This window comes from Cinclus cinclus, chromosome 5 (assembly GCF_963662255.1).
Source record: "Cinclus cinclus chromosome 5, bCinCin1.1, whole genome shotgun sequence".
Taxonomy (NCBI): Eukaryota; Metazoa; Chordata; class Aves; order Passeriformes; family Cinclidae; genus Cinclus; species Cinclus cinclus.
This window is the reverse complement of record NC_085050.1, coordinates 244,757-533,114: the sequence shown is the minus strand read 5'-3', so window position 1 is coordinate 533,114 and position 288,358 is coordinate 244,757. Positions and strand designations below refer to the sequence as shown.

The 288,358-nt window shown below is 46.4% G+C and overlaps 3 protein-coding genes across 3 annotated transcripts in view; 1 reads left to right on the top strand and 2 right to left on the bottom strand.

Annotated features, from left to right (window-relative positions):
- Positions 1–81,519: 81,519 nt before the first annotated feature.
- Positions 81,520–96,561, top strand: LOC134044148 (GDNF family receptor alpha-4). The gene is made up of 7 exons (XM_062493237.1): positions 81,520–81,793; positions 84,776–84,856; positions 88,192–88,537; positions 91,886–91,995; positions 93,511–93,645; positions 93,852–94,009; positions 96,415–96,561. The coding sequence occupies exons 1-7, from the start codon at positions 81,520–81,522 to the stop codon at positions 96,559–96,561; spliced, it is 1,251 nt and encodes a 416-aa protein (XP_062349221.1).
- Positions 96,562–110,271: 13,710 nt separating this feature from the next.
- On the bottom strand, positions 110,272–251,301 carry ATRN (attractin). Its single transcript, XM_062493856.1, has 29 exons — positions 250,979–251,301; positions 217,611–217,694; positions 212,926–213,039; positions 204,839–204,967; positions 202,708–202,913; positions 201,601–201,769; positions 200,150–200,240; positions 198,792–199,035; positions 197,106–197,289; positions 194,194–194,348; positions 190,263–190,347; positions 188,667–188,887; positions 187,357–187,478; positions 186,704–186,842; positions 184,412–184,593; positions 182,058–182,274; positions 180,734–180,919; positions 179,183–179,416; positions 178,409–178,546; positions 172,649–172,742; positions 171,265–171,317; positions 169,605–169,699; positions 168,630–168,708; positions 168,095–168,252; positions 149,026–149,087; positions 139,416–139,494; positions 127,163–127,270; positions 113,774–113,888; positions 110,272–111,843 (listed from the first exon to the last, which is right to left on the bottom strand). Exons 1-29 carry the CDS (start codon positions 251,287–251,289, stop codon positions 111,719–111,721), a joined length of 4,179 nt encoding a protein of 1,392 aa, XP_062349840.1. The 5' UTR covers positions 251,290–251,301; the 3' UTR covers positions 110,272–111,718.
- Positions 251,302–287,422: 36,121 nt separating this feature from the next.
- LOC134044216 (uncharacterized) overlaps positions 287,423–288,358 on the bottom strand; it is a gene marked incomplete at its 5' end in the record, with an annotated part of 2,045 nt that continues 1,109 nt past the window's right edge. Inside the window, 3 exon segments of the mRNA XM_062493331.1 lie at positions 287,423–287,994; positions 288,143–288,179; positions 288,182–288,276. Coding sequence (XP_062349315.1) covers positions 287,423–287,994; positions 288,143–288,179; positions 288,182–288,276 — 704 coding nt within the window.

Sequence of the window (288,358 nt, the reverse complement as noted above, 5' to 3'; positions counted from 1 at the left end):
GGAAATTGTCCTTGGGTCAGATCCTCAAGTGCTACAGTGACAGACATCCTGTGACCTCTGCTGAGGGGGATGGAGTGGGCTTTAAATGCCATCTGTCTTCACTTGGTATGAGTTCATTACAGGCTGAAATCTTCAAAGGGAGCCAGAGGAACCCAGGAGCCCAGATCCTACTGAAAAGCATCCAGGCTTCCCTGAATTTCTCCAGGGTATTCAGTTCCCAGAGTGTTCTGGGAAGCTCTCCAGGCTGGGGCGTGAGCAGAACTGGAACCCAAAAAGGACCTGGGCCCTTTGCCCCAGACCAGGCACCTGACCCAGGGGGCTGAGCCCAGGGCTATGGACAGGTTAAAATGGACAGCTCCAAACAAATCCTCTGTTCAGGCTCCAAAATCTCCTGCCCTCATCCCAGCCTGGTGGAACTCAGGACTAGGATGGGGCTTGTGGGCCATGAACCATCACAACAGGACTGGCAGGAGTTTCACCCTTGTCCCAGTGACCTCAGCAGCCATTCCCAGCAATTACCCAGTCAGGGAAAATAATTCAGGTCTGGGGAGGAAGACAAAAGGAAAAATTGATCAATGGGGAGTCGAAAGCAGGAAGTCCCACCTTCTGAAAAATTTCCCTGGTGTTGATATTTGGTCTTCTCCTGAATGAAGTACAATGAAGAACACTTGGATTGAAGAAGGTAAAAAAATTATATTCAGGGTGGTGGGATTTAGTTCAGGCAACACAACAGGATGTCAGATGTCCCTTGAGCTTCTGTGCAGGTGGAAAGAGGAGCACACAAAGCAAACCTGGGAACAAACACTTCCATGAGTTGCTGCCAGACCCAGAGGGGAGTGCCAGTGAAAAATGAAAATGCTTCTTTGGATTTTTCTCCACTGAAATCCTGTTAAAATCAATTTTCTCATCAATTTTTCTCAGTGTTGAATCATTGTGATTCCCAATGAGATGTGAAAGCTGCTCTTGGCCATTTGGGGTCACTGAATACAGAAGATCTGTGCAGTTGGAAAACATCACAATTTGAAAATTCACACAGTCAATTTTTTGCATTGTAATTTCACTAAAGTGGTCCAATATTACAAACAATACACACAGAATAAATATCAAAATGTTTGCAACACCACACAAGAAAAACTGACCAGTTTTCAATGCTCCAAGCTCATTTTCACTTAGATAAATCAGAGGAGACAAGCCTTCGTTCCTTTGACTTCAGACTTGGATTTTTTGTGGAAAATCTCCTTCATAAAGGAGTGAAGGTGTAAAATTTTCTTTGGGAAAAAAAATCTGTAATTATATTAATTCACAAAGCAAATTGTCAGCTTTGGGGAGCTCTTTCCCTTTTCTTCACATGCTTCCAGCTATACTGATTTCCTGGTGAAAAAGGAAAAAACCCAAATCAGCTTCTCCCAGCAGAAAAAACATTCTGCAAAACTCATCCTTGGCTCCCTCAGGCAAGGAGCCAATGGATCCTCAAGGACCATGCTTGGCTCAAGGAGTGAGGCAGGAAAAGCTCTCCAGGCTCCAGGCAGAGCTGTGGTTTGGGGCAGGGAAGCACCGGGGAGGTTTTTGTGCACACAACCCAAAGGGTCCCAGGAGCATTTGCAGGAAGGGGCTCAGGACTTTCCCAACCCAACCTCCTGCCCAAAGCAGGGTCAGCCACAGGAGCAGAGCAGCCTGGGCAGGGCTCTGTCCTGTCAGGTCTTGGAAGCCTCCAAGGATGGAGATGTTGGTGTCTCAGCCTTTCCCAGCCCTCGAAGGTGATTTCTTTTTTGCCAGCTTCACATACAAGGTTGGGGTTATTCCAAGGGAGCTGTCCTGGGAATAGCCATCCCTTAACACCCACGTGTGGAAAAAGTCCAGAAATCCCCAAATCACAGCCTGGGCTCTGATTCAAGGTCCACATGAGAACATAATGCTGCATTTCTGCCCTCGTGTCTGGCTGTAAAAGTCTCTGCTGTTGTAAAAGAAATATTGGCTTCACCTAAGTCCACAGTGGAAAAAAGAACTCCAAGACCTTGGATGACAGGCATGGAAGAGGATGCCCCACCCCTGGAGCCATTCTGGCCAGGCTGGATGAGGCTTGGAGCACACTGGGACACTGGGAGGTGTCCCTGCCATGGCAGGGGTGGAGCTGGGTGGGCTTTAAGGTCTCTACAACCCACAGCACCCCATGGCTCCAAAATCTGTCACAACTTCTTCATTTACCAGCTGGGACTTGTGTAGCCTCAAAGGAGCCAGGGGACAGAGTCTGGCTTCTCTAACACCTTTATCCTCGGGGCTAGAACCCATGTTCTGTGGAAATTGTGGAAGTGGGTGAAGCTCCCCACCAGGCAAACCCTCCCAGCAGCAAGCAAAGCCCCTCTCCACGTCCCCTCTGTGTGAAAAGGGACCTCAGAGAGTGAGAAGCTCCTTCTGCCATCTGATGGTGAGTGCAGGCAAGGAATCAGAGCCCTGCACGGAATCCTGGAATGGTTTGTGTTGGAAGGGAGCCTAGACACCATCCCATCCCATCCCATCCCATCCCATCCCATCCCATCCCATCCCATCCCATCCCATCCCATCCCATCCCATCCCAACCCATCCTGTCCCGTCCCATCCCGTCCCATCCCATCCCATCCCATCCCATCCCATCCCATCCCATCCCATCCCATCCCATCCCATCCCATCCCATCCCATTATCCCACGGACACCTTCCCCTGTGCCAGGGTGCCCGAAGCCCTGTCCATCCTGAGCCAGCTCTGCTCAGTGCTCACCCAGAACACTGAACCACACCTGCAGGCAGGGGATGGATTTCTGTCCTCCAGCAGCTTGAAAGGACAGAGCAGCATGGCCCAGGAAGAGCTTCCCTGCCAGGCATCCATCCTCAAGCTCGTGCAGTGAACCTGCAGCAGCCAGCACACCAGGAACCCATCCCTGGGCACTGTGTGGGCTCCAAGAGCTCAGCACTCAGGAGGAACAGCGCTGAGATTGTCTTTGGACACGTGGGACAGAGGTGTGGAACTGACTGGAATTAGAGCCGGGATGGGGAGTGCACTGAGCTGTGGTTTCTATTCCTACTGACAAGTGGCTGCCCCGTCCCTGGAGGTGCCCAAGGCCAGCCTGGTTCAGTGAAGTTGCCCCTGCCCATGACAGGGGGTTGAACTGGGTGGCCTTTAAAAGCCCCTCCCCACCCAAACAATTCTGTGATTCTGCCACCCTTTGAAGTCCTCTGCATGTCTGGAAGTGGTCCAGAGTTATCCTTCTTTCACACCAGGACACTTGTACTGTCCTTGTTATTGTAGCTGCTTGTGCTGTAGGGACACTCCCACTTAACCATGAACTAAACTGGCTCAAAACCAGGGACCTGGTGGGATTTCAGGGAGCAGAAGGCTTTGGGGCTGACTCAGAAGAGCATTCCTGGTGTGACTTTCCTCCCAGCCCTTGGGAATTCTGTCTCTTCTACAGGAGCTGCCCCACGGCCCCACCAAGCTCCTCATCACTGCTCCATCACTTCTGTTCTCCCACTCGTCCCAGGCACGGAACAAACGCTCTCCTCACCCCTCCCTGTGCCCAGTGTCTCCAGTTCCTGCAGGAGCCACTCCTCCCACCGTGCTGGTGCTTCCCCTGAGTGCTGTGACCCTGATTTTTGGGGCTGCACATGCCTGCAGCCCTGCGGGCTCCCAGGACACGTGGCAGGGCAGGGAGGGCTCTGAGCCTGTATTGCAGGGTGACCAGTGACCCCAGTGACCCCAGTGACACCAGTGACCCTGTGAGTGCCCAGCCTGCAGGCACAGAGCTGAATTTGCCTCGTGCCACTGGTGGAGCACTGGGCAGGAAGCAAACCCCAGGCTTCTCCAGAGTGGTTGTCCTTCAAACTGATAACAAGGGCTTGATTTTGCAGAGGGTGACATTCCTCACATTTTTCCTTGTGATTAATGCTCTCCTCGTCTGCCCTAGCCCCACCACAATTCCTTGGCTGCACAGTAACCCTTTCTGTGCCACAGGACACATCCAGGAAATGGCAATGATAATTAGAGTTAGATCTGACACTAAGGAGACCTGAGGGACAGCCTGGGATCCTGTGACCAAGGCTCTGGTCAGTACTGAGGGGACCAGCAGTTCTTAAATCCTAACAAACAAGAATCTGATCAATCACTGGCACTGAAAGGTGTCCCTCCTACATCACTGCCCCCTTTAGGGCTCTTGCCATGTGTTTCATGGTGTAAATCACATTTTTGGCACAGCTGATCTGGTGACAATGATTCGTGTCACAGCTTTGGACCTTCTCAGGGCTGAGGGCAGAGCTTCTGCAGGGCTGTGTTTGCAGACAGCCCTTGCACAAGGCAGGACTTTCCTGCAGGAGCCTCTGCAGCCCCAGCTTTGAGATGGTTTTGGCCAAGGACCACCCAGCAGCAACCCTCAGCAATGGCAGAGAAGATCTGGACAGAGCCCAGAAAGCTTGGGAAGATCTTCAATATGAAAACAGAGGAGGACAGCCAAGGATCCTCCTCCTCCTCTGCAGCCTGCTGAGTTTGGGGCCGTGGTTTGGGGATCTGAGTCCGTGTCCCCTCGGGAAGAGCACTGGCTGCGTGAGCACTGCCCAGTGCCCAGGGCAAGCTCAGGGTGGGCTCCACAGCCCACTCAGGGCTGGGATGGGCTGGGATGGGATAATGGGATGGGATGGGATGGGATGGGATGGGATGGGATGGGATGGGATGGGATGGGATGGGATGGGATGGGATGGGATAATGGGATGGGATGGGATGGGATGGGATGGGATGGGATGGGATGGGATGGGATGGGATGGGATGGGATGGGATGGGATAATGGGATGGCAAGGGCAGCAACTCCTGCTCATGTCTGACTTAGAAAGGGTGTGGGAGGGACAGGGCGGGTGCTGGTCTCTCCAGGACTTTCACGGGTCTGAAACAAAAGCAGTACATTTCAGTCAAGCCCAGGATGGAGAGGTTACTCCATGTTTGCTTTGCCCTGTGACGCAACTTCAGCAGAGCCTTGGTACAGCTGCTGGTTTTCCTTGTGTGCCTCAGTTTTGGTCACAGAGCTTTTTGGTGGCAGCAGCAGCATTGCTCATATGAGACCTTCCCAACTGGGGAGGTGTGAGCTCCTCTTCCCAGGGAGGGAACCTATCCTGATTCTGCCCAGTCACAGAGCTGACAGTGAGAGCAGTGGACAGTGCTTTCCACCTCACACTGCCAGGACAGGGGTGATGGTTTTACATGACAAGAGCTCAGTTTAGATCAGCTCTTTAGAGGTTTGCACACTGAGGGTGACAAAGCACTGCAGCCAGCTGCCCAGGGAGCTGGTGGCTGCCCCAGCCCTGGAAACATCCTAGGTCAGGTTGGACAGGGCTCTGAGCAGCCTGGTTTAGCTGAAGATGTCCCTGTGCACAGACAGGGATTGGATGAAGTGACCTTTGAAAGTCCCTTCCAACCCAAACTGTTCTCTGATTCCATGGTTTTGTCCCTGTGCTCAGATGAAATGTGAGCAGCTGCACTCAAAGGCTGCACAGCCCTCTCGAGTCACTTTTGGTTCCCTGAACAGGCTCCTTGGCACTTCCATCACTTTTGCTGGTTCTCATCCCAGCTCATTTCTCCTCCCATCTCTGCACCATCCCGGGAGTTCAGGGCACATCCCTGAGCCCGCAGCAGTGGCTCCAGAGCTGCTGCTCCCCGCAAAGCTGCACGGAAAGGGAGCCAGGAAACCAGTGCTAATTGCAACAGTAATTAAAAGCCAAGTGTGAATGCTCAGCCAGGGTCAGCTTGGGGGATGTCCCAGACCCAGCAGCAGCGTGGCTTTCCAGGAGTGGAACGTGCCTGAGCTCTGAGCTCTGAGCCCTGCAGAGCCTTGGGAGCTGGGCTGGGAGGGGAGAGATGGGAGGGATGGGAGAGATGGGAGAGATGGGCTGGGAGGGGAGGGATGGGCTGGGGGGGCTGAGCCGAGCTCCTCATTTGGATCCAAGTGCTAACAGCAGCTTGTCCAAATCCTGACCCAGGGGTTGCCCTGGGATGGGATGGCAGGAGCTCAGGGATCAAGAGACAGCCAAAGATGTTCTGAGATGTGTCTGTCCTTGGGAAGTTGAGAACTGTAACGAGACACAGATGGTCCAGGGTGAGGTTTGTCTGCAGAGAACCACAGAATATTCTCAGCTGGAAAGGATCCATAGGGATCATCCATCCAAGCCCTGGCCCTGCACAGACCCCCCAGAATCCCACCCTGGGCATCCCTGGTGTCCAAACACTCCTGGAGCACTGTGGGGCTGTGCCCATTCCCTGGGGACCCTGGGCAGTGCCCAGCACACTCTGGGTGAGGGAAGAACCTTTCCCAAAATCCAGCCTGACCCTGCCCTGGGTCAGCGTTCCCTGGTCCTGTTCCTGGTCCAAGGATGGACCTTTCCTCTGGGGGCATGTTTGTGATGGGCACAGCGCAGCTTCGTAGAATTTGGGTCTGATCCTTCTACTCCAGGGTGCAACCCAGGGGTAGTTTCAGAGATATCATGGAAGTTGTTTTGATGCTCTTGAGAGGTGAGGTTTCCTTGATTATCTCTAAATGATTAGTCTGATTAGTGTCTATTTTATGGTAGTTGTCACCTGGAGGTCATTTCCAGGGTCCCAGAAGTTCTGGAGTTTGGTGCTTGAGACATCCTGAAGGGCTCAGCTCACTCTTTTCCTTCAGACCTCTGTGCGGTCCCTGCCTGGGAAGCTGCATTCCCTGCACAAGGAGCAGCCGTGTTGTCACTGTGCTCTCCCTGGAGCAGTGTTTACTCCACCCTCCCTCCCTGGCACAGCCAAGCAATCCAGCCCCAGCTCATCAAATGCCCCTGGAGCAGCTCTGCAGTTTGGCCCATCCTCACATTGGAATGGATGCTGGGAAAACCACTCCTGCAGGAAACCTTTCAGTGCTCCACCCCACCGTGGTGCCATTGTCCACCCAGCCCATTGTACTGCACTGAAAATGTGCTCTCCTATTTAGATGAATGCCAAGTTATCAAAAATGCTCGTTTTCTAAGAGGCTGCAGGGAAAGTGTTTCAAAATGATGGAATTACAATAACTTGGTGAGAAAACTTTACATTGCTCAGAGCTACAGGTGAGATTGTTCTGAACTGAGAGGAAAATTTTCTTCAATTGTTGCTCCTGGGTCATGGAAAAGAGCTGTACTCCTAATTTCTTCAGGCAGTTGTAGCTCTTGGGGCTCTCATGGGAGAGGCGGAAGATTTGTCTGCATTTCTTGGCCAGGTTTGAAGAAGGTGATCACATTTTACCTCCAGGGAGGAAGAGCCTTTCCAATAACTCCAGAGCACCTGTGCATTTCCATTATGAAATGATATAAAAATGTACATTGCCAAGTTGTCAGGTCTCCAGAGAAGAGAGTGCAGTAGTTTCTCTCTCTGAAAGAGAGTGCAGAGTGAGGGGTGCAGTGATGAGGGATCAGCTGCGCTCAAACAAGCTGGGAAATACAGCCACCCTGGGTCAAAGGTTTCAGTGTCCTCTGCAGGAAACAAGAAGATTTTATGAACCAAGATGAGATGGATCCAAGTGTCAGAGTCAAGGTAGCCACTGTTAGAAAGTCAGGCCTTGCCTGCCCATGCCCAAGTTTCTGCTGCCAGTTAATCAAGAAGGAGCAGTATCTCAGATATCACCTTAATGGTAAATGCAAGTAATGCTGGGTGGTGGATACAGACAATGCCACAGGCTGTAATAAATCTATAATAAATCTGCATGATTGGTACTTAATCAGGATCAGTGGAATCAGTTTCAGCTGTAATTAAGAGTGTGAAATTTCAGTGTTTGTTCCATAGGTGTAATGAGGCCAGGTCCCCTCTCCCAGTGGGGTAACTCTGCCACCTGCCAGCACCAGGAGGTCCCCAGGGTGACCAAGTGGCACAGCTCCTGGTGACACAGCCCTGCCACCAGCCAAGGACCAGCCTTTCCTCTGGCTGCTCCAACAGCAGAGCTCAGAAGAGAAGCAAAGAAAACATTTCCTGCTGCTCTTGGACTCCTGAGCTCTTGCAGGAAAGGCCCAAGCAGCAGATGACAGCATCTCTGAGCTGGGCTGGGGAGGGCAGCTGTGATGGAGACATGGCTCTCTGGGGACAGCAGGACTTGAAGTCTTTCCAATTAGCACTTTGGAGTGGAGTCAAGGGCTGTCAGGGCCTCAATTTACTGAGCAGTGTCCCTCTCCCCATATATCCCTGTGACAGCTCATTCCTTTAGGCTTGATGGAGTGCATGGCTGGCCTCTAACTGCTCTCCCATCCATCTCCCTCCCCAATTTGCTTCCTCAAGAACATTTTCCAAAGGGGAATTTCCATGGCTTGTGGTCACCCAGGTTAATTTATGCCAAATAGTTATTCCTGCTGTAAAACAAAAACTCAAGTTTCTCTGAGTCCTTTTCATGGCTGGAGGTGAGGATGTTGGTTGGTGTAAATCACCACAGAGAGGAGACAACAACATGGATTTGTTGATGCCCCATTCCTGGAATCCAAGGTTGGACACTGGGGCTGGAGCAGCCTGGGGCAGTGGGAGGTGTCCCTGCCATGGCAGGGGTGGCACTGGGTGGGATTTAGGGTCCCTTCCCACCCAAACCATGCAAACTGTGATTTTCTGATTCCGACAGGTCTGCAGTGTGGCAGCTGCAGCAGAGGCAGTGCCCTGGGCTCCTCTCATGGTCCATAGGGTCAAACAGGGTATGAGGCACCCGGCTCATTTCAGAAATTTCCTCCGGGTGGGATAAATCATTCCTGGAACAGCCATTTTGCTCTCTGGATTAGGAATGGAGGGTGGGTGCCCATTTAAAGTCACAGAGATTCGAAGTTTTGAAGACTTGATGTGAACCCAAATTAACATAATTATGGGTTAGGAGACAAGAAGGAAAGACACCCCAACATCACCACGAGGCTCATGGAAAAAGAAGCAAGAACAGGAATTCAGAGCCAAGACCACAAGCTCTGCTCTAAAGAAGCCTGGCAGGTCAGATGCCAGCTGGTGGCCCCTGCTGCCAGCTTTAACCCTGGAGCATGGAGCCCATGCCAGCAGAGGTGCTCGGAGCTGGGCAGGAGCAGGGCGGGCATCAGCCAGGAGCAGTTCAATGTGCCACATTTCCTCAGTGCTGGGGAGGCTTCCAGGGCACGAAGCCCCCTGTGCCTCAGGGCACACCGGCTGGAAGCAAATCCCTGCGAGTTTTGCGCCTTTGGGTGTTTTCTACTGAGCTTGTCACAGTGGGAATGGCTGTAAGGGCAGCCCGGGAGGCGAGCAGGGAGATCGTCTAACAAGATTGTTACTTGTTAGACTGACAGGAATGATGCCAAGGAGGAGAGGGCAGGAGAGAATGCAGAAGCATCAGGCAGAAATTCTCTGAAGCTTGCGCAGCCTGGAACAAGCCACGCTCCGCAGGCAGCGCCGTTTAACCTCCTGCCCCTGTGACTAATGAATCCCTAGTGCTGAGCGGAGAGAAAAATCCCAAACCAGCTCCACAAGAACCACAACAAGCTGCTGTCACCCACAAGGAGCTGGCCAGAGCACAAGGACTCTGCTTTTCTGCAGAGCTTTTCCAGCAGGGTATCTCTGGGGCCATCAGTGGGACATGGACAGGCTCAGCACAGGACTTCAGTTCTCAGGCATTGTCTGGCTGATAAAGATTTTAATTGCAGTGTTTATGTTTCCAGTTCTCCAGCAACACAAATCTGTGCTGATGATGTGTTTTAAGGGACCAGAGGTAACATCTGGAAGATAAATGTGATGTCAGCTGCCCACTGGGTTACACAGACATTACGGCCAACTAAGGATTCATTATCCATTGTAGTTTGAGGGGGGTTTATGGGTTTTCCAGGCATCCAGCTCTGTTTTCATGGAACTTTGCCTCTTTCCTCTGCTTTTAGATGCCAGTTGGGATTATCAACTGATGTAAATCAAGCAGTTCTTGACTGGCTTGGGTGGGGCCTGGGGAAGGATCCTGAACAGCAGAGTTACCCTGAAAACAGGACACTACTCTCCTTATTATAGCCTGGGCTCCAGGGCTGGAGCCCCTCTGCTCTGGAGCCAGGCTGGGAGAGCTGGGAACGTTCCCCTGGAGAAGGGATAATCCCAGGGAATGCTCAGAGTCCCTTGCAGGGCTCCAGGAGAGCTGGAGAGGGACTGGGGACAAGGCATGGAGGGACAGGACACAGGGAATGGCTTTGAACTTCAGGAGAGTAGATTTCAAAGGTGCTAAGAGGGGAGATTTCCCCCCACGATTTCTGGTTGTTTCCTTGCAGAGCTGTCAGACTCAATTGAGCTCGGGAACATGGAGACAGAAAATATTTAGAATTGGCACTGGCTTTATTTTCAATCTTCCCAAGGCAGGCAGAAGGGAAAAGCAGACTCTGAAGATTTATATGTTCTTTGAATAAGCAGCGAGCAGAGCTTTTAATTGATCACAGTTCATTTAAAGTGAGAGCTGAGCAAACCTGGGGCTGTTGCAAGGCCAGGACTAACAAGGACACACTTCCACGTGCCCCGGGAAATCTCAGTGCTCTGCAGCTGGAGAATTCTTACTGCTGCCTACTGCTCCAACCTCGAATCCCTGGGAATGACCCGTGGGCTCATGTGCAGGCACCAAGTGCCACGGAATAATGTCTTTGGGATCTCTCTATGGCCAGACCTAATGAGAGTCTTCTCCTTCTCCATTTGGCTGTAATCCCCAAATTATGGCTGTGCTTGCCATTGCTGCCATCCAGCAAAATCCAAGGGAAGAAAGCAGAATTAAAAGTAGTCCTTGGCCAGATGTTGTGTAGAGGCCTGTGAATCATTTTTCACCAGGAGTGAATTCAATTAAAAGCAAGGGGATGGGGGCTGTGGGTTATTGGAGAATATGGGCTGAGTGTAGCTGATGGTTTGAACTGAAAATAAAAGTAAGGGGATGATGGAACTGAAATGTCAAAATATTTCTTTTCAACCTTTCTTGTGTTTCACATCAGAAACACTAGAGCACTTTCAAAGCAAAACCTTCCAGCTTCCATTTGTCAACTGAAAGTGGAATTTCTTTCATAATGGAGCTTGTTTTTTAAATAAAAAAAAAACTTTAAGCAAAAAATTTAATTAGGAAGAAAAGGGAAATATTTTGGGTTGACACTAAATTGTCATTTTCCCATTTTTTTTTAATTTCTCTTAAAATAAGAGGGGAAATAGTTGGGCTTGACTTACTTTAGTTGTTTTTCACTGATTCTAGCAAAATCAGGGGCCTGAAAAAAAATGATTTACAAGTTCTGAACCTTGCTCTGAACCAGGCTGCATCTCCTGGGGGCGTGGGTTGAGTACCTTCTCCTGATTATAAATAGTCTGTGCTTATAGACAGTAATTGAAAACATGAAGATGTGAGAAAAAAAGAAGGGAAAAGAAAATCCTTCTGAACTTCTCAGCAGCTTCCTGCATGCTGGCAGGTCTCAGATCCCCTGGGGATTTAGCTGGGAGCACATTAGAGCTTGGGAGATGGATGGGGCTGGAGAGAGCCCTGGGACAGGGCCTGGCTGTGGCCAGGGTAGGGAAGGAGCAGGGCCCTGGGGTGCCTGTAAGGAGTGGGGCTCCAGGCATGGAAATCCTGCTCCCTTCCCAGGGCAGGAGAAGCATCAGGGAGGAAAATCTTAGCTGACAAGCTGACATCAGTTCCCTGAAGATCATCCCTGCCCATAGTACCCCACCCCATTATCCCATCCCATCCCATCCCATCCCATCCCATCCCATCCCATCCCATCCCATCCCATCCCATCCCATCCCATCCCATCCCATCCCATCCCATCCTCATTTCCCTCCTGGGTTGGGACACTGAGCACACAAAAGGAGCAGAGTTAGCTCTCTGGGGGTGTCCTGGCTCCCCACCACTCCAGCAGGGAGCTGCTGGATCCCAGCACTGGTGGTGGGAAGGTGGGAAGAGAAGATTTCCAGACACCCCAATGCAAAACCTCTCAGTAAATCTCCCTTGCAGACTCTGCCCTGTGCTGGGGCTGTTTGCACTGGAATTTGAGCACTCTGGGATTTCCTTTCCTCGCTCCTTGGGTTCTCTGGAGAGTGCCCTGTTCTGTGTCTGTCACCTTGGCATTGAACCCACACTCCACACCTCACCCCCATCACACACAGGAACTTTACAGATACAAAAAAAGAGAAAAAGGGAATAAAAATCAACCAAAATGACAAGCTAAGGAACAGCATTAGGAGCACAATTTCTTCTGCAGGGCTGGAGGGACAGCCCAGCAAAAGAGGAGCTTTGGAGGAAAGGAGCAACTGAACAGGCAGCAGCTCTGTGAGCTGCAGTCCCAGCCCTGCTCTCAGCCTCAGTTCTGGGCAGCTGCACCACCAAAAAAAATGCAAACGTATCAATCCATACTCTGTGCTGTTCTAGAGAACACTTTGGGGAAATTGCTTCTCTGTATTGTCTGTCACGGAGAGACAGGAAAAGAGGATCTTTTTGCTCAAACATTTAATTTTACAGCCTCAGAGAGGACCAGGAGGGCCTGGGGAGAAGGGGCTGGTGCTGACTCTCAGTGAGAGCAGAGCTGGGGATGGACAGCCCAGAAATCAAGCTGGGTCCTCATGTAGGCAGCACTGAGTCCTGATTTATGGTTCCAGGGATGAAGGGAGGGAGATGGAGGTCAGGCAGCATCAAATCCAAATAAACAGGACACGTGGGACACCTGGGGCCAGCTGCCGCTGCCACAGACTCAGCACAAGAACTCGTTTGCTGTAGGGAATCTTCTTCCTTCCACACCACTGCAGAGCAAAGGAGCCCCCAACGTCAGGGCCATGGGGGCATCTTCTGCCTTTCCCATTCCTGCCTTTCCATTCCTGCCTTTCCATCCCTGCCTTTCCATCCCTGCCTTTCCATTCCTGCCTTTCCATCCCTGCCTTTCCCATCCCTGCCTTTCCATCCCTGCCTTTCCATCCCTGCCTTTCCATTCCTGCCTTTCCATCCCTGCCTTTCCATTCCTGCCTTTCCATCCCTGCCTTTCCATCCCTGCCTTTCCATTCCTGCCTTTCCATCCCTGCCTTTCCCATCCCTGCCTTTCCATCCCTGCCTTTCCATCCCTGCCTTTCCCATTCCTGCTTTTCCCATTCCTGCCTTTTCCATTCCTGCCTTTTCCATTCCTGCTTTTCTGCCAGAACAGGGAGCTGGACAAGGCTGGAAAACCAGTGGCAGAATTAAGCAGAAGGAAGATCCCTGTCAGAGGAAACAGAGTTCTTGATGAAAACCACAATTAGTCCAGAATAGTGAAGAGTCATCGAATTATGGCCTGGTTTGGGTTGGGAGGGACCTTAAATCCCATCCCCTCCCACCCCTGCCATGGCAGGGACACCTCCCAGTGTCCCAGGCTGCTCCAATCCCAATCCAGCCTGGCCTTGGGCACTGCCAGGGATCCAGGGGCAGCCACAGCTGCTCTGGGCAGCAGGAGCCAGGGTTCTTCCCCACACAGGGAACAATTTCTCCCTAATATCCAATGTAATCTCCCCTCGTCCAGCCTGAAGGCATTTCCCCTGTCCTGTCAGACCCTGATCAACGGTGCACAGGAGCACCAGGGGAGAGCAGAGCACCTTCCCTTCGAGCCACAGAGGGATCTTTAGGAGTACCAGGGAGAGGGAATAACTGCAGCTCTTCTCTGGACATCCACCTCTGACTCTGCTTGGCCTCCTGGAGCAGGTAGAAATCATCACACCTGCCGAACCCCTGGGGCAGGAAGCTGTGCCTGTCACCCAGGGGGAGGTGAACTACAAGGGGATATATTATAATTGTCATTGGAAGCAAAGAATATCCTCCAGTGCTTCCCTGGAGGAGAGCCACAACAACATGTAATTTAAAAAGCTGCGAGAGTAAATGTGAGAGAATAAAGGCCTGGAAAATAATGTTCTCTCTCACTTTTGGAGTGGTTATTGGAAACACCAACCAAAGAGCACAGAGTAAGATCTAGCATGCTGTGGTGTTTAAAAAAAAAAATGAACTCAGAAAATGTCCTGGTTAATGAAATAGAAGAATCTACTCTAATAAACTGAGAAGTGCTCTCAGAAGGAGTCACACTATGTCCAGTGTGTGCCATGTCCTGGGAATGCCATGCCCTGGGAATGCCATGCCCTGGGAATGCCATGTCCAGTGTGTGCCATGTCCTGGGAATGCCATGCCCTGGGAATGCCATGCCCTGGGAATGCCATGCCCTGGGAATGCCATGTCCTGGGCTCCCCAGTGTGAGTGGAAGTAGCTGTGGTATCCATCCATCACTTGGTCGCTGGATTCAGGATGAAGTAACCTGGACAGTGAGGATTTAAGAAAAGCAGAGTTTGGCAGTATCTCTCCTAGAAAGTGATTTAGTAAGTTAAAAAGTGGCAGTGGATCCAGGGGACAGTGGCTAAAATATTAACAATTACATCATTTGTAAGAGTGATTTGAGGGGAATGGAAGACTTTACTTCTTTTTTTTTCCTTCTTTTCTTTTTCTTTTTATCTTTTCTTTTTTTTTCTTCTTTTCTTTTTTTTCCCTTTTTTTTCTCCCCTTTTTGGTGTGTGTGGAAAATGTCTGCTTCCTTTGAAAATACTCACATTGCTCATTGAAGACTGAACCTGGGGAAGCTTTTTTTGCCAAAACCTCACTAAACACTGTGTTCAGTGAAAGGTTGATTTCTTTTTGTCCTTGAAAGAACAGAAGCTCTTCTGTTTTGATTTTATCTCTGTTTTCATGAAAGAACAAAACATTTGCTAACCATATCCACCTTAAAGGCTGGTGAGGTCAAACTCTTGGAATATCTTAGAAAACTTGGAAGTGGCCTCAAAAGTTTCAGTTCAAACCTTCCTCTGGGCTGTTCTTCCACCCTCTGAGATAATGAACCAAGGGATGACACCAACATCAAGGCCACAGAGAGGTGGAAAAAACCCTTTGAAATCGATACCAATTTCTGGCTCTGTATTCTCCAAATTGCCGAGACAGCTGCCAGGGCAGTTCCAAATTCCTCCTAATCCAAGACAAGATCTGAGCTCTTTGAAATGTGACTTGATCCAAAGCTTGGATCTCGGTTCTGCCGGAAACATCTCCCTCCTCTCCTGCAATGATGCTTCAAAGAGCATCAAAGGCACCAGAACATTCCACCAGGACAAATCCAACCTGTGCAGTGAATTCCATTTTTGAAATTTGTTTTTTCACTGCTGGGTAGCAGCAGGGAGGACACGTGTGTGACAGGAGGAACGTGCACAGGAAGGTTGTCTGCTCTGGGATGGTTTTGTGGGTTTGCTCCAGCACATCCCTGCCACACCACAGCCAAGTCAATCTGGGGGGACTGGGGACCCGGTCCTGGCAAGGTCAGGTGCAGATGATGCCCCCAAAATGCAAATGAGAATGGAACTCAGTTCTCTGCTGGCTTGTACCATCCCAAGACTTTGTTAAAGAGAATCACAGAACCCCTGTGGTTGGAAAGATCATCCATCCCAACCTTTGACCAAGGCCAAAGTACAAGAATCTCTTCCCAGCAGAGAGCTGAGCTGGGCTCCCACTGCTCCTGACCCTACAGCACAGTCTGCAGTACTCACAGCTCCCTCTGTCCCCACAAAGGACCCACCTGAGTGTCCTCCAGGACTTTGGGGATCACAGAACCATAGAACAGTTTGAGTTGGAAGGGATTTTAAGATCCTCCAAGCTGCTGCTCCCAGCCCCAGTGTCCAACCTGGCCTTGGGTACTCAGGGATGCAGGGACAGCCACAACTGCTCTGGGAATTCCACCCTGTGCCAGGGGCTCACACCCTGCCAGGGAAGAATTTCTCCTGATATCTCCCCTAACCCCGCTGTGTCAGTGTGAGCCCTCATCCTGCAGTGAGTGCCCAGTGTCAATGGAGACCCTGCCTGTCCCTGTGCCTTTGCTCCATGCCCAGCTCCAGCAGTGAGGCCAGCTCTTCCCAGCCATGACTGCAGCTCTAGAAGTGTCTGGCCCCAGGATTAGATGAGAGGAAGCAGCCAGGGCAGCTCTGGGGTTTCACACATCCTGAAAGCCTGGTGCACTCACAGATACGACACTGCACTGTGCACGCATGAAAGATGGGAAATAAGCACATTATAAATCAAACCCCAGCTCCTAAACCCCCTCACTCTGTAGTCTGAGACTGAAAGGATGGATGGATGGATGGATGGATGGATGGATGGATGGATGATGGATGGATGATGGATGGATGGATGGATGGATGGATGGATGGATGATGGATGGATGGATGGATGGATGGATGGATGGATGGATGATGGATGGATGATGGATGGATGGATGGATGGATGGATGGATGGATGGATGATGGATGGATGGATGGATGATGGATGGATGATGGATGGATGGATGGATGGATGGATGGATGGATGATGGATGGATGGATGGATGGATGATGGATGGATGGATGGATGGATGGATGGATGGATGATGGATGGATGGATGGATGGATGGATGATGGATGGATGGATGGATGGATGGATGGATGGATGATGGATGGATGATGGATGGATGGATGGATGGATGGATGGATGGATGGATGATGGATGGATGGATGGATGATGGATGGATGATGGATGGATGGATGGATGGATGGATGGATGGATGATGGATGGATGGATGGATGGATGGATGATGGATGGATGGATGGATGGATGGATGGATGGATGATGGATGGATGGATGGATGGATGGATGGATGGATGGATGATGGAGCACCCCAGCACACCCCAAAGCTGTGTGAGGAGGGGACAGCCCTGGCTTTTTGCTGCAGGTTTTCTCAGCATGCACAGGGACTGCCAACATCTCCTCTTCCACAAACACCTGTGTGCTGCCAGCAGTGACAGAACATGGACCCTGGATCCTGGCAAGCAAAAGGGTTTGAGAACGAGAGCTCAGTTGCACAGTGTGGATTTGTGTTCCTGCAGAAACATGTTCCATGCAGTGTTTTCTTACCCTCAGTGATTCTTAGGTCCCTGGACCCTCTCCTAAGCACCACTCGTTTCTCATCTGGGGAAACTGAGGCAGGCTGGGGGAACAGCAGTGGCAGTTCCAAGGAGGATAACCCCTGCGTGCCAAAGCCAAGGGATGGATATTAGGCCAGTGCTTGGAGCATTACAAAATGTCCCTGGAGGTGACACTGCTCCCTCTCCAGCCCGGGAGGAAGAATATCTCTGCAGGCGACAGCCGGCAGCAGATTTAAGGGAAAGGGAGAGGAGGAAGATTAGAGGACAGAACCAAAGCTGATCCCCTGTGGCACCATTAACACAACCATTTCCCTTTGCCAAGTACCAAATATCCATTAAGGAAGCTTTTAGGACCAGTCCTTCTTTTGTCTTACAAATGGCACCAGATGTCCCCCAGGAGTGGCAGGAGCCCAGCACAAACCAAGCACAGATCCACTCCTGAACCTGCCACAGCATGAGGCCAACTCAGAGTCCCCTCAGGAACCATCCATCCTCTCAGGAACCATCCATCCCCTCAGGGACCATCCATCCCCTCAGGAACCATCCATCCCCTCAGGAACCATCCATACCCTCACGCACCATCAGTCCCTTCAAAAAATTGTTGCTGCTCCCATTAAAAGAAAGACTGTAAAGATTTGTTTTTTTTATCGAATATTGGAAGGCAAAGGCACTCACTGCTGCAGTGATTGAGGTCCTCAGTGCAGTTCAGGAGAGGAATTTCACCCCATTAGCACTGGTGATGGATCATGGAGGGGTTTTGCTTCCAGAAGCACAAGGGCTGCTCCTGCATGGATCAGAGCATGGAATGAGTTCTGTTCTGGCAGTCTTGCTCTTGTTCAAGAATGGTTTGTGAGAGGAGAGGGCCACTCGTCATCCAACTGTAACATGAAACAGACCCTAATGATGTTCTTTCTCATGAAACAAAAGGATCCAGGGGTAAATTTATTTGTTACTTTTTCCTCTGAGCATATCCATCTTCTTAATCCCTGCCCCTGCTGCAGCAGTACTCAGAATGTGAATCTCTAAACCAAAACTCAGGGGAGTTCTTGAGCTTTCCCATTGCAAAGGGACCCATGTCAGGCCATGGGATGAGCAACCAGCTCCTTTCCAATGCTCTCCTCTCCTGACAAAGCAGCTGTTTAAGATCTGGCTTATCAACAGTTTGAGCCATGGAGGAAAAAACAGGGTTAGGAAAGAGAAATGTGAGGGGTTTTTTCCTTTTAATTGAGCAGGTTTCAATCAGAAAAATAGAAAAGAAAAAAAAAAAAAAGAAACCTAAAATGACTGTGAGCAATGTGTTCATGTTTCATTCTTAAGCTGAAATCATCCTTCACTCCTCACTGGCAACCTTTGTCATCTTCCAGCGAATCTTCCACGGAATCTCCTGAGCTGGAAGGGACCCCCAGGATCATCCATCCAAGCCCTGTCCCTGCCCAGACCCCCCCAGATCCCACCCTGTCCATCCCTGGAGTGCTGTCCAAACGCTCCTGGAGCTCTGTGGAGCTGTTCCCACTGCTGGGCAGTGCCCAGAACCCTCTGGGGGAGAGAAGAGCCTTTCCCAAAATCCAGCCTGAGCCTGCCCTGGCCCAGCTCCAGCGCTCCAGCTTTGTGAAGAACAGATAAATCTTTGCCCTTTTATTGCACCATCCCATCCCATCCCATCCCATCCCATCCCATCCCATCCCATCCCATCCCATCCCATCCCATCCCATCCTATTATCCCATCCCATCCCATCCCATCCTATTATCCCATCCCATCCCATCCCATCCCATCCCATCCCATCCCATCCCATCCCATCCCATCCCATCCCATCCCATCCCATCCTCCTCCACCTGCCCTGCATCTCTCCAGGGCTGCCTGAACCTTGCTGTGTTTTCCACCCCAGCTCCTGCTTTCCTACCCTGCTGGCAGTTTTTGGGAGGAATTTGTAGAGCATTTTCATTACAATGCAAGGGACTGGAAGTCGCTGAGTACGGGTGCCCTTGAAGCCAGAGCCTCCCTCGGATTTAAAATATCCTTTATGAGAAGTTAAGGACAAAACTCTTCCCTTACAGAAGCACTCCCTGTGACAGCCTTACTAATTAGTTGTTATTAACAGTGATAACAGAGCTATCCGATCTAATCGACAGCAGATTACGGTAATTACAGGGATTCGGGCTCTGAGAGCTCTGGCTCTGGGGACAAAGGGATTTTGTCAGGCAGGAGCACAGGGCAGGACAGGCAAGGACAGTCCGGGGCAGGGGAGCCTCTGGAACCTCCAAGGATTTTGGCAAACCCACATTCCCAACCTGTCCAATGAACCACGAGCATGGAACCACACCTGGACCTCATCCTCCATCCCTGCAGTGCCTGCAGCCCCTCCAGCACCGCAGGCATTTCCCTCTGTGCAGGCATTTCCCTTTTCCCTGCTGGGTTTTTCTTCATTAAACCAGCCTTGAGGAATAAACCTAACAGAACACACATCCCATCCCTGCTCGGGAATGCATTTACCAGCGGCAGCCCCATCACTGCTTTCCCCACTGTCACTGGGTGCTGGATTGTGTTTGTTATTATTATGATATTATTATACACATTATATGTACAGCAACAAGGGCACGGGGCTGCAGGAACAGCGCTCTTGGAGCTTTTACTTCACCAGTGCCATCAGCCTCATTTTACAGAGTGAGACACCCAAGATGGTGAAAACTCAAATTCTCTTGGTTACAAAATCTTTTCACAACTTTTAGCCAATAGCATAATGTTAAAAGCTGACAAATGTTTGCCTAAGCCAGTTGTTAAAGCTCCAAGTACACCTTGCTTTGAACAATGCTTGCTTGTAGTAGCTTAAAAACAATTAAACTATTAATTAACTATTAAACTTAACATTTTAACTTCATTTAACATTCATTGTTAGGTTTAACATTTTCCTAAGGCCTGTCTCTACCCAGCTCACAGCCCAATTGTTTCTTGTCCCTGCATCTTCAGCATTCTTGCTTTCTGGAGTTTCACACAGCTTTCTGAGACTTTTCTACCTTTTCTATTTCTCACAAGTGGAGCTTGTGAAGACATCCTCCCCTGGTACCTGTGATGAGCCCAATCCCATCCCTTGGCTGGAAGGATGATCCACCACATGGAGAGCCTGGAGCCCCTGAGGGGCCACTGCTCTTCCAGCCTGGACTCTGGGATGTGGAGCAGAACCTAAATATCCCATAAATATCCCTAAATATCCCTAAATATCTTTTCAGGCGGGGAAAAAGTGCCCTGGGGTGCACGAGAGATGGAGGAAAGGGGAGAGCTGAGGGGATGCAGTGGTGGATCACATCTCTCTGTCCTTGCACTTGCTTTTTAACCCAGCCCCAGTGTCTGGAGACCCCCCGAGACCAACATCTTTTTAGGAACATCCTGGAGAAAGAGTTAGAGCTGCTCCAAGGGGCTGGGAACTTGATGGGGAGAGGAGGAGTTGATAGAATCTATGGGGTTGGAAAAGACTCCTGAGATCAGTGGGGAGGTTCCAAAGCCCCGTGGATGTGGCACTTGGGGACACGGGGCACTGGATTCCTGGGCAGTGCTGGGGATGTTTGGGCTGGGTGATCTCAGAGGGATTTCCTTATTTATTGCTCTGGATCTGCTGCACAGCTGTGCTGGGAGGTCCTGGAACATGAGCTGAGGGAAACAGCTCAGCCAGCACCTGCAGCACCTGCCTGCTTCCATGGGCTGCCTGCCTCTGGGTCTGCTCTGAAAGCAGCCTCTGTGGCACATCCAGAGTGATCCAGAGTGACATTTGTCAGGGATTTCGGTTCAAAGGTAAGAGTAAGAGGTGCCAATACTGATAAATTATCTTCCTCATTTTTTTCTCTCCCACAAAGCAGAATAAAAATGCCACAGACTCAATTTCTATAATGTTCTGTTTTCATCTGTAAGAAGAAAATTTTCAAGCTTAGGTGCCAAAAGCAGGAGAGTTAAATCTCTATTTAGACAGTTAAATAAGAGGCTCAGTTTTCAAAGGCACAATACCCTGTATTCTTAATTGCTTCCAGAAGAGATGGAAACCTTGCTTTACTTTTAAAAGGATATTTTCTAAGCCTATAAGGAAAACTTTCTTATTTGTAAGCATTTCAACATAAAATGTCCACCAGGGAATGAAGGACAGATGTTCACTGAAAAACAATGAGCTGATTTTTCCTTTTAAAGTTCCATTCCTCACAATTGGCAATGGAGACAGATTCAGGAGTAATGGAGTAACAGAAATCACAGGGAAATCAAAGGTCCCATGCTCAGCTCTTCTTCAACTCCTCTGACTGAAGAGTGGAACTGAGTAGCTTGGTTGCACCCAAGCTACTGCCAGTGAAATCAGGAAATTAGGGAAGGGTTTGGAGCCCTGGAGAGGCTGAGGGAGCTGGGAAGGGGCTGGAGAATTCCTGAGGGAGCTGGGAAGGGGCTCAGCCTGGAGAAAAGGAGGATCCTGAGGGATCTTTTCCCTCTCTGGAATTCCCTGACAGGAGGGGACAGCCGGGGGGATTTGGGATTTGGGATCTGCTCCCAGGAACAGGGACAGGAGCAGAGGGAACGGCCTCAGGGGTGGCTCGGGGTGGAAATTTGGGAATTTCTCCATGGAAAGGGTGCTCAGGGATTGGGATTGCCCAGGGAGGTTTGGGGTGCCCATCCCTGGGGGATTTCAGATCCCTGTGGATGTGGCACTTGGGGACACGGGGACAGTGCTGGGGATGGTTCAGAGGGATGGGCTCTGGATGGGCTCAGAGGGATTTTTCCATCCTGAATGTTTCTATGGTTTGGTGTTAACCCCATTTCCCCACTTTATAGAATAAGCTCCTTGCTGGGGGCAGCTGGATTTCCCAGCTTTAACCTCTCCCCAAACAGCTCTCACTCCATTTATCCTTCCATCAGGGTAGGAGGCACCTGAGCCAGGCTGGACGTGGAGAATCCACAGTGCCTGCAGGAGGATAAGGCTGTGCCCCATGCTGGGAGAAGCTTTTATGGAAATGTTTCCAAATCCCAGCAAAAGGATAAGAAATCCACAGTTTGAACTTGCTCTCAACTTCATTCCTCCCCATACAGGGTAACTTCTATGACACCTAATCTTCTCTTCCTGAGCTAAGCACATCCCCACCTTCCCCAGGTTTTTAAAGTATAATTCTATGTTTACACGCTCTTTGTTTTAGGGGTGATCTGCTCAGTCCTCAGCGCAGGCAGGGAGGTCTCTAACAGACAGGAATGTTGCCAGGGTGCAAGCCTTAGGATGTGACCTTGACTGGACCAAGTGAGGAAAGGGTGTGGAATTAGGTCTGGTGCTAAACACTTCCCATCACTTCTGCCCGAATGCCAAGGCCCAAGATTAGCACTGAGGGAAGATCAGATGCTCTGAGATAACTTAATGCATGGTGGAAGGGCTATCAGGGTCAGAAAGCAAATGAAAATACAAGCCATAATTCTGAGGGGGAATGGAGATTTGTCATGAGCTACTGAAAAACAGCCTGGTGCAGGAATGAATAACTCTGTCTGGAGGAGAGCTGTCATCTCCTGATGGGTGAGCTCCGTCCCCTTGTCCTTCCAGGAGAGCTCGGGGAGCACCAGCACAGCCATGTGGGCAGTGTTTCCAGAGCCAGTCCCCCATGCCAGGGGATGAACAGAGAGCTCTGCCCCATCAGCCTCCAGACCGTTCCAACTACCCTGAAACAAAAACAAGCTCGGGAAGCAAACGCTCAGGTTTCCAAGAGGGTGTCCCAGCACGGGCAGGTGATTCCTTGCCCCAGGTGGTGTTTTGTGCTGTGTTTACTCGTGCTGGCTCCTAGGGGACAGTTTCAATGTGTGGGATGTGTAAGCACTGAAAAAGTGAAATCTCTTTTTCAGAAAGGATCAAGGGTGCCAAACCCACATTTCAGGGTGAAAGTTATTCAAGCAGCTTCTGTTTCTGGAAACACAAATAAATTGGTGCTGCTATATCACTGTTTTCATAATGCTGGGGTTGTTCTCCAGCACCTGGTACCTCCAATAACTTCATGGGATGAACTGTGGGTCACTGGGTGGGAATACTGGAGGGTGGAAGGTGCTTGGGGACAGATGAAGGAGGCTCTGTGCCCTCGAGGATGCTCCTGCATTGCCCAAGACAGTGATGGTAAATCTCAGTTATGAACCACAGGCACCTGCAGAACACAGCAGGACACAGGCTGCTCTCCAGGTTATTAGAGAAAGTTCATACATGGACACAATATCCCCTTGTTATTAACAAAAGGAGGAGGGAAGGAAAGCATTACAGCAATAAAAACATCAGTGTCTGGTTTATTTAAAAAACACTAAAACAATGAGCTGCAAATGGGGAATCTAGCAAACTCCTTTGATAAATGTCAGTACTTTTAAATTAGGACAAAGGAATTAGAAAAATGGAGGCTTATGTTTAATTCACTTGAAAGCAAATTAAAGGGTTCAGCTTATGGATGAAAGAGAAAATTAGGTTATTTTTTTCCCTGAGAGTTACCAAGGCTACTGCAGCCCAGAGAAAACCACACAGCTTGGCGAGCTGCTGTTGACAGGGCTGTTCACACATCCTAAGTGGATTTAGGAGAAGTGGTTCCATCTCAGGAATCGGAAGCTGGACCAGACACTGTATCTCATCCTGGCAGGGACAGCACGCTGTTGGGTCTGTCTAACCCAGGGATGTTTCCCAAAATAGCCCTTCCTCCTCCACACTTCACAAGGGGTGATGAGTGTGAAGCCTCCAGCAGTGGCTTGTTGGATTTTTCAGAGGCTCAGGTGCTCCCAAGCACATCCTGCACCTGGGCATGGTGCCCCAGCATTTCCATGTAAGCAGGAATGCTGCCCCTCTCCCACGTGTGCCCATCACCACATGGCTCGGGCTGGGAATTCTGTCCAGCATGGAAAGGGTTTATCAAGGGCCCTTTCCAAGGAAACTTTCACTTGCAGGTTCATGACTTCAGGTTTTGAACTGTTTCATCCTGTTTCTGCTCATTCTTGAGGTCTTCTGTGAGATACTCAGCTCCTGCTACATTTCATGGAGATTTTTTTATCAGAACCTAATTTCAATTGTAATGGGAAAACTTAAACCAGTTGTTCCAGGCCAGGTTGGACAGAGCTTGGAGCACTCTGGGACAGTGGAAGGTGTCAGGGGTGGAACAGGATGGGCTTTAAGTTCCCTTCCACCCTAAACCGTTCCGCGAAGCCATAACTTGCATTTCTCAGCACTTTCTCTTTCTCAGTGCACTTTGCTTTCTCCACCCTCTTCAGTGGTTCATATTGCAGAAAACAAAGTTGTCACATTGATTTTTTTCTAAGGGATCTTATGGACGCCAAGGCAAACACATTACAGGGTATCAGCCATGACTCTTCCTTCATTTCTGGACAATGTCCATCCAGCTTCTGTGTTCTCCTTTTTGAGCTATCCCCTGAATGAATGCATAAAGAGTACAGGGAGATTTGGGCCATTACATCACTCAAATTCCCTTTTCCCTTTGGAAACATCACAATTATTGCAAGCCATGGCAAGCCAAAGCTGCTTGGCAATGAATTTACACACCCTAGAGGTGCTGAGACACTCCTGGGTCCTTACAAGAGTGAAGATATTCTTGAAAAGGTTTCACAGCAGCTGCAGTTACTGGAGTTTAGTTTGGTTTTATCTGATCCCAAATGCTAACAAGAACTCTGCTACTCTCCTGTCAGTCCAGTTGCAGACTGAATTATTCCAGAAGTTCAGCCATGAGAGTGTCCCATAAGCACACATCTGCAGGCCATAAAGAGGAGCAGGAGGGAAAGTTCCTAAAACAACCCCCCAGACTGCAATTCCCAGCTCTGCCCCTTTCCCAAACAGCTGATGGGTGACAAGCAGCACATCTCTGCACATCCTGCATATCTTGCACATCCCTACACATCCTGCACATCCTGCATATCCTGCACATCCTGCACATCCTGCACATCCTGCATGTCCTGCACATCATCCCTGCACATCCTGCATATCCTGCACATCCTGCACATCCTGCACATCCTGCACATCCTGCACATCATCCCTGCACATCCTGCACATCCTGCATGTCCTGCACATCCTGCACATCCTGCACATCCCTGCAGCCTCTGCAGGTCAGGAAAATGTTCCCTCAGCAGTACTTCACTGCTCATGGGAAGAGGCAGTCACAGTTCTCCTGCCTTTTCCATGGTTGTTTGGGAGCTGGAGACCATCCCTTGCCATGGACTGTGCCTGGCAAGGTCCCACACACCGAAGCTGTGCTCCAGCTTCCAATGGGACCAGCTCCACTCTCACAAGTGCATTTCTTTTAATCAGAGTATTTTATGTGTTTTCTCTGCCCAGTGATTTCTCCATGGACCTACCCAAACAATCCTTTCTTTCATTGCCTTTGCTAAATCTGTTGTCTGGAGCTCCGGGGAGTGGCTTTTCGGGGTAGGTCTAACAGCAGCAACAATGGGATATTTTTCCAGCTGGCTGATCAATACCTTGACTCATTTGCAAAGAAAGGGACAGGTGACTTTCAGAGGGGCTGGCAGGAGCAGCTTTACCTCCCCCCTTTGATCTCAGCCCCCACCCAGTGAGGAGGAGAGAGCCCAGGTCTGAGGAATGAGGCAGCAGGGAACAGTGGTTCCCCACTCTGCACAGCACCTGTAGGATCTTTTCTGGGCAGCTTTTCCCAGTGCAGCACTGGTCTGTGCTGGGTGTCCCACAGGGATTACAGACAGGCAGGAAATGCTCCCTGGTGGGATGGGATGGGATGGGATGGGATGGGATGGGATGGGATGGGATGGGATGGGATGGGATGGGATGGGATGGGATAATGGGCACTGGGAGGTGTATGTACCTAGACTTCCCACATCCCCAAACCCCCCCCTCTTTCTTTTTTTCCCCCTCTTCATACTTGGGAAGAAATGATGCTTTCGTTGCACTGATTCCTTGACAGCTCCCCCTGCCCAGAGGGCCAGGCTGCAGCTCCTCAGCCCCAGAGGTGACACCAGGGCAGCCTCCAGCTGTTCCTGCAGCTGTGGGGATGGAGGAATTTCATGCAGATTCCCTGGTTTGACTGAAAGGTTTTCCTGCTGCTTGGACCCCAAAAAGGGACGAGGCAGAGGCAGGGACAGCAATTCCTTACATCCCAGCTCTCGTGTGTGAGCGGGACACTGAGCCAAACCCATCCCTTCCTTCACGTGCTCATGGGGCTCAGCTCACCTCCTTTGCTCCAAGAGCATCAGAATTTCTCATTCCTGAGGGAAGCAAAGACATTTTCCAAGGAAAATATTTTTTTTTCATTTGTTAAAAGCCCCACTAAAACTCACGTACTTTCCAGTGATTTTTTCCCTGGACAAACAGCCACTTCAAAAATAGAACACTAAAAAGTATCTGCAAAATAATTAAAAATAATAATAAGCAGAAAAATCCAATCATTAACCGAGTTTCCCAGTTGATGTTTCAACTGCAGCTCAGTGCAATTTCAGCTTGAAATTTGCTTAAACATAAACATACTCCTCTTAAAGAAATCAAAAACCCAACTCCAGAGCAATGTTTTTTACTCCAAATGAGGCTTTACTAACATTTTCTTTTTCCCCACTGGGTAGCTCAAGAAATGCTCATTTTGGGTGTGAAATACAGTTGCTAAAGACATTAATGTATTTACAACATTTCAATTCTGGCAGAGGACTAGGAAACCTGTAAAATGAATAGTCCCAGACTGGAACTTGGTAGGAACTTTCAAAAGGAGAGGAAGGCCAGGGAGGAAGGCTGAGGATCACACTTTCCTTTTGATTTGCCAAGAGGGAAGAAATAAAAAAGAAAAAAAAAAGCATTTTCTTGACTTTTTCTGTTTGATATAGAACACCTACAAATGGCTGTATGAATTATTTCCCTTCTCTGTTTTACTCCTGAAAAATAAAAGTGTGCAGTTGCTCTGGCTTTGCAGGAAGGATTAATGAGGTGATGCCACCAGGAAATGCAAGTTAAGAACCCTGAACAGCTCCAGTGGAAAGAAAAAAACCAAAACTTCCCAGAGCATTTAAATACCTGCTCAGTGAAAACATCTGAGCCAGCAGTGGGGAAAAAGCTCTCTCTGCAAATATCCAAAAGCACTGCCTGGGTGGTGTGGGAAAAGTGTCCTGGTCATGGCCTGAATGACTGGGGGAAAGGGAAGGGAAGGGAAGGGAAGGGAAGGGAAGGGAAGGGAAGGGAAGGGAAGGGAAGGGAAGGGAAGGGAAGGGAAGGGAAGGGAAGGGAAGGGAAGGGAAGGGAAGGGAAGGGAAGGGAAGGGAAGGGAAGGGAAGGGAAGGGAAGGGAAGGGAAGGGAAGGGAAGGGAAGGGAAGGGAAGGGAAGGGAAGGGAAGGGAAGGGAAGCTGTGTTAGGAGGAGGTTTTGTACAGCACTGACTGGGGAACGAGGCTGTTTTTTCTCCATCGCTCAGTGAATTACTGGGGAACCTGAAGATGTCACTTCACATTTCATGTCTCAGGTACTCCATGCATGAAATGGAGTATGAAAAATGATGCTCACTCATCATCATTAAGATTAAGGAGCTGGACTCTGCTGCTTGGCTCCCGACAACAGGGTCACTTGCTGGGCATAGGGATTAGAGCTGGGGGAAGCACCAGGGAATGGTGGTAAGGGACCAGTGCACCATGGTGAACGAGCTGTGGGGAACTGGATGGAAAGTTATGAAAGCACATCACCTGAATTTACAGAGGGGTTTGGAGGAGAACTGGGAGACCGCCACGTCGCAGGGGATTAATGGAAGGTGTCGTGGCCGGCAGGACGGGGCCCAAGTCTCCAGGGCCGTGTCACTGCCAGCAAAAAGCGACAGCAGGACACATGCCCGAGGCCATGAGGCACCCACCTGAATGGTGGGGGAGGGAGGAGGGGAGACCTGCCGGGACCCTCCAAGGGGGCAGCGAGCGAGGAAGACGGCAGCCTGCGGCTTGGGGGTCACAGGGGCCATGCCCAAAACACAGAGCACGGGATGCTCCGGAGCCGGGGGTGGGGGCCAGGGAGGCGGGGGCCGGACCACCAAGCCCCTCCCCGAGGGCTGCGGGGCGGGGGCGGCCCGGGGAAGGCGGCGAAGCTGCCCCGGCGCTCGGGCAGCGCCGCAAGTTTCACTGCTGAGAGACGAGGGAGAAAACAAAAAATATAAACACACCACCAGGAAAAAAAAAAAAAGGAAAAAATACATAATCATAAGAAAGGAAGATTAAATAATTAATACGCATAGAACAGTTCTAGGAAGGCCGGGAGCGGCCCCTCGGCGGAAGATGCCCGCGGTGCCCGGCGCGGCTGCGGGGATGAGCCGGGCGCGGAGCGGGAGCGGGGCCGGCAGCGGGAGCGGGGCCGGCCCGGCCGTGTGAGCCCGGGCCGGGGGGCCGGGCCGGGGCTCGGGGCCGCCTCCCTCCCTCCGCCCTGCCCTGCCCAGCCCTCCGCGCATCCTCCGGCACCGCCGAGCCGCGCCGGGCCGGGCCGGGTCCGAGCCGAGCGCAGTCGCTGGGGCCGAGCCGTGCGGAGCGGGAGGATGAGGGGCATCCTCTGCTTCTGCACCCTGATCCTCCTGGGTGAGTAGCGCGGCGCGGGGGCGGCGGGGGCACAACTTTCTGCCGGGCTCGCTTGCGGAGCTGTTCCGGGCACCCCGGGCCGGGGGTCCCCGCTCCTCGGCGCTCCGGGGACATCACCGAGCCCGGGCTGGACGGGCTGGGGGCAGCCCGGGCTCGGGGAAGATGTCGCTGCCCCGCGGCGAGGGGCTGGAACGAGATGCTCTGAAGGTGCTTTCCAGCCCAAAGCTTTCCGCGAGTCCGTGCCCATCAGCCTTCTGCTGGCCCCTCTGCTCTGGACCCGAGCTGGGCTCTCCCGCTGCCGTTTGGGGTGGTCCAGCTTGCTGCGGAAATGCTCCGGTAGACCCCGCGGATGAGGGCACGGATGAGGGGAAGGGGAGCTCGGAGGGACTGCGCTGGGGAGGGGGGAGGCAGGTTGTGCACGGCGCCGGGAGTGTCCCTGGGATGCCGAGGCTGGGAAATGCCGGGGTTTGGGGCAGGTGAGTGCGGGCTGGCAGCCCCGGCTCTGCCCCTGCCTTGTGCAGCCCCGGGAGCCTCGCGTGTGTCTGCGAGCGCTCGGGGTCCCCGCTGCGGATTTCCTCACAGCCCGGAGCCCAGCTGTCCTAGGGCTTTGTTCTTGTGCCCAGAGCAGGGAGTGAGCACCCCAGATGCTTCCCCCCATCCCTGGGGAGCTCTAAAGGGCAGCCCTCGTCCCCTGACGTGGCCGGGAGCCGCTGTCCCCCTGTCCGCGAGGATATGGCTGCAGCTCCCGTGCTTTGAGCATCCCGCTCCATCCTCCCCCTGCTCCATCCTCCCCCTACCCCATCCTCCCCCTGCCCCGCTCGGATGCTTTTCCTGCGCGGAATTCCGCTCCCCCCCCGCCCGCGTCCCCGGCAAGAAGGAAACGCGGGCGAAGGGGCTGCAGCCCCCGGCAGCGGCTGGAGACTGCCTGGTGCCACCCCGGCTGCTCCCCTTGGGGTATTTTGTCCCCTCCCTGTGCTCCGCTGAGGCAGCAAACCCAACATTGAGCTGGTGCTTAAATAGACGGGGAAGGGCTGTGGGCAGGCTGGGAATAGGATGCGCCTGTTCTCCACTGGAGGAGGAGAAGGTCCTGGTGTGACTGGAGGTGGCCGGGACATCGCCCCGCAGCCCCGGGAGCCCCGCTCCAGGTGACTCCGTGCCCACTCTGCCTGGCACTAGATGTCAGCAGCAGCAACTCTCCCAAGTCCCAAAGGTAGGGGGGAGGCCAAATTCGACCCCCCGAGAGGCAGCGACCATCCTTAGCCGGGGAATGCTTTGCTCCAGGGGCTTGGAGGCACTGGGACGCGGGCATGGCCTGGGCCGGGCTGGCAGAGGGGCAGGAGCTGTGCCCTGCCCTGGGCTCAGCCTCCCCCAGGGCTCAGTTTTCCCTAAGCCTCATGGCTTGGTCTCAGGATCCGTGTTCTGAGCAGCTCGGATGGGCTGGCTTGTGCATTGACTGACTGGTGCCCTGACTGGTTTCTCTAGAGAAAGTGGCCTTAGAGAAAAGAGCAAATGGCCTGTGCTCCACTGTAGGCTGGGAATAGGGGACAGGTGTTAAGGATGCACTTGTCACCTCTGGTCCAAGCCAGAGCAAAGCCGGCAGCTGTTGTTCACCCTCTGCCCTTCTGATGCCAGGGTCTCCAGAGGGACTTTTCCACCCCCGAACTGCCATTTGGCCCCTGAAGGCACAGCACCACCCCAGGAGATGCTCCTGGACTCCCTCAGCGTTTTCTCGAGGTGTTTTGGGGATGTTTATGTTCTGGATGGACGTGGAGATGTGCCTGGGGATTCCTGCAAGGATGCAGGGTGCAAGGCTGGACAGGGCAGGCAGGAGCCTGGCAGTTCCAGCTGCATCCCTGCTGCCTGTGCACCCTGTGGGCTGCAGTGCGAGCTCCTCACTCTTGCTGTGTCCCCCTCTGGCATTTCTGGGACTATCCTGGCTGGAGGAGGCAGTTCATGGTGAGTCTGGGGCTCCCCAAGGTGGGACGGGGCAGTGTCACCAGCACCCAGCCTGGAGGAACATCCCAGCTTCCTGGCACAAGCACACAGGGTGACCCAGAGCAGGCAACTTGCAGAATTGAGCAATGTTTTTATTTTCCTCCACTGCTTTTCAGCCAGATCAGCTCCCTGGCCCGTGTCCCCAGCAGCCACACTCGTGGCAGTGCAAGGACAGAATGGGAGCACAGTTCCACCCCTGAGGCCAAGGGACATGGGAAGGCTTCGGGGAAGTTCGTGGCTGCTCTAGTGTCCCCTGGTATTTACTTGAATTCGCTGTCTGGAAATCCCACTCACAGGACAATGGTGAGGCATTCAGGAAGGCTTCGTGGAAAACCAAGGCTCTAGGAAGCAGTGATACAGTTAAATATAAAGAGTGCAGTTAGTATGACAAGGACCCTGGGTACACCTGTACCCAGCTCTGGAGGAAGTGCCCGGATCTCAGCTCGGATCCCTGCTCAGATCTCAGTCCCGCAGGACCCAAACACCAGTTGGAGGGTGAGGATGGAGGCCTGGGCACAGCTGGAGCTGGGCTTTGCTCTGGAGTCCCCTGGGAGCCGGGGTCACTTCTGGTCCCTGCGCTGGGGCAGGACCCCCAGGTGGCACCAGGGCCAATTTCTGCTGCAGCTTTTCCTGCTCTGGCTCTTTGCATCATTCCTGGAAATGCTTCCCACAGGCTCTTCAGATGCAATCGAACACGAGATCCTCTGGAGCATTTTCACCTGGTTTGGGAACTCAGATCCCAGGGGAAAAGCAAAAAAAATCGCTTGAAAAATGCATGTGTGTGTGAGAGAGAGAGAGAGACAGAGGGAAACTCTCCTTAAATTAGTGGCTTTGTCAGTTCTGACAGGAGCAATCCGTTATTTGCATCAATAGCAATGTGATATTTATGTCTGTCCGTGCTGGTGCAGAGGAGAAATAAAACTTCTCCCTCAACAGGCTGCCCTCAAATGTTGTGCAGATTCTTCTGCAAGCATCTTACCACACCCTGAAAAGATTTTTTCCAGAGCTCTGGAGCCTTAAATAGTAATTATTGCTGGGTAAAAATTAGTACTACTTAAAGTTAATAATTAGTATGAAATACTGTGAATAGCATTTTATTTTGCTTTTGGAGACAGAAATGTCTTCCCTGCTCTCCTGGCAATTTTCACAGATGATTTCTATTGTGCCTGAAATTCCCTTCATCATTTTCCCACAAGACTTGTTCATTTTTATAACTTTCCACTTGGTCATTTTAAAACATGACTTCTAATGTCTCCAAAGTTTGCCACCTTTTGATAAAAATACCTTGCTACCAAGATATTCATGATTTCTTTTTCCCTCTAGTGGACTTTATATTCCTTTTGCTTCCGTAAAATATATATATAAATGACCTCTTTCTTCTCAGCCCAAAAGTGAGAGAGGACAAATTGAAAGGTAGTTCTCCTGCTAGAAGGGCTTTTTCAGAAGAACGCATTTCATTGAAAAAAAAAATGAAAAGGAACAAAACTATGAAAAGCTTGTTCCTGTCAATCTTCAGTTCAGTGCAGCTCCCTTGTTTTAAAAGCATCTGTCAAAATACCCTCTGGTAACACCTGGTGGCAGTGAACCGCACGCCTGGATGGCTGAGGCTGGGAGCTGGGAGAGGAAGGAGGAGGAGGAGGAGGGCTGCCTTCATCCCTTGGTCCATCCCAGCTGGGGCTGTGTGGGGCCGGATCCCTGGGAAGGCAGAGTGGGACCTCGTGCTTGAGAGGGTGACTGAGGAGTGGATGGGACGTGGAACCACGGGCAGGTGATCTCTCCTGGGGATGGAAAGGGAGGAAAGCCGAGCTCGTGCGGCTGGGCAGGGGGGAGGGCCCAGGAGGGGCCCTGGGGATGGAGGACAAGGACCCAGCACTGTCCCACAGGGCAGGAAGGGTTCCCAGGGGCGAAGCCACCATTTATCCTGGGCAAGGAGAAACTGGGAGTGCCGCAAGGAGAAAAATGAGTCTGCAGGAAGGTCAGAGCACATTTAAATCACCCGTGAGTCATCCAGGACCTGGGGCTGAGCCCAGGGGCTGCCACAGCTTTCTCTGGCTGAGCTCTGGTGAGCTTGGTGGGTGTCGAGACAGGTTCTTGTCCTCATGGACATTTCCAAGCATCTCTGCATCCTGCCAGAGAGGTGGTGGATGCCCCAGCTCGGGAACGCTGAGGCTGGATGGGGCTGTGAGCTGCCTGCTCTAGTGGAAGATGTCTCTGGTCTTGACAAGTTCCTTTCAACTCAAACCAGTCTGTGGCTGGGATTTTTGATTAAATGAATTTTAAAAGAACAGACTGCTCTGTGACTCTCTGGTGAGTCCTGCCCCAGCTGCAGATCTGCCCAGGGGCCCTCCAGCCTCTAAGCAATGACACATCTTGCCCTTGGGAATGGGATCTGTGCTCACCACGCATCCGTGGCGTGTCCTCAGAGCCTCTGCCCCACCTGGCAGGAGCTGCTGGGGCACTGGGATTTAGCTGCAGCAGGTGGCTGGAAGAGAGATGGAATAGACCTCACTGTCCACTGCCTCAGTGTCCTCCTGGGGAAAAAAGATTTCCCTGTATCCAGTTGTGTTAGATAAATATTCTCCAGCTCAAAACTGCTCTGGTCACATCCTGTCACTCTCAAGTCTCATCTCTCTTCACCTCCCTTCGTGTGAATCCATCTCCTTCCCCCCCCCAGGTGTCCCCTCCAGGCACAGGAGGCGCAGGGGGGACCTTGTGGCTCTGCACAACTCCCTGACAGGAGGGAATAGTCCGGGGGATTTGGGATCTGCTCCCAGGAACAGGGACAGGAGGAGAGGGAACTGCCTCAGGCTGGGCCAGGGAGGCTCAGGGTGGAAATTGGGAAATTCCTTCCTGGAGAGGGTTGTCCTACCCTGGCACAGCTGCCCAAGGCAATGGTGGGGTCCCCATCCCTTGGGGGGATTTCCAAGCCCTGTGGATGTGGCACTTGGGGACATGGCAGTGGTGGTCTGGGCTGTGCTGGGAATGGTTGGACTCAATGGTCTTTTCTATTTAGAGGGCTTTTCCAATTTAAATTATTCTTTGACTCTATTTTTCTCTTCCTCTGCAAATCCATCTGGAAAGCAGTTTGCATGAAAGATGCAGTAAGAACAGTTGTGCTGTGGTTTTGATTTATAGAATCCAACTGGAAAAGCCAGTGTGTGATACCTGTCCCCAGCGGGAGCTCTGGCAGAGTTATTGCAGCACTCCTCACACTGCTGCTGACATATGGCTCGGGGTGTTGCTCTGGCACACGGAGTGCAGGCAGCTGGCTTTGCAGGAGAAAGGAATGGGACAGATTTTTTGGTGCTTCTTCCAAAAGGAGGCTCAAATTGCTCATCTTTCAAACATCTCCAGGCTCAGCCATCTCTTTGTTCCCACCAAGGGGGTGGCAGTGCACTTTGGACTGGGAGTTTAAACAGCTCCAGATGCTAAGGGGCTGTGAGTTAAGACCTGAGAAACTGCTGGGCTTTCCCTCCTCACTTCCTGGTACTTGTGCAAGGCAAAAGAAGGCCAAGCACATAATTTGGGTTAGAACTCACCTGCAGCATTGCTGTCCGAGCTGCAGCAGCTCTGGGCTCAAGCTCTGCCCTGCCCCAGGGAGGTGCCCATGGGGAGAGATCAGCCCAGGCAGCAGCTCCAGCTCCGGGATCCCTGCATGCTCCGAGTGTCTGCAGCCCCAGAGCTGAACTGCACCCAGCAAAGGCTCAGGACAGGGCCTGAGGGAGCTCCAGGGTGCCTTAAGAGGTGGTGAATTGAACTCCATCTTTGCAAAATAATCAGGCTTTGCTTCAAACTTTGCATCAAATGAGGCTGGCTGGTGCCTCCTAGGAAATCCCATCCTCTTGGATTAATCAGAGCAGAGGAAGTACAGGGCAGCTCCAGCCTGGTGGTGGGGAGGGAGCCTGCCCTTGGAGCAGGGCTGGGAATTTCTGTTTGGAGCAAACAGTGTCAGGGGCACCGCTCTGCAGAGTTCACGTGCTCCTGTCCATGAGGATTTTACATAAACAGTCAAATCAATCATAAAGGGGTTAGAATTTCTCAATTCATCTTCTTTTACTGTTGAAGTCTTTACTGAACACTTTGCTCCTTTTTTTCCTTCCTGCTGCCCAAACTGGATGCCCCTAAGTGTCACCTCCACCTGATTTTACTGTTCCAGCCTTTATTGACACTTTGTTTTATTTTTGCCTTGTGCTGCTCTAACTGGATCCCCCAAAGGCATCGCCTCCACCTGGTTATAATTTAACGTCTTTCTGTCCCTTGCTTAGTCTAGTGAGAGGTGTCCTGCCCCTGCCAGGGGTGGAACAGGATGAGCTCTAAGGTCCCCTCCAGACCAACCCATTCCAGGGTTCCGTGGCTGTGTGCTCTGCATCCCTCATCACTGGTGGCTGGGATCTGCCCTCCAGCCCCAAAGTACTGGCTGGGGATGCAATGATTTGTCTTGCAGCCAACGCACCTCCCTTCCTTAGAGCTTCTCTGGTAAGAAAATCCAGGAGGAAACTCACAGCTCCTCAGTCACCTGTGTCTGACTTTGGATAAGCAGCTTTTGGTATCACACTGGCTGTTAGTGCTGGTGCTGGGGCTTCCCTGCATGTGCAGAGCCATGATCCCGGATATCCTGGGATATTCCCCTTCCTGGCTCAGGCCCCTCCTGTCAGGAGGCTCGAGGTGACAGAACCCCCTGGAACCTGCAGGTGAGGACATCACGTTTGCCTCTGTTGATGGAGAGGAGGGCAAAGCTGCTCGCTGCATTCCCAGTCAGGGCTCGGGAAGAATCAAAAGCATTTGAGCTGTTTGTGTGAGCCCTGGCCAAGGCTGAGCGTGCTCAAGTGTTTCCTCTGCCTGCTGAGGACTTCGCTCCTCCTTGCAAGGTTAGTTGATTTGACACAAGTTACAGCAATTTCACGGTACATTTTCCCCCCTTCCAAGACATTTGTTTTGTTTCTTCCCCTTGGTACGAGAACATAACCCAGGGAGGCTGCTTGAGAGACAAAGTGCTCACCTTGGGCTGCTGTCACAGCCACATCATCCCTGGGGGAGAGCGCAGAGCTTTCCTTCCAGAATGGGAAGAGCGTTCAAGGGGGTCGTGGTGCTCAGAAAAACCTCCAAGGTAAGGTGGCAGGTGTCTCCCCAAGGAGCTGCAGTGAGAAGGAGCTCGAGCTGTGTGTTAGGAATGTGGTACCTCCAGAACAGACAGGGCTGTGGCTGACACCTCACCCTGAACACCCCAAATTCGGGCGAGACTCCGGGCTCACACCTTTTGTCTGCAGCCTGGCAGGGAATTGCTGCAGGAGAAACAGAAATCACTGGACTCTGAGATCTCAGAGATACGTTCTAAAAGATTCTATGGTTCTGCTAATGAAACAGATTGATTGATTTGATTTTAAATTACTTGAAGGAAGGGGGAAGAGCCAGATTCCCCTTAGGGGGCTGATGGGATCTGGAGGAGTTGTCAGGCTTTGGAGAATTAGCAGACCTTAAACCAAAAGTGCTGCCTCGTGGAACTCCTCAAAGGTGCTCATGTGCCCCATTCCTGAGAATATGCTGATTTTCCCTATCCAGTTAGAAATCTTGTCTCCTTTTTGTGATCCCTTGGAAGGTTAAAAGGAAATATCCTGAGATCAGAAATCTCCTATAGGACTGAGCTTTAAGGGGCTCTTCTGCTGTTTTGGGAACTTTGCTCAACTTGCATTACAAGACTTCTCTGTCAGGGCCAGATGTTTTGGGAAGGGAACAGTGGAGAAGGTTCTGGGCAGGTTCTGGTCTGGAGGTGGGAGGTGGAAGAGGAGAGGCTCCTGAGGTGTCAGAGAGAAGATGCAACTGGAGCTTCCCATGGTAAGAGAATTAGGAGCTGGGAGGAGGAGCTGGAGGGCTGGGAAGGTCTGGGAGCCTTCTGGAGCCAGGGCAGCCCTGAGGGTTGGATTGTCCCTCTGCAGAAGGTGATGTGGCTCTCTGCAGGTGCAGTGACAGCTCAGGAGCCATCTGTCAGCGTGGAGTGTGGACACACATCCCGGGGAAGCAGCGTCAGAGTTACCACCCTCCTGGGACCAATGCAAGGAAATTTATCTCCCTCTCCCGGTATTGCTTCATTTTCCTCCCGACAGAGCGGCCAGGGCAGCCCTTAATGTGTGCTGGGAAGCCTGGTAGTAATTAAGTACCTGACTCCAGGGGGTCCAGAGCTCTAATTGAGTTCATTAGATGCTATTGCATTACCAGTAAGTTTTGATCATAATGGAAGGGCTGGAGCAAAAAACAAACTAACAAACAGGAATTAAAAACCCAAATAGCAAGAAGAAATCCAGTGAAGTCCCCCAGAAGTGTTTCACCTGCTGGTTGAGTCTGTTGCACAGGATGAGGAATTGCAGCATCTGTTTTGGATGATGATGTAAATTCACTGCATCCATGTGTAAAATAAGGATGTTTTTAAGGTAGGGGAATTCTTGTGAGGCAGAACCAGGAGACAGTGCCACATTTGACCTGGGATGTGTTTGTGGGAAGCAGCAAACTACCAGCTGGGATCAGGAACAATTCAGCAGCACCTACCTGACACACAACCCACTGAGCCTTTCCTTTGTGCTCAGGCAGGAACCAAAGTCAGGTGATGTCTGTGAAAACCTTCCCCACCCTGAGCACAGGGATCAGGGATCCTGAAAACCTTCCCCACCCTGAGCACAGGGATCCTGAAAACCTTCCCCATCCTGAGCTCAGGGATCAGGGATCCTGTAAACCTTCCCCATCCTGAGCTCAGGGATCCTGAAAACCTTCCCCATCCTGAGCACAGGGATCAGGGATCCTGAAAACCTTCCTCATTCTGAGCACAGGGATCCTGAAAACCTTCCCCATCCTGAGCTCAGGGATCCTGAAAACCTTCCCCATCCTGAGCACAGGGATCAGGGATCCTGAAAACCTTCCTCATTCTGAGCACAGGGATCCTGAAAACCTTCCCCATCCTGAGCTCAGGGATCCTGAAAACCTTCCTCATCCTGAGCACAGGGATCAGGGATCCTGAAATCCTTCTCCAACCTGAGCACAGGGATCAGGGATCCTGAAATCCTTCTCCAACCTGAGCACAGGGATCAGGGATCTTGCCCTGTGCTGGGATTGGGGATGGGCTCTCTGAGGGTGCCACGGAGCAGGGAGCAGTCCTGGAGTGGGAAATGTCAAGGTCTCTGGTAGAAGAGCAAGCTGGAAAACAGGAGCTCATTTCCCAGAAAAATATTGGGCTCTTGGTAGAGTTTGACTTTCGAACAACAATGACAGATCAGGAACAGTAAAATTTGAAATAAAAGATTGCAAGTGGAAAATAAAATGCTTATTAAGTATAATTCCAGGGGATGAAAAGTGAGGGCTAAAATAAAGCTGCAGATGTTTATATTCTGTTTTATCTGCTTTTATTAAGAAAACAGAAAATGCTCGTCCTGGAGGGATCTGGGACAGAAAGAGGAATGGAATTTGTCTCTCACTCATCCCTGCCCACACAGCAGACGGGGATGGTCCCAGCAAGGCTGCAGGAAATGGCTTTCATAAATGGTTTTCACCTGGTGGCCTGAGCTTCTCCTTTCAGCTGAGGGCAGAGGTTGCAGGTCTGCAGGGACATCAGCCCTCTCTGCTGGGACCTCCAAGCACTACAGAGCCAGTCCTGGTGACACTTTCAGCTCTTTCCTTGGTCAGTGAGATGAACCCAGCCTAAGCCCCCAAGTTCTCCTGTCCACCAAGGAAGCAGCTGATGCTGGAGGAAGGAGTCAAGGACCCATCATTTCAATCTGTACAACTAAAAAGATTAAAGAAAATGAGATTAAAACATTATTTAGTATTTTAGTTTTCTACTTGCAATGTCCAAATTTTCTCAGGGAGCATATTTTTCCATAATTAGAAAGAAAGAAATCCAATGATAAATTTCTGTTTCACAGTGATGGGCTCTAGTCCCACTGGTGATTGGAGCTATGTGGAGTTGGTGACTCTTGTGGTGGTCACAGAGGCCACCCAGAGCCCAGGACCATTTGGAGCCATGGGAATTTGCTTGTCCCACCTATTAAAATCCCTGAAGAGATTTTGGCCATGGCCAGCAAGTCCTGTCCTGGGCATTGCCCACAAGCCAAGGACCATTCCCAGGGGTTTTGTAAAGGGTTGTTCTGCTCTGCTCTGCAGGGCAGGAGAATTTAACAGCCTGAGGGGCAGTTCTGGGTCATTGCGACCAGCACCCCGAGTTCCTCAATGAAATGAGCCAGGCAGGCACTGGCACCCCTTCCCTCCCTGGCACTGCCCCTCCTCAGGCAGCTCCCAGCTCCTGCTGAACAAACCTGTTCCAGTTTAATCTCCTTCAGCCCCTCCATTCATCTTCCTTGGTGCTGCTTCAGCTCAGGAGGCACAGCACTGGCAGTGACACGAGTCATGTCAAACGGATGGTGGCACTGCTGATGAGTGAGGAGCAGATGAACCTGGCTGCCCAGGGCAGGGAGGGGTGTGCAGACCCTGGGGCTAGGTTAGGACAGGGCCACCAGAACAGACCATGGGCCACCAGAGCTCCCTGCACAGCCTGTGGGGCCCCTGCCTGCCCTCCCCAGCAGGCAAAGCCTTTCTTGGCTTGCCATTGCAGGGAGGGTGGCCTCAAGGAGCAGAAGAAGGCACGAGATAGATGCCTGGGGGTGCTTGCTTTATCCAGAGCTGAAGAGGGAAGAAAGACACAGGAGAGAACATGATCACACTCTATAAATACCTTCAAGGTAACAGGGCCAGGGAAAGAAGAGGATTAGTCACACTCCTGTGAGACAGGGAGGGGAAGAGAGCAACAGCGTGAAGCAGTGAAGGAAAAAGTTTTGAGTATTAGGAGTGAAATGTTTAGGCTATTTTTTCTTTCTCATTTATAATGGAAAAAGAAATTTCAGGGTCTCAGTTTGAGTTATCCTTGAGGCTTGATGACATTTTTTCAGGAGAGTTGTGAGTCATAGGCATGAGGAGGAACCAGTGCATCATTGTGTAGGAGCTGCAGGTCCCAGGTGGATCCAGGAGCCAAACAAGGGGTCAGGGTGGCCTTTGGGACAGGCACCCCCTGCACTGACACACTCCAGGTACCTCACAGCCTGTGCATCCCCCTGCACTGCCACACTCCTGGTACCTCACAGCCTGTGCATCCCCCTGCACCTCACACTCCTGGTACCTCACAGCCTGTGCATCCCCCTGCACTGCCACACTCCTGGTACCTCACAGCCTGTGCATCCCCCTGCACTGACACACTCCAGGTACCTCACAGCCTGTGCATCCCCCTGCACTGACACACTCCTGGTACCTCACAGCCTGTGCATCCCCCTGCACCTCACACTCCTGGTACCTCACAGCCTGTGCATCCCCCTGCACCTCACACTCCAGGTACCTCACAGCCTGTGCATCCCCCTGCACCTCACACTCCTGGTACCTCACAGCCTGTGCATCCCCCTGCACTGCCACACTCCTGGTACCTCACAGCCTGTGCATCCCCAAGCACTGCCACACTCCTGGTACCTCACAGCCTGTGCATCCCCCTGCACTGCCACACTCCTGGTACCTCACAGCCTGTGCATCCCCAAGCACTGCCACACTCCTGGTACCTCACAGCCTGTGCATCCCCAAGCACTGACACACTCCTGGTACCTCACAGCCTGTGCATCCCCAAGCACTGCCACACTCCTGGTACCTCACAGCCTGTGCATCCCCCTGCACCTCACACTCCTGGTACCTCACAGCCTGTGCATCCCCCTGCACCTCACACTCCTGGTACCTCACAGCCTGTGCATCCCCCTGCACCTCACACTCCTGGTACCTCACAGCCTGTGCATCCCCCTGCACTGCCACACTCCTGGTACCTCACAGCCTGTGCATCCCCCTGCACCTCACACTCCTGGTACCTCACAGCCTGTGCATCCCCCTGCACCTCACACTCCTGGTACCTCACAGCCTGTGCATCCCCCTGCACCTCACACTCCTGGTACCTCACAGCCTGTGCATCCCCCTGCACTGCCACACTCCTGGTACCTCACAGCCTGTGCATCCCCCTGCACCTCACACTCCTGGTACCTCACACCCTGTGCATCCCCCTGCACCTCACACTCCTGGTACCTCACAGCCTGTGCATCCCCCTGCACCTCACACTCCTGGTACCTCACAGCCTGTGCATCCCCCTGCACCTCACACTCCTGGTACCTCACAGCCTGTGCATCCCCCTGCACCTCACACTCCTGGTACCTCACACCCTGTGCATCCCCCTGCACCTCACACTCCTGGTATCTCACACCCTGTGCATCCCCCTGCACCTCACACTCCTGGTACCTCACAGCCTGTGCATCCCCAAGCACTGACACACTCCTGGTACCTCACAGCCTGTGCATCCCCCTGCACCTCACACTCCTGGTACCTCACAGCCTGTGCATCCCCCTGCACTGCCACACTCCTGGTACCTCACAGCCTGTGCATCCCCCTGCACCTCACACTCCTGGTACCTCACAGCCTGTGCATCCCCCTGCACTGCCACACTCCTGGTACCTCACAGCCTGTGCATCCCCCTGCACTGCCACACTCCTGGTACCTCACAGCCTGTGCATCCCCCTGCACTGACACACTCCAGGTACCTCACAGCCTGTGCATCCCCCTGCACCTCACACTCCTGGTACCTCACAGCCTGTGCATCCCCCTGCACCTCACACTCCTGGTACCTCACAGCCTGTGCCACCCTCTGCTCCTCCCAGCCCTCTCTCCTGCCCTCACCCTGCCCTCTTCTCCCTGCTGTGCAGTTGAGCAGGGCAGGAGTTTGGAGGTCACCTCCCTGAGTTTGGACAATCACTCCTGTTTTCACCTTCCACTATGCTGGGACTCAAAAGTGAATGTTTTCAAAAAAATATGGGTTTCTGCTGCCAACATATTTCCCTCTCTTCAAGTCAGTGCCAAGAACTCTGTCTGCTCACAACAAATCAAGTGGGCAAATATAGGTGTCCCTGGAGAAAACCCTTCAGGCTGGTGTGAATTAACAAGTTGATTCAACTAGAGGTAAAACAATTTAATTATGTTGTTCTTCCAGCTGTGTTTTCCTGGGAAAATGAATCTTCTGTATGTCACTCTGTCCTCCCCCACTCCTTTCTGAGCCTCTGGGCCAATGAGACAATCACAGATTCATGGAATGGTTTGGGTTGGAAGGGATCTCAAAGCCCATCTCCTTCCACTCCTGGCACAGGCAGGGACAGCTCCCACAAGACCAGGCTGCTCCAAGCCCTGTCCAACCTCACCTGGGTTGATAAGAAGTTCAGAAGAAGTTCACATCCCACAATGTTTGGAAATGGGAATGAGCTCCTCATGCTGCCCGCTGTAGAAAAGTTTGGTTCACAGCTGAAGAGGTCTGTGTGGAAGGAGATGTAGGAATGCAGCTGCTTGCACAGCGCTGCTTGTTTTGTCCCAGGTGAGTGTTTTTCCTTTGGAGTGTGGGTGGCTGGATGCAGGAGCTCCCCAGGTCATGTTGTCCTGCTGTGGTTCACCCTGAGCATGCCAAGGGTGTGGGAGGAAGGCTCGGGGCAGCAGGAGGCTGTGGTGACAAAGGGAGTCAGGGAAGGAGCAGCCTGGAGCTCAGGAGGAGCTCCCAGGGCCTGAGTCCCTGTCAGTAGACACAGCCTGCAGAGCGGGGAGCACCTGCCTGTGCCAGGGCTGTTGTCACCTGGCTGTACCAAGGCTGTTGTCACCTGCCTGTGCCAGGGCTGTTGTCACCTGGCTGTACCAAGGCTGTTGTCACCTGCCTGTGCCAGGGCTGTTGTCACCTGGCTGTACCAAGGCTGTTGTCACCTGCCTGTGCCAGGGCTGTTGTCACCTGGCTGTACCAAGGCTGTTGTCACCTGCCTGTGCCAGGGCTGTTGTCACCTGGCTGTACCAAGGCTGTTGTCACCTGCCTGTGCCAGGGCTGTTGTCACCTGGCTGTACCAAGGCTGTTGTCACCTGCCTGTGCCAGGGCTGTTGTCACCTGGCTCAGTGCAGCTCTGGCTGTGCCTCCCACAGGCTGCTGGCCCCGCTGGGACACAGGGACACTGCTCTGGCCATCCCCCATGGATGTGGGGTGGCAGAGGACAGACTCTGGTAGCTCCTGTGACCCTTCCCAGGAAGGGCAGGGATTTAGGGCAGGGATTTAGGGGTTGCCTGGTGCATTCTCTGCTCCTCTGCTGGGAGTGCTGTGCAGCCACCTGACCCTCACTGCCCCTTCCCTCCCCTCCTTGTCCTGCTGCTCCACAATCCCAGGGCCTGATCCAGGGCAGCAGAGCTGATCTGCCCCTCTATGTGCTGTACAGAAATCACAGAGTGCTAGATCACAGCAGAAAAAGGGTGAAAGAGAAGGAGGGAAAAAGATGTTCCTTCATGGTGCTTTTGTTTTCTAACAATGTTGACATTATGTGGAGTAACCGAGTATAAAATGTGCCTGGTGTTTGGAGCTGGTGTGCAGGGAAGATGTTATTATCCCAGCCTTTTATGCCTCTTTACCCTGTCTGGATCAGAGGAGATAAATGTGTAGATAGGAGCCTCAGCTCCTGTCTTTATTTAAGCTGTCAGGTACTGCTGTGTTATTTTATGATGATTGTTATAGAAAGCCTCCACAAAGAGATATATGTTTCTATATTCCCCCTTGTTTCCTATTTTAATATATAATTTAATAGTAAAAGAGATATATTTCCCTTTATTATTTTTATTTGTAGTGTCAGTGCTTCTTGCTCAGTCTTATTTTTCAAATAAACATTCACAGTCACAAAGCACTTAAAATATGCACATAATCAATCTTCTCTGTTCTCTTTTGGGCTCCCTTTTGACTATTACTGCAGCGGTACTTTAATTTGCAATTAATGCCAGAGCATCTTCGGTGTAAGGCACGTTCCTGGTGGGGACACACACAGGAGCACTCGCCACCTCAGCCACAGCCACACGCTCAGGTCAGACACATCCCCAGTGAAATGAGGCCAGAGCCCCTTCTGCTGAGGTGGAATAGTCCAGAGAGCTGGGAACAGCTGCCCAGGGAGCCTGTGGCTGCCTCGCCCCGGCCATGTCCTGGGCCATGGCTCTGACCTGGTGGTGCTGAGGATGTCCCTGCTCATGGCAGGGCGGGGCTAGGTGACCTTTGGAGGTCCCTCCAGCTCAAACCATCCTGTAATTCTGTGTTTGTCTCAGCCAGAGCCAGGGATGCTCTCCAGGCTGGTTGGATGAGGACATGAGGACACAGTGCCTGAGCATGGGGCTGAGCTCAGATTCCAAGGAAACCCTTCCCACCAGGAGCAGGGCATTTCTCACTGCTGCTCTACCGTGAGCTGAGTTCACTGGGGCAGCAGCAGCCAGCAAAGGTGAACAGGAAACACACCACAGGGTTTGCTGGCTGCATCCGCGTTCACCCTCCTGCTTCTTCACAAGCACAGGCACCTCCTCTTCCTTTCTTCTGGCTGAATTTCTGCTGGTTTTACCTGTTCATACCCCAGGGAGCCAATGGCCCCATGCTGGTGAAGAAAGGGATTGACATATCAAAGGGCAGAATCCCAGATTCACAGCCTGGTTTGGGTTGAAAGGGACCTCAAATCTAACCCAGTGACACCCCTGCCATGGCAGGGACACCTCCCACTGTCCCAGGGGCTCCAACCCAAACCATTCTGTGTTATTCAATGATTCTGTGACACTGTTAACAGATTCTGGGATTTAATTACCTGTCAAGGCTTGTACAATACCTTCCAAAATATAGAGGTATTTTCATTGTATCAGAGGATTGAGCTTCCCATGGGTTCCTGGGAGAGTTGGGTACCAGAGAAGGAGGTGAGTCCATGGGCCTGAACCAGGTATCCACTGGACATCCAAATTTGGGTGAGCTTGCTTGAGCTGAGCTCATGCCCATGATTTCTCTGGGTTTTGTTCTCCTTAAGTCCTGTGGCCTTCCCTGCTTGGAGCATCCCTGTAGACTGCAGCCCTGGGCTCCAGCAGCTCCAAGGAATGACCATTGCAAATGGCTCGTGAGCTGGGGGTCTCTGGGGTTAAACAAAGTCATTGGAAACATCTCATCCCACTTCGTCCTCTGCAAATCTTTCATCCTCTGTAAATCTTTCATCCTCTGTAAATCTTTCATCCTCTGTAGAGACTTAGAATCCTTTCTCTTTGGGGGGAAGGTATCTGCTTTCTGTTTTGTTTTAATTTTGGGATTTAAATTATGTCATAGCCTTTACAGAGCTAAAAATGTTCAAGTGGCAGAAGCAGGGCAGCCTGGGGAGCATCACTGGGACTGACAGGACGGGCTGTGTGAGCAGCCCCATCTCCCAAGGTGCCCCATGAGCACGTGTGGAGCAAACCTCCTCCAGGGAGCCTGGTAACCACAGCTGCTTGAACCATCTCCAAGTAGAACTTGGCACCACTTCAGATTTAAAATACAGACAATTAGTGGAAGTGGTTTCAGTCCCGATTATTTCCCTCTTATGGCAGAAAAAGGATCTGTGGAAAGCTGGACAGTTTCTTTCCAAGAGTGTTGAAATCATGTCCAAAGGGAACAGGAGGGAATCCCAGAACTGACTCAACATCTCTTATTCCTGCACATCTGAACCCTGTGCCAGGCAATACCCACCTCTGTCCAACATCTTCTCAACTCCTGGCTCTAGAAACTCTAATAGGAGTTACAGGGGTTGTCAGCAACGTTTTTACTCTGTTTAGTTTAAATCCAGTCACTAACATCCAAATCAAAGGAGTTATATTTTTTAGAAAAAAATCAGGAACAGTGAACAGCTATAGAAATGATTACTTCTGCTCCCAGGATGAAACTTCCAAGAGAAGAAACCACATGAAAAGAGCCCTGGGATGCACTGAGTCTGAGGCAGATATGTCTCTGTTCCAGTGGGGATGTTTCTCTTGGGTAAGCTGATATTTGTGTCTGCACTGAGCTCGTGCTCCTGCTGTCAGGTCACAGGGCTGCAGGATGTTTCTCCACATCCATCACTTCTCACAGCAGCAGTGGGAGGGTCCTTGGAGACACCCAGGAATGCAGATCCATGGATGGGCCGAGGGCACAAAGCTGCTGCCCCCACAGCACTCAAAGCAAGGAACAAGCTGCTCTGCATCTCAGAAGAGCAGAGTTGGAAGGCTCTGGTTTGTCCTCCCCTGCCAGTCCCTAGCTGACATTTAAACGGGAAAGGTGCACAGAACATCTTTTCCAGCACATTTCCCAAGCCCCAGGAAGCTCTGCCAACTACAGCCATGTGTTCCCTGCATCCCTGACCATGGTGGCCACCTGTTCTGCACACTCTGTGTTCCTGGTGCTCCCCTGTGCCTGTTCTGCACACTCTGTGTTCCTGGTGCTCCCCTGTGCCTGTTCTGTACACTCTGTGTGTTCCTGGTGCTCCATGGTGCCTGTTCTGCACACTCTGTGTTCCTGGTGCTCCCCTGTGCCTGTTCTGCACACTCTGTGTTCCTGGTGCTCCCCTGTGCCTGTTCTGCACACTCTGTGTTCCTGGTGCTCCCCTGTGCCTGTTCTGCACACTCTGTGTGTTCCTGGTGCTCCATGGTGCCTGTTCTGCACACTCTGTGTTCCTGGTGCTCCCCTGTGCCTGTTCTGCACACTCTGTGTGTTCCTGGTAGCTCCCCTATGCCTGTTCTGCACACTCTGTGTGTTCGCTGGGGTATGAACCCCAGCCTGGCACACCAGAGCTCTGTTTCTCCAAGGACAGGCTGCAGGACAGGCTTGAGAAGAGGCTGAAGCATTTCCTTCCCCAGGGACCTGCAGCCACATTGTTGCTCAGCACCCAGAGCTGCAGGATCTGTTTTGGAAGTGTTTAGGAAGAGCTTATTTGAGGTCCCCTGCTGTAGTTCTGGGCCACCCAGCCCACCCATGTCTGCCTCCCAGAGATGTCCACGGGGGAATTATTGCTGGGACTGGCAGCAGAGACAGTGGCTGTGAAGGACTGGAGTTCTCTCAGCCCTACCAATGACCTGAACCTCTGAGGAATGATCTGCACAGGCAAGGAGAGTGCAGATGTTGTGGCTTCATGTAGGAAATCAATCAAAAGCTTATGTGAGGCAATGACCCAGCTTGGTCCCACTGCAAAGCTTTGTCCTCCTCCAGCCCTGGCCACCTTCCCTGGCAGTTTGTGACAACCAAATTCTACCTGTGGCTGTGTCACAGGTCCCGAAAACCTGCCCATCTCCCCAAAGCCTGCCACACCAAGCCTCAGAGATCTGGTCTAGTCAGAAGGTTTGCAGAGAAAATGAATTGTTTTTATTTTTTTCCTGGCTGGCTTCCATCAGCAGCAGCTTCCATTCTCCAAGGCATGTCTCAATTAATTAATACAGTCAAACCTTATTAGAGACAATCGTTGGGCAGAAATTACCCAGTCCAGAATCCTCTTTGCTTTTCTCCTTGTTACTTCTCACCATTGCTTTCCTCCCTGGTGCCTTTCTCTCCAGTGAAGCATCTCCTGCAAAGCCTGCTGTGGAGTGGGAGCATTATAGAACGGAGTAGAAGTTCAGCCCTCCTCCCAGCCCAAAACCCAGCTGCACTCAGGGAACCTGAGTGGATCCAGCACAGGCTGGACACATCACATGGCATCACCCACGGCTGGGCAGCAGCAGCAGCTTATGGCTCTCAGGATCCCATCAGCTCTCAGGATCCCATCAGCTCTCAGGATCCCAGCTTCTCTCAGGGTCCCATCAGCTCTCAGGGTCCCAACAGCTCTCAGGATCTCAGATTCTCTCAGGGTCCCAGCAGCTCTCAGGGTCCCAGCAGCTCTCAGGGTCCCATCATCTCTCAGTGTCCCAGTGGTTCTTCTGTCACCTCCAATTTTGTCTTGTGGGAAGAGCAGCGAGTTGGTTTTGTGAGAAAAGTGAGAGATGACCCTCAAAGCCTCTACAATGGGTGGCACTGGGGATGCTGAAAATCCTCCAGGCAGGTTGAGGTTTGACTTGAGACTCTGAGGACCGGAGGGAGGGAGGGAGGGAGGAAGGGAGGAAGGAAGGAAGGAAGGAAGGAAGGAAGGAAGGAAGGAAGGAAGGAAGGAAGGAAGGAAGGAAGGAAGGAAGGAAGGAAGGAAGGAAGGAAGGACAAAACCCAGACCTAGACACTCAAAAACCAAAGCACCCATCAGCAAAAAGAAATGGAGTTTGGTTTTGTGTCAGCAGCCACAGCTGCTGCAGAGCCCCTCACATGTTCTGACACTTTGGGAAATACCAGAGCGCAGGGCATGGCCTGGAGGGCAGGATGTGATGGAGGCAGGAAGGTCGAGGACAGACCATGGAGATGGAGGCAGCAGGACCCCGCCACCCTCCCTGCTGAGAGATGCTGCTTCCCTGGGAGCGTGGGCTGGGCTGGGCTCTGCTCCCCGGCTCTGCAGGAGCACCTGGGCTACCCCAGCACCAGGAATGTGCCCAGGCTTCAGCCCCTGCCCTGCAGCTGAGCCACGGCCATGAGTGCAGGCTGTGGGACACGGGCACAGCCCTGGCAGGCGCCCCAGAGCCCCAGCCTGGCACAGGAGGGTGCGGGGGGCTGAGCACGGGCTGCAGCTGATGGGGGTCCATCCTCAGCAGGCAGCAGCCTGTCCCAGAGCAGGCAGATCTCTCAGAGCACTGCTGGCACAGCAGCAGCAGAGGCTGCTTTGTGTCTCTGGGTAATGGAGAGGCATTTTCCAGCGCTGTCAGGGCAGAGCTGACAGCCCCAAATTATTGTTATTATTTTCTTTTAACAGGAATGCAAATATGTCAGCCTTTCTAGGTGGCTTCATTAAGTACCCAGCACATCACTCAGAGCCTCACAATTCTTGTCGAGTACCAACAGCCTCATCCCATGTTCATTGCAGAGTCTGAATTCCTCTCACTCCGTCTTGTGATGACAAACAGGTCCAGAATAGGATTTTAAAAATTCCAAAAGATAGTAGCAGTTGTTTTTCTTCCTTACAGCTGCTAAATAGCAGAGAAAATACAATGCAAGGGTCAGTGCAGCTCACAGCCGGGGTAACCCAGTGCTTTGTCATTGTGATACAGGTAAAGAATTAGGGCTCATCCTGGATTTAATGAGTTTGTGCTGAAACATGGGGCAGTGCCTCATCCCCTCTGTGTGCAGGAAGAAGTTCCTGTCTTCCCCATTTTGCTTCTTCTTGATTGAGCAGGAGGGAAGAGAACAGTGCTGCAGGGACATTATTAAAGCTGATCAAACTGAGACCAAAATAAATTGGCTAACAACAGAAAAATGCTTTCATTACATAAAGGTCTTGATTAGTCTGTTTATTTTCATAAATGCATTGAACTGTTCTTCAACCCTCAGCAGATGACACTCCATTTCCTGGGAACTTTACCCACCTTCTCCCCAAGTATCAAATAAGGGATGTCCATCACTGTGCCATGTGGCTCGTGGTCAGACCGCCACAAGTCTCACCCGTGTTTAGTGCCCCATTTGGGCTGTCCCAGCATCTCAGCACATTCCCTCTTCTTGAGTCTACCTCCATCCCTGTCAAGGTCTGTCCCGCTGCTTTTTCTTTCCCACTGCAGCTCCCCCCAGTGCCTTGTAGGAAGCTCCTTCTCCTCTCAGGCTCATCCCATCGAGAAAAACTCCTTCAGAGCCCTCAAAACACAGGACAACTCAAAGAAATTCCTGAATAAGTGAAGCATAGAGGAGTGCTTTTACATCTTCTTTGAGTATGGGGAGCTCAATTGAGAGATTTTGGATCATAGAAGAAAACACAGGGGATGTTAGGAAAGACAAGTCATGAGCAGTCACCCTGGTCCTGCTGCATTTCGAGATCAGTCAGAAAAATGTGTGCAGTATTTGAGCAGAAGGCACAGCACATGGACTGGCACAAAGGGGGGATTGCTCCAGCTGTGCTGGCTGATGTGCACGGAGAGGCAGATTTAAATGTATTTTTGGGAGAGGCAGATTTAAATGCATTTTTGCAGCACTGTGTCTAAAATGCCTGAGCCTTGGCCTCCAGCTGTATGAAAACAAAACAAAAGCAAACAAACAAACAAAAAAAAAGGTATTTCAGGCTCCAAAGTCTTTCAGACTATATTAACAAAGCATAGGTACTCCAAAAATTACAGACTGAACTGGCAAAAGAGATGAAGGAATTTGGAGGCACTAATTAAAACAGCACGGCCGCTGTTCTGTCACTCACACAGCCATGAAAGCTGTGGGGAGCTCAAACCAAGCTTTGCATTTGATGATGCAGTAATATTTTATAGCTGAGATGACTTTGGCTGGGCTGGTTTATTATCAGCCTCTGCAGAACCACACGTGGTTCCTGGGGGCTGTGCCCCCTGGTCCCTGGGGGTGCAGGTCACTGCTGTGACCCTTCTCACATCAAAGCTGCTCTGGCACAGCCGAGGTCTCAGAGTGTCTGAGAGCAAAGGCACCTTTGGAGAGCTCACAGCTGAAATGTTCTGAGTGCACCAGCGGGGAGCAGGGAAATGTGAACAGGGTAAGAGCCTGGCAGCCTTTGGAAAGCAGAGCTGGGAAATCTGTGTGTGCAAAGGCAAGCACAGGGCAGGGAGGAAGAAATACCAATCTCCTGAGGTTAAATTTGTCCAACATGAGCCAATGCAACATCCAGTGAGCCAATGTCAACACTTGATGGGGTTTTGTAAGAAGGATGGGGACAGACTTCTTTACAAGGGCCTGGAGTGATAAAAAAGGGGAGATGGCTTTAAATTAAGAAAGTATAGATTCAGACTAGATATAAGGAAGAAATTTTTACAATGAGGGTGTAAGGCACAGGGTGCCCAGAGCAGCCGTGGCTGCCCCTGGATCCCTGTCAGTGCCCAAGGCCAGGTTGGACATTGGGGCTGGAGCACCTGGGACAGTGGGAGGTGTCCCTGCCATGGCAGGGGTGGGAGTGGTGACCTTTGAATGTCCCCTTCAACCCAGACCTTCCTGCGATTCTGTAACATCCATGGGCTTGCACCAAGCACTGGGAGAGCAGCCCCCTGGGGAAAGCAGCCCCTCAGCCAGGCTGGGACAGAGGAGCCCTGCCCTGATCCCACCAGGCTTGGGATGCACGGAGACATCAAAGCCAGGTTGTGCTCCCTGATCCAGATGAGCTGCATGTGAACTGTCAGCAGGAAATCCGACCAAGTCATAAGTTCATTTTAAAACTCGCATTCCTTTACCCCAAAGCCCCACAGCAGAGGAAACCTTGTGCGTTCCTGGCTCCCTGGTACAAACTCCCATCTATGGGTTCAGGAGCTTAATCTCCTGGTGCAGGATCCCAGTCTGGAGGCTCTGTGGCTTTCTTTGCTATTTAGACCTTAATGTGCAAACAGATGATTCTCTGGGTTTGGAATGGTTTGCAGTATTCTTTGTTTGACCCCAAAATACTTCGCTTGAGAAGTGCTGCCGGGCACAGCTGCTGGCAGGCTGCTGCAGAGGGAGTTTTCTCTGCTCTGCAGGCAGAGGTGGCAGCTCTGCTTCGCAGAGTCCCTGCAGAGCCCCAGGGCTGCATGTGCAGCCTGGGCTCTCACAGTGCTCAGAGATGTTCCAGGGCTGGAGCAGGAGCAGCCCTTCGTTGTGGGGGGCTCGGGCTGGGCAGAGGGACAGATGAGTTAGAAACAAGGATTTTTAGCTCAGCGACTAAACTTAGATGAAAATCCATCTCAGCTTGGTAGTTAATGGTCAAAAATGGGCAGTGCAGACTTCAGTGGCTCTTGGGGGAGATCCCTCTCCCACCCATTTCTTAGTGTCTGGGAAAGCATTCCCCCAGTTAAAAAAAAATAAATTAACTCCTCACATTCCTTTCAGAGCAAGTAAATGCTGGGGAGAAGTGGCTGCTTTCAAGGTCATACCTGGAGGATCTGTCAGGGAGTATTTAATGCAGGTTTGCTCAGCATCCCAAAACTGGAAACTTAATAAACTAGGAAAGGAAAAGGAACATGCATGCACCCCAGCAAAAGGGAAACCCCACTGAATGCTGCTGCCCTGTGCAGTGGGGCCTGGGGCACTGGGATTTCTGACCCTGCAGGGCAGTGGCAGTCAGTGTTTTGGGATTTCTGACCCTGCAGCACAGTGGTAGTCAGTGTTTTGGGATTTCTGACCCTGCAGGGCAGTGGCAGTCAGTGTTTTGGGATTTCTGACCCTGTTGGACTCTCTCAGTTCCCTTTCAGAGTCTGGACCACAAACATGACACCCTGGCAGCTTCCTGGTGGCTCTGGGAATCTCGGGTCTTGTTCTCCAGTTTATTTTCTTGTCCATTTTTCCCCATGGGAACAGTCTCTCCTCAAACCCACGTGCAAGCAGCTGAAGAACCATTTTGTGTTTTACATATTTGCAAGAGATTTCCTCACACTTGCACTCTCATTTTCACTCTTTTTCCCTTCAAAGGTCTGACCTTAAGGCAGAGAGAGATTCTGGAAATTTTCCTTGTGGCTGCAGTTGTCCTGTGGCTCAGGGCTGCTGTTACACAGCCACTCCAAATATCTCTTGGTATTCTCCTTTCTAATTTCATTTTTTCCTAATACAATAAAAAATACAATGACCAAAGCCAAGTAGTTAAGTCATCCAACTCTATTTCCCCCCCACACTCCCCCCATTCGTCTTGTTTGCACAGGACTAGTCTGTTGGCATCACAAAAGGTTATTTCTCTTCTTTTGCAGCCCTTCCATAATTCCTTCTTTATTTAAGATGTTTTAAGGAGGCTTTTACACTCTGCACTATGCAGCGTTTGTTTTACACGTTGTATCAAACACTCACTGTATCATATTTACAGTGTTTAAAACATCAGAACTTTTCTCCTCCTGAACCTCTCAATAGGGACAGCCCTGGGATGGATGATTTTTTCTCTTTATTTAGCCTCTGCTCAGGAAGGTTTACAGGCTGGTAAGTCACTTTTTGGGTTCTAGGTGTCATAGGACAGCCAGAGGAGCCACAGCTGCAGCAGCAGCAGCACGCCAGGTACCCAGGGTGAGCTCCCTGATGGGAATTTCAACATGAAATGTCTGTCAGAAGCGAAGCTGAAGGGAGGGAATCCTGTGTCTCTGCTTTGTGCAGGTCCTCCCTGTGACTCCAGGAAGGATCCTGTGCTGGAAGCTCTGAGGTTCTCAGGAGTGGTTCAGGTGCCAGAGGTCAGGTGGGCAGTCCCTGCACTCCTCCCTGCAGGACACAGGGGATGTTCCCGTGGGTCTGTGCAGGAACTGGACTCGTTCCCCACAGAGAAATCTCTGAGGTCACCGATTTGCACAGAAACCACTTTTTGCTCAGGGAGGGTGTCCTGTCCCTGGCAGTGTCCCAGGCCAGGTTGGAAAGTCCAGGACAGGGCTTGGAGCCACCTGGTCCAGTGGGAGGTGTCCCTGCCGTGGCAGGGCTGGAGCAGAAGGATTTTTAAATCCCCTCCCAGCCCCAATAATTCTGTGATTCCCTGTGCAGGGGATGACAAAAGCTGGTGGCTGGAGGTACCAGGGGCAGCACCAGGTGCTGCTCCCACCTTCACCTCCCTCCTCAGGCATCTCCTCCTGGTCACCACCCCTGGGGGACCCTGGGGGCTCCTTTTGGAAAGAAGCCTGGTCTGGTGCCATGATCCTGCAGTGTGCTCCAGCTCGGAGGGATGAAGGGAAAACAAACACAGAGATGAACTCAGCAGAGGTCCCTGGCTAAGCCCCACTCATGAGGTAACAGAACAAGGGAGGGTGAGAGGGAAAGCAGGAAGAGAAGGTGGTCTGGAAAGTAACTGAGCACAAAGAAAGTGAATAAAGGCTTGTTTGTGAGTCTGGAGTTTGGGCTTGCACAAAGGGCAGCAGTGCAGGATGCAGGACCTGTGAATGCCTGTCAAGGGTAGGAGGAAGGAGTGCTTGCGTCCTGGGATTAATTTAAATCACAGAAATGTGATCCCAAGCAAATGAGACGATTTCCAATGCCCAGGGCAAAAGGAAGCAAAAAAAAAAAAAAAAAAAAAAAAGTAGACAAACCAAATTAAAGAGTATTGCAGTGATATATAAATGAACACGGGTGTATCCACACCAAACCCCCCAGATTCCCAGTGACATTCTTACCTTTTCATCCCCATGTTTATGAGGGACCTCTGCTGATTCACATGTGCTAAAGTTCTGGCTCAACAATTTTAAGTGGCTAGCATTCCTTTAAAAGATAATCGGTGCCTGCAAAGGCTTTTCTTCCTCCTATCCACCTTCCCACCAGAATAAAAGATTCCCCTACATAATAACTGGCCCAAATGGAAATTGCCCACGTTTTTCCCTAAGGTATGCACAGCCAAGCAGCTGTGGTGTGGTCTCAGCTGGGAAGTTCGATTTTATTCTGCCATTCAGCCCAGGTGCTCAATAAAAAATGCAAGAGCGACAACAACAACAACAAAAAAAAAATCAAAGGGCAAAGGAAGAGAATATTGCTGCCAGCTAAACAGCTCCTTTTAATCTGGGCTCCATCCTCCTCCTTTTGAGGGGGAATGGTGTTGCTATTAAAGTCAGATGAGAGGGAGAGATGGGGTCCCAGGTGTGCAGAGCTGGAGTGGTTTTGGGAGATAAGATTTAATTTTCAGAGGCAGAGCTGGAGCTTTGTTGTTGCAGAAGGAGGGGTGTGTGCTGGGGAGCTCCGGGGAGCACCAGGGATGTCGGACTTCCCTGGGTGTCCCTGCAGAGCACTGCAGGGCTGGGTCTGTGTGGCTGTCCAAGGGCAGATCCAGCCAGGAGGAAAAAAACCAAACCAGCTTCTGGGCAGTTCTGGTGGTGATTTGGTCTGGAAGCTTTCATTCCTGGTTAGAAAGAGGTGGAAGCTCCTCGTGATGCACCCCTGCACTTTTGAATGTATGGGTGCCCAGAGCTGCAGTGGGAGCTGGGGCAGGTCCCAGAGATCTGTCCCTGACTTGTGCATCCCCGGTGGCACTGAGCTTATCCTCACATCCCAAACTGCTCCTGGAACTCCCTTGGTGTCTGTGCCACTGGGGTTTCCCTCTCCTGGTCCCTGGTGGTGGCTGGAAGCTCCTTCTGCTGCTGCTGAAAATGCTCAAGGACAATTGGCCAAGGATTTGCTTTGCAGGAGGGTTGGAGATGCCCAGTGCAGTGCAAGTCCAGTTTTTCCAGGCAGAGGAGCCCAGAGGGAATCCCTGGACACCAAATACCCAGCTTCAGCGGGACAGGCACTGACTCACCCTTTGGTGCCTGGATTTTGGAACATGGCCAGGGTTTGGCACCTCTGAGAGGCAGACACTGTCCTGCCAGAGCAGCAGGCACAAAGCAGAGGCAGAACGGATCCAAGGCTCAGCTGAATTCCTCAGGTCAGGAGTGAATGCAAACTGGAAACCACAGGACTGGGCTGGGACTCAGGCAAGTTTGGGCTGGCTCTTCTCTGCCACAGACTTCTTGTGTTCCCTTGGGAAACCTGTCCACCTGCCAGGGTCATGCCTGCCTTGTCTCTGCATTAAAAACCCACAGGGCTGGAGGATGGATGGAGGATGGATGGATGCTGCTTTTCATCGTTTTGAAAAGGCTCTGGAGTACAATAACTATCCTCAGTGCAAGATACTCCACTTTTTAGCACTGAAATGGAACAAAAGCTCAGCAACAATCTCAACATGATGAGAACTAGGTGTTTTCCTGTGTTCCAAAATGTCCATTTCTTTTTGTCCCAAGGTTCTTACGGTGCTACTGGGAAAAGAGGGGAGAGAAAAGGGTGAGGATTTTCTTGCTTTGTGAAATTGTAGTAGTCTGTGCAGTGGTTTGCTAAGGAATAAAGGGGGAAAGCATCAGTCAGACATGGGTTTTACAAATTCTAGCTGAATTTGACACTGAGCCTGCTGTTGCAGTCCCTGCTGGAAGACCCAGCAGGGTTAAGTTTGTGTCTCCTTTTGCAGCTCACCCCCAATGCAGTCTCAGAAACGCAGTGCTTTGGGCTATGGTTTGAGTTGTGCCCATGTATCCTCACCTAGAAGCTCTCAGAGAGCTGCTCCAGGTGCCTGCTGGGCAGAGAAAAGGAGAAAAGGAAAGGGCCCTGTGTTTGTGCTGGCAGGAGGGGATGGAGCACAGGAGTGGGTGCTCAGCATCAAACACTGTACAGTCACTGCTGCTTCCTGCTCCCAGCTTTGCTCTGGTCCCTGCTGCTCTGGAATTGCTGCAGGATGGGCACCAGAGAAGCCCCATCACCTGCTGTGGACTGAGATCCACTGGATGAGTTCCCAGAAAAGGCACGAGGCCCTCCCAGACTGTGGGAGGAGCTGGGTGGGACTGGTTTGAGGCTGAGAACTGGCTCAGAATCCCCGCACCCTAACACCAGCTTTGCGATGCTGTGTTTTGTTTGGATCAGGGCTTTCTCTTGGGTCTGAAAGCCTCCATAGCAGGGACCGCCTCTCCCTCTGATTTGGAACAAGCTGCCCAGAGCAGCTGTGGCTGCTCCTGCATCCCTGGAGCTGCCCCAGCCCAGGTGGAACAAGGGGCTTGGTCTAGTGGAAGGTGTCCCTGCCCATGGCAGGGGTGATATTTAAGGTCCTTTCCAACCAAATCGTTCCGTGATGCTGCACTTTAAAGAGAGGTGGTGATGTGCAGGGGAACTTCACTCAGTCCTGGAATGAAAAGCCAGAGCAGGGAAGTGACTTGTCCAGGGCTGTGCCACCAGTTTGTTCCAGAAGTGGGAACACCCCTGAGGATTCCTGGTTGTGTTTGATGCGTGTTAAGAGGCTGTCAGGCTTTTCAGTGAGAAACTCAACCTCAGTCCTCACTGTCTTGATGAGCTTTTTTGTGTTAACCAGCTGCCAAACACTTGATCAGGAAAGTGTCTCTGAGCTTAATAGAGTGAGAAAAAAACCACACACTTCCACAAAAAGGCAGGGACTGAGCTCCCAGAGCAGACATTGGTGTGAGACAGTGAGAACCCTCGAGATACTGAGTGTGTAACATCCAGACATCCTCCTGCTTTCATAAAATTGGGGTCAATAACACCATTATTGATGCTAACTATGGCAGCCCCATTTCCCAGAGTGTCAGCTGTAATAAAACAGCTCCCCAAATGTCAGGCTGAGCATAAAGGATATTAGGAGCCTAATGGAGCACATTCATACTTCTAATTGAGAGTAAAATATCATCAAACAACCGAATACTTTGACAGGGTTGTTTAATAATTAGGCCAGGATGCAAGAGAGAGAGAGAGTTCAGCTTGCTGCTGAAAATTTGGCAGGGCTATGATGAGGGGAATAAAGACAGTCTTTTACAAAAGCAATTTGAGAGGAAATATTGCTGAAGACTGCTGTAAAAAATGTCATGGCTATGGTCTCAGCCTGTACAATCATGGGGAGGGTGAGTCCAGTGCACAGACTGCCCAGGGAGGTGAGGGCCAGCACCAGATGCTGGTGAATAAGCTAAGTTTAAAGAGACACTTTGTCGTATTTGCTTTCATTTGGATTCTTACATCAAAGACCTCATTTATCCTCTCCTCCAAGCAAAGGCTACAAGAGGCAGAGCTGCCCTTCTACCTGAGCAGTAAAAAAATTCCAGAGGCTTTGAGCTAAAAACATGAAACACCATCTTTGCGACCCTGCTTTGACTTTGGCAGTCTCTGGAGATCCTCCCTGTCCCTTGAAGACTGGACTTCTCCAGGTGACACCATCCCTCCTGTAACTCCAGTGAAGTGGCAGGGAGATGTTTGGCGCTGCAGGGATGGGAGGTTGTCCTTGTCCTGCATGGGGACACAGCATTTTGACCACCTCCTCTCAGCACCGTGCTGCAGCAGCTGCTGCCTGCAGTGCCAGGACTGCATCCTGTATCCCTCCCACCCCTCCCTGCAGCCTCCATCGGCAGCACCCTGGTGGGCAGAGTGTGCCCAGAACTGGCCCAATGGGTCTGCAGGGGCAGAGAGGCTGGGTGCACACAGGGAGTGTGAGGGACAGTCGGGCTGTGACAGGCTGCTGGAAGTCTGTGATGCTGTCTTGGTTTGAAAGACAGGTGTTTGCTAAGGAAAGCAGAAGCTTCCCTTTGGACTGAAAAAAACCCGTGATTCTTCCGATTATTATAATTTTGGAATTAAGAGAGCTCTCAGGCAAAGATATGGGGATAGGAATAACAGTTCTTTACTAGTATATCTAACACGACAAACAAGAACAACAACAGCTATGAAATTACCCACAAACAGAACAGTAACTCAGTCCCAGTCCCTTTCTGGCTGCAGGCACCTTTTCCCTGAGCTGCAGTTCCCGGTGCTGGGGGCGGGCGGGTCCCGCAGAGCTGCAGGAGGGCTGGGGGTGATGGCAGAGCTGTCCCAGGGGGAGAGAGAGATGGGGAGAGAGCTCTCCGCTCATGGTGTGGGTCCTGATGCTCAGCAGAGTGCTGGATGGTGGTGGTTCACAGCGAGAAGACAGCAGGGCAGGGTCCGATGGTGGTTTCCTGACGCTGGGATGGCAGAGATGGGACACAGGCGGCGATCGTCCTTCTCGTCCGAACTCCGCGGGGGAAGTGGGCCGAGGTGCAGCCTTCCTCTTCCTCTTCTGGCTGTCTGAATCTCGCGGGGCTTGCTTCTTCCCTCCCGTCCCCTCCCCCTTGTCACCAGGGCCCAGTCAACAGGTATCTTAGCATGACAATGGGGAAAATTCCACAGAGGGGAAAAAAAAAAAAAGGAGAGAACTAACCCTCAACAGACACACAGCCAGGAGATGGTGGAGAAGAGCAGAGTGCATCTCAGGGTGCAAGTTCCTGCCAGCATAATGCTGGCTGGATTTCAGGAGAGGAGAACGGAGGGATGGAGAACAGCTCCTGTAAGAAAAAGCTGAGAGACCTGGGAGTGTTCAGTCTGGAGAAGAGAAGGATTCAGGGGGAACTTTAAACACCTTCCTTGCCCAAAGGGACTGGAAGAGAGATGAGGACGAGTGTTTTAGCTGGACCTGGTGCAGTGGTATGAGAGGCGATGGTTTTAAAATAAAAGAGGGTTGATTAAGATTAAAGAAAATGGTTTTAAGATGAGGGTGGGCAGGCCTGGCACAGGGTGCCCAGATCAGCTGTGCCTGCCCCTGGGTCCCTGGCAGTGTCCCAGGCCAGGCTGCACAGGGCTGGGAGCCCTGATCTAGTGGAAGGTGTCCCTGCCATGGCAGGGGCTGGAAATGATGGGCTCTAAAGGCTCCTTGCAGCTCAAGCCATTCCCTGAGCAGGTGAAATGTTCTTCTCTTGCCTACACCAGCTGTGCCTCCAGAACAGCTCCCGTGGCACTTGTGGCACGAGCAGCACAGTGGGGTCTCTGCCATCCTGGCCCTGCCCCGGCAGCAATAATTCTGTCCTGCCTCCCCAAATTCCTTCTGTTCTCTCATTTGTTAGAAACAATTTTCCTCTTCACTTCATGACCCATACTGTTGCCTCAATTAGTTTCTCAGTGTTGATTAAACAAGCCAGTTCCTATAGATGGTTGGAAAGGAGTCTGTGGGGATTCCAGCACTAATGGAATGCACAATATTAACTGAAATCAATAGAATTAATGGGTTAATTCCATGCTAATACATAGTGCTGGAGGAGAAGTTAGGCTAATGAAAATGCATGTATTCCCTAAACTATTCCATTTGCATCAGATGATTCATCCAGCACTTCTCCTTTCCAACATTAATGAGATTAAAAGCACATTTACCAAGTGTACATGACCAAGGCACAAGCTCTGCCTCCCCAATCTCTCTGGGTTCTGCTGTCTCTGTGCCTGTTTCTCTGCAGGTCAGTGAGGGTGCACAGGAGAGCTGGGGCTCTGAGAAGGGGGAATTCTGCTCTGAAGGCAAGCAACTCTCTGCTCATGGCTGCAGGATGATTTCACATGGACCCATGGGCTTGTGGAAGTGGTGGTGAGAAGTGAGAAATGAGAAGCTGTGGCCATTCTGATGCCTAGCCAAACCTTGCCATGCATCAACTTTTTTTTTTTTATACTGGATAGACCCACTGAAAAACAAAACTTCTGGGTTTTTCTTATTTTCATGCTGATTTCTAATTGGAAATTGGTTTCAAAAATTCTAAATGTCTGGGTCTTCAAGAAGCAATGAGCATTTTTATCAGAGTCATAGAATTATAGAATCCTTAAGGCTATCCTTGGGCCCCAGCCTTTTCCAAGGGGGAAACAGAGGGACAATGGGTTCATTTGGCCTGGAGGTGTAGGGGATTGCAGCTGTGAGCAGCAGAGCTGGGGATCCATCCACTGCACCCTTTTATAAAGGGCAAGGAGTCAATGGTTTAGCATAAACCAAGATTAGAAGTCTCTGAGCACTGGGAGGAGAAACACTGGACTTAAAGATATCATGGAAGTGTGCCAAGTGCAGGTGAGATGCACATCTGTCAGGGATGGTGTGGAGGTCTCAGAGAACAGACTCCAGTACGTTTCTCAACCTTCTCTTGTCCTTGCAGAATCAAAAGATCCCCTCAGGTGAGTCTTGATGACCACAATCCCAGAAAGGATTAGATAGAAACACAAGAAAGGATTAATGGAAACATCATAAAACCATTTAGGTTGGAAAACCTTCTGAGCCCATCAGGTGCAACCGTTCTCCAGCCCAGCCAAGGCCACCACGTCTCCATGGCCCCAGGTGCCACACCCACACAATCCAGGGGTTCCATAACCAAAGGGTGTCTGAGTGGAGCCTGTGAGCAGGCACTGAACACAGCTGGACACACCTGGACACACCGGGACACATCTGGACACACCTGAACACACCTTGACACAGCTGCACTCAGGTGACCACACTTGAACACATATGGATACAGCTGAGCACACCTGGACACACCCAAATTCAGCTAAACACACCTGGACACAGCTGAACTCAGGTGAACACAGTTGAACACATCTGGACACAGCTGAGCACACCTGGACACACCTGGACACCCCTGGACACAGCTGAGCTCTGTCCCATGTGCCCCCTGGCACAAGCTGCCTTCGCTGCTGTGCTGTGCACTCGCTGCTGTGCCTGGGTAACTCGTTCCATTGCTGCACCTGCAGGACCAAGGAGCATATTGGCTCGGTGTGGTGGGGCTCCTAAAACAGCCCTGTGCAGGCTGCAGGGCCAGGCCCCCCAGGAGGATGGGACTGACCCCAAAAACGAGGCCAGAGGGGCTGGGGGGAGGCCTGTAATTGAGCGTGGGCTGCAAAACCTTTGGAGTTTGTCTGTCCTCTTTGGGAAAAATTGACAAAATCTGAGGCAGGAAAGATGGTCCCAGCAACCTGATGAATTTTTGGCAGAAGAGGAAATGTTTTTGGCCAAAAAAGAGGTGGTTTGGCTCCTGAGCTGCATCTGTAGAGATGAACTCCAGCTGCAAAACTGAGCAGAACTGACCAGATTTCACCAGGACACCTGATGGCAACAGAGGTTGCAGAGTTCAGAGGCCACATTTGTCTTAGTTTGGAGACATTTGGGTTTTCTATTTATAGGGAAAAATGTCATCTTTTTTTCTGCGCATCTCCATTTGCTCTGTGGGTGGGTAAAAAGAAATGTTTGATCCCAAAGCACTTTGGGAGACCATTCTTGGAGAGATTATTAATTGGGAGTTGGAACTAGACAACCTTTAGAATCCCTTCTAACCTTTAATCTATGATTCTGTATAATAACTCATCCTATGATTCCATAAGAAATTAATGCTATTTGGGACAGTTTTCCCCTGAGGATAGGCCTTGCCCAAAATAAAATGTGGGGAAGAGTTTGTTTCATTGGGGAAGGGAAGGATTGGTTGAATAAGATGAAGCAAACCCTTCCTTTGTGGTTTCAATGAAGTTTCGTACAAAGTCTGCTTCATAGACTGAATCCACAGCTGAACTTGGGTCTACTCCTCCAATTTCACCACTCTGGCAGGAGCAGCAAGATAACAGAGGGGCTCTTACCCTCTCACGGGGAGCCACGAGACAGCACCTTTACCCAGCCAAGCACAAGGTCAATGCAGTATTTCCCTTAACTTCCAAGAAGTGACATCAGTTCCCAGATGAAATGCGGCATTTCTCTGGACCTGAGCACCACTGTGTTTTTCACACAAGGAGCTCTGTATTCAGAAGCACTGGGGGGATGTGGGAGCGTCGTTTCCAGCAGTGTTCTGCAGTTCTAGGAGCGTGTCCCTCACAGAACAGAGGATCAGGAGAGGTCCCTGGTTGCCGTGGCCATGGCCAGCCCTGCACCCAGGGCTCGGGCTCTGCCTCCATCTCCACTCTGACCTTTGCCATGGGATCCACAGGAAGGAGGCACAGCCTGGAAGGACCTGGGGATCACGCAAGACAGGACTGCTCACTGCTGTGAGTCTTCCTCTTCTACCTTGTAATTATAAAATCCCAGAATGGTTTGGGTAGGAAAAGAGCTGAAAGCTCATCCAGTTCCACTCCCTGCCATGGCCAGGGACACCTTCCCCTAGAAGAACTGTGGGTTATTTTGCTGTGTAGAGCTGAATAAATCTTCAGTGGGGCTGACTTGAGTGGCGGCTGCTTGGCCAAGTCATGGATGTGACCAGCCCTGGTGTGCGTGTGCACAGCCAAGTCGTGCTCACGCTCCGAGAGGCAGCACAGGCGTGAGGTGTCTGCATTCCCACCTGGCCACGGCCAGCACAGACCCTGCCTCTGTTTCCGAGCCAGAACCGTGACCCCACCTGCACCAGGTGGTGACCGCAGGGAGGGACAGCAGGGCTGCAGAGGGTGAGTCTCGTGTGAGTGGTTCTGTAGAGGTGCCCCAAGGCAAGGGATGGGACAGACACGTCCATTGCACAATTTTCTGCTGCTCGGCATGGACTGGAGGACTCTGCTCTGCTCTCAGAGCAGCTGAAGTCCTGCAGAGCTCAGAGCAGTTTGGTTATGATGCTCCATTTGGCACAGTCCTACGAGTGGCAAATGAAAACCCAGCATTTGGATTTTCATTTCCTTCACTTCTGCTTTTCACCACAGAGGGGACATCACTGAGAATTAGGAAGAATTTCTTCACAGAAAGGGTGGTCAGGCACTGAAAAGTTTGCCCAGGGAGGTCCCCATCCCTGGAGGTGTCCAAGGAGCACCTGGAGGTGGCACTCAGGGCTCTGGGCTTGGGACAAGGGGGGGAATGAGCCACAGGTTGGACTCGATGGTCTGGGAAGTGTTTTCCGACCTGGATGATCCTGTGATTTTTTTATCCAGAGCAGAAACTCTGCAACAAGCACTGGCAGGGCCAGGCCCTCCCCAGGACACGTCTGTGTGTCCAGAAGGGGAAGCAGAGCTACCCAGACACACCAGTTCATAAAACTTGCCTTTGATCCCACAATTTTATACACCACTGACTTCACTGCAGAACTGACACCATGAAAAATAACATCAAAGCCTGTTCCTTGTGCACTGGAGGCAGCTGTGATGTCAGCAAACAGCCTGAGTCACCAAACTGAGCTCTGTGGAATTTCTGTGGTTTGAAACTGGTGTAACTGTGATTAAAACCTTGTCCTTACATTAATTCATATTTCACAGGCCTTTTTTCGGACGTTTCACATTGTGAGTCTGCTGGGGAAATTCCAGCTGCACGTTCTGGATTCATGATCTCTGATTCTGTCATCTATTCATTCTCTTGTCCCCGTGGCTAGTCAATCAAAGAAAAGGAGAAGCAGTGTGGCTTTCCCCCAGGCTGGTGTAAATCAGTGTAACATCAGCACAGTCTGAGTCAGCCCTGTCTGCACTCAGCTGTGCCAGCTTCTAATTTCATGAAATCGGGGGCTTCTCTGTGGAGAATGGCATTGCAGCCAGCTGGGAATATGCAGTACAAGTGCAGTGTAAAACTCCCAGCTCACAAAAGCAGACTAGGGAGGGGCTGTCTGGAGGGGGTGCATGGACAGAGATGGTGCTGGTCCATGACTCAGAGCCAATGCACAATGAAGTTTGTGGCCAGCATCACGGCCAAGGGAATTCTGTGGTTCAATACCTGGCCCCAGCCATCAGCTCAGTCTTGCAGTACATGTAGGAGGCTTGAGGATGCTTGCTGAACTCAGGGGAACTTCTGAGGTCAGAGTTCAACCCACCTCAGTTGTGTTTCCATGAAATCTGTCTCTGAAAATGTCCTATGAGAGCTGAAAGAAAACTGGAATTGGGTGCAGCATGAAATAAGTACTTCAGAGGGGATGTGGCCATTAGTGGTACAGAGGCACCTTGAAAGAGAGGGGATTCAGCTCCAGAAAATACAGTTAGGCTGAGATGATCAAAACCTCTCAAGGATTTAGGAACGTCTTCCTTATTTAATCACCACTTCTGAATTGGCTTCTTGCTCAGCACTGGAGGCTCCCTGTGTCCCATGGGCACCGAGTGCCATCAGTGGCACTGCATGCTAGCATCTGTTCCAGATGTGCAAATGGCCCTGGCCAGCTGAGCCAGTCATGGACAGACACCACTGCTCCGTGCCTGCTCCATCTCTGCAGTGCTCCAAAACCAACACAACTCAACACTTGTGATTGCACACCCAGGGTCTCCAACCTTTGTGCCAGCATCTCCAAACTCACTCCCAGCTGGAGAAGCCAAGGCGTGAAATGGTTGAGGGACTTCCAATCCCATTGTTGCCAGCTGGGCCAGGAGCACACAGCACACATCCCAAACCAGGCTGGGAGTGCTCAGGGACACATCCCAAACCAGGCTGAGTGCTCCCCTGAGGACCTGGGCTCGCTGCTGGTCCCACGTGTGCTCTGCAGGTGCAGAGGATTCAGGGAGGGAGCAGTTCAGCAGAGCAGGATGAGACACCTGTGCCGGTCTGTAAGGCAGCTTGAAAGCTCGGAAGTGTTTAGTGTTGATTTGCTGTTTATTCTGGAGATCCTGAGGACAGTGGGAGGTGAGCACTGGTACATTACATCCACTAGGATCTTGTGAGGGAGGATGCTCTGATATTATCAGAGAGGGTTAAGGTAGGAAAGCCAAGCAGTCAGAAGACAGGCAGTGACACATCCAAGGCTGTCTGTGCAATGTAATTCCTTTCCCCTGGTGCCTTTCCTTTCTGATACGGTCTTCAACTGCATGATTAAAAATATTGATACTCTTCTTGGACAAGATAAAAATCCGTAGTGTGGAGGTATTGAATAGCTGAAGACACAAATCCTCATCTATGGTAGACGAGGAAGGCAGGTGCTGTGAGCATTTTCTTTAGCTGAATGCAGGCTCTGCGTTTGCAGGAGGGGAGGAAAACACAATCCTTCATGACAGAATGATGATATTTCAGCAGAGAGAGGAGCTAGGGCCATGGCAGACAGGCAGTGCTGATGATTTGCTGAGATGTTGTGTGCAGTACTCAAACCCTTCATGGGCACACAAATGAAAACTCCACACTGGAGTAAACCAGCAGAGCTGAGGTGGATGTCAAAAAAGTGGGGCTGGGCACCTGCCCCATGCCTGGGAGGGCAGATTTTGAGCCACTGGATCAGTGGATTAAAGGACTACAGAAATGGTCTATAATTCTGCAAAGACCTCCCAGGGACAGAGATTTTAAGGGGTGAGGTTGTTGCAGAAGGAAGATGAGTGATTCTATTCTCAAAAGATTTCCAAGAATTTAATCCTCACAGGAAAGCAGCAGAAAAATCTGGGGGAAGAATTTGGGCCAGCTACAACCAAAGGAGCCAAAGAAAGCAGGTTTTGGCAAGAGGGGTGATTAAACATTGGAACAAACCTCCTGTGATGGTAACAGATTCCTTCCTCTCTCGAGGTTTTCTCATCAATGAGAGCTCCTCTCTGGAAAACAGGCTTGAGCCAAAGACAAACGACTGGGGCCGTGATCACCGTGAATGGATGCAATCCTTTGGGCTGTGGGAGAGAGGTCAGCTTTGCCTCCTCCAGGTCAGCTCCGGGCTCACCCAGAGCCTTTGGTGTCTGCAGGGTCTGCCCAGAGCAGCTTTGGGCAGAGAGGGTGCAGCACATTCCACTGCAGGGCAGGTCCTGCCAGGGTACCAGGGGAACAGATCCTGCCAGGGGGAACAAATCCTGCCAGGGGGACAGGCCAGGGCTCCAGACCTTTCCCTCTTCCACCCACAGCTGGGTTTTGCTCCAAATGACCTTACACTGACCTAGACTCTGCTCTGGACACATTAGCTCTGTTCTGATGAGTGTCCAGCCTCTGTTCATCCTTCATTCCTACAGTCCCTGTGTCCACCCTAATTTGAAGCCTCTCCTTGACCTTGTTTCCTCCATAACTAACTCATAGTAATTCAGCACAAGACCACACAAGTCTGCACTCACACCACCATCCAGAAGGGAGCCACATGTTGCATGTCCAGCCCTGTCCTGCTCTGGGATCACACACAGCAGCTCTTCATGGGTGGGTCTGGAACAGACACAGGTTCATGCCCGTTCCCTCCTAGCTCTCGTCCATTCCTCCTGCTTTCTGTCTTCTCAAACGGGTGTAGCAATCTTTGGTGCCCAGGGGCAGGACTAGGGAATGCTGGAGCTGGGCCAGGGCAAGCTCAGGCTGGATTTTGGGAAAGTTTTTCTTCCAGAGTGTGCTGGGCACTGCCCAGGGTCCCCAGGAAATGGGCACAGCCACACAGAGCTCCAGGAGCCTTTGGGCACCAGGGATGGACAGGGGGGGATTGTTGGTCTGAGCAGGGACAGGGCTTGGATGAGTGATTCCTGAGGGTCCCTTTCAAATCAGGTCAGTCTGTGTCTGTGATCTTCTTTTAACCAGGGCCCTGCAGTCACTGCCTCGTTCGGTGATTCCCAGAATCACAGATCCCAGGATATTCTGAGTTAGAGGGGACCTTCCAGCCCTCTCCTGCATCAGAACCTTTGAGCAGAAAGGCCAATAATGAGGATGCCATGGGAAAATGCTGTAGCAGCTTAATTCTTCCTTGGGCACTGGGACCCTCAAGTTCCTCCACAGCTGAAAAAACACTTCCAGGATGGAAAGCAGCCACTGCAGCCCTTTGCTAATCCCTGCACTCAGCCAGGAGCGCTGGCCCTGACTGCAATAGCTCTTGCCAGAAGAACTGTGACTCCACAGGGTGAAAGGCAGCAGAGGAACTGCACTTGACCAGTGATGTTGTCCCTGGCCAGGCCCCAAAGAACCCAGAATCACTTTTCATGGTGAGCTGGAGGAAGGGGCTCCTCCTCCTCCTCCTCCTCACAGTGGGTTGCTGGTGCAGTTTTGTGTTTTCCTCGGCAGAGCAGCACAAGGCTGGGAGCAGCTCCATGGGGGGGAAAGGGTTATTGAAATAACAAACCCCATCCAAGGAGTGCTGTGATTAGCTGGGTTTTACACACAGTTAGGATGAAAGTTGAACTTTATTACTTTTGGCTTTTTCAGTTGCCTCTGGTCTATTCAAACTTCATGACATTTAAAATTAGATTGAACAGTGAGTTTCTCTAAACTGGGAAACTGAAGTCAAAAGGGAACAGGGAAGAGAGATCAACAACACTTTTACCTACATTGATTAGTTGATAAAAATATGATTTCCCTTTAAAGGTTCTGTTGATTTAAGTGTCTGAAATTCACTGATGTGCAGTAGAGTTTTTAATAGTACACATGTTCCTGGTAAATCTTCATAATCAATTTTCTTTATGCTCTTCTCTTGAATTTTCCATCGTAATCATCTTTTCCCAGCTCTCCTCAGCAAGTAATTCTGAATTTCAGGCTTGTTTGCAACCTACTGACCTCTCCCCGCCCCCAATATGAAACCTATGAATAATCATTGAAAGCGTGTCATAAATAATTGCATGTGAACTGCAGCCACTAATTAAATATTAGGATTCTGCTCCTGTTTCTGGGTGAACTCTTGTTTTACAAGGGTAAAAGAAGCTTTTGAGCAAGTTACTAGACCTTTGTATGGCTCAAGTTGTCTTGGAGTACAATATAATTTCTTACAGCAAAATTCATGTTTGGTTATTGAAGTTGAGACCAAAAACAGATTTCCATGACAGAAATAGTGAGGACAGAGGAGAAAGTTCAGCACAAAGGTTCAAACCTTGCTTAATAACTTATGATTATTTCGTTTCCTTCCCTCCCCCGGGATCTCTGGGATGGGAGGAACACGGAATTGCCGTAACTGCAGGTGCAGTGCAGGTGCAGACGCCGTGGCTCGAGGATGCTCTTCGGGAAGTGCTGCCTCTGTGCTGCTCGGGTGAGGGGGACAGCCTGTCCCACCCTCAGCAAACTCCCAATCTGCCTGCCTCCAGGTGCCTTTTTGAACCCCTGACACAGCTCAGGGCTCTTTGAGCAGTGCAGTTCATGCCTCTGCTGTGGCCACATTTGACACCTGGCACTTGCATTTTCACCATTACCTCTCTCTGCTTCACTGCACCTTCAGCACTTGCTGCTGTGGGACCAGGACTGAGCTCCAGGGGCTGCATCCCTCCAGTTTCATGTGCCAAGCCATGGCTGAGCTGCTGCCCTGCCCAAAGCTCTGCTCAACTGCTGCTGCTGGGCAGGATTCCCCTGGGGCTGTGTCACACCTGCAGCCCTGTTCATGTCCCAGGTACCCTGGGCTGTGTCACATCTGCAGCCCTGTTCATGTCTCAGGTATCCTGGAGCACCCCAAGCTGCACTGAAAACCCACAGGTGAGCAGCTGGTTCCTCCAGCAGTACAGAAACAAGGACACCCATCTCAGGGGAGCTAAACTATGTGATTGCCAATCAATTATCAATTATTATCAATTGTCAATTACAATTATCAGAGAACCATGGAATGGCTTGGGCTGGAAGGGACCTTCAAGCTCCCTTGTTCCACCCCCTGCCATGGGCAGGACACCTTCCTCTAACCAGGTTGCTCCAAGCAGGCCTTGACTTCTTTTCCTCTGTGCCACCCTGATGTGACAAATATTTTACTGTTTGCTTTGTACTCTATACTTTATATTTTATTTTTTAATGCACTGCCTTTGTTGTTCATTATCTGCCCATTTCTGCCCAATGCCTCAACTCAGCAGCCCTAGGGAAAACCATTTATCATCCTGGTTTTGGAGCCACCCCAAGACATGACCTATTCGTCTTCTCTCTTTCTCATCATGTTTCCACTGTTTTTCCTTATTCTGTGTCCTCCCCATTGGTTTTATGCTTTTTATGACTCAGTTACCCAGCTGAAATATCTCTTTTGCTCTCCCTTTTATGAGATGTATTAGAAAAGACTTGCCAAGGCTGTGTAGATCTGGCAATGCAGCCTCTCCCTGCTTGGCACAGCACTCTAAATATTGCACGAGGTACAGGCACAAGGCTTGCAGTGCTTCCAAAGGCAGAGCTCTCACCCAGGTTTGGTGATTAAACAGTAACTGTGGTCTGACTGCCAGCCAGCTGATGTTCTGGGCAGGACAGATACCTGCCATGGGAATCAGTCCTGTATGTGGGATTTTAATGCACAGACTGGGGCTGCATTTATGCACACACTGGGGCTGTATTAATGCACACATTGGGGCTGTATTGATGCACAGATTTGGGTTGTATTAATGCAGACATTTGGATTGTATTAATGCACATATTGGGGTTGTTTTAATGCACAGACTGGGGCTGTATTAATGCACAGATTGGGGCTGTTTTAATGCACAGACTGGGGCTGTATTAATGCACAGATTTGGGTTGCATTAATGCACAGACTGGGGCTGTATTAATGTACAGATTTGGGTTGTATTAATGCACAGATTGGGGTTGTTTTAATGCACAGACTGGGGCTGTATTAATGTACAGATTTGGGTTGTATTAATGCACAGATTGGGGTTGTTTTAATGCACAGACTGGGGCTGTATTAATGTACAGATTTGGGTTGTATTAATGCACAGATTGGGGTTGTTTTAATGCACAGACTGGGGCTGTATTAATGCACAGATTGGGGCTGTTTTAATGCACAGACTGGGGCTGTATTAATGTACAGATTTGGGTTGTTTTAATGCACAGATTGGGGTTGTTTTAATGCACACATTGGGGTGGGGATGTGATGTGCTGACACAGCTGTGCCCTCGTGCTGTTTGGGATGGGAGGATGGATTTCTGCTCCTTCTGGATGATCCATGGCATGTCTCAAATTGTGAATCCTTGCATTTACAACCTCAATGTCTCTCTAGTGTGCAGTCTTGTTTATTCCAGTGTAAGTTCCCATGGTTTTGTGGTTTTGCTGTTCCAACACATCCTGACTTTTCCCTCCACGCCCTCCCACCCTCTGTCTGACTCCCCATGAGCCCCCCAGGCTGTGAGAGTGATCCCAGCCAAGTGAGGCTCCCCAGGCTCTCCTCAAGTCCTGAGGGCACAGAAGTGATTCCAGAGAATAACTGCAAGTATTTCACTCAGGTTCCTGTTTGTAACTGTTTTCCTCTATGTGTAAATACATATCTGTGGCTATATGCCTCCATTCAGCTGTCTTGTGTCACTTCTCACTGCCTTTTACCTTCCTCAGCTAAAATAGTTTCTGTTTTTTCTGACTTGGCTTCCTCTTCCAATTTCACTGTGTGCCTTATTCGTCCTCACTTGTGATTGGGGCTTACAAACTCCAGCCTTCGTGTCTAATATTTAGTGTCAGAAGCAAAAAGATGTCAGTGAGAGATGAAGGGATGATGGATAGATGCAATGACCTGTGCTGATGTGGACATGTACACAATTTTGTCTTTGAAGCCAGGGTTGCCTGGAAAAGTGTCACTGGAGGACATTTATTGGAGCCCTGTGGCTTTGTAACATCAGGAGAAGAATCTCTGGTCTTTGATTTCAATTATCATTAATCTTCGTAAATCTTTAGGAGGGTTTAGCTTTTGTTTGAATGAATTTTGCAACTTCCAGAGAAGACAGAGGCGGGGGAGTATAATTGAGTGCTTGTTTAGTGCCAAATTCATCTTAAAGCAAGGAATGAAATTGCATAGCTAGTATTGAATTGTATATGATTAAAACTGCTTCAGCCCTTGCAAAGAAAAATAAAAAATGGGTTTTTTATTCACCAGTTAATCATGTACCAAAAAAAAAAGGTGGATGGAACAAAAATGAACTTAATCACAGAAAAAGGGGTCACAGTTCCTGCTTGACATATGGCTGGGACCCCATCGTAACTAGGCAGTGCAGAGCATGCTGGCATTTAAGTGCTTCAGAGAGGTACATTAAGAAGAGGGTTCATTGATAAATGACCCTTTAAAAACGGGTGAAATTCTGTCCTTAGAAATGAATGCTCAAGGTCTGCACAGTTGTCTTGGCCCATCTTGGCTGCTCTTGTGTTTTGCAGGCAGAGCTGGAAGTTTTCCAGTGCTCAGTTATATGGAATGATGTGCAGGACAGATAAGAGTGCTGAAACCGCTGAAGGCAGGATCCAAATGCTGTCCATTTTTGATAACAATTGTTAGTCTGGCAGCAGTTCAAACTCAACACCCATGGACTTTTCCGATCCAGCAAGTGCCAGAGATCAAACGAGGAAAATGTAGTTTTCTCCTCACTTCTCTACAGCAAGAACAGGAACCTGAAAATGACTCCTGGACCCTGCCAAACCAAGATCATCACAGGTTTTTAGGGTGGTTTGATGCAGTGGGCATCACGACTCCCCTGGAGAGCCTGATGAGCTCTGTGTTCCGAGGGCTCTGTCTTTGAAGGCATGGCCCTTGTTTTGTTGCTGGCAGCGTGGACGGGGATGCTGTGTGCTCTGCCTTCCAAGCTGCTGTGCACACAAAGGAGGGTGCAGAGTGAGCAAATGGGCCCAGCTTGCCCTGGAGCAGCAGTTCCCTCAGATCTCTGGCAAGCATGGCAAAGGAGGACACAGACCTCCTGTGGGTGTTGTGTGTGCTTCAAAAATCCAGACAGCTTTCTGCAGGCTGGTGGAAGTGCCAGCATTTGGTGGGAACCAGTGGATGAAAACAGAGTGTTAGGAGCTGCGTTGGAGCCTGGTGAGGCAGGGAAGATACCCAGGGGTGCTGCCCAGGGACACCTTCCACTATCCCATCTTGCTGCACACCCCAGTGTCCAGCCTGGCCTTGAGGAGGGAGGTGCCTTGTTCTGGGAGAGCCACACTTCCCAAGCACTTTATTTTCCTTCCGTCTGTGCCTGTCTCCAGTGGGGTTTGTTTGATTTGGATGTCCTGTCTTCGTTTCACAAGGTCTCCCATGGAAGGTGTCTCAGGGAAGGGACCGTGTGTACAACACCTGCTGCTCCAGCAGAGAAGGGAGGATGCAAGAGTTGTTTCTGGCAGGTGCTTTTGTAAATAATTCCACTGCTGAGGATTTAACAGACCCTCCATAATCTGTTCCACTTTTAAACTCCCCATATAACATTTTTCTTAATATTGATCTAAATCTCCCTTGCTGCAGATTTACTCAGAATTACTTCTCATCTTATGTCCCACAACAGTGGAGGGATATCTATCACTGTCCACACCTAAAATGTCTTGTTACGTATTTCAGTGCTCTGATCTTGTTTCTTCACAGCCTTCATCCTAAACTATATAAATCCTTTTCTTTCATCCTCTCCTCAGCCTGTAAACCATTTTTAATTTTAATAAAATTCCTCTGGGATCTTGTCATCTTCCTTAACATGTGTTGTCTTATCAAAAGATGACCCAAACTCCAGCTAAAGCCTGACTGGAGCTGAGAAGTGCTGATAATTGCTTCCTGTGATAAACACGTACCACTCATGCCCCAGACCAAATGTTTTCTGCTTTTCATCCTGCTTCTTTTCCCTGTGAGCACCTCTCACCCCATGGTCATATCTCCCTTGCTTCTGTTTCCTAGATTTGATTTTCCCTCCTGTCTTTTCACACTCACATCTCCCAGTGCCACTTTTGTTTCTGGTCACTGTCACCCTCCTGATTTCATACACTGCCTTAAACGCACCAAGATCATTTTGAATTCCAGTCTTGTCTTGCCCATCACTTGTGACCCCCTCTTCATCTTCTGTCAGCCACAAATTACAGAAATCTATTCTCTATTCCATCAGTGGAGTCATTATGGGAATATTGAACAGTACCAGACTCAGTACCAGACTCTCAAATGCCTTCTTATTCTGGAAATGTGCTTTTCTGGGTTTGGAGCTCTGTATTCATGAGCACCCACTTGGCTGTGACTGCTCAGAGGCCACTCACTCTCCTGGCACCTCATGCGGACCTGTGCCAAACAGCTTGGAGAGGTCAAATCACACTTTGCTGGAGTCTTATCCATGAGATTGATCTATGATTCATCTGCTTCTTTAAAAAGGGCATTCCTTTTCCACTCCTTTGGGATCTCATTCCTCACATGAGTTGAAAAGATAAAGATGTTACTCTTCTACCATCTCTAGTAGCTGATACACACAGAATCTCTGACAGGTTTCAGCCACCCCTGGGAGAACATATTTCTATGTAAGCAATTCTGTGGCATGAGGGAAAATGGATTTTAAATCAGAATTGGGAGGGGGAAATCTCTTATTCTATGGAGAGTGTGACGGGACATGAGAGAAGCAGCCTGGATGTTGTTCTGAAGACTTGCCCAAACACCCACAGCCTCAGATTACTTGACCTCCTTGGAGCTGCTGCCCCCCTCATCACCCATCACATTTCTTACCTGTGCCACAGCAGAAGTTCAAAGTCTTGTTCTTGGTTATGTCAGAGAGGGAGAAGCCCAGGACAGGAATGCCAGCTCCATTCTTGTCCCAGCAGCTGTCACTCAGTGGATCACCAGCACAACCCTCCCTCATCCTCATCCTCAGCCTCAGCCTCAGCCTCAGCCTCACTCCATCCTCTCCTTTTGGGATAACAACTCCTCCACAGGAACTGGCTGAAGCCAGGGGCTAGGGCAGGTGGAAAGATCTTTGTGAATGTGAAAAAGAACGTGAATCACTGGATTGTATCTGGAGCAGGAAAGTGATACACTGCAAGGAAATGTAGACCAGGGGAAAAAGAGAAAATAAAACAGTGTTGAGATGTCTTTAATAGCACTGGTGAGCAGGGCACAGAAATGTGTGCTGTCAGATCCTGAAGCCTCAGTACTTCAGCCTCCAGAAATGCTCTGCTCATGAGGCAGAAGTTCAGGGAAGGGTTTGGACTCTCTGCAAACACTGAAAATATTTTTTTTAAATAGAAGTAGCTGCAATATGCCTGCCCCTGGGAGCAGCAGGAAAGAAGGACAAGTTCCCCAGATGGAGATTAAATCCCAAACAACTCAATAGGAAATTTTGAATTTTTAATAAGAAACAACTCAGTTAAATTTTTTTCCTTGTGTACCAAGGGAGGCATTTTGAAGACAATATTTGGAGATGTGGTTTTTTTTTTCACCCTGTGATCTGCCCCTCTTGGGTCTTTGCAAATTGCCCTCACCAAGAAGACTTTGCAAGTCTGCATTTCCAATGCCCCTGATGGGACATGTTCCTTTTTAAAAAATTCCCTCTGGGTTTTTATTTGCTCCTAAGGTCTTTGACAGGAAAGTGCAAAAATTATTTGAAGGAAATAAGGCAATCCACATAGACTGCGGGTTGGGGGAGAGGGCAGCAAAAGGGTCAAAAAATGGGGCATGGCAATGAAATCTAATTTAAAATCAGAAATGTTGGATATTTGGAAGAAAGTGTAAGTGAATTGACGTGCACACGGACTCTGGCCAAAGCCATGTGATTACAGAAATTCTGCTTTGACAGCTAAGAAAGATTTGCAGGCTTTGGCTCCTGGATTTCAATGAGCAGACTGTTCTTTCTGGGATGTTTTGCAGAGGGATTCCAAGTGAAACAAGAGTGCCAGTGTGGACAGGCAGTTTTGCCAGCCAAAGAGAGGAAAGCAAGCACCTGAGTATGGGCAAGCTGGGCCAGGTGATCAGGGAACAGTTTGGGTTTTGAAGAGGCCCTTAAAGGTCACCTGTGCAACCCCCAGCAATGAGCAATTCCCCAGCAATGAGCAGGGGAATCTTCCACAAGATCACTCTGCTCAGAGCCATGTCCAGCCTGATCCTGAATATTTCACCCCAAGATCAACCACCTGGCCAGTGAATCTCTCTGTGAATGACTCAGGACAGTGGGGCAGAACTCCTGTGCACTTTGGTGGAATTGTGTTCTCAAACACTCTGCAAAAAGCACCTTCATGTACAGAGGGATGCCTTTGCTGCAGGAGATGTTAAAGAAAAATATTCAAGTAGGGCAAATGGATCTCAAAAGAAGAAAATTACCCCAGTTTTACTATTCTAAAGAAATAGAGAAGACAGGAGGGTGTTCAGCTTTAATTTTCCAGCTGCACACATGGAGCTTGAGCAGTGTAAACCAGGACCGCAAGATCTGAGAGCAGGCACTGTCCTGGGAGTGTTTGAGGCATCGTTCTTGAGTGCTGTGTGGAGAACTGCACAGGCCATGCAAACCCGTGGAAGAGATTTCTCTCATCTCAAACATCATGGGGAATAAAGTTCTGCAAGCCATGGCAGCAGAGAAGGCACTGCAGAAAGCTGCTCAGAGTGCCACTGAAAGGAGGCCTGGGAGCTGCATATCAATCCAGATCAGAGCTCTGTGTGGCTAAGAGCACAGTGCACAGAGCAAGGATTAACAGTGTCAGTGCTACAGCCCTGAGGGATTCTGTAGAATCTGTGAGATCATGAAAAATCCATTGCAGTGGCCACCAATGAGCACAGGGATGGAAGAAATAGATGTGTGTGACCTGTGTCAAGAGTTTCTACCTTGGAGACAGAAGCCAGCGGTGCTGGGTGGGATGTGGTGGAGCTGTGGGATTATCCATGGCACTCTGAGACTGCATTAATAGAAACTCAGATTAAGTCACCCTGTAGGAAACAATAAACCTTTATGTTGCACATATGGGCTTCCACAAGTGGTCATTTTTTACATCAGTGCACAGCTAATTAATAGGGCTTTGCAAGATTTTGGAGAGTTGGTGAACGCCAGAACTCTTCAGTCAAATGATTTGAAGCAAAGTGGAGCTAGGGGAGTTAAGAAAATCGCAGATATTTAATTTTATATGTGTATAAAACCATTACAGGCACTTAGAAAAATCTGGATCTCATTCTGGTGGACTTAAGCAGACTGCCTTTAAGGCATTGGGTGTTGTTAGCTGAAATTTTGCTCAGAAAGATGAGAGTTAGACTGGGCTGGGAAGCTGAGCTGATCATGATGCACAGATAGAGAAATAAAAATACATGTACAACATCAGGTGATGTTTGAGGAGCTTAGTTACTTCAGACTCTGTGGCTGATGACTCCTGAATGCTGCTTTAGTGGCAGACGAGCATAAACTGCAACATGAGAAGGATTTTTGCTTGAAAAGGAGAAGATGCAAAGGGTTTAATGATGAGGTTGGTCCAGGAAGGACACCAAGAAAACATGTCACAGTGTGTGCTCCAGTATCCAACCACAAAACCTCTGTTCCAGCAGAAATCAGGGACTGAAGCTTCCCAATACACCAATATCAGGGCATCCCCAGATTTCAGCAAGGAATGAATGGGACGTGGATCATTTTCTCTGCCAAACCTTGTAGTTAGTTTTGTGACCTGTGTTTCAGGTATCCAGTATTTCAGAATACCCACTTGGGGACTTCATGGATCCACAAAACTTTTAAGTCTTCTTCCTGGTCTGATGGATTAAACTTATTTAAAATAGATACACAACTATTTGCAACCAGGTCATGTGCTGAGAGTGATGGTCTGATTTTCATCTTTCTTTCATAAGAACATTGTTTATAGCTGATTTGGTGGTTAGTCTGGCTGAGTCAGTCCAGCAGGATGGGGCATTCCAGAGGCATCTTTAGAAAACAAAGGCTGAAGCCTTGTCAAAAAGGATGTGTTAGTGTAGGGGAGTAATGATATTTAGGGAGACTTCACCCCAAGTCATCATGAGGGTTTTCATGATGAATTCTGTTCTCCTTAAGGGTAATGGAGACATGATGCAACTTGTCATGGTATCTGGGTGTCATGTATAAATCTATGATAAACAGCAGGACAGATCAGAGGAATTTCTGCTGGGTTTGGGTCCATACAGTGAGTGGTTATCTCCTACATGGATCAGCCATTAGACAGAAATATTCAGTCAGTGTTGTTATTTGGATCTCCTCAGTGCCTGGAAAGCCCTGCGTGGAGGCACAGATCAAATACTGACAAAAGATTGATCATAATGTGCAAAGAAGGGGTGAGAAGTCAGAACTGGAGGGACAAAGAGGCAGGCAGCATGTTTTTAATGCCTGCTCAGGACACACAGCACACTGTTGGCCTGAACTTTCCAGTATTGCTTTAACACCCTCAGACCTTACATTGCTGAGATGTTCTCTGCAAATTCCAGCACTGGGAGGGATTGCAGGAAAAGATCCATTTGCAGTGTGGGATTTCATTGTGTTCTCCACAGGACTGTGAACAGTGAGTGGGGCTGTCCTCCTCAGGGAGCTGCTCTGAGTGGGGCAGGAAACCCTGGGGAGCCCTCAGAGAGGTGATGGAGTATGGAACCTGCACTAAAATGGGAAGGAAAGGGAAAGGGAAAGGGAAAGGGAAAGGGAAAGGGAAAGGGAAAGGGAAAGGGAAAGGGAACTTTCTCTTGCATAGAGAACAGCATCCTAAAGGAGGTTTCTGGGCACTACAAAATGCAGGTGACAGCTCTGAGTTCTGGACAAGGCGTGTGGGGTCTTGTGGGAGGGCTGTTCCCAAGCAGGCTGAGGGAAGGAGCAGAGGTGTGGCAGAGGTTCTCAGTGGGGCTGCTCTGCAGGTATTTCAGCAGCAAATGGGAAATGAAATGAAATTTGAGCTGTGTACACAAGCTTGTTCCTTGTGTGTTCCTGAGCATTTGGCCATAAAATCATGATGTGGAAACACAGTTTAAACAAGGTGTAGCAGGGACTGCCTGCATTAGCCACCTGGGCCCATTCATGCATGACTATTGGCTTATGGGTAGTTGGGAAATACTAGGAATATTTCTTCAAGACTCTTTCCCATCATTTTTCACTCCAGGACAATTGTTTGTAGTAACTTGTTTCTGACAGCTCTGGGGAGGTTCAGATGTGCTGTATATCAGACAGTTGCCTGTTAGCAAGTACCAATATTTAGTTTGTGTTTGATTTAGTCTGATCCAGGCTGTGAGGATTGTCCAGTGGGGGCCATTCCTGCCAGGTGAGCACCAAGGATGGTCTGGTGGCCAGTCCATGTTTCTGCTGGTGTCTCTCACACCATCACAGGATACAAGTGCTCCTTGCAGTGTCCTCTCCCAGCCATTTACGAGGCCTGGCTGGAAAACCAAATCTGGACCAAAGACCAGGCTGGGTGGGACTTGGAGCAACCTGGTCTAGTGGAAGGAACTGGAGGAGCTTTAAGGTCCCTTCCAGCCCAAATCTTACGTGCTTCTGTAAAGACAACCATCCACCTTTGCAGTCAAAGCAAGGCTAACCTAGAAGGGTAATAAAAAATTCCTGCTGCTTTCCTGGAGTTTTTGGGTGGTTTTTCTCCTATTAGCTGCAAATATTGTAAAAGCAAACACCAAATGTTTTGGAGTCAACAGCTTGCCATGGAAATAAAGTGTTCATCTCTTCATGAACTGTGTGTGAATTACAGAAGCATGGAATCACTGAGGCTGGAAAAGACCTGCAAGGTCATCGAGTCCACACTGTGACTGCTCCCCTTGTCCCCATCCCAGGACACTGAGTGCCACATCCAGGTGTTCCTTGGACACCTCCAGGGATGGACACTCCAACCCTCCCTGGGCAGCCCCTGCCAGTGCCCATTCCACCCTTTTCCATGGAGAAATTCCTCCCAAAATCCACCCTGAGCTTCCCCAGCCCAGTCTGAGGCCATTCCCTCTCCTCCTGTCCCTGTCCCTGGGAGCAGGTCCCAAATACCCCCGGCTGTCCCCTCCTGTCAGGGAGTTGTGCAGAGCCACAAGGTCCCCCCTGAGCCTCCTTTTCTCCAGGCTGAGCCCCTTCCCAGCTCCCTCAGCATAAGACGTAATGTCTAGACCCCTCCTCAGTTTTGTTGTCCTTTTCTGGACATTCCCCAGCCCGTCAAATGAGGAGTGTAAGAAGTTTCATGCTGAATTCATACATAAACTGCAGGGGAGGGGCTGTATCCCAAAGCCCCTGATGGAACTGGTGTGGTTCCTGCTAAAACATCTAAATCCCAAACTGAGTAATAAAGGGACAGTGACAGGACAGGACTCCACGTTGGTACTCTCCAGGTATTTTATTCCCTATTTCCAGCCCACACAGAATCACCTTCACACTTCTGTAGCCCAGGCACAGCTGCACTTCCTTAAGGAAGGAGATTATCTCCATGGAGGAGAGTCAGTCCTGCTTGGTCAGCACAGTGCACTTTGAGACATCTGTATGAGAGGAACTGGAGGTCTGTTAAAATGGGAAGAGACAGGTTTGTCTCTCGCTCCCACACTTCAGGAGTAACTCTGGGTCAATGGCACTGAGATAAGAGTGAGCAGAAACAGATGTGGAGCACAGCTACAAACAGGATGTGAAAATAAACTCATTACTCCATCTGCCCACCGTAAACAGCATGAAATTAGCAGGGACTGAGGAATAAAACTGCAGGCAAATGGCCTTTTAAAGGGAGCAGAGGGAGCTGGAAGGGCTGCAATTAGAAAAGCAGAGGCACAGAAAGCCCAAGTCCCACACAGCTCAGTGCATATCCCAGTTCCCTGGTCAGACAAGGAGGGGGAAAATCCTGCAGCACAGAGCCTGACAGGAGCTATTTTTGAAGGCAAAAGCAGCAAGGCCACTCCATCTTTGGGAGAGAAGACCTAATATTGCTCTTGTCCCTGCCTGTTAGGAAGCACTATCAATTTTATAAGTCATGGAGATTTATTTTTTTCCCTAAGAGGTGCTGTCTTAATGTTGCATAAAATTACTCTCTCAGGGGCAGTGTGAGGAGAAAAACGTGGTGTTATGTTGTCTCAGTTGCAAAGACATCACTGACAATAAAAGCCCCTGAATGATTTGGTTTTTAAGTGACACAATTATGGAGCAGGTCATTCGTGACACTCCAAGAGCCTTCAAGCACCTCTGCCATAAAGTCTGGATGGGGGTGTTCTGTGCTGTGAGTTTGGGCTGTAAATATTCACCCCCAGCCTTTGTTCTGTGAAGCAAGGCTCAGCTTGAGGATATATTTACTTAAAATTTTGAAGGAAAATTTCTCAAATGGTCAATCTGCTTGATTTATTTAAAGTGGGATCCCGAAGTGTTTTACAGCTTTTACAGGCTGGTTGTGTTTATAACCATCCTGGGGAGTATCTTCTGCAATTCATGTAGCGGAGAAAGGGAAGGAAGGTCATAATTTCTATTTTAACCTACTTTTCTAGCAGCTGACAGGACACTGACAAAGTCATCTCTTCTAAAATGCAACCTGCTGGGCTTTATCCTCATTCAGAGGAGATCCTTTGGAGAAAGCCAGAGTAGAAAAAGCCAAGTATTTTTTTTTTCTTTAGTCCTATGGATTCTGCTCAGATATGTTCTCTAGCTCATTTTATGGATCTCAGTGAAATTGCAAATTGCCCAAATGATATTTCAAGGAAACCGGTTCCCTGTGTTCGAAGTTCTTCAGTATATGACAGCCCAAGGCAGAGTTTCCCACATGTTGGAAATAATTTCTCTCTCCATGTTTGGCAGATCCAAACAAGCCTTGAGTGCTAAATAAACCAGGTCTATGAATAAATCAGGGGCAGGAGAACTCAAATTTGAGATGGTGTGAGATTTGAAATACCTGAAAGCTTGACGTTGGCCATAAGGCATTTTGAAATAGTCTGCAGTTAGATGAAAGGTTTTTCATTTGAGATTCCACTGGGATATTTCAGGAGGAAACCTCCTGGTGGGTTCACCCAAAGTTTGTAATAAACATAATTGAAGTATCTGAACTCCAGCTGCTGCTTTCTACTCTAATCAAGAGCAACAGAGGCAGCTCCTTCTTAGCAAACACACTGTGACTGCTGAGGGAACAGAAATGGATGTCCTGGGCTCGAGTGCTGAACTGCGGGGGTGCAGAAATTAAGGAGAGGCAGCAGTTGGAAGGCAGAAATGGGGACTTTATGAAGAGATCTGTAGAGCCTTGGAGAAAGCAGAGATTTCATGAAGCTCTCAGAGATGGAGATCAGGGACTCACATTTTTTCAGTATTCTAGTATTGCCCAAGCTGGATCTCACCAGAAGCAGACACTGGAGGGAGTCAAAAAGCAGAAGGTCTTTTCTATCCTTCCCCTTCTGGTTCCTATCCAAAGGGAAGACAAGTTATGTTAGAGACAGAGAGTTCCTTTGGGAAATATTTGAGAAGTTCTGATTCAAGGTCAAGACAGCAGTTTCTGTTTTTATGGTACAGCAGGACCCAAAATTCCTGTATGGGCACTGAAACTGATTCTCCCCTTCCAACAAACCGGGTTTTCCTCTTCCTCAGTCTCCCAAGCCGTGGTGCACTCATGCCTGACTTCTGTCAAATGCTCCAGACCACCACAGCAGTCACCTCTTTGCCACCGGGGTGCACACAACCAGCCTGGAGAAATGAACCTTGGGGTGAGCACATCCCCAGGAGCCAGTCTGGATGTGTTCAGCCTGCTTTAGTGAGAAACAGCAATAAGTAACAAGTGATTGGTCTGCTCCTGGCACTGATGCTCAGCACCACTGAGCCCTGATGAAGTAATTTATTGGTGCATGTGTAGCCATAACATCTTCCTCCCATGCTTTGGGCTCTCCTCTCCAAATGTGGAACACAGCATTTTGTGTTGGTAAAGGAACTCTGAAAACAATTTAGAAAAGCTTGGAAAAAGCCAGGACAGAAACAGTGCGCGTCCTGGGGAGATGGTGACAGTGAACAAGGGCCAACTCCTGGGATATATGTGGGCTGACTACATGTCAGAACACCCACACAGAGCCATTGATAGCTCCAGGAAGGTGTAGACACAGTTAAATAATATTCAAGGAGCAGGGGCCATGGTCTCATTAACATTAGGCTACTGTTAGCTTTGGAGAGCAGAAATGAGATAGAGAGCTGGGAAAGGAAGGGTTTGAAAATACTTTTGGTCTCCAAGAAGGAAAAATCAATCACCAGGAGCTGGTCAACTTTCTGTCACTTATAATCCTGCTACCAGGCTGATCCTGTCATAGAATCGTGGAATGATTTGGGCTGGAAGAGACATCAGAGGTCATCTGGTTCCACCCCTCTGCCACGGGCAGGGACACGTTCCACTACTATCCCAGGCTGCTCAGAGCCCCATCCCGCCCGGCCCTGAACACTTCCAGGAATGGGGCAGCCTGGAAGAAGGAGACTGGGGGGGACACCATCCCTTTCCCCGGGGCCGCTCCGTGCCCTGACGGCACTGTGGTTCCCTTGCAGAAGGCATGGCGGAGGGCGCTGGCCCCAGCAGGGACTGCCTGCAGGCGGGCGAGTCCTGCACCACCGACCCCGTGTGCAGCGCCAAGTTCCGCACGTTGCGCCAGTGCATCGCGGGCAACGGTGCCAACAAGCTGGGCCCCGATGCCAAGAGCCAGTGCCGCAGCACCGTCAGCGCCCTGCTCTCCAGCCAGCTCTACGGCTGCAAGTGCAAGCGCGGCATGAAAAAGGAGAAGCACTGCCTCAGCGTCTACTGGAGCATCCACCACACGCTGATGGAAGGTCAGTGCGGCGGGCGCTCCTTCCTCGTGCTCCTCCTCAAAGGGAGTTGCTCACGGGCTGTTCTACCGAGCCCCCCAGCTCTGAGGTTGCTGCAAAATACCCCTGTAATCTCCTGTGGTGTGCCAATACTGATAGGAGCCAATGGAATGGCTGGAGCTGTGTTGGAGGGGGTTGGGTGGGTATCAGAAAAGGTTCTTCCCCCACAGGGTGGACAGACACTGCCCAGGCTCCCCAGGGAATGGTCATCGTCCCAAGGCTGCCAGAGCTCCAGGAGCTTTTGGGCAATGCTCTCAGACACAGGGTGGGACTGTTGGGGTGCCCTGTGCAGAGCCAGGGATTGGACTTGAGGGTCCCTGTGGGCCCTTTCCAACTCAAGAGATTTGATGGTACTATTGATCCCCGTGCTATTGACATTTTGGGGAAAGCACCACTGAAAATCTGAGATGCCTCCTTCCTGTTTTTTAACCCAACCTCTCTTTCATGACATTCCCAAAATACATTGAGATCTTTTGCTGTAGAAATGCATGACATATTTTGTATCTAAGTATGCTAACCAAGACCATGAACACTGTAGATTTTATAGAAACACAACATAAAACACAGGCATTGAGGAAAAACAGCATGAACTTCAGAAAAATCACTCTCTTAGAATCTCTCAAGTGCACCAGTGTCTTTGGGTTAGTGAAGATTTGGGGCTGGTGACATCGAGCTGGAATTTCAAGTGTTCCCAGAGCCAGTATTAAATAAGTTTGATTTTGATGTTTTTTAAGAGTCACCATAAAATTGCACCTCAGTGACCATAACTCTTCCTTGTCAGGCTGCTGAGTATTTTATGCACCATGAAAATTAAAATGGGGGATAAACCAGACCCTTCCAGCCATGGGCTGGGAAATAGATTAATAAAACACTGCTGGCTGAAACCTGAAAGGAAAAGTGCACGTGTGAGACCACAAGCCAAAAGGCCAAGCAAAACAAAGAGGATGGACACTACAGAGCACAAGCTTGCCAGGATGAAAACTGCTTGAAAGCCTTCAGGTGCCACAGCTTGCAGGGTGCAGAGCATGGTGCTATAAACTGACTGGGGAAATAGAAGAGCTCAGCATCCTCCAGTATCTGGTCTCTGCCATAATTATGTGCCAGATTTGTTTCCACTAAAGGGAAGCCTGGGGCAGAGGTGCCAATCCAGCTTCTCCATCCATCTCATCCCTTCCCAGCTGACCTCCCTGGCTCAGACTTTGGAACCAGATCACCTGTGACATGGCTGTGTAGGGCAGTGCTGTCATGAGGGTTTCCAGCTCTGGGACGCAGAATGTTCTATGTTTCTATGTTGGAAGGGACCTGAAAGACCATCTAGTTCTAAGCCCCTGCCGTGCCAGGGAGGGACACCTTCCCCTGGAAGGGAGAGAGGAGAGAGGCCGGAGGGAAGTGCTGAGAGCAGGCAGGGGACAGCTCTGGGTCTCCAGGTGCAGAGCAGCATCTGGTGCTGGTTGGACTCCCTGCCCAGTGCCTTGGAACTTCCACCTTGGGGATGGCTGGGAGAGGGCTGTCCTTGCAGGCTGACAGCAGCTCTACCCCACTTCTCCACTGTCGTGTCCTGAGCCCCACACTTTCTCAAACAACTGATTTCATTTGCAGTGCAGATTCGCACACCAAATTTTTTATTTCCTTTCCTTAATTTCCCCAGGGAGATTTATTTCGTAGCAGTCCCATGTTTCAGAGTCCTTACACATGTTTAATTGACTGAGAAAGGAAGCCAATCCACACGGTCCATGTAGAGCTTTGTTTCTCAGTCACACACACCCAGGAGGCTGCAAAAAGCTTCCTAGAAGCTTTCTTGCAAAAACGATTGTGGAAGTTCGTGCTCAGGGAATTTACAAAGCACACTATTTACTACTCAGCCTCTCTCGAGCACGCCGGTGTTTAGCCACCTTCCCATTTAGAGACACAATAACATGATGACAACCCGATAACAACTCTCTGATAAGGTTCTTTATCATCAGGACGTAAAACTGCTATGCTGGAAAATACAAATGGGCCCCTCTCCAGTCAGTAACGATGCAAGATATTTCAATGAAGGTGTAAAGCTGCCTTGTAATGCACAGTGGTAATTGCACAGGGCTGTGGACACTGGGAGCCATTCCTTCCTGCTGGAGGTCAGCATATGCCCCGAACGAGAGGTTGGATAGTCCTTTCATCCCAGCCACTACATCTGCTGCTGCTGTCCACATCCATCTAAATGTCTAATAAAAAACCCAACAGATACTGAGCTGTTTGCTTCAATAATATTCCGTGATATCCATCAGGATGATGGGGCATTACAGACCATTGCACAGATGAAAGAGAAGCACCAGTTGAATAAAATCAGGCTCCCAGAGACTTAAAAACAAAGAGAGGAAGTTTCTGTGGGAGCTGTGGGTCATTAGCTTTGTGCCTAGTAAGAAAAAGCTGTTGGCAAGGGGAAAGGGAGAGGTGACAGTAAATATGGAGTGTGTTACCACACACAGAACGCTGTGCACAGTCCTGTCTGTGTCCTAAAAGGAGGTGAGGACCTTTGACCCAGGGAGGGACATAGAAGAAACAGCAATAACTGTGATGGAAGTGCTGTGTGTGTGTAGGGAGCTGGTGATTTGAGCTCTGCCCACGAGCAAGAGCCTGTGCTACAGCCTGCTGTCCTCTCTGGCAATCCCTGCAGCGTGCCCCAGAGCTTGAGCTACAGGGAGTGGGCACTCAACAGTTCTGACAGGCTGCCCCACTCCAAAACTGAGACATATTTCTAAAAGCCAGTTACATTCTGTTCCCTTCTCCAAGATGTGTCCACACACCTGTTCCTATGACTCTGAATATCCATCTACTGGTGGCCTTCAGAGCATAGTCCCCTTGGATCCACCAATCAGTCTTACACAGCAGGTGTTGAACCTTGTGCATCTCAGCATCCCTCAGGAGCCCCACCTGCCTTCTCACCAGTTTCCCTCTTTCCCCCAGGCATGAATGTCCTGGAGAGTTCCCCTTACGAGCCTTTCATCAGGGGCTTTGATTATGTCCGGCTGGCATCCATCACTGCAGGTAGGTGGGTGGGAAATGCTCTGACACCTCCTGGGGCAGGGGGGGGTGGGACCTGGCCCTGGGGTCAAGGACTGCAGACAGGGAAGTCCTTTGTGCTCCTTGTGAGCATTGCCTGGCTCAGATTTAGCAGTTGTTTTCCCAAGGAGTTGCCTCTGATTCCTGTGCTAAACTGTTACATGTTCTGGGAAAAAAACACTTGTGATTTTTGTCTTTTGGCTGTTTCATGTCTGTACTGTGAAGGACTGGGACTGGAGATGTGGCACAGGCCCCTTCCAATGAGCCATCCCAGGTACACTCATTCTCCATAGCAGGTGGATGATCTGTTCCACGAAGGCACCTCATCGAACAGGAACTGCTGGGTCATTGTTAGGTTTGAGAAGGTGCTTCCACATCAGTCACAGGATCAAACTCTGCAGGAAAAAAGGTCAATAACCTTTGTGTTGATCCCAGCCACAGCTTTTAACCACCTGCCCTGAGGGCAACCTCAGGACCCAGAGCCCTGTTCTGCTCTGCATTGTAATCCTGTTAAGAGCTGAGCAGAGCAGCCTGACACCTTTTAACTCCTGGAGGCTCCCCAACTGAAAGGTCGGTGTGGCCAATCCCATCCATCACCAAGGGCGCAGCTGCCACCACAGCCAGCCTGTGCACCACAGCCATGGGGAAGCCCTACCCAGCTGTGGGGTATTTTACCAAGCCACCTGTCTGGGAGCAGGTAACGTGCTCCTCCTGTGTCTCTGGCAGATGTGTCCAAACAGCTTTTCCAGATGTGTGTCTTGCTCTGGGGTGACATCCACAGCTGGAGTGCGCCCAAGCGAGGAAGGAGCGGCATGTCCCTGCAGATGGTGAATGTCTGCAGTCCCCACCACGGCCAGGCACTTGTTGGCTGAAAATGTCCTGGAGCAAATTAGCCCATCAGCCCTGGACAGGTGGAGCAGAAGGGATGGGAGGTGCTCCCTTCACCTCGTTCTTACTGACTCTACCTGGCAGGTTGCTGCATGGACAGGGAGTTTTTTTTGCTGGGTCATGGTTTTCTTTACTGGACTTTTTCCCCTTCTGCTGAGTCCTTGAAAGCTTCAGAGCATGGGGAAATCCAGGCATGGGGACTTTCATGCATGGTTAACACACTCTCAGGTTTTTAAAATAAATTTAAATAGGTTGTGCAGCAAAGTGAATGGGCCCAGGGCAGCAGGGATTCTTCAGAGGACTTGGCAGCCACCTAGGGACATGAAATTTCTTAACCTTTTTGTCCTCATTCGTACTAATCAATATCTTCTATAACATAACTTTGGACCTGTTGCCCTTTACCTGTCTAGTGTCCAGGGTCATATGGTCAACACTGCCAAAGGATCCCCTTTCAAATCCACCAAAAAGAACCAAGAACCTGTTGAAACTTAAGACACCCCTGTGACCCTAGGCCAAGTGAACGACAGGTATATTCAACTAAATTTTACATAAACAATATATGGCCACTACTAAAACTGCACAAATGGAACCATATCCCTCCACTCTAGTTGTAGCAGTGATTTTGAAAAGCACATCCGCTGGTGTTGCGTGGGAAGAGGAGAAAATCCAGCATGTTCCCTGTGATTTATTGGCTGAATGGGTAATGAAACCCTTCCAAGTAACTGTTTCCCATACGTTAGCTGGCAGATCCCCAGCATAAACCCATGCTCTGACAATATTCATCTCTGGGCAGTTTTAAAGGTAAGTATTTAGTGATGGGATCACAACAAGCAAAACTTTCACCCATCTTAAAATAACTGAAAAACTTGGAATTTGACTTCCAGCTCACTGTAAGCAACAGAGGGCAACAGGAAGGGGAAAATAAATGCTGGGAGAAAGAGCATCTGATAAAGTCAGGGAATTTAAGGAGGGCAGCCAGCTCTGAAGTGTTCAGGGAGATTGTCAGTGTTTTAACACTGTCAGCAGTGACTGGCTGCTTTTAACTCCCAGTCAAAGATAGGGCTTGACTCTGCATTGGGAATTTATCATTCTGGGAATTTTTCCTCAGTGGAAAAATCTTTCTCTGCTGGGGAGAAAGTCCTTCTGGTGTGCTGCAGGTGATGATTTTAATTCAGAGAGATGAAAACCAGCTTCAAGTCCATTTTTTCTCTTAAGCTCGAAGGACCCTTGTTTTATCTGTTCGATCACAGTCTGCTGTCTCCACTGGCTCCTGCCAGGGCCCCTGTAGCATTTTTCCCCTCTGTGAAACAGACCCCCATCCACCTTTGAAGCAGCCCTACAACCACTGTTAGACAAATACCTTTCCCTCTTCCTTTTCTCAATATTTACAGAGAAGGCTGTTGTTTAAACTCATGAGATCCCTACTTTCCCGCTGAAGACACCATTTTTCTCATCCATCACTACAGTTTTTGCTTTATTTTCCTGACCTTTCCCCTTACCGCAGGTTTCCTCCACCTTCCCTGCATCCCACAGCACATCTCTGCTCTCCCACCCAGACTGGGACATTCTTTCTCCTCTTGTTCAGGAGGGTGGACATGCAGACTGAATTTGATGTAAGCCAAGGGTGACCCCGCAAAGGGTGTGGGGGGAGACCCACGTGCACTGCCATGCAGGCAGCAGCAGGTCCCAGGGGCACAAAGCTGGGTGGTGCCTCTGATCCCTCTCTGTAAAGGCACCGTCACTGCTCAGGACATCAGATTCAGTCGGACTGGTCTGGATCAGGCACATTGCAACCCAAACAGGTCTCGTTGAGCTGGGCAGATCCTGGGGTGAGCAAACAGAGCTGCTGCCAAAGCCAGACGTGACCCTCCAGAGCCCCAAAGAAACACCCTGCCCAGGGCAATGAGTCTGAGGGGCCAGGAATCAGTGCAGACCACCCATGTATCACAGACCCATCTTTGCCACTGACTCAGTCTTTGATCTTGAGCAGCTTGTGGAAACAAGAAGTCCATTAGTGTAGATCCCAACACGAGTGGATCTGTGCATGGCCGTAAGCTGATGCACTTTCTAATGCCTGCTGTCTTCCAGGTCTCAGGCTGGTTAATTTGTATTAGTAAAGTGTTACCATATGCCCAGATTAAAGCAAAACTCATTTTATTAAATATACGAGCTTGGTGAAGTGAGCCCTGGGGGGTAAAATCTGGTATACAACTGTGGCACTTCTTGGGAAAAGATGAGTGCAGAAAGGGGATTTGGTCCTACCAGGACAGGGAGAGCAAACCTGCACTTCACCCTGGCACTGCCTTCCTGGAGCAGGTGTGGTCTCACCTGGTGGCCACAGATGGGAGCAGGGTGGGCCAAAGGTCTCAGAGATGGTGCTGCAGGCCAGGAGGTCGGCGCAGAACTCCTCACCGTGTGCCACGGCCCCACAGGCTCTGAGAACGAGGTGACACAGGTGAACCGCTGCCTGGACGCCGCCAAGGCCTGCAACGTGGATGAGACGTGCCAGCGGCTGCGGACGGAGTACGTGTCCCTGTGCATCCGGCGCCTGGCCCGCGCCGACGCCTGCAACCGCTCCAAGTGCCACAAGGCCCTGCGCAGGTTCTTTGACCGCGTGCCCCCGGAGTTCACCCACGAGCTGCTCTTCTGCCCCTGCGACGACACGGCCTGCGCCGAGCGCCGCCGCCAGACCATCGTCCCTGCCTGCTCCTACGAGGCCAAGGACAAACCCAACTGCCTGGCACCCCTGGACTCCTGCCGCGAAAACTACGTCTGCAGGTAACGTGCACGCGGGGCTGCTCTGCACGGAGTGCCATCCCTGGACAGGGGCTGGCACAGGTCGTGTGTGATAATACGGGTTACGTGTGATAACACAGGTTATGTGTGACATAACGCAGGTTATGTATGTGATAACACGGGTTATGTGTGTGATAACACGGGTTCTGTGTGTGATAACGGGTTATATGTGATAACACTCATTACGTGTCATAACACCCGTTATGTATGTGATAACAGGGGTTATGTGTGATAACACAGGTTATGTGTGTGATAACACGGGTTATGTGTGATAACACGGGTTACATGTGATAACACTCGTTAAGTGTGTGATAACACAGGTTATGTGTGTGATAACACTCGTTATGTGTGATAATGCTCATTATATGTGTGTTAACATGCTATGTGTGTGATAACCTGCTCCATGTGCACCACAGCCCATTGACAGGCCCATGCCTTGGCAGCCCCTTCCCATGAGCCGTGTCCTTGTATCCTACAGAGTGTGTTAACAGACAGCAGGAGACAGGAGATGATCATGCTGAAGTTTTTCAGACATTTTCTATGGGTTTTTGGCTTTGGTCCTAGAGAAAGACCTGCTACGGAAACAGTTCCAGGAAGGAGCAGGTTAAGCAGGAATTTGGGGGGAGGGTCCTTACATCCATCCATTACATAAGGTCCTTACATCCTTTCACCATTCCATCTCCCTCACTGTCCCTCTTGCCCAGCTCAGAGCATCCTCAAGGAGCACCCATGGTATACTCACAGCCACAGGCACTTGTGAAGGTCTTAAAACAGTGTTTGTTTGTTTGTTTGTTTGCTTGCTTGTTTAATTAGAAAAAAATAATCTATATATGTAAAAAAAGTACCCTTCTGCTGCAAAACTGAGTGTTGGAGAGACCTTACAGCACATCGCAATACCTAAAAGGAACCTGCAAGAGAACAGGAGAGAGACTTCTTTGGACAAGAGCAAGAAGTGACAGGACAAGGGGGAATGGCTGGAAACTGAAGAAGGGTAGATTTAGATGGGATATTGGGAAGGAATTCCTGGCTGTGAGGGTGTGAGCCCCTGGCACAGGGTGCCCAGAGCAGCTGTGGCTGCCCCTGAATCCCTGGAGTGCCCAAGGCCAGGTTGGACATTGGGGTTGGGATCACCTGGGACAGTGGGAGGTGTGTGTGAGTGATTCTGTGTTTTGGTGACTGCAATAGGAGTCTCAGAGTCCCAGTGTCATTCCAGATCCACTGCACAGTCTGTGGCCAGCCTGTTTTTCTCCTCTTGTTTCCACCCAGCCCCAGTCACACACACATAGACCCATCCCACATGCACAATGACAGCAGAACCCCTTCAGTGCTTTCCCTTCATCTGTACTGTTTCTACCTCCGTTTCTCAAAAAGTCTTTGATATTCCAGAAGGTTAATCCACACAGCAGAGCCCACCTGGCAGTGAGAGATGTGAGACAATAACAGCACCATGGGGGCCCAGCCCAGTGCCCTGCATGAGCCACCAGCACACACTGGGGAAGAGCACAAGAACAAGTGTAGGACACACCTCCCTGTATTGTCTCAGTCTCTAATTGCTGTGGGATTTGGGACTTCCTGAGCTGAACTTCCAGCAGCCATCCCCTTCCAGCACGTCATCTTTTAATTACAATAAAAATGTTATGTCTTTTCACAAAGGAAGGTGAGAGCAGCAGCAACCTCTTGGAAGCATGGAAGTACAAACACCCTCAGCACTCTGCACCCCAGAGAGATGGAGGCAGGAGAGCACTGAACTGTGCAGAAATAGACTCTGAAAGATGCAAAGCCCCTGGGCTGAGCAGACCCTGCTCAGATGTTGTCCCCTGCCTACCCAGGGAATCTGAAATAGATGGGTACTGCCATCTCCCTAACATGACAAGAGGGCCCAGTGGGGAGGAAGAGGTTCAAAGGGGAGAGTGTTACTCCCCAGGAGACTGGGAACTATTTCCTGCAAACAGCACAGCTGTTAATTATCTGGTCCCTTGGTCTCTGAATATATAATAAAAAATATCCTCTAGAGACACAGAGGGAGCAAGAGGTTGACATGTGACCTGGTCAAAGCCAGCAGTGCAGAATCCACAAGGAGAGCCAGGAATAACTCATAAAGAAATGGAGTGAAACACTCCAAGTCTCACCCTGTCTGCACTGCAGCTCCTGCACAGCTCTAGCCATTTGACCTTCCCAGCTCAGAGGGGTAGGTTCTACTAATATGGATTTTATATATGGATTATATAAAATCTGCAGTCAAATCTCTAAACAACGCAGCACGTTTTGGGAAAGATTTTTGCCTGTCCATGTTACAGGAGAAAATGGTTGGCATGGGGCAAATATGGGAACAAAGATGAGAAAAAAACCCCAAAACTTGGGTGTAGGGGAGAAGTGGGCTGGAAAGTGCAAACAGGAATGCTGACACTGACCAGGAGCAAGAGCAACATGTCTGTAAGAAAGGATGTCTGGGAAGAGCAACATCCTCAGTTGTTCTGAGATTGCCAGGCAGGGTAAATGTTTGAGGTTCTCAGTTTTCAGCTCAGACAGTGCAGGTTGTCACATGAAGATCCCTCCCTTCAAGTGTGTTAGTGTGGATGCTGAGTTTCCAAAGCATCATGTGAAATCCCTTCCTGCCTGGCCATGGAATGAATGCTGAGATGGATCTGGATCTCCAGCTGTTGCTGTCCTGCCTGCAAGTCCTGTGTTGATGCCTCAGGTGTCCTAGGATCTCCAAGCACCACCATGTGCCAAGAGCTGACTCATGCCTAAAGAATTACGTGGCAGATTGGCAGAATGACCTGCCTGCTCCACAGGCTGCAGCAGAGGATGTGGCAGCGGCCCTGGTGATGGGTAGGACATTTCATATCTGAGCCTCTGGACATCTTCCTCAATCTGAAGTGGCCTCAGCTATATTTAGAGTCCTTAGAAACTGGACCAGAGCAATTCTCTGTTTCATCAAATCAGACTAAAAATGAAGACTGGGGTCTTTAGGCAAAGTTGTTATCCAAAAGATAGAAAATGGCAACACAGGCTGATTTTCTTCCTAGCAACAGCTCTTCCCTCAAAAACTGACCTCACACAACAGAAAACAAACATTTCTTGCAAGACTGGACTTTTCTTGCTGTCCTGGAGGAGGCCTGTAAAACATCACTGTTCAAAACCTCCTCCTGGATTTCTTGGGGTGGGCAAGGGGTTGTAAGAGGACGTCTGTTCCAACTGTTTGAAAAACACCTGCAGCAGCATTTTGTGAACACGTTCCCTCTGTAAACACCACGAGCGTGCTGTTACATCCCTCTTGGCCCAGCTACCTGTGGTAATGTGTCCCATTTTGTGCTCTGGCTCCATCAGGTCACGCTATGCAGAATTCCAGCTGAACTGCCAGCCGTCACCCCAGGCTGCGAGCGGCTGCCGCAGGGACAGCTACACTGCCTGTCTGCTGGCCTACACCGGCATCATCGGTAAGGGCTGCCTGCTGCCCAGGGCTCCGGCCAGCCTGGCTGGGACACGGCTCCTCTGGGAGGGACACGGATCCTCTTGGAGGGACACAGCTCCTCTTGGAGGGACATGGCTCCTCTGGGAGGGACACGGCTCCTCTGGGAGGGACACAGTTCCTCTGGGTGGGACACAGCTCCTCTGGGTGGGACACAGTTCCTCTGGGTGGAACACGGCTCTTCTTGGAGGGACACGACTCCTCTTGCTCAGGCTATGAAGACAGTAAGGTGGAGAGCTGAACTCTCAGAGACATAACAGAGTCATGGAATGGTTTAGGTTGGAACAGACCTGCAAATCCCATCTCATTCCAACCCTCTGGCATGGCCAGACTCCAAGCCACTTCCAACCTGGTGCTGGTCTTTCTCCCTTGACATGATTAAGCCATGGGGATAGGGTAACTTTAGGATGGCTGCTGTGGAGGGAGAAAATCCATGGGCTACTGCAAGATTCGAGCTTCTTTGTCTGGTGGAAATAGATGGGCTGTCCCAGAGTGTCTGCTCTGCCAGGGGTTCCCTGATGGCATCACCACTGGGAATCACCATGCACTGCCATTTTTCCAACTTCAAAGGGTGTCAGATTGGGGTTTCAGATGCTGCAGAGCCTAGCTAGCAGCAGTTGGCGCAGGCACAGATAAGAATCTATAGAGAAGCACCAGTGGACTTTGGACCAGATCTGTCCTGGTGGATGAGACAGAATGACATTTTTGGGTTGACATTTCATTCTGTTTTAATCCTTTGTTCTAGAGATTGAGATTGTTTTTTTCAATGACAGCATGAAAACCTTTATATACATTCACAGCCAGGTTTTGAATGCTCAGCCTGGAGAATAAAAGCCTTCAAGAAGACCTTAGAGCCCCTTCCAGGGCCTGAAGTGGCTCCAGGAGAGTTGGAGAGGGATTTTGGACAAGGGCCTGGAGTGTCAGGATAAAGGGGAATGGCTTCCCACTGCCAGAGAGCAGGGATGGATGGGAGGTTGGCAAGGAATTCCTGGTTGAGAGGGTGTGAGCCCCTGGCTCGGGGTGCCCAGAGCAGCTGTGGCTGCCCCTGGATCCCTGGCAGTGTCCAAGGCCAGGTTGGACATTGGGGCTGGGAGCAGCCTGGGACAGTGGAAGGTGTCCTTGCCATGGCAGGGGTGGGAATGGGATGGGATTTAAGGCCCCTTCCAACCCAAACTATTCAATTATTTTCTGAATGTTATTAGGGAACCTGAATTCCCAGAAACTGCCATTCCTTGGACTGATGGCACTTTTTAATTGACTGAAGGCTTTGGTGATGGTGGTGTGACAAAAAGGGTTATGACTGCTCCTCTTCTCTTCCCTGGGAGCAAACCAGACCTATGACATCAGCACTTGAGGGGTTTTGTTGCTGTTATGGAGGGGCTTGGCTGAGGCAGAGTAACCCGGGAGAGCAGCACAAAGGGATGTCACTGACCCTTGCTGGAGTACCTGCCCCGCAGTAACACTTGTCCGTCGGTCCCGGCAGGCAGCCCCATCACCCCCAACTACATCGATAACTCAACGTCCAGCATCGCTCCCTGGTGCACCTGCAACGCCAGCGGGAACCGGCAGGAAGAGTGCGAGAGCTTCCTGCACCTCTTCACCAACAACATCTGTCTGCGTAAGTGGCACAGCTGCAGCTGCTGGGGCGGCTGGGGTTCGGGCCATGGAGATGCCGTGGGTCTGCAGAGTGCAGCTCCCTGTGCTACCAGCAAAGGAGCTCTGGAGGGCCTCGGGCGTCCGTTTGGGTGATGCAGAGAAAGAGGCTGGGAAAGGGACACTTCCCCCTGCCCTGACAACCCTTTTGTCCATCTTTCCCACACAAAGAGAACGCCATCCAGGCCTTTGGCAACGGGACTCACCTGAACACGGCCGTGGCCCCATCCATCCCCCCCACCACGCAGATGTACAAGCAGGAGCGAAACACCAACAGAGCTGCGGGGACCCTCAGAGAGAACAGCCTGGAGCACCTCCAGCCCACCAAGGTAGGAGGACAGGGCAGGCCTGGCCCCGAGAGGGGATTGGCCATTGCCTCCTGCAGCCTCCTGGCCTCAACTCCTTCTTCCACCTGTGTCATTTCAGTCACATGCAGACATCCAACCCACCCTCCTCCTCCTGGAGGCCTGGTTCTTCCCTTCCCTTCCCTTCCCTTCCCTTCCCTTCCCTTCCCTTCCCTTCCCTTCCCTTCCCTTCCCTTCCCTTCCCTTCCCTTCCCTTCCCTTCCCTTCCCTTCCCTTCCCTTCCCTTCCCTTCCCTTCCCTTCCCTTCCCTTCCCTTCCCTTCCCTTCCCTTCCCTTCCCTTCCCTTCCCTTCCCTTCCCTTCCCTTCCCTTCCCTTCCCTTCCCTTCCCTTCCCTTCCCTTCCCTTCCCTTCCCTTCCCTTCCCTTCCCTTCCCTTCCCTTCCCTTCTCTGCCCTGCCCGGCCCTGCCCTGCCCTGCCCTGCCCTGCCCTTCCTCTTCCTTCCCATTTTTCAGAGGTATGTTCAATTTAGAAGCACTGGGAAATCCATTGGGTTTTCAAACCACTGGCTTGGCTCCTCAGCATCCTTCAGTGCATCAGTTCAGCTTCAGACAAGCATTTCAATTTCCCAGGACACAAGTTCCTCCCTTGTTAGATGAGGATTCTAGAGGTCATAATGCAGAGTTTTGACTAAGGTTTGCTAAGCATTGGAAGAATTGAAAGGAAAAGTTTTGTTCATCAACAAATGATTACTATCAAAATAATATTAAATTGAAATTATTTTAAAACAAATAATGTGTCCATTTACTGATGGTGGCCATGATAAGCATTAAATATTTTACTTTTAAATAAAACAAAATGACCTTGACTTGTCACACCAGAGTAATTTTCAGATGCAATTATTTTACTATTGAATAATTAACAGTGACCCTGATTTGCTGAACGTTCAGGTTGCAGAAGCTGTCAGTTTTAACTAGACTCCAAGGATTGAGCACTGGGCTGACTGATACCTTCAGAGAGATTCCAAATGTGGGTTATTTTAAGGCTTATCACTGTTTCTTTTGCTGGAAAATACTCAGCTCACCTCTCTGCACCCTGTTTTCACAGAGCAGCAGGTTGAGAGGTGGAGAAAAGTGGCCTTGGGTTCCCTCAGTGCTCTCCAGGGCACTGGTGGCACTGCTGCAGAGCACAGGGACACCTCCACCAGGCCATAAACTTGGCACCCAACAGATCTGAGGATTTCCCTCAAGCTGGTGCTACCCAGACCTTAGAGAAATCCAGGTAGTGGCCTCAGGTCCAAGTCTAGCACTGAGAACTTCATTCTGGAAGTGATGGAGAAGCTGTGAGCCATCTGTGACCAGGACAGTATTCCCAACAGCAAGTGGGAGGCTGGAAAAAGCAGCTGCAGTAAAGGATGACCCAGCTACATGTCCAACCTCCTCGTGGCAGTAGCACATCCCTCTGCTGAGGTGTGAGTGCTGCTGGAGCATGATCCCTGCTGGCACTGCCAGAGAAACCCGGGATTTGGATCTTGACTTTGGATTCAGCTTCAAATCCAGATCCCATTCAATGTTTAATGGGGCTGGCACCTCTGGAGCTGTGCGGGAAAGCTGGTGAAATGTCTCCCAGCACCATGGAGGGATATTCCATACACACACCTTTAAGGTCTCCAGGTGAAGCACTGGCCAGCAGTGGCTCCATAAAGGTGCATGGATCACCATGGATCACCACTGACCTGAGTGGGCTCTGGCACCACCTCACACAGGCTCCTCCAAGCACTGCCCAAACCACTGCTATGCCCACTAACGACTGATGTGACACCACCTCCACCAGCATCTCCTGAGGAGCTGCACTGACCTCCAGGCCAGAGTCTGGGTGCCGAAATCAGCCCTGGCCCCTCTGCACATCCATACACTTGGGGCCACACCATCCCCAAATGCTCTGGGGCACCAGGAAGGGACACCAGTTTGATTAGAGAGATGGGGCCACTCTCCTGTGAGGAAAAACAGAGTTGGCATTGTTCAACCTGGGGAAGAGAAGCTTCAGGGTGACCTAATTGTGGCCTTCCAGTGCCTGAAGGGGCTCCAAGAGAGCTGGAGAGGGAATTTGGACAGCAGCCTGGAATGACAGGACAAGGGGAATGGCTTCCACTGCCAAAGGGCAGGGATAGAGGGGATATTGGGATGAAATTCTTGGCTGTGAGGGTGGAGAGATCCTGGCACAGGGTGCCCAGAGAGGCTGTGGTTACCCTGGGAATCTGTTCCAGGCCAGGCAGGTCAGGGCTTGGGGCAACCTGGGATAGTAGAAGGTGTCCCTGCCCATGGCAGGGGTTGGAATTGGATGGTCTTTATGGCCTCTTCCAACCTAAACCATTTCACGATTCCATGATCAGCCACATCTCTCACCCCACACGGTCTCCTTTCTCTTTCAGGTGGCTGGAGAGGAGAGGCTCCTGCATGGCTCCACTCGTTTGTCCTCAGGGACCTCCAGCCCAGCAGCCCCTTCCTGCTGGGTGGCCTCTGTGTTGCAGATGTGGCTTCTGCTCGCTCCTGTTGTGCTGAGCCTACCTGTGATGTGAGGCAGGGCTGGCACACACCAGGCAGAGACTCGATTTGTGTTGGTTTCTTTACTGAACAACCAGATCAGTAACTTTTTCAGGAGGAGAGCAGGGAGAAGGGAGGGGATGGGAAGGTAAGTTGAGTGTTTGAGCATCCCTTCCTCCTCCTCATCTGTCTGCCAGTTTATTTGATTTTATATGATCAGCATTGTTGACAACCAGCTCATTCTTGGTCCTGGCCACCTTTCCACACCACAGCTTGGTTGTTGTTTCTTCAGCTCTCTATGGATAGGGCTGGAGCCATGGACAATTTCCTGGAAAAGATGGAGGAGAGAGTTGATCCAAGAAATGAGAGCTACAAAGGAAATGCTTTTTCCTGCCCCAGCCAAGAGAAGAAAGACTATGGATGGATGGATGGATGGATGGATGGATGGATGGATGAACAGATGACTTGTCAGTAGGTTTCCTGAAGCCCACACTGAGGGGCTCTGGACAGGACATGTCAAGTGATGTGGAGTTCAGATGTCTCCAGGGACAAGGAGCCTGGTTCCTTTGGACTGAGGAAACCAGGAGTCTGATGAGAAGGGGGTTGGTTTTGTTCACTGGAGAGGAACCTGAAGCATCTCTGGGGAGGACCAAGTAACCACACTGAACTGGCTGGCAGGGATTATCCACCCTCTCAAAACCATGGCCAGAGTGCAACCAGCATCCATGTCCCAGCTGTCACCTTCCCCTCAGGTCCTCCTTCTTAGGGAACCCTCTGTCTTGTATTGATGGTATTCAGGAAGAAACACGTGTGTTGCATTTTGTTTACAGCTGAATTTTTTGTGTCCCAAGCCAAACATCTCTATCCACCAGTCCTGTACAGTGTTTGGGGCATTTTTTGTCACATCCAAACAACCAGAGGCCAATGTTGTCCCACTCCAGGCTACCCTCTCTCCATCAGGGGCCATTGGGCAGGATTTGATGTGAATCAAACACATCCCACTCTCACATGCTACCTGTTCACCCAGTGATCTCCAGCCAAGGGATTTCATTAGGAAAGAGGATAGGAGAGGTTTGCTGGATATCACCCTGAGGACAGACATACCCAGCCAAGAAAGGCCAAGTCATGAATTGTATCATGGGTAGGAACTGGATTGAGTTTCCCCTCCTTGAAGAACTGGCCAAGGCAACCACCGGTGTCCAGGTGAGCAGGTGACGTTTGCCAGGTCCTGTTTTTTTCAGTGAAGATGTCATTGAAGCAAAGGTTGTTGAAGGGACCCTTTCTGCTGAGCTGCAGGCAGAGCCAGGGGAGAAGGTGAGGATGAATGTCTCTGGAGTCTTGGGGCACAGGGAGGCAGATGTGTGACCTTGGACTACCTGAGCATCCGGGGGTCTTTCCTTGAGGAGGTGAGCTGAGGAGTCCCAGTGCCCCCTTGGGGGGCTGATCCCCTGTGCTACGTTAAGCCAGGAAAGAAGATGTGGAAGATGTGTGGAAAAGTGAGGTTCCCCAGGAAAAATGCTTACCCAGGCTGAGTGCCACGGGAGGAAGAGCAATAGCCCCAGAATCCCCCTGAGTGTAATTAGGCCTGGCCTTTGCAACAGTTCATTTATTCCTTGGTTTGTGTTCCTCCAATAAATATCATTAATCCCTTGGCATTTGAATGCATGGAAAGGCTTAGGAAGCATCTGACACAGCAAAGCCCATTGCTTTTTTATTCCCATTTCCTGCAAAACCTCTCCCATTATGTATTGCTTCAGATTTTCTGAGAAACTGCAGCAACTTCCTCGGCTTTTGTTCCAACAAGAAACCACTCTGATTTTCAGCTGAACACCTGTGGATGTGTCTGACATGAACAGAAATCCTCCTGCTGCATCCTGTCCAAAGTGCTGCTCCTTGAGGTCCTCAGGACTGCAGCACCAGGTTTTCCTAATCCAAGGCTGTGCAGAAGAGCACGCCAAGTTCCAAGGCTTGTGTGCAGGGTGACAAGTCACACTCTGAGCTAAAAGTTGTATGTGAGAACTTCATGGCCAGGGGCTCACTGTGGTCAGGAAAGCAGACAAGGAGGGAGAGCAAGAGGCAGGAAAGTCCTTTCAAAGTGACCCCATGTGTGCAGAGTTGCTGTGAATGTCTCCCCTTTGTCCAGGACATCAGTGTCTCCTGAGAGATGAAACCCTGATTGCTCAGCTCTTTGAAGGCAAGGAACTACCTCAATACCACGAGGTCACGTTGGGAATTGTGTTCTTCTGCCCCTTTCCTTGCTGGTCCTGTAGTTACCTCTGCTTTCCCACACATCTGGCCCCATCAAACCAGTCTCCACCAGCTTCCAGTGGTGCACAGGCTGAGTGCACAGGATGGGGATACAAGTGTCAGCTGCTTTCCAGGAGCACCCACTCCTGTGTCTCTCATTTGTCAGTGTCAGTGATGCTGAAGTGCCACTTTGCCATTTCCTTCCCATTCAGCAGAGAAAGAGTTTTTCTGGGTGGTCAGGATGCCTGGTGGCCCCACCTCACCTCTCCCTGCAGACTGATATGCTGTAAAAAGAGGTGGAGAATCCTTCTCAAGGACTGGATGGGATGGAGGAGACTGCAGAGGTTACCTCATCCCAGTACCATGTCCCACATCACCACCTACTTTAACAATTGCCATGAGAGACATCATAATTTCCCCTGGATTTATACCACAGAATCATGAAATGGGTCAGGTGGGACCTTAAAGCTCTTGAGCAGGGACACCTTCCACTAGACCAGGCTTTTCCAAGACCCATCCAAGCCTGGCCCTGGACACCCCAGGGGTACCTTGCTTTAAAGACTCTGCAAATGTTTGCTGTCTCATCAGAGCCCAACAAGATCCTCAGCTCCCATGTCAGGTCTTCCAAGCCCTGTCCCAGGCCAGGTCCTGCCCTCCCAGAGATTCCTTGGGGATCACAGATGCTTCAGAATTAAATGAATGAGGCACAGAGCAAGGAGCCTCTCACACAGCAGGAAAGAGCTGGGGGGTGGGAATTAAAAACAACAACAACAACAAAAAAAAATCCCCAAACTTTCATGGCTTTGTTCTGATTATTTCGCTCTTTTCACCAATATTTAATGTTGATTCTCTCTCCAAGCCTGTTCATGAATCAAACTTTGCAAAAAAGGATGACTTTTGAATCTTTCTTTAGGAGGAAGCAAACAAAAACTCTCCTCCCACCCACAAACATGTGTGCACAGACCACTGCTTTTTCCTTGTGAAAATTCAGTAATTCTTTTGGATGAAATTCCATCTCTGCTGAATTCTGTGGAGTGAACCAGGGATCTTCATTTTTAAGTCTCTTGATTAATCACAGAAGTTATAGCAGCTGCTAGTAAAGGCAAAAGGCTGAGCCAAGAGCAGAAAGGGAGACAATTTTTTTAAGGAATTACTCCATTCCTGAGGACTTCCATAAGCACAAAGAAGAATCCTGGGAAAAAGGTAAAAAACCCCACAGCTGAAGAACCAGCCAGACTTTCTGTAGCCACTGAACTCCATATTTTTGGCTGCACAGCAGCACACAGTGGTTGGCAGCCCTGAGAACCTGTGAAATATTGTGTACTTCCCCTAGCCATGTCACATCATGTCCAGCATTGTCCAGGCCGTAGCAGGAGCTGGGAGGGAGACACAGGGCTGGGAGATGTTCTGGAGCAGGAGCCCCATGTGTGCACCTGCACAAGGGGAGGGTGGTGGGTGCCAGCCCAGGCTGGGGGCAGACTTGCACTTCCCTTTTCTGTACATGTCAGTATTTAAACATATCCATGAATAAAGCACACATGCATTTTCCTGACCCCCTGGCTCCTGCCTGCCTTGCCAACTTGTCCGTGCCAGCACGTCCAGGATGGTGCTGAGCTCACTGCTCCTGTGCTGGAAGAGACTGGGGAACGTTCTGGGGGGGTTTGAGTGGTGGGGCTCAGATGAGCCGTGCTTGGCTGGAATCATAGAATCCTGGAATATCCTCAGCTGGCAGAGACCCTCAGGAATCATCCATCCAGCCCCTGGCCCTGCCCAGACTCTCCAAAATCCCACCCTGGGCATCCCTGGTGTCCAAAGGCTCCTGGAGCTCTGTGGGGCTGTGTCCACTCCTGGGCAGCCTAGGCAGTGCCAGCACCCTCTGGGTGAGGGAAGAACCTTTCCCAGAATCCAGCCTGAGCCTGCCCTGGCCCAGCTCCAGGTGTTCACCCAGGTCTTGTCCCTGGTCCCAGAGCAGAGATTGGAGCTGTCCCCTGGGAGGAAGCTGCAGGCAGCTCTGCGGGCTCCTCTCACTCCAAACCCAGCTCCAACCCAGTGTCTCCCAGCAAGGAGGGGTGTCGGGTGAAAACAGCTCTGCTGAGATGGAGAGACATCAGTGCCATCAGGGAGGGAGACATGAGTCCCCACACAAGCCCTGGGGCTCTTTGTGTCACCTGTGGGGGTGAAAGCTGCAGAGGTTTGGGAGAAATTTGGGGCAGGTTTGGCTCAAATCTGGTGCCAGCATAGGCAGAGGGAGGCACTGCAAGATACAGCAGGGATGGGAATAATTGCACCAGCAATTAGGGGCTGTGGAGCCACTGAAGCCAGGATGTCACCATGTGACCCACGGAGTGGAAATACCTGGGAAAGGCTGATGCTGCACCCCTGTGCTGGGCACAGGAGGAAGGGAGATGGAGGAGAAGACAGGGTGGTGGTTCATGCCAGCCAGGAAGACTTCTGTTCATGCCATGAACATCCGTGAGCTATTTCTGGCCACTTAAAAAAATAAAAGAAATCACAGGAAAATTGATTAGAGGCAAATGGAATGTTTTCTTACCGATTCTGAGTAGGCCTAAAAAAATCTAGAAAATAAATTTACATAAAATTTATATAAAAATAATGAGTGAAATTCAAGTCAGTTCTTAAAGTGTGTTCAAGATTGAACATGTAAAAGCTACATTTTTTCCTCACAGAAGTCATGTTTGCCTCCTTGTGTGCATGGAGCAGCTGAGGATGCGGAGGAGGAGTAAAACCTGAGGGTTAGGGATGGGCTAGACTTTCCTCAGAGCCTTTTCCCCCTGGAAGCATGCAGGCTGGGGTTTGCTGGCTCAAAGGACAATTCCTGTGAAGGTTCAGCTGAACCTGAACCATGCTGGGAAACCTTGCAGCTCTGAGGGATCTCCCCTGGCTCTGGGCAAGCAGCTGCTCGACCAAGGTCAGCACCCAAAAAGCTGCTGGGGCCAGTCCAGTGCTGGGGTGACAGGAACTGCTGGGTTCAGGGGGTCCTGGCATCCAAGGAGATGCCAGGAGTCCCCAGTGAGACGCCCCTGGCTCTGCACAGGGACAGCAGAGGGGCTCGGGTCAGGGCAGAGCACGGGGCTGGCTGCAGCTGCCCTGCTCTGGGTGCAACCACTGGCTCCAAGAAAGCCTGGAAATCATCCTAAATTTAGGGTGAGGAGATTCTGGAGCAGGAGAAGCACTTATAGCTGGAAGAAGGTTTGGCTGACCCTCACTTCTAGCTCATCTCTGGGACTGGGTATGGTTCTGGGGATGCTGGCTGTGCCCACAACAAAACTGAGCACTGCTCCCTCCTAAGATACAGACATCAAACACTTGAGGAGAGAGCACAAGAAGTGGTTTTTCCACATTCCCAGAGAAAAGGTTGCACAACCTGTGTAGCCCTCAGGATAGGATGGACAGGGCCTAGAGCAGCCTGGTCTAGTGGAAGATGTCCCTGCCCCTGCAGGAGGCTTGGACCAGATGCTCTTTAAAGTCCCTTCCAGCCCAAACCATTCCATGTTTCCATGAGAGACCAGAGCCTGCAGCAGCACAGGAGGTTTGGAGGAGAAACCTGCAGACAGGAGCCACAGTCCCCATCCCACTGTGACTGCAGACACAGAACAAGTAAAATCCTGCAGCTGATGTTCAGTGGCTGCAAGGGGATTTTGAAATCAGAAACAACAATTTACCACACGTTATCTCAAAGCAAACAGTGCTAAAATGCTGATAGGGATGGAGACATCTTGCTTCAGTTATTAAAACACTGGATTTCTGCAGAAGCAGAGGATGTTTGCCAAAGGGAAAACCAGCAGAATTAGATCTGACATGAAAAATGTTCAGGCCATTTTGTGTTTTTTTTTTTTTTTTCCTAAGGGGAAGTAGAAATGAATTCTGGTGGGAGCAAGGATCCCAGGGAACATGTCAATGGAAATGCTGCCAGTCACTCTGCCGGAGGCACATTGTGGCTGCAGCCTGGAAAGCAGAGCTGATAAAACAGCCACGAGCTGCAGGTGGGATGGATGGATACCCCAGATATGTCTGTGCTCTGCTCTAACTGCCCATCCAGACAGCCATCACAATCCAGTCCTACCCACAAAAGCTCTGCTTCCAAATTGCATTCAGAGATCAGCAGGAGGACCAGGAGAGATCCAGTCTCATCCTCCCATGGCATTGCTGGTCACCATGGAGGGGGGCAGATCAGAAAGAGCCCCTGCCCTGCAGGCTGTGGGCTCATGGAGCTGCACCTGCCCTTCTTGTCAGCAGCAGGGAAATAAAGAGGAGAAAGATGCTGTCCTTAGTAGAGTCAGAGTGGCCCAGTCAGTGTTTTTTTGGCTAAACTCCCTGCAGATGTGGTTTCTGAATGATGCATGTGGCCTGAGTGAGGGCCAGGAACACAGAGAGGGAAGGAAGGGCCTGGTCCTGCAGCTGATCACAGAATCATGGAATGGTTTGAGTTCCAAGGGGTATAAAGACCATCCTGTTCCACCCTGCTATGGCAGGGACACCTCCCCCTGTCCCAGGTGATCCAGCCCCAATGTCCAACCTGGCCTTGGGCACTGCCAGGGATCCAGGGGCAGCCACAGCTGCTCTGGGCACCCCTGTGCCAGGGGCTCACACCCTGCCAGGGAACAATTCCTGCCCAAAATCCCATCCAGCCCTGCCCTCTGGCAGTGGGAGCCATTCCGTGTCCTAACTCTACATGCCAATGAAAAACATCTAATCTCAATGCAGTTTGAGCCCTGAGATCTTGCTCTTTCTTTGTGGAGAAGATTTATCTCTTCTCAGACATCTCTAGTGCAATCCCAAATCCCAAGTCTGTCACTGAGTCTCTGGAGTCACCAAGGAGAAGAGGTTCCTCTAGGACACCATGTGCCCTTCCTCAGAGCCTCCACAGGATGATGATGGTATCCCAAAATCTTGTGGCCAAGGGTGCTGGGGCTCTGATGCAGTCTGGGGAGGTGCTGCTGTCCCCCTGCAATGGGGAGCACAAGGACCTCAGCCCATCTCCAGGGATGCTGACACTTGGGTCCAGCAGTCTCGTTACCAGGCAGAAATCTGGTCAGCAAGTGCCATCAACTCATTAAAAAATCTCCCCACACCTTGTGCCTTTGGAAGATCTCGGTGCTTCCACTCTGTCCCTGCGATCCCTGATTTGCTGCTTGATTAGCTCAGAAACCAAAAACTCCAGGGAGAAACTCAAGAATCTGCTAGTTCTTTTTACCCCCAATAGCAATGCATTGGCTGTGGAACTCTGTCTCTTCTCTAAGCCTCTCTTCCCATCAACGGGGAAAGAAGGAAATGGTGTTTCTGCCACACTGTGTCTGATTTACCACAACCAGTGATGTGGAACTACCCAAGAGCTGCCCCAAACCCCACCTTCTCCTAGGTGGAAAAAACACTACCCAGCCTCCAGTCCAGGATTCCTGGGGGAGTTAAATTGGTGTGTAAAAAGACTTAAAGCCTCTTCTTCCTGTAGGTGGTTGATATTTAAGGTTTATAGAAAGAAAAGCTGGACCTTAAATTCCTCTCTGGCTCCTTACCCAAAACCGTTCATTAATGAGAGCTGATGACAAAGATCATCATCCTGGATATACACAAAGCCTTGGAAAACCTCCATGCTCTCTTCCCTTCCTTCCCTTCAAACTTTTTTTTTTTTTTGCTATAACAAAGAAAAATCAGAGCAGGGATGAAAAATGGCTCCAGTCCTCTGTGGTTTTTCCTGCTGTCCAAAATAAACTTAAAGCAGCTTTAAAACCACTACCCCCTGCCCATTTCATTTCAAGTCTGGACACCCCACGCTGTGCTGTCAGCCTGGCATCCTCTGCTCAACTCTGCAGCAATTGTTGGGAATTGGGCTCCTGCATCCCAGTTTAATGCCACAGAATGAAGCAGCACAACAATCTTTGGAGGCAACAGTGGCTGAAACCTTCATGGCTCATAAATGTCAGGTTCAACTCTACTTCGTCCCAGCAGTGCTTAATTTCAAAGTTGGAGAGTGACATAAAAATAAATGGAGAACAACGGATTGCGTCCCGGCGGGACAAACTGTAGCTGCCTGGGTGTTACGGATCAAGTGACAGCTTTAGACAAGCCCTGCCTTAGGCTCAGATTTTTGGCAGCAGCTCTGCTTAGGTGACCTGCACCTCAATCCCTCTGGCTCACAAGTTCTAAAGGCTGGCTGATTAGGGGTATTATAAAATGTGTTATTTATTGAACAGACAGGAGATAACAGACAAATGGCCTTGAACAGTTACTACACAGTGAAAAACAAGAGAACTACTGGGAGATTACATAAAACACTGCACGACATTAAGGTACCTAAATTAAAGCTAGCAAAGGCACAGTAGAGAACAGGAGTCAGTGGAACTACCACCAAACTGCTGATAGAGTACGCAGCCCTCGAGAGGGTAACCACAAAATTGACATCCCAACTTCAGGGGAAAAGCACCACATATTTCCAGGGAATGTGCAGAAGACTTTTGCTTTGTGAAAGTTTTGTGTAGCTTTTATAGTTTGTAAAGTGGGGTGTCTGTCAGTCAAGAATTCCAGCTCATCTTTCCAGTCTTGCTTCCACAGCAAGATGTTTATTGTCAGCTGTAGTGTCGCTCCCCCAGTGCCTGAATGACCATGACACAGGCAGTTTTCAGTGAATTTCACCAAACGGCAAGGTTTTGTGAAGGGCGTGAAGCCTTGCACCAGCTAACAAACAACGGGCAAGTTCCTGTGGTGGGGGATGTCCTGCTGCACTGAGGATGCTGAGCAGGAGGTGGCACAGGAGGGGCACAGGAGGGGCACAGGAGGGGTACAGGAGGGGTACAAATTACTAGTGAGAGCGAGAAATGGAAGGGACTGAGATTTTTTTTTGTTCTGTTGGGTTTATGTCATGAGGAGAAGTAGAGGGGCAGATCTCTGGGACAAGGACAAGGACAGGGCAGGCTCTGGCTGGATTTAGGGAAAGGTTCTTCCCTCCCCAGAAGGTGCTGGGCACTGCCCAGGCTGCCCATGGAAAGGGAACAGCCCCAGAGCTCCAGGAGCGTTTGGACAGCGCTCCAGGGATGGACAGGGTGGGATTGTTGGGGGGTCTGGGCAGGGACAGGGGTGGGACTGGGTGATCCTTGGTCCCTTCCAGCTTGGGGCATTCTGTGATTCTATTTAAACCCTGAATGCAGAAGCTCTGAGTTTTGGGACTGTGGGAACACTGAATTATCTGGGTTGGGAAAGTTCATTAAGAGCATCGAGCCAAGGCACTCAAGGATCCGTTGTGTTGTGACAGCTGGGACTGACACCAGTGCTGAAGGCTGGGAGCAAATAAATTTCTCTCCAACCCTCACCATCCAAAACGGCCTGCATGGAGGACAAGCCCTTTTTTCTATATAATCATAGAATTATTTAGGTTGGCAAAGACCCTTAACATACTGAGAACTCCGACACCTCGTTGGGATTCTCCTCCCTTGTCCCACCCTTCAGACACAGCCAGGGAGATCAGGGACCAAGAGCTGCCCTAAGGCACATGGGGGAAGTGAACCTGAGGGCAGAAACTATTTAAAGACTGTCTCTATCTTTAAAACCCACAGATTTACCCCCATCCTCTGGCAGAGTCCCTCCTTTCCCCTCCCAAATTCAGTACCTGCCAGGAGCCCATTGATACCCACCACCACCTCACGAGAAATCCACCCTCACCTCAGCCAGGAGCCTCCAAAACCACCTTGAATTATTTCCCCCCCTCCCCATTTTAAGAAAATAAATAAGAGGGAATTTTTTACCAGATCATCTACTTTTTATTTCAGAGGAAAGATTTGCATTATTTACTTTTATTTATATACATGTACTTCACATTTGTATTTAAAATGCACAGACCTCCCAAGAATTTTCTCGTTCCGGCTTTAAATTAGCTGTTATTTTACAATACAAAAAATTATACCAAAAAACTGCAATCCTAAATGTGTGTATGTATAACACCCACAACCCCAGCAATGAAATAGTTTACAATACTTGCTCCTATTTACATTTGAATGCAATAAATGCTAAATTATACATATTAACAAACTAAGCTCAAGTCTGAACACAGGTAAGAATCATAAATAATTACAGAACAAAGAGGGAAAAAAAAAATCCAGAATACAATTAATTCAAGGATCTTAGTTTAAAGAACATTTATTGTGCACAAATTTCAGAGTAATATAAAACTCTTTTTTTCCTTTTTTTTTTTTTAATGCACTGACATATGATACACTCTGTGATGATTGTTATTTTTTTCTTTCTTTCTACTGGTGAGGTTTGTGGAACCAATACTAAATGGAGAGGAAATGTCTAAAGAATTCTAGTACCTGGAAGACGCACACGAATAGTCTGTGTGTAGTGTCAGAACAAAGAAACAGGCTGAACAAAACCTGCCCTGATGCAGAAAAATCAGCATATACACATATTGTAGTAGTCCTGGCATGGAAACTCAGCTCGTTTCAGCAGCTACCAACAGAAAAAGCAGGAATTTTACTAAAATTGCAAAGAACACATCCAAAAATGAGGAGCACGCCCCAGGCCATCCCTTCCCTTCCCTTCCCTTCCCTTCCCTTCCCTTCCCTTCCCTTCCCTTCCCTTCCCTTCCCTTCCCTTCCCTTCCCTTCCCTTCCCTTCCCTTCCCTTCCCTTCCCTTCCCTTCCCTTCCCTTCCCTTCCCTTCCCTTCCCTTCCCTTCCTCCTGCAGCCCCAACACTCGGGGAGCACCTTCCCCTGGAGCCCACCGTGCCCTGCCCTGGGTGCCCAGAGAGGAGCAGCAGCAGGAGCTGCCCTGGCCATGCAGGGGCTGCTGGCTGCTTCCTCCTGCTCCGAGGGAAGGGCTTCAGGGCTCGGAGCTGCAGCTGATGCCTGCCCCTAGCTCAGGGTCTCACGGAAAAGGAGAAGCAGCCGGGAACACCGGGAACAGCGAGGGACACAGGGGCAGCCCAGCCCTGGCACTGAACTCCTCTTCTGGAAAAGGCTAAAGCTGCATCTCGGCCTCCAAGCCTCCCTTCAGCTCATCCAGGGCCCGGCAGCTGAGCTGCCGTTTCCAGCCATCCCACACAGCCAGTGCCTGCGCATCCTGGAAACGTTTCCTGCAGAGAAATGTCAAAATGTGCTTCTGAGCAATCCTCTGTAATGAACTACCCCAAGGAGTGTGGCTCTGCCAGCACAGGCTCCGCGGAAGCGGCACCACGCCCGACTTTTGGGACATCATACACCATGGCTGGATGTCAATCACAGGCATTACCCCACCAGAAATAGCTTTGTTTTGGTAATTTCAGTACAAGGTGTTTTAAGCCCAGGGAATAATGGTAATAACAACTGAAAAGTTGTGTCTCATAAATCTTCTTCTATCCCAAATATTGAGCATGGCAAGGTTATGCTACAACAGCCCAGAGAAAATTCTGGGCTACAAACTATGGAAAATGATGAATTAAAAAAAAAAAAAAAAAAAAAAAGTGTGTTATTTGGAGATCCACTGATACCACTGTCTTCTAGAATAAAAAGGCCCCAACAGTTCTGAAATTTTATTACTAATTTTTTTAAAGGCTCCTCTCAGAGAATGAAAATCTTCTCAGGGTTGAGATGTCAAATGCTACATTTCACCCAGTTATGAATCCTGAAAGTAGTGATTTTGAATGGAAACACTGCCACAATTTTAGTAACAAAAGCCTTAAACTACTGATTTAATCCTCCACATAGCGACCACTTTAAGGATGTTCATTACTTGTCTCCAAATGTTGCTTTCCCCCCTTTCAAATAGAAAAGCCATTATTTTACTTGGTTTCTACATTTAAGTGAAATGCATTTGAACACACAAAAGTCAAGTTATGCCTCCCTGCTTTGCAAGATACCTGGGTGTAATCTGGTGCTCAAAGCTCTGGAAACTTAGCCAATACTGATCAGATGAAGGAGCTATTAAGACAAAACTCATACACCATTTAAAATGCATCAAAAATACATTCATTTTTTTTTCCTGGTTTCTATACACCTTAAACCTCTCCATGTTCTGCATGTTACCATAGAGCTTATGTACAAGTGCAAAATCTGTGTCATTTATTTACAGATTCTCCCATGAAATAAGGTTGTTCTCCCCCCACCTCACCTCCAAATGAAATAAACCCAAAAATCTGTCACTTTTGATACTGGCCTGGTGATAAACTGCCAGCCATTCTTCTTTCCCCTATCCCTTCCCACTTTTTTCCCTGTTTACCTCTAAGCTGGGATCAAACTGCAGCAGAGCTATGTATGAGAGTTCTCTTCTCCCTCATCAGGATGCAGATCAGATGCAGGGCAGAGCTACATCCTAGAGGAGCCTGTTCCTTTATTTATATAAGTAACTCTTGTTGCTCTATTTACATTTTCTGGTTCTGATAAACCTTGACTTTGATCATATTTGCTCATTTTTCCAGTATCTGACACCTCATTTTGGCCACGCTCCTGAGCACATGGCAGGCTTTGCAGAGCAGACAGCCCAGCTCTCCAGGAGTGAGAAAATGTTCCCAACTCTGTACTGATGCCTTTTTATCAATGTAAAAATCTACCACCCTTCCAGGCCTACAGTTCTGAAAGCTGTTTGTGATCAGGAAAACCCAACAACTTTAAGCACCTGCTCAAGTGCTGTCCTGAAGAGGGAAACACAAGCACAGGGCCTTTCAACATCTGGGCTGGCAGTTCTCCCAAAAACAGCCAGAAGAAATCTGCAAACGTCAGGATGTAGATCATGGCTGAAAACATGCAGTAACAGGGGAGGGATTTTAGTCCAGTCTTATTTCTCCAGTTCAAATTAACCCTATTACTGAGAAAGTCAGAAAATATTATCAGGAGATGAATCTGTCTGAGGTAATCCATGCATCACGTAAAGCTTAAATTGCCTAAATCCCTTCATTCTAAGACAAAGCTCAATCTTTTCCCCCTCATAATTCCTTCTTCCCAGAGAGAACTGAAACTTCTAGTTTAGAAACAGATGCATTTATATATATATATATATATATATATATAAAATGCATTTTTTTCCAACGTTTTTCAGCAGTCCCAGTATGTTTTGCAGTCCCACTGCACTTGTTAAATGACACGTTAACTCAGAATTATCATCCACCATAGTCCTTAAACCATCAGGCTGTTCACATCACCACTGTCCAGACATAGACAGCAATTCACCTCTCCACTGCAATGTGACAGGTTCCAAAGAGCTTCTTCAAAATACATGGTTAGAAAAAAACATCCCAGAAAGGAGTGGCTGGCATGTGACTTATCACCAGAACATGCACAAAAAAGGAGCAGTTATTTGGGTTTCAGTTTGGAAAGGTGCTGCCTGGCCAGATCCAAGAGCACTTCCCTCCCACGTATTACTTCTCAGTTTATTAAACATCAGATGTCCTCAACAGAATCCACCAACTCAGGGACCTGGGTGAATTCACAATTACTGTGATGAAGCCATAATTACACCCCTCGCTCATTTGCCATCTTCACTGACATCTTCCCACCAGCCCCAGCCCTGCTCCACATCCCAGCTCCAGGGAAACACTGGGCACCACCACAAACAGAGGGGTGGGTTCAGCCCAACCCTGAGCCTCAAAACATAACCCCAGCTTGTCAGAGTCGCTCAGATGGTTTGATGCACCCCCCCAAATGCCAAACCTTCTCTTTGCCATTTCCAAGCCTCATCCTTTCACCAACCAGCCATTTCTTCAACATCTAACAGAGCTCAAGCCCTATATCAGGAACTGATTGTGTAGAACTCAAACCTGTGGCAAAACAAAGCTGCTCTGCTTGACTTTTATTTTTTTTTTTTACTTCATCCTCAAGTGATCTGGCACCCAGAGTGTTGCTTTTTACACGCTGTAAGAAGATGGAGCAAATCATAACCACTGAGGAGCAATGCCTCCAAGCTCAGCTCTCATCCAGAAGAATGGCAGGAGGGAAGGGGGAGGAAAGCAGGCCAAAATCAGAAAAATGTGATGTATCTGACCTGGAACACAGAGTGCTTCCATGAAAATGCTGGTGAAACTGGGAGTTCTCTTACAAGATACTGAAACTCTATGTGCCTTCCAGATATTTCCATCTGACTAGTTGGTTGGTCAGGAAAATGGGATTTTCCTCTGACTGCACAGGACAGAGGACACAGAGTGCCTTGGGTGACTCTAGATGTGAGTGTACATACCTTTAAAGGAATTTCATTATGTTAAAAAGCAGCGTGTGTAGCAGTCTCCTCACTCCCTAGATCTGTTCACGTCTAGGCACTTGTGTGTGGTGTACTCCAAGCAGGTTAAGACTATGTAAACACTGAGTCTTTCCAAAGCAACATCCAGCTTTCCAGTTATTTCATGTGGTCTGAGCAGCATCAACCTTTATACCATCCCAGCTTTTGCATTCCTGGACCATGATGACTACAAAAGGCTGTGCCTGGAAGAGAGTTCCGCTGAAATAATGAGGGAACAATTAAATATTAAATGAAAGCAAAGGATGAAGATGCTTTGAAGATTAATAGTAGTGTTTATGTGTTGAGAGCTGACACCTGTAAACACTGGATCTTTTTCTTCTTGTACAGTTTGATAAATATATGAACTACAAAGCACTTTCCATGTAGAATCCTGAGTGTCATTCATATTGGACTACTGCTGTATTTACACTGACCAGGAATGGCGGCATCGGACCTTACAGCACCTGCAATAAAATTATTTTGCTTTAAACTTGAAGAAAACAAAGGAGCAATCTGAAGCCATGTGTCAGTAAAACTTAAGTGGAGCAGTTAAATAAAGTTGTCAAGTTGGAGTTGTCAAATAAAGCCAACTAACACGCAGATGAGAGGAAAAAACTGGGTTCGAGGAAGTTGTGGTTTTTTCCAGGTGCTTCTAGTCTCTTGGGACACAACTTGGAAATGTTTCTCCTCCTCCTTGGTATAACTCTTCCATTTTGTTTAAAACCCTAGACAGTTTCTGATGTCCATGCATCAAATACAGGTTCCTGGCTGTGCAGGGGGCTGCTGCTTCCGATTTCGTATCGCACCCGATTTCTCTTTGTAGGCAATTGGCATCTGTTGTGAAATGTCCACCAGTGCACTGGCCACTGCAAGACCTGGGGCAACAGAACACAGAGTCAGGCACACAACAGCCACACCTGCAGAGGAGAGGAATCCCCCTGCAGACACCCTTATGAGGGCCCCCTGGCATGTACTTTGAGATAAGAAAAACTACTTGCTTAGAATGACTCATGCTAGAAGAAATGTAAGCTCTTCTTATCTTTTTAGAATATTATTGGTTAGGTTTGATTCTTTGTAATTGATTGTCCCAAACAAAGAAAGATAATGTAGTTGGCCAAAACGTGTCAACCCTGTTTTCCATTGGTTTACTTGTGATCCCCCCAAACCCTATAAAAGTACACGTGTGATCCCCCATCTTTGGATTTGTAGCCTGACCCCTTCAGGGATGATAATAAAGGCTGTGGAAAAAATCTGAGCTGCTCTCCCAGTCTTTTTACGCTAGCTGGAAACTACAGGTTTCTGTGAGAAACCATGAAGCTGAGTGACTGAAAGGCCAGTGCTCACAAACCTTGGAACTTTCCCCCGCCCAACAACAACAGGGCAGGGGACACAAGAAAAAGTTACACACACTGACAAATCCTTCCAAAACAGCTGAGATACTGTGTAGAATTTTTAAAATAAACTAAGTAAGTGTTTTTGCTTAATAATTAAACTCCAGCCAATATTCTGAAAGGAGCTGAAATACTGCATGTTTAATTAGAAGCAACAGCAGGAGAAAAATATGCAATAAGGGTGAGTATTAGTGGATGTAGAATTCTAAATACTGAAGCCTGAACCCTTAATATTGAAGGTGCCTTTCTCTGCATCAGTAGATGGACTACAACAAACCTGAAAGCAAATGTGCATGGAGGTTTCACTGCACTCCCTTTGGATACATCACCTCTGCAACCTCCTCATGGCAGATCAGGGAACGTTTGGCTTGAAAGGCACCCTAAAGCCCATCCAGTTCTACCCCCTGCCACAGGCAGGGACACCTTCTACTATCCCAGGGTGCTCCAAGCCCTGTCCAAGCTAGCCTGGGACACTTCTGGAGATGGGGCAGCCACAGCTGGTCTGGGCACATTGCCAGGGCCTCCCTGCTCTATCTGGGACTTAGATCCACCCAGCTCAACCCCAAACCATCCAATTCAAACCCTGCTAATGCTCTTTTCAGAGCCTTTGCTTCACCAAGCTCCCTGGGCACTGGGGAACCTTAGTTAAACCCCACACTGCCCAGGAGATGATGTCCCAGTGCCCTGACACCAGGCTTAGCTGTGAAGGGGTTGAGAACAAGGAAACCTTAAGCTGAATGGGAAAAACCTCTTTGTCCAGAGATCCTAAGAGGAGGGCAGAGATGCTCTGAAAGGACTTGGGAGTGACAGGACAAAGGGGAATGGCTTCAGACTGACAGGGCACGGTTAGATGGGACATTCTTCCCTGTGAGGGTGGGGAGGCCCTGGCACAAGTTGCTCTGTGGCTGCCCCATCACTGGAAGTGTCCAAGCCCAGGCTGGACGGAGTTTTCAGCAAGCTGGGCTAGTGGAAGGTGTCCTTGTCCATGGCAAGGGGTGGAACTGCATAGTCTTTAAGGTCCCTTCAAACTGAAATCTTTCCATGATTCAGATACTTGATGTTCCCCTGCAAATGGAGCTGGGAATGAAGTTGGATATGCCAAGTGACAAGTTACCTGCTCAAGAAACTACTGCAAATATGTTTGTACCAGATCCCTCTTTCCCCCCACCAGTTGATAATTAAAGCACAGTCCAATACTAAATGCTCATCCATCAATTGACCTTAGTAATTAACTCAAAGCTCATGCTTGAAGCCAGCAGGGCCTAAACCAGGGAGCCTAAAATACCTCAAGCACATCCCAAGCTGAACTGTGGCTATACATCAGCTTCTGTGGTATCAGGAAAGGTGAATCTGTAAGGTTGGGGAAGGAGTACAGAGTTAATTCCAAGGCATTGGAGACAGCAGCAATCCTCACCTGACTGTCCTGGTGGTGGAATACCCCCAGCTCCTCGAGGCAGCCTCACGAACACCGAGAGAACGGCTGCTTTGTTCCCAAAGCAGGGCTCCAGTGCAATGGGCTTTGGTACAGTCTGCAGTGAGGGAGCAGCGGGAGAAAACAAATGTTAAACAGTGTGCTACACCCTCCCTCTTCCCCCAGCATCGCCTTTTCAGCTTGTACAAGCCCCAGGGCATGAGCCACCATGAACCACACTGCTGTGCTGGGCACATTTCCAGCACACAGCCAACAAAGCTAAAACCACTGTCAGCAACAATCAAAACACGAGCCATCACAAGGAAACACATTCACTTAATAACAATCAGGCTATTAAAAAGTCAAGCACTACACGAGGCTTGTATTTCTCCCCAAATTCAATAACAAAGGAGTAGCTTATGTAATCAGCAGGATTGAGGGTTTTGTTCCATGGACCCCATCAGCAGAATGTCACTGATACCAGCATGCACGGCCACAGCAGCTGGGTATTCCGAGTTCTATTTCTAGGATTTAACTCCATCTACCACCTTAACAGCACTTCATGCCCTAACACAGTAAAGTACATCTTCCTGAGAAGAAAAAGAACTGTTCAAGGCCAAGTTAGATGGGGCTTGAAGCAAGCTGGTCTAGTGGAAGGTGTCCTTGTCCTTGGCAGGGGTGGAACTGGATGGGCTGTAAGGGCCCTTTCCATCTGTGATTCTAACACAAAATGGGCAGTCAGCTTTCTCCCACCCTGGAGGATCAGGGGACTGGATCCCTTGCTGACCCTCAGTGTCTATGACCCACAGCACTCTTGTGAAGATTTTACCTGAATGATCAATAGCCAACTTCAGTATGTCATTAGAAAGCTGAAATGCAACAGCTCAGTCCAGAAACTCAAGTATGTTCTCACCTGAGCCTGGCCCAAATCCCAAACACAAGCACACAGGATCAGTGCTATTGTGTGCAAGTGTTCACCAACAAGAGCAGGTTCAGGAGAGTTTCTTATTTTGCTCCACATCAGCTAAAAAAGCTGAGAAACACTATTTTACCCAATACACTCAGTGTTTTCTGTTTTCTTCTTTAGTATGGACAAATTCTGCTCTGGTGTTAATGAAATCATTAGTGCTTTTTCCATCAGGCATCAAACTACACCACAGTACTCAAATGTTCAACAGAAACTCAATGCAATGCAAGCCATGAAAAAGCCCAAACAGGAGTCAAACATGCTGTTAAACTACTGCTGCTCAATGAAAAAGACAAAAGGAGACAACAGCAAGCAAAATGAAACTGAAAACTTTCCATATCTCACATTTACTGCAATGACTGCAGCAGAATTTGTTCTGTGCAAGGCAGATAAACACATGCTGCACGGGCTGGGTGATGGAAGCTGCTGCCTGTCTGGTTTATGACAGCAGACTTCTTCATGTCCCTGCCCCCAACAAAGGGATCAAACTCAGAGTAAAGCTTTTCCCAGAAGGAAACAAGCACACCCTGGTGCTGTATCCCACAGTGACTCAACTGCCAGAGGTAATGGAGAGAGCACAGAGAAGCAACTGCAGGAATAGAGCCCAGACTTCTGCCATAGGGGTGGGAGCAAGAACTGAAGACAAAGTTGATTTTCCTTTGGACAGACTCAACTATCTTAATTATTCTTCTGTTAACAAAACAGCTCTGCTGAATTCCAGAGTTTGGAGGATGGTACTTGGGTTACAGAGAGCTCTTATGTTCACCCTCAGCAGAATGGGCAGCAAAGACCACACAGAGAAGTGATGGAGGGAAGAGAATGAAGGAGCAACTGAATAAGAAGAGATTATATTTTTAAATACCTTTTAATGTATTTATTTTTAATGGATTAACGGATTTATGGATTAATGGATTCACAGCCACGGAGATGTTCCCAGGGCTGGAGGCCCCCTTCTCCAGAGCCAGGCTGGGAGAGCTGGGAATATTCCCCTGGAGAAGGGAAAGCTCCAGGGAGAGCTCAGAGCCCCTGCCAGGGCCTGAAGGGGCTCCAGGAGAGCTGGAGAGGGACTGGGGACAAGGGATGGAGGGACAGGACACAGGAAATGGCTTCCCACTGCCAGAGGGCAGGGATGGATGGATGGAATATTGGGCAGGAATTGTTCCCTGGGAGGGTGTGAGGTCCTGGCACAGGGTGCCCAGAGTATCTGTGGCTGCCCCTGGATCCTTGACTGCCCAAGGTTGGACATTGGGGCTTGGAGCAGCCTGGAACAGTGGGAGGTGTCCCTGCCATGGCAGGGGGTGGAAAGATGACCTTTAGAGTCCCTCCCAGCCCATGAGGATGCTCAGCAGCACACCCACCATCCTCTGGGCAACCTGCAGAAATAGGAGGCTGGAAAATCCACCTCAGGGGTCACCAAATCCAGCCCTCCACTAAGACAGGCAGTGGCAAGGAAAAGCACAATTCTCTGGTTTAAGACTAGTTACACTTTCAGCCTGTGCCATCAGCTCTGTGAGACCTTTCCAAGAGGCTCCCTGGTCTGGATCTCACAACACTGCCACCAGAAACTTTCTTTTAACCTCAAATCTTTCAAACTCCAATTCATTCATCTGTCTGACTTTCTTCGGCACCTTAACCCGTGCCATGGGCTTTACCCTGCTGCACATCTCAGTCTTTTGGATCAACAGAAAGAGAAAAGCTCTGAATTCCTTCTCTAAACACAAGCACTGCCTCCTCCAGCTCTCCAAGAGCCCCTCTCTGCACCTTGTTCTCAACCACCACCGACCTGAGAGGCATTTCAGGCTCTGACAATGCCTCTGTTGTGGGACCAAAATCATGCTGAGTCTCCTGCACACCATAAAATAGAAAGAAACACAAGTTGTTCATTACAGAGTTCTCAGCCATGGAGCTGAAGGGACTTGGAGAGGAATTTAGCTCATCTCTCAGCCCCAGGCAAGACCCTCTCTGCTCCTCTGCCCTTTCCAACTAATGAACCCTGAGTGTGCAGCAGAAACTCTCATTACGAGTCCCTGTGGGAACAATCTTCCCTTTCCATGGAATTTTTATTTTGGTCCTCAAGGTCACACATCTTCCTCCTCTCTGCTCTCCTGGTTCCACAGCACAGATAGCTGAGCATAGGATGTAACCCTAAGCCTCTTTCATTCCCTTGTCAACCTGCTCAAAAAAGAATCAGAATCATGGAATGTTCTGGGTTGGAAGAGACCTTAAAGTTCATCTCATGCCCTCAACCCAAAACCTTTTATTTTCCAGGCTGAGCAACCCCCAAGAAGACATGGGTTAGTAAAATATTGTTAATATTTCCCTGCGTGGGGAACTTTTATTTCTCTCAACTATGCACAGCAAGGATAATGATGCACGCAAAATCTGCCAGGCAGTTGCAAACTAATTTGGAAGGAATTAAGCACAACATCACTTTGCTGCAGCTAAGCTCCATCTTGAAACTAAAAGGGAAAAAATGGCCTATTGTCCATCAAATCCAGCTTTTCCTGAGACAAGCTGCAGTTAATAACAACAAAAACTCACCAAAAGAATCAAGTCCTGCACATTCATTTTTGACAGCCCAAATTGAGGCACCTGCTTTCTGAACTGAGACTCATTCGGCATCTCATCTCTGAGCACTGCTCCAAGGGCCAGGAGAGCACAGGAGGGAAGGAGGGAATGACTCAGAGTGAGCTGGGAACGAGGAATTTGGTGCAGAGAGGTCAGCTGGGAGTGAAGGACACTGCCAGGCACAGAGCCCAGCCCAAAGCCAGGGAGCAGGCTGTGCACACAGTGGGGAAAACGGGACACTCCAACCTCGTGACATTTGTCACATCAGATGGGACACGCCAATCACGTGACATTTGTCACACTAAACTAGACATTCCAACCAGCAACTTCACTGCAACCTGCACTGTGGATCTCACCCACTGCCAGCACTGCCCTGCCTACCTGTGATTTGATGTGACCTGGGAGGTGCCACCAGGGCACAAACGAGGAGCTGGCTGGCCTCATCAAGTGGAATTCTGGTGGGGAGACCTCAGAAGAGCTCTGGTCTCCTTTCTTTGCCCACTCAAATGGTTTCTGAGTGCTCTTATCATAGAATTATGGAATCCCCTAAATTGTGGGGGACCCACAAGGACCACCTAGTCCAGCTCCTGGCCCTGCTCAGACCTCCCAACAATCCCACCTGTGCATCCCTGGAGTGGTGTCCCAACGTTCCTGGAGCCCTGGCAGACTCATACCCTTTCCCTGGGGAGCCTGGGCAGTGCCCAGCACCCTCTGGGGGAAGAACATTTCCCCTAAAATCCACCTAAACCTCTCCTGACACAGCTCCATGTCTGTTTTTGTTGCGGATCCAAGCTGCTCTCCTGCAAGATTGAGTGGACTTGGAAAGCAGAGATCACATGCCAGAGATTGCTCTTAAGGGTAAACTTAAAGATACATAAAACATGTATATTTACAAACTTTGTAACAACTTCTATCAGATGTTTAAAACCTGCCTCTGCCAGCAACTTCCATTCACAGGTTTTGATAAACCCACTATTGGCTTATAGAAGTGTTTCTTTTTTACTGAAGGCTTAATGGCACAATAAAGTAGACATTATTCAAATCTATTCAAATAAGGTGCATCTCTCAGACATTCAGCACAGGAGGTGCCTGAACAGCAGAGTCCCACCTTGGGAGCAGATACAGAGGGGAGAGCAAAGCCCTAGTGCTGGGTGGGTGGACAAAGACCGCAGGCAATGGCCATGGACCAACGGCAGCTGGTCGAGTCATCAGACCCCTGCCCTGAGGCACCTCTTGTCCTAAAAGAAATACAGAAAACTCTGCCTCCAGCACACTGGAGAGACAAATTCATGGAGCTGATCACAGAATCATGGAATGGATTGAGTTGAAGGGACTTTAAAACTCATCTTAAACACATGGGCCAGGACACCTCCCACTGTCGCAGGCTGCTCCAGCTCCAGTGTCCAACCTGGCCTTGGGCACTGCCAGGGATCCAGGGGCAGCCACAGCTGCTCTGGGAATTCCACCCTGTGCCAGGGCCTGCCCACCCTGCCAGGGAACAATTCCTAATTCCCAGTATCCCACCCAGCCCTGCCCTCTGGCAGTGGAAGCCATTCCCTGTGTCCTGTCCCTCCATCCCTTGTCCCCAGTCCCTCTTCAGCTCTTCTGGAGCCCCTTCAGGCCCTGCAAGGGGCTCTGAGCTCTCCCTGGAGCCTTCCCTTCTCCAGGGGAACATTCCCAGCTCTCCCAGCCTGGCTCCAGAGCACAGCAGCTCCAGCCCTGGAGCAGCTCTGCACGTGGGGTCTCACTTGGGGTGCACAGGGACAGAAACTCCCCTCCCCTGCACTGAATAACCTGAACCCTCCCCTGCACAGGGCTTTCCATGCTCCTCCACAGCAGCTAAGCAACAATCAATGGAAATTATGGGGAAAATCCCAAGAACTCCAAGAATTAGAATGGTACAAATGTCAAATAAACTGCAAAAAGCCAGGCAAGCCCTCTTAGCCTGGAAACCATGGTCACCCTTTCTGGGGCACGAGGCAGGAACCGGTACCTTAACCAAGGGCTGACACAACTCCTGCTTCCCAGGGGCACTGAAAGCTGCTCTCAGCTCTTTTCCACAGAGGATTTTACTGGCCCAAACCAGCACTAAAAAGCCAAGTAATTCCAGCTGTTTGAGTTTTGATGCACATTTAGTGTGTATAAAGTATAAACCATTACAGACATTAAAAGCAGTAAGAGACATTTTAGGTGATTTAATCAGTCCAACTTCTCCAGGAGGATTTTCCATGAACAGGGCATTTCCCAGGAATTTGTCTGGGCTATTTCTAGGTGACCCAGGTGAGGAATACACCACCAGTTCCCTTCACAGCCAAATACTTTCCCCAAGTAGCCTGAACTGTGTGATGCTTAACCTAAACATTTTTATTTCATCTCATTATTTCTATTTACACTGCTTTTACTGGAGAAATTCAAAAAGTTAATAATGTGTCACATAAAACTAATGGCTAGAACAATAAATATTCAATATAATTTCACAAACACAGCATCAGTTTTATTTAGGTTCTGTGATACACTGCCAGCATACTGCATTTCAAGATATATTAAAAAAACAAAAACACAGAGAATTTTTTTTTCCTTAACAAGAAAACATGTTTCTGTGGTTTGATCAAATAAGTCTTACATGGTTTTCAATTTCCAGGAAGGAAATTAAAATAAAGGAAAAAAGGAACATTACCCAAACAGTTCAGTTTTATGATTTGATGCCACTTGTTCAGGTGATTTCACTCTGTAGAAAAAGGGTCAAATTCCATTTGCAAGTTTTTAAATTGTGCCATTAAAAGCTGAGTGAACATTTGCAAAACAAGTTACAAGCAATTTCCTATTAAAAATAGATTATTAAACTTTAAAAATCATATTCTCAGGGTAATACGTGGGTCCTGCGAGACAGAAATGAGTGAACTCCCAGCAATGATTCACAGTAAATGAGTTTAGATAAAACATTTACATTTACCTTGTCCCTGATATCTACCTTGGAACTTTAGAGGGGCTGGGGAATGAACTGCCTTGGTCCAAAACTGGGTTGCTGCATGAGAGAAACTAAACAAAAACCATATTCAAGCCCTCAGATGGCTGTTAGCAGCCTGAAATGGAGAATACACATCTGAGCACCTTGTACCTGCACCCCACATGGCACCAGCTCCATGGGGCCCCAAGTCTGCTCCCCCCTTATTTAACAACTGCTCTTCATTTTCAGGAGCTCGTGTCAGTCCAACAGCACCAGCCACCTGCTTGGGGTGAAGGGGAGGATTTTGTGAGGTCACTTTGGGTCTCCAAGGCAGTTCCCCCGACATGACCCAATCTCAAGTCACAGTTTGAGCTGGGCCACTCACAGATGCCACCACTCACCCTTCTTCAATTCCCAGCCGTGCTCAGGGTACAAATGAGCAGCAAATCTGGGAGATACATGTATACATATGGCCAATGGTGGGCATTATTTTGATTTTGTACAGGTGAAGAGGCACCTAAAAGAAGACTTTGACAGCTCTTTTCAAGCACTCAGTTGGTTTTTGCAGAGGAAAATGGAGAAGTAAAAATCCCAACGAAATGAGACAGTTGGATAAAGACTGCAAACACAACACACAAAACAACTACTTGGCATAAATGAATGCAAATAAGTCCTTGATAATGCTGTTGAGAAGCTGCTGGTGTTATTAGTACTTCAATCAGAGAGATGCTTGTTAGAGGGAAAAAAATGCTTAGAAAATCCTTCTCCTGTGGGAAGCTTCATGCTCCTTCCTCTCCTTCCAGCAAATTCCTCCTTATCAGCTAAAATCAGGGTCCAACCTGCAGAAATGTTTACAGTCTTCAAATCTAGAACTAGTTGAAATCACTTATCAGCCAAATGTTCCCTAAATACATGGCAGGCTTAAAGATATGTCTGCTGATCTCATGACAGCTCCCTTCCAAATATCTGTATTCAATATTATGGGAGTAGCAAAAGTTTCCCCTGTTTCCCCTCCCCCCCCCCCCCCCCAAGTTTTGCAATAGAAATAAAAACAAGATACTGGACACTTGTTTACTGGAAATAATTCATTAGGTGAAGGTTTTATGGGGTATTTTTGTTCATGTTTTGGTAGGAGGAATCACAGCCTGCCTATATGGAATTTTATATATTAATGCAGTTAATCTCTTTACACATCTCAGCTGCCCAGGGAACGCTCCCTTCCTACCACTGGCATTCCTTCAAAGGGGATCCCACACTTTTCCGTGCCCTGAAAGCGAGCCAACATAAGAGGAATAAACACCAAATAGAACGTGCAAGCTCGGGTGTCCTCCCTGTGTCACCTTTGCTAACCCTTTGTCACCTCGATGCTCCAGGAGGGAGTCTCCAGAGTGGAAGTGGTTTTGCTAAAGACAAAGAGACAGCTACGCATGGACAGCCTTGGAATTCATCTGTGTTAACATATGGAAAAGAACCAGTAAATGCCAAAAAGCCCAGAAATAAGACTTCAGAAATTAAACTGCCTTTCCAAAGGCAAGTTGAGAAACCCAGAGCTTACCTTAGCCAGGTCAGGCAGAATCACACTGGCCTTTCTGTTCTCAAAGACTGCATGTGTTACATCTCCAGCAATTGTCAGAGCAGATCAGGACCCCATCCCATCCCTCAATTTAATCCCCTTCCTGAAACTATTATCCTTCTGAGGATAGGAATGACTTTCAGCCTGTTTATATCACCCTTGAAAACCCTAAGCTGCTCTGTCTCCCTCTAACACATCTTGATCAGACAAGAAGAAAGTGGTTCAAGTTGCATCTCAGGAGGTTTAGACTGGATATTAGGGAAATCTCTTCATGGAAAGAGTTGTAAAGCACTGGCACAGGCTGCCCAGGGAAATGGGTATCACCATCCTGGAAATGCTCAAAAACCTTCTGGATGTGGTACTTGAAGACAGTTCAATGGTGAACACAGTGGTGGTGCTGTGCTCATGAATTCACATGGTGATTTGAAGGCCTTTTCCAGCCTTATCAATTCTATGGTTTGATACAGCCTGGTAATTTCTGCTTAACGTGGCTTTTATACATCCCACCTCAAGCCTGCCCTCCTTCCAAATCCTCCTCTTGCACAGGACCCCCAGTCTCAGCTCACTGGAGCTGTCCTCGCCATGCTTACACTAACCCAGCTCACTGGAGGTGAGTAGGTTGGGAGAGGTCACAAAAGCTGTTCCATCACAAATTTGATGGACCAAGAGCAGGTCAGCAACATGTGAAGTAAAGGGGAAAGTGAGTCATCAAGGGTGACAACCAGAACAGGATAAAAGCTGTAAAAAACATCAGCTCCTTGGCCTTTAGTTCTTCACTGAACTCCAGCTGCATGAAACAGCCTAAATCAAGCTACATGTCAAAATTAAGACGAATTCACCCCGTAGAAGTGTTGGAGCTGCCAGATGCTTCATTTCAAATAATTCCTCACCCTGCAGCTTCCCCAAACCCTGCACCCAGTGGCACAGGACTTACTACTCATTTCTCTGCTCCTTTACGGCTGGTTGCAACTTCATTGCTACTTAAAAGGAATTTAACAAGGGCATCACTCAGATGCAAAATACAAATAGACTGAAAATATATTAATTAATCTGAGGTATCCCCTACCCACTCCCAAATCAGCTCATCACTTTAGCTCTGCACTTCTTGAACAGATGGGATCTTCTAGCAGCCTTTAAACTGCTCAAAAGCACTTTCTCCATAACAAAGCAAACTAATTACTAGAGTAAGATGCTATTTCCCATCTACTTATCTGCTATTTTTAAGGAATCAGCTCACTGTCTGATTCAGGGTTTGCAGTGAAGCCCTCAAACAGCAGAATTAAAGGCACCTTGATACAGTGGTACAGAACACAATAAAGGAGCTTCGCAAGGATTTTCCTCACCAAATGCTTCTCCCTTTGCCTTTAGGAAGCTAAGGATCAGGGATGCAAAGATAATCAACACTAACCACTGGCTTCATGTGCTGGATCCCTGAACACAGCATAGCAAAGACTGCTCCAGCTCTGCTCTAGAAGATTCCAAAATAATTTTTTTCCAACTTGAGGACAATTTTTTCCAACTGCAATAATTTTCTTGTTGACCCTGTAAGTGCTTTGCTCAACCTCAGTACTTGCTTGCTAGGCCGTGCATGTTTTTTCCAAGGTAACTTCTTGCCTTTAGCAACTTCAAGATACGTGGAAATCAATGTCAAAATTATAAACTTCCCAAATTCTTTGGGGAAAGCTTCTAAAAATGGCTGCAGAGGATTACAAGACTTAGATTAATCCGATAACAAGCCCTAAAAAAGCCTGAGCTACAGCAATACCAGTTCAGACACTTGGTTGAGTCCAGGCACCCAAGGAAGTTAAACATTCTTAGGAAAAAAAACCTGCAATATTCAGCACCTCTGAACGCACAAAGGGCTGCAGAGAGAAGCCAACAGATTTTGTAATAACTGCACAAATTTAGTAGTAGATTTGCAATTCAGTGGGTATTTGTTGAGTGGCAAATAAACCAAAGCAGCTAGTTACATGTTGCCTAGCTGCAGCCTCTAATAGCAATTGCTTCCCTGCAGGTAAATCACTTTCTATTACTCCCAAGTACCCCAGGAAAACTACTAATTGAAAGCACCGTTCTAATACTGTCCAGCTGGAAAACATTAGCTTAGGCTGGAACTAAGCTTGACAATGGCTGCCAACTGGCTATGGACAATAGAATAGAAACTTAATCTTCTGCAGACAAGATATTCCATTTTCCACTTCTCCTTTGTAACCTTCAAATCAGCTCGTCATTAACCAATGGCTTTGAATCACATGGGGAAAGAAAACTATCACTGAATTCATGATAATGCAAGTCTGGCTTGCTTGCACTCAAACGAAGACTCAAATTTTGACATAGTGGATGGCAGAGGAACTGGAGGGTGGATACAACATCCAGCACCACAGTAACATTTCACTCTTTTCTTGGCTGAGAGTTAAAAGAACAGCCAGACCACAAAGTAACCACAAAGAAAAGCACAGTTGTCCAATTCTCTATTGCCCCAGCCCATCCTCCTGCAGCTCCCTCTTGCCAAGAGCTTTTTCCCATGTATGTACAAAAGGGATGAAGAGAAAAACCCAAGCTGCTGGCTAGTGTTAAACCATAACACCCCACAGATACTGAGACTGGTTTTTTCATTTCCATTTAAACTCATTTCCATGCAGGGACCAACAGGTCAGACTATCTCAGAACCATCATTCCTCAAGTTGCTTCCAGCGCACAACCTTCCCGAGCCTTGTCTCCTTTCATGAAACACTTCGGCCTTTTATGACTACTTTTATTCCCTAGCCAAGTTCTCCAACATGAGAAAACCCAATATAAACCCCATAAAACCTAGCAACTCTCCTTGTCATGTAGAGGTACCCTTGTTATGCACCCATGCCTGCCAGCAGATGACAGCAGGGTCCCTGCCCGTGGCAGGCAGCTGGAACAAGATGATCCTGAAGTTCCCTTCCAACTCAAAACATTGACTTGATGATTTTATGAAGTGACCCATTGGCACAGCATTTCAGGTGCACATTCATCTACTCAGCTCCAGATTACTGTACAGGGTTTGTGCCACTGCATGAATCAGACCATCTCATTGGTGCCCAAGATGGATGTAGCTGAGTTATCTGCACAGAGGCAATCACCAGTTCCTAACGATTTCTGGCTCTAAAGTAGGATATTTCTCTACAGTTTGTCTTATTATGCTTCACACCAGCTTCTCCATCTGTTCTAGAGGAAGCCAAGGAGGGCAGACAAGATGAGGACAGCAGAACAAGAGGAGAAATAACACACTCATCAGAACTGAAGAGAATCAAAGTTTATCCTCTCTGTAGTTTGAGCATAGACAAATTGTCAGAGATTAGAAAGTTTAGAACAGCTTTGCTCTGGCCTGATCCCACAGGAGAGGTGTTTTTAGCTAGTTTTCTTCCAGACAACAGAAGAAGATGAAGGGAAGGGCCCCAGATAGACTGCAACCCAAAACCATCAGCAGCCAGGCTACATCTGCCCAGATCTGCCTCCAGCCCGATGCAACATCCACACACATCCCACGGCTTCTCTGATGAGCCATGACAAAGGTTCGGTCCAACCTGCTGAGTGACAATCCAGTTTTGCAAGGGTGGATTCCCAAGTCTTGGTGAGCTATTAGAGGTAATGACTCCCAGTATCAGAAGCAGGGAAATTACAAAATAAATCAGAAAATCTGAGGATCTGGATTCAAAAGGAAGTCAGTGGGGAGGAGAACCAGTCAGAGCATCCAAGGAGATGTCCAGACACTCAATCACCTGAATTACTGAGGACCTTTGCAAATTTTACTTTACTTCCACTATGCTCCAAGCCAAGCACAAGACAGGATGAGAGCAGACAGCCTACTGCTGCACCAGGAGAGGTTTAGACTGGAAATTAGGGAAAATGTCTTCACTGAAAGGGCTGCCCAGCCCTGGCACAGCTTCCCAGGGCAGGGCTGGAGTCCCCATCCCTGGAGGGATCTGAAAGCCCTGTGGCTGTGGCACTTGGGGACATGGGGCAGTGCTGGCCCTGGCAATGCTGGGGGAATGGTTGGTCTCAATGGTCTTAGATGGATTTTCCAACCTTAACTATTCTGTGATTCCATATATTGAAAAGCTGCTTCTACATGATGTCCATCAGGAACATGGTGCACAACACCAATTAAGTGGACAGGCATTAAAACTTGCCATGACAGACCATATTTACACATAAATAGGGAAGAGCTAAAGCTATACAGGCAACCTTAATGGTGGCATTTCCTGATACTAGGCCAAGACTTAAAAATTACTACTCACCAAATATAAGTTTTGGGATCAGAATGCTTTCATGTGCTTTACAATAATTAAAGTACATGTATTAAAAAAAAAATCAAATAACTAGCCCTCTCGTTATAGTAAGAGAATGTGAGAAACCCAGTGCCTGGACTAATCATAAATCTCAGAATGGTTTGGGTGGGAAGGAACATTAAAGCGCATCCAGTGCTACCCCTGTCATGGGCTGGGACACCTTCCACTGTCCCAGGCTGCTCCACCCTCAGTGTCCAACCTTGAGCACTCAGGGATCCAGGGGCAGCCACAGCTGCTCTGGGCACCCTGTGCCAGGGCCTGTCCACCCTCCAGGGAGGAATTTTTTCCCAACATCTAATCCACATCTAACCTTGTTAACCTTAAGACCTAATGTGAAAAACATCCAAAAAACTTCAGTCTAAATAAAATAAAACAATCCAGTTGCCTTAGATGAGAAAGAAAAATAATCTGTATTCTCAAGTTATTATTTTTTTCTTTTTGTATAGAAGTTTGTGCTGGTCAAAGCATCACATCAAAAAGACCTTTGCATTAATTTGTCGCCTATTAAATATGCTTTTACTGAAAGTTCAGTGTTGTGTGTAAGAATGTGCCAGCATGGTGTATGACAATGATTTCTTCATGCTCCTATCTGCTAATCACAAGATATATTTGAATATACATTTTAAATCAGAAATATGTTAACATTGTCACAGTACACAGACATTATTGTATTCACATCCGTATTGAGATATCACAGGAAAGGGTTTCTATTTTCAGCACCTACAACTATTTCCAGCCCAGTGTTCTCTGGTGTAAAGCTAAATTCTCTATTTCAAAGCACAAATACTAACAAGGCAAACCCAACACTTCAAACCCAGCATCAGTGTAACTTCAATCTGAACCAGCCCAAAAAGTTACAAGTGAATATCTGAAGGGATAAAAGGAAATTCAAATGGCACCTGTCAGACCTCCTGGACTTACAGTTTCTTGCAGGTACATAAAAGATAAGATTTGGGATTATTACGTTAAATATCCCAGTTAATCATGGTGAGGACCATTCTGAAGGCCCAGCTCTCACCTTTATGCTTCCCCCGATGAGATCTGGTGGCTCTTCATCTGTTTCTAAGGCAACGTTGATGGAGGCGAAGGGGCGACTTGCCATCTGTTGCATCTCACGCAGTAGTTGCTGATTTATTAAACAGAAAAATATTATCATCATATTGTTCCAACATAAAGATGAAAGACAAATGTATCTAAAAGGTTTCGCCCAATACACAGGGACATGAACGAATATGGAAAAGTAAGCTCCAGGGGTTTTAATGGCCTTAAGAATACAGATAATGGTAAATATTCACATTACTACGATTTAACAAGTTTTTGGAAGTAAAGCTGAATGCACAATGTGAGCCTGACACATCTGGGAGGGAAAACGATCTGACTGAGCCTCCATAAAGCAGTTATTTCTTTTTTTAAGCTGTTGTTTGTCATCACCTGTCTGATTCCCACTCCATGGGATTTGTGGGAATCATTTTAAAATTAAACTACCAGCAGTATATAACTACTGTTAGAATGAAGTTGCTATTTTTTACAACAGCACCAGCAAAATACTGTCAGGCTTCTATAATTCCTTTTTATTTTTTTTTTATTGTTTTCTTGCTGAATACAGGATATGGCAAACATGTCCTTATTGCAAAATGTTTCATTAAAATACAATACCTTTTCCTGGGCAAATCTCCACAAGCCCTCCTAACACAAGACATCTCTTTATTGTGCTCTTAAGCACTTCTAAGCATTAGGATGCCTCTTCCCCTTTTTTAACACACAAAAATTGGACACTTTCTACACAGCTGGGCTGGAAACAGCATTTGGGTTTTAGCTGAGCTGTGGACACACTTTTTTTTTGGCTCCAGTGACTAATCTCTAACAGTGACAACACAGCCTGTAAGGGCAGGCAGAAGGCAGAATTCCCTGAAAGCAAGGGGTCCAGTGGGACTCAGTGTCTCTATTTAATAAGGGAAGAGGCAAACACTTTGTGCAGCATGAGAAAACCCAGTGCTCTTAACCTTAATTCAGAAACCGCCCAAAGCTCCCCCACAGCTTTACACATTTACCATCACTACTTATGACAGCAATACCAGTTATCCTCTATTTTTAAGCTGGACTGAGGCACCACCAAATGTTCTCTAGAATCCCACCATTGCCACCTGCATTTTCCCATTAATTCTGGGCAATGTGACCTCAAGCCCAAACTGATCATTTACAGCACTCAAAAAGCACTAGAGAAAACCCCACAAAATGCATCATGCCCCAAACATCCCCCATGCAGCACAGCAGAAGGTGAAAGGAAGGTGCCATTATCCAGCGACATTGTTTGGACAGAACTAATTCAGAGAATCTCTGCATCCCAGAATGGTTTGGATTGGAAGGGACCTTAGGGACCATCGTTTAAGTTCCATCCCCTTCCTGGGCTCAGTCCCTGCCTGGGGCTCTGGTGCCACTCCTGGGCCATGGAGCAGAGCCTGGCCCCCAGAGCAGTCCCTGCACACAGGGACAGGCAGGGATACCCAGGGACAGACAGGGCTCAGCCCCTCGCAGCTGGGGCTACTCTCCAGGCTAAGCAGCCCCAGCTCCCTCAGCCATTCCTGGGCTCTGAGATGCTCCAGCCCCGGCTCAGCTCTGCAGCCTCTGCTGGTCCTGCTCCAGGACATCTCTGTCTTACCTCATGTCCTGAGGAGGCCAGAGCTGGACACAGCACTCCAGAGGTGCCTCACCAGGGCTGAGCAGAGGGGCAGGATCCCCTCCCTGACCTGCTGGACTGCTCTTCCTGATGCCTCCTGGCACCCCATTATGCCCCTGGCCCTCAGGGCACTGCCGACTGTCCACCAGGACCTGGTGGCTGCTCCTCCCCAGGTGCAGGACCCCTGCACTTGTCCCTGTGCAATTTCAGCAGGTTCCTCTGTGGCCATCTCCCTCTGAATGGCTGCACAGCCCCCTCGTGGTCCAGCCACTCCTCCCCCAGTGTCACTGGGAACTACTAGGAGCTACTGGGAACCCATGACCCCTCACCCAAACCACTGGTGAACCAACCAGGACAGAGCCTTGGGGGATACCACTAGAGGCAGGCCTCCAACCAGACACTGTGCCATTAATTACCACCCTCTGGGAACCTTTCATGGTCTTTGCTTTGCCAAATTACCTATAACATGGAGACTTCTTCAGTGCAGAAAACTAGAGTACTGTCTCTGTAACTTGGGGGTGCAGGCAAGGCATGATGAGGTCAATGCAGGAAAGCTCGAGAGGGGTATGAGCTTCTGCAGCTCAGTCTAGCTAAAAAACTGTAACATTTTACTGCCATAAAAGGCATGCAATAAAGTTTTCCTTAATTTTAGAAAGAAAAAAAGAAAGGGAGGGAAAAAAGGCATTTTGAGCAGATTGTAGATACTGTCACAAAACAAAAAACCCAACAAATCCACACAAATGGAGTGCTCGTAAGCAAACTTGTGTGTAACTCACACTTGGGTAAAAGGACACGAGGAGTGTTCGGGTATTTAAAGCATACCAGCAGATTGCAGACGAATGCAAGTGTGAAACAGATTGCTGGGTTGTTGTTCTTGTAATTGTCCCCTTCAGCTACTGCAAAGTGCTTTGTTTAATGGCTATAAAATCAATGAACAAGCTGTCCTGATGAAGATGTCCAAGAGACTGACGAACTAAAAGCTATTAGTTCTTCAAAGGAAGTTATTTTACTAAAGAAAATGTGCAATTTGGCAACATGACTCCTACTGAAATCAAAAGCAGCTTTGAGAACATAGAATCACAGAATGGTTTGGAATGGAAGGGATCCCAAAGACTGCCCAGTGCCACCCCTGCCATGGCAGTGACACCTCCCACTGTCCCAGGCTGCTCCAGCCCCAATGTCCAACCTGGCCTTGGGCACTGCCAGGGATCCAGGGACAGCCACAGCTGCTCTGGGAATTCCACCCTGTGCCAGGGCCTGCCCACCCTGCCAGGGAACAATTCCTAATTCCCAATATCCCATCCAGCCCTGCCCTCTGGCAGTGGGAAGCCATTCCCTGTGTCCTGTCCCTCCATCCCTTGTCCCCAGTCCCTCTCCAGCTCTCCTTGGAGTCCCTTCGGGCCTTGCAAGGTGCTCTGAGCTCTCCCTGGAGCTTTCTCTTCTCCAGGGGAACATTCCCAGCTCTCCCAGCCTGGCTCCAGAATTCTGGAATCATTTCCATGACCTCCTCTGGACTCTCTCCAGCAGCTCCATGTCCTCCTGAATTTGGGATACAGGGCTGGGGCAGCTCTGCAGGTGGAGTCTCACCCGAGCATAAAAATCCCCAAACCAGGTGAAATCAGAGGTCCAGGATGCAACCAAAGCAGCAAATGCCTAAGGGAACATCCTTTTCCTAACAAAAGCTTCTGGTGCAGCACAAATAATGTTACAAAATTCCCCCTAAAAAGTAAGAACTGATTTAAGAAATAATTGTTCTATTACTTGAATGTCATTGTCTCCCCCAAGGCTTGCACCATGCCTGTTTAACCTAGACACATATCTATCCTTCAGTATTTGTTTGGTGTATCAAAATTTTAGTTAAAAGATTTTATGATGCTGTAAGGGATAAACTGTGACTTCTCCCCAGTCAAGAGGCTGAGCACGGCTTTACAAGTCAGCAGCTGTTAACATCTAGATACTCCAGAACCTGCCTTTCCCTCACTCCTAATGATGGGCTTTCTGAGATTTCAAATAATGAGCCTCAATACTCTTTCAAGCCAATCCTGGTTTTCCAGATGACACAATTAATAGGACAACCTGGGAATATTTTAAGTCACTTAGGCCTGAAGAGGATTTTAAAGGCAAAGTTTTTGACAGCCTTAAAAAGAAATCACATCAAAAAGCCTGTCCTGGAATACACCTCTGGCCTTATTTAAATAATTGCAAGCTGTGAGAATGTGCACAACTTTCATTTGCATCGAGTTTGATTTTTTTTTTTTTCCGTATCACAGAATTATGGAATGGTTTGGGTTGGAAGACACCTTAAAGACCATCTTGTTCTACCCCCTGCTATATTCCACCCTCCACTAGACCAGGCTGCTCCAAACCCAGCCCAACCCAGCCTGGAACCTTTCAAATAAAGTGATTCCTATCAGGAATACTTTTAATTCACACATTGAGTAATGGACAGTCTAAAATGAAGAGTGTGTTACTGATGGGAGAAAAACCTCCTGAGGAAGTGAGGACTGCCTTGGCAGGCAGAGTACAGGCTCTCACAGAGAAGACAAACAGCTATTCAGGTTACCAGGTTAATTGACTAATATAACCTATGCTGTGTTTCCTGACAGGAAAAGCCTGGACATTTTATTCCCACCATAAACCAGCCATGAGGCTCCGTATAACCATCCTGCAACTGTCCCCTGCAGAGACTTTCCATGAGCACAGGGCTCCAGCAGCTTGGGGATCAGCTCTGATACTTCCAGCCATGAAATAATGGTGATTTTTCCAGAAGAAAGTCACATATTCTGGATTTTTTTTTCTCCTTATGAAGAATGGCCTTAAAAACAAGCTTATCAAAACAGTGACCTAGAACCCATAAGGAACTCCAGTATGTACATAAGCAATTTGTCCTTTATTTATTTTTTTTTTATTTTTTTTAAGTAGGTAAACACACCAGGAAGGAAAACAGGAGGAACTCAAGGAGGACAGTGGTGAAGCCCTGGCACAGGGTGGCGAGAGCAGCTGTGGCTGCCCCTGGATCCCTGGCAGTGCCCAAGGCCAGGTTGGACACATGGGGCTGGAGCAGCCTGGGACAGTGGGAGGTGACCCTGCCATGGCAGGTGGGGGAACAAAATGGGCTTTAAGCTCCCTTACAAGCCAAACCATTCCATGATTCTAAACCCACGGGTGTGTTAAGTGAGCAGTGGGCATGAACGAGCTTTCATTTTAATGTAAATAAAAGTGAGCAGGATCCCACAGGAAGGGGAGGCAAGTCTAGCAGACAGGATGCATTCAGACCAGGCAGCCTGAGCATGTCTGCTGGTGTGTCTGGTACCATCACACCACACCACAGTCCAAGCAGGTGAACTTCAACCAAGGGAGCCAGGAAAGAGCAATAGTGGGTTTTGCCCCAGGAAATCTGTAGCTCTAATTTTTCAAGGTATTTCTGAAATTCAGGCATTTCTGGACCCACTGTTCTTTTCCAAAGTACAGCTATTCTGAGCATTCTGAGGACATCCATTTGATTTGCGAAGAACATTTGTTGAAGACATTCCAACAGAGCAAGCTACACACTCCCTTACTTTGATAGAAGCACAGAATCATTACGGCTGGAAATCCCTCGAAGACCATGGAGTCCAACCATGAACTGAACAATGCCAAGGCCCCACTAACCCATCTGCCCAAGTGTCATATCTGCACAGCTTTTAAATCCCTCCAGGAACGGGGACTCCACCACTGCCCTGGGTAGCTGCGCCAGGACTGGAAAGCCCTTTCTGAGAATTTTTTTACCTTATATCCACCCTAAACGTCTTCTAGCACAGCTTGAGACCATTTCCTCTCATCCTGATGAGACAAGCACTATCAGAAGTAATCCCTGAATATTCATATGACAACCTTCAAGGCTGCAATGAATTTTAGATGGTGCCTGAAACTACAGTTATGACCAAGCCCCCGCTGAACTGCATCACTGATCCTGGAGTTCTGTACCACCATGGAAAACATCAAGCTCCACTCTGTCATGAACAAGCAAAACCATGCCCTGTGTTCTCCACAGCCAACTCTAAAACCCAGGAGACTCCAACATCAGCTGTGTGCTCTGACCCACAGCCCTGTCAGTATTGCACAGATAAACTGGCCCACTGGCCTAAAACCGGAGCCCTCACAAACCACAGCGAGTCTGCAGAAAGTCCCAGCTCTGGTGTCACAGCAAGGGGAGAAAGATGAAGACGATGGAGATGATTAGAGGGATGGAACACCTATGAATAAAGGCTGAGATAGCTGGGGTGGTTCAGACTGGTATTTTGAGCTTATTCCTGCAAATCCTTTTCCTTCAAGGGCTCCATTTGACTTCAGCAGGCAGCATGTCCCATCTATGCACAAAATAACTACTCCTTTAGGCACAGAAGCTATCAATACCCTATTTTCAGGCATGATTAACTTAGCTGGAACGACATGTCCCAGAACTCACCTGTAATGACATCTCCCAAAACAGCAGCTTGCAGGCTGCTGATAATCAGTGTAGAAAGGGGACAATATCCTCAGGGGGTTCCCAAGGACCTATGGAGAAGGTTCCAGCCCTGGTGGAAGCAGCAGCAGCTTGGTGAATTTGCATGTCTGCAGGGCCAGCTCCAGCAGGTGTCAGGCCCCATGGAACCATGGACTGCTTTGGGTTGGAAGAGACCATAAAGACCACCTAATTCCAACCCCTGCCATGGCAGGGACACCTCCCACTGTCCCAGGTGTTCCAACCCCCATGTCCAACCTGGCCTTGGGCACTGCCAGGGATCCAGGGACAGCCACAGCTGGAACAGTGGGCAGCCAGGGCTGCCCACCCTGCCAGGGAACAATTCCTAATTCCCAATATCCCACCCAGCCCTGCCCTCTGGCAGTAGGAAGCCATTCCCTGTGTCCTGTCCCTCCATGCCTTGTCCCCAGTCCCTCTCCAGCTCTCCTGGAGTCCCTTCAGGCCCTGCAAGGGGCTCTGAGCTCTCCCTGGAGCCTTCCCTTCTCCAGGGGAACATTCCCAGCTCTCCCAGCCTGGCTCCATAGGAGAATGACTTTACATTACTGGAAGTAACATATAGATCCTGCTGTAGGAACACTTGCTTTATGTCATCATAATTTGGTGACCTTAGGGGAAAGGAAGTTACCTTCCAAAATAAAAACTGGCATCAGCAAAAAAATAAACATACAAGCCATAAATATTCCATGAAGATGAGTCACAAATGTCTCAGAACTAAGTGATTTAAAGTATTTAATTACAATTACACTAACTACCATATAAGTCAACAAACAAACCATTTTTTCTGATGCTTTCATCATCACTGAAATTAAGTTTTTAAGCCCCTAGAGCACAGCACATATTAATGTTAGCTAATTAGTTTTGTAACTGACTTGCAGGCTACATTGAAAGAGAGAGGAGGAAAGAATTAATGATCAAATCCTTCTCAACAGGCATTTCCACACTTCAGAACTATAACAAACCAGAAAGCAAAGCTGCTGTGAAGTTGCCTCATGCTGAAATGACAGAAGATATTTAATTCAGGGCTGATTAAGATAACAAGTTGTTCATCATAATCATGCCCAGTAGGAGGGCATAGGAATCCTGACCTTTAATAAGAAGAACGAGATCATTTCTTTTTAAAAGACTGGAAGGATCTAGTCTATGCAGACTGAAATATACACCGATAACTGATAATTACACAATAGCACAATGAAGCTTTGACTGAGTAGAGCTCTTCTGTAATAATTACATAATCTCTCCCTGATTTTTCCAAATAACTAAATTAGATACCTGCACAGCTGATGCCTACCATTAGAAAGAGACCTTGGAGTCTGAAACAAGAACAGCTTCAATATACCAGTCAAGGGCTTTTTTGAATAAGGCTGAACTCTCCTAAAGCTGGGCTTGATAGAATCAGAGTCATGGAATGGTTTGGGTTGGAAGGGACCTAAAAGCCCATCCAGTTCCACCTCCTGCAAACAGAAGGTCTGATCCAATGGGTTGGTATCCCAAGCATGGTACTCCAGGTTCATCTTTGCTCAACTTCCCACCAGTTCTTTTTCAGGATGTAAAACCAACTTCATTCTCAAGCACCAACTAGACTGAAGACCCTGTGACAGAGCTCTGTGGCCTGCCAATATGACATCTGTGGCTGTCAACCCCATCTGATGTGGGGTCAGAGACACGGAGAGATCAGAGCTCCAAATGGTCAGCTGGAGCTGGCCATCTGCAGGTTCCCTGCCATGAGCTGCACTGGGCACAGAATGACAGGAGCAGCTTCAAACAAAACCAGACCATCAATTTCCCCCCAACCAAGAATCTCTTGTCAGCACTAATATTTTGGGATGTTTTTCCTCTTCAGGGCATCTCTTAGTTTCTCTACAATTTCCTTCAGTTGGTGACCAAAGCCACATGGATCACTGCAGAGCACACAGTGTTTGTATTTCAGAAAAAGCCTCCTGGCACTATGAGCTGGTTCCCATTCATGGATTTTAAATCTAGGGAGAGTGGAAAGTTACAATTATTTGATCTGACCTCCCGCCTAGTACGAGTCACTGAATTGCACCACTTGATTGACCTAGAAAAGGTCCTTCCAAAAGCACTCAGCCTGAGAGCCATGCTTCTAAAAATATAAATTATTGGCATTGCCACTCTCACCATTAAAAACAGGACAAAACCCAAAGTTTTTGACTTTTTTACTCCAGATGTTACAGACTGGTTTGGTTAGGGAAGGACCTAAAGTTATCTAGCTCCAAACCCCTGACATGGACAGGGACATACTGTTGAAACTTTTGGCTGATCCTTTAGAAGATCCTCATCCCATCATGAACCTTCCATGATTCCTTTCCACAGCCACTGATTTGCATCACCAAACCTCAATATGTTCTTCTTTGGAAAAAATGAGGAATTTGTGATACTTTAAACTCTTGCTTATCTTACAGATAGCAAATTAATTTTACAATGTTTTTCTCCACCATCTGCAACACCCAAAACATTGCTGAGAGTAGTGTGGACACAGTACTCCAATAACTGGTTACACCTAATAGTAACACTGAGCTCCTATTTTACTACTCAGAAATGCAGGAAATGGAAATTTATATGCAGCTTTTAAAACACCACGGCCACCATCACTTCAGTCTATTGTCCTGGAACAGCTACTCTGGGAAGTAAACCCACCTTCACTGCATACAAAAAAATGGTACTCAGGTTTATGTTTCCCACTGTAATGAGAGAAATTAGTGTGCTCACCACGTGACTCAACCTCCTCAGTCACCTGCTGGCTGTGGTTTCTCACTCCTCCAATTCTTGTTTTCCCTACAAACCACCCCACACCCAAGCCTAATGTTTTCTTTTTGCTGACAGACACCAAATAGTGCTGTCAGTGCTACAGAACAGGAAGGTCTATGTGGCAAATAACTGCTGGGAGCTTGGAGAATACACCAGTAAACCTGCGAAAGCTCCTGGGACTCTCCAAATCTAGAGAAATTTGTGGCCAGACCTTTTACTATTTCTGTATAAGTTTGATACCAAATCCTCTGGAGCAGATCCTAGTCCAAAACACCTCTGAAGACTCTAAACAATGACGAAGATCCTGAATTACAGTTAGTTGAAAATGTTCCAAATCTAAAGCTTTTTCTTTGAACAAGGATCCCTTAATCACAGTCTAAGAGAGAAGATCTAAGAGATTAACAAAATTCACAGGTGAGAGCAAGAAGGGGAAGAAAAGGAAAGCAGGGCAATAAATAACACACAACACAGATCCCTTGGAACATCTTTCTGCAAAAACACCCGGGAATCTGCTTGCCCACATGGCATTCCATGCGCATGGATGTTACATCAGAGGATTCAATGTGGATACAAGTACACATTGGCTACGCTGTGTCTGCACACCCCACAGAGCCTTCAGCTAGGAGGCTGAGAAGCATTGACACAGACATGTGCAAGCAGCTGGGCAGAAATGTTTAGCTGAAACACAGAAAAAGAAAGAAGTCAGGAGAATCTTGTGTATTTTAGAAGATCCTGATGGAGACTTTGGTTTTGTAGCATGCTGCCTTCTCCATAAGGAGCAAAGCACATTCAGTTTCAACCAAATGATGCTGCTGTGTTCCATTACCCAGCCACACCAAGCACAGCTGTCTGCCTTCTCCCACATTTCCGGAGCAATCCTGGTGAATAATTTTGACTACTGAACCTGTCAGCACGCTCCCTTTCCTGCCCTACACATATCTCAGAATAAGCCTCAGCAGTCAGCTCTTCACCCTGCACTGTGATAAGGACTTGGACATTTGCAGAGCTCCTGCTGGAAGCAGAAGTGATGGACAGCTGGGAATTACCTGCACATTGCCTCATATTTTACTGGCTTCTGCATTAAGATTAGAGAACAAGCACAGAGTTACTACACACGTGGGAAGCTACTACAGAGTTACTACATACATGAGAAATAGGTGATTGTAAAACTTCTTGGGTGGACTTTAGTTTCTGGAGAAAGTCTGTGTAAATATATGTAATTATGGCACAACAAAGATTTTAAACTGTTTCCTCAAGATTTACATCTATTTTTAACAGAAGATGAATGGAACAGCAGAGACACATGAATTACAAGACAGAGTCACCAGATAATAAGAGAGAGCAAGATAAATAACAGCAAAAGACAAGAATGTGTCTGGAAACACCACCCTGATCAACTGCCTGTCAAACAGCCACACATGCAGATTGAATTTAGACTGAAACATGCCCGTAAGTTGCCAGTACTCCAGGTTTGTTGTTTTTATTTTCCCCCCTTAAAACATACATTAGACTGTAATTTAATTTATAGAGACATTTCTCACTTAGGCCACCACTCAAATACTTTAACTGAACTCCAAAGCACTGTATCTACTTCTTGGTCTATATTCCTTATATATTCCTAGATAACATTTAACCCCAGGAGCCACAGGGGATGTTATGCTGACTCCAGCTTAGTTTCTTGCCAAGAAAGCAAGCAGAAAAAAAAACCAGCTACCCTAGTAAAAATTTATCTACCTTCAGAGCATACAGAAAACCTCAAAGACTTCCATTATTTCCAAGATTAAGGGTTATCTGCTTGAAAAGCAATGATTATATTCTGCAGTGAGTTCACCAGGAAGAGCAGAAACATCTGAAGCATAAAGAGGGGGAAGAGGAGAAGAGTTATCAGACATCATCCTGCTTTATTACCAGAGAGGAGCTCCTCATAGGGAATAAATTCATATTATTCACACCACTGCACTGCAAAGTATAACCAGCTACAGATTTCTGAATATATGCAGGAAACAGGGGCTTGCAAAGAATTCTAACACTGTAAAAATTAAACCCCCAGATCCTCTTGATCAACTCCAATGTGGGAACAAACCACTCTTGAACAGAACAGTGACAAGGCTGGGTGCCTGCAGCTGCCAAGAGCTTCATCCCAGCAAGACATCTGGGAGGAAACCTTAAGAGGAATGGGCAGATCTCACCTGAAAATCCCAAAGCAGGGAAGAAACACCCCTCATTCCTTAGGGAATGTGGCCTCAGGTGATGACATATAGTTAAGTGTATACAGGAAGTTCACATGGACTTGTTCAAATAATGTTGTCTGGCTTCTCTCATTTTGCATAGAAATAAACAGATTAACACAAGACTAAGCTGCTAAAAATAATTCCAGGTGCAGCCCAGCCCAACCTCTGATACCTGCACATTCCATGTTTTCAGCACTTGGCACACCAAGAAAACTTGATGAATGTGTGGTCAGTTGCTTGTGGCACCCAGGACTCCTCCACAAACACAGCTCATGTATGTGGGCACTTGTGCTGAGAAATGAGGACTAAGGACACACTCTTTGTGCCACAACAATTGGCCACCTCACCTTGGTCACCCTGAGTGCTTTGGGTGGAACAGGAAATCAGGTTCCATTGAGAAGCAAGAAAAGAAGCTAGTGAACAAAAATAATCAGGGATAAACAAGGAGGAACCAGATTTTGGGGGCGTAAAGCACAAAGTTACTTACGTGATGCAAACACAAGAAGTTGCGAAGCTTGTTTGGACCATGGGTAGGGGAAGAGAGAAAAACTTTTGGCTCTAAAAGTCACATTTTTAACTAGTGAAATACAGATTTCCACATTCTGTGTGCCTTCCCCACCTTTTTCTTATGCTCCTAATGTTCCGGGGCAAAAAATACAACCACCCAAAATATCTGAATAAAAATTAATTTGAAAATGGGAATTTGACTTCTTTCTTTTTTTTTTTTTTTTTCCTATTACACAAAAGGTAATGTTTCTATTTTCTGTTTCCTATTTTGAAACAGATATAAAGAATCTCCTAATTTATGTGGGTTTTTTTCTTAAGCTGTCTAGAAATGGAAGATCTGGGAATTCAGGCTATTCACTTGTATTATTTTGGTGCTTCACAGAAACTGCAGCATCAGGATAGTAAAATAACACAATTTGTCAGTGAAACTGTAATCAAAAATACGCTAAAGGCCTGAGCAGCAGCATTAACTGAATTAGCTTAGCCTTCAATTTAAGGTTAATGCAATGCATATGTGAATAAATACGGATCTAGAGAGAGCAACTATTAAGAAATCATTTAAGGAACAACACTTTATCCCTCTTACCTCTCTCCGTCGTGATGCCCAACAACTTTGTTTAATCTTCCAAACCACAGCTGCCACCAGGAGCAATGACAGGAAACAACTGGAAAGGGAAAAAAATGGAAAAAAGTATTTTATTGCCCTTGTTCATAACATACTGCCAGCTGAAAAACTCTAGGAAATGCAAAGTTAAATGAAAAGTTCATATAATAATTGGAGATACGCTGAAGAAAGATAATCCAGCACAGTTCAGTGGTTCTGATACCCACTGAGGAATGACACAGTTATTTTCAGGGAACTGTTGTTCCAAACTTCCCTATCTCACACTTCCTTAAGTGACAGTAAGGCTGAAAGATTTAATCAGATTCAAAAAGCCACTATTGCCTATCTCTGGTGATATTTTAAATGAGAGGATAACCCCCAAAAAGAAAAGCCTTGAAAGAAGGAGAGAAAATTGATTATTATTCCCTTTCCAAATTACAAAAATAAGATACAGTAGAGCAGGCAGGCAGTTGCAAAACTAGAGGCATTTCTTGATTTCTCCAAATCTATATTGGTTTTCTTCAGTCAACAGAGGGTGGAAAAAAGGATGAATGGATATAACCATTTCTAGGGAAAATGCAAGGAAGAAGATATAACAAAAGTCAGTAGCAGTAGTAGCAATAATAATAATAGCAACAACAACAACAACCACCAACTGTACTGACAGTCATGATCTTTATCACACTGAATACCTATTGAACAACTTCAAGGCACACAAGTTAAGATTAAAATCTGAACCCCAGTGGAAGCCTCTTTCCTCCAGGACTGCGCTGATGGGTTACAGAAAACCTCTCTGACCTCTTCTCATGTTCCAGCATATACTGAAAGATGGGTTAAAGGAAAGTTTCCATTGAAAGGAAGATTAATCAGAACAGATGACTTATTTGTTCAAGTGAAGCACTCACAGTAGCCACTAGGCTCTGGATGCTCCAACAGGGCTCTCTCTTGAAGAGAGAATTTGCAAAGGACTGCAGAGATGTGCTCACGCTGCTCCTAAGAGGAAGGGAAAGCCAGGGGGATTTGGGATCTGCTCCCAGGAACAGGAGGAGATGGAATGGCCTCAGGCTGGGCCAGGGGAGCTTCAGGGTGGAAACTGGGGAAATTCCTTCAGGGAATGGGTGGTCAGGACTTGGAACTGCCCAGGGCAGGGGTGGAGCGCCCATCCCTGGGGGCCTTCAAAGCCCTGGGAATGTGGCACTTGGGGACAAGGGCAGTGCTGGAGGATGGTTGAACTCACTGATCTCAGAGGGCTTTTCCAAACTAGATGATTCTGTGATACTATGACTTGGAAACGCCTATAATTAAACAACAGGCTAGACAGCAGGAACCATTCCCTGAGGAATGCAAAAGCTAAGGAGACTCTTCTTGTTGCCATATCACCATCCATAGACTACGTGATATAAAACTCCATGGATGGGGCACAGACACCCAAAGGCAGCCAGTCAGTGATGGGATTACGTTTTTCAGGCTTAGATATGTACAGAAATATGCTTTATTATTATACACCATATAATATTAAAAGTCTTGCACTTGTTTGACTTTCATGGCCCTGGCACAGGGTGGAATTCCCAGAGCAGCTGTGGCTGCCCCTGGATCCCTGGCAGTGACCAAGGCCAGGCTGGACATTGGGGCTGGAGCAGGCTGCGACAGTGGCAGGGGTCCCTGCCCATGGCACTGGATGGGCTTTAAGGTCCCTTCCAACTCAAACCATTCCATAATTTTATGATTTCAGATGTAGTTTATGTGCAATGTACACTGCTGCCACAGCTTATCCATGTTTACCTCCTCAGTCCACCTTCATTTGGGGAAACAAGATGGAAGTCCAAAGGGCAGAGGAAAAATGCCAGCAATGGCAAAAATGCCATTACTCCCAAGCACCTGTGTTAAATTACCCATGACAGAGGAGTTTCTCCAGGAGTTTATTAGGAGGTCAGGGATGCAGATGAACTTGCATTGTGCCACCCACAGCCAGCAAAGTCAACCAGGTCTCCCCTTTACACAACAACACGTTCCAGTTACAGGTACCCATGAGACCGCTCCAGAAATACATGGAGCAAATTGAAGATACACACGAGAATATGCTTAGTTGCTGTAAGGATGGCCCTTTTCAGGAAAAAAGTGACCTCAGCAATTTGAAAACTGTTGGACCTCTTCTTTTGGGTTGATTTCATAGAATCAAAGAATCATTTATGTTGGAAAAAACCCCTAACATCATCGAGCCCAACCATTAACTCAGCACTGCCAAGGCCACCACTAAACCATGTCCCCAGGAGCCACATTTTCAGTGGCACTGTACATATGTCTCCCTATGCATTATTTACTCCCTCAGAAAAGAAAGCTAGAGTGGAGCACTAAGAGGATCACCTTTTACTAATTTCCCTTTCCAAAATGCAACACTGCACAAGCCTGCATATTCTGGAGTATTGGTTTCTCTTTCCTTCCCATTTCTGGTAGCACAGCCAAGACTTTCTTGAGGAAACACAGAGAGGAATTAACAATTAAAGACTAATAAAAACTTCTCCTGAAACCCTCACCACAGTACCCTTTTATTTCAAAGGAACAGCACCATACATCTTTGTATTGTCACAAGGAGGCAGCAAATACCCACAAAAGCTATAAAATCACTAAGGAAATATAATTTCCCCCTTGAACTAACATCCCTTGGAAGCACTGAGGGAGAAATAAAAGGCACAGCCTGCTGCAGTCCATCACCTGCTGGAAGAGCCCCAGGGGCAGAGCAAAGTCAAGATCTATTGTTGCATTTACTCAGCCTAAACCACCCTGAAATAAGTTAAAAGACCTGATGTGAGCATCAGTAGCTTTAAAGGAGGGTTTTTTCCCAATTTTCTCTGAGAAAGCAACTTTGTAGATCTGGAAGCAGCAGAAAGAAACAGCTGTGTGCAGAGAGAGATGTGCTGGGAATGATCTGAGTGAGAGCTGCCAGCTGGCAGAGTCCTGGTGGAAGCTGTGCTCTGCCCCCTCTCTCCTCAGCAGCTCCACACACATCTCTGCCAGCCATGAACATCCACCTGCTTACAAACGACTTTCAAAATTCCATTTTATGTCAGGATTTGCTTTGCCCTCTCCTCTCTTTTCTCCAAAAGCAGCAGCCTACCAAGAGCATCCTTCATCCCAGAAATCCACTCTTCACCCAAGTCTTCTCTCTGCAGCTTGCCCCATCTCAAATGGCTCCAGGGAGAGCTCAGAGCCCCTTGCAAGGCCTGAAGGGGCTCCAGGAGAGCTGGAGAGGGACTGGGGACAAGGGATGGAGGGACAGGATACAGGGAATGGCTTCCCACTGCCAGAGGGCAGGGCTGGATGGGATATTGGGAATTAGGAATTGTTCCCTGGCAGGGTGGGCAGCCCTGGCACAGGATGCCCAGAGCAGCTGTGGCTGCCCCTGGATCCCTGGCAGTGCCCAAGGCCAGGTTGGGCATTGGGGCTGGAGCAGCCTGGGATGGTGCCAGGTGTCCCTGCCATGGCAGGGAATTGAAACAAAGTGATCTTTAAATTCCCTTCCAACCCAAATTATTCTGTGATTCTATCAGCTGTTGGGTTTCCATTTTCCTACTGCCTGTGACATGTCCAGTTTGAGACCAGTTAAACTTTTCCAACAGAAAAAAAAAAAGGAAACCAACAAACTCAGGTGAGAAACCAGACTGGAAGGAAAAACAAAACAAAACAAAACAAATAAAATCAAGAGCCACCAAACACCCTTGAGAGTTTTTCATCCCAGGGAAATTTGAACCATTTCAGTTAGGTTCTGCCAAGCAGAGCTTCCATGGACTCATACTGCTATAAAAATTTGTGCTTACACAGTATAAATATAGCAATGCAGGGAGAAAATACATTTAAATTTAATGGAAAATATTCTATTTGGCAAATGGCTTTTTTAATTAATTCTTAATTATTCATTAGATTATTTAAGTACAATAAATGAGCAACGTGGTTACAAATAATCTCTCCTCAGTTGGCCTCAACACATGCATGAAACCTCAGTTGATCAGCCTTCAGAAAACCTCAGGGTATCCCCACACTGACACAAAAATCTGAACTTAAACACACTGTCTGGTTTTATTCTGGACTTTAATCTCCTTTTCACCACAGAGAGAATATTCTCTCCACTCTCACTTCAAATACTTTCATTTTTAAATGTCTGGAAAACTCCATCAGCACTTTACTTTTATAATGCATTCTCAGGAGGGGAGAAGAAAATCCATCTGGTGTATTAGGGCCCAATTATTAAACCCTCATAAAATGTTTATCCACATCAGAATTGCTTGTAAAAATGGCAGCTTTAAACATCAAAATGTACAGCAGCCTTACTGCTAATGTGCTTTAACATGTACAGGTCACTTTGTAATTTCAGAAAGCCCTGTCATGATTACTAGAAACACAGCTCAAATTATTTTGATGAATTAGAAGCTATTTAAGTGCTATTTACAAGTAAATTTTAATATGCCAGAGAGTTACAGGACACATTTTAAAATACTGGATCCATTAAACCTTGAAATAATTGGAACAAGTACATAACACACACGTGGTTGGTTGGGCTTTGCCAAACAGCTGCCTGCAGCCCATCAAGGCAAATTCCTGACCTCATCTTTCTGCTGAAGATGGCACAAGGCTCAACAAGCCACAGCTCACCTTAGCTGTGCCAGAGGAGGGCAATGGAGACACGGAAGGGTGTGGAGTACAGGGGCATGGGTTAAACCTAGGTGGAAATTAAGCACTGCAAAGCCACTCAACCCCCTTCTCTTCTCCCCCACCCTGGTAGAGTGGGGAGGAGAATCAGAAATAGAATTTGTAGGCTGAGAAGAACAGTTCAATAATTGAAAACAAAATAAAATACAATAATATAGCTAATAATAATGATGATATTAAAAAGAGAAACTATAAACCCAAACCAAACAAGTGATGCACAACATAACTGCTCATCACCTGCTGACCAGCACCAGCCCCTCTTCCCAGATCAGACCCTTCCAGGTACCTCCCCCAGTTTGTACACTGGGCACGATGCTCTGAGGTGTGGAATATCCATTTGGCTACTTGGGGTCACCTGTCCCAGCTATGACCACTCCCAGTTTGAGCAACTCCTCACTGACAGACCAAGAGAAAAAAAAAAAAAAGCAACAAACTTCTGAGAAACACAACTCAGCAAAATCCAAAGCATCAGCATATTATCAACATTATTCTCATTCTGAACCCAAAACTCAGCACCAGAACAGTTCCGGAGAAGAAATTAACTCTATGCCAGCCAAACCCAGGACAACAAGTCTGATGAGGAGCAGTTGAAGGAGTCGGGAAAAGGGCAGGAGAATTCCTGAGGGAGCTGGGAAGGGGCTGAAGAATTCCTGAGGGAGCTGGGAAGGGGCTCAGCCTGGAGAAAAGGAGGCTCAGGGGGGATCCTGTGCCTCTGCACAACTCCCTGACAGGAGGGGACAGCCGGGGGGATTTGCTCCCAGGAACAGGGACAGGAGGAGAAGGAACAGCCTCAAGTTGTTCCAGGGGAGGTCAGGGTGGAAATTGGAAATTCCTTCCTGGAAAGGGCAGTGGTGGAGTCCCCAGTTCTGGAAGGATTTCAAAACTTTGTGGATGTGGCACTTGGGGACATGGGACAGTGCTGGCCCTGGCAGTGCTGGGGGAGCCCTTGTACTCGCTGACCTCAGAGAGCTTTTCCAACCAAGATGATTTTATGATTCTATTCTATGATTATGGAGGATGAAGCAAAGAGTGCTGAGAACATGGAAAGAAGGAAGTTATGGATGCTGAACTGTTCATCTTCTTCATTTTGTTAGAAATAATGCAAAGATTATTTCCAAGCTCTTCCTCTTTTGTATAAAAAAAAATGGGACTCAGACTGTATTCCAGGCACCTATCTAGCAAATGCAATTTAATGCCATTTGTGCTGCAGTAAAAAATTATTTAATAAGAAACAAAAGGAAATAAAATATCTGCAGCACAACTCCAGATTTGAATTATTGCAGGAGGCCATTCCCCGTTAATGAAAATAGTGGGAAAATATTTACAGTCAGGAAAAACAATATACAACACATAAAACCATCTGCCTGAGTCTTCTACTGAGCAAACAGTGCTCCCACTCAAGTTTTTCTGAGGTACACGTCCAATTACTTGTATCAAACTAAAATTACACCACTGCCATTCGATATTCAGACCATAATAGGGGCCCATGAGGTTTCATGTGCCACCACAAAACACTAAAATGGCATCTTTTGTTCCATTTGTGAAATAACACCCATTTCTCTAACAATCCTTGTAAGGCATCAGTGGGACAGGTCAGTGATAGATCATGGAATCACATACTGCTTTGGGCTAGAAGGGACCTTATATCCAGCTTCAACCACCCTGCCGTGGGCAGCAACACCTCCCACTAGGCTAGACCAGACACTGGAGTCCCTCAGCAGGATGTGATTAATATCTGTGATAGGTGTGCTTGCCAACAGACTTTTTGGAAGATAAGGAAGCACAGCTACCAGTAAGAAACGTTCACTAGAAATTGTCAAAATAGCTCAAACTGTGTGCTGAAAGACAACTGCACAAACTGTAAATTAAAGAGCTGTGTTACGAAAAGCAGAGAGGAGGAAAGAGAAAACCTAGTTTACTTTCAATTCATTAGCTTTGCAAAGGTTAGCAATAGCTGGAATAACATTTCTCCTCCAGCTCTGATTATAATGCAATATTAACAACCTCAGAACTTCACCATTCTACCCAACCTTTATCCAATGACATTTTCTTAGCTTAAAATAAAACATTCACATGGTACAAATTAAGGGTAATACACAGCCCCCTGCCTGGCTTGGTGCTGAACTTCAAGAGTCCAACAGCTCCTCTAAATGTGAGGCACAGCCCTCTGGTCACAGTGGCCAGCCCCTAAATGAAATGGAAGCCAGTCCTATGTCCTGCTCCACACTGCCTGCTGTTGTTGGAATGCATCACCAGGTTCCTGCTTTTCCCTACCCCTGTGCATCCCACAGGCAGCCCAGCCAGAGCCTGGGGTATGACAGACTCAGCAGTGCTGCAGTCTGGCAGTCCAGCAGCCTGCTGCAAGGACAGGACTCACCTAATTCATCTCAAATGTCAGCAATGAAACTGAAAATCCCCCCTTTCCCTCTCAGGTGCTCCACACAGCTCAAGACACAGATGATGCCTCCAGCTGCACAGCAGAAAACACAGTTAGGATGGGCTTACAATCAAGTGGGGGAAATGGCTTCCAGAACATAGAAATGTGCCACATCATCTTCAGCTCAGATTTCCCAAAATCATAGAATCACAGAATGGTTTGGGTTGGAAGTGGTCTTAAAAATCAACTTGTTCCAGCCCCCCCTGCCCTGGGCAGGGACACCTTCCACTGTCCCAGGTGCTCCCAGCCCCATCCATCCTGGCCTTGGGCACTGCCAGGGATCCAGAGGCAGCCACAGCTGCTCTGGGCAACTCCTGCACTTCCTGCAGAATGAACCAACACCCTTAAATGTGCAAACAGAAAGCCACTCTAAACATCTGTTTTCCAGAACAACATCTCTTTAGGTCTCCATTACACCTAAGAAATGGATACATATCCCAGTTTTTGAGTTTGGTGTTAGTGTTACCAACTGGTTTTAGGTTTTCACAAAGTATTTTCCTTGCCTGTATTTTAGGGAGCAAATTTTCAGCCAACTGTTGCTTATTAACAGCACAGGGGGCTCTCAGATATTACTTATTTATGGTCTGCCTGGGATCCAACAATAATTATGAAATGCGCCCTAGAGCATTAAAAATGCAAATGTTTCAATACTTTCTCCTACACCCAGTGAGATGAATCACACTGTACTAATCCACTGGTTAATTAGGGAGCTATAATGATTAAAATAAAACACTTGGGAGAGAAGCTTAGGAGTAGTGAAAGAATCAAAAGAATTTCTAACACATTATAAATGCTTAACTGGAAAACACCAGTTAACTGTCTTCTCTCAAATCCACATGTTATTATTCCTCTGGCATGTTAGGATGTTAAATAATATTGCAACATTACTTCTTAAGAAGATCCATGTGATAATAGTGATGGAGAAAAGGAAACTTGCAGCTTTTGGACATGTATGTTCAGCTGGATGTGCTCACTGAGATACCTAATGCACTTATCTTCTGCTTTCACCTGGGATAGGAATCATGGAAGGATTTGGGCTGAAAGGATCCTTGAAGATCATCCAGTGCCACCCCTGCCATGGCAGGGACACCTCCCACTGTCCCAGGCTGCTCCAGCCCCAATGTCCAACCTGGCCTTGGGCACTGCCAGGGATCCAGGAGCAGCTGCAGCTTCTCTGGGAATGTCTTCAAATAATGAATCTGGAGCAATCCCCCATACTGAAGAATTTAAAGCCACATATGCAGATGTAGTTGGGGTCTGTAAAGCACTAATCTTACACAATTAGAAAAGAAGTAAGGAACCAACTGCTTTCCCTCTTCATTTTCCTAATAAGCAATTACCCTGCCACAAAAATTTTTAGGGAAGATGTTGATTTATTAATTCACCAAAACAAAAGCTTGAGTCTGAGCCAGGAGTAACCACCTACTCCGCTGCAATGGCAGGAAGGTGGTGGTTCAAACTCCTGTTTCCCAGGGACTGTACTAAAGCAGATTCTACTCTCTAAAAGCTCCACATGAAAAAAAATTGATATAAGCCACTTGTCTGAAGGACCTGTCTGGAGCTTCTTGCTTTAATTAAATTTAGCATGAAATCTGAAGCAAGATATTATTCCCACTGCTCATTTTATACCAGGCAATATTACCTGCTTTAGAACACGCTGTAAGACTTGGAGTAATATTTACTCTGTGTATATCCCTCCCGTAGGACTTCTTATTGATCAGGTATTGGCTTATACTTCTGGAGTATTAACAGTCCCTAAAATAGAGGCCAGTATACAGTATTCTGAAGCTTTGAAGAGAGGGCCTGCTGTGCTTTGAAAGCATTTCACCTCTTTGGCTGGGCTGTATCTTTTGAAGGACAGAGAGGAGACAAGGACTGAAATGACTTCTGTAGGTTCCCACTCTGAGGGAATCATCAGTTCACTTGGCACTACGGAATGTTAAAGCTGTGTATGAAAAACAGAAGTATTTGACTTCTATTGTACTGTTTATATTTACTTCTATATGTTTATATTTAACTTGACATACTTTCAGAGCTCAGTTTAAAATCAAAAGGTGGTACCTAAAGACTTGGAAGCTACTCCAGACTTAACTCTTTGTAAAATAACTCACTGAGTTTATAACAGGTGTCCGACGAGGTGTGAAAACCTGCATAAGGCACATGTTACCTGTGGGAAGTCAATGTTTTCTACACCATCTCAAAAAGAACTTCTCCTTTTCCAAAAGCCTCTCCCAGCCCCTTCCTTCTTTTCCCTGCATGCACTGGCAGACAATGGGCAGACAATTAATTTTCTTAATATAATTCCTAATTAAATATTTAAAACAGACTAAAGTTTTCCATTTTCTAGGCTGTAAGCAGGATGTTTAAGTTAAAAACACAGACCAAGAAGAACCCAAACTGTGAAGCCCAAAACCTAAGAAGTAACATTTAGCTGTCTTAAATGAAAAGTACCTGAAAAATGTCACAAAGAACTGCACCAGGTCCATAAAGTTGCTGTGCTGTGAGAATGCAATCTGCAAGAGAAAAGCAAATGCTTTCTGTTACTTACTGAAAATTCCTATTTCAAGATATGCAAAAAGGATGAAATATTACAATGAAAAGCATCTTTACTCAGATCAATTAATATTTTTGAACACTGTTTTTGAAAAAGAATGGGAATATTCTGAGGGAAATGAAAATAAATTATAACTTCACATTGTTTTGAAAACAAATATCCCAAAAATGAAGCTGAACAAGTAACTCTGTCTCCCAGCTATGTTCCAAGGAATATTCATCAGTGCACACTGAAGAAAACACTACTTCAGAAACTTAGAACAGAGGTTTCACAGAGCTGCAAATAATCTTTAATTAAAGTGAAAATCTTTAATTATTGTTTACACAGAAAACCAAAATTTAATATTTACATTTCAAACAATATCCAGATGACAAAATCTCCTCGAGAAAGGAACTTACACCAAGAGCTGCAAAGAGGCACGAAACACAGAAGATGATAGATACTGTGAAAACAGCTATGGCATTCATCTCAGCTCCCTGCCCTGCAATCCGGCAGCAGAGAGCAGGGAAAAACAACGGAATATTTGGGACAAAAACCAGAGGGAAGAGGCGAACAGGAAACTGGGAGGTGGTTAGAGGCAAAAGGGAAGATTAGGGAGCCTGGGTAAAAATAACAACGTGGAGGGAAGGCGAGCCAAGAGAAAAGCAACTTGTGCAATATTAGGAATCAGAAGTTCTTTCCAGGTACCTCCTATTTCCTCTGCCTATCAATCTCTTAGCACCACAACAGAATATTAACTCTTTCATGGAGTAACGGGATTTAATCAGAATTAAAGTGAAATCTGCACTGACAAAAGCCTTTCATGGACATTAAATGCATTTCTGGTGTCATTTGTTGTTTTTCTCCCTTAATAATCAGTACTTACACCAACATTAGCATAAACATAAATCCCTTCTCCCAGCAATAGCCACATCCCAAAATTCATGAATATGTGTAAAGTGAATCATTGCTTGGGTTCCTGTTGCTCTGTAACACTTTTTATTATTACATTTGCTTTAAATATCCATTGTAACTTGGTGCAGAAGCTGCCCCAAATAGTTCTCTTATAAATAAATTGAAATATTTTGAAGTTGAAAGTTCCTTTGCAGTGGACAACCACTGTGTGGCTGGAAAGTGAACCCCAAACCTACACACCAGATGCTGCAACCTCAACAGTCCTGCCTACAAAAAACAAGGAAACAGAGTTTCTTTTTTATTTTTATTTCTGAATTGCTTCCCAATAGTCTTCCGATTATTAAAAGACAGAGAGCAAGATTTCACTTTTTTGTGTAAAAAACCAGTGCCTAGTAACCAAAGGGGTAGAGTATGTGCATAAACGGATATTCTGGAATGTCTTTAAGGCAAAGATAATCCTTAGTGAAATATCACATCCCAAAATACAAACATGTAACACACCCAGTATAAAAATAATAACTTTTCTTATTATTTCTGAGAATAACCTTGATGCTGAGTGACTAGAAGAGATGCATTTCAAAATAAAACCCTTGTTATGTATCAACAATCCTTTAGCAGAAAAAGAAAATTAAAAGCACAAAGGAATCACTAATAGGCCAGTCCCCTGCGCATGGCCATCAGGATCGGTTTCTGTGACAGAAACCAAAACTTGCTCCCATTAGAAGAAACAAGAATCTGTTAATTTTAAAATAAGAGAGATTCTATGAAAGATTAATGAGTCTGTTAGCAGAGAAGGGCTTCTCATTCTTTGACAACTGCAGGATAAAACAAGTAAATGCAAAAACAAACAAAAAATAATTTATATTTATTTCACACAGACACCTTAAAAAAGCTTTGCCAGTGGTGATTATATTCTCTACCTGTTGGAGCTCTTCTCCTGTAAAGTCCAATTGAGGACCTGTACCTCATACATAGATTAAAAAATCCAGGTTGTTTCTACAATTTATTCCTCACAAGCTGAAAATACTTTGTGCCATCAAACCTGACCAATCTGCGTCACAGGCAATTTGGTCTCATAATTGTTAATGGTTTGCTTACTTAGAGCTTAATTTCCCCTAATATAATCTGCTCCCAGGATTTAATTAATTCAGTTACATTGAAAGTTTAGTTGGAAATAGCTGTTGAAAGCAGGCTGCTCATTCTGGATCCACAAAAAATATGGCACCAATTTCTTAGCAGTCCGGATTTTTAATTAAGTTTAACTGACAACAGAAGATTCATTCATCCATTCTCAGAAAACTAATTCTGTACCACAGGCTGAAGCAGTTTAACTGCAGGAAAGCTCAGTGGGGCTGGAGCTGGGACCTGGAAAGCCTCCGCCAGGTATGGGGCAGAGCCTTAGCTCAGCTGCACAATCAAAGCCCCACTTTCATATCACAGAATCCCAGAATTGTTTAGGTTTAGGCTCTGAGCCCATCCAGCCCAACCATCCCCAGCACTGCCAAGGCCAGCACTGCCCACGTCCCCAAGTGCCACACACAAAGGGCTTTGAAATCCCTGCAGGGGGAGGATTGCACTGGGGACTCCAGCCCTGCCCTGGGCAGCCAGGGCTGGACATCCCTTTGTGGGAAGAAATGTTCCCTAATATCCAACTTCAACCTCTACCTGGGCACACCTGAGCCACCTTCAGCCGTGGTGGAGCAGCACCCCCAGGTCCTTTTCCAAGGAGCAGCTCCATGACTCCTCCCGAGCCATGCACAGCACTCAAGGATGGTTTGTATCCCGTGCTCAGGAATAACACAGTACCCCTAGGTAGCTACAATCAGACACTCAGCCATGTTCATTCTAAAGAATATTAAAAATTGTATTTATCTTATCTGCAAAGGTACCTTGGAGAGCACAACCACCTGTCCTGCTTTTTCTGTTGCCATGCCATTTGAAGTACCAAAGTAATCCACCTGCTTTCCAGAGAACCAGAAGTAGCTGGCTGCATGGACTGACAAAAAATTATAATGAAAAGCTTTACATTTTTATCATTTGATTAGCATAAAATATGAAGCCAAGAAGAAAATTTGGCTTCCTCTAACTAGCCAACATCTAAAAATTACACTGTTTTTTTGAACTAGTACACACAAATTTCAAAGGAGTTAATGGTAAATGCCTTGGCCACAAAATAATAGAAGCTAAGGAAAAATATATTTGAACCCAACTGACATTTCAGTAACAGCTGGCATTAAAATATTGCTGGAGCTAAACTACAGCTTGTGACTGATAGAAATTTTGAAAAACCAGCTAGAACAATTACATACCAGGACTTGCTTTGCATAAACACCAGAGTTTGTTCTCCAAGAGGAAAAAAATTGAGAATAATTTTGAGATGATAATTTTGTACTGAAGTAGGCTAACTATGATATAAGTTCACCTTAAACCTGTACATGCAACAATACCTAAAATTATTTAAACCTCTATTCCTGTGATCTACAAGTGTTCTGAACTCTTTAACAACAAATTGAGTTTCACATACCACTAAGAAAAATCCATAACCAAATAAGAAATTATGTAGAAAGTTTTTGTTACATCCAGCAAGAACCAAATTTGAGTAACTCCTCCCATTCAACTGCAATAAACAGATGTAGATAGTTCATCACAGCATGACTTTTTCCACTTGTGCTGGAAATTAGTGATACTTTACAGGAAGCCAAACGATTCACCACAATGGGTTTAAGACAACAACTTCTCCAAATGTAAGTAATTTCCAATATGATCCATAATATGAGTACCTCTAATCTAAAATTAACTAAAGAACCGATAACGTAAGAGTTGGGGCTGTTGCAGAAGGCTCTGGGGAGACCTTCCAGGGCCTGAAGGGGCTCCAGGAGAGCTGGAGAGGGACTGGGGACAAGGCATGGAGGGACAGGACACAGGGAAAGGCTCCCTACAGCCAGGGGGCAGGGATGGATGGGATATTGGGAATTAGGAATTGCTCCCTGGCAGGGTGGGCAGGGCTGGCACAGGATGCCCAGAGCAGCTGTGGCTGTCCCTGGATTCCTAGCACTGTCCACGGCCAGGCTGGACATCGGGGCTGGAGCAGCCTGGGATGGTGGGAGGTGTCCCTGCCCACAGATGGGCTTTAAGGTCATTTCCCACCCAAAGTATTCTGTGATTCTGTGAATGTACTAAAGAATATTTCAAGTATGGCAATTTCACACCATAATTTGGTAAATTTTGGATCTCTAAACATGAAAAACATGAACAGCCACAGAAAATAGTGTTTCCACAACTTTTTTACCTTACATATTATATTTCTACCTTTCTTCACAAATATATAAAGTGACTAAATTCCCACCAGTAGTGCTTTCCTTTTCATCCCTATTTCATATCAGAGATGAGAAAAAGAGAAACTAAAAATGGTATTTTGCACAGGACACGTTCCTAGAATAGAACTGTGTAAGAAAGAAAAACCAAAGTCTAATTACCTTCTGAAACTAGAGGGGTCCAACAGAGACAGCACAATGTGAAGCTGGCTCCCAGAGCTTGGAGCTTGCTGTGAATTCAGAAAGTATCAAAAGGTCCAACTGCTGCATCCATTAACCTCACCTGGCAGGTGGGAGAATGCTACAGCACATGTTTTGAAAGTCTAGAGGACCACACAGAAATTTAGTGGCTTTTGGGCTGCTTTTTGCTTTTTATTTCAATCTAGCCCCAGCACCAAAGTTAACAAACAAAAAGCAGCAGGGAAAAGTGGAAAGCTGGGAGTTCCACAGGCTTCCAGTGAGAGAAAGGCACAAGCCAAATCAGCTGCAGGGGGCATTTATGCACATCTTCCTCTATTACTTCCCCAAAATTCCATTGTCTCGTCTCTTTTTTCCTACGGGTAGAGCAATGATTCAATCTGACCTTGGTGAATACAAACAACACTTACAGGATGCCATGGTTTGAATGCTGAGTGCCTGTGCCTTTGTCAAAGGACTTGCTGTAAAACAAAAAGTCTTTAAGTATTCTTGAGTGATGCCAACGTCATCAAAACATTCATTTTGCCCTCTAGAATAATGGGAGGGAAAGTTCTCTTTTGCTCAGGAGTATTGCCATTGCCTGCTGCAGTTCTTTAGGCGCAATCACAGCAGCTCCAATGAAACTCATGGCCACAGCCCACACTGAGCTCGGTGCTCTCCACTCCAGAGGAGCAGTGAGCCAACTCTAAGAGCCCTGGCCAGGAGGTTTTAGGAAAGAATGTGCCAATACAGCAATCCAGCTCTACCACCTGAACATGGTCTCAGGTCTGCCATGTGCTGCTGCTTCCTGTGTTCTGTGATCATCTTTAATGAGCCATGGAAGTCAAGGCAGCGGAGAGCTAATCACAGGAATGAAAGACAAAAAGCCTTTCAAAAACACCCTTCAGAAGCTGGGATTTTGGAGCTGACCCTGCTCACTGAGGGATGAGCAAACACAGCAGCAACCTGAGATGAGCCTTTTTCAGGTAGGTGGCTCTTAAATGATCTCAATGTCAGTTCCAAGGAACACTTTCCAGAAGGAAGCATTTGTTCACCTCTGCTGATGATTTGTGGGATTCAGACACAGATTATGACATCCAAATCTAGGGTCACAGGGGTATTCTTATTAGCCCTTTACACTCAATGGAAACCTCATCTGTGATTCAGCTGACCAACACAGGTGCCTAGGAATAAATAACAAAAATTATTACCTGACCAGTTCCATAACAGAACCATTAACACTGAGGCACACAAAGACATCTATTTGTAGATCCCTAAATTTATATAGTTTCCATTTCCATGGTGCATCCTTGCCCTTGGTTTCACGGATGAAGTAGAAGTTCCATTTGTTGCCTAAAGGGGGTAAAAGCTATTACATCTGCCCTGGGACAGCTCACCTGGCCTCCAGCTGCTGCTCCAGAATCACACAATGGGCTGGGTTGGAAGGGCCCTTAAAGCCCATCTCGTTCCACCCCCTGCTAGGGCAGGGACACCTTCTACTAGACCAGGTTGCTCCAAGCCCCATCCAACAGCTTTTGGATGAATCCATATCCCAATCACCACACAGAGGCAGGAGATTCTCTTTCAGAGACACACAGATCTCTGTTTCAAATGAACAGCAAAACTGCACCCAAATTTGGAGGTTAGGTAGAAAATTTAACCTGATCCACAGGGATAGATTCTCTAGGGTGAAAGTTAAATCTTAGGTTTCAGAGAAAAAAGGATCTTAACAGGAGTTAATTGTAACTTGAAAAACTGACACACAACAAGTTGAAATGGATCATGATTTGGAGGTGGGAGACCCCAGGGAGTTTGCAATGCACCTGATGCTGTAGGTGTGGACAGCAGAAGTAGCACTGCAAGGGGGTCTGAGCTCTCCCTGGAGCCTTCTCTTCTGCAGGCTGAACACCCCCAGTTTTCATTCTGCCTCCAGAGCAAAGAGGCTCCAGCACTTGGAGCACCTCCATGGCTTCCTCTGGACCAGTTGCTCATCTACTGAACAGTTCACCCATCAAATCCATCTTTCTCCAATTCAGAGAGAACTTGGTGCAGCTGAAGAGGTTCCCATGCTCACATCTGAGTTCTACAACAAGCAAAAATAAAATCCTCACTCAAATTTGATTTTCACACCTACTACTCTGAGTCACTCTGCTCCTGCATGAAGGATGAAAGACATTAATGACTGACTCCTCACCTGCTGCAATATTAACTGAGCCATTGAGCTTTATGGCACAAATACTCACTACTGTGCAAGTATAAAACCTGCTTCACTTCTGAACTTATTCAGAGATGAAAATCGATTTATATTCCAATACTGTGCTGCCTTCCTGCAGTAGTCACAAATTGTCACTTCTCAGCTAATTGGCTGCAGTCAGCAGTTGGCTCAGAAAAGCCAATTATACGTGTTTTGTCTTCCCATGTGTACTCTCTCATGGTGTGCTGAGTGAACACAGGCATGACTGTCTGTAAATTAAAAATAGTGCTTAAGATGTGGTCCCAAATTTCACTGCATCCCAGATATTATCACACAAATCTCACAAATGAGAAGTATTTGTTCAATAAACAGCCAGGGGTTGAATTGTGATGCTCATCTAAATTTAAAGTGTACTAAGAAATACAATTCTGGAAAGTCTCGTAACTGAACAAACTCAGCTCAGACCCTGCACACCTCCCCACGACAGAAACACACCCCAAGAAAGCCAAGGCAGGGCCAGAAAAAAACTCAGTTCTTCTCAATCCTCAGTGATTACTCCTGAATCCTCTGAACTTCTCAGTTCTTTCAGGCCACTTAGAAGAGGAGAGACATCGAGAGGCTGGAGCATGCCTGGGGAAGGGAACAGAGCTGGGAAAGGGGCTGGAGAATTCCTAAGGGAGCTGGGAAAGAGGCTGGAGAATTCCTGAGGGAGCTGGGAAAGAGGCTGGAGAATTCCTGAGGGAGCTGGGAAGGGGCTCAGCCTGGAGAAAAGGAGGCTCAGGGGGGACCTTATGGCTCTGCACAACTCCCTGACAGGAGGGGACAGCCAGGGGGATTTGGGATCTGCTCCCAGGGAACAGGGACAGGAGGAGAGGGAACGGCCTCAGGCTGGGCCAGGGGAGGTCAGGGTGGAAATTGGGAAATTCCTTCCTGGAAAAGGGCTGTCCTGCCCTGGCACAGCTGCCCAAGGTGAAGAAGCACCTCTCCCTAAAGGGATTTAACAGCCCTGTGGACGTGGCACTTGGGGACATGGGTCACTGGTGGCCTTGGCTGTGCTGGGGAACAGCTGAGCTCCATGGTCTGAGGGTTTTCCAACATAAATAATTCTGTGATCCTGCAATTGCAACAATTATTCTGGAGACAAGGAAGCTCTGAGGTGCCTGGAAAAAGTGGTTAAAAATAAAGATCCTAAACGTTGAGACAGAAGAAAAGTCACCAGCAGGAAAAAACTCCAATCCTCTCAAATTCTGAAGTCCTCAACACCTCCCTCCAGTCCCAGGCACTGCAGTGTGGATGCATTTGGGAAGGAAGGATCCTGTTCCTGGCTTTGTGCCCAGCAGAGCTCTGACACCATCTGCGTGCAGGCTCGGTTACATTCGGCAGTATGCCAACTATTGCTGGGGAGTTTCAGCATGGAAAACATTAAAACTTTAGCACGTAACAGCTCCAACTCTCATTCAGACCCTCAAAGTCAACTAAAAATGAGCTTTACAGTCTACTGAACTTAAAAGGAATAGAACAGTTGTTTTCCTAAAGAGCAGGTGATGTAAGTACACAAGAGGGAATCAAGAATAAAAAGTATAAAACAGCTAAAGCAACATTTGCAAGTTTATTTTTCTAGGCTTCAATACAGCTGACAGATGGAAACAGGCAAAACCTTCTGTCTTGCATAATTTCTGACCAGACAAATCAGGGAAAAAATGCAAGACAGAGTTCAGAGTTACAGTGCCATTAATGGGGAAAAGCAGCTCTGTCTCCTTCCCTGAGGAGGCTGTGAATTCCAAGGATCATACTGGATGAGAAATTTAACATGTTTATCAACCTGCAGCAAGACATCCTGTAATATGCCAGCTGCAGAAATCTCATATTTAATAAAGCAGTAAAATAAGAGTATATGTATTTATACATATTGCATGTAGAATCATAGAATGGTTTGGTTTGGAAGGGACCTTAAAGATTATCTAGTTCCAGACCCAAACTAAATATGTATTTATATAAATAAATTTAGAATACATTTGAATGACAACATCTTCACATTATTACACAACACTGAAGCCACAAGTTGTCTCAGACCGGGTGTCACATCATGACCTGAAGTGGTAGTAATTCAAACTCCCCAAATTTACTTTAAACCACATAGCACCAGAACATGAAAGAGATATTAAATCAGAATCATAGGGCTGGGCTGTTTTATTCATCACAGGTTTTTCTGTCAAAAGCCTTAGCTATGATTTGGTGTTCAGGTAATCTTAACATGAAAAAAATAACCATGCTGGGTAGGGCAGAATGAACAGCCTCTCCATAAGCTCTTATATTTGTATTTAAAAGTCCAGGTAGTCACTGCCTCTCACCAAAGGATTTCTAGAACATGTAATTCACTCTTTTGTCATGAAGAATTTCCCAGTAAAATACTGAAGTGACAAATCAATTGATGGAATTTGCTTCAATCCTCAGTGAAAATACTATTGTAATTTATTGATACTTTGGGTCTGGGTGTGGGAAGGTGGATGGTGCTAATCTTGCATGCAAAACAGACTGGTTAAAGAAGTAACTATACATGACACTTACAACTCAAAATAAATAATTTAGGAGAGAACCAATTTTCAGCTCTATGAAAACCCCAATCATCCCAGAAATTTATTCCCATACAGGACTGTGACAGTACTACCCTGCCTGACCTCAGCTCTTCCTTGCCAACACTGCTGTGAGCAACATTTGTCAATACAATTTAAAAAAAAAAAAAAAAAAAAAAAAAGGTCAAAATCTTAATAACACAAAGTCAGGAAAATATGTGAGAGAAAAAGAAGTTCTCAGGACATTCCAGGGATGTTTTTTGTTTCGCAAAAGCAGCCCTGCACAGTCAGCTGAGAGCTGTAAGTGGAGTGCTGGTGTCTCTGGCCTGGTGTTTCTGAGCTAAACCAGCCACAGGCTTTGGGGTTTCTCACCTTCTCTTAGCTCTGGATATACCTTCCTCTGTGGTTTAGCCAGGCTACATCCACTGTTGCACTTCTTCTATTTTACTGCCAATACACTTTTCTCCCCTTCATTAGCTCTGCTCACTATTCTTTGACTCTTTAAATAAGCTTTTGTATAAAGAAAAGTACCTCGCTCTTTTGGCTCCCCAGCAATGGCTCACAGCACTCATTTTCTGAAATATATTTGAATTTGAGGTCTATATTTACATTGTGGTGGATTATGGTGTTTTCAGGAGTTATTCATCACAGAAATACAGCAACTTCAAACAACCTCACACAGAAGAAATTAATGCCTGATTCAGACTTCGCTTCCATAGAAAATTAATTCTGTGATTTCTTATATATTTTCCAGCCCCACATTTGAAAAGAGAAAAAAAATCAGCTTCCTTAAAATTAAGGCAATAAATACATATGTCACTATCAGATCTCAATAAAACACAACCCAGGAAATGCTCCTGGTATTATTAAATCTGAATTGCAGATTGTCTCTCTCTGCTAACCTATAACTTCTCTTATTTATGCAGCTCAAGTTTTGCAACGGGCATTCAAAAAGACTTTCAGGGCTGTAGAAAGATATTACAATAAACCTCACAAAAGTTATGCGAGTCACTACAGTCCTTCCCAAGAAATCCCAAGCTTCAGATGCAAAACCCCAGAATTTTATTGGTTGCCCCTTGCAGGGCCTGAAGGGGCTCCAGGAGAGCTGGAGGGGGAATTGGGACAAGGCATGGAGGGACAGGACACAGGGAAAGGCTTCCCACTGCCAGAGGGCAGGGCTGGATGGGATCTTGGGAAGGAATTCCTGCCTGGGAGGGTGGGGCAGGGCTGGGCTGGAATTCCCAGAGCAGCTGTGGCTGCCTCTGGATCCCTGGCAGTGCCCACGGCCAGGCTGGGCACTGCGGCTTGGAGCAGCCTGCGACAGTGGGAGGTGTCCCTGCCATGGCACGGGTGGAATGAGCTGCTCCTTCACCTCCTTTCCAACCCAAACCATTCTATGAATCTCACAGAAAAATCCCACCCCTCCTGCCCCCCCAACACAGCACCTGGAAAAGTTTGGCATGAACAATTTTCAGGGTTGCTGATTCTACAGCCTCCTGTAAAGAGGACTGAAGTGGCACCACATCCCACCAAGGATTAACTGCCTGTGAGAGAAATCCTCCTTTTTAAAGATTTAAGAAGGTGCTAGCAAAAGTATTACTTAATTGAAAAGGGAACAACTTCTAAAAAGAGAAAAATGTCATCGGTTGATGCCAAAAATAAGGTGGCAGGAGCAGATAAAACAACAGCTGTTTCATGTTTTGAAGGACCATTTAACTGTTCTGTTTCAAATCTTTCCATCCCACAGTAGATGTCAGTTTGCCTGTTCTGAAAAATCATCATGTAATTGCATGTCTTCAAAAGTAATTACATTAAACAGCAAATTTCATCAGATTAACAAATTGATTTACATTTCATTGTTGGGTTGCAAGAAAACCTTTCACATGGAGAGAGAGATGCAGGGAGAGAGGCTCAAAAGCACCTGCAGTTATAGCTAAAGAAAGGCAAGGAACATCATTAGCAAAGAAATTTGGCATTACAACGCTTTCAGAAGCAACACCAAAAAAGAACATTTTCTGAATAAAGGATCCTAGAAAGTTGAGGAGTATTTTATCTCTGCACTTACATCTCTTCCTTGTTAAATATGCACGAGGCACATAAGGACCTGGCAGGAAAGCTGTCCAGATCAGCAACCTCACTGCAACTTCAAGCCTACACAATTTTTTTATCAAAGCAATCCCTACGTGTCTGAATGTGTTTTACTCTCTTTGGCCAACAACAAGGACACTTCTTGTCTGCCCTCACCGAGAGCTCTCATTCAGTGGGCCTGTCACCTTTGATTTGAGAATGACACTAATTTAGAGAAAGACTGGAAAGCTCCACGGGCCATATCCAGCCCTCAGGGGTTATTTATATCCTGTATCAAATAGCTAATGCTTCTTCCAGAGAGGAATCAAAGCATTAGAGACAGTTCAGGCCCTGCTTTTTAACTGTGGATGGTTTCTTCACTCATTCTTTTTCCATGTATTATCAAAGCCTTTTAGTCAGGCTGTAAACCTCAAAGAGGGAAATGCAGAGCGCATCACTGATGGCAATGATCACACCCCCTGAAAGAGGCTAAAAGCCTAAAATAAAAGGAATGTGTGAGATCTGCTGTTCCTCCAGCTCTGTTTTGGGCCCCTCCTCACCCGGCAGGGTAAGGGGTACCCCACAGCTTTCCTTGGCTGTAGCAGTGTCTTCCATCATTTATCTCTGGAAGAAAACAAATGCTTCCTGAACTACACTAAACATGAATGGCATGTAAAATTAAAGCCTAACTGAAAGTGGTATTAAGATTCTTGCTAATGCAGACTGTCTGTTTTAGGGGGAATGTTGCCAATAATACTAGCAGGGTGATGGGGAAAGGCATTAGAAGAATAATTTCAAATCAAAACTGCTTTAATGAAGGAGCTTTACTTTGAAAAATGAGAATTTCAGAAGGTTTCAATATTTACATACTGGAGGACACAACAGCAATGAAATATTGAAATAAACAATGATAAAGTTCAGAGCTAGAGCTTTGACGATTGTGGAGTCTTCTTAAAAATGCAGTTCCTGACAGCTTGCAAAACACTGGCTAATATTTCCAATTTCAATAGCCATGTTCAGCATAAGAAAAAGCAAGAGCCATCCTTCAGCTGAATCTCAGTCTAGTGTATAATTCATCTTGACTCCAAAATGCAGCTGATACCAGATGGCTCCATATGAACTTTGCCTACATCCTAAGACAGGAAATGGAGAAGGAAAAGTCCCATTTCCAACATCATTGCCAGCCCTGCTATGCCGAAGAGATGTGAAGGGAGCTTGCTCTCCTTCATCCCTACAGACATTTTCAGCGTATCACTGGAAACCAGTGGGAACTGCTCCCAGGTCAAAGGAGGCAATTAGTAACTGTAACACTTTGGGAAACCCTTGGGTTGCAGAGAGAGGCAAAGAAGTCTTTTGATGCCTGTGAAACAACAGAACTTCCGCTATTCCCTTAAAACAACTCAGGACAGAAGAAAATGTCTTAAAAAGATTAGTAGTCACAGGTCTAACACACAAGGCACTTGATTCCAAGAAAGGTTTAACGGGAGCACAGTCATACCCCCACATCTATCAGAAATCTCACTTCATGCAGCACTGCAGCTCTTCACTGGAGCACTAAAATGAGCATTTTCCTTCCGAAGTTGGATGCAGTCATCCTGGCAATGCGAATTTAAGAAAAGCAACAGAAGGCAGAGAGGGAAGGCCCCAAAGGAAGGGGTTCATTAAAGAGCACCTGAGCTAATGGCTGACATCTCATTCCTGGGGATGGTACCTGCAATGGATCTGTACAGAGCAGCTGGGGCTGTGACACCTGGATTTCTCCAGTGGAGCCAGGCTGGGAGAGCTGGGGGAGGTCAGCCTGGAAAGAGAAGGCTCTGGGATGACCTTATAGCCCCTCCCAGGGCCTAAAGGGGCTCCAGGAGAGCTGGAAAGGGACCTGGGACAAGGCATGGAGTTTCAGGACTGGGGGGAATGGTTTCCGAGTGCCAGAAGGAAGGGTTAGATGAGATTTGAAATTCCTCCCTGTGAGGCCATGGCACAAGTAGCCCTGAGAAGCTGTGATTGCCCCATCCCTGGAATTGTACCAGGCCAGGCTGGATGGGGCTTGGAGCACCCTGGGGTCGTGGAAGGTATCCCTGCCCATGACGGGGATTTGAATGAGAGGGTCTTTAAGGTCCCTTCCAATCCAAACCCATCTGTGGTTCCAGGATTCTGCGTGCCACTCCAGACACAGTCACCTGTGACAGCCACTTGGATCATTACCAAAAGAAAGCACCACAGACCAAATTCTACTTTAATCACAGCACATTTGAGCCTGTCCTCAATTTCCAGGCCTCCCAATAGGGACAGTGTCTGCACGTGACCACCTGACACCTCCTGTGCCAGCTGCAATCCACTGAAGGGCCATGAATTGTTTCCACCTTTCAGCTCACCACTCACCCTTTCAACAGAGGAACCACAAAGCAATGCAGCATTTTGAGTGTGTTCACCAGTGCCTTCCTATCAGGGTAAACAGCATGTTTAGAGATAGAATCATTATGACAACACATGATGTGACTGAGTTAAGCAATCCACAGATTGTCTTTAAGGTCCCTCCAATCCTGTTTGTTCCATGAGCTATCTGTGTATAAAGTGATAAAGATAGAAAGGAGACTATATAGATAGACCATCCTGAAATAAGTCAAGTAGAGGAAACCAGAATAATGTTTGAGAAACTAGAACTGAAGGCCGCAGAGGCAATTTTAGCTATTTTTCCATTACAGCCCTTATAAAATCTGAGTGGAAAGCAACAATTTCAGTGAGTTGAACATTTCCCCTGGTTCTCAAATGCTCTTCAAACAGTGGGAGCTATACAATGCTGCAACCTCCACCACGCTGCACGTGCAGTGATGCTGTGCAGTCACAGTGGCACTTTTTGAAGCCCAACACAACAACAATTTGACAAGAAAATTATACATAGTGAATACCTAATGAGATTTTGCAAATGGTACATTTTGTATGCAAAGGCTGCAAAATTCCTTCTTCTCTTTTCGTTTCTTGAAGCATTTGGTTCATAATTAATATTTAAGTGTGTTCAAATCAAAATCCTTCAACCAACACAAAGGAAAGAGGGGAGGTAATTGCCAGCTAATGATACAATTACAAATTGGTTTTGCCTTAATCAGCTCCTAAAAGTCTTACACATTCTCAGAACGCAGAGATCAATGCAAGATGCTTGAAACCTGAGAGGAAAAAAATCAAATATCAAATGGGACAGAATGTCAGTGAATATAAACAACAGTTTGGGTATGAAACAAGACTAAAGCACTGATTTCTATTTAGTGAGTGGTAGCAAACACCATGAGCAGTAAATTGTGACAAAACATAAAGCTCACTGGCAGGGAAGAGTTTCTTGTATTAGTAGATCAAATTTTCATCCCCCTGTACACTCTGGAGGGGGTACACTCAGTGGACTCAGCCCCAGGTAAATACATACAAGTTCAAACAGTGTTAAAACCTGTTGACATTTACACAGGTATCGAAGAGAGTTTCAAATTCTCCCCATGAGCTGCTTGTCAGCTCCAGAACTGCAGTTTCACCTCAGAGTCAGCTGACTTTGCATGGACAGAAACCCATGAAGAGAAAGTTTCTGCATTGAATTCCTTCACTTCTTACTGTGCTATTGTTTTGTTACTGTTAATGTGCTAATTGCTGATTACTTATAGCCAATGCCTCTCTTCTACTCTGAGCTTAATTTGAAAAGAACAACAAAGCAAACTCACAATGAAGATTATGCAAAGAGGAAGAGATTACAATAACATTTATATAAGTGATAAAAACCCTCAACCTTCCAATGCCCACTAGCGTCCTTTCCTAAAGGGTGCACTCCCAGTTTGGGGAAAGACAGGGAATATTTAGAGGAAAGCTGAAGAGAGGAAGGTGAACAGTTAGGGTTCGCTAAATGCTTCAAAATTCCGTGTGTCCAGTGTTTGCAGCAACAGTGAGCTCCCAAAGCAGAGAGAATGGAAATATCCAGACTCTGTTCACAAGACCTTACCCTGGTTTTTCAGGAAAGCTTAGCAAGGTAAGGCTTTAAGGAAGGTCTCCTTCATGCAACTGCTCAGAAAGGAGGAATTAGGAAGAGGACTGCTGTACTTAGAAAGCTTTCTGCATTTTGCTGCTTTAGTTCTTTTACTGAATAATCATTTTAAGTTATTAACCAGGCAGGGAAAGACATCCTAAACCAATATATCTGAAAAAGAAATGAACTGAAATGGTATGAAAAAGAGGTGGAGCAAGATGGGGAAAGAAGAGCCAGAACTGAGCATTAGCAGGGACACAGCCATCTCTTACACAAAGAAGCATTTCTACTTTCCAAATGCAGACTTTAATAGGCAAGGAGAGAGAATGAATAGGAGACAGATATCAAGGACTTCAAGATAAAGTTCGTAATATTTCGGGCAAAAAAAGGTGGATTGTAGAATAAAAATTAGATTTATAAAGTTTTCTGTAACAAGATTTTGTACAGACATAAATACTCCTGTTTAAATACATGTATTGTATTGAAATTGAAAATAAGCCAGGACAAGTGAGTATATGCACAATGACAGTTTACCAAGATAGTCAAAGAAAGAATAAACCCCTAAAAATATGAGTTGGGCATGCTGCACTGCCCAGGAGCAGCCCAAACACATACATGAGCTGCCAGGTGATGCACACACATGAGGACAGAATAATTTCCAGCAGCTTGGCAGGAACACATTTTTCCTGACTTTGACATACTCTATTAAAATCAGTGTAATTTCCAAAGGGAAATTGAAACATGTTCTGTAGCTGCATAACAGTTTAATAGTGGAAGTGCAATGAGGAATACTGTAGGAGACAAGCTAGGAGATAAGAGATCAGTTTGCATTCTACCCATAAAACATGGAGTTTTAATTAACGAGCCAGTTTGCCCTGAAGGACTGATCCCAACAGCACAGGAACTTTTCTGCAGTGAAATCAGGGATGAACCCCTTGGAAAAACAAATGAGATAAGGAAAGCTCTGAATAAAAACTATTCCTGAGAAGAATGCAGCATGGGATGAGTCAAGGACTGATGGGCAGGAAGTCCTAAAACCACAGAATCAGAGAATGAGGTGGGTTGGAAGGGATCTTAAAGCTCGTCTCAATCCACCCCCCTGACATGGGCAAGGACACCTCCACTATCCCAGGGTGCTCCAAGCCCCATCCAACCTGGCCTCAAACACTTCCAGGGGTGCAGCAGCCACAGCTTCTCTGGGCATTTGTTAAATAAATCTTTGCCCAAATACTTGTACTATGATTTAGCTTCTATTTTATCACATTGAACACAGATTACAGACAGCTACTACTTCACAAAAATGAAAAGAAATTGGGGCATGGAAAGGACAGGTAGGAACATAGACTGCAACTGAGGGAAACTCAATCCATCACAACAGACTGCACAAGACCTGAAAGGACACAGTGAGTCCTGGTTTTTAGCCATGCACTGAAGAGGAAACTAAGAGAAATTCTATGGACCACTGATTGCTGGTCACTGCCAGACTTCTTTACAAAAACTGTGTCTCAATGAATAAGACCTGATGCTATTTTACACTTTGTTTTGGCAAGTAATAAAGACATTAAGAAGAGGTGGTGATAAAACATTAACTTGGATTGAGTGCATACAAGCACATTCACATTAAATTAAGGATAAAGAGAGGTTAAGTGCTCTAAGAGAATCCAACTTCACTCTTTAACTGTGAGAAATGAAATAAAACAGAAAAAAAGTGGACTAAGGAGATCAGGATGGGAAAGCTGCCATGTAAATATTTCTCTCAGGTCAAAGATGCAAAACTATTTGAAAGCTGCATCCTCATAGCTAACCTCAAAAGGGACATGAGGATGAATTAAAGAGACTTTGTATTAAGGAGAGGAAAGGATTCATTAGCAATGTCTTTAAAGCCAGCAAGAAGTAGAGAGAGAAAATAAGAACTGCCAGAAGTCAAGCTGTGCCACTGCTCAGCAAATGAAAACAAAGCAGCACGAGATGTTTCAACCATACAAGCAAAGGAAACCAGGAAGGGAAGGGAAGAGAGGATGCTTTAAGGAGAGGCAAGAGAAAAACCAAATCAGCTGTATCCTTAACACTCAGTTCCGCAGCAATAAATAACAAAGAAACAAATCAGGGTAAGGTGCAGTCCAGCACTGATCATGGAAAATCAAGTATCAATCAAAATAACCCCTAAGGTTAAAAAAAATAATTCTTTTCCTGACTCCTGCAATTATGAATTTGATGAAAGAGAAGCTCAGATATTTAAATAAATAGTTGCACAAGTGCTCACCTTTGTACACAGATGCTACTACCCCTGCAAGTAGCACTTACATGAAAACTAGGAGGTTTAGGACCTGCTACTTGAGTATCCAATAACATTATGATTTTACATTGCAGCTCATCAACTCCTCCATATTTAAAAATCAGGACTTCAAAATAAACTAAGACTTTACAAATTTATAAAGTAAAAACTCTCCAGCTGCAAACTGATTACCAAAACTGTGATATTAAAAACAGCCCAAAGCCAACCTGCCAAATCTTCAGTTTGCAATCAACAAGAGAAAGTTTCCCAAGTAATTAAAACCCACTGTCTTTAGGAGAACCCAAATTTCACAAGCATTCCTAATACTTTTTTAAAAATTCGGGAAAAATATCACTATATCTTAAGGACCTCTTTTCCAGGTGGATCTCATTTTCTTGCTCACTATTATCCTGTGCATTATTTTTTTGAAAGAGTGAGTTTGCCTGACCAATATATTTGAAATACCAAGTACATTAATGTGAAGTGTCAGCTTTCACAAAACAATTGCATGAACCAGGGTGAAGATGGAAGAATTTGAGTTCCCATATTTGACCAAGTTTCTTAAATAAGGCAGAATTCAAATATGCCAAGCTTTATCTGAGATCTGTGACTATGCCATCCCTGTAACTGCTCAAGGCTGGACAGGGCTTGGGGCAAGCTGGGCTGGTGAAAGCTGCCCCGACCCATGGCAGCAGGTGGAATGAGATGTTTAAAGTCCCTTCCAACCTAAACCATTCCATGATCTCTGTTCCAGACCTCGAAGCATTTTGTCTTTCAAACACCCACATCATTCTGAGCACACAGTGAGCTGATACTTGCCCAGCCCACTGCAAGAAGGTGGCCGAGGTTGCTCTGAATTGTGAGCTGCCTCAGCAGCTGCTGAATCTGTTTTTCAATCACAGAGTGATTCTGTCTGATTTTATGACCACCAAGCTTCATCCACTGCTTCTCCTGCACCAGCTCCATCACCACTGCCTGCCAACCAACTGCCCTGAATAAAGGGAAAGGATGAGCTTCTTGTCCTGCACCTGCCACCAGCCTGAGGCAGCAGCAGGAGGAAGGGGCAGGGGGGGGCTTGAGCTGTGCCTTTGGAGTACCAGGCACTAAAGAGCTACTAAAGCATTTCCTCTGTCTGCTCTTTCCAGGCTTTATTTTCAGCTTTATCAGTCTTTTTCTGCACCATCAATATCTGCACATTTGAAGTCAGACATCTCATCAAACACAGCCCTGTTAATAAATGAGTCCCTCTCTTTATTTCACAGCACATCTTCAGATCCACTGGCCTGAGACAACACCAGAAGATGTCTCACACCTTCTTCCTCTTACCCAGGAACATCAAACTCTGTCTACTCTGGGATTACACCAGGTTGGTTCAGCTTGGACAACTGCAGGCACAGCAAACTACCACAGCTCTTAAGAGAAATAAAAAAAAGCACCTTTAAAAAAATCTGACATCTATTAGCAGCTCTTACCTGTATTTTTATGGGCCAGGTGAAATTGCTGACGTAAACAAAGAACGTGATGTTCGGGTTGTTGCGGAAATCAAATTTCTCATTGGAGAAACTGTCCTTGTACTCTTTTACATTGGTTCTGGAAACAACTGGAATTTCCTCCCCAGCCTGAGTACCAGCTGTTGTAAGGAATAGCAAGAAGTCTATTTAAGAAAACAAACAAAAGGACAAAACATCCTAGATACAACTTTTTAAAAATTAACTACTCATTCAAAACTATGTTAAGCTGCACTGCACTATCAAAATCACTGTATGCCAACATGTTGCATTGTTAAAAACCAAATTTGCACTTTTAGTGTTTACAGAAAACACTAATAAAGTTGAAAACATAAGGTTTTTAAATATTTTACTTCACCTCTCAGGCTGACAATTTACGAACAGTATGCAAAAAGTACATAGGTTAAAAACTTCCCAAGTTTTCCCAATTAAATTTGCCTTTTTCAGAAACTGATAAATGAAAGAAGCTCCTGAGTTGCTTAGATCATCCTCAATTTACCTGCAAAACTTGTGGACCAAGTAATGTTGAGGTTGAAGTTTTTAGATGCGTTGATGAACATGTCCAGGTCTCTGTTTTGCTAAATGAAGAAATAGAAAAGAAACCCCATTTTTAGGATAAGCAATTTTACTGTACTGTTTCCTATGAAATTGTTGCTACAAAAAAATTATCTTGAAATTTGTCACTTATATAAAGAAAATACATCAAGCTAAAATGATATACTATATTTTCTGAACGAAATATTCTTCCCAAGGAATATATAACAAAGGATAAAGAAGTTATGTGTATGGAATATCACAGGAAGAACTGAGACACAAGATATGGATGAAAACCAGCATAACATCACTGCTCTGGAGACAGGCTGAGAGAGCTGGGATTGTTTAGCCTGAGGAGGAGAAGTACCTGAAGGGGCTCCAGGAGAGCTGGAGAGGGACTGGGGACAAGACATGGAGGGACAGGACACAGGGAATGGCTTCTATTGCCAGGGGACAGGGATGGAGGGGATATTGGGAATTAGGAATTGTTCCCTGGGAGGGTGGGCAGGCCCTGGCACAGGGTGCCCAGAAGGATCCCTGCCCCTGGATCCCTGGCAGTGCCCAAGGCCAGGTTGGACACTGGGGCTGGAGCACCTGGGACAGTGGGAGGTGTCCCTGCCATGGCAGGGGTTTGGAGCAGGATGAGCTTTAAAGTCCCTCCCAACCCAAACTGTTCTGTGACTTCCAAAAAAGCTAGAACTGCCCAGAGGTTGGTCCAACAACTGGAAAGAATCAAATGTGATTCTTTATGAAATTTTCCTGTGATGATTTGGGACTGCACAGCAAAGCAAAGGTCAAAATCTTTGATTGCTCAATGGAGCAGGACACACCTTCCTTATCACAAGACTAAACCTAAAGACCGGCAGAACTGTAAAAATTCATTGCCTCCAGAGCCAAGAGAGACAAAGGACAAAGTTAAAAGGGGAAATAGAAAATGTACCTCTTCAGGTGTTGCTACAAAGTTGATTGCAGTGTAATAACGATCGTCCTCCTGGGAAAGGCTGAAGGTAAACTGATAGTCAATGAGAAGGGTATCTGTAAGGAATGCAGGGAGACAGTTATCCTATCACCTGGAATAAAATAACTTCTGTAAAGGAAGGCATGATGTCACTGAAGGGTTTCTTGGACAGCTAGGACATGACACTGCCATGACACTGCTACAAATTACTCCAACCTACATATGATCCCACATAAGGAACAAAAAACTCTGGGAGCTGAGCCTAGAGGAGGAAGAGAGTGACTTATACTTGCCAGGCAACAGCCTCCAGCCTTGATCTAAATCAATATTCCTACCTATACACTGTAAGAAACATGCCAAAAGATTTACTTTTCCAGCCTGCAATATCTCTGTGATCTAAGGGAATAGCAGAAAAATTCAGCAGCTGTGTAATTCCCACTTGGAAGGGGACAATGGTTCCCCTCATTCCAGGTTTCTGCACACCAGCATATTTTCCTGGGAGAGGTTCTACAGAGCAGCTGGTTGGTGAAGAACCAGCTGCCATCCTGCTTCAGGACACATCCCAGCCAGGCATGCCAGGAGCAGCCTTTGGTCTGTCTGTCCTTCCCTGCTCCCATGTGCCCAAGCTGGTGGGGATGCACTCACCCACCTCAGTACCCTTCCATTAAAGTACACTATTATTCCTGAAGTCATGCAGAGATATTCCAAGCAGTAATGAGCAGGAGTTGATACACCAGGTGCTGTTTTACTGCCTCCTGGTGACCCCTCATTGGACGGACACAAGTCACACAAGCTGCAGGTGTCAATCCACAACACAGCACGAAGGAACAGAAAATGAAACCAGGCAAGACTGGATCTGGACAACATAAGGTTCTTCCTCTAAGAGCTGGAAAGTTTTGACTTTCCCCACTTTTTGCCCATTTAACTATCCCTGCCATGTCAGCAAGGAATTTGGTCATTCTTATACAGAGATGCCATGAGAAGCAAGCAGTGCTCTGTTTGGCCCCACAGGCAGAATTCAAATAAGCCAAAACCAGCCAGTTGATCATTTCTGAGCTGGACAAAACCACTACTGGAGACTTCGTGTAGTTTAAGATTCCATCTCTCCACGCCTGCCAGGCTGCTGATTGCTAGTATTTGCAAATAGAAGTGGGAAAGTTTACATTAGGTAATCTGAATCTTGGCAAAGGATCTTCTGGAACTGCATGGGAATCCAAAAGCTCATTTCAGAGGAAGCATGGCAATTTTGAAATCCATTCTAACATGGACCAGAATTTAAAATAAACAGTATTTTGCATTTATAAAAAAATCTAAGGACATTCTTTGCTTTTTACCTGTTAGGAATATAGTTTAAAGTGCTCTCCAAAAGACCAGACAATCTCAGTCACATGAAAAACATTTAAAACATTGTTCAAAAGATCCAATCATCACACGGACCTTATCAAGTAAAGTATTTTCATTCTCTTTAAACAATGTATTTGAGAAAAGTAAAGGTTTTTAGAGCTATTTTTTAGTCCTTTCCCTAATCCCCCATATTTTAAACACATGCTGAGGCAACTAAACAAGTTTTAAATAAGGTATTTTAAACTTCAATCACATTTTTTATCTCCAAAAAAAACAAAACAAACCCAAGGGTACTCACAGTAACACGTTCCTTTAAGTGGATTTCCCTGATATCTGTTTTCAACTTCACACCTGAAAAGAATATACATCTTTTAATAAATGAATTTTTTTTCAGTTCTATTTATTCCCAGCCACTAAATACCAGAAAACACAACCTGTGCTTATAACAGTACACAATTAAAGATTAATGTATGAGCTAGATTGGGTTGATGAAGAAATTCCATATTCCCTGCAAGTTCAACTCATATGCAGTAAAAATGCAATATAAAATTCAGGATATAACACTTGCATCTACTTGGAAGGTATTTATTAGCTGTTCACAATGCATGGAACTGGATTAGCTTAGTCATTTATAGCTATTCCAGGTTCTATCCTATAAATGTTTGCTCATGTGAGCAGTGCTTTAAAAATAAACCTGGCAATGAAATTATTTGGAATTAAATTATTTCCTCTAACATTACACTAAAAGCATTTCTGTTATGTTACAGAAAATCCTCCAGCAATTTTGTTGCTCTAAAACTGCTCCATTAAACTGCTTGAATGTCAAAGGCTCATTTCGGATATATTTACACTCCCACTGAACATCATCAGAGAGCACGGGCACTGAAATCTACCAATTAAAAAGAAACCACTGAGGGATAAAGCAAAGCAGAGCAAGTCCAGAGGAGGCCACAGAGATGCTCCAGGGCTGGAGCCCCTCTGCTTTGGAGCCCCTCTGCTCTGGGAGAGCTGGGAATGTTCCCCTGGAGAAGGGAAGGCTCCAGAGAGAGCTCAGAGCCCCTTGCAGGGCCTGAAGGGGCTCCAGGAGAGCTGGAGAGGGACTGGGGACAAGACATGGAGGGACAGGACACAGGGAATGGCTTCCACTGCCAGAGGGCAGGGCTGGGTGGGATAGTGGAAATTAGGAATTGTTCCCTGGCAGGGTGGGCAGGCCCTGGCACAGGGTGGCCAGAGCAGCTGTGGCTGCCCCTGGATCCCTGGCAGTGTCCAAGGCCAGGTTGGACACTGGAGCTGGAGCAGCATGGGACAGTGGGAGGTGTCCCTGCCATGGCAGGGGTGGAACAGGAGGAGCCCTGAGGTTCCTTCCCATATAAACTATTCTGTTATTCTGTGCATAGTTTGGGGGGTGAGGATTTTTTCACCCATCCCTTCTGCATGACATTCATTTTTGAAATGTTTTTAAAATTGGAATTCTGCAGGAAATCACCCTGTTCATGATATTCCCCAGGGGAAGCACGGCTGGTTGCACCCTCAGTGAAGTCAGTCAACTGTCAGGAGGAAGAAATCAGCAGAGACATCATAAACAAACCATAAAAAAAACAGGGGTTGGGGGGGGGTGGGGGGGTGAAAGGAGGTACGTGCATAATTTTTTATTTTCAAATAAGAAAGGGAAATGAACTCACAGCTGACACTCATCTCCTTTGATTCCCTTGGTTGTGCAGAAACATTTCCCTGTGTTTGTGTTGCAGACGGACGCGTGGCCATTGCACTTGCAAGCTGTTGAGCAGAGGGGGAGAAGATGTAACATTGAATGAAGAAAGGAAACAGATTTGATAGCAATTAAGTCCTTTAGTGGTCTGAGACACATCAACAATTAACGTGCAGATGAAAAGCCATTTGGTGCTCTTTGCTTTTTTTGTGCTACAGAAGGCAGATTAAAATAGAACTGTGTGTCAAAACAGAGCAAGCACAGGACTGGTGTTTTGTATGAAATCATCATCAGACTCTGCTTTTTAGCCTCTGAAATTCATTTAGCTTCCTCTCCTATTGTTAGACAGCAGGGGTGATATTATAACTAGGAAGGAAAAGACAATATTTGGAATCATTTTGGGCTTGCTAACACATTTCAGCCCAACTCAAAACTCTTGAGAGAAGAGTCTGGAAAATAAAACAAAGCCTGTGGGACTTCAAGGGCTTTTCACAGAAACTAATAAATAGGCCTAGGGAAAAATAATCTTTCATCAGTTCTATTGAGGAAATAATGTCATTATCAACAGCATCAGCAGAAAACATCTGATGCTAAGATGATGTCATCCATGCTGGGAATAGATGGAGTGCATTCCCCAATATACTTTAGGATAGCTTTGTGCCAAATATCAAATTGTGGTTGAAGGAAACCTGTACAGCCCTAAACTACTTCAGATTTGGGGCATGCCCAAAACAGACCTCCTCATACACCTCAGTTTGCTCAAGATGCAACCCAGGGTAACATGGTAGGGACACACAGGAGATTTTCTTCACAAGAATGCTCCTTATTTAAGCTAAATGCTCATATTGACACACTTTGAGACTTTTATTTATAAAGATATAGAAGAGAAACATTCACAATAACCCCAAAAACAAACCAACAAGTAAGAACAAAGCCTACACAGCCAGTTGACTTTGATATCTTTTTCACTGTCACTGGAAAAACAGATTTAACAACTTCTCCTGGCATCTAGGTGCCTTTCAGGAGTCATTCTGCCAATGCAGGTGCATCCATCTGGAGTTGAGCATAGCAAAGTATACAATATAATGAAAAAAACTACACAAAGCAAAGATCCCTTGTTTATGATCTGAGCCTGCTGGGAACAAGATGCTTTAAAGGCTGGAGCTTCCTTGTTAAAAAGGCATATTCCTCCTCACTAAGCAGCCATGCCAATCAATGCACCAGCAGATTCTTAGACATGAAGTCCCCATCCTGAATATCTCTGCCAGCCTGGACCTCATTTTCAGAATCCTTTTGATATCTTCTTTCTGTTGGCACATAATGGAAGCTATACTGTATCAGGGACACTTAATTGTGCTCCTCAGATGTGGATGAGTGGTTTCCTAGCAGTAACACAGAGAAAAATAGGAAGAAGCAAAAAGGCCTGGTGTGGGAACAAGGAGACTGAATGAAAATTCAACAAAATAATTATATTCTGTGAAGGAAACACTCTTTTCATTAGTGCCACTTAAAGAAAATTAAGTCTTAGTACTACTGAGAATGTCTTGTACTTCTTTCTTTATGCCTTGCACAAAGGAAGCAAAGTGAAGTTGGATCAATATTCAGTATGAACACACATGAAATGTCTCCTGATTTTTAAACCTCAGGTTGTTTAAAGGCCGATTGCAGCATCTTGAGCAATAACATTAATTTATCTTTCCTCTCTGCTCTTTGGTGTATCAAGAAGACTGGACACTCAAATATCTCTATTTCAAACAATAGAATTGACTAATTTATCCACTTTTCTACAAGCCTGTAACTGGAGATCACTCACTGAAGAACTGGAATATGCACAGAGACATTTTCTCATGGCTTTTCAGAGAACTTTAAACTTTGGAAACAAACTATTGACAGAATGTTCTAGACAACCTCACTGGAGTCTACAAAGGACAATTTCCTGCCAGAGTACAATGATAGAGCAGAAACCCAAAACCACTGGAAATGGCTTTTTGACTGTACCATGGTAACAGCCTGATGATGAAGCACCATCCACCAGATGAGTCTCCTACCTTCTCCACAAACCACAGGTCACAGATTCATTCAGAGATGGTCATAGTGACCATTACTCCTCTTTCCATGTTTGTGATGGTCCAGCTTCCCAATGGCAACACCATCACCCACCTGCCCAACACTATTCTTCCATGCCACATGCTTCAGCTGCCCTGCAGGGCCTCCCTGAGCCCTGGGAGAGGGAATCAGGCAGATCCATGGCACCAGCAGCTCATGGGCCACCAGTGAAGGCTGCATGGACGTGTTCAGAAGCACTGCCACAGATGCAATCTGATTCCAGGCATAATAGTACATTCCCTTCACTTGAAAAAACCTTATCTCCCACCACCATATTTTCATGGGAAACTCTTAACCAGAAAATTCAGAAAAATCCTGAATGCAGAGAGAGCACCTTGCAGCTATTTTTGCATTTGATGTGCTGCATTTCCTCCCCTTCCTGATTAATTCTCCTCTACTTGGAGACTTCCTAAAAGCAACCTCTGAGGAGTCATTTACCTGCCATTTAGTTATTAACTGCCCAGCTCTGCCAACACCAGGGCATATGATGTGATGCTAACAATTTTCTCAGGGAAATAACTGCAGTTTGACAAAATATTTTCAACCCACGTAATATAATCTTGTGTTGGGACTTTTTACAGGAATATGTAGGACTGAAGGCATTCAAATAGGAGGGCAGGGTTAAATGGGATAAGGGGAAGAAATTCTTCCCTGGGAGGGTGGGCAGGCCCTGGCACAGGGTGCCCAGAGAAGCTGTGGCTGCCCCTGGATCCCTGGCAGTGCCCAAGGCCAGGCTGGACATTGGGGCTGGAGCAGCCTGGGACAGTGGGAGGTGTCCCTGCCATGGACAGGGCGTTGGATGGGATGGTCTATTAGAACCCTTCCAACCCAAACCATTCCGTAATCCCAGGACTTGCACCAGGCAGTGAGTGTACAAACATACAGATGTTTGTTTGCGTGTCAGCATGGCTGTGACCATGGCCTCTAAAAACAGAGCAGCACTAAGTATTCTTCACAAATGCACAAGAAGAATGAAATCAGCACGTTATTAATGGGAAAGAATGAAAGGAACACAGCTCAAAGAAGGGAGAAAACAGGAGTTAGCTCTGCTGCCCATCAGCCAATGCTTATCTGAAGAATTCCCCTCTGAAAATGCTTTCACCAAGCAGAAATGACTAATTGGCAGCAATCAGCCTGGCTGCATCAGATAGGGTGATTTGCTCCAGCTTTCCCTTTCCCAATCCACCTCAGCCTTTCTGCCCAGGTTCCTGCTTCCCTCGTTCTTTCCCCTTCCCAGTAAACAGTGTTACAGCAAAATAAAAACCTGGGTCCAAAGCATTTGAGAGCAAAGCACTTCTGACATGAGCTACTGGTTCCATCAGATAAGGAATGAACACTGTTCCACAATCTCTCAATACATTTTCTAATTTCTTTTTCAGGCATCTGGATGATTTCAGTCTGCCATTCATTATCCCAATGACAAACTATTTTGGGACAATCCTTATGCACAAGAGTCCAAAAGAACTTACTCTCCATTTCCACACGCATAGAAAAGCTACACCTACCAACAGGCACCTTGCGATCCAGTGATTAAACCTGAAAGCTCAGGGTAGAATTCTGTATTTTTTCAAGCAACTCAGCCTCAATTTATTCATTACTTTCAAGTAAACTTTAGAGCATTTCAAAGCCTCTTCAGCTGAAATGAGTTTATTAGTATCAGTAGTATTTAATCTGGCAGATAATGTTGTGAAATCAAGTGTCAGGAATGCACCTTCTCCTTTGTACCCACATTGTTGTGCTGTCTGCTTGGAATTCTATATCCCTTTGCTCTAAGGGAGGCAGCTCCACTTCATTCTTCCAGGCTGGCCACAAACCACCCACACTCATTTCACAGAAGTACTGGCACTTTGAGCAATGTTATTTTTATTCTACCTTTTCCATCACTGCATCGAATTGTCTTTTCCCACCTCACTGTACTCCACTAACATAACCCACTGTTTAATATCTCTGTTGGTGACAGAGGCAAGTGGGACTGAGGAACCCACAGCAAGTTTGCTGGTGACAACAAACTGGTAAGGTCAGCATGCTAGAGGGAAGGGGGGACATCCACACAGACCTAGATAGCCTCCCACAGTTCCTGGATAGCATCAAAGGGGACCTGGACAGACTGGAGACATGGGACTGTGTGAACCTCATGAAGTTCAACAAGGCCAAGTGCAAGGTCCTGCACTGGGGTTGGACCAAACCAGAGCCCAAACTCAGGATAGGTGGGGAATGACTTGAGAGCAGCCCTGAAAGGGCTGAGAGGGAGAAGGACTTGGGGGTGCTGCTGGATGAGGGCTGGACATGGCCCAGCCCAGATCCCCCCAGCCCTGGGCTGATCCCAGCATTTGGGCAGCAGGAAAGGTGGGAATTTTGTCCCTGTGCCCCCCCCCAGGTGAGACCCCACCTGGAGAGCTGCCCCAGCCCTGGATCCCAAATTCAGGAGGACGAGGAGCTGCTGGAGGGAGTCCAGAGGAGGCCCCAGAGCTGCTCCAGGGCTGGAGCTGCTGCGCTCTGGAGCCAGGCTGGGAGAGCTGGGAATGTTCCCCTGGAGAAGGGAAGGCTCCAGGGAGAGCTCAGAGCCCCTTGCAGGGCTTGAAGGGGCTCCGGGAGAGCTGGAGAGGGACTGGGGACAAGGCATGGAAGGACAGGACACAGGGAATGGCTTCCTACTGCCAGAGGGCAGGGCTGGGTGGGATTTTGGGCAGGAATTGGTCCCTGGCAGCGTGGGCAGCCCTGGCACAGGGTGGCCAGAGCAGCTGTGGCTGCCCGTGGATCCCTGGATTGGGGCTTGGAGCTGCCTGGGATACTGGGAGGTGCCACTGCACATGGCAGGGAATTGGAATGAGCTGAGTTTTAAGGTCCCTTCCAATCCAAACTATTCCATGACTCTAGGAAAATCACTCAGGAGCAAGAAGCACCTTCCCTCACATCTGCACCTCTCACAGCTGGGTTCTGGTTTACAACTGGTCACCCCCTGCCACAGCACTGAAAAAAATCACAGCAGTTCAAGACTATGCCACAAGGTTGCAGGTCAAAACTCCAAGTCTTCCATTTATATTTCTCAGTATTAAATGCCATGGTTTTTCAAGGCAGCCCTCTTCCCAATTTGTTAACTGGATCTTGCACAGCTGAAAATAGCTCTTTGTGCCAAAGAGTCCCAAAGCACTTTACCAACTCAAATACAATTTTAACAGGGTTCTCCTAATCCTCAACTGAAATCCATCCAAATCCTCAGTGAAACATAGCAAGCCTTTATGAAGCAGACAATTTTAACTATAGACACACAACACATTAACCAAATGGAATAGAAGGTGAAACTTAGATAAGCAGAAATTTGTTGAAGACATTTGGATCAACACTTTCTTTTAAAAACAGCATCATCTAACACTAAAATACAAGCATTTTTCACTGTGGTCATTCCAAGTTTAGAAAGGAGGGTATAAAATCATCTTTATGTGCAATGAAAGCAATTTCACTCATCAGTTTGAGTGTCTTTGATTTGAAGAAACAAGAACTGAGCCTCGCCTGCAGGAAAGAAAACATGAATTACCAGGATATGATTTGTGTTCAGATAGCAGAGGAATGAGCAAAGAGTGAAAACCGTGGAGGAGCTTAGTGCAGGAAGCTCTGAGGCAGCACTTACGCTGGCACGTGCCCCCGTTGGTGGGATCCCCATAGTAGCCAGAGATACACATCTCACAGTGCCTGCCCGTGGTCAGGTTTTCACACTTCTCACAGATGCTCTCGTTTACACACTTGCTGTGCCCATTACACTGACAGGCTGTGGAAAACAGGAAAACTATGAGTACTGGTGCTCAAATATAGCTCCCAGACACCCTCAGGAGTCTGTACGGTGCAGAGGACAAATGAAACCATTTCATACACCTTCCCAAGAGGTTCTTGTCTCTTGCTAGCAATACACAGACCCAAAGACAGGTGTGTATCAAAAAATGAAATTTAAAGCAACACATGGAAAACTGAACTGCGAAACATTATGCGCACATTGGACTGGAAGCTGTTGGTGGGATGGATTTACAAGGAACAGGGAGTGGAGTGTTGGCTTTCTGTAAAAAACATTAGTCAAAAATCATCCTAAGCATTATTAACACTTAAAACAACCTTCAAAGGAAGATCTGCCTTTCTTTCAAACATTCTTAAAATAAATAAACAGAAGTTAAAATCTCAGCAAAGGTCTGTAGGGAAAGGAAAAACTTCTCCCAAGTAATAAATAATATCTTCATGCAGCTCAGCTGCTTCACAGCTCCTTCCATCGCCAAGTGTGTAATTCCCATTTATATTCCATACTCTTCTACTCCCTTCATTAACAGCAGGGAACATTAGACATGACCATAGTCTTAAAAACTCTCTCTCCTTGAACTTAATCGAAATGTTGGACAATTAAACGCTGTTCGTTTACCTGGACACTGAATAAAGGACCAGTTATAGCTATTCTCCACAGGACACAGGCTGACATTGAGGACAGGCTCCAAGCTGTGTTTCCCTGGTGTGGATGGGGTTGGCATCTTGACAGGACCCCGGTAAGAGCCTTCGATGCACTTGCCCTTCCCAGTGTTGCTCGGGTCTGTGCACCATCCACAGCCCGGCTGCTCCAAGCACTGAGCACAGGTGCAGTACCCTGAGCAGTTTTCAGCTACAAAAAAAAACAAAACAAAACATGAAATTGCAGAATAAATCACTATCTCAAACATGGGGAACAAAAAAATGCAGAATGTATTCTGTGTAATTGTATTTTTATCTCACCAAATCTAGAAATATTTATTCTGATATTCACAGTAATATATTAATTCCTATCAGCATATTTAGTCCAGAATCTAAGATAACTATCAACAAAGGTTCCAATAATCAATGACTTACAAAACAGCACAACACAGAGAGGTCTTTCAAACCATTACCCACCATCCTTTAACACCAGAGGTTAATGTTCCCTCTACAAAACATCTCCGATTGATTTAAAAAGAGATCAGATGGCCAAATGAGCCATCTGGAAGCAAAGGCTAAAAACCAACCAGTTCAGTCACTCTGAGCCTCTTCCTGCCACATTTCAGTATCACATGCTATTATTTCAAGTATTTATCTGAGTCAAAAAAAAAATAGAATACAAATAGGAGAATGAAATTCTACCCTTTAGCCCCTCCTTTCTCTAATGGGATTGAATTTCAGGGGTGACAAACTCTTTACATACAGAAAACTTTCTTCTATTCTTTTCCCCAGACCATCTTGAAAAAATTTTCTGGATTCTTGGTATTACAAGATAAGCAGACTTTCCATTTTGATGTTTAGATAGACAATATTTGCCTTTAAAGAGAAAAAAAGGTTGTTTTCCATTATTTCAGCTTACTCATCTCCTTCCTGATGCTTCCTCCAACTTTTGACCTCTGGCAATGTGGGAGGTTCATATTCTCATGTTCCTTAAATTTATTTTCTTCATCTCTTATTTTGCAACACTTTGAGCTACTTGTGAGGCCCCTGCTCACACCCAGCTCCTAAAGAAGTCAACATAAATAAAACAACTTCTACATCTTCACTCATTTTAAGTTTTTAGGCTCTTTTACGCCAGTTTGAAAAGAATACACACTATTCCAAAATGCCATGAAGCTTTTGCAGTTTGCTCACATCTACCTAAAAGGGGCAAAAAAGTATATAATTTATTTCAAATAAGGTAGAATTCCTACTACAGTCTCTAAGGAGACAGTACTTCAGAATAAAACACTCATATAAACCCTAATTTGGATTTGATAATCAGGCAATCAGAGAATGGTTTGGGTTGGAAAGGACCTTAGAGACTGTGTTGTTCCACCCCCTGCCATGGGCAAGAGACCCTCCACTAGACCAGGGTGCTCCAGAGCCCACCCAGCCTGGCCCCGTTCCTCTGGCGCAGGACATTCCCAGCACAGCCCGCAGGTTTGGATGGCCTGGTGCCCAGCCCCGAGCAGGAGCGGTGACTCACGTGGACAGCTGCTCATGGTGTACCACTCCATGCACTGCCCGTAGGGGAACGAGGCCACGTAGGCGTTGGAGTCTACGCACTGCTTCATGTTGCTGCACCACATGCACTCGGAGCTGCCGCTGGTGCACTCGGCGCAGGCGGCGCGCAGCGCGCAGGGCGTGCGGCACTGCTTGGCGCTGTGGTTGGCTGTGGGGGACGACAGCCATCAGTTCTCTTCCACAAGCAGCCGTGGAATACTTCAGGACCGTAAAGCCCATCCCATCCCACCCCTGACACGGCAGGGACACCTCCCACCATCCCAGGCTGCTCCCAGCCCCAGAGTCCAGCCCTGGACACTGCCAGGGATCCAGGGGCAGCCACAGCAAATCTGGGAACAGTGTTGTGAGCCCAGTCTCTTTCTCTGCAGTTCTGCTGAGATATTCCTTAGCTAAACTCCCCACCAAAGTGCAGGGTAGAACCCTGTTTCACATCAGCAGGCAGGGATGTTTTTTAAGTGATTTGATCAGTTCCAGACATCAAACAAGCACTGAAAGCAGAACCAACTCAGCAGTTTGCAGTATGAGCCAATGCTTTCAGTTTTGCTTCAAGTGACCGTTCTCAGACCATAAAAACCAGGGTAAAGCTTAAACCCAAGTGCTGCAAGTGAAAACATAACGGAATTTTTAGTTCAGGCTCCACATTCAGGATTTGCATCCTGCATTTCCACAAAGAATTATTTCAACTGGTGCAGTGTACTTAAATTTTTTATTGAATCAACCAACTTCCCTAATGCTTAAAGAGGCACTAATTGGTATTCAGAAATAATCAGCTACAATGGAGAATTAACAGACCAAGCCATCTGAAAAGATATGCAATTTTAACAAAGCTGGAAGACTTTCCCCAAAAGCAAATAGCTTTTTTTTTTCCAAAGTTCTCATATCTCCAAAGTGTCTTGGCCAATTAATTTCAAACTTTGATAAAATCCTCCTCTGGCTACATAGCAGGGGAGGGGGAAAAGGGGAATTCAATCAGGAAGTTACTTTTTTTTTTTGGTTTTTTTTGAAACAGGAGATTGCTCCATACCATAATTACCCTAAGCGTCACACGTAGGTATGCAATCGAGAAAAAAATAATTAAAATAATGTACTTCAAATATTTTACAGTTAACAGCATAAATGTTCAGCTGTTTTTAAAATTTCTACTTCCTGCATGACATACGTACACAAGATACTGATTCACAAGTACTTTTCTTTGGCAAAGTCATGATGCAGCTGGTTTAAAATATAATAAATTGCATTCTCTTTACTCTCTAGGAAATATAAATCAACCAGACAGCTGTTGTTACCTGGCCTTTCACAGACAGTGCCGTTGACCTCGTTGATACACGTTGCTGCCTTCAATCCCTGTTGGGAAGGCTCAGCTAAATATCCACAAAATCCAGCATCACTTGGTTCATTGGGAAGCCACTGGACGAGGGTGTTGGTGAAGGGAGACATGTCTTCCCAGCACCAATAGGACACATTGATTTTCCTCAGTCCAACCCACGGAGTCAAAGTCTTGGGCTAGAAATAAAGGAGCAAGTCAAATCTAAATTAGTGGTGCTGGCCACAAACTTCTTAATACAAAGATCCTATAAGACAACTATTTCTACTGGCAATTTATTTTTTGGCACACTTTCATTCTGGGGAGGAGCATTTGAGCTCTATTGGTATAATATGTGGTTTTACTGCTAAAATCAGTAAACATCACCTACTTCAGAATGATTTTATGCACTTTTATACCCTAGAGCTGCAGCTTCCAACAGCAACAGCATGACAAAGCATATCATGCTCATACTAACACATTTTCTTGTCATTACTAAACATCTATGTACAGTTTACTTGAAAAAGCAGCAACTGCAAAACAGAGCCTCCCCCAGCACAGTCACCAGTGCTCCAAGCCCCAGTGTCCAACCTGGCCTTGGACACTGCCAGGGATCCACGGGCAGCCAGAGCTGCTCTGGCCACCCTGTGCCAGGGCTGCCCACCCTCCCAATTCCTAATTCCCAATATCCCACCCAGCCCTGCCCTCTGGCAGTAGGAAGCCATTCCCTGTGTCCTGTCCCTCCATCCCTTGTCCCCAGTCCCTCTCCAGCTCTCCTGGAGCCCCTTCTGGCCCTGCAAGGGGCTCTGAGCTCTCTCTGGAGCCTCCCCTTCTCCAGGGGAACATTCCCAGCTCTCCCAGCCTGGCTCCAGAGCACAGCAGCTCCAGCCCTGGAGTAGCTCTGGGGCCTCCTCTGGACTCTCTCCAGCAGCTCCACGTCCTCCTGAATTTGGGATCCAGGGCTGGGGCAGCTCTCCAGGTGGGGTCTCACCTGAGGGGGGCACAGGGACACAATTCCCACCTTTCCTGCTGCCCATGTGCTGGGATCAGCCCAGGATACACTTTCCTACCTTACAAGCATTCTATACTAATATCCATTAAAACAGGCTCGTAACCTCTTTAGGCTCACTTTATAAAGGACTCTGTAAGTGGAAAAAAACCCCACAGATTAAAAATTCTTTTTTACACTTTTAAGAAATGTAAAACTTCTTAACACAGTGTAAAGGTTTAAACACTGAGAGGGGAGGGTTACTGTGTGTCTTTAGGAATTTACTCTGCAGTCAGCTATTGGAATATCCAGAAACACCTGGAGCTGTCAAAATCATGTACTTTTACAGTATTCCAGGCTTAGCTTCCTCGTTTTACAAAAGATTTAACAAACAACCTTGCTTAAACTGCAGCCTACCCTTCTTTGGCTAAAATGACTACCCTCTAAAAAAATTATAATGGGAATCAAGGCAGAGAATGAATGAAATGGGTGTTCCTCAGACAAAACAGAAATGGGAGTTCTTGTTTAAGCACGGGAATATGTCTCATAAGTACTGAAGCACATTGTCCCTTGAAAAAAAGCAATCTTATCACCTCCAGCCTCATTTTTCCTAGAGAAAATGCTTCCCAGAGTGGCCTCTGGGACCCAGGAGTTGTTATTCTGATGTGCCATCAGGCCACAGCAGCTTTCCAGGCTAATCCAGGATTTTAGAAGAGATGCACAGCATCGTTCTTTGTCAGGGCTGTAGCACCACCTACATAACCTGGCCTAAACATCTCCCTTCTTCTCCCAGAGACTGGAAAAAATATGTATGTATTTCACTGATGCATAAAGAGGGAAAAATTCCAATTCACTTCTCCCTGGGCCTGACAGAAAAGCACTTGCAACTAAATCACACACAAATAATGCCACATAAACCAAGCAGCTCTGTGGAATGAGAAGGCGACATTTTAAACAGCTGCTTATCTGAGTGGAGTAAATAACTCAGTACTTCACATTAAATACCTCCAGTGCCCCAAAGGGACTTTTATTTATAAAACATTGTGTACAGATCACCAGAGGGCTCCTACTGCAGTCCTATATTCCACCGGGGAAACGCAGGTGTGATTCAGGTGCAGAAAACGGTATCTCTAAGGCACTGTGTATGTTTATATTTATCTTTCCCATTTACATTCTTCACAATTTCAGCTCAGAAGCACCCAGAGGGTACAATGAATTCCAAAAGAAAATCAGTTGGTTTTGGTTAAGAGGCATTTCCATTGTGTACAGAGCAGACAATACTTCAGAAAGGACTCCGCCACAGCCACAGATTTATTTATTGGCAAGGGATGTACAAGAGAAGCACTCACCGAAGACTGAAACTTCTGCACCTCCTTCAGAACAAACTCCACCTTCTTCTGGGTGGTGAGAGAAGCCAGTAAAGCACCGTTGGATCTGCAGGACAGTTTGGCATGATCATAGTTCTCCTTGGCATTGGTGATCTTCAGACAGGAGTTGCCAACCAAATGCCAGTTTGTTCCGCAGATATTTTCTGGGAGACAAAAGGGGCAAAGAAAGTAAACCCAGAGGTGCAGGTGACCATCCCAAAAGCCAAAGAAGTAAAAGAACCATGAAAAAACATAAGCTCAGATGGGCAAGAGGCCACTGGAGGCCACTGGCCCCTGGGCTGTGCCAGCTGCAGGGTGGCAGCAGGGCCAGGGCAAAGCCCATCCCCTGTGCTGGTCCTGCTGGGGCACCTCCAGTGCTGGGGCAGCTCTGAGAGCCCTGGAGGGGCTGGAGCGTGTCCAGGGAAAGGAACAGAGCTGGGAAAGGGCTGGAGAATTCCCGAGGGAGCTGGGAAAGGGGCTGGAGAATTCCCGAGGGAGCTGGGAAAGGGGCTGGAGAATTCCCGAGGGAGCTGGGAAAGGGGCTGGAGAATTCCCGAGGGAGCTGGGAAAGGGGCTGGAGAATTCCCGAGGGAGCTGGGAAAGGGGCTGGAGAATTCCTGAGGGAGCTGGGAAGGGGCTCGGCCTGGAGAAAAGGAGGCTCAGGGGGGAACTTGTGGCTCTGCACAACTCTCTGACAGGAGGGGACAGCTGGGGGGATTTGGGATCTGCTCCCAGGGAACAAGGGGAAATGCCCTCAAGTTGTGCCAGGAAAGGTTTAGTTTGTGTAATAGGGAAAATTTCTTCCCTGAAAGTGTTGCCAAGCACTGGAAGGGGCTGGCCAGGTCAGTGGTGGAGTCCCCACCCTTGGAAACGTTCAGAAAATGAGCAGACATGGCTCTTAGTGCTGTGGTTTAATGCCATGGTGATGTTGGGACAGAGGCTGAACTTGATTATGATGATCTTGGAGGTATTTTCCAGTCTTAGTGATTCTATGAACCCTTCCACTAAGAAATACCTACAGCCCCATCTCAAACCAGTATGACAGAGCTGTGCTCAGAAATGTTGATACATAATAATATTGGAGGAGAAGGAAATCTGTTTAGGGGATCTGAAGTCCAACATCAGCTTTTGGTTATCTGCAGTACACAATCAAAGCACGTATTACTATGTTGAATAGTAAAACTGTGGTAGGAAAAAGAGGAAAAAAACCCACATTTGTATTTTGTTGGTGTCTTGAAGCCACTTATTCATCCACAGTTGTCAGGGGACCTTTTGGCAGGAGTGGGCTGTTGTGCTAATCCTGTCCACAGCATGAACTTCCAGGATTAATCCCTGCTTCAACTTGAGCACAACCTCACTACTTAAGAACTCTTTACACTCTGTGATTAATTATTTCCCTTCCAGAAAAAGCTGATGGGTATTTCCAGTGTGAATTCAGATTTAACAGACAGAAAACTCTCAAAGCATCAAATTTTTCAGAAGAGCTTTCTACACACATAATCAGGTCGTCCCCCTTTCTATATCAAATAAAACAGACCAAGTTCTTTATCTCACTAAAAAATGTTTTTCTCACTTTTACTGATCTTCTTCAAAGTCTCCTCAATTTTAAACTGTTGCAGACTGGCAAACACCAGACCTAGACATGTCCAGACTTACCAGTTCCTAGAGGAAAGCTTTCCATGTCCATTAAAATATCCTGTCTAATGGGTTTTCTCCCCTTTCTCTATATTTTATTACCTACAAATGTTAATCACTGAAGATCCTGTATTTCTCTCCCAGTCATTGGGATAAAAAAAATAAATTACTGCAATGGAACTAATAACCAACTGCTGTGAGCTCCACTGAAAACACTCTAACAGGAGAATTTTCCTTAAACATCAGGTGTTACTTGCCTCATTTGTCCACTATGTGGCATTATGCTTTTGCACCATTTTAGTTCCTAAATTAAATAGCATGCATTATTAAATCTAATATCTTGCAGAAACCTATTATCAACAGCTTTTATCAAATGAAAAGGGAGAGATGAAATACAGCCTAATAATTATACGAGTGATCATAGTTCTCTTCAGACAACTGGGTCTAAAAATATTCCAGCAGACTTGCTGGATTTACTACAAATTAAGTTTCATACCAAAGCTAGTATGGTTAAACAACACTATTTGCTCCATTGTAACAATAAAAATTACAGATTTGGGGATAAAACAAACAAAAAATTTTAAAAACCCTCAACAATTTTGGGAGTGGGTGAATTTGGGTTATGCCACCAGTACCTACCTGGCAAAGCAATGCACTCCTGATTCCTAGGTTCCCACTGACAGTTTTGATCCATGGCACAGCTTTTACAACTCGTCTTTTTGTTACAGTAGTAGGCAGGATTATCCTTAGGGCAATTGTCATAGAGAGTAACAGGAACCTAAAATAAATAGCATAGATGAAGCTTTTTTCAATATCCAAGCCACGTGGGATAATAACAGCCATGATTGCAACACTACATATCACAGTTCAGCTCTCCAAAGCAATTTATATATCCAAAACCTGTGGAATTGGGCACAGCCTGAACTGGTTATCCAAGATATTCCCCCAAAACACCACCTGACATATCTTCCATACTAAAGATTTTTATTTTTATTTTTTTTTCCCCTAGGAAAAGCCCTATTAATATCAAGCCCAAAATCTGATTAATGAATAATCATACCATGGCAAAATCTCCACATCTTCTCCTGCCCACAGCTATCCCCCTAAATTAATTGGAAAACTCCATGCAAAACCCTTGGATCAAATTGAAAAAAATCCAAGCATATAGCACTTTTGAGCTAGACATGCACTGGGAAGAATGAAACAGGGATCCTAACACTGACAGATGAAAACACGGACATTTGCTATTCCAAAGGGCAAATTTAAACTAAGAAAGTGTCGAGAACCATTACCTGTTCCTCTGTGCAGTTGTTGTGTGCTGGGATACACTGGTCAGAACACCACTGACAGCTGTTTGTGTTGGCTGTGCAGCTGTAGCAGTCTGTAATCTGATCACATTTTTCATTGTCTACAACTATTAAAGAAAAAAACCTGCATGACCAAAAACAGGCATTTCCTGACAGAGCTCTAAGAACTTGATTAGTTACAGCAAAAGATACAACCAAATAGCAGTGCCAGTAGATTTTCTGTTAGCAGCTAAAATCAGGTACTTTCATGTGTTTGAACTGATAGAAAATCACTTTTATTTACAATAGCAATCACTTTTGGTGCCCAAGGAGCCCTAAAACACACCACCAGAAAATAATGTACCAAGACATGGAAGCACATGAACTAAGATACATTAATGCCCAGGGAAATGATGCCAGACAATATTTCATAAGGACAGTGGCCATTTCTCACCACAGACCCATCTTCCTGCAAGCCTGGCTTTCAAGTGGAGCATTTTCATGTGAAGCTTGAACTTTTCATTCATCTTGATAATTATTTATTCACTGTGTTTTGTGAAAATTTATTGTACATTGAGAGCCCAGCAAGGCAATGTCCCCTTACATCAATTTCCATAAAATAATTAAAGGCTGGACATCTGTTGCAGAATCAAGGGTTGTATAATCAATTCAGAGCTATGAATGTATGAGGATAAAGTTGCTTAAAAATATCCTAAGAGGAAATACAGAGATCAGACCTTAAAATATTAATTTATTTTATCTGCCTCCTCTATACAAAGAATCACAGAATCTCAGAATGATTTGGGTTGGAAGGGACCTTAAATATCATATGGTACCAACCCCCTGCCAAAAAAAAAAAAAAAAAAAAAAGCAACTTCTCCTAAAGCAGTGTTCCTGCTGTCTCTTTTGAAGAGTGCAGGACAACTCCACCAGATCCAGATGCCCTTCCTTGCCCTGTGGTGCTCTTCAGCAAATTCTTGGCTCTCACAAAGTCAGTTCTCGGAGCAAACATCTACAGACTGATGGTCCAGGCCCAATTCCTGGCTGGTGATGCTTGTTAGAGATAGAAAAGTAAGTCCAAAAGTAAGGGTAGGAAAACAATCTCATGAACAAGCAGCTTCAGGAGCAGGAGAGAGAAACACCTCCACATCTCCTTGACCCTTGGTGAGAGGAAGGGCCCCCAGGACACATGGAAGCACAACTACAGCCCCCATCTAAAACCTGACCCTGTAGTGGCATACAATTAACACAGGACAGAATTTGGAAAAAGACTGCATGCCTTTCAGAAAAGGGAACAGGAAGAATGTGAAACATACCTGGCTTGGGAGGACAGTCTTCAAAGACCTTTTGCTGCTGCTCCACTGTTGCATTTTCCCAGGGGATGCAGCCAGGAGGGCGGGGAGCCCACACACATCTGACACCAGGACCTGCCCGCAGGCAGGACATCTCATTGTCAAAAGCCTCACATCTCTCAGGTGTGAACTTCAGGATGTCACTCAGGAGGAGGCTGTTGAAGCCTCCAAACACATACATGGTGCTGGACAACATGGAATTAAAGAGAGAAAAACACAGCTGTTTTCATGGACAGAGTACTGCTCCAGGTAAATGGGATTTAAGGTGTGAAGGAAGTGCTTTATTACATGCCAGCATATATAAATCCAAATAAATAGCTCTCGGTTAAGGGAGGCACTAAAGAAAAGGTCAGACAAATTCAACTGTTTCAGATAAGCCTGAGAGAGACTCAACACAGAGCCAAAGCTATTCAAGGTCATCAGCTGATTCAAGGTCCTTCAGCCAAAACATTGCGGGGACCTGATCAACATGATTATATGTAAAATTCTGCAAAAATGTGGGAACCTCCTGTAATCTGCAGTGACAAGACATGGAAGAAGGCTAAAAATTGGGGACATGGTATCACAGCATTAAACCAGAGTTCAGAAACTGTGACAAAACAATTTGGTGCTGTCCCTCTCTGCTCCTCTGTAGGAAAACCACACTTTGCATGGCTAGCAACAACTGAGCAGAGTCATTGTGTCAACTAAAAAACCCCGAACAATGCCCAAAACAAATAATATTTTGTAGGGGGAAGAGTGGGGGATTTCAAACCTCCTTCAGTATCACAGCTGCACCAGGCAAAACATTAAATTTTAGTAGTTACAAGAAAATGTCACACAAAAATTCTCTATGCATCTGTGTCTGTCACTGCACCTTTAAAAATAAAGTGAAGAAGGGCCAAGGCGAAGTTCTGGTTGAATAATAGGTATTTTTATTATGATTTTCATTCCATTTTAGACCTCCTATAAAATTCATTTCTCAAACTTGGTTGCACTGATTTAGTAACAGCTGTTCATCTGGAAAGAGGGATAACATTACAGTCTGTAAGGCTTAACAGCCAAAATCTCACCTAAGATTTCACCTAAATACTGGACATCATGTGCCTGGGGAAGAGCAGCCCCACAGCATAAGGTGTGTAAAGTGAAATATGGACAAATTTTAAAAAGCATGAGTGAAATTCAGATTTGGAAATAAATGTTGTCAGTGCAGCTAAGAAATAAATGTGAGATGCACAATTATGTACAAAATAAATAAAAATAGAAATATATATATAAATAATGAAAAAAATTCAAATTATTGAAAATAACTAAGTGAGCTTAGTTTAGCCCAGTGAAGAAGGGCAGATGGGAACAGGTGAATACTGAAGACATTACAAGACTGAAGATCTGAAAGCTTTCAGAGATTCGCAGAATTGTCTGGGTGGGAAGGAACCTTAAATCCCCTCTCAATCCACCACCTGCCATGGGGGGCACCTTCCACTAGACCAGGTAGCTCCAAACCTCATCCAACGTGGCCTTGGGCCCTGCCAGGGATGGGGCGGCCACAGCCTCTGTAGACAAGGAGCTTTGTGCCCTTACCTGTTGTACAGCACAGCAGAGTGCCCAAACCTGTTCACATCGTGGTGCAGGGCCGGCCGGGGGAGCACCGACCATCGGTCGCAGGCTGCGAGGGAAAAAACATTTCAGAAACATTTCCCTGGATAATGAAAGAGAAGTCCCACAGCACCTGGGTTCCTCCAGAACCATCCCAAAGCACCTGCCATGCTCCAGCAAAGCCCTGGAGGGACTGCAGCATGCCCAGGGAAGAGAATGGAGCTGGGAAAGGGGCTGGAGAATTCCTGAGGGAGCTGGGAAGGGGCTCAGCCTGGAGAAAAGGAGGCTCAGGGGGGAACTTGTGGCTCTGCACAACTCCCTGACAGGAGAGGACAGCCGGGGGGATTTGGGATCTGCTCCCAGGGAACAGGACAAGAAGCTGCTTTTCCTCCTTTACTAGTAGTATTTTTCACCATGTAACAAGTTCAGGTTTTATCTGTTTATACATGAATTCTTTCCAGTTTTGCCTCAAACCAGTATGACTGAGAACAGAGGCTTATCTTCTTTTTTTTATTTTTTCCCACTGCCATTATGTTCCTAGAGGGCAGATATCCATGTTTTTAAAAATATTTTTCAGTCATTATAGCTCAAGGATTTGTGGCTGTTTCTCTCTTTTAATACAATGTTAGATTGTGCCATCTTTTTCTATTAGCATAAAATTTAGAAGTTCTACTTCATTTTTCACTTGGTTTCTCAGGTAACTTTTTTCCTTTGGGTAGCACGGGAGGAAAAAAAACAAATTAAGAAACATGTAACCCACTGAGCAAAGGAACAGAAGTAGGAAAAGTCAGTCCAATTCATAACACTCAAACTTCATAAAGGGAATTGATCACCTTGGGGGCCAATACCCTAGAGGAACTTGGGTGCAATTTATGCAATTAAGACAGAAAAGTCAATCTTCTGTAAAGATCTCAAATACTCCTCAGAGCCCTCAAATACTCCTAAGATTCTTTAATATGAGATAAAATCATTGTGTCATGGGCTGGCCCTCTGGAAAAAGAAAAAAAAAAAAGGAAAGCCCACAAACCAAACTAGTCCGTGGATAAACTAAAAGGGCAAAGAATAACAAAGTTTTAATTTTTTACTAAATTTAATTGGAGAATTGTGGATAAAACAACAGATGCAGAGCAATTTTGCTCAAGAGTGCTGATAAAGAAAAGACAGAAGACGCCGTTAGATTTAGTACTTCGATAAATTATAATTTTGAATTTTATTTTTACATATCATTTGCCCCATTTTCAAAGAATTTAACCTATCCCCAGCCTCACTCCCAAGCCAAGCATGACAGTTTCAATTTTTAATAGGAGACTTCAGAGAAACTGGAAACCAATTCACAGTTTTTTAGCCCTCAAGTTGTGTGTTATGTGAGGCCAAGTAACATGTTTTTTCTAGATTAATAGAAGGCCAGGAATATTTTGCTTTCTAAGCTTCTTTCCCAATTTTAACCAGAGATCAAGTATTGGCAAAACAGAGTAATTCTGAGACTACAAAGAATCTTCTCCTTCCTGACTTAACCTAAAACTTACAATGCCAGGATTTCTAAAATATACTGTTCAAACAGAACATATCAGCTACAAAAACTTCCAGCCTCTCCCTGTGTTTGTCATCAGAATCAGAATTTTGATGGGGTAAATAGAAGGGTTTTAGTTTCTCTTCTCTGGGGAGAAAAGACCAATTAAAAGTAGCACCTTTACAGAAGTAGCAGGTGGAGGGTTAAGTGAGGTATTTTTCCACCCAAAGCTGCTGCAGAGCAGGAAACTTTTTGACAAAGGCCAAAGAGACCAGTTTTGGTGATAGCAAGAGCTAACTGGCCATTTCAGTGTGCAGAAAGTACAGAAATACTGTGAGACAGCTTTGCCCAAGAGGTCACCCAACCCAAACATCAATCTAAAGGCTTGTCCTGAGAAATGAGAGTAACACATGCATACAGCTGGACTGTTACCCTGAAACCTTCCCAAACTTGGCAGCACCTGGACAAGTGGGATTGAATATGCCCCAACCTAGTCAAGTAGAGGATAAAGGATAAGAAACATTCAAGAATTTTTATTGCTCACCCCCAGCACACATCTCAGTGCAAGCTGTTAGCATTGCCCCACACAGAAAAAAATTTGTATGTCCTCCCAGTATTCAGTGCACGTGCTCCAATTACTTGGAAATTTGAGGAGGGAAAACCAGAAATATTTGATTACATAAATAAAATTAGTTACCACCAAAATAAGTTTAATGGCAAAGGTTAAGGAGAAGACCTGGGTTTGAAGCATTTGTTTCAGACTGGGTTTAGTTCCACTCCTCTCCAGTCTCCCAACCATCACTGTGATCATTAATCAATCATGATGGCTAAACAACAAGATGTAAAAGTTAGTAAACCAGCCACTGTACTATAAAAGTAGGGAATAAAGATAATTATTAATCCTCTCCATTGAAGGCTCTCAGTATCAACTGACCTTGTTTGGTTTTCTCCTGGGTAACTTGTGCCTTGGGAACACCAAGGCAGAGGTAACAGGGAGGGTTATATGGGCTTATTCCCATGGACACCAATGGGAGCATGACCAGGGTAATTAACTACTGCAGAGATCATGCATGAAGAACCACTGAAAACATGTTTCTGCTGTGACACAAATGATGAAGCACCAACCTAATGCATTCCTAGTCACATGGGATAAGGAAAATCATGCACAATGGCTCCTGCAATGAAGAGAACAGAAGTGGTCTTACTTCTGAAAAAAAGCTGCTCTATTCAGGCTGAGAGTCCCTTTTCTAAGGAATGAGGGGACTCAAGAACACCTCTCACCCATCATGTGAGGTAAAATCAATGTAAGCTTCACATGTCAGTGTATATCTGGTAAGAACTGGGAATGTTGACTACATCACTCATGTCATGTAACATGAACCTGCCTGTTACCTGAAGTGGATCAAAATGAACATCACTGTTGGCATATTCTGTCAAATTAATGCAATTTGTGTTTTATACCTAACAGAGTTGAACAGGTCAGGGCAGAGAGCAGAATGAAGAAAAGAGAAAAATCTATCACTGTTGCTACCAGTTTAAAAAAATCAAACTGTTCATGACTGCCACAGAATGACAAAACTTTCTGGGTTGGATGGCAGCATAAAACAACCTCATTTCATCTCTGAGCCAGGGGCAGGAGCACCTTCCACTAGACCCGGCTGCTCCAAGCCCCATCCAACCTGGTCAAATACCTAATTTTAACTCTTCAATTAAAAAAAAAAAAATTAAGTCAAAATAAAGCTAGCTAGGGGGACACAAAGATTCCAGAGGGATGTGACTAGAAATTGCAGGAGGCAGAATGGAATAATTGCTGTAACAGAGAACCAAAGGGCACAAGGATACCAAACCCTGATGACTTAAGTATTCACTTGCATTTTCCTCTCACAAACCAGGGGTGAGGTCTTGGTGGACAGTCACTTTGAGATTTCAGATTTACAGGATTATTTCAGGGAAGCCACATTTAGGGCAATTCTGAGGGCACAAGGTGAATGTCAGAGTAGAGAGTGGTGTTTTTCCCCAATGTGAATTATCTGGGTGCATATGTACCTTCATTACGTAATTTCACCTCTTCTTTCCTTGCTCTTCTTAAACTCAGTCTCTGGAATCTAAATCTACAAATAAATGCTGCCCTCTCCTGGCTATTGAAACTCAGAAAATCCTACCTAGTAATTTGGCTTTATTATTGAAAAAAGCAGAACTGCTGCCATCTGTAACTGGAAATCACTGCACCTCATTTGCTTGGAATTTTGTAGCAAACTAATGAGCCTCTCCTGACTGCACATCCCTGTGCCCAGCACCATTTGGGATAATATACCCATACAAACCAGTCATTTTGGAGACAAACTGAGGACAGCTCCCCAGGAATAGCCAAGTATTTGGGGGATTATTATTTCTGCAAGAACTTACCAATATCATAGGCCATAAAATCCGAAGAAAAGCACTTGGCTCCGTGGCTCATGGAGGTGTCATTGTGAGTGTTTCCTCCAAACACCAGCATGGTCCCACTCACTATCACAGCTGTGTGCAAGTAGCGAAAAAATCTGCTGTCTTTCAGAATAGTCCTTCAGAAATAAAAATATATGTATTAATGAGACTGCTAAGTACCTGGCAAAGGCAAAACACTCCATAAATCCAAGATGAAGAACATTTTGAGGGTGCAGGAAGGAGGGTGATAGTATCTACTTTTCCTAATGAGGTGCTTACCAATTATATTGCACACTGTTCAATTCCACCTGTAATTCCATTCTCATCATTCCATTTGCTTTGCCAATTAGTAGAAGAAATATCCATGAGAGCCTCTTTCTAAAGGTATAAATCTTCAAATTATCAATTTTTCCCCTAGGGATTCTCAAGATTTCACACTAACCTGTCTTTTGAATATAGTCACCCTGGGAAGATACCAATATTTTGTAGTAAATCTGCTTTTATGGCAACCCAAATAATTCTTTCACACTGGGCAGCATCTGTTGCTCATGACTAAAAATTCTATTTTAAGGAAATCTATACAGCTCCTAAAAAAGGAGACCTGCAGGTTAATACCTGCACAACACACTGGATAATCGGTGACAAAATCACGGGGAAGCATTAATCAAACTCAACACTGATCTCAACTTTAACCAGTAGGATTGATGGCACTGAACATAGAGGGTCATCTTTTAGAGGATTTTCCTACTTTTCTGAGAGAATTTGTGCTGAAGGAGGGGATTCTGCCCCTGTACTCAGGTGAGACCCCACCTGCAGAGCTGCCCCAGCTCTGGATCCCAAATTCAGGAGGACGAGGAGCTGCTGGAGGGAGTCCAGAGGAGGCCCCAGAGCTGCTCCAGGGCTGGAGCTGCTGCGCTCTGGAGCCAGGCTGGGAGAGCTGGGAATGTTCCCCTGGAGAAGGGGAGGCTCCAGGGAGAGCTCAGAGCCACTTGCAGGGCCTGAAGGGGCTCCAGGAGAGCTGGAGAGGGACTGAGAACAAGGCATGGAGGGACAGGACACAGGGAACAGCTTCTATTGGAAAAGGGGAGTGGGCTGGGATCTTGGGAAGGAATTCCTGCCTGGGAGGGGCTGGGCTAGAATTCCCAGATATGCTGTGGCTGTCCCTGGACCCTTGCAGGTTCCCAAGGCCAAGATGGACACTGGGGCTTGGAGCAACCTGGGATAGCAGAAGGTGTCCCAGCCCAGGGCAGGGGTGGAATCAGTTGAGATTTAGGGTCCCTTTCACTAAGGGACAAGTTGAATATGTGGTTGACATGCCTGAGGGACAGGGTTTGTTCCAGAGGGACCTGGAAGAGCTCAAGAATAGGGCCCACAGGAAGATAATGAGATCTAACAAGGAAGAGAGGGCCTAACTCACTGAAGAATAAAGCAAAGAGTCTATGACACACACAAAAAAACCCCAAATAAACAACAAAAACAAAACAGTAACAACAAAACAGTAGAGATAGAGATGAACATACAGTCCTATATTCTCCACTTGTTCAAAAGGGCTTGCCAAAGTGACAAAATGAATGTGACAAAAGAAAATTGGTGCTGCAGGAGCTCAGAAGAACATTGTCACATTTGTTAAGTTTCTGCCTACTCAGCCAGATTTGTCCACTCCAAGCCTAAAGTGGAAGATGAAGTTAATCCAGAGAGGAAGCATGTTTCAGATGTCAGGACAGACAACTGACACCATCACCAGTCCTTTATTAAAAACTTTTTGTGCTTTTACTCAGTTGAGTCCTCTCAGGCAACTCTGACTCCTGTCTTCACCATACCACACAGCACTGACTCCTTCTCTCTGCAAGTTTCCTTCTTCCTTCTGCATGACTGGCTAACCCCAAGCTACCCAGCCACCTAATCCTGTCTGTCCCTCCCACACTATCTCCTAACCCTGCCTGTCCTTTGTACAACCGCAGGTCCTCTCCTCCTCACAGCACAGCCAGCAGCCTCCATCCCAAACCCCAGGTACCTCTGGCCCAACTAGCCCACTCTTTTATAACCCCATCCTCATTGGGCAGGCAAGGCTGTTTCTACTCCTTGGTAATCAGTACAGCTGTAAGTCCTTGAGGAAAATTACCTTCTGCACTATCCTGACAAACTATCTTCCCACAGAAGTGGGGTTATTTCTGTGTGTACAACTGAGTGGGAAGAAGGGGGGTTGGATATTAGTCACTTATTACCTTCCCATCAGTACAGACTCACAAACAGATATTGCAGAAACATAAGCTATTTTAACACCCAGTAAGAGATGCAGCGAGTGAAATTTACATATGTTAACCCAAAGTCTCCTTTTTGTCAGGAGCCTTTAGAATCAACATTAAGAAAAGAACAGAATTAAGGAAAATGTATTTCACCTCTGTTGCTTCAGGCTGTGAATTGTGGCTATAGCTTTTTAATACAACTCACCTTTGGGCAGAAACAAATTACAGAAGATTTCATCTTAAGAAAAAAACATTCCAAGCAGTTACAGGGACAGAAGAAAATAGGGTTATAATAGAAATTCTCTTACAGTCCTAACTGCAGAATGGATCACTTGCATGACTGCAGTAACTGCACTCATATGCATAGACTGTACAGCTAGCAAGGAAAAAAAATCAAATATTTTTCTTTTCAGCTTGAATCAAACAATAGATTAACATTGATTTCCTGGCTTGTTTACAGCCTTGATTATATTGATTATATCATTCTCTATTCATAAGACATAAAAACAGGACATCCAAGAGGACAGCATCTATCCTGAATTCAGGTAGATATAAACCCCTGTACCCTTATCAAATATCCATCTTCTTGTTCACTACAAACAAAACTAACAGGGTAGTAAACAGGAAAAACACGGAAGAACCACTTACCACATACGGGAATCAACTTCATACTTGTACAGATCATCTGCCAGTCTGTACTTGTTGGCACTGAACGCTTTGTAACCCCCATGGATATAGATTGATCTTGTATTTGGATCATAAACACTGCTGTGACCATATCCTCCTTGCACCAAAGCTCCACTTGTCTGTAAGATGCTCCAGGTATTTGTCACTGAAAAATATGAGTTACAAAACATGGTTAATTTCTGTCCATTAATAACTCATCAACAACATGATTAAATAAATTGGGATTCCCATCACTCAAATCTAGACACTGTCTCTATCATTTCTAACCCAAAAATATTCTCCTTCAAGAAGCCTGTTGTCAAGAAGCATTGCCAGGTATTTTTAATTAGAGTAGAAGTAGCTCTTCCACAGTAATTTATTACATTTTGCAGACAAGCTAAGTAAATGAGAAATAAAAAGTAGACAAATAATAGATTGCATTTCAATGACATGAGAATGCCAGCACTGTGACTTGATTTGGAATGGGACTCAAGAGCACTTTCACTTTTTATATATATATATATATATATACATATATATATATATATATATATATACACACATATATATAAAGCCAGACAGCACTGAAGCCAAGCCTGACTGTGAAGAACACTGCAGTTAAAAACTAATATGTGATTCATGATCCTGCATCTCACTCACTAAAATAACATTGGTCTGAAGCACTTTAGACATATTATAATGACAACTGAAATAAAAATACCACATTACACACCAAATCTCTGTAGTAAGTGCTGAATGAAACTCTAAACAAGCTTCCCAACTCCAGGCCAGAGAAGGCATGCAAAAGGCAAAGGAATTGAACAGTCTGCCAGATCACACATGGCAGAAAACATATCACTGCCCCACACGCCCTGGTTCTCTCTGGACTTCTCCTAGAGGAAGAAATCTCGCTCACATGGACTCCAGAGAATCAGGCTCCAGCAGATCCTCTGGATCAGCATGACTGGAGGACAAAGATAACAGGTCCAAAGTGCAGAAAGAGCCACTATTCCTGAGAATAACCAACATATTCCTGTTGTGAACTTCCTGTGCTTGACTACGACCTCTACATGGTCTGTGGAGCCAGGAACATGCCTCCCTCTCTGGTTTAGGTAGAAGTTCAGTTTACCTGGAAAGTTTCCCCTGCTTCTCCACTGATGATACTAGAAATCTCTGGATCCTAAAATCAGAGCCTAGACTATTCTAGGATATGGGGGTCAGATCCTATCAGGGATATGGGAATACAGAAATTCAGCACCTGTTTCCTATAGCATCTGCTGCTGGGGATATGGGCATCAGATATTTGGTCTGAATTGTTACAGCCACTATTGTAATTTCAGAATCCAAAAATAATTTCAGAAGTGTTTGTTTTGTCAGAGGGAGAGAGGAAATTCAATCTAAATTGTCCCAGAGTTGCCCTGCATTACCTCTCAATTACAGCTTTATGTCTTTGGGACCTAACACTGTGTATAAACTGGAAGCACGTGGCTGCCTGCTCATTGGGTTATACAAATATGTTAGATTCAACTTCTTGTAACTACAAACAGGAGGAGAAGAACACATTTGCCCCTGTTTTGCTTTCTGAACATGAGTTATTTAAGTAACTTTCAAACCAACTCTTTCACCTGAAGTGACTGGCAGGAGGGCCTCCCTCCCTCCCTCACTCACCCAGGTTGTACTCCTGCACATTGCTGATGTAGCCGTAGAGGGGGCAGTGCCCAAACAGCACCAGCATGACGGTGCTGCTGTCCTGCAGGGTGACGATGTGGGCCGAGTGCCCCACCACGGCGTACTGCTCCTTGGCCTTGGGAGTCACGGCGGCCCAGCTCTGCCTGGGGATGTGGAACACCCACAGCTGGCTGCTCACGTTCCCCGTCGCATCTATCTTACCACCATACATGTAGATGTTATCCTGAAAGGAGTCACGTAAAGTAAGACCAAGGAGTTCAGCGTTTAGGAAACAGCTATTTGGTAAGGAATGGAGCTACTGGTCTAAAGTTATTTAATAAAGTCCCCTGGAGAGGGGCTGTGGACAAGGGCCTGGAGGGACAGGACACAGGGAATGGCTTCCCACTGCAAGAAGGCAGGGATGGATGGGATATTGGAAAGAAATTCTTCCCTGTGAGGGTGGGGAGGCCTTGGCACAGGGTGCCCAGAGAAGCTTGGCTGCCCCATCTCTGGAAGTGTCCAAGGCCAGGTTGAATGGGGCTTGGAGCACGCTGGGATAGTGGAAGGACTCTGCCTACAGCAGGGGATTGGGAGATCTTTAAGGTCCCTTCCAACCCAAACCATTTTGTGGTTCCATGATGAATTTCCATGCTTCAAGGTTCTTCAAGTGCTCTGTGAACAACGGTGTGTGGAGATTTTTGAGTATTTATGATTAAGTTTTGCACAGGCCTGCACTGTTTGAGCTAAGTAACATTCCAAAACCTAAAGGTCAATAAAAGACCTGCTCATTTCCTTTCTAAAGACTTTACCATCCTGCTCTCACATGGCCTGCACTCACAGCAAGGCACACAAGTGAGAAAGGAGGTAAAAACAGTCAAATCCATTTGCTGTGTCAGATGCTGAAAGATCAGATTCACGAGTTTACTTGCAGAGCAAGTAACAAAAATCCCTAATCCCTCAGATCTGCCTTGGTGTCTTGGACAGCAGAGCTCATAAAAATATTCATGTGATCTACATAAAAGGCAGTTGGGGAATCAGCTGAACTCCAGCAAACTCAACCTCAGGCATGTCTTGTTAGCACAGACAGTAAGAAGGAAATAATGGACTCACTGACCTCAGCCATCCTCAAAATCCCTGGAAAAAGGGCAAAGAAGAAACACACAGGCAGAGACACAACAGACTTCCTAGGACAACCACCCAAGGATTCCCTGAGCACAAGTGTACAGCCTGGACTAAGCATGGACAAGCCTTTGAATGAGGAGCCCTTCTCACAAAGCAAGACTGATCTGGGATAAGGAGTGGGAAGCAGGAGGGAAGGGGAAACCAGCTGGGAAGTGAGTCTGGAACACTGAACTTACCTTGTGCAATGCCAACGAATGACCGTATCTCATCTCTACTGAGTTCACAGAGTTGTTCAGTGGAAGCCACTCTTCAGAAATAAGATCATACCTTAATAATAAAAACAATTATTTTCCAAGGAACAGGTGTTAAAGCTGAGAATATGACTGCTTGTCCTTTCTAAGATTTGGGGAAAATTATCTACCAATATAGTATGTTACATATAATTATTCACTGAAATAATAAATCCTGCCACGATTTCAGCATGCACAAAGCTCACACAAACTATTTATGGGTTAGAAAAATCCAGTTGAGCCCACTCTCTTACTCAACATCCACATATTGATTTCCTTTGCCCTGTTTTCTTTTCCATATAAACCCAAGAGCTAATGCATTGCCTATTAAGCTGTGACAACCTACACCACCTCTCCCTCAAAAAAGTAGGAAAACTTTACACTAAACTGAGGTAATTTCCAGCTATTTGATTTTAAAAACTCTGCCAGTGCTTAAAAGCACTTTTTAATTATGCCTTTGCATTCATGCTCGAAAATAACATAAACCCTCTGCCCTGAAAATGGCTTGTGGCTTTTTATTCAAAATAAGGCACTATATTTGCCAGGCTTAGGGCCTTGTGAGATAAAATCACCTCTGAGAGAAAGCATTCAACAAAGCCACAGGGTATCCTATAAAAAAAATGAGGTATGACTTTGGGGGAGTAAATTGTGGGAGCAACTAGAAATTGTTCTACATTTAAATGTGTGTTTTCAGCTCCTCTTCCCCTATAAGAACTATTACCTCAGGATGTGAGTGCAGCATACACAGCTCTCACTGAGGTCCATCAAAGTGAGGTATGTGAGGATCCCTGGGAAAAAAAATCCAGCTTTTGCCTAGACCTGCCCTAATACAATACAAAAGCTGGGCTTTTTTAAACTGAGTATTTTCATGGAGTACACGATTATTACTTGTTATTTTAGTTACTGTTGAATCTCTTCCAACAATTGCATAAATGTCTTCATCCTAATGACACTTCCTGTGTGGTATCCCATTAACTGTGGATAACCAACCAGAGTAATCAGTATGTGTTAATTAAGGAGCCAAAAACTCAAGACACACAGACACAACATAGGAAAGGGCTAAAAACACTGAGACAAAACTACCCTCTTTGAATATGAGGCTAGATATAATTTAGGAAATGGCCCAGAAATATACAGAGAATAGTTAAATTCTGTCAGACGCAGATGAATCAAAACCTCACTGAACATCAGGAACCTTATGCTTTTCTTTTCCAAAATTAGCACCCCTTAGCAAGATTTTCCCCCATCTCTAACGTGAGCCTGACTTTTTATTATGGTTGCTTTCCCTTGGAGATGAAGCACAAAACAAAACAAAGCACATCAGATGGCATTTCCTAAAAATAACTCTTAAATCTAAGTTCCTCTCTTTAGTTTTTATTATCAGGGTTTATACTCACGCTAAAACCTTCTGAGAGTCAGAATGATTGAAGACATAGCCCCCAACAATCCACATTTTATTGTCATGGATGATGGTTTTGTGAGATGCTCTAGGAAGTTTTGGAAGAGTGTATTCCTCCCGGGTCCAAAACGACTGGTTTGCAGGAAGAGGAATTGAACAGCCAGGACCTGGGAAAAGAAGGCTTAAAAACATTTTTGTTCCAAAGCTGTATTTCAGCTGGAGGTCAGTCTCCTGCTAGTGCTGTAGCTGATTGCACTCAATATGAGAGTAATTTCTACATGTCAGTAGGTCTTTGCAAAGGAAAATGTATGTTCAGGCCAAATCACTGCCAAGTTGGGCATGGAAGATAGCTCAGCTGGACACGAGAACAAGCATTTTACATCTTCACACAGGTCAACTATGGCAACCAGGCTCAAATTTGCTGCATAGGGATGTGGTTTGAAGGGATGCCTGTACACTACAGGTTGGTTCCACTTTGGATGTTGACAAAGTTGCTTTCAGAAGCAATCATGACAAACACAGACTGGAATGGGTTGGAAAGATCCCCTTCCACCTGCCATGGACAGGGAAACCTTGAAGTATCCCAGTTTGCTCCAAGCCCCATCCAACCTGGACACTTCCAGGGATGGGGCAGCCACAGCTTCTCTGGGCACAGGATGCCACCACTCTCATTGTAAAAAACTTGTTATTTATATCTAATCTAAAAGAACCTAGTTTCAATTTAAAGTCATTCCCCTTTGTCCAGGCATTCCAGACCCTTGTCCAAAATCCTTCTTCAACTCTCATGGAGGCCCTTTGGGCACTGGAAGTGGCTCTGAGGTCTCCCTGGAGCCTCCTCTTCTCCATGTGAACACCCCCAGCTCTCCCAAACTGTCTCCAGAGCTGAGAGGTTCCAGCCCTTGGAGCCCCTCTGTGGCCTCCTCTCCAGGATATCCATCCTTCCAAATGAAGTCTGATCTTACAAATTTAAAAAGCAAATACTGTGCTCCTAGTTAAAATGCTAATACTTGTCACACAGAATATTCCCACGTACTCCAAATTAACTGCCAGTTCCATACATAGAAAATTCATCCCAAAAGTTCTGTATATCCACCAGGAGACCCACCTTGCCATCCTGCAGAGCACAAACACACTTTAGAGCCATTGAGGTTACACTGGCCTCTCTCAGGTGCCCCACAGTTCTCCGGGCAGTAGGGAATATCACAAGCCTCTCCCTTCCAGCGCTCGGCACACTCACACTGCAGGGCCATGGTGCTGCTGTTGAGCCTGCACTCCCCTTGGCCAGAGCAGTTATTGGGACACATATTGAAACTGGGGACAGAGCACAAAGCAGCTCATCAGGAAGGAAGCAGATTCCCTTGAATTATTAACAAAGGCAAGAGAGATGCTGAACAAAGTTAACACAAATTATTACAAACCAAGAGACAGTCATCTGCTACCTGGTGTGATGGACCTGTAGAGATTTGTACTCTATTCCTACAAAACGCTGCATTTCACAAGTTAAACTCTCGGTTCCAAGAAAATTATCAATATGATTTTTAGCCATTTGTAAGGCAAATGACTTGCCTTAAAATTCTCAACAGTAAGTGAGGACTTTACTCGAGAGTATAAGTTTGCTGTGGTGTCTGTGCAATTTATACTTAAACTGCTCACAATTAGGTGTTATTCTGGGACCTGCTTACCAAGAGAACAGCTGGAGATGAAACCCAAGCTGAAGATATGCCTAATTGAATAATTTCTTACTTTATAATATCTGCAATGTAGCTGAGGCAAAACCAGATACATCCTTGGTAAATGTCCAAATTTTGAGATTGTATTAATTTCCAGACTCCAGTTTTTGCTGGTGTATCAACCAGAATAATTCACAGATGGAAATTACTATCCATTATTCTCACTGTCACTGGCTCCAAGACATAATTTCACAGGTGTTTGTTGAGCACCTACACCAGCAGTAAATATGAAGACTGTTATGTACCACTTAATCTACTTACTGCAAAAGTGTTACAAGGAAACCTAAGAACCAGAATGTGAAACAGCACTTCAAGTTGTTTGAAATTATGAAGAAAGTGAAGAATTAAAAAAAAATATTTATTATCTTGAAGAGAGTATTTCATTGCAATGCTGCAAATCCAACAGCTGGCAGTAGATGGAGTCCTGGTTCATGCAATCAGCCAGACTTGGAAAATGCTTCCTCTTCAGCTCCTCTGATTGCAAAGTAACTTTGCAAAGGTTCCTCATCTTCTTCTGGAGCTTTCAAGGGGTGCTGGATGCCCCTGTTTTTAAGTAACTTTCAAACCAACTCTTTCACTTGAAGTGACTGGCAGGAGGAAAGAATTCACTATTATGTGGATTATTAAGCATATACTTATGTTCTTACTAAGGGTGAAAGCACTGAGACTTGATACTCAAAAATTAAGCTACTCATTTTAAGAGAAACTCAATTTTTGCAAGAAGTTAGTTGTAACTGAAGTTTTTCCAGTTTGTTTTTCTGAAAGAGTTGAGACCTTCTGCAGGTTACTCCCAAACTGAATCTCCCAGTGTGGCACAAACATAATATTCATCTGTAGGAGCAAAAGAATTCAAAACTCACTAACCCCACAGAAGCGAAACTTTCCATCTCTGTGAGTATGTCCACACATTTACCTCAAGACAAAAACTTACTAAAAGCATTTAATGAATTAGGGAGCACACAGAATTACTTTTAAAAAGCTCATCAAAGAGGACTAAATACATGCCAGTGAACAGAAAGCACCCACCTGTTTAGAATATGAATGAAAGAATATAAAACCAGTCCAGAATAAAAACAAGCCAGATTAAGGCATTCAATCCAGGGATTGATTAAGAAAGAATATCCCAAGGATGAGGATCCTCAAGAGCAGCCACAGCCCACTGTCTCAAGTGAAATGTCTGTCTGATGGAAAAGAGTGTTTGTGCAGAAGTATCTCTGAAGAACGCTTAAGAGCACAGACGTGCACAAAACATTATCAATTCCTGTTGATGATATATAATCGAACTGAGCAAACATTTATCCATGCTTACAAGTGACAAGTTGCAACATCAAGCACATGCCACTTATTAGCTGTTGCAAGGGTACAATAAAGATAAAAATCTAATTTCAGGTGTCTGCTCATAATTACACACTTCAATGGCAATTGCTTATTTCAAGACAAAAGCGAGAAAAGGGGAAAACTCCCTTTGCTCAACCTGCAGCATCACCATGGAGTGGTGCCACTTACTTATAGGTGATGTTAAACCCTGTGAGATTATAGGCAGCATCACTGAAGAAATGTAGAAGGGCATATCCAGAAGTAGCTACAACTTCAGGTACTGTTTCATTGCTGTCTTTCTCAGGAACAATAAGACCACTGGAAAAGTAAAAGAACAATATTAGAAGTGAAATAAAAGGGAGCAAAGCAACAAGAGTAAATGCACCAGTACGTTCAATAAAATAACTGAATTTCAATAAAACTCTTTAAACTCGATGTATTTCCATTATTTGAAGTATAATGAATTTGTGGAATCATAAATAAATGTATACTGAAAGTATTTAACCTGAGAAAACCTGAAGCTATCTACAATGTTCGTTATCCTTATCAAAAACCTTTCCCTCCCTTGTTACTTAGCAGTGAATTAAGCAGATCCCATTCATGAAGCAAGGCAATGTTTGGAAACAGAAATTAATGTGTCCCAAAATAATAAAATCTGTATTACAAAGTCAAACTAATGGTCTGCTGAGCCCAGGTCTCCTCCTGACTGTGGGATACAAAAATGACTGGGAAAGGCTTTGACATATCAAGCAAGTACAGAGGACTTTGATGATGTGTAATCCACCTTCCAGACATCCAGTTCAGATGCTTAGACCTGGAGAATGCACCCAAGTCAGCGCACTTAAATAAACCATTCATCCATGCTTCTATCCAATTCCTTTCTAAATCATTTATATCCTTTTCACCTGAAAAAATCTCCAGCAGTGAGGTCAACAATTTAACTCCACAACAGCAGAGAAAGGATTATTCTACTCATTTTTTACTTGCTGCCTCTTGGGGTCCATTTCTATGAGAAATACAAACAGTCAGCCATAGGATCGCAGGCTGGTTTGCATTAGAAGCTGAAAGCAAGAGACTTCAAGCTCATCTCAACTGATTCCACCCCTGCCCTGGGCTGGGACACCTTCTGCTATCCCAGGCTGCTCCAAGCCCCAATGTCCAACCAGGCCCTGGGTACCTGCAGGGATCCAGGGACAGCCACAGCATATCTGGGAATTCCAGCCCAGCCCCTCCCCACCCTCCCAGGCAGGAATTCCTTCCCAAGATCCCAGCCTAATCTCCCCTTTCCCAGTGGAAGCCATTCCCTGTGTCCTGTCCCTCCATGCCTTGTCCCCAGTCCCTCTCCAGCTCTCCTGGAGCCCCTTCAGGCCCTGCAAGGGGCTCTGAGCTCTCCCTGGAGCCTTCCCTTCTCCAGGGGAACATTCCCAGCTCTCCCAGCCTGGCTCCAGAGCACAGCAGCTCCAGCCCTGGAGCAGCTCTGGGGCCTCCTCTGGACTCCCTCCAGCAGCTCCACGTCCTCCTGAATTTGGGATCCAGAGCTGGGGCAGCTCTGCAGGTGGGGTCTCACCTGAGGGGGCACAGGGGCACAATTCCCATCTTTCCTGCTGCCCACACTGGGATTAGCCCTGGGCTGGGGCGTTCTGGGTCCCAGCTCACAAGGCCAGGGCATGCCCAGTCTCTTACCCACCAACATCACCAAGTCCTTCTCTCCAGGGCTGCTCTCAATCCCTCCATCCCCCAGTCTGTTCTCATACTCAGGACTACTTCAGTCTGATGCAGGACCTTGCACTTGAACTTGGTGAACCGCATGAGGTTCCTGCAGCGCCGCTCCTTGGGCCTGTCCAGGTCCCTCTGGATGCCATCTCAACTGCACCACATCTTCCCATCATCCCTCGATTTATAAGTTCCACCTGACTCATCACATCCACGTTTGTTGTCTTTTCATCACAGCAGCCTGTCACACTCTCAACTCCCACCTCATTCTTTGCTTCAGACTTCTGGATGCCTTTGGCTGTTTCTCTCACCCTTCCAGGTTCTCTGAGATCCTCCAGCCTTTTAGTTTTCCAGGACTGGCAGAGAGAAGCAAAGATGGTGGGCAAGACTCTCTACAGTATTCCAGACACACTACAGGTTTATATAATGCTTTGATGTTTTGTCAAAATAATTGGAGTAAACTGACAAAATAAAATGAGCTTTGAAAAAAGTAACTACTACCTAAGTCCCTATTACACTAAATACTTTGTATCTGAGAAGGAATGTTTATTCTTCAGTTAACAGAAGCCTGACAAAAACAACGAGAAAAATTTGATTCCTCCTTCATACAAAAGCTATCAAAGTGGGCACAAATTCAAAGTCCATTGAATTTGTGTTTTAAAAAGCCTTTATCCATGTACAACACATTGTCTACCACCCCCGTTCACACTCAGTTGATATTTTCCTGTACAAATCCATCTTTCCCCAGCCTCACTCCCATTTTCAAATGCAAAGTCAAAGCTTTGTGACAAGCAGAGCCTTCAAGTCACAGGGCAGAGGGTGTAGGGCAGATAGCCAGAGGCAGCTCCAGCCGCTCTCCTGGGACAACAGCCCAGTCTTGTCCCATGCCCTGTGACTCCCAAGTATCCAGGGCCACCATCAACTAAAAAGTAATGATGAAAAGAATTTCCCCCTTGAGAAGAACTTACTTTTCCTCTTTTCACATCTATTTAGAATAGAAAGCAAATGCAGTTGAAGACAGTTTCCTAGGACAGAGTAAATGAGTTAATCCACTCAAGGAAATTACTCCCAGCTATCCACAGCATCCATTAATACCACCTGGAAAGCACATTTCTGTGACCTGAATTTTTCTGTCCCCGTGATACCATACAATGGTATGCTCCATGAACAGCACAAACACCCACATCCTTTTTGATACAGTTTTTAGGGTATTTGCACCAAAAATAGCAGATGAACGAGTTACTTACAGCAGGACCACACTGCAAACTGCACAACAGCCTTTCCTGCACTACAAGTCTTATGGTGGACAAAGAGATATCCTTAATTTTCCCAACACACCATAAAAATCACTGGAAACTGATCCCATGTTTTGGCTGAACAACTCCAGCACATCTGGTGATATATATTCCAAGAAATATTTCTTATGAGAAAGCCAAATTTCCCACCACTGCTCACTCGCTTCTCAAGGATATGGGATTAAACAGCAAAATTAATTCCCTTTTCATCTCTCTGGAAGAGGTGCCTTGTTTCATTCTCAACTTTTGAGACTTCTGAAGTTTATCTCTCCCAAAAGACCATCTCCCACAAAAGCAAAGAACAAAAAGCCTAACAAAATTCTTGTTTGTTTCATTTCTTTGTAATGGACACTGTAGGACAGTTCATCTCCAGCACAGGAAAACAAACATTTGAAAATAATTTGGGTAAGGCAAACTGCAGCTCAGGGACGAGAAAAAAATTGCTTTGTTTCTGGTTTCTTCTTCAGTACTTATCACTGATATTACAGGGAAAAATAAGTGGAAGGCAAGACAAAAAAATTCCCCTCAATAATCTTTCCTAATAAATGGACTACCACTAGACAATTCTTTGTTTTCTCATAGAAATCTCGAATTTGGGGTTTGTTTGACAAGAACATGGGTACCTCCATAACAATTCTTGCATCCCACTTACTGCCTTATTTCCATCTTTTTCTGATAATTCATGTGTAAATAACTAAAGAGGATGTTATCCCACCCAGACAAATTTAAAACAGTCTAAGGAAACTTAATGATAGAATTGTCTGGGCTGGAAGGGACCTTAAAGGTCATCTAGTCAAATGCCCCTGCCATGGGCAGAAACACCTTCTACCAGACCGGGCTGCACCAAGTCCCATCCAACCTAGCCTTGAACATTTCCAGGGATGGGGTATTTTAATTTCTTTCAGAGAAAGCCATGAAGAGAACACAACACAGTGGAAGCAATCAGATCCCTGAAAGGTTCAACCTTGAAAACAGTGAATAAATCAGTCTGCTCCCAGCATCATATGGAATAAACAGAAGCACAAACAGAACTTTTATCTGCCATGAGAAATGATCCAATACGCAGAACCAAAATGATAAGGAACATGCAAAATTTCCTTTAAATTATGATCCAGAATCTCTGAGCAACTCAACTCTGGCCAAGATTAGCATGTTTTGCAACACGCAGCTTTTATTTCCTTTCATAAGGTTTTAAAACATTGTGCAACCATCTCTACTCCAAAGCAAATAAACACTCCTACTCAGCTCAGCTGCCCAGTAAAACCAAGGGAAAGGCAAACCTCTGCTTTGGACTGAAATAACATCTATTTTGGGCAAACTGGATTGGTGAAGTCAGGGGCAGAAAGTAAAACAGTATCAGAGAATCAATGAAACATAGCATGGTCTGAGTTGAAAGACATTTTAAACATCATCTCCTTCCACCCCTGCCATGGCAGGGACACCTCCCACTGTCCCAGGCTGCTCCAGCCCCAATGCCCAGCCTGGCCTTGGGCACTCAGGGATCCAGGGGCAGCCACAGATACTCTGGGCACCCTGTGCCAGGGCCTGCCCACCCTTCCAGGGAACAATTCCTGCCCAAAATCCCATCCAGCCCTGCCCTCTGGCAGTAGGAAGCCATTCCCTGTGTCCTGTCCCTCCATCCCTTGTCCCCAGTCCCTCTCCAGCTCTCCTGGAGCCCCTTCAGGCCCTGCAAGGGGCTCTGAGCTCTCTCTGGAGCCTTCCCTTCTCCAGGAGAACATTCCCAGCTCTCCCAGCCTGGTTCAATGGCAAGGAATCTCCAGCCCTGGGAGCATCTCTGTGGCCTCCTCTGGACTTGCTCTGTCAGCTCCATGTCTTCCTGCTGCTGGAAGCCCCTGAGCTGGATACACGTTCCCATGACAGCAAGGTCAGTCACAATTTCTGGCAAAGAACTGAGAGAATAGAAGGAAAAATAGAGGAAGGTCATATGATCTATGTACAAGGAGAGGTAGAAGGACTGAGGTTTCTTTAACTTCAAGGAGATATAGCTGAATAAGGGTGAAACCTAATTTTTGACCTCAGCTAACTCAGGAGAAATTAGAGAGATGGGAATACCAGAGGTTTGCAAGAAGAGGACAGGAGGTAACACATACAGGTTGCAGCAAGAGATTGTGGCTACACATTAGTATTAAATTCATATTTTATCATTTTTTGTCATTACTTTAACACCAATCTCTGGACCACTGACCCAGAGGATCAACAAGAGCCCCATCCTAAAAATAAATTCACATTTTGACAGGACAAAGTCTTGGTCAAAGGGCTCTGATGGTGGCCCTGCTTTGAGAGAGGGATCAGACCCTTCCAACCCAACTCATCCCTACACTCAAATCTGGGTGCTCCAGTGCCCTATGGGCCAGGAAGGAACCAAAGGATGGTGAGCTGATCCTGCTGCCTGAGGGAACATGGGCTGACATGACCATCCATGTGGCACCTGACAGCAACCACCAGGAGCTTCTGGGCCACTGCCAGAAGTCTTGCAGAAGAACAACTGGGTTTGATGAGAAAACACCCCCTGCCAACCAGAGCAAAATGAAAATAAAGGTGCAAAACCAGCTCTGGTAAATGTTTAATGTGGAGTAAAGTTAACAAAACCAACAAAGTTCACAGGTGCTGAGTAGAGTTTATCTAATTCAGATTTCTTCACCAGTGCTGACAAACATGCTGCATTTGTTTTCCATGTTCTTTTACTGCATTTTTGAAGCAGCACATTTACACAGTCTCACTGTGCCTGTGGTCGCAAATATAAACCAGCAAAGATATTTTTAACACTGTTTAATAAAAAAAAGCTTAATGTGCAAGACCAGACAGCTCTGGAGGCTCTCGGACTACAAGGAGTTTAGTCTATGCACACACCAGAACTGTGTAAATGCTGGCATTAAGCAAATATTTATTGCTGCTAAAAACTGATAAAACCAAAGCTTCCCTACAGTCCAGTGCTGAGGATTCCCAAGATCATCTTTTATATATATATATATATATATATATATATTTCAGGATAAATATTATATTGTGAACAAAAATAAATGAGTATCAGAAGGTCAAGAAAACAAAATGAGAGCAGTGAAGAAAGTGAAGGTTCAGGGAACTGCTGTAAAAAGCCAGGGAGGGAACAAAACTGAGCTCAAAAAGAAAGGAATTTCTAGAAAGCTTACAGGGTCCAAAGCTCAGTCTCGCAAATCTCCTGGAAGGGTGCAAAACTAATCAACAAGGAAATATGTTATGACAATAATAAATTTAATATAAACCAAGTAAATTGAGAAAATATAAACACTGCTCTTAAAAAATTCCAATGCATTTATTTTGTACCAGAGAAAGGTGTTTTTCAACAGATGCTTTCTAGTACTTTACCAAAATGAGAAGCATCTGGCATTTCCTGAACTTGGATTACTGAACAGCACAGCTCACTCCTAATGAAGTTAAATTCAAATGTCATCTAAAGAAGCATTTTTTTAAAAAAATTGGGGTATTTTCCTGCCTCAAAAACATTACTGTACTAAGCTCATGTTGCTTGTCCTCAGGCCCAGGCTTCCTGATTTAGGGAAGATATCCCAGTCTGAACTGTAACTGTTAATGCTGTGAACTACATATAACTTCAATTTTAAAAGCCTATTAATTTTTTTGGAAAAACACACAAGAAATGGCGGGCACAAATCATCATTTCACCTTTTCACCAGTGTACTAAAAAATAGATTGATTAGAACAAAATGACATTGGGTCAAGATGACATTTCCTCCTCTTCCTGCACATCAGTCAGGGCATGATACAAGGAGAGCACTTCCAGGTGGTAGTGCCATGTTTTTGGAGGTTTTTAGAAGAAAAGGGTTGTTTCTTCTCCAAATGAGGTGTCCTCTTTTGACCTCACATTAGTCTGAAGCTTTACAGGAAACATTCCTTCACTCCAAAACAACTCTACATTTGAGGTTGAAGACAAAAAAAAAAAAAAAAAAACACATGGTTTAAATTTTTATCAACTTTTGTTCTTCTGCTGATCTTCTCTCATAGACATTACAAGGATTTTCTAGAACAAGCACAAAGTATTTTTAGACCTTCATTTCACAAATGAAAGGAAGCGCAGCAGAAGGTTAATTCTGGAAATAGTGACACAGTCACTTGGAACAAGCAGAGTGCCAGGGGAACCAATGTTTTTTTCCATACATAATTTGGGATTATTTTCCTAATTCCAGTTTAAAGAATAAAAAGCATAAATAAGGTGGTGGTGTCACTGCGAGACTGCAATACAGAAAAGCACAAGTTATGTTTAGGTCTCAGCATGAAATGTCGATTGTTCACCAGCATCCACACTGATCTCTCATCACATGGGACGAGCCAAATTCCTGAAACCTATTGGGTAAGATTAAAAAATGGATAAAAGAATGGATACTTGTACACATCAAGAGCTGGAGAGGGACTGGGGACAAGGCAGAGAGGGACAGAACACAGGGAATGGCTTCCCACTGCCAGAGGGCAGGGCTGGATGGGATATTGGGAAGGAATTCCTGGCTGTCAGGGTGGGCAGCCCTGGCACAGGGTGGCCAGAGCAGCCGTGGCTGCCCCTGGATACCTGGAGTGCCCAAGGCCAGGTTGGACATTGGGGCTGGGATCACCTGGGACAGTGGGAGGTGTCCCTGCCATGGCAGGGGTGGCACTGGATGAGCTTTAAGATCCCTCTCAACCCAAGCCATCCTGTGATTCTATGTTTAAACAAGAACTACGTTGATCCATCTCTGCTGTTCCTGAACATGTTCCAAATAACTAAAAGATTTGAAGTTTAAGGTACATAAAATATAGACATAATTCTATGATACTTCCATGTCTATAACATTAGCTGGCTTTTGCCCTTCTGTCTGCATTGACAGAACTACAAGTTTAACTCAAAAATCACATTCAAACCCATAAATGGGACAGTTTTCTCCTCTCAAAGGAGCTTGCACACCAAATCATCTCTAGCCCAGACAGATGACAATAATTTTTTTGTCTCTCAAAGAATCAGGATTTGGAAATGAAAACATAATAGTTACATGCTAGAGTGCAGTGACACAACTTGTTCATTGTAAAAGTGAAAAACAACCCCTTAATTGTTTATACTGACGAACAGTGCACAAAAGAACACTGGCTATATGTGCTACACTTGCAGTGTTATACATTTGGATTACTGGATCATATTTACAGTGTCAGAAGCCACATTTAAGAGATGCTCTAAGTTAAGAAAATACCACTGGCTACAGTTAAGTCTTACCAAGGGGAACTTACCTAAAAGCTGCCAGTAAGGGAGCATAAATTGAGTCTCCATCATACACATACAAGTGGTCCCAGCTGCACTCTGTGGCAAAGTGATTGAATCGAAGCCTGAGGATTGTATTTGGCCTGTAAAGAATAAATAAATAAATAAATAAATAAATAAATAAATAAATAAAATATTTTTAATTAGCCACTCAACACACACAGGACAAAATCCCTTCAACACACTCCTCTGGTGTGAAGCTCTGGTCTAGACAAGACTAAAACTGAGTGACTTGGCATAATTGCAGGTGCATTAAACATGATGTGGTTCAGGGGTTTTTTTGTTTGTTTTTGGGGTTTTTTGTGTTTTTTTTTCCTTTTTTTTTTTCTTTGGTGTACAGCTCTCCTGGTATTAACCAAAAAATTCTTTATGGTCAGAAAACTGTGTCCTGTTGTGCAGAAAAGATCACAGAATCACAGAATATGCTGAGTTGAAAGGGACTAGCAAGGAACCCCTGGCTCTGCACAGGGCACCCCAACAGTCCCACCCTGTGTCTGAGAGCATTGCCCAATGCTCCTGCAGCTCTGGCAGCCTTGGGACCATGACCATTCACTGGGGAGCCTGGGCAGTGTCTGTCCACCCAGTGGGGGAAGAACATTTACCTGATATCTAAACTAAGCTTCCCTAACACAATTTCAAGCCATTCCCCTGGGTCCCGTCCCTGGCCACAGAGAGATCAGTGTCAGACCCTTCCCTTTGCCTCAGAAGGAAGTTGCAGACTCTGATGAGGTTTCCTCTCAGTCTCCTCCAGGCTGAACAAACCAAGTGACCTCAGCCACTGCCCAAACAAGCCAAAAGTCCCTCTCCAGCTCTCCTGGAGCCCCTTCAGGCCCTGCAAGGGGCTCTGAGCTCTCTCTGGAGCCTTCCCTCCTCCAGGGGAACATTCCCAGCTCTCCCAGCCTGGCTCCAGAGCACAGCAGCTCCAGCCCTGGAGCAGCTCTGGGGCCTCCTCTGGACTCTCTCCAGCAGCTCCACATCCTCCTGAATTTGGGATCCAGGACTGGGACAGTTCTGCAGGTGGGGTCTCACCTGAGGGAGCATGGGGACACTGGGACAGAATCCTCCCCTCCCCTGCTGCCCATGCTGGGATCAGCCCAGGGCATGGGGAGGCTTCTGGGAGCCAGCAGACATGGCTGGGGCATGTCCAGGTTTTCAGCATGGTATAATACCATTTGTTTCATGGCTAATATAAAAAGATACATCTAACTACAATCACGGAGAAACCACAGCAAATATTTAATTTCGGGTTCTGCTTCAGGAAGGTGTAAACACCACTAACATTGTGCTTGGACCTGAAACTAATAGAAAATGAATCTGCATCAGCAGTTCTTGCTCCCACCTACAGCTGGAGCTGTTGAAAGGCCAGACACAAGTATCTAGGATCTCCCCAACAGCATTGCCCTTGAATTCAGATTAAATCCCTGTTATCCTAATGAAATGAATTTTTGAGATGTCAGCTTGCCATAGAGTCCTTCCTCCGCACAGGAGGGCAACTCTTTAGGGAGTTATTCTGCAAATGACGATTTTTTGATAAGTACAACAATCTACTCTAGGCATTTGGAAAAAAGCAGCAGGCAGAACTCAAGGATAATGTCCTGCTTAAAGAAAAGGTACAAAGAGTATCTATGACTTCGTAACTGAGCAGCCTATGGAGTCATAGAGGTTTACTTCTACTTGAATAGCCTGACAGCTGTAAAGCAGAAAGAAATTGTCAATCAATAAAGGTTCAGACCACAAACAAAAAGGAAGAGTCTCTTTGCAACAGCCAACAACCATTAGCAGACAGCACTCATCTGCACAATCACATGGTCCTCAGGCTCCATGGAGCTCATCTGCCTTGTTCACACTCCTGGGAAAAGTAAAAAGGACTCCCCTGGGATGAGAACACAGCAAAAACACCGGTCAAGAAAAATCAGAAATGGTGCAGAAAGGAAATGAGAACTCTAAGGAACACATGGCTTATTCTGCAGCTGAATTTCTCCAGTGTCTTCAACAGCTCACACAGATTGTACCCTTCCCTGCTAACCTCAAAGCCCTCTGCACAATGGAATGCCAGCAACGAGGTGAGGGCATTCAGAACTGAACAGCTTTGCAGGCACTGCTTTCCAAGTCCAGATTTCTGGGAATTTCACTCCTGGAAACAAGCATGGACTCTTTTCACACGGCTGCATATTTCAGCTGGTTTAATCAGTGTGATTATCTCTTTTCTGTTTACCACCATGTCCTGATAGCAGGGTATAAACACTCACAGGGAGGAAAAGGACTCCAACATAAATGCCTGGCTACAGAATAGGGAGGAACACTTCTGTCTTACCAGCAAGAAAGATCTCACTTCAAACCCCACAAAGTGGTGCTTCCCTAGGAAGCCTCTCAGTAGTAGTAATTATAGGTTGGAGGAGCAGCTCTGGTGACATTATGGAGGACTCCAGAGAAACACTTAGCTTCTGATAAAAATATGAGTCACAATATCCTTTAAAAACAGAATTTATGAGGGTTAAGCTGGCTATGCTGGAATTGCTGAGGCTGGTTTGTCTGCAATAATGCTCTTATGAAACATTTTTTAATTATTTGTAATTGCAAACTGTCTGCAGCTGTATTCGTATTACCTACACAAATTAAAAGGTGTTGCCACTTGGAGCATCCAACTTTTGCTCTTAACCAGCTCAAACAACTGGGCTCCTTATGAAGTTAATAGTAAGTGGTTGCCCCTCAATTTCATCATTCTACATGGTTCTATGGAGCATCTTAGACCTCAGTTTTGAGTATCTTAGGAGCTTAGGATTTAAACTTCCTCAACTCAATTACATGTCTGAAGCAGAAACAATGAATAATTCTTCCTAACTCATCAGAGCTCCCAAACAAAGAACCACAGTGTGGTTTGTGTTGGAAGGGACCTTTACAACCATCATGTTCCACCCCCTGCTATGTACAGCTTGCTCCAAGTCCCATCCAGTCTGTCCTTGGGCACTGCCAGGGATCCAGGGGCAGCCACAGCTGCTCTGGCCACCCTGTGCCAGGGCTGCCCACCCTCCCAATTCCTAATTCCCAATATCCCACCCAGCCCCGCCCTCTGGCAGTAGGAAGCCATTCCCTGTGTCCTGTCCCTCCATCCCTTGTCCCCAGTCCCTCTCCAGCTCTCCTGGAGCCCCTTCAAGCCCTGCAAGGGGCTCTGAGCTCTCTCTGGAGCCTTCCCTTCTCCAGGGGAACATTCCCAGCTCTCCCAGCCTGGCTCCAGAGCACAGCAGCTCCAGCCCTGGAGCAGCTCTGGGGCCTCCTCTGGACTCCCTCCAGCAGCTCCTCGTCCTCCTGAATTTGGGATCTAGGGCTGGGGCAGCTCTGCAGGTGGGGTCTCACCTGGGGGAGCACAGGGACACAATTCCCACCTTTCCTGCTGCCCACACTCTGGGATCAGCCCAGGGCTGGGGGGATCTGGGCTGGGCCATGTTCAGCCCTCATCCAGCAGCACCCCCAAGTCCTTCTCCCTCTCAGCCCTTCCAGGGCTGCTCTCCAGTCATTCCCCACCTATCCTGAGTTTGGGCTCTGGTTTGGTCCAACCCCAGTGCAGGACCTTGCACTTGGCCTTGTTGAACTTCATGAGGTTCACACAGTCCCATGTCTCCAGTCTGTCCAGGTCCCCTTTGATGCCATTTCTTCCCTTCAGCATCTTGACCACACCCTATGGCCTGGTGTCCATTGGCAAATTTGCTAAGGGTGCCTTGATCCCACTGTGCATGTCAGCAGCAGATTAAACACAGGGAGAAGACTAAGGAAAAGTGCCCTCTGGGACTGTAGTCAATTCTCATCCTCCAAGATGCCAAGAGGCCTCACTCAGTTTGCACTGTCCAGTACAAGTTAACACTCTCACATGACTTATGCCAATTCACAGACCTGCAGATTCAGGGAACAACATGGAATGTGACTGAAAACACAGATGCCATCAGACAGCATCATATATGACCATGGAAAGGCTTTTGAGACTAAACAAATGCGTCTTACATTCCTGGCACCAGCTTGGTACCATCAAAAATATACTTCAACAAGTGAGATGCAATGAACTGCTGCCATCAACCAGGTGATCAAGGATAGACATGAAATATGCTACTCCTAAAAACCTGTGCAAGAAATTGCTGTAAGCAATATAAGGATCAAATACAGGAAGCGTAACAAAGTGAGGGGAGAGATCTGAGGGACTTCTCCCAGTTTAGAAAACCTTTGCAATAAAAGGTCACCGGTTCCTCTGAAGTCCTCATGGCTCAGTGAGTAAAGAAACATTTGAAGTTCATCACTACAGAAACTGATTATTCATCAATAAAAGCTTTCAGTGCTTTCTCCTGTTTCTCATGCTACCAAAAAATCCCATGTGTAGTGAAACCCATCATCTGATTGGCTTACTATAATATCAGTTAAGTAATTCATAATCCTTCATTATTTACAGAAGTGGACTAATTTTTGTTTGCCACATGCTGTTTCAACACAAACTTCTTAATCAGAAGTCAGATTGGAGGGCTCAGTTGCACAAAAACTTATGTACCAAGAACAATTAAGTGTTGCTCTATCTAGCTTTTAGAATAGCCAGAAAGTATTGTGAGACCCAAAAATATTCAGTGCAGTTAAAACTTGCAACGCAAAGTCCCAAGCTGCTTCCAACACTCACCTTCCTTCAATGAGCCAGGTGCATTTTGTCTTGTATTTGTAATTTCCAGGCCCATCTGTGACATACCCTGAAGGTTCAGTGAGTCTGCAAACAAAAACACAAAGACAAGCATTAGTGTCCAGTGGTTTTACACATTCAGAAAGGATTCCCTAAATTCTGAAGATCTATCATTAGATTACTATTTATTTAAGAGCCCCGATAAACAAACCAACTACAGCACAACAAAACCCAGCTGGGAGTTTCCTGTTGAACTCTCTGTGCAGGCCTTCTGATGATTGTTCTTCAAGAATGGCATCTTGAAGGACATCACTTCAAGAGTGATGGTTTCTCTACCAGATTGATGTCATGGTTCCAAACCTATATGTATGGATATTCCACCTAACCACCAAAAAGAAGCTAACAACAGAAGCTAAACAGAAGCTAAAATTATTCCTAAACTATTTATTTATGCAAACTGCATCATTCTTGCATGCAGATCAGATGACGTCCGTGGCACAGTCCCTCACTCATTCTGTATTTGACTCCACAAACTCCTTGATAACCACCTGACTGGAGGACTGATCCCCAAGCCCCATCTCTGGTAGTGATCAAGGCCAAGTTGGACAGTGCTTGTCTAAGGGAAGGTGTCCCTGACTATGGCAGGACTGGAATGAGATGGGCTTTAAGATCCCTTTCAGCCCAATCATTCTGTGATTCTATATTGTTATCAACATCTGCAAATTCTGCACAGTGAAAAGTTTACACCAGAAAAAGACAAAACCAAGAGCCAAACCATCAGGATACACATTCCTATCCCATACAAATTAGTCAAAAATATTCCAGATGAGTTCTAACAAACTGCTGAAAATAAATGACAGGGAAGGATGGCAGCAGCACCTGAAGGTACCCAAACACCCCATTCTGGTAGTGGCACCCAAAACAGGATTCCTTCCTAGGCAAGTTGTAAACTCCATCATCGGCACACGGACGGAGCAAATTACAGCCCCCTGACAAAACTCAACTGTCCTACTTACAACACAGCTTTAAAATAAAAGCAGTCTAAATTTAAACTTGGCAAAAAGAGAAGCAAGCAAAAAGTTCCTCAAACTGGTATCTTGGAACCATTTCTGTACCTTTCCCCAGCGATCTGTTATTGTTTCCATCTCACTTTTCTAAATATTTTGGCTGTGTTAAAAATGATTTTCCAAACTCTTTTCCATCATGCATTTTTAAGGTTGATTTCTGATTCAAATTAAAAAAGCAAAACCCACAGATCTTTAAAAACTACCTTCCTCTGTCTATAAATGAATTTATGATAATACTCTTCAACCTGAGAAATTGAGCTGAAGATTTTTAAAACCCACTTACTAAAGCTCTGCAGGAAATGAACATTCAAACAAGTGAATAAGAAACTCAGATTTTTGGAAGCACAAGAAGCATCTGGGCCTTCTATGGAACGCAGATGCAGGTGTAAACAGAGATTAGATTAAAAAGAAATACACAAACAGAAGGTACAGATTTAGGTTGGATATTGGGAAGAAATTGTTCCCCGTGAGGGTGAGCAGGCCCTGGCACAGGGTGGAATTCCCAGAGCAGCTGTGGCTGCCCCTGGATCCCTGGCAGTGCCCAACGCCAGGCTGGACATTGGGGTTGGAGCACCTGGGACAGTGGGAGGTGTCCCTGCCATGGCTGGGGTGGCACTGGGTGGGATTTGAGGTCTCTTCCAACCCAAACTATTCTGTGATTATGTGATTTATATTTCTTCTAAAACTTCAACATCTTTGAGAATTCAAACCACTTATCTAGTGACCAGGAATACACAAAACTAAATGAAATTTCCAAGTGGAGGCAGTAACATCTAGTCTTTTTGTTTAAAAATTTATCCATTTGAATATAATATCCAAGGAAAAGCCACGAACCAAACAGTATCAACAGTGATAGAACTTCACCTGCAATCAAGAGGACAGATTCTGAAAACCTTAGCGAGTCTCAAACTAAAAGCAATCTTATGCCATGTGGCAAGCTCTCAGGGAGCTTCTACTCATGGAACTCCTGCAACAATTTTATCCAGAAACAATTACTAATTCATTACCACAGAAATGTTACTAAGAGTGACAGCAAAAGCAAAATAAAATAATCCTGTTAATACTGTAGCCCCAGGCATGCCACAACTCGGGGGGGGGGGGGGAAAAGAACATTTCCACATCAATGTAATTCAATGAAGTTTCAGCAAAACATTGGATTTAGTTTTAAAAATATAAGTCAAAGTTCTTTGATACACTATTAGTAAAAACATATGTGTAAGTTTCTCAGACTGCTTACTAAAATTCCTGCCATCGTAGACAAATGAGGGATATTAAAAATTTATAATAAATCAGAGATGACATCGCTGAAAGGAAAATAAATAGGAATTAAGTTATCACTGTCTACACTGCCTGGGTAGAGCAGGGCAGCAGCATCCATGTTCTATAAACACTCTCCCAGACAGATAGAAATCTTCAGCACAAAAGCAAACAGAAATTAGAATTTCATGGCTCCCATTCTGTACAGAAAGCTCAACTGATCTCCCAGCTGCAGTAAAAAAGCAAACAGCCTCCTGTTCTCCATGCTCACTGCTGCCTGTGCCATACGTGACACAGGTCTGCAGCTTTGCATATCTGGGACATGTCCTACACAGTTTTTTGGCTTTGTCTGCGAGCAAAGACTTGGGAAGGGAACACACGAGTAACTCCAGAAGGAAAAACACTCCAGGAATGAGACTGGGATGTGGAAAGTTTTCCTGACATACATCAGGCCACTCTCACACAGAATGTTCCTACCCCATGTAACCTGTCACCAACACCACCAGGCTCAGGAGTCATTGGCCCCAGAAAGCTTTGGCCATATTTGTGATGTGGGGTTCAACAGGGCTAAGTGCCAGGTCCTGCACTTGGCTCACAGCAACCCCTGAAGCTCCAGGCTGGGCCAGAGGGGCTGGGAAAGGCCCTGGGGCTGCTGTGACAGCGGTTGGACATGAGCCCGGCTGTGCCCAGGTGGGCAAGAGGCCACTGGAGGCCACTGGAGGCCACTGGCCCCTGGGCTGTGCCAGCTGCAGGGTGGCAGCAGGGCCAGGGCAGTGCCCATCCCCTGTGCTGGTCCTGCTGGGGCACCTCGAGTGCTGGGACAGCTCTGAGAGCCCTGGAGGGGCTGGAGCGTGTCCAGGGAAAGGAACAGAGCTGGGAAAGGGCTAGAGAATTCCCGAGGGAGCTGGGAAAGGGGCTGGAGAATTCCCGAGGGAGCTGGGAAAGGGGCTGGAGAATTCCTGAGAAGCTGGGAAGGGACTGGAGAATTCCTGAGGGAGCTGGGAAGGGGCTCAGCCTGGAGAAAAGGAGGATCAGGGGGGATCCTGTGGCTCTGCACAACTCCCTGACAGGAGGGGACAGCCGGGGGGATTTGGGATTTGGGAACTGCTCCCAGGGAACAGGGACAGGAGGAGAGGGAACGGCCTCAAGCTGTGCCAGGGGAGGTTCAGCTTGGACATCAGAAGGAATTTCTTCATGGAAACGGCTGTCAGGCACCGAAGGGGCTGGCCAGGGAGCTGGTGGAGTCCCCACTCCTGGAGGTGTCCAAGGTGCAACTGTCTGTGGCACTCGATGTTCTGGGCTGCTGGGCAAGGTGGTGCTGGGAGCGGTTACAGGTTGGACTGGGTGATCCTGGAGGTCTTTTCCAATCCCAGTTGGACTGGGTGATCCTGGAGGTCTTTTCCAATCCCAGTTGGACTGGGTGATCCTGGAGGTCTTTTCCAATCCCAGTTGGACTGGGTGATCCTGGAGGTCTTTCCCAATCCCAGTTGGACTGGGTGATCCTGGAGGTCTTTCCCAATCCCAGTTGGACTGGGTGATCCTGGAGGTCTTTCCCAGTCCCAGTGATTCTGTGATTCTGTTACTCCAATTAGCATTCCTTTAACTGAGGCAGTGCTCGTGCTCTATCTGTGCCAGCTGCTGCTTTCTCACCTGCAATATTTAACTAATGGGGAGCAGTAAAGGGGCTTTAATTTTACAGCTCGATTTTAAATCGACTAATTTCCCGGGAAATGCCATTTCACGGTTTGGGAATTGCCGTGTGTTTTCATCTCTGCTTGTTGAAGTTGCCGAGATGAGAAACTCACCCCTAAGTGAAGAGTTGTGCAGCTGTAGGACCTAACCAAGAACTGCCTCTACTCTTTCTAAACTACGGATTGTAATTAGTGGAACCATTTGACTCTGAGACAATTTGAACAGCCTGTCTTAATCTAAATAAAACTCAGATGGTTTGAACAAGTTTTGCCTTCTTTTTTCCCTATCAGGCTTTAATAAATAAATTAAATAATGAGATGCAAAAAGCTCAAAATAGTACTGCAGAGCTCTTGGCAGGCAGGAAAGCAGCTGTTCTCGTGGGTCGATGAAGGGGAAAAACAAGTTAGGTCTGCAACCTGCTCTTGCTTGTCCCTATCCAGACTACTGTGACAGCTCACCTTCTTCCCAGAGCTCATCTCAGCCACTGACACTCCGGAGAGGTGGGCACCACTTTTCCCTCTGCCTTGGGAATGATGTTTGCTTCTTGAGGTTTCAGTTCTGTGTGTTCACATGTAACAGGGATTTGATGTGACCTGGGCTGTGGGAACCTCACCTGGTCAAGTACTCACATTCCAGATACTTGGGATACTTGGACAGACTCTCTAATTGAATGTGGGAGTTTTAAAATTTCCTAGGAAATGTGCAGACATATTTTGAATTATTTTTCACATGAAACTATGAATTTTTATTTGTAGATTTGCATAGATAATTTTAGCATAAGAACAAAATGGTTCCTGAAAGCTGTTGTCCAGTGCTTGGTACCTTTGGATTTTTCGTATGTCTAAGAATTTATCTCCATGACTGCTTCACTTCTTACTCTGTGTGCTATAAATTACCTCTGACAGATTAATTTCAAGCACACGAGATGAGAGGAAGTACTGACCTTATAATGCATCGATGCATCTGTGATTAGGTCTGGGTAACATTCAGCTGGAATTTCCTCCTTTGAACATGAAGTTTGGTATTTATTGTGTTAAATATCTGAAATAAGGGATGACACCAAGACTGCCCTCGGTGTTATACGTGCACTACACCTGTGTGTGTTCCTCAGCCCCACAGCAGGGCAAATAACTGCTTTGGGCCTGGAACAAAAATATATCCAAGAGGAAAAGAGCCTGGTAGACACACAAGTCACATCAACACCTTGAAATGCTTCTGAGCGTGGACAATGCAGCCGTGTTGGAGCGAGCCAGAGGAAACATTAATTCCATGTGAAGTGGGTTGTGGGTTTCTGCTCTGGAGGACTTCACATAAGTGGTTCTCCTAGTGCCCTGCCATAGGGTACTGTGAAGTATCATTTCTTTGTTTAAGCAATTTGAAGGCAGGAATGAACTTCTCCTTACGGGTTTAAGGGTTGGACTGGGGGTGATCAATGTTTCTCTTATAAACAATGTTTTAAGCCATCTTGGTTATGAATAGAGATAATGAAATGAAAATGCAGGAAGCTAAATGGGAAAGTAGAAAAAGGCAAAACCTTCTTTCCTGTTTTTCTTAATAAACTAAGGCAAGCACAGCAGTATTTTGTGCACAATTCCTTGTTAGTACAAACAGGCATAGAATCATGGGATAGTTTGGGTTAGAAGGGATTTTAAAGATCATATTATTCCATTCCCCTGCCATTAGTGGGAACACCTTGCACTATCCCAGGCTGCTCCAAGCCCTGTCCAGACTGGCTGTGGACTTCCAGGGATGGGGCAGCCACTGCTGCTCTGGGCAACCCATGCCAGGGCCTTATCTCTCCTGTAGAGAACAATTTTTTCCTTATATCTAACCTAAACTCTCCTTCATCTGAGGGCCATTTCCTAAGGATGGTACTAGAGTGAGGAAGTATTGGTGGTGACTGAATCCTAAATAAGAAGTGGGGACTTTTTTTGGCATTTTTTAGTGGAGAGGCAGCCTGTCACTGATGTTCAGCTTGGTAGCAAAGTGAGGGGATATTTCAAAACTTTGCGTAACTAGTGTTGAGCCACTGTCTTTGTTTTTATTGTCACAAATCTGTTGTGAGCAGATGGAATTTCATTTTTTCCCACTACTGTCCCAGAAGAAATCCTTTCAAAGTCATTTTGAAGGCAATAGGAGAGGTTCATATGGCTGAGCTAGGGATGTAAGAAATTATTTTTGCAGCTACGCCTTTCCTTAGGAAGTTCAGCACTTTGCCAGTTGGGTTGCATGTCCACAATTGCGGTATTTTTCTGATTGGTCTACCTGTCTGTTCGATTTGTTGTTTTGCGTTCTTGATTTTTTTGAAGGAAGAGTTTCTTAGTAGTGATTATCAAGAGATCTGCATTTTAGACCAGAATCTGCCTTACTACAAGAAGATACCCTCTCCCATGCAGGAACATCTGCCTCTGCAGCTAAGGAATTGGGAGACTGCAGTGTGACCTTCCCTGAACCAAAAGTGTTTCACAAACAAGCACTCCAAAGCTACTTATCCTAGAAAGAAATGCTAACAGGTCCTGGATTATAAAGATATTGTAGCAAGACTGTTGCTAAGGCAGCATTAACACAAACCACAAATTCTGTGTAATGTGCCAGAGTGCGTTGTTTCTATATTTTCAAATTTTGTTCCAAAACCAAAATGGCTTCATGTAGTCTTTGCTTGATTAAAAAGTGCTTAAAAATATCATAGAATCCCAGGATCATTTAGGTTGGAAGGGACCTTAAAAAAGCCCATCCAGTGCCACCCCCTGCCATGGCAGGGAAACCTTCAACTGTCCCAGGTTGCTCCCAGCCCCAGTGTCCAACCTGGCCTTGGACACTGCCAGGGATCCAGAGGCAGCCACAGATGCTCTGGCCACCCTGTGCCAGGGCCTGCCACCCTGCCAGGGAACAACTCCTGACCAGTATCCCATCCATCCCTGCCCTTTGGCAGTTGGAAGCCATTCCCTGTGTCCTGTCCCTCCAGCCTGTGTCCTCTCCATATCTCCTGGAGCCCCTTTAGGCTCTTGGAGGGGTTCTAAAGTCTCCCTGGAGCCTTCTCATCTCCAGGTGAACATTTCCAGCTCTCCCAGCCTGCTTTTATCTTGCAGAAGGATTTTTTTTTTCCAAAACCAACTTTTCTTGCTGCATCTCCTGCTCTGGTAAAGAACCAAGTGTTTTAATAGCCAAGAGTTCCTGTTGGTGGGTTAGGAAATACCTGATCTGGATTGTAAATTTATTGTGCAGATGCATGTAATACAACATAGCAGTCTATAGTGCCTACATCCACCCCATTCCCTAAGGGATTTAGGCCAGTCACAGTGAGGCTAACAAACACACTGGCATTTGCAAGTCACTCCAACTCTTCACCTCCTGGAGTTTAGAGCAGTTGAGTTACTGACTTACTTTCACATTTGGTTTATTTGCTCAGGCTCTTAAATAAACACTGGGATGGTTTGAGCACTGTGGCTTTATTCCACTCTTCCCAGGAGTTGGTGCAAAAGCTTAGGCTGGCTGGTGGTTAAAGTGACTAGTGCCAGCAGTAGAAAGTTTTCACTGAAGGGATTAAGATGATTTAATCAAAGCTGCATGAATTCTGGCCTTTTCTCCATTTGCTAAACTAAGATTTTGGCTGTGTGTTTGAGCATAAAGTGCTGCAGGTGACTTCCCATCCCATAGGTGTGAGTAAGAACACACAGCTGGACAAGTGCTTGGTATTCACATTTTCCGCATGTCAATGTAGTCCTGCCTAAATTCAAGTCATCTGGATTATCCTTTATTTTTGAGTTTTGTTCTACTAACAAAGGGGAAGTTCTCAAGGAAACCAACTGTGTACACCTGTCTTCATTAGATACTCAAAGTGCTTAATATTTTGCTACTTTTCTGTGTAGTGTGAAATTGCTTTCATTAACATGAGTCATTTGGGGAAAATGCCACTTGTGCATTTCTGCAAGGGGTTGCAACTCATTATTTTTCTTGCTTTGGTAACAAATTTAGCACAACAGTCTATGGGAGGGAGGAACAGCTGGCTTGAACTGGAAAAGGGAGAACTGATAAGTGTTTGTGGAAGTGTTTACAATTCTGTACCAATATGTATGTGGAAATAAGAAGTTCCTATAAAACCAAAAATCAGGCAACAGCTTTTTTGTTCCTGTCTTTCTTTCTCCTGGATATTGGCAAACATAAGTGATTCTTGTTTATGGTGTGAAGTTGTGTGCTTATTTGCAATTGTTTCTGCAGGTGCTAAAAGATAGAGTCCTGGAATGATTTGGGTTGAAGGGACCTTAAAGACATCTAGTTCCAAACCTCCTACCATAGGAAGAGACCCTGTCCACTATCCCAGGAGGCTCAAAGTCCCATCCAGTCTGGCCTTGGGCACTGCCAGGGATTCAGGGGCAGCCACAGATGCTCTGGCCACCCTGTGCCAGGGCTGCCCACCCTCCCAATTCCTAATTCCCAATATCCCATCCAGCCCTGCCCTGTGGCAGTAGGAAGCCATTCCCTGCGTCCTGTCCCTCCGTGCCTTGTCCCCAGTCCCTCTCCAGCTCTCTCTGGAGCCTTCCTTTCTCCAGGGGAACATTCCCAGCTCTCCCAGCCTGGCTCCAGAGCACAGCAGCTCCAGCCCTGGAGCAGCTCTGGGGCCTCCTCTGGACTCCCTCCAGCAGCTCCACGTCCTCCTGAATTTGGGATCCAGGGCTCGGGCAGCTCTCCAGGTGGGGTCTCACCTGGGGGGGCACAGGGACAAAATTCCCACCTTTCCTGCTGCCCACATGCTGGGATCAGCCCAGGGCTGGGGGATTCTGGGCTGGGCCATGTCCAGCACTCACCCAGCAGCACACCCAAGTCCTTCTCCCCAGGGCTGCTCTCCATCCTCAGACTGTTCTGAGACCAGGCATTCCCCTGACCTTGGTGCAGGACTTTGCACTTGGCCTTTTTGAACCTCATGAGTTTTGCACTGTTCCACCTCTCCAGCCTGTCCAGGTCCCTTTGGGTGCCATCCCATCCCATCCCATCCCATCCCATCCCATCCCATCCCATCCCATCCCATCCCATCCCATCCCATCCCATCCCATCCCATCCCATCCCATCCCATCCCATCCCATCCCATCCCTCAGGCACGTCACCCTCACCACTCAGCTTGGTATCATCAGCTTTTGTGGGAGGGAACACAGCTAGAAACGCAGCTGGATTCTCGGGCCAGCACTGGTGCTGACCTGGGCTCTGCTGCCTGAGCCAGCAATCACAGTCCTGCTTGAGTGCCTGTCCAAAATCTTTCAGGTGGGTGTGCTGGAGGGACTGTTAGGAGAGAGAGCTCATGCGGCTGAAGGGAGTATGTCTGGAAGCAGATTCACTGAAATGAGGTAGAAAATAGAACAATCTAAATAGATTTTCAGAGACTGTAGTGAGAAATTGTTGGTTTATTTTATTATTGGTGCCCTATGGGCTTCTCCATCTCCCCTCAATAAAACTCTTCTCCCTTCCCTCCTTCAAGACAAATATTTACATGTGTTTCATTCTTTATAGTAATACGTGTGAGAACAAGGACATTTTTGGGACAGACAGCACATCCTTGTATCATTCAAACAGATATTTTTTTCTGGGGGACCGCATTCCCATTGTTCTCTCAGGTTTAATATTTGAATGCTTAAAAGGCTCCTTTGCTGTTGCATTATTTTTACTGCTTGTGGCATCCTTAAGAACATCTTCCTTATTAGTTGATCAAGATGTCATTAAATTATTTTATTGGCTGAAAATTTGTTTCATTAATAAATACAGTACTTTCATTATTAATTCCCTGATCTTTGCATGTTCTTATGGTGTTGTTTCAGTCAAAGACCTGCTTTAAAAAGTCAAGGATTTGTCATTCTCAAATACCCCTCTGGATTTTGGGATGTACTATAACTATTTTAGGGATCTGCATCTGAGGATCTGTGTCAAAATCTGGTTTTGAGGCCTGGACCAAACAGAAGTTGACATTAATCTTTTTCCTAATTACTTTTAATTTTTTAGGAATCATTTTTCCCAGCAGGTAACATTGCTGTGTAGTAGCTTAAAATTTTTGAATGTCAGGAAGGAAATAAAAGGCATTACACCTATCCCCATTAGGAAAGTGGGTCAGGCTGTGATGTTTATTTATAGAATGTCTCAATATTTTCATTTTTGTTGCAACACTGACTGCTCTTTGGCTTGTGCTTTTCTCTAAGTGTGACTACCAAGTTCTGAGTCCTGCATTTGGCCTAAAAATCAGCAGTGATGGACAGTGGCAGGTTTGGAGCTAAATCAGAGTCTAAATGGGCTTCTTGAGAGTTCAGTGGATTATTTTGTGGTTAGGCATTTAGGAAGAACAGGGCAGCAGTTCCATATGCAACATTGGAAAGCAGAAAGGATCACTGTTGCTACTTTTACGTTTCTTGTAGAAACTTGGTGGGTTTGCATTTGTCTGACAAAATGCAGCAGGATGATGGCCCTCTGCTCCACAGGGATGGCCTTAAACTCCACTTATTCTGATTCCTGCCGGCCTGAAGGTTAAATCAGTTGCTTAACCTCTTTTCATTCACAATACAGCACATATTCTGCCAACAAATCCTTTTCCTGGTCTTAAATGTAGGCCTTACAACTTGAAAGCTTATTAAAGTGAAGGGCTCTCCGACTGGAGAAGATTGATGTCTGTCAATTCTAAGCATGTGGGACTTAAAGAATTTGAATTATGAAGCATTATTTACAAGGGTCACAGGTGTGCTGTACTGCAACTTAAATGATTGTACAAATGCTTGAGATCCATTGAATAACTGAGTATTTCTAGTTTTGGGAAAGGGATGAAAAATCGTCCTATAGACCTTGTGTGCATGAGCCTGTGACAATTTGCTTTGACCATTGCAATAATGTGCTTTCTTTGTCCTTTTGTCTTGCAGGGGGTTAAGTTTTGGATACTTGCAAGGGCTCTTGCCCCAAGGTTTTAGGGGTTCATTGCATGCTAGGGAAAGAGAGGGATTAATATATTCTTTTCCTGCTGTAGTGAGATGTTTATGATGTGTGAGATGCATTTGCTTCCACTGTGCTCTGCTGTCTCCCCCAGCCTGGTATGAATAAGACAGCTCCCTACCACAAACCCCAGAAGGATTTTAGGACCACCAGTGAAGGATGAGACTCCTGTTTTTCTGGGCATTACAAACACTTTCAGCTAAACTATCTTTATTTCAAAGAACTAGGCCAAGATCCAGTAAGTGGATTTGGGAACAGGTGGGACAGCAGAGTTCAACTGCTGGATTAGATTAATAGACAGCTATAGTAGCATCCACCATCTGCATGGCCAGTGTCTAAGGTACGAGTGGTATCGGTGACCTTCAAGGAGATGTCATGAACTTGCCTTTTGTCATGGTAACGTTTCTGCACAACACACAGGCACTGGGGAAGGGGGTCAAAGAAATGAGAGTGCTAAGACTGGAGTTCTTACAGCTCGAAAGCAGAGATCAAAGATAATACAGAGATAATAGAACAATGTCACAGAAAAATGTGCTGACAAACAGCACAAAACGTGCTGCTTGTGTGAAGAACACACCCCTTCAGTGCAACAACAATAATAATAGTAATAATAATCTTTTAGTATTTGTTTTACCTGGTAAGTTTGAATGGGGGAAAAGTCTGTAGTAAACATACACAGTACTGTTGACTTTTACGGTGCTGCTGGTTGGTTCTGCAGAGATAAAGCCGAGGTTATGCAGTGAATAAATGCTGCTTTGTGGTCTCCAAGAGGTGGTATCTGAGGCTGGGAATAAAGAAATAGGAGAATATGCAGGGACCTAAATTTGGGATGCTTTCAGTTTGAATTTAGAACTTAGAGGCACAAACAAGAGTAGAGCTCTAGTGTGTTTCTGGTGTGGCAAATGCAGCAGGATCACAAGGCAGCATCTATAAACAATGGCTCTGAGCAGTGGAAAGCGCTGGTGCCATTTGGGATCCAGCTCAGTTCTGGGGTTTTTTTTCAATGCTTCCGATGTGGGGAAATGGAGTTGGAGGAGGGAAATCAGCTTTTCCTTCATAGTTTCTGTTGTCTTAGTCTTGAGGCTAGGAATTTTAATTATTTTTATAATCCATTTTTTTAAATTATGCATTTTAATTACTAGGATAAAAATCCTTACTGTGAGGAAAAAGTTCTTCCCTCTGAGGGCGGGAAGGACCTGGCAGAGGGTGCCCAGAGAAACTGTGGCTCTCCCTGGATCCCTGGAAGCATCCAAGGCCAGGCTGGACAGGCTTTGGAGAACCCTGCGATAATGAAAGGGGGATAGAATGAGATGAACTTTAAGGTCCCTCCCAACCTAAAACACTTAAGTTTTCCATGATTACTCTACAACAGTGACTTTTGCATGAGTTTGCTCATCTTGTGGACTTATCTCAGAAGACTACATACGTGAACGAGAGAGGAGAAAATTCTCTGAACACCTGGAGTAGTTCATCGTTTTAGGTACTTGTTGCTGCACAAGCAAAATCCTTACCAAAGTGGATTTTGCAGTAATATCATTATCTCCATCAGTGAAACCTGGCCTGTAATTAATTACATCTTCCCAGCTTAACCTGTGGTGTGGAACCAAGGTGGCAGAAGAAGGGATTTAGCTGTTCTACATCAGAAATTCATGAAATAGCTGTCTGGATTGTTTATCTTCTCCTCCCATGCCCAGTGTGCCTGATCACTATTCCATGCCTATAAACTAAAGCATTTGCTTATAATATATGCCCTTTAACCTCAGTGCTTTTAGTGAGAACGTGAACAAAATTATTAATCAATTTAGGATAGAAAGCATTTGTTCTTCTAAGAGGCTGTAACAGCCCTTTCTTTGTGCCTTCAATTCCAAGTACATCCAAAACAATGACTTTTAATTGTGAAGTGATTGAGCACTTGGGAAGGAGGAGAGAGAAAGGAGGAAAACTCATTGCATCAGTCCCTAGATTTAACAACTTCAAAATTAGGATGGACAAGGAGCTTTGGGGTTTGTTTTGTTGTTAGGTTTGGTTTTGCTTGTTTGTTTAGGTTTTGTTATTTTTGTTTGTTTTTTTTATTATTTGGTTGGGGTTATTTTTGGTGAAAAGGCTGTGAAATTTCTCCAGACAAGATGCTGATAAGTCTTGACTGTCAGTGTCACTGCAGTCTAACTGAAAGTAATACAAACCTGTTTTGAGATCTAGTGATGACCACTTAGAGGTTAAATTTTAACATGCTTTATGAACCAAACCAGCCTGCTTACCTTTTCTGGTGAGCAATGAAGGAAAGGCAAGCTTCATTTTTTCTTTATTAATACTTCTGATGAAAATAAATATAATATACTGCATATAATGTACCTTTAATATCACAGTGCTTTGAAGTAAGTGCTGCGAAGTTATTTAATCCTAGATTCTAAGGTACTATTTGTGAGTCTTTGTACACACTAGCAACAGGCTTGCTTTAGATTTATTAGATAGTAATTAGTCAACAGCTTTGAGGCTTTGCTTTATTGTGCAGTTCCTGGCTACAGAGGAATTTTCTCAGTGCATACTAATTTGCATTTGAAAAATATATGCTGCTAGTATTACTCATGTTATTATTAAAGAAACCATGGATTTGTCTGGTGATTTCCAATATCAGTTTTGGCTGTTTACCCAGGAGATACCATTGATTGCTGCCTGATTTTCTTGTGCTGGTTTTGTGCTTTTCAGGGGCTCCCAGAATGAGTGGAGAGTATTTAAATATAGAGAATCTTTTTGCATAAAATATTTCTCTTTGAAGTTCTTTTTCATTAAATCTTCATTCTTGTCATTGCTTCCCTTTTGTCTTTTTCTTTAAAAGAGCTGGAATAGGTAGTACTCAAGGCTGGAGCTCTTTAAATACATGTACTGTAGGTTCATCTCCCTAACTCTCTTCTTTCCCTTTGGTTATTATATATTGCAGTCCACTTGGAAATCCATAAAAAATTTAGTGTACACAACACTGTTGTGAACAGTGAAGTGTGAAATAAGCCTTAAGTACTGTGTGTACAGGCATGTATACAATCTATTTATGCTGTACCCTTAGGATTTTTTTAATCTGAGCTTTGTGGATAGATCCTTGCAGCTGTTTTGTCTACCCCAGAGGTTTTAAAGTTGATGTAGTTTAGAGCCTTGTAAGTATTGTAGTACAGGACCTGATTTACTGTTTTCTTAAGGTGTAGCAGCTGCTCCTTGCAGAGCAGGAGATGCAAGACTCAGGTAGTACAGAAGCACTTCTTGTGCAGCAGCCACACATTTCACCAAGTTAGCCAGGACAAGTGGTATTTGATGCCTTTCCATATTTTCTGGTGTCTGATTTCTGCATCTGAGTCATAAATTACCATAGAACCATGGAATTGTTTAGGTTGGTAAAGCCCTCTAACACCATCAAGTCCAGCTGTTCCCCAGCACAGCCCAGACCACCACTGCCATGTCCCCAAGTGCCACATCCACAGGGCTTGGAAATCCCCCCAAGGGATGGGGACCCCACCATTGCCTTGGGCAGCTGTGCCAGGGTAGGACAACCCTCTCCAGGAAGGAATTTCCCAATTTCCACACTGAGCCTCCCTGGCCCAGCCTGAGGCAGTTCCCTCTCCTCCTGTCCCTGTTCCTTGGGAGCAGATCCCAAATCCCCCCGGCTGTCCCCTCCTGTCAGGGAGTTGTGCAGAGCCACAGGGTCCCCCCACAGGGTCCCTCCAGGCTGAGCCCCTTCCCAGCTCCCTCGGGAATTCTCCAGCCCCTTTCCCAGCTCCCTTGGGAATTCTCCAGCCCTTTCCCAGCTCTGTTCCTTTCCCTGGACACGCTCCAGCCCCTCCAGGGCTCTCAGAGCTGCCCCAGCACTCGAGGTGCCCCAGCAGGACCAGCACAGGGGATGGGCACTGCCCTGGCCCTGCTGCCACCCTGCAGCTGGCACAGCCCAGGGGCCAGTGGCCTCCAGTGGCCTCCAGTGGCCTCCAGTGGCCTCTTGCCCACCTGGGCACAGCCGGGCTCATGTCCAACCGCTGTCACAGCAGCCCCAGGGCCTTTCCCAGCCCCTCTGGCCCAACCTGGAGTGCTCAGTGAGGTTGTTGCAACTCAAGCACCTGGCCTTGCTGACCCTCAACTCGGTGGTCTCAGCCCATCAATCCAGCTGCCCAGACCCCTCTGCAGAACATCCTGCCCTCCAGCAGAGTGATACTTCCACAGAATTTCGTACCATCTGCAAACTTACTAAGGGTGCACTTGATCCCCTCATCCAGAGCATCAATAAAATATTAAATAGGACTAGGCCAACACTGAGCTGATACCTGTTAGTATCAGCTCAGCTAGCCCTGACCTGAACCCTCCAAAGCAAGGACAACCAGCATTTAGACCTTTGCCATCAACTCCATCACAAATTACTTGACTCTTTTTTTTTTTGTTTGTTTGTTTGTTTCTCCCTCTCCCTAAATAACTATCTGGTATTTCAGAGACAGAAAAGGCAAGAACTGATAAATACTGAATGCTCATTTTTAAGATCTGGATTATTTAATTTCCAAGTTTAACTCAACTCACCATTTTTTATGTGTGGGCAACAATTTTAAGGTTGAATCCAAAAGTGTTTCATGGACAGCAAACACAGAAAAACCTTGAAACCCAACAGGGATTTACAGGCAAAGACAATTATTAAATGCACTCACAGGACCTTTCACAATACCCCTTTAACACTGGAGGGAAACAGGAGAGTCTTGCACAGTTCATACTAAATTTATTGCTGCTTTGGAAGCCAAATAAATTCAGTTACTATTTGCATGACACTTTTGCTGTCTCAGTGAGACACAGGATTTCACGGCATTAATGTTGGTTCCATAATGATCAGTAATTCCCGCATGGACAAAAGCCATGGCCAATGCATTTATTAGGAGTTTGGTCCAAACTGTCTCTTGCCTGTGATCCTCACTGCTCCACACTGAACCAAAAAGCAGACATTTTCCCAGGGCTCTCCATCCTCTTTTCCCAGGACAAAAAATTATTTCTACATGAGCAGTGCTGTGAGTTGTCAATAAGCACAGGCTGCTCTGCCAGACAAGCCTCAAGACTCCCAGACCTCACCCAGCCACTAATTTGCTGCAGAGCACTTTGCATCCTGCCTATCTCAGTCACATTCCCACAATTCCCTAACACGGGGGCATTGGCAAGAGGAGGATTTTATCAAGGACTCAGTGTAGTGAAGCATTACATAAAAGTTACATGTTTATGCAAAACTTCTGCAAGGTTACTAAAAGTATCACTTGAGCTCTGCATTTAAAACAATCACTTTTTAGCCCGGAAAACAAATTAAAATTAATTTATGCAAATAAATGGGGTGCGGGGGGGGGAGGAAGAGTAATCTGCAAACATGCCTCACTGAAATATTACATAAAAACTTTAACATCACTTTTGCACAGGTTCCACCATTCCACACCAAAAATACAAGGTCCCACATTAGGTTTTATACGAATTTTTTAACTCACTGAAAGTTACAACGGTTGAAATTAGTGTTTCAATCCTCTAAGCACAAACTTTATCACATGAACAGTGACTACACATCACAAAAGGCACCAAAACTGGGAGAACAGAATTTCCTGCAGAAAGCTGGAAACATAAAACTTTGTGCTTCAAAAAAAACCACAAAACAAACCAAGCAAAACCCAAACATCACAATATTCTGAGGAATTGGGAAAAAAATTGCTTCCTACAAGTTGTTTTATATATAGAAGAACACCTGAGAAGCCTTGCGAGGCTCCCAAAGAGCGATCATTGTTAGGATTACTCAACCAGTGGGTTTGGGATGAACTTCAGCTCCAGGCAGAAAGCAGAGGGGGAGAACCCCCCCAGCCTGCTCTGTTGTCAGCAGCTCTCCATGAGAAGTGATAACATACACACACTGTTTGGCTCAAATTGATTCCATTTGAGGCTGCTGTTCCATATTAAGAGTGTGACAAGCCTTTATATGCCTAGTTACATTTTAATATAAAAGTATTTTTTTCCATTTGAGAAAAAGCTGATATTGTGACAATTAAGAAATAAAGTATCCACCTGCTCCCAGTAAGCTAGGGAGCAACATGTAACAAAAAATAATAAAGAAATATTTCTGAAACAACTTAACAGGTTTTTAAATGGAAGATGGCATGACAAAATGTTCTACAATTACTGACTTCTAGTTTCTAATCTGAGTAGATGTCACTGGGCTGTAGAGGGAGAGATGCAGAGGATCGTGGAATGACTGGTGCTGGACTGAATCATCAATGTCTCTGGATTAAACATGAGGACTTGCTCCATTTAAAAATTCTCTTCAGTAACAGAAGTAGTAATTTCAGTTTAGCACCCATGAAGCACTGTGGAATGAACACCACCAGGTTCTTATACTGGTACGAAACAGCTGCAGGCCAAGAGCATTTGCTGATCACCAGACATAAAAAACTTAAAGAGAAATAACAGCCAGGGCCCCTAAAAACAAAACCAGAAAAATTATCTTTGCAAATGCGTGACTGAAAGGAAACCAACTGATCAGAGAGTGATGATATTACCCAGGAGATACTCCTAGGGCTTTGAACCACAGTATCATTTTTCCTCCTTCTCTATGCCTTCTTCCTTTCTCTTCCCAAATGCATCATGCTGACAAGTAACAACCATTCAAAGAACTAATTACTGTTTCTGGGTCTTTTTTTTTTTTTAATATAACTTCATCTTAACAGGATTTTTTTTTATAAATTCCTGTGAGTGTGATGCCACCTCAGCCCCATGCTGTCACTTCATTCCCCCTGCTCTGCCCAGATGTGGTGTGATCTCTGCTCTACTATGACATCATCAGTGATGAAAGAAGTGCATCTCTCCACTTTACCCACATCACAAATGAAAATACTAAACCAGGTTCCAGAGCCAACTTCTGACCCTCTCCCTTTCTTTCACACTGTGAGAAGCACTCAATCACCAATAAAGCTGAAAGAGGTCAAAGTCATCGAAGCAGTACTAATTATTAATATAGACAGCTGAGTCAGGTGCAGCTCACCGAGGAGGCACATCTCCCCTAAAACATACAAACTTTTATGCTTTTTCTCGGCTGGGGGGCACTCCTGTCCCCTTTCCCATTGGCTGGGTACTCAGGAACTGACATTCTTTCTGACCACCTACTACACTCAAATCAACACATCCTTCTCTCTCCCCTTTCTCTCCCTTGTGACACACATCAGTTAACTCTCCCCTTTTTCTCCCTGCCAGGCTCCCTCCCAAGGCCAGCCTCATGCTAGCTACATCTTTGCCTACGTGACATTAAGTATGCAGTCTTATGGCTGAAACAAAACATTATTTTATCTGTCACGATAGAATCATGAAATGGTTTGGGTTGGACCGAACTTTAAAAGCCCAGCCAATTTCAAACCCCCACCATGGGCAGGGACACCTTCCACTATTCTAGGGTGCTCCAAGCTCCATCCAAACTGACCTTACACATTTCCTGACATGGTGCAGCCACAGCTGCTCTGGGCACCCTGTGCCACCTCAACACCCTCATCATAAATCTTCTTCCTTATATGTCATCTAAGTCAACATTGTCTCTGTCTGAAGCCATTCCCTCTTGTCTTGTCTCTTTACATTTTTCTTGTCAGCTCCTTTCAGTTACTAGAAGACCACAATTAGGTCACCCCAGAGCCTTATCTTCTCCTGGCTGAACAATCCCAATTCTCTCAGCCTTTCCTCCCAGCAGAGCTGCTCCATTCCTCTGATCATCTAGGTGCCTTCTCTGGACTTACTCCAAAAGCTCCAGGTCTCTCCTGTGCTGGGGGCCCAGAGCTGGAGGCAGCTCTGCAGGTAAGGTCTCACCTGAGAGGGGCAGAAATCCTTCCCTTGCCCCTCTTTTAACCCTTATACTCCTATTTAACACCTCACCAACTGCTCCCCTTCCATACCTGTAATATGAGAAAAAGCCTGATAAATTCTCTATCAACAGAAACAGCAGAATAGAAGATAAGCTTTCCAGATTTCCTGACTATCACACCTGAACTGAAAAGCTCTTCATAGGTCATGCAGTACAGTCCAGCTCTGGGTGGTGCCATTGAATCAAAGAGCCTTCCAAAACCCAGATTGTAGTTATTTATCTCTTAAAGGTGCCTTCATCCTAAATGAGGCTTATAAAACATCCAACACAGATATATATTGTATTTTAAACAGTATCACTTACAAATGGCAAATCTATCTAGCATTTCTGTCTGTGTACCATTGTTCTTTCCTTTAATGCATTCTTAAATGTTGATCTCAATGTCAGACTGATGGGTCTGAAGATAGCAGATCATCTTCCCCTCCATTTCTTTTAATCACTATTCCACAAACCAAAAACTCAACTAATGTTACTTTCTATGACTAGCTCTTCACCTTCTTCACCCTTTTTTAAAACTGCTCCTAAAAGATTATCCATACACCTGCTCAAGGGCAAAATTCAATTATAATTAGATGAAAAAAAGGTTTTAAAGGTAAATTAAGGATTAGAGGATAAAATAAAACTTCTGAAAATCCAATCAGAGCATTAAGATTAAAAGAGCAGCAATGAAAAAGGTAGAAAATTTCATTTGAACCAGTGAGCATGAATGCCATCAGTATACAAATAATCAGAACAAAGCACAACATGCAGCATTTTAGGGAAAACACAATGCAAATGTTCTGACTAGGAGTCCTACATACTCACTTCAGTGCACGTAAGTAACACGATAAGTATACATGTGTCCCATGTTCCCACTTCCAGTGCCCAAGATGGGGTCTGCAGTTTAAAAGTCTGCTTGGGCAAGGACTCATTATTCTCCAAAAGACTGATGTGGAAACAGTTCTCTAAAAGCACATTCAGATTGGCAGGTAAGACTCTGATGGCATCAGTCTGACAGTGCCCAGCCTCTGTGTCTGCAGTGGCTGAAAAGTATCTCCTTGTACCCAACCAGTTCAGCATCACAGCTGTTATCCACTTCATAAATCAGTCCTGTAATTCTATCCTGTATTAATTCACTTGGAGAGGGAAGTGTGCTATACCCTTCTGAACTGAAACTTCGACAACAACAAATCAAGGTACAAACCATGACTCTGGAAAAGAACAAAACCCCAAAAAAACCCAAACCAGATTAAGTGATGCACAGCAATTCCCCCTCTCCATTTTCAACCCTGTTGCAGTTTGCTACAGCTATCACCAGGAAGCAGCAGGGAAGACTGCTGTACTGGATTTTGCTTTGTTTCCACATGGAATCACAGAATATCCTTAGTTGTAAGGGACCGACAAGGATCATCAAGTCCAATCCCTGGCTCTGCACAGGGCACCCCAACAGTCCCACCCTGTGTCTGAGAGCATTGCCCAAAAGGTCCTGGAGCTCTGGCAGCCTTGGGACGATGACCATTCCCTGGGGAGCCTGGGCAGTGTCTGTCCACCCTGTGGGGGAAGAACCTTTTCTGATACCCATCCAACCCCCTCCAACACAGCTCCAGCCATTCCCTTGGCTCCTGTCCCTCATCACAGAGAACAGAGATCAGACCTGCCCCTCAGGAGGAACTGCAGTTCACAGCAAGCTCTGTTCTCAGTCTCCCCTTCTCTCCTGAAGGGAGAGAAGATGCCTGGAATAAGACTGCAGGTGGCATATTGCTACCATCTACCTTTAGTTTAGTGCCAATTTAGAACAGACACATAACATGCAGTCTATGGATAGGGTTCCTCAAAAGGCAGCTCATAACATTTTATTCACAGTTTTAGATCCTAAGTAGGGTTTAATTTCAAAATCCCACACCCAATTACTCAGTGTGTCAGGGAATATCTCAAACAGTATTACCGCCAGCGATGTTTTAAGGTATTTTACTGTACAATGAGTAAGACCTTTGCTACCAAGATCAGGATGAGACGATACAGAATATACTTCATATTACATATACCGAAACTACTTTGTACATCTGTTTTACTCTGCTGACCTGTCCTCTTTTCTCCTTAGCTCCATTACTTAAATAGAATATTATATATTAAGGAACATATGCACAATAATTACATTGACTGCACATGTCAGAAATCACAGAGCATTACCTACACTACAAATGTTTTACACAAACTATTTACAGAAGAAGCTGCCAAAAGAAAACCCAAAAAAGAAAATATAGAAACTTATCATTCCTACTATTTTCATTCCTTGCAGAAGTTACAGAGACACACAACTCACTGGGGCCAAATTTTTCCAGAGTTTGTTTTTAAAGACTTAATAATGAACATGTACAACTTACAAAAAAAAGCTCATAAAAAGACTCAAAGTCATTAGAGGAGAACCTCTATTGAAATATGAATCAATCATGGTGGAGAGAAAAATATATGTGTGTGTATATATTTTACTCCATTAAAATTATCACTATCTGGAACTTCTTTAATTTAATCGGAGATTAAAGGGAAAGCATCTCGTGCCATGGCACAGTCCTGACCTGCCATTAATCTTCAGATCAACAGCCCGGCCTGTCAAAGGGCTTCCAACCATCACGCACAGCACCTTTTAACTGTTTTTATCAAATGTTTTTAAGTTGGGAGAATTTAAAAACTTTCCACAATGCTTTCTGACCTCAGAATGGTTGCTTTTTCTTCTTCAGATATGGCAGTTACCACAGAGATCATCCACAGTGGTTTATCTCCTCCAGCACAGATGGGTAGTGGCCTTCATCCACCTACTTTCATACTTTTAGTGTGAATTTGCTCTTTCTGGTCACATCACTCAAAAAATCTTTAAGTTACAAGACAGTAAGGAAACATCAATTTCAGTTGTGTCTACAGAATCCTGTTAAGCTCCCTAAACCTGAACAGAAAAATTTGGGGAAAAAAAATGAAAAAATTTGAAGCACTGAAAAAACTTCAGTGAATGACAGAAATTGACTTCTTGTTTATTGAACTTACTATGGAAAAGCAAGACAGCCTTGATGCCCAGAGAGCCCCACAAAGCCTAGCGATTAAATACTCAGGCTTCTGCAAATTGTTAACTTTAAATCAATAAAAAATGTATGAAAAAATCAGGTGCAAACAAAAATCAAGAGACACACATAACTGTCTCCTACAGAATTTCTTCTTCAAATCCACAGGTAAAAGCAAGAAACCTTATAGACACAGGCTGAGAGAGCTGGGGTTGGTTCAGCCTGGAGGAGGCTCCAGAAAGAAATTCCAGCACCTTGCAGTACCTAAAACGGCTCCAAGAGAACTGGAGAGAGACTGGGGAGAAGGACATGAAATGACAGGACAAGGGAGAATGCTGTCCCACCGACTGTGGGTAGGGTTAGATGGAATATTGGCAAGGAACTGTTCCCTGCGAGGGTGGGCAGGCCCTGGCACAGGCTGCCCAGATCAGATGTGGCTGCCCCATCCCTGGAAGTATCCAAGGCCAGGCTAGATGGGGCTTGGAGAAACCTGAGATAGTGGAAGGTGCCTCTGCCCTTGGCAAAGAGTAGAACAGGATGGGCTCTAAGGTCCCTTCCAACCCAAACCAGTCTGTGCTTCCATGAAGATGTATGAAGTTACATCAACCGGCAAGAAAACGGGGAAGACCTCCCTCCATGCTCCCTGGGATAATCTCCAGCCCAGCCATAGTGCCTGATCTCACTGGCACTGGTGAACCTCATGTAGAACGTGTCTTACCACAGGTCACTGCTTGAGGAGCCCAGGTCTACAATTACATCTGGTGAGTCATGTAAAAAACATGCACTCATGTTCCAATCCTACCTGCTTGGGATACTGGAAAATCAGTAGGATTTAGACAGTGGGAATATAGCAAAGGACATCTCTCCTCCAGCACCTTGTCCTATCTAATGCACACACATCTTGTACTGCAAGCAAGCAAAGCTCAGGCACAGAAGCCACTCTCATGCCTCAACCAGCTTTGATCTGATAACACAATTTTCACATTGTGATTCCTTGTCTTTCCACATCACATGACAAATTCCCATAAGTGCCGAATAGAGAACTTAAAGATCACATTTAAATTCCATCACTTTTAACACACAATATCTTTTTTCATCAGCCTCAGTGAAGATAATTTAGGCATATTTATAGTAACAATAACCACATTTCTTCTGTATAGCAGTATTATTCTCAGAATAGACAACTGAATACAAGTTGCCATGCAAAACTGTCATTAAAATATCCTTCCAAACCTTCAAATTCTTATGTAAATAGAGTCATCATCAGAACATCTTTAAACCATATGAATAATTTGTCCTAATTAATTGTTAGGGAAACTGTATTGACTCCTGAAGTCTGTGATCATTTATTTTTTTTTTCAAGGGAACAGTAAAGTTAGAGGTTATAAAGTCATTTCAGCTTTTCTAGCCAGACCACACATTCCTGTTTCTACCAGAAATCCAAGTCCCCATCCTCTCACATTCAAACTTGCATAGAAATTGTTATTGTACCATTCACATAAGGGAATTCTGCTGGTGCTGACATTTGCCTGCTGTCCCAGAAATTCTCATCACCTCAGGTACTGAGAAAAGCTGGAAATGATCCACTAATAACTGGTTCAACATGTTTTCAGTAACTGAGTTTTCTCTGGGCTCATCACATAAATTCAGATAAAACTAGTTAACAGACTATCAAGCAGCATCTGCAAGAAAATTTAAAATTCCAGCACTATTAGTACAAATGTTTCAGAAAAAAATGTGCATAGGCAGGAAGTCAAGTCCTGGTTTTGACTTTGAACTACATCAACACCTCCTTGAAATGATTCATGCGCCAAAAGTTGAACGAGGGCATACTTAAACACCCATTACTATTCCCAAACTGAAAACCAGTAATTTTAAAGAGTCACTGCAACCTGTGCTTGTGAGAAAGACACCAACTGACCCAAATTTACAGAGTTGCCTGTTATGTGTTTCAGTGAAATAAATCAATCCCTTAACAAAAGTGCACTGTCAAACAAGGAGGCAGCAACTATGAAAGCAGATGAAAATACAGTGTATCTTGAAAGACAATAAATTTCAACTTTTTCAACAAAACTAAAAGCTACTCACCCTACAATTCTGCCTGTTCCTGATATCCCCTTGAAAAAAAATAAAATCACCAGTGACCTGAAAACTACTTATTTCTCACCATATTAGCTGGAATTCAATACTTTGCTTTCAGCAAGCCAGCAACTTCAATATATGCTCACAATTTGGATACAGTAGTATACTTATTTTTTAGCTGCACAAAAATCCTTAATAGGAAACAATGCTGCAGTTTTCCCTGTGGTTTTTTTTTTTGTTATTTTGGGGAGGAGGGGGGGGTGTTGGTTTCCATTTGTTTTTGGTTTTTTGCTTTTTGGTTGTTTTCTTTTTCTTGCAGCACTGGCCTGTCCAGTCAACACTTCTGTTCTACATTCCTCTGCAACTCAGGTCTTGCAAAGGCTGGAAATCTTTGCAGCATTACTTCTGATGATTTCACACAAGATCAAAGTATGTAGCTAACAGATGCTAGAGATCTAAGCTCTCAAATCACAGTATAATTCAAGTGACACTCTCCACTCTGGATTAATGGGAGATTGACTGTGTAAATTAATCATTAAACAGGCAGGTGCACAACTCTGGCAGGAAACATGCTGCACCTTGCCGCAAAAAGCCTTCACAAAACCACCTTGAAAAGTTTATTTTAGAGGAACTCAAACACATTCATGATCGTGACAAGCAATGAAATTTAAAAGCTGTGCTCAGGGTAAACCTGAATCACAGATTTTCCCTAGATAGGGCAATTACATTTGGGAGCACTGCCATGACACCAACATATGGAAAATGACCAAACTGTGGAAGAAAAGAGATAATGACACAAGCACAAAGAAACTGAGGGGAAAAAAAACACTAAAGCCACTGAATACACAGCTAATCCACTGCAGAAGTAATTTTTTTCATTGCAATGACTAAAAACTAATCAGCTTTTAATCACAAAGCAATTGAGGACATGATAATTCCTTCCCTTTACCATGAAATAATATTAAACCAAATCTAAATTTCCTGAATTAAAAAACTGAAAAAGCTCTCAATTTCTGTATCTAAGTTTATAAAAGGAGTTTACAAAAAATGCTAATTCATCCGTGTGAAGCTTCTTATCCTTCGAGTAGGGAAGCTCTACCTTGGAGACAGACATTATATTTTCAAGCAATACAAACACTAACAAGAAAGTCTTCCAAAGAGTGCTTTCCTTAGCACAACTTTCCTTATTTTGTTTCCTTTCCTTTGGTTTCCTTTCAGCTTACAGAAACTAGCAAATCAAAAAAGTTTTCTGAAAATCAGGAAACAGAGGACAAAGGCAAATAACAGAAAATCTGGCATTTTCACAGCTGTACTGTATCCTGCATAAGTCTCTATGAAAAACTGAGCAGCACTGTTTCATGATAAAGGTCATTATGGATAATTTTCACCCCAAAGAAGATGTGTAACAACCTGTACCTACACGAAGCAACAACCCCCTATTTAAATTTTTGCAACATGCACTGAGCACACCTAAGATGAATCTGTGTACAGCAATGCTTTTACTTCTGCAGCTGTGAGCCCAGCAGGCACAGCAGAGAATAGAAGGTAGTTTAGACATTGGAAAACCCTTGGCTGGAATGCCCAGACCACCTCTGTCAGCATGGTATCCCCTAAACCAACTTAATTCCACTTCTGCATTTTCAGGGACCTGAAAATTCTGAAGCTGGTGATACTGCAGGAAACTAGTTTTACCAAGTGAAGCCACAATCAGGACCAGGAATGTTATCCAGACCCTGGGGTGTCCAAGAAGTACTTCTCACAATCTGTTCTGGGGATCAGCTGCCCCTCTTTAGCAGGAATATTGCTCAGTCTGTCAGTAAAACACTTAAATTCATCTCCATCATGCAAGATGCACTAAGACGATTATTATCAGCCCAAAACTCAGAGTCCATTTTCTTTAAATTATTCTCCAAATCCCCCACTATGCTAATGTCCCAAATTTAGGTTATCAGATTGCTACATAAAGCTTGTTCTGTGTGCAATTAAGGCCTCTTAACAACCCTAATGATGTCACAACTCTGCAATAAGGACAGAGCTCTTATGTTCTGAATACCCCAAGCATTTCACATTCCTCAAGCCCAAATCGTGGTCAGAATCATCTGTATGCAGCACACATTCACCAAAACCTTGGTAAGCAACCTGCCTCTCCATCAAATAAATATTTATTTTAAGCAAAAGGAGGAAACGTGACAATCTCAAGTACATCTAAAGGAATTTCTGCGAGGATCAGCCATAAACAAAGCAAGGGAACAAAAGCAGGAAACAAAACTCAAACATCATTACTGCTCCAGTGTTTCAGTGACTAAATGAGTATTTCATTCAAAACCGTGCAAAAAAGCAAATTATCATCTCTGTTCACTGCCGTAAAATTGATTACCAAATATTCCAGCCCTGCTTCCAAGATGCTGCAGTGGTTTAATGGGCAGATGTGAACACGCGGCTGTGCAAGAACAAAGCACTGGCACAAAACTGCTGTGGTACTCCTTACCATGAATTCAAGTTTGGAGCAGCTCCCTACTCCCCCAAAACTACTTCACTTACAAAATCACATCATTTTCAACCCCATCTTCTGCCTGGTTTACTCTGTTTTTTCACTATGCTTTAAATGTTGTGATTTAAAAACTACTTGCTGGAATATTTTGAGTGCAGGAAAAAAAAAGCAAAGCTCTACCTGGTCAAGAAGGTAATTCTAAGTGCTGTGCTTAGAACTTCAAATCAGAAAAAAATTCTTCAAGGAAACTGATCAAGAAAAGAGGACCCAAGGATAACCTAAATTACTACAGTAAGACAATAGCTTGGTCAGCAGCTGCCTTATCTAAATATAGGATTTTCAGGATGGATTTCATAGACATGTCAGGCACAGAAAACTCAGGGTTTGAAATTTGATTGCTGACAAAAGCTTCAGAGGAACAAGCCAGGAAAGTCAAATCCATCACATACATTCCAAAATATTATTTAAATGTATCAGGACACTGGATAAAAGGATTGCTGGTCCTAGATTTTTTTTTAATTATTATTATTAAAGAAAGCAACTATTATCTGTGAAAACAGTGCTAATCTCAGTCATTTTTGGTATTTCAGTGTAAGCTGTTTATGTTAAATGTAAATTGATGAAGAGGGTAACAAACACCTGGTTGGACCTGAGCTTATTTTACTAGTTGCCAAGAGAGGCTGTGGCTGCCCCATTCCAGGAAGTGTTCAAGATCAGTTTGGACAGGGTTTGGAGCAACCTGATCTAGTGAAAGGTGTTAGAACTAAAAGACCTTTAAGGTTCCTTCCAATCCAAATCATTCTGTGATTATTTCGCATCCAAACCAAAAGGAACAACTGAGACTGAAATACTGGAAAAATCTAGAGCAGTGCCAAACAACTGTTAAGGGACTCAGGCAGGTATTCCCTGCTACTTACAGAAACAGAGAAATGAGACAGAAATGGTGACCGCCGCAGATAAGGAGGTGTTTGTAAGTCTAAGTCAGTGATATGTCCCTGGATTTGGCAGGCAGAGGAATGTTATCCTTTATCTGCTCTGTTTCAGGAGGTCTCATGCTCAGACATGCTCAGCAGGAAGACAGGAACAGGACAGGACTTACTCCTCTCTCTCACACATGAAGTGTTCAGTGATTCCAACAATTCCAATAGGTATTCCAGAGCTCCAATAGGGAAGGCACAGGATGTGTGTGAAGCAGAGATGATGCGGAGGATCCAGCATGAGCTGTTTTGTCTGACTCCTCTGAATTTTCCACTACTGCCTCCTTACTATAAAGCAGACTGAAAATAAGCAGTGAGGTTATTGCAAACATTAACAAAACCTCCCACAAGTCAAATATTTATGCTGCTCGCTTAGTGCACAGCAAAGAATGCAGAACAACTCAGATATTTCAAAAATACTGAATAATTTCACAGGTGAAGTTTTGCTCCTAAAACAGTCCTAGTAAAATATCAGATCATCCAATATAACCGTGTGAGAACACAGAATCCAGATTAAGTAATAGCCATGAGTTTCTCATTGAACAGACCATTTAAATAGAATCATGGAAGGGTTTGGGTGGGAAAGGACCTTGAAGACCACCTAGTCCCACACTCCTGCCATGGCACCTTCCACTAGACCAGGTTGCTCCAAGACACAAAATATATATTTATACATTACTTACATGTATGGATAGACAGAAATATAGATATGCATGCATAAAGATATCCACACATACCTCCAAGAACTAAATAAAAGCATATAATTATTCTTTTTTATTCAGTGTATTCATCAGAATTGATGATGTTTAAGTATTTCCTACCTGAATAGCTAATTCTTTTTTACCAGTTCACAGTGCTTGAGCAAGTCTTTCATTATGGAAATTCCTCATTCATAGAAGAGGAAATCATTTTAAAGCACAATAATATCCTAATGAAAAGGGAAAAACAGAATGGGGATCAGGCACAAATGCAGCCCCCAGACCTAATTTGAGCACTTAATGTGATTTGATTCAAATTGCCAACATCCTTGGATCTATTAAGCAGCTTCCTGACCTTCCTAAATCTACAAACTGCTTCAGGTAGCATTTTAAAGACAACAGTTTGTATTTAAGCTTTTGACCAAAGGTCCCTATTTCTTTAACAAAGAGAATTGTGATAGCTCTTTTCCAGCTCACACTCTCTCAGGTTGTGATTTACACAAATCTAGAGATAAAATTATTCTTTACTGTCATATTCTTTGGCCAAGAACACTCTATTACCTCCAAGTCCTTCATAACATTTAATCAGCAACGCATAACTGCTCCCATTATATTCATAAAAAGGGAGTTTTAGAAAAAAAATATTAGAGTGTATCCTTTACTCTCCAACTGTCAGCCTGAATGGTTAAGTCCTGTCAGCATTTGCCATCTCCCACCACAGAAAAAGTATTACCATGAAAGGAGCACCAATGCCTTTACACACAAAATCCATATTCCTGGAATTATTTGGTATTTCATTATGCAATCAAAATATTACTTTCAGCTAGCGCCACACATCAAACTGGCCATCAGTGAGCCTACACACAATCCACATACACTGACTGTTCAAGAAGTCAATCATTATCCTGAATTTGTTAATCCAACCCTTTACAATCTCAGGACAATAAATCCATGTGAACCAGAGGTCACTTCTTGCCCTGTGCTTTACCTGCTCTGTATGGTGAGGAGCAGCTGAGAGCTGGGGGGGCTCAGCCCAGAAAAACTCAGGGGGTTAGAATGAGAAGAGCTTATTCTCACTCTCTCTAAAACTCCCTGAATGAAGGGTGCAGCCAGGGGGAGTCGGGCTCTCCTCCTAGGGAACAAAAGACAGGACCAAGAGGAAACGGCCTCAAGTGGTGGAGGGTTACGTTGGATACTGGGGAAATGTCTTCATGGAAAGGTGGGTCAGGTACTGGAACAGACTGCCCAGGAAAGTGGCTGAGTTCCCATCCCTGGAAGTGTTCAAAAACATGTGGATGTGGTTAGTGGTGATCTTGGCTGCACTGGGGGGCAGCTGGACTCGATGATCTTTGAGGGCTTTTCCAGCCTTAACTCCATCAGCTAATTAGGCAGCTGCCTGACAACTCAAGTTTAGGCAGGACAAGAGGTTGTGTCACTGAGCTGCAGATAGTGCTCTGAAGACTCTGTAAACCAAAGTGTGCAGCATCTTTTTGATTGTACAATAATCAATGCTGCCAATTTCACTCTTAAGTTCGGAGCTCCCAAGCTCCAGATGTTATCCCAGGATGCTGCTGCAGCTCTGTGACTGGGAAAGTTCTCATCTCTCCCAGCAGCAGCTCCTCTCCTACCCATATCATGGCAGCTCAAAGCCCTCAACAGCTCCCAGCCAGCCCAGAGCACTCTGGAGGTTTGTACTGAAACAGAAGACACAAGCACATCAGGCACATTTTGTGTTTTCTCTTTCAGCTTCCCTTTAACATCAAGATGTTTATCTTTGAACGACTGAAGTGGCTGGTTCCACACCTTAAAAAAAGTCACCTGAAGTCCTTCCTAAATCAGCCTTCTACCTCTAAAGAGCACCACTGATCTGGGGTGCATTATTCATACATCTACCTGCAGGCTGAAAAAAAATATTTCCCAGGGAAAAAGGGAAATGGAGCATTAGCAGTATGCAATATTCATCCTTCGATGCTACAATGTTTATCCTTCACTGTGAACTCAAGAAGATGTGAGAGATTATTAGGTTAGTGAAGCACAAGGTGTATCTTTACAATGTAAATAAAAACAGTCAAGGCCACAAATATAGTCACCATATACATCTAGATAAGATACAATGATTAACATGCCAAATTTAATTACATCTCTCAGTCCAGCAGATAAGCTCATAAAATACGATGCACTTGGAAAATAATTTTCACCAGATACTTCCCATTTGTACCTACAGCATCTAATAACACATTAAGTCCTTTAAAGCCAAACTCTTGACAACCATGAACCAAAAAAAATCCTCCTGCAGAGCCAATTCTGAGAGGAGACAGAGCAAACTCAAGGCATGTGAAAGAAGACACATGACTGCAAAACTCTGAACACTGCTTGTTTGCACTTCTCAGAGCTCCAAGTTTAAAAACATTACTAGAAACTTCTTAATAGACTAATAAAGAGACAAATAAACCATCTACAGAGAAAAAGATACATTATATTGTCAGGCAAAATTTTAGACTAGAATTATAAGTGAGAAAGAAAAAAGAAATTTTATCAAAACAAGTAAGATGATAAAAATTTGAGGTTCTATTAGCAGTGAATATATACCAATTTATTTTTTTAATTGGGATTACCATACCAAAAAAGAAGCTTCTTGAATCCAGTCCCCTTAAAACAACAAATACCCTAAGTTTCTCCAAGAAAGTAACAGGTATGAGGCTATTCCTTAAAGCTCTCTCCCAACTAAAAGAAAATGCTTATCATGACAGTGGCAAAAAGACATTAAAAAGGCAGGTTTGGAATTCCAGGGCTTGCCTAGCCCAGAATTGTTTCCATGCAAAACCCCTTTCAAACTGTTTGCAACACGTACTCATCTACAGACTGTCAATGAATATGAGTAACAAAAATTAAAGTATTTTTCTTCCACTAATTCAGGTTATACAGACAATTACCTTCCTCCCAAATCCATAAGGAACGTCATCAAAGGGTGCTTGGTACTTTCAGTAGCCCCCCAAGAAAACAGTCACTGCCTAGGAATCATCCTTTTCTAATTTCCTTCTTTTCCAGGAATCAGCCCGGCCAGGGAATTCACCTATTGCATGCAGACACACACACACTGGCTCTCTCACTGCCACAGCTGACAAGTCCAAGGCAGGTAACCATCTTGCAGAAACCCTTGCCATAATAGAGAAGCCAGAGAGCATCCCCAGCTTATTCACATGAAGATTTCCATCTTCTCATCCAGTGGGATACATTTCAGACACACAGCCTAACCAAGTAACACAACACTAAATTAATTGGCCCCAACACTGGAGAAACACACTTCCCATCATCATACAGCCCAAAAATCACTCTCCTGTGCAGACACCCCTCATTCCAACACACAGTTGTTAGCACATGGCCCGGACCAGTGCAGAGTCAGGGGGTTCCAGCCTCCTGCCCAGAGCCCTCCTTTAGCGTTTTTTTTCTCAAAAAAACCACTTTGAAGCAGCAGGACTTTCCCAATACCCTCTGTCCTGTTCAATCCCCTCCCACTGCCCAGTCTTGTCTCCTCACAAGCCCAGGAGCTTTCTTCCACCAGGCTGTCATATCCATTGTCCCTCCCCAAGAGCCAGCAGCATTACAGTTCCAGAAGATGAGCCTCCCAAATGCCAAGTACTCCTATAAGGACACTGTTTCTCTCCCCTGCGCATACCTGTCCTGAAATAACATTTAACTAAAACCAGCACCTGCTGATCTGCCAAGAGGAGCTTCCTTAAAAGCCACCACCCCCCCCCCGCCCCCAAAACACCTCTTAAGTCTCCACCCAGCCCTAACACCCACTTGCACGCCCTTCCCCTCCAACCTGTTCTCAGTCTGATCTATTCCCATCTCCACATTAGTCCTTCTCCCCACCCAGGAACTGGCCCCACACCCACGCTCTCCTCCTCTGTCCTGCTCCTCACTGCTCCCATCTGCTTCCAACTCCAGCCACATCCACACACAAAGCCATCCCCATTCACCCACCATCCTTAGACTTCCATTTACACAGTCCCCAAAACTAACCCTGCTGCCAAAAAAAATCCCCCTACCACTCCCCTCCAGCCTTACTTTCTGTCCATACCTACTAAAACTTAAACCAAACATTTTCCTGGCTCTGCAATCCATCACACCTAGACCCTCACTGACCCAGTGCCCTACAACCACATCCCTGCTCATACGCAGCCCCTTAGAGGGGTTGATGGCCAACTGATCGCCAGTTACGCCTCTGCAACCCCAGCCAAGGAACACTGAAAATTCAGCCTCCTAAGGGGTGCCTTCCTGCATTACAAATACTCCACGCACCAACTGGAGCACTCAACATCCACATCCCATTGCTCCCAGACCTCTTCCAGGAAGCCCCAACCACTCTGTAGACCTCCACACCTAGCCTTCCACACTGTCACCCCATCATATCCATGCTGCCATCATCCCTCAAGCCTGTTTCCACACACCCACCTCTCCCTCCACATCCAAATCCCCTTTGTCCCCCTGCATGGCTCCTGCCCATCCCTTTACACTCAGATCCCCTTGAATCAGCCCCACACTCACGCCGTCATTGCACAGAGATCCAGCCCCTGTTGTCCCCGCAACACGCTCTTATCCTGCCCCAACACCTGCATCTTTGCTGTCACCTGGACCTGCCCCTCACCTTTATCATCACCTGAGTGTCCCCCACCATCCCTTTGGCCTGTCACTCACCTTTAGGGTCACTTCCATCTGCCGCTCACCTTGAACCTCACCTGGTCCCGCCCCTCACCTCTACCGGCAGCCGGCCCTTCCCCTGGCACCACGACCCTACCGCCCTCACTCATCATCCCTGGACCCCCCCTCAGCCTCCCACCCCGTCTGAGTGCCCAAACCTGCTTCTCGTACCCACCTCCCTACTTCCCTCAAGTGCGCCTCCGAGCAACCTGACCCGGGCCACCGAGCCACTCCTTCCTCCCTTGCCCTGTCCCTCACCCCCATCTCTGATGTGGCTGCCCCACACTCCACTCCGTACCCCAAACCGGCCCGATCCCCATGGTCCAAACTAACTCCTCACTCAAACCAGCCCCGCACCCTTGAACCAGGCATTCATACCCGTACCCCAAACCTAACCCCTCACTCCTGAACAAGTCCCGAAGCAGCCCCTCCACCCCCGTCCACACCGACCCCGCACGTCCCCGCGCTCCGTTCCCCCACCCCAGGGCACGTCCCCGCCCCCCCCCCACCCCGCGGATCTCACCTGAAGCGCCCCCCGCAGTGCTGGCACTGGTCGCCCACCCAGCCAGGCTGGCACTCGCACTGCCCGGTGCCCGGCTGGCACCGCCCGCCGTTGGCGCACGGCTTGTCGCATTCCTTGGACACAGCCACTTCCTCGCCGGCGGCGGCGGCGGGGCCCAGCACCAACAGCAGCAGTAGCGCCAACAGCGGCGGCGGCGGCGGCGCCGGTAACCTCCCGCCCCGCCTTCCCGGTCCCCGCCGCGCCATCTGCGGCTGCGGCCGCTGCCGGCTCGGAGCGGGGCGGGCTGGGGGCGGCGGCACAACACGGACCATCGGCCGCCGCGGGGCCTCCGCCGATCCCGCTACGGTGGCCGCGAGTGGGGGGGGAACTGGGAAGGCGGAGCCAGTGACGTCACCCCGAGGCCATGGCGGCAGGGAGGGGGCGGATCAGGGAATCGCCGAGTGCCGTGATCGGAGCGCTAAGTACAATCCGTAGTTTAGAAAGAGTAGAGGCAGTTCTTGGTTAGGTCCTACAGCTGCACAACTCTTCACTTAGGGGTGAGTTTCTCATCTCGGCAACTTCAACAAGCAGAGATGAAAACACACGGCAATTCCCAAACCGTGAAATGGCATTTCCCGGGAAATTAGTCGATTTAAAATCGAGCTGTAAAATTAAAGCCCCTTTACTGCTCCCCATTAGTTAAATATTGCAGGTGAGAAAGCAGCAGCTGGCACAGATAGAGCACGAGCACTGCCTCAGTTAAAGGAATGCTAATTGGAGTAACAGAATCACAGAATCACTGGGACTGGGAAAGACCTCCAGGATCACCCAGTCCAACTGGGATTGGGAAAGACCTCCAGGATCACCCAGTCCAACTGGGATTGGAAAAGACCTCCAGGATCACCCAGTCCAACTGGGATTGGAAAAGACCTCCAGGATCACCCAGTCCAACCTGTAACCGCTCCCAGCACCACCTTGCCCAGCAGCCCAGAACATCGAGTGCCACAGACAGTTGCACCTTGGACACCTCCAGGAGTGGGGACTCCACCAGCTCCCTGGCCAGCCCCTTCGGTGCCTGACAGCCGTTTCCATGAAGAAATTCCTTCTGATGTCCAAGCTGAACCTCCCCTGGCACAACTTGAGGCCGTTCCCTCTCTTCCTGTCCCTGTTCCCTGGGAGCAGATCCCCAATCCCCCCGGCTGTCCCCTCCTGTCAGGGAGTTGTGCAGAGCCACAGGATCTCCCCTGAGCCTCCTTTTCTCCAGGCTGAGCTCCCTCAGCCCCTCTTGGTGCTCCAGAGCCTCCCTCAACTCTGTTGCTTCCCTGGGCACACTCCAGCCCCTTAATGCCCGTCCTGAATTGCGGACCTCGGGCCTGTCCTCAGCACTGGAGGTGCCCCAGCGGCACCAGCACGGGGGACGGGCACTGCCCTGGGATCAGCAGCCCCGTGCTGGGCTACGCTGTCCCCCTGGCCCATGGAGAGGGGTTTGCTCCCCGGGGGTCTGTCCCACCAGCATCCCGGGTGTCACCTTATCCCAGGTGAGCCCGAAAATGTCCCCTTAGGGGTGGGGTTATGTCCACCCTACCTTGGGACTGCCCCCCAGCCACCCCAGACTCTCTGAGTGTGGGCCTGAGGCATGGGGAGACCTCGAGGCTGAAGGGGAGGGAAAAGGAAATGTTCAAGGCGAGGCTGAATGGGGCTCTGAGCTACCTAGTGTGATAATTGATAAAAGATTTGTGTTAATCACAAAAGTATTGGGGTTTGTATAAATCAGAATACTTAGGTCTGAAATGAAGCATGGACGTTAGATAAAGAAAAATATATATGATTAAATCATTCTGTTTAAATCCCCCTGTCATGAATATTGTGGTTTTTAGTAAATTATACTTGATACCAGTTTGTAAAACAGGGGTTTCCCACGGCCTGAAAGTTATTGTAAAATCAGATTTCCTGCCTTTGTATAATCAATCGCAAACTATCTGTTAAGACCAGACCCCACGTCTACTGTTCCTTATCTACCAAGACCACATGGCTACTTGACAAACTGTCCAGAGACTACAAGGAAAACCATCCTATAAAAAGGAGCTGCAAATCAAGGTTCAACAGAGCGTGGAGTGGGCGGTGACCCCTCACCTTCCCCAGCGCTGCGTGCTCCCTCTATATCAAATAAAGCAATCTAAATTTTGCTAAATATCAAGACTTTGTTTCTCGTTTATAACACTAGGAAGCAATATGGGAAGAGATTGTTCCATGTGAGGGTGTAGGGCCCTGGCAGAGGGTGCATAGAGCAGCTGTGACTGCCCCTGAATCCCTGCAAGTGTCCAAGGCCAGGCTGGACATTGGGGCTTGGAGCAGCCTCAGATGGTGGAAGCTGTCCCTGTTGTGGCAGGGGTGGGATGGAATGAGATTTAAGATCCCTTCCAACTAAAACCACTCTGTGATTTTATGATTCTAATTGTGTAAGCAAGAGAAAAAAGAGGAACTGAAAAAAACAGCCCTACCTTGGAAAACAAGTTAATGATCTCCAAGGATATCTGGGTCTTAATTGTAACTGCAAAAGCCTGAGCAAGGAAGAATAAAGAAGTTAAAAGTCATCCTCTGCTGAATTTTTGGTCACAGCAACAAACTCTGTTGGACACACAGCAAAAATGTCCTTTGCAGCAGGAAGAGTGAAAATTTTAGACCTTTCGTTTTTAACAGAGTGAAAAAGATGTGAGAAAGTTGACAGTGTTTGGAGTTCTTGGATAACTGTTACCTTTGGTCTGTCCCCAGAAATATGATTGTGTCCAAACTTTCACAAATTGTTTTGAGTGAGGAAAGATATCAACAGTTCAGAATTTATTATTAAAAGAAGAAAAAGGGAAAGATGTGTCCTGGTTTGAAAGACAGATGTTTGCTAAGGAACTGATCCTTCCTTCCTACAGATTATTATGATTCTGAAATTAAGGGAGCTCTCAGGCAAAGATATGGGGGTAGGAATAACAGTTCTTTACCAGTATAACTAACAAGACAAACAAGAACAACAACAGCTATGAAATTACCCACAAACAGAACAGTAACTCAGTCCCAGTCCCTTTCTGGCTGCAGGCACCTTTTCCCTGAGCTGCAGTTCCCGGTGCTGGGGGCGGGCGGGTCCTGCAGAGCCGCAGGAGGGCTGGGGGTGATGGCAGCGCTGTCCCAGGGGGAGAGAGAGATGGAGAGACCCCTCCGCTCACGGTGTCGGTCCCGATGCTCAGCAGAGTGCTGAATGGTGGTAGGTTAAGGCGAGAGCTCGACAGCAGTGAGGGTGGCTCCCAGCGCTGGGATGGCAGAGACGGGACAGAGGCGGCGATCGTCCTTCTCGTCTGAACTCCGGGGGGAAATGGGCCGAGGCCCAGCCTTCCGCTTCCTCTTCTGGCTGTTTGAATCTCGCGGGGTTTCCCTCTTCTCTCTCCTCTCCCTTGCCACCAGGGCTCAGTCAACAGGTATCTTAGCATGACAATGGGGAAAATTCCACAGAGGGAATAGGGAGAGAACCAACCCCCAACAAGATGCTGTTCACATTTTTCTCTCCGAAAGGATGACCAGGGTTTAGGTACAGTAATGCATAGACACACAGCAGACTGGGTGGAAATAGCCAACTCACCATATTTAAATAGTTAATTTCCATTTAGAAATTCACATGTTAGTTACCTGTCTGAGGGAGGTTCTCAGTGGGAGCCTTAGTGATTTCTGTGTGAGTTACTGGGATAACAAAGGGTGTTGAGGAGATAGGAGAGAAAACATTCTAATGAGTGGTTGGTTTTTCTTGTCACTCAATTATCTCTAGCAAAACCATTGCTCAGAGATTTTGTCTTTTCTGCTTGAAGTCTCAAGAAGGAGGATGAAACCTTGGGTTTAATTTAAAACTTCTGGGCTGGGCCGACCTGGTATTCAAAGGCAATATAAAACCAAAAAGGTGTGAGTGATTGAGAAATAGATTGCAAATCCCTTGTAGGCTATGAAGAAATGGAGGCACAGAGAGGCTATTTCTACATACATCTATATTCCTGGGACACAGACAACTGCCATCAAACCCTGAATCTGTGGATTCAGATACCTAGTCATTTCCCAAGGTGCTGCCAGAAAAGCCAGTCCAGCTCTAAGAGTCACCCAGCTCAGGATACAGGCTCTCTGGATTGTCATTTTGGTGGGGCAACCCTGGCTGGACACTGGGTGCCTCCTAAAACTGCTCTCAGTCTCCTCCTCAGTTAGGCAGGGAAAGAAAATACAATTAAAGGCTCATTGTTGGGATAAGAGTAGGGAGAGATCAGTCACTAGTTACTTTCATGGGCAAAAAAGATTGAGGAAATCAGCTTAATTTATTACCCATCAAATCAGAGTAGGGCAATGAGAAACAAACCCAAATCTTAAGTCACTTTTCCCCCACCCCTCCTTTCTTCCCAGGCTCAATTTCCCGCATGATTCTCTACCTCCTCTTTCCAAGTGGTGCAGGGGGACAGGGACTGGGGCTGTGGTGAGTCCATCACACATTGTCACTCCTTCCTTCTCAGGGGTTGGACTTCTCACACTCTCCCCCTGCTCCAGTGTGGGCTTCCCATGGGGTCACAGCCTCCTTCAGGCATCCCCATGCTCTGGCATGGGGTGTCCTTGAACTGCAGGTGGATCTCTGCACCCCCATGCCCTCCATGGCTCCATCAGACACGGAAGGAAGCTCCAGCACCTCCTCACAGGAGCCACTCTTGTACCAAAGCCTTGTCACCCAAAACCAGCACAGTCACACAAGTGATGCCAGGAGAAATTGCTGCCACCAAGTGATACCAAAAGGTTCCAACCAATGGAAGCGTTTCTGGCATGGCTCTAAAACACTGCATGGATTAGCCAGATACAGCCGGCTCAGGGCTGGGGTTGGAATCTACTGTCAAATATTACCCCCATCCTCTACTTTGTCTTTCCTTGCATCTGTTTGTGTTCATTTGCAGTTACCAGTGATAACAGTACTTATATTTTCACAACATCTGCTCCCCCCTTTCTTGCCAAACATAGCTCACTGTTGCAGAAAAGACAAAAAGTAAAAACATTGGGTAAGGGTGCAAATAAACTTGGAGAAATTGCTCCCATCCTAGATAGAAATTGAATTTCTCTTCATTGGTTTCAGATTTAGCAAACTGCTTCTGTGCTCAGCGTTTATGTGGGATTTTATCCAGCTAGGCAGATAAAGAACAAGGTGCCATCTATCATTGGATCTCTCCCCACCCTTTTCCCAACAGTAGTTCCCTAAAAGTCATACAATCATAGAATCACAGAATCACAAAATGGTTTGGGTTGGAATGGATCTCAAAGCTTGTATCATTCTAACCCCCTGCCATGGGCAGGGGCACCACCCATAGAGGAGTTTCCTCCAAGATCCTGTCCAACCTAACCTTGAACACTTCCAGGGACAGGGCAGCCACAACTTTCCTGGGCAGCCTGGGAAATTAGCAATTCAAAAGGTTTTTGCAGTTGGGAAATCAAAAGGTTTTTTACCAGATTACTGGAATTATTAGATTCTGTGCAGTGGTTGATGGTTTTTATCAGGCAAACTTTAAATCATTTAACAAAAGAGTTAAGAAGGATCATCAAGTGAATGAAAACAGGAAGAGAGAATTCTAACATCACAATAAACCAACAGTCCAGATAACAGAGTGTTCATCAGCTGCTTGTGGTGAATCTCAAATACTTGGGAGAAGAGTAACATCTGTGAGTATTGCACAAGAGAAGAAATCCTCTCCTAATCATGTTAGTGATCACACTGCCCTCCCTGACACTGTCTGCATTAAATTTCGCTGCAGGAGATAATTATTGTTATATAAACTTTAATGTGTTTGATTTTAACATGCAAAAAATGTTAATTTGGTTTTTTGTTATTTTTTTTTGTTGTTGTTGCTGTTGTTATTTTGGGGGGTTTTTTTGTTTGTATTTGGAGGTGTTATTTTGTTTGTTTGCTTTGGGGTTTGTTGTTTTTTCATTTTTGTTTTGGTTTTGCTTGGGGTTTTGTTTGTTGGTTGGTTTTTAGTTTTGTTGCTGCTGTTGTTGCTGTTGTTTTTTATTCACAAGCAACTTGCTGACATTAAATATTGCTTGGAAGGAGAGGAGTTAGGTTAGCCCAGAGTTCTGACTGGCTATTTTTTTTCAAAAACCAAAATTATTTCATAATAGATGTACTAGAATGGTTAAAACACCCTTTCATTGAAACAGGCACAGCAGTACAATGGTGTTTTTGCAAACTTCACATTGGGAGGGGATTGCCTTGAGGAATGGAAGAGCCCTGTGTATCACAGCTGAAAACATAACATCATCAAAGCAACACTTTAGTGACTGATCTCTGCTCTCTGGATACCAGGGACAGAACCAAAGGGAACACTGAATCTCTGTCGTGGAAGGTTTAGGTGACTATCAGGAAGAGATTCTTCCCCCAGAGGGTGGTCAGTTACTGAACAGGCTGCCCAGGGATTGTGGTGGCTCCAGGGCTGCCAGAGCTCCAGAAGTATTTGGACAATGCTCTCAGGCACGGGGTGGTATTGTTGGGCCAGGAGTTGGACTCACTGATCCTTGTGGATCATTTCCCACTCAGGCTACTCTATCCATGATATTCTGACTCACACAACTTCATGCAGTAAGTGAAATAAACAACCAATTCAACAACCATTTCCATAGACACTGATTTTAGACAGCTATAAACAAGCAAGTACAACAAGCAAACTTCAAGCAAACAAGCAAGTGCCACCAGCACTGAATTAGGGCTGGAATGAGGAGTTATACTCACCTCTGTTAGCTTTTACTGCCAAACATTTATGACCCCATCTGTTGTCATTATGTGTGCAGTTGAATCCATATTTACTCAGCACATATTTGCTTCTTATATAAGCCAAGTTACTACCCATTTCATATGCCAAATGACAGGATAGAAGGACATGCTAATTAATGAATTGGCCTCTGGGGTGAAATTATGTCTGCATTAAGAAGATTTACATTGATATTAATATGGTCAGAACATCATTGCAGATGACTGAGTCATTGCTGAGCTGGGTATCCCAGACATGTAAACAATGGATCTTGCCTAGGAGGCTGGTTCAATGGTATGTTTATCAGAATAGATCAAGTCATGGTGGTATCAGAGGTCCAAAATCACATAAAACCATAAGCCTAATGCTGCATTGTACAGGCTTTTTGTCTGCTGTTGAGATGAGCTCACATCTCATGAGTCCTGAAGTTCAGAAATAAGTGCCTAGCCAAGGGCCTGGAATTAACACTCTCCAATTATCTCATAACTCTGCATTGCCAGTTTTTCTACTCCTCACCCAACCTGTTGCTTCCACCCATTACAACCTCTGCCCTCATTTCTCAGCACCTTGCACCTTGTCCTGTTGAAGGTCCTACCATTTTCCCCAAAGCTCCTCTTCCCTTCACCTCTGAGTGCTTCAGCTATGCAGCACCAGTGAAGTCTGAATCCAAACACGATCATGCCCAGACCAAAATGTATTCACTCAAGATGCTTGTTTGCTGTCTGTGGAGGTATGTGAGGCAACTCTACACGTACAAACTGCCATGTGGCCTTATTGTAAAATCCCAGAATGATTTAGGTTGAAAGGGACGTTAAAGACCACCTTGTTCCACCCTGTGCCATGGGTGGGGCCACTAGACCAGATTGCTGGAAGCCCTGTCCAACCTGTCCTGAACACTCCCAGAGATGGGGCAGCCACAGCCTCTCTGGACAAGCCATACTAGAGCCTCACAATCCTCACAGGGAATGATTTTGCTAATATCTACTTTAACCTGCCCTCTGGAAGCCATTCCCCCTTGTCCTGTCATTCCAGGTCCTTGTTCAAGGTTTCTCTCTAGCTCTCTGGTAACTCCTTTTGGCACTGGAAGGTGTTCAAAGGTCTCCCTGGAGACTTCTCTAAGCTAACAACCTCAACTCTTCCTTCAAAACACTCACTAGGTCATTTGAAGGACTTTTTTCTTTTTTTTTTTTTTTTATCTCTCCTTATTTCCTGCAAAAAATTCACCCTTGTTTTGTTTCAGTTTCCTTGAGCCTCATTGGTACAAGTCCCCCTCATACCAAAATGGTTTTCCACCCAAGTTCCCAAGCCAATACAAATGTCAGAATGGCAGAAGTAAGCAGAGAAACCCTTTATTTTCTACCGACCCAACTGGAAATCCTGCTATGAACATGTTTGACAACACAAATCCAATTATTAAGCACATTTAGGTATAAATTCAGAGTTTGCTAGACATCTAATTTGATCTCTCTTTTTCCTTTATTGAAATGTGGATGGCCAAAGATCCTTTGAAAAAGTGCTTAATAAGGGCAGAAATATAGTAACTCAATGCTGCTGGGAGCAAAGGTCTGAGAGATTTGCAAGCACAATAATGATGAACAGAATAATAACTACATCTGCATAATTGCTTTAGATTTTTAGGATAAGGGAAAACTATTAATAAAACTTTATTGAAGCACAGAAATTGGGAGAGAAAATGAAGAACAGTGCACTCTTCCAAAGCTGCTGAGGACATGGTGGTTAGTGAGACTCTGAAAACCGCATGTGGACTTGGGTTATGTGCAGGCCCCAGGAAGAACTCTAGTGAATATAAAAGTTTGAGGTTTCGTTTTCCATGTAATTCAAAATAAACACTATGTCATAAGATCATAGAATGTTTTAAGTTGGAAGGGACATTAAAGTTCATATGTAGAATCAGGAAGGCTGGTGGATCCACCCAGGTTCAGCAAAAAGCATCTCAGTGGTCAAGTTACTTGAAGTGTATCTTCTTTGTCTCTTTCTTGTAGATTTTCTGTTTTGAGGTCATGTCTTGAAAGAGATTAATGGAAAGATTTGACCCATTTATCTCCATCTGATTTTAGGGAGGAGATGTGTAGGCTCTGAAGAGCAGCATTTGATGGCCTAAAGTTAGTTAACTCTGAAAACAAGGTATCTGTTTGGGAAAGTGTTGATTGATATAGACCAGGTACTAAAGTTAGGGCCAGACCTGGGAAGTTTGGCTCCCAGCCTAGAGCCATAATCTCTGTAAAACCACTCCTCCAAAACCCTGGCATATTTTGAGATAACCTCCACCTTGACAATGAAAATCAAAATATTGCATTAAGAACAAAGAGGGCAAAGGAAAAAAGAAAATGTCAAAAGAAAGAAACTTGCCTGTCTTGGGAACAGAAAAACATTTCAGCGAGCCATCTCTGACAGACATTTTTTGAAAACTAACACAGAATAGTAAATTTGCTTCATGGAAAAAGCCAGCTACATGCTCAAACCCCAATATTTATAAAAAGAAACAATGTATTTGCAAGCAACTCTTCTGCATAGAGGAATCATTCAAGTTTTAGCCTGCTCTCTGGAAGGAGCATGTTAACTACATCAGCCTTTTTTCAAGCACGGAGCAAAGTCCCAAGTGCAGCAAGTGATTGAAAGATCATTGACCAACAATAGCAAGTTAGATGCAGTCGGGGGAGAGCCCGGATGCTATATAAACAGCTCTGTCTCCTTCCTTCCAGCACAGAGCCCAGCAAGAGTGTAACAAAAGGCATTCAGAGGCACCGCAGGAGCCCAGGATAAGGTGACCATCCCCACATTCAAATCAGGAAAGGGGCTGAAAAGAGAAGAGCTGCCTGCATTATTCAAAGTGCTCTTGGGCGGAAAAAAAAGGAGGCAAGACAGTTTTGTATATTCAAAACCAAATCTCAAACAAAACAGCGAAGACAGGCTGCACATCGTTCAGGGCCACAGTAGACAGTCTGCGTTTCTCACAGGGAAGCATCTCTGCTATGTCTGATCTCAGTGACTCCCTGCTCTGATCTCAGGGCTGGGGGAGCAGCTGGCACCCGTGGTGGTTTGGTAGAGCAAGAGCCCTGGCAGCCCCACAATGGGTGTAAGACTCACCCTGCTAACGCCATCCTGAGGGTGCAGACGAGCAGGCAGATGGTGCCCTATATGTCTGAGGAGGTCTCACCTCCCTTAGAGAGATTTACTGATGAGGAAGAGAAGGAAGAAAAGGACATGCTATTGTATTTGTGCCTCCCCAACCTCTCCTCTTCCCCAGGTAATTTGCAGAGGCTCCAGAAGCGCAACACTTCCTTGCCTCAGCCCTTTCTGTTGGGAGTTGAGCAGTGCTGCCCAACCCTCACGAACACAGGTACAAGGAAATGTGATTGCTGCCCTTGACACATAGCCTAGCACTGGCTGACTCACATATCTGGGGTGGGAACACCTTCCCCAGTCAGTCCCTGGTACTGTTGCTCCCATGGCATTTTTTACTTCCTGGGAACAGGCATGGCCCCATCAGAGGGACTACGGGGAAGTCAGGCACCATTCCAGGGATGTAGGTGTGTTTCCACCTGCAGCACAGACAGACCCTACACAATACCCAACTTCTGCTGGGTGCCATTCCATTACCAATTCTCTCTCTTGCTCTCTCTCTCTCTCTCTCTCTCTCTCCCCTCTGGCCCTCTGGCTCACATGTCAAGTTGCTTATTTCCAGCTCTTGGGAGAGATGTCGGAATGGTGTTCACTCTCTGGGAGAAGATACTGAGCTCCATTTTCTCAGCTGCTTAAAGCCTTAACCACCTTCCCTGGCTACAGGGAAACAGCAGTGGCAGGAGACACCAGCCTTGGGCTCCAGGGCTGTTATGGTGACTCCCAGTCAAAAATCTCTGCTGGAATGTATGCCTGCTTCTTGCCAGGGGATGGAGCAGGGCTGGCTGAGGTTGCTTGGGCACCTGCCTCTTGGCTGAAGATAACAAGACAGCATGTCTCAGGCGAGCCACTCCTGACAAAGGCCTAATGAGGCTGTACACAAAAACATGCTGTTAAAAAGCCAGTCAGTGCAAAGTCCTTTCTATGGTAGACTCCTCAGTGTTCCCAACAAAAACAGCCTCGGAGCTCCTTATCTCCAGCTCCACAGAGCTCGGGCTGGTGGCCTTTCAGTGCTGTGCTGTGCTGTGCTGCTGGTGCACCAGCTTTCCTGTTAGCTCTCAATCAGGGCTGGAGGGAACTATTGGAAACATGAACTTCATGCTGTAGAAAAGAGAAACCATCAAAAAGTTAAACTCTGAAAGCATGTCCAGGAAAAGGAAGAGGGCTGGGAAAGGGTCTGGAGCATGTCTGATGTGGAGCAACTGATGGAGCTGGGGGTGCTCAGACTGGGCAAAAGGAGGCTCAGGGAGCTCCTTCTCCCTCTCTGCAACTCCCTGACAGGAGGAGGCACCCAGGTGGGGGTTGGGCTCATCTCCCAAATAACAAGTGACAGCACAAGAAAAAGTGACCTCAGGCTGTGCTAGGGGAGGTTCAGGTTGGATATGAGGGAGAATTTCTTCATGGAAAGGGTTATCCAGCCTTAGCACAGGCTGCCCAGGGCAGTGGCAAGAGTATCCAATCCATGGAGAGATTTAAAAGACACGTGGATGTGGGACTTAGGGACATGGCTTAGTGGTGGCCCTGGCAGGGCCCTGGCAGTTGGACTGAATGGTCCTGAAGCACTTTTCCATTCTTAATGACTCTGTTATTCTATTAAAGCACAAATACCCTCATCCTGACATTTACAAGAAGATAAATACCTGAATGTAACATTTGGGCTCTAGTCCATCAGTAGCATGTTGCTTCTCAAATCTTCTTGTTCTTCATACATACCCCTCAGTGGTGACGGCCCTGAAGTTTCTTGGACCTTGCTTGTTCACAGTCAGACTTACACTAGACCTGTGGTAGCAGAAATGCATTGAATCTATATGTTCATGGCTGAGGAATGGGAATTATGCGTTACATTATGTTGTCTTGTATTTCATATATCTCATCCTCAAGATGTCTGCAAACCACGCACCAGTACCATAAAGCTCTAAGATCTGGATCATTGTCTGCACAGCTCTGGAAGCGTTTGCCTGAAGGGAGTTCCAGCTTCATACTAGTTGAATACAATCAGAGGTATTCTAGAGGAGAGCTGCTCCTTTTTCATAGTATAGTACTTCACCTCTGCTCTGCAGACAGGCTGCAAGAGTTGGGATTGTTCAAACTGGAGATGAGAAAGCTCCAGGGAGACCTCTGAGGTACCTCCAGTGCCTGGAGATATTGAAGAACCATCTGGATGCAGTCCCGTGCCACGTACTTTAGGATGACCCTTTTAGAGTAGGGAAGTTGGACCAGATGACCCACTGTAGTTGCTTCCAACCTGACCGATTCCAAATATTCTGTGAATTAAGGGGCTTCAAGAGAGATGGAGTGGGACTTTGAAAAATGGCCTGGAGTGACAGTGGCTTCCCTGGGTGAAGTTATGCTCGTTTAAATCAACTTAATAACTGGCTGGGACTGTGTTGGCAGAGCATTTGCAAACCCTGTTGTCCAGCCACCTTGGGCTAAATTAATTTCCTTAGCCATGGAATCTCTGGAATACAGAGCCTCACATTTACAGAAAGTTTATGAAACTACACTTTACCCAAACTTATACATGGACTCATCATTAAGAGAATTACTGGTTTGGATGACTTCATGGAAGGGAATGGATGTGTAGTTAAACTGGTGCCTCCATCTGAAGAAGAGGGGAACTTCCCCAGGGGCTGGTCTGTGGCCTGTTGAAACAGCACACAAGGAACTTGGGGTTTAGATTATATCAACACATTTTGCTTCCTCCTATCATGACAGGCCAAACCAGTAAAGAGTTACTGATTTTACACTAAAACCAGTTCTCCAAACACCTCTCCAAAATAGCTGGGCAAAGTATAATTTGGATAATAGAGCCCAGGATAGTAACAGCATTGAAGCACGTATTTTGCTAGAGGTTGCATGAATTGCACTGGAGAGTAGGAAATGCATAAAAGAGGGGGATGGACATACAGAGAACAAACAAAATACAGGAGTGAATTCTTATGGATGAAGAAAGCACAACTGTGGAATCACAGAAAAACTGAAGTTGGAAGAAATATCCCCGTCCAGCCCTCTCCCCTTCCACCAAGCAGCTCAAACCACCTTGGAGAAATATTTGGGGCTTGAAGATACATGACTAGTCAGCACATCTCTAAGCACTAAATCAGGATTAATAGTTTCATGCAATTTAGCTGCAGTACAGCTGCAGATGCCTACATATTAACAGGGGATTAAAACAATTTTAGGAGTAAAAGAACCTTGAAAGCATGTTTTTTCCTTCCTTGGTAGAGATAGTGTAACTCCATCAGGAGGAGTACCACCAGGGCATGGTTTTTAGGTGGCACAGAGAGGAGGAATAAACTGCTGGGAGCAGACTGCAACAGCCTTTGCACCACTGGGTGAGTCATTGCAAAATTTGGGTGTGAGGGCAGAGGGGTCATGAGGAAAGGGAGAGAGAAATGAACAAAATAGGAAACATATGCTACCATACAACTGTTTTGTGTAGGATTTATGACAGTTCATGGAGTCAGAGGCAAGGAGGGATCATCAGCTCATGGAGGCTGAGTTCCTGTATTTTGGTTCCATCCTGTTGCCTTGGGTGCAGACTGTACTCCTACCCCATTCACAGTCCCGGAAGGTGTCACATCTCTGGGCTCCCAGATTGGGCTGGAAAAGCTCGGCTCTGTGGCACAAGTTGGGGTGATGGCTACTGCAAAAACACTGTGCAGCTGTTCAAGGAAGCAAAACTTTTGTCTCAAGGAGATTGCTATGGAATCTCTTGGGAGAAAACAGTTTTTCATTATAATCCAGAAAGGTCTGGAGTGCTGGATTGCTTGGTTTGTTTTTTGTTTTTTTTTTTTTTTTTCAAGTTTAAATAAATGTGGCTTAAACATAAAATGTTGTGATCTATGAAATAAATATAGAAAAGTTTTTTGACATTTCTTCCACTGGTTTGAGCTCTCCTCAGCATGATTGTGTGAGTGTCCAGTCTGAGCAAAGACAGACAAGGAGGAAAGGTGGGAGACAAAGAAATGGGACAAAACCACCCTCAATTCAGCACAACTGCGCATGCAGGTTAACAACTATTGGGAGATGATGAGACACCTTCCAAAACAAGAAATGCTGGTTTAGAATGAACAAAACTGTCTTGTGCAGACTCTGCTGAAAGGATCTACACAAAACTGGCTGCTGCTGTGTTTGAGAATGCAGATTGAAAACAGAGCGGGCTCTTCCACAACGAGACACACCCCAGGGGTGTCTTTACAACAGAATTGTGTGTTTTAGAAATAACATTGCATAGAAGTCTTATCTGGGAATCTGTGAGTCAGCTTGTGTTTGGTACTGACAGATAAATATACGAATAGGCACATGCAATAATAACCACCTTGAAGGAACAGCCTCAGCTGCTGATATGGCCAACATGTTTGCTAGCCATTTGCGGAGACTGGCTTAGGAAGTGGTTGTGGTTAAGTCCTGAACAGTCAGGGAGAGCCAAGAAAATGCATTCCTTGACTGAACTGTGCTTCAACAATGAGTAAGAGGTGATGGCCTTTCTGGAGCCTCAAATGCCGTCCTTGCCCCAGGCCAGAAGTACTGCATGGGCTAAGGGTTACTTGATATTTTATGGATAGCATTGTCTCTGTCCCAAAGGGTGGGACTTTCCTCAGTAGGCCTGTGAAACTGGCAGCAACCAGAAGATGCTTAGATGAGATTTCAAAAAGAAATTATTCCCTGTGAGGGATGTAAGGCGCTAGTACAGGTTGCCCAGAGAACCTGTGGTTGCCCCATCTGTGGGAGTGTTCAAGGCCAGGTTGAAGCAACCTGGTCTAGTGGAAGGTGTCCCTGCCCATGGCGTGGGGTTGCAGTGAGATTGTCTTTAAGTGCCCATTCACTCCAAACCATTCTGTGATTATGTCTTCTTATGAGGCAGTCCCAGAAGTTTTTTCTGCAGTCTGTAGTGAATTGATCGCAAGTCTGGGTCTGGGGTACCTCTCCTATGTGCAAAGGCTGAGGGACTTGGGATTTTTCAGCCTGGAGAAGAGGAAGCTCCAGGGAGACCTTATTGCAACCTTTCAGTACTTCTAAGGGGGACTGCAAGAAAGATCGGTACAAACGTTCACAGCAAATTTTGTCTTTGAAACAGGAAATCAAAACTGTGCCATGCTTTGGTCTGCAGATAAGTATGAGTGAAATCCAATTATCTGTTGCATTTGGAAAGCTTTTAGAGCCCCAGGAGAGAGTACACACCACAGGGCTGCAATGCAGACACCCATGTACAGCAGCTCAAAAAAATCTTTGGATTTCTGCAGTTCGTAGAATCCCAGAATCATCTGATTCCAATCCTCTGCCTTGGGCAGGGAAACCTTCCACTAGACCAGGATGCTCCAAGCCCCATCCAACCTGGCTTTGGACACTTCCAGGGATCCAGGGGCACCTGGACACCAACTCTGGGCAACCTGTGCTGGGGCTTCACCACCCTCACAAGGATTAATTTCTTCCAAATTTCTTCCCAATATCCCATCTAACCCTGCCTTCTGTCAGTGTGAAGCCATTCTCCCTTGTCCTGTCACTTCAGAGCCTTGTCGAAGGTCCCTCTCCAGCTCTCCTGGAGCCCCTTCAGATGCTAAAATGTGCTGAAAGGTCTCCCTAGAGCCTTCTCTTTTCCAGGCTGGACATCCTCCAGCTGTCCCAGTCTGTCTCCAGAGTAGAGGGGCTCCAGCCTATAACATGCAGGTTAGACATCCTTGTACATGTAACAGATGTGTTTTCAAGGCCTCAGCCAAGATAAGAGATTTGGTGTGCAGGATGTCAAGCAAAGCAAAAAATGTTTTCTGCAGGAACCTCAGAACTAAATGGCAGGAAGGACTAGGCCAATGGAGGAGCCAAGAAAAGAAGGTGAGAGGAGTGATGAGCGTAGAGCTGAAGAGCTGTGATTTTTGCAGATTTCAGCAAGAGATGACCTTCCAGGCACTGTGGGTGGCAGTGCACAGGCAAGACTGAGGAGCAGTTTAAAGAAAAAGAAGGCAAAAATTTCACATTCTGGGGGCTGTGAAAGGCTGCAGATATATGGAGAACGGAGTGACAATTGCAAAGAAGGTGCTTTGCTTGATGCAGGCTCAGACTGTGAGGCAGGAAAAGGATGGAGTCAAAAGACCAATGTGCTTGAGAAATGAGCTGGGAAGATGATCCCAGAAGCAATGGAGGAGTACCACCTCTCAGAAAGGTGTCATACATAACCCAACTCCTTAGACCACCTTTCAACCTTTTGGCTCACACAGAAACCTCGTGACCAGGTAAAGTGTCTCTTTTTCACGATGAGCCCCATTTTACTTTTATTACTCTTTCACTCTCCCTTTGCTTAGAAATTAATGGATTACCTTTGGGGCAAAATAGCAAGAAAGAGGTGATTCACCTGCGCACAGAACTCAAGGTAAAGAGTGAGGAGAAAGAGGGGGAAATAACTCGCCTTGTGATGAGAAGAATTATGAGTGGGAACCAGGAGGTAAATAATGAGAATTTTCATTCAGGAGTAATTTTAATGACACACAACAAGCACCTTGCCATAATTAGGTGCTAAGAAATAACAACCTACCATTAGGTAATCATATTGTAGTCTCAACAGTGATTGTGTAGCAGCCTCGATATTCATGGTGCCAAACCAGGATGTTCACAGGAGGATTAATGAGCAGCTAAAACATGAAAGCTCCTCACCAGAAGGCTTTCTCCAGGAAATGCCTGCGAGCTCAATTGTTATTAGTTAAATAAACAGAACAGCATTGTTGATATGAACATTTTTACATTGTCTTATAAAAATATCGGAATAAAGGTGAAGAGGAAGTATTTTACAGCAAATATCCAGAGGCAGACTGGTTATCAGCATAATTTGCCACAGCTTTAATACGCCAAACTCCCTAATTTGCCTACAGGTCCCATTCTGCGATCTGTGCTGTCTGAAAATATTTTAGGGAGTTCCCCTGCCCTGGAGAAGGGTTATTTCATAAAATCATGGAATGGGCCTTCAACATCACCTAGTTTCAAACTCCTGCCCTGGGCAGGGATGCCACTCACTAGATCAGTTTACTCAGGGCCCTTAATTTCTTCTAAAGATCTTTTGTGAGGGATGTTGATATATAATTCCCATTTCTATATTCTTTTTCCTGGTATGAAAATATCTTCACTTTCTTTTGCCCAGTCTCACAGAGCATGACAAACTCCTGGCTGATGGCTAGAAAAATTGCAGAAACGTCTGAGGAACACCTCATCCAAGAATTTGGACTGATGGTGTTACTTTCCTCAGCCTGGTATCTCATGTTAGAGGAAAACGATTAAAAAGACTTAGAGGAGATAACTGGTTCTTGAGTTTGGATGAGAATTGCTGTGAAGATGGTGATTAAATGCTCCACTGTCTGTTTTTAGAGGATTTGCCTCGTGGGAAGTGATCCTACAGAAGTCATCTGTCTACCTAAGAAGTGCTGATGGCTGATGAAGAGGCAGGGCAGGAGGGTGGATGAGGGTGACTCAGGAGCAAGGCACTCTTAGGGAAATGAACTCTCTTTGTAGACATTTAGATAATTAACTTGTTTTAGCCTCTGTTATCCAGGACTGAAATCTGTTACATGAGCTCAAACTCCACTTAGGAGACAGTGGTGGACACTTCACATGAGGAGAAGCCATGGAGTTTCATGGATCATTGGCCACCTCTTGTCTCCAGAGGGAAACTGACATCGGATGGGTGGAGCAACCTCTGAACCAGCATCAGTGAGATGACCAGGTACAGAAGTGACAACCACTTAAAATCGTGAATCACAGGATGGTTTGGGTTGGAAGGGAGTTAAAGAACATATGGTTAAACCCCCTCTCATGGGCAGGGATGCCACTCACTAGATCAGGTTACTCAGGGCCCCATCCAGCCTACCTTTGAACACTTCAAGGGATGGGGCCATGCAAAACCTTGTTGGGAAGGGTCAAGATATTAACTGGAAAATCTCTTCACAGTGCCAGTGGTGCTAATCAGAGGACCTGTTTCTAATATGTGAGTCTTGAGAACCTCATGCCTGGGGTGCTCTGACCTGTGTGTATGCTGCCCTAAGCCATTGTACACAGGCCAGCAAGTTGGGATAGTTGCAGACAGTTCAGGTCACCCTTGCTTTGGCTTGTCTCCACTATAGGGTGACAGAATCAGGACTAAGAACCTACAGAGTGATAGAAATTGGCCTGTCAAGTCCTCTGCTTTCCAGCTTCTTCACTGCTGATTTAAACCAAGCTACATGTGAACAAATTCACAGAGAGCATCCCCAAGCTCTGTCAGCACCTAGAATTCACAGATGCTCCCAGACAGCTTCTCTGTCCCTCACATCTTCTGTAATTATGCAGAGGACTTATCCATCCCACTGGCATCACTAGTTTCTGCACCAAATGCCTGGATCAAACCCACAAGTAGCTTTTCCAGGTTAAATATTAGGAAGAAGTTCTTTACTATAAGGACATTGAGCCCCTGGCACAGGTTGTCTAGAGAAGCTGTGGCTGCCCCATCCCTGGGATTGCCCAAGGCTAGTCTGGATGGGGCTTGGAGCAATCCTTTCTAGTGGAAGGTGTCCCTGCCATGGCCAGGCATCATAACTGGATGGTCTTTAAGGTCCTTTCCAACCCAAATCATCCCATGATTTTATGAAGGCTGCAGCTCACTTGGCCTTGGCATAATGCATCACAGTCCCATGATTTATCTTATAAATCTACTTTTGGTGTCCAACTCTCAGATGACAGAGGTCTTGCAGGCACAGGATAAAGCCCGGTACTTTCCAGTCTCCTGATTACCTCTGATATATCCAAGCTCCTTGGTGCTAGCAGGAACACACTGCAGTCCACTCTGGGTAGCAACAGCTGCTTACAGTAAGCCCCAGCAACCTTCTTTGCTTTCCAGCTTGCAAAAGCCAGGCTACAGCACCTCAGGTATCCAGAAATCCCCCATTTTGCACTCAGGAGCCTGTCCCCTCTGTGCCTTGCACTTACCCCTCCCCAGCTGACCCCTGCCACAAACAAGTTTCAGCAGTTTCTCTTCGCAGGATTTTTGTGCAACATTTAAATCAAGTGCATGAACTACTGGGAACAAAGCCTTTTCCACTAGGAAACGCCCTTGAGAGGGCGTCGGCTCTCACTACATTTACGGCTTCACAACTTCTGGCTGTCCCTGGCTTCCCTAAAATGCACTCAGCTGCTACTGAATGGGAAGTGCTATAGGGAAACAAGGTAAAAATTCGTTGTATGGGATTTGGTTTCTTTCTGGCATAGTCAGAAGAGATGAAGGAAATGAAAAGCTTTGAAAAAAAGTGGTTTGTGAAATCAGGTTTGACTTTCCCGAGCAGAGCATCCGAGTATCTCCTTTCTGCATCCAAATGCCTCACTTCCCTGCCCCACTCCCAGCATTTAGCCATCTCAACTCTTGGCTTAGCTCTAGTTGAATGCAGACAGATTCTTTCCTGTGAGGGTGGGGAGGTCCTGGCACAGGGTTCCTAGGGGAGCTGTGGCTGCCCCATTCCAGGAAGCGTCCAAGCCCAGGCTGGATGGGGCTTGGAATACCCTGAGACACTGGAGAGTGTCCCTGCCCATGGCAGGGGGGTGGAACTGAATGAGTTTTAAGGTTCCTTCTAACCCAAACTATCCTGTGATTTTATGATTCTATGATCTGACATATAAACACTATCAAGACAACACGCAGGCTTTGAGATCTGGCTTTGCAGCTTTGTCATTCTTCAGTCCCCAGTACAGGATTTTTGGTGCAATGTCTTCTGCTCCAAGCAATTTCCCACTCCAGCAAGCAGGCTGGCTACTGTAAGGCAGGAGCCCAGTATATCTGCCCATAACAGCTGAATTGGCCTGAGCTCTGCAGAGCTAATCAGCCATGAAAATGCCCCTCCTTGCTTGCTATCCTGGAAGAATTAACTTTAATGATGAGAGACATTCTGTTTTGAGTCTGGTTAAAAGGGTAGGATGCCTTTCAGGGAGATTTCAGCTCATCCTTGGGAACATCCCATGCAGTCAGAGAGCTCAGAGCTTTCTCTTAACCCTCTCCTAATCTGGAGTCGGGAATTTTGGAAGCTCAATGCAAGATTAATACAAGACTTGGAATTATAATATATATAATTAATACAAGACTTGGCATTTGGGTTTTTAAAAATTATTTTTATTGGCAGTCTTCTTAATTTGTTTCTCCCAGCCCTGACTTTCTGCAAGTGCTGGTGATCCATCATTCTCCACATCTCCTGCTCCTACACTACCCTTGGCATTCTTGACCACCAGAATCATGGAATGATTAGGCAATCACAGAATGGGTTGAGTTGGAAGGGACCATCTCGTTCCACCCCCCTGCTATGAGCAGGAACACCTTCCACTATCCCAGGTTGATCCAAGCCCCTTCCAACCTGAGCTTGAACACTGCCAGGCAGAATATCAAGTATTATCATAGAATCACAGAATAAACTAGGTTGTGAAAAAACCTTTGAGATCATCCAGTCCAACCTGTGACCTAACCTTACTTTATCAGCTAAACCATGGCACTGAGTGTGCCTCATTGAGTCTTTCTTTAAACACCTCCAAGGATGGTGACTCTACCCCCTCCCTGGGCAGTCCATTCCAATGCCAAAACACTCTTTCTGTGGAGAATTTTTATCGTCTAATATCTAACCTAAACTTCCTCTGGCACAGCTTGAGGCAGTGACCTCTCACCCTGTCACTGATTGCCTGAGAGAAGAGACCTACCCCCACCAGGCTACAGCTTCATTTCAGGCAGTTGCAGAGAGTGATGGGGTCTCTCCTGAGCCTCCTCTTCTCCAGGCTAAATACCCCCAGCTCCCTCAGCTGCCCTTTATAGGGCTTGTGTTCCAGGCCCTTCACCAGCCTCGTTGCCCTTCTCTGGACACTTTTGAGCATCTCAATGTCCTTCCTAAACTGAGGGGCTCAGAACTGGACACAGCATTCAAGGTGTGGCCTCACCAGTGCTGAGTACAGGGTAAGAATGACCCCCTACTCCTGCAGGCCACACTATTCGTGGTACATGCTGGGAAACCTATAGCATCTGACTGGAATTGTTCCTGTACATTGTGTTTAGCACAATGTCCCAGCACAGCTAAAAGGATGCAATTCTTGGCTCCTGTCCTTACATCCGTGTCCTACATCCAGTCTCACATCCAGGCAGCCACAGACGGGATTTATCTCCAGCATACATAGGGCTGTTATCTGTGCCTATGTTCAGGCTGGCAATGCCAACAGGATTCTGTGCTGCTATTTCCCCCTCATTATTCCCTGTATCTCCATAAGGCAGCAATTTTTCCTCATGCTTCCCCTCTCTGAGCAGCATCTCCTAATAGCTCAGTCTCAACTGTGGGAGCTGGGAAATGTGATAGAAATGGTGGGATATTTATCGTATTTCCCAGCTGGGCTGCACTGGCTGTCAGGACTTTGATGAGCCCAGATTTAGGACACAGCTGCAAAGAACAATTTGTGAGTCAGGGGCTGAGATTTTCAGAGGGTTAATAAAGTCCTTCCTCATTAGTGAGTTGGGTGGAGGAGATGGTCATCTTGAAGTGGTTGTAAGATTCCCTGGATGAGAATAATTACTAAGGAAGAAGGCATTTCTCTCTGTGAGAACAGCCTCGCCTCTTTCACTAGTTACGGTAAGTAACTATAATAACTTAGTTATTATTAGCAGGCTGAGAGCTGGGGGTGTTCACCTTGGAGAAGAGAAGGCATCAAGGAGACCTTACTACCCCTTCTAGTGCCTGAAGTGGCTCCAAGAGAACTGGAGAGGAACTTCAGACAAGGGAATGGCTTCGCACTGGCAAAGAACAGGGTTAGATGGAATAATGGAAAGAAATTCTTCCCTGTGAGGTTGGTGAGGCCTGACACAGGCTACCTGGAGAGGCTGTGACTGTCCCATCCCTGGAAGTGTCCCAGGCCAGGTTGGATGGGGCTTGGAGCACCTTGGTCTGGTGGAAGGTGTCCCTGCCCATGGCACAGTTTGGAATGAGATGGTCTTTAAGGTCCTTTCCAACCATTCAATGATTAATAATAATATTAGATGGTCTTGCAGCAGCATCTGAAGTTGCAACCACAAAGGACATACTAGTCATACCACTCTGAAGAGGACATCCTTACCATGGGGCTGTTAAGGCAAGCTGCAGTTTTCGGGTCACTGTGATCAGCTATGACTTCCCATCTTGTGTCTGACATGGCTCAAAATTTAGGCCCAGGAGTCATATCACCCTAGTCCCTCTCCTGCTGACTATCCATCAAAGGCATATCTTGAATCCTGAGAAAAATATTCCTATCTCAATAACCCCAGAGAAAAGAAAGTCCTGCAAGTAGGACTGGAATGTAAATCTACTGATTCTTCTTTTTTTCCACAATCCTCAGGTGCTGCAATTAACAAAGTAATGGAGTAAAATTATGGATTCATCACAATCTGAAGACATTTTTTTCCAATCTCTCTTTGAGTTCTCTGTGCCAAATTGATGGCAATCTGAGCTCAGCAAGCCAGGGGCTGCAGTGCCTCAGTGCTTTTCTCCATGTCAAAACCCAGTCACCCCTTGCTGTGAGTCAGGAGCAAGAAGCACTTGAATCGATTTCCCAATGTAAATGAGTTTATAGTACATATGAATTAAGCTCTGGAGGACTTGCCAGCAGAACAATTCTCTGTCCAAGCAGTTCATCTCACACCAAGCCTTCCTACCACCCCCTTTATAGGGAGGGAGGGATTTGGTCTCATACCCAAATCCTCTTTGTATTACCAGGGAAGGAGGCAATTACTCCCAACAGCTTTGCCGAAGTAGCTTGTCTAGTCTAGGGAGGCCACTAAACTCATCACACCAAGCTAATGACCACATGGTGGGAACAATGCTTAGTCACCACACAGCCATTGTGGATTCTGGTCTATTCTCAGCCCTGATTATTTCTTGCAGTGATTTATTTCGGCCCATATCAGAGTTGATCAAGAGCTGAGTCTGCAGACCACGTCCATCACTCCTGGGACTGTTTTTTTTAATTGTAGGACAATCCGTCCTGCCATGACAGTATCATCTATTTATCGTCGAACAATGTTACTCAGAGCATGTCACTACCTTATTTTTCATGCATGGGTCATCTGGTTTTGTTTGTCATTCACTAGGAGACAAGCATGTGTTCAGACATTTAGGATCATTATAGATGATGCTGCTCTTCAGGGAGCAAGATAGGGAAAACACATACTGGGTTGAGAGGTGTTGGTCAGAGGAGTGTGCAGCAATATGTGTTCATGAATTTTACATCCCCAGATCTCTCTGCCCTCAGAGTGGAGTTCTCCACTCTCCTGGGCTTTAGCAGGTAAACTTAGTTTTGGTTTCCTTTGTTGATCACAAATTCACTACGTGTTCATGTTCTGGCAGAAAGTCAATGCAGATGGCTGGACATTTTCAAGCTCCAGGCAATGCCTTTTCCATGTCTGAACAGCCTCAATACTGTTCCCTCAAAGTCCAAGGGTGAAACTCTTCCCTTTTCCCAGGAAAACCAATCTGGCTGCAGAGCTGGGATTCCCTCAGCATGATTCATCTGTCGGGGCTGGGGGACTGTTGTCTCCTCATTTGCCCATGCACCAGAGGGTGTGGTGATGTCCTCTGGAATGGCCTTTGATGGACCACATGGCAAAGGCAGCATGGAGGAGAGGCTCTGATGGAAAGGTGCTCTGCAAGCTGGGAGGAAATTATCTGGAGATGTTGTTAATTTAGCAAATGAACGTAAAGTGTTGCTCCAGCTTTAGGTGGCTTCAAGAAGCTGCAAAGCTTCTTGGTCAGGCTTTTTTCTGCTGGTTTGGTGATCAGATATGTGATAATATGGTCAGGTTCAGAATCATGGAATCACTTAGGTTGGAAAAGAGCTCTAAGATCATTGAGTCCAACCATTATCCAACACTTCTACCTATGCAGTACAAATAACAGTTCAAGACAGGGTGTTGATGAGGGTTGGTCAAGCCTTCATGCACCTGCCTTGAAACCACCGACCAGTGGTTTCACCTTATTACACAGGTTACTAAAATACCATTTCTTCCTCTATTCAGTTATCCTCATGGTGCATTTTTCCTTCCTTATATCCAGTTGGATTTCTTTTTCCAGATTGTACCTTTTCCCTTCACTGTGAATCTATAGGAAGTCTGTCTCTCCTCTGTCCTCTCTATCATCCTCCCGCTGCCAAGATAGTAGAAGACTTTACAGGACCACTTAAAAATTTATTTGTATACAACCATTTCTTGACAAGTTCTCTCAAATATTCCTAGCTTTCTAAGCCCACCTGCAATCTGGAGAGCTGAAAATATGGAACTGATGCACTGGCCATGTAGGAATGCCTGGGGAAATAGAAGTGCTCAGCTGGATCCTGGGAAGGAGCACAATAGAGGACCAAGTTTGTCCTGAAGAACTATCTACATATACAACCTTTGATGGGGTTTTGTTCCATAGCAACTATCTTGCAACCATTTTCTTTATATTCTTTTTGAGTATTTAGGCCTGTTTCTCTGCTCTGTCACCACATCTCAGGCTGTGGGGTTTATATGGACTCCTGGAAGTCTGGGAAGCCAGAGCATGCTTTGTGTGCATGAGCTACTTAATCTCTGCCTGGACTGTTCTGTGTTCTCCTCCCTCCATCCTGAGGATGCCTGAGATGGGTTGCACTCATCAGGCACTATCTTAGCCTTGACACCATGTTGAGTCTCAAAAACTGTTCCAATGTCCTTCAGCTCCTCAATGGAGTCATATATCCTTCATTATTTTCTGCATGCTCCTGACCCAGACCACTTGTATCACCTCCTTGGTGGACACATGGAGACCTTCGCTTCCAAGGGGCACATGCCTGGGTGCTTTGAGCTCTGTTCTCAACTACCTGCCTCCGTGAAAGTTTTTAATATTTTTCTTAACAACCACCTTCAAAACAGGGCAGTGATTTGGGATGGAAGGAAGGGTCTGAACAGGCAGAGGTTAGAGAATAATCTGAGGCTGGGCAGGCTCTGGCCTGTCTCTCTGTCCTCTTAGGCTGGCCTGTGATGTGTGGGTTTTTAAATTTAGTTCAACACCTAGTCCCCTCCTGTGCCACCCCAAAAGTGTCTTTGGGCTTAAAAAATGAAATAATGCTGAGCTTTCTGAATTTGCCACACATACAACTGCTCAAGTTAGGAGGAGAAATGTGATTTTCATATGTGATTTTCTTCTGGCCTCTGGGAGGCTGAGCCCAAGAAATCATAGCATCACAGAATGGTTTGTGTTGGAAGGGAATTTAAAAGTTATCCAGTTTCAATTCCCCTGCCATGGGCAGGGACACGTCCCACTGTCCCAGGTGCTCCACGCCTCATCCAGCCTGGCCTTGGGCACTGCCAGGGATCCAAGGGTAGCCACAGCTTCTCTGGGCACCCTGTGCCACTGACTGCCCACCCTCACAGGAAAGATTTTGTAGTTACTATTTCATTTATTTTATATAATTAAAATTCATTTGCAAAGTAAATCTACTCCTTGCAAGTAGATTTTTCTAACACCCTTTTAACACCTTTTACTCTCTTTTAACACCTACGTCTACTGCAGAACCTTGGACACCCCAAATTCTTTTGGTGGCACTGATTTTCCACAGCTCGATGAATTAATGATTTTTGGAGCAGAAATGCAGTCTGCCGTGTGCCTGTGCAGCTCTGGCCTCAGCTGGGAGATGTATTCAAGCACCCTCCAAGATCCTTTCGTTGGGATATCTCCTGGCATTAAGAGCCTGGTTTAGTGGAATGGTTAGGGAAGACCCACATTCCAAGGAGTCCAGCAGGATTTCCATCCAGCTTGCTGAATCACTTGACAAAATTACATAATGAAGAGCATTTCCAGGTGATGCCAAGTGTTCTTTGAGCCCCTTGGATTGCGCAAGCAAGAAGGAGCTCATGGCAGGACTCAGCTGGAAGGATGTCAGCAAAGAGAGAGAGCTTGCTCCCCCCAGCAGCCCCATGGCCACCACACTGCTCCAGCCCTCAGAGGTGACTTGAAGACACACCAGAAGTTCTGCTGGGAAAGAAAGAGCTATTTTCATTTGCAGGTCACAAAAACAAGCATTTATGACTGCAGCCGCCTTGCAAACACAGGCCTCTTATTGTTTGCAACAACACCCTTGGCAACCTTTCAGAGCAGCCTGCAGATGAACCAAGAAGGCCTTTGTGAAGCCTTATAAAGGGACATTATGAGCAGGGGGGCCCACAAGCAGGCGGGATGTGCTGGGGCAATCGTCCTCTGAGGGAACTGTGGGAAGCAGGAATCTCTAGACATTTTCTACTGGAGATAGTGTACCTGGGTCTCATGTGCTGGGGATAAGTCCATTGCTCCCACCTTCCTGCACAGAACATCCTCACAGTGAAGAGAGAAGCTCTTTGGGAAGCTGAGCAAGAGATGCAGATGATCTGACTTGAAAAACTTCACTGACGTCTATCATAGTTACACCTGGAATGGGGGCTGAGGAGTTCGGGTCCTGGGTCCTGGTCCTGCTGCTCTGCTGCAGTGCATCTGATAGCACTGGGCAGATGTCCCAGACCAAGAAAATCCTGTTTTCTTGTGAAAATATAAAATAACAACTGCTGAAATCCAGTCCTTTTTGCTTAATGGGATATTAGTGATCAGACCACAAGCCCAAGTCAGGCTCTTGGGTTCTAGAAAGGATTTTCCTTGTCTTTGGTCACTTGGCATCATGAGGAAGACCTAACACCCAAGAAAAAGTCCTCTCTAGAGGGAGACATGAGTGTGTTATGGATGACAAAATAAAGATGGCTTCATCTCAAGCTTATAACCATGGTCTTACACTTGGGGGGGGTGTCTCCCTTTTGTTGGTTCTGTGGCCAAAGGACCACCTGCCTTGAGTTGCTGCAGCAAGGCAGCTGAATTCCTAACCACGGCAAGAGATACCTACAGTCTTCCTCAGAAAGAGTGATCTAAAAGTCAGGGATGATTTTCTGTTTCTGTATCTCGGGGTGTCTTGTTGAGCCAGAAGGGAATGATATGGAAGCTCCAAAATTTTTCCTGTGTGCTTGTCACAGCAGAGGGACACATCACCTTGTCTGGGGTTTGAGCAAACCAGCTTTTCAGGTTGTCAAGAAAATTAAGCCACAAACACCAGAGGTTTATGTCCAAAAAGGGGACAGAGGAGTCCTTTTACTTTATTTCAATAAAGGGAGAGGACATGGGGCATTGCCCTGGGATCTCTCTAATTTTTAGAGGATGCAGCCTCCCTTTTATCCTGTTTGCCCAGCCGTATTTCCTTCTCCCTCTCCCCATTGGCTGAGGTACTTGAGAGGTACAGACTTTCCAAAACACCTGATACCTAACATTCTCCTCTAATGTATAACCCTCCCTTTTAATATTTAATTCTTATGGAATTAATGTTTTTTCACCATTGTTTCTTCCATCTTTCAATATCCAATTTCATTTATCAGCAAACCTACAGTTTGTTTGTAAAGGCAAATAATTTTTTTTCTATTCATCAATCAATGGAATCCTTCCCATTGTTTCCTTTATCTCTCAGTGCTAGTCTTATCTACCAGCACATCCATAGCTTGTTTGTAAAGACCAATCCTTCGTTCCTCTCAAGGAGGAGGAGGAAATTGTTTTGTGTGAGAGCTCGGCTGTGCTTCTGCAAACAGAGCAGAGGCAGAGAAAAATCAGGCAAATGCAACCCTGGGTGAATCTTACGGAGATGATAGCAGCAAGGAACATTCCAGCCATGCTGGACCCCGAACTCTGCAGACTAAGGCTGCAAACCACATGTGGACTCTGAGGAATGGTGTTGTTCCCTTTTTTTCCACTGGTCCACAAGGTCTGTCCCAAAGCCAGCTCTCTTGTCACAAGTGGGGGATGTGACTACACAGCAGAGGGACTTCTATTTTGTCACAAGAGCTGCACATGTGTCCATTTACTCAGGCCAGATGTGTGAGCTGAGCCCACCCATGACCCAGCGTGTGGCCCCCCCACCCCGTGCAAGGGGGCTGCATTTAGTTCATTGGATGCATGTGACAGTTAGCAGAGGTAAGACAAACAAGAAAAGGCCATCAGTAGCTCTTTGCCCTTGAGCAAAGAGCTCAAGGAGAGAAGGGATGAGCCGTCCTGCAAACCCCCTAATGTGTGGGTGCCCAGAGCTGCCCCTCACCAGAGCACCTCCACACCAGCCTGAAAGTCTGCATTCACCATGGACTGGTAGAAGTGAGATCAGGCTGAATGCCTAAAAGGGGGTTTACAAGTAAGTTGGAGAGGAACTTTGGTCAAGGGATGGAGGCACAGAACAAGGGGGAATGGCTTCCCACTTCCAGAGGGCATGGGATATTGGGAAGGAATTCCTCCCTGCGAGGGTGTAAGGCCCTGACACAGGTTGCCCAGTTTTGCTGTGGCTGCCCCTGGATCACTGGCAGCGTCCAAGGCCAGGCTGGATGGGTCTTGGAGCACCCTGGGATAGTAGAAAGTGTCCCTGCCCATGGCAGGAGGTTGGAATCTGTGGTGTCTTGTATTTGGGCTCCATCTCCTGGCTGCTCTGCAAACCCCACTACCACCACCCTGCTGCTGTGCAGGCACTGCTACCAACAGCGCCTCTGCTCCCTCCCAGAGACCTCTCTATGCAGCAAGTCCTTTTCCTAAAGAACTGTGGAATCACATCCTAATTGCTAGGGTTTCCCCAGGATGGGCTCCTGTCACTAACCATAGAACAATAGACTCATTTAGATTGGAAAACCACTCCAAGACCATCGAGTCTAATTCCTACCCGAGTACTGCCAGGACCACGACAAAGCCATGTCCCCAAGTGCCATATCCACATGGCTTCTAAATCTCCCCAGGGATGGGGACCACTGCCCTGGGCAGTCTGTGCCAGGGATGGACAACTCTTTTCCTAATTACCCCACTATCCACCCTGAGCCTCCCCAGCCCAGTCTGAGGCCATTCCCTCTCTTCCTGTCCCTGTTCCTGGGAGCAGATCCCAAATCCACTCCGGCTGTCCCCTCCTGTCAGGGAGTTGTGCAGAGCCACAAGTTCCCCCCTAAGCCTCCTTTTCTCCAGGCTGAGCCCGTTCCCAGCTCCCTCGGGAATTCTCCAGCCCCTTCCCAGCTCTCTCAGGAATTCTCCTGCCCCTTTCCCAGCTCCCTCAGGAATTTCCCAGCTCTGTTCCTTTCCCTGGACACGCTCCAGCCCCTCCAGGGCTCTCAGAGCTGCCCCAGCACTGGAGGTGCCCCAGCAGGACCAGCACAGGGGATGGGCACTGCCCTGGCCCTGCTGCCACCCTGCAGCTGGCACAGCCCAGGGGCCAGTGGCCTTCTTGGCAGATCCAGATCATCCCTTTCTGAATTTCCTTTCAGAGCTGGATGTAATCACCTTGTGTATCATTCATTACGTTGGATCTGTAGCACCTTCTAACTGAGCAGGTCTTCTGAGCTGTCTGAGTGATTTAGCTCCAACCTCCCCGTGGTGAGAAGCCCCATTCAAGCCATGGGGCTCTCCTTCCACACTGCTCAGAGGAGGCTTTGCAACTCCCCATGACAGCATTTTGAGCAGCCCAGCATCCAGAAGCTGTACTGGAGCCAGGAGAAGCTTTCTCATCAAGGATAAATTTGCCAAAATCAAGATACCAAACTATTTACAAATTCAAGCCACATTATTTTTCCCAGGCAAAAGTCCTGCAGAGTCCGGGTGGAGGGATTGCTGGAGCAACTGGTGAAGCCCTGTTTTACTGGAGATATCAGTGGCTGCACCACCATGCCCCTGCAGACCCACAAGATACCTTCAACCCCAAACTGTAGCCCATTGGGACAATCTGAGGGTCCTAGAAATCCATGCAGCACTACTTAAACTTGAACCACTTCTCCCCTACCATAACAACAAGAGTGGTATCTTGACAAGTCTCAGGGCTCTGTGATTGAGCTGTTCAGCTGAGTGTGAAGCACTTAAGTAATCACTAAGGTGATGCTGGGAAAGGCTAGAGCTCATAGTGCAGAACATTCACTCAGAACAGAGAAAAATAATAAAGAACCCTTCTCTTTTTCTCTTTCATTACTCATACAAAGTTGTCCTGACGTGGGCAGAAGATGGAGAAGAGCATTCCCCCAACTCCAACCTCTGCCTGATCTCCTTGGACAGGCCTCTAAGGCAGCATTCTGGTCCATGTTTCCTGCTGGGAGACATATAAGTGGGTAGGCTATGAACACCTGAACTGTTTTTATGATTTATAGGGGCCTGAATGGTTTCACGTGAAGTGAAACACTGATGTCAAGCCTAAAAGTAAATGAAGATTTTGATTTTTAGATTATTTTGACAAGAAAGAAAAAAAGCAGCACCATTTTCTGTTTGGCACTTAGGAAGTAGACTAGGGCTGCAAGCAAGAAATAAGTGATTCAGGGGTGGCATAGATGAGAGACCTGAGAGTAATGGGATTAATATAAAAAAGAACAGACTGACATGGAAAATGCATTTTCTAACAGCCAGGATCAGCTCTCCAACAAAGGGATGAGAGTCCCAGGATAGGTACTTGCAGTTTCCAGTAGAATACCCCAGAAAATATCCCACTGAGGACGGTCCCATCCTGCAAGCCCCTATTGGTGGGAAGAGTGAATCCTCAGTTCCTCTGCCACTCACTCACTCCAGTTTCTCCAATAATCACACATTCTCCAGAGTTGTAAGACTGGATCTGAAAACGATGAGCAGTTGCAAGATTAATTGCTTTAAAAGCAAAAAGAGAACAGAAAATGCCTGAAGGCACATGGACAGATAATATGCTGTATTCATAAAGGCTTTAATAATTTATTGCTGGCATCTGTATAAAGTTATTCTGTCCCCTTCCACCACTCCTCTTCAAGGACAGCTCAAGGAACACAAATCAAAGCATGTCTTACGTCTTTCTAGGTGGAATCATGTTTTATTACCCAGAGAAACTTGTTTTCTGGTAAGAAGTTAGAAGTACTTTTATTGTGTTCAAGGCTTGTGAAAAATTCCAGATGAATACCCTTTAAATAAAAGACAGTGTTTGCCTTGGTTCTGGCTGGGGATAGAAAGCCTGCTCAGGGGAAAGAGTTAAGCATGTCCTTAAAATTAGGTATGTACCTAAAGGGATTCCCTGAAATAAAGGCCAAAATGCAGTATTTCAGGACTCTCAGACTTTGCACATCCTTGTGTCTTAGGCTACAATATAAGATGTAACCAAAAGTATGTATTCTATTGCCATCTTCATAAGCTATTAAGATAGGAGGGGCAGTGTTCTTTACCCTCTCCACACTCATCCCTAATAACTCCCTCTAGGTCCTATCTTCTGCTAATGGGCCATCAAGGTCTCCCTGCAGACTGATAAAATTACATCACCCCTTTGTGAGATGTTCTGCCCAGGGGGAGGAACCAAGCATTCCTACCTGGATAGAAGCTGAGGTTTGGAACATCATCAGTAGCACTATCCACTGGATTCCCAGAGGACAAGACCTCCATAACCACCACTGGACCTTCAGAGAAGGACCAGACCTAACTAGAGCATCACTGCTTCGACAGAAACACATCCATCACTCCAATGGGACTACACCCACCATTTAATTGTATTGCTACCAACAGGGTGTCAGGTTGTATTCTGACTTTGTCACTTTAAGCTGGTGTTTATTTATTATTGCCTTTATCTTAATTTTCCTTTTAAATTGTAGTTCTGACTTGGAATCTCCCACTGCTTTGCTTTCCAACTAGTAAACTTTGGCACTGAGAAGGGGGAACATCTGTCTGGGAATCCCTTGGGATTCCTGCAGTAGGGTGGTGGGTTTCCTCCATATGATTCCATTAATTTACAGCCATAAACCTGGTGATCAGCCAAAAACAGACAAGAAAAACTTTCTTAGAAGGATGGAGGAATGGAAAGGGAAAATACTGGGCTGGAATAGAAGATAGAAATAGAAATAGAAGTGACTAATGAGCAAACCTTAATAGAGTCCATTTCAGTGTTTGGTTTGATTTTTGTGGTCAGTTCCTGTAAACCACTCCCCTCCTTTACCAGACCCATCCCTGGAGTGGGACCAGACTCACCCCTAGCCTGGAGGAATTCTCTGCTCCCCTGGAGAGGGGCCGAAGGCAGGGCTTATGAGCAGAGGGAAAACAACCAAACCGTGGGCACTGTGTCCTGGATGCACGCAGCACCACGTGTTTTCCAAGTTCCCAGCACGGATGAACGTGAACAAGAAAATGCCTGTTCCTTCACTTGTCCAGCTCTGCCCCGCACCTCCCCTGCTTCCCCTGCCCTTATCCCTGGTGTGCCAAGGTCCTGCATGTCCCTGGCTCTGCAGCTGCAGCCCACCTTGTCCCGCCTGTGGCTGAGAAAATATGGCCTGAGATTTTTTTAGCAGTAATCCATTCTTTTGAGGAGCACAAAGAGCATACAGTGCAGAGACTCCTTAGGAAAGACATCCAAAGAAGGGACTGTGCTTTTCCTGTAGTTCTCCTTCCTGTTTTCACCTGGGCTGGAAGGATGGGCATGGCCAGTATTTATCATATGAAAGTGATGTTACTAAATTTGTCCAGAAGTTCTGATTATTATTGTCATTGTTACTCATTTTCTGACAGAAAACATTCTCATTTTGCCTTTCCCATGTTGTTTCCAGGTGCTGCCCAGGAGGGACACCTGTGGCCTCAGACAGCAATTGCCAAGGAGGAAGGAGAGCCTTTGCACAGCTCACCTGCACAGCTCAGGTGGATGGGACAGGATTGGTGTGGCCTGAGAAGGCCTGAACAACTGTGTCTGTGTTCTGGAATTCCTTCAAACCTTTCTCTGTCAGGTTTTGGAGGGGTTTCTCTTTGGGATTTCTTGTGATGCAGAACCCCGGGTGTCCCTTTGTGCAAAGTCCAGTGGTAAAGGATTGAGAACTGACAAGTGGGGTCTGGCATGAAAATGGTTCTGTTAAAATGGAGCAAAGAATGCAATAAGAAAAATGAGCATCCTTTTAATGTTTGAAAGAGTTAGGAACAAAAATGCTGGAGAGGGGCACTTTTATATTTGAATTGGTGTCACCTGTCTTGGATCCAGCCCCACAGCGAACAATCAGAGCAGAAGTGTGAAAGCTGGGATCCTTTGACTTCTGCAGGGGGACTTCATTTTCTTTTCCTCTTCTTCTCTTCCAGGACCGGAGAAACGGTTCCACTCCTCCCGTCTTTGCCAAAAGCTGTGCTGTTTGAGGAGCCAGAGCCAAGGTGCCTTCAGCACCAGGGCTCTGCACTGGAGGGCTCCCGGTCCTGCCCCCGCAGGGTTCCCCTTTTCCTCCCCGCTGGGATGAAGTGTCTATGGAATCTGGGATCTGGGTGAAACTGCGGCTCTGCTGGTATCCAGGGACGTGAGGTTCCGGGGGACTGCGTTTCCCTGTGGCTTTCCAGGTCGGCAGGAGCCGGAGGAAATGGGGTGCCAGAGCTGTGCCCCATCAGGCCGTGTTTGCCTCTGAGGAACAGAGAGTCCGGGCTGAGGTGAGATTGCCAGGAGTGCTTGGATGGATGAGCTGTGCGGGGAACGGGGAGCTCGGAATCGCAGCTGCTGCTGGATCCATTGCCTTAGGTCTGCTCCGTCTGTGTCTGTGCCAAGTGGGATTTGTGCTGGGGAGAGAGGTGCTGTGGGGAGCCAAAGGTGGAGTAAATCCTCTGTGGGGATGGGCAGCGAAGGACTGAGTAGCAGGGAAAGGAGAGGATTTCTAAAGGATACGACTGTTTCTGCCAAGAGCGGGGTGGAGCAGCGATGGGGGTGGTTGGGTTTGGCCTGGGCTCTGTTATTCTTGGTGCCATTTTAAAATTCTGTCGTGTGATTTACTGTCCGGGAGCTTTCTAACGAGAGCCGACGGAAATGTAGGTTAGGCCTTGGAAGTTGGGTCCATTGACTGCAGCAACTCGCCAAGGCTGGAGGACTGGGGTGATGGCTGCTCCCAGGAAAGGTTACTTATTTATTGATACTGTGTCACATTTCCCTCAGCCCGGAATGGCTGTGAGTTTGTGCTCTTCTCAGTGGGGAACTGGAGAAGGTTTCGGTGTAATTAGAAGTCGGAGAAAAATCCTGCTAAATAAAAGTCTCCCCTCTGTCCCCCCTAAGTTATCCCAATTTGTCCCAGCTTGGAGCTGCGCAGAAGTCAGGCAGGGGAAATGACATCAGGGATACAGCTGTCAGTTCCAAGGCAGAGAGAGAAGATGTAGCAGCCAAGGGCAGGGGAGGGGAAAGGTTTCAGAAAGCATTTCTGTGGTGTAATGAATGCCAATTTCTGCTTGCCCAGGGAGAAGAGGACGAACTCCCAGCCATTCAGGCCTGACAGTCCCCTGCAGCGAGAGCTCAGCACGCATCCCCAGAGGCAAGTCCAGCAGGAGAAAGAAGGAAAAAAGATGATTTCTTTTGCTTGCAAGTCATTTCCAGTTCTGAAAGCCCAGCCAACATTTGCTCTTGATTGTGGTCGGGTGAAGCACGAGCAGCGGGCACGGGTCGTGCCGTGGATGTAGCCGCAGAGCCCGGGGTCACTGAGACGGGGCACGAGAGGTGTTTGTGTAGGAAAATGCCGAGGGGATGTCCAGGGGAGCGAGGAGGCATTTCTGAGGGGATTGCTGAGGGAGTTGAAGGGAGCCCGGCAGAGAATTTCTCTGGGAAATTTCTGCGAGGGCCCTGGGGAGCGCAGCCAGGGCTCTCCAGGGCTAGCAGGCAGGGCTCAGCCCTCGGGACTCTGTGTCCTCCTTCCCTGGCAGCAGCCGGCGAGGAAGGGAGGAGAGGCTCCGTGCGGCATGAGGCCCACGGGAGAGAGCGAGCAGAGGAGCGGCCTGGGGCTGGAGAGGGGCAGGAGAAAGGCAAATGGACCTCGCTGGGGTAACCGGGGGAACAGAATGGACACTTGGATGAGCAGTGCAGGTGAGGAGTGGATCGGAGTTCACCTGCAGGGAAAGACGGAGGGGATCTTTTGGAGGGAGGAGCTGAGGCGATGAGTTCAGTGACCTCGGCACAAGTTGTGTTTGCACAGAGTGGGAGCAGAGGTGAGGGGCGATCCAGAGGCAGCCCTGCTTGACCCCTGAAATTTTTACACGTTTTACAAGCTGACAAATGAGACATTAAGAGACATAAAAATGAAAACAAGAGCATTATTAAGGTTCCTGGGGATCTATTACATTGTCGTAATTGAATTCATAACAGAGTTTTGAGCTTTTGATGACAACAATGCAGTTCTTTATTTTGATTAATCACTGTGTGGTATTTGGGATTTATCTGGGTTTTAAAGCCGTCATGGTGGCCCTGACACTGCTTAGGAGCTGGCAGGAAAAGCAGAGTCAGAGCTCCTTGCAGGCACAGGGTGTTTTCCCCCAGAATGGATTGTGGAGGAATTGTTTGGGACTTGGATTGTCCAAAAACAATGAGGTCCATCCCTTAAAAAAATCCTCCTAAATGAATGCCCCCAAAAAACTCCAAGCAAAACCACAAAAAAAACCCTGCCTCTAACTAAATAAGAGCAAAAAACCCCTTTTCAATTTAAAAAAATATCAATTTTTAGTATTTAATTTATATTCATAATCTATACATATTTATGTATTAAATTTAATTTATATTGTATAACAAAATATATACAATATTATTTTTATTATTTATTATAAACATTATATTACTGATATTATTTTCTATTTTATCTATATTTATATCTTTAGATATATTTGTATGTTTATAATTTTAATATTTGTTGAAAAGCCCTGTCTCTAACCAAATAGAAATTAAAAATCCCTTTACTTTAAACTACATTTGAATATATTTTTCTATTTATATTTTTCATATTTATAGCTGTAATTTATATATCTATATTATGTATATGATATGAAATAATATATACTATATTATTTATATTATCTCCTACATATATACTTATATTTATTTATATTCTATATTTTTATATATATACTTACATATATTTATATATGCATATATATTTATAACTTTATATGTCTATATATTTATTGTATATTTGTATATTTATATTTTTGTTTATATTATTTATATAAAAGCCCTGCCTCTAACCAAATAAAAACAATGAAACATTTATTTTAAACTGTATTAAAATATTTTTTATTTATATCCTCGTATTTATAAATATTTATACATCATATTATATTATGTGCTATATATTTTAAATGTATTTGTTTATATATTATATTTACATAAATATATTTTTATTGATATATTTTTATTTTTCTATTAGCTATATTTTATATTTCTATTATCTATAAAAAATCCCTGCCTCTAACCAAATAAAAAGCAAACACTTCTTTTAAACTAGATTTAGGTCTTTTCTATATTCCTGTTTTTCATGTGTTCTACAGCCACCCCTCCCTGCACAAGGAATGTGCAGTTCTGGCTTTTCCTTGCCCACTATTTGTACAGAGGCCTTGAGCACAGCACCCAGTCGTGTCAGTGGAATAAATCCTGATTTACATATCAGAGGTTCTCCTTCTCCCTGGCGCCAGGACCCGAAGCGCCGGCAGTCCCCGATGGTGAAGGCACGCGGGGGCTCTCACGGGTGAGGAAGCACAGGTGGGCATGGCGGGGCAGCTCACCGGCGGGGCACCGCCGGAACGACCCCGACGTCCTGCGCTGGGGGAGCGCGCTCAGCGTCAGCCGCAGCTCCTTGCTCCGGGCACCGGCCGAGATTCTGCAGGCATCGGAGCAGAAGGGCACCGCCGGGCCGCGGCCCGCCGCCGCGCGTTCCACGCCGCCCGCGAACTCCGGAGCTCCGCACCCCCCGGATGAAGCGCCCGGCCAGGGGCAGCTCCGGGCGCTCGGGCACGGCCGCGACCGCACAGCGCAGCCCGAGCCCGCAGCCACCGCCGCTAGGCACGGCCCGCCCCCATTGGCTGCGCGGTGATACCGGGGGCTGGTGTCTCGCCGAGGCAGTCCGGCCGCCGCGGGACGTCGCACAACACGGGGACACAGCGGAACGCGGCTCAGCTTTGTCACCGCGACTTAACTGGAACTGCCCCGAGGGCACCCGGAAAACTAGCTGGCAACATCCTCCTCCCCAGCCGAGAGCATCAGTCTCAGCCCCCAGCGCAGTGTCGCAGCCTCCTGCCGTGGCCCTTTTCTGTCTCCTCTGAGAAGCAGTCAAGGTCTGGGCCTGCTTCAACTCTGCAGAGAGAGGACGGAGATGTGGGGGAGCTGCTGATATTGCAGCAATATCCCTTCCAGCATCTCCTTCCCAGCGTGCCTCCCACAGCATCTCACCCAACAGAATCTCCCACGGAGGTGCCTGCTGCCACCCCTCCTGGCACCTCACCTGCCAGCAGCACCTGGAACTTTCTTGGCCGAAGAGCATCGCAGGGACAGCTATCATCTTCTCCCACTCTCTGTCCCGCATGTTGAAGGTCAGGTGCACCACAGGTTCATTGACCTCCTGCAGCTCAGCTGGAGCTGAGGATGTAATCCCACTGAGCCCAGCTGGCTGACTAGGCTGTGCAGTGGGATGGTGTCAACATCCCAGCTCGCTCCACCA

Excerpts from the sequence above, each read along its gene's own strand:
- LOC134044148 (XM_062493237.1), top strand. The coding sequence starts at position 81,520 with ATGGCGGAGGGCGCTGGCCCCAGCAGGGACTGCCTGCAGGCGGGCGAG. Across the intron at positions 88,538-91,885 it reads CGCGAAAACTACGTCTGCAG|GTCACGCTATGCAGAATTCC; the intron begins GTAACGTGCACG and ends TGGCTCCATCAG. Across the intron at positions 93,646-93,851 it reads CACCAACAACATCTGTCTGC|AGAACGCCATCCAGGCCTTT; the intron begins GTAAGTGGCACA and ends TCCCACACAAAG.
- ATRN (XM_062493856.1), bottom strand. The coding sequence starts at position 251,289 with ATGGTCCGTGTTGTGCCGCCGCCCCCAGCCCGCCCCGCTCCGAGCCGG. Across the intron at positions 187,479-188,666 it reads AGACTGTCCTCCCAAGCCAG|TTGTAGACAATGAAAAATGT; the intron begins GTATGTTTCACA and ends TTTCTTTAATAG. Across the intron at positions 180,920-182,057 it reads CACTGTCTGTGAAAGGCCAG|CCAACCACAGCGCCAAGCAG; the intron begins GTAACAACAGCT and ends CGTCCCCCACAG.